This window comes from Aythya fuligula, chromosome 3, assembly GCF_009819795.1.
Source record: "Aythya fuligula isolate bAytFul2 chromosome 3, bAytFul2.pri, whole genome shotgun sequence".
Classification (NCBI taxonomy): Eukaryota; Metazoa; Chordata; class Aves; order Anseriformes; family Anatidae; genus Aythya; species Aythya fuligula.
In genome coordinates, this window is record NC_045561.1 from 12,711,526 (window position 1) to 12,994,566 (window position 283,041).

The 283,041-nt window shown below is 45.6% G+C and overlaps 11 protein-coding genes across 16 annotated transcripts; 3 read left to right on the top strand and 8 right to left on the bottom strand.

The window, feature by feature from the left end:
- The first annotated feature begins 824 nt into the window (after positions 1-824).
- On the top strand, positions 825-15,353 carry PEX6 (peroxisomal biogenesis factor 6). Its single transcript, XM_032185687.1, has 17 exons — positions 825-1,742; positions 1,831-1,994; positions 2,725-2,808; positions 3,396-3,498; positions 3,670-3,806; positions 3,891-4,002; positions 6,797-7,005; positions 7,508-7,700; positions 8,056-8,132; positions 8,240-8,372; positions 10,478-10,683; positions 10,764-10,825; positions 11,141-11,249; positions 12,435-12,551; positions 13,178-13,255; positions 14,315-14,454; positions 14,787-15,353. The coding sequence occupies exons 1-17, from the start codon at positions 825-827 to the stop codon at positions 14,921-14,923; spliced, it is 2,979 nt and encodes a 992-aa protein (XP_032041578.1). The 3' UTR covers positions 14,924-15,353.
- Positions 15,354-16,386: 1,033 nt separating this feature from the next.
- On the bottom strand, positions 16,387-18,230 carry GNMT (glycine N-methyltransferase). 2 transcript variants are annotated; one of them, XM_032185462.1, is made up of 6 exons: positions 18,007-18,230; positions 17,792-17,919; positions 17,592-17,705; positions 16,988-17,130; positions 16,774-16,811; positions 16,387-16,694 (listed from the first exon to the last, which is right to left on the bottom strand). In XM_032185462.1, the coding sequence occupies exons 1-6, from the start codon at positions 18,210-18,212 to the stop codon at positions 16,523-16,525; spliced, it is 801 nt and encodes a 266-aa protein (XP_032041353.1). In that variant the 5' UTR covers positions 18,213-18,230; the 3' UTR covers positions 16,387-16,522. The 2 variants fall into 2 exon arrangements, with proteins under 2 accessions (XP_032041353.1, XP_032041352.1); XM_032185461.1 differs by having other exon boundaries at positions 16,774-16,895.
- A 1,816-nt stretch (positions 18,231-20,046) lies between these two features.
- Positions 20,047-22,799, bottom strand: CNPY3 (canopy FGF signaling regulator 3). Its single transcript, XM_032185463.1, has 6 exons — positions 22,666-22,799; positions 21,985-22,108; positions 21,663-21,759; positions 21,303-21,425; positions 21,058-21,175; positions 20,047-20,945 (listed from the first exon to the last, which is right to left on the bottom strand). The coding sequence occupies exons 1-6, from the start codon at positions 22,787-22,789 to the stop codon at positions 20,734-20,736; spliced, it is 798 nt and encodes a 265-aa protein (XP_032041354.1). The 5' UTR covers positions 22,790-22,799; the 3' UTR covers positions 20,047-20,733.
- Positions 22,800-23,160: 361 nt separating this feature from the next.
- PTCRA (pre T cell antigen receptor alpha) lies at positions 23,161-24,794 on the bottom strand. Its single transcript, XM_032183713.1, has 4 exons — positions 24,743-24,794; positions 24,296-24,601; positions 24,072-24,113; positions 23,161-23,270 (listed from the first exon to the last, which is right to left on the bottom strand). Exons 1-4 carry the CDS (start codon positions 24,792-24,794, stop codon positions 23,161-23,163), a joined length of 510 nt encoding a protein of 169 aa, XP_032039604.1.
- A 618-nt stretch (positions 24,795-25,412) lies between these two features.
- Positions 25,413-41,906, bottom strand: POLR1B (RNA polymerase I subunit B). Its single transcript, XM_032185185.1, has 15 exons — positions 41,769-41,906; positions 41,513-41,680; positions 39,693-39,839; positions 38,805-38,937; positions 37,726-37,862; positions 35,712-35,935; positions 34,118-34,289; positions 33,181-33,352; positions 32,116-32,397; positions 31,368-31,501; positions 30,764-30,934; positions 30,021-30,177; positions 28,818-29,014; positions 28,452-28,705; positions 25,413-26,967 (listed from the first exon to the last, which is right to left on the bottom strand). The coding sequence occupies exons 1-15, from the start codon at positions 41,874-41,876 to the stop codon at positions 26,085-26,087; spliced, it is 3,339 nt and encodes a 1,112-aa protein (XP_032041076.1). The 5' UTR covers positions 41,877-41,906; the 3' UTR covers positions 25,413-26,084.
- Positions 41,907-42,886: 980 nt separating this feature from the next.
- On the bottom strand, positions 42,887-58,943 carry TTL (tubulin tyrosine ligase). Its single transcript, XM_032183918.1, has 7 exons — positions 58,493-58,943; positions 55,010-55,088; positions 53,227-53,459; positions 50,420-50,555; positions 50,055-50,324; positions 48,960-49,103; positions 42,887-47,369 (listed from the first exon to the last, which is right to left on the bottom strand). Exons 1-7 carry the CDS (start codon positions 58,647-58,649, stop codon positions 47,252-47,254), a joined length of 1,137 nt encoding a protein of 378 aa, XP_032039809.1. The 5' UTR covers positions 58,650-58,943; the 3' UTR covers positions 42,887-47,251.
- A 3,383-nt stretch (positions 58,944-62,326) lies between these two features.
- SLC22A7 (solute carrier family 22 member 7) lies at positions 62,327-79,332 on the bottom strand. The gene is made up of 10 exons (XM_032185509.1): positions 78,955-79,332; positions 76,195-76,298; positions 71,198-71,352; positions 69,555-69,723; positions 67,654-67,771; positions 64,509-64,618; positions 64,207-64,421; positions 63,589-63,697; positions 62,578-62,784; positions 62,327-62,390 (listed from the first exon to the last, which is right to left on the bottom strand). The coding sequence occupies exons 1-10, from the start codon at positions 79,330-79,332 to the stop codon at positions 62,327-62,329; spliced, it is 1,629 nt and encodes a 542-aa protein (XP_032041400.1).
- Positions 79,333-84,443: 5,111 nt separating this feature from the next.
- TTBK1 (tau tubulin kinase 1) lies at positions 84,444-188,579 on the bottom strand. Of its 4 annotated transcripts, XM_032183977.1 has the most exons (16): positions 178,377-178,637; positions 177,501-177,602; positions 172,931-173,089; positions 165,787-165,934; positions 155,378-155,451; positions 151,834-151,974; positions 150,635-150,739; positions 135,812-135,877; positions 133,248-133,340; positions 132,391-132,516; positions 127,695-127,849; positions 126,550-126,769; positions 122,721-122,896; positions 119,384-119,942; positions 91,833-93,427; positions 84,444-91,402 (listed from the first exon to the last, which is right to left on the bottom strand). In XM_032183977.1, exons 2-16 carry the CDS (start codon positions 177,501-177,503, stop codon positions 90,976-90,978), a joined length of 4,047 nt encoding a protein of 1,348 aa, XP_032039868.1. In that variant the 5' UTR covers positions 177,504-177,602; positions 178,377-178,637; the 3' UTR covers positions 84,444-90,975. The 4 variants fall into 4 exon arrangements, with proteins under 4 accessions (XP_032039868.1, XP_032039869.1, XP_032039870.1 ...); XM_032183978.1 differs by lacking the exons at positions 177,501-177,602; positions 178,377-178,637 and adding an exon at positions 188,522-188,579; XM_032183979.1 differs by lacking the exons at positions 177,501-177,602; positions 178,377-178,637 and adding an exon at positions 188,112-188,130.
- An 8,714-nt stretch (positions 188,580-197,293) lies between these two features.
- On the top strand, positions 197,294-233,592 carry ACSS1 (acyl-CoA synthetase short chain family member 1). The gene is made up of 14 exons (XM_032183714.1): positions 197,294-197,642; positions 200,640-200,736; positions 212,933-213,132; positions 214,651-214,826; positions 218,311-218,463; positions 219,837-219,984; positions 220,283-220,420; positions 221,022-221,114; positions 225,279-225,391; positions 226,314-226,440; positions 227,748-227,875; positions 228,843-228,906; positions 229,504-229,622; positions 230,698-233,592. Exons 1-14 carry the CDS (start codon positions 197,294-197,296, stop codon positions 230,872-230,874), a joined length of 2,082 nt encoding a protein of 693 aa, XP_032039605.1. The 3' UTR covers positions 230,875-233,592.
- Positions 233,593-236,314: 2,722 nt separating this feature from the next.
- Positions 236,315-249,120, top strand: APMAP (adipocyte plasma membrane associated protein). 2 transcript variants are annotated; one of them, XM_032184675.1, is made up of 9 exons: positions 236,315-236,430; positions 239,245-239,361; positions 242,370-242,485; positions 243,484-243,576; positions 244,501-244,617; positions 245,835-246,009; positions 246,475-246,609; positions 246,982-247,174; positions 248,195-249,120. In XM_032184675.1, exons 1-9 carry the CDS (start codon positions 236,339-236,341, stop codon positions 248,402-248,404), a joined length of 1,248 nt encoding a protein of 415 aa, XP_032040566.1. In that variant the 5' UTR covers positions 236,315-236,338; the 3' UTR covers positions 248,405-249,120. The 2 variants fall into 2 exon arrangements, with proteins under 2 accessions (XP_032040566.1, XP_032040565.1); XM_032184674.1 differs by lacking the exon at positions 248,195-249,120 and adding an exon at positions 247,357-248,188.
- A 6,654-nt stretch (positions 249,121-255,774) lies between these two features.
- Positions 255,775-259,178, bottom strand: CST7 (cystatin F). Its single transcript, XM_032183721.1, has 4 exons — positions 259,103-259,178; positions 256,720-256,892; positions 256,298-256,414; positions 255,775-255,852 (listed from the first exon to the last, which is right to left on the bottom strand). The coding sequence occupies exons 1-4, from the start codon at positions 259,176-259,178 to the stop codon at positions 255,775-255,777; spliced, it is 444 nt and encodes a 147-aa protein (XP_032039612.1).
- Positions 259,179-283,041: the final 23,863 nt, after the last annotated feature.

Consider the following 283,041-nt stretch of genomic DNA (forward strand, 5'->3'; position numbering starts at 1 on the left):
ATTGATGAAGCTGAACAAGATTGTTGTCTGCTTCCCTAAAAGAAAAAGAATAAAGTAAGCTATTATAGGAGGTACCACTACCGTGACAATCTGTAATTGTCAGACTTCTGGAGAGCAAGTATTTGCATACTTTTTACATGCAGTTGATTTGTTTATAAATGGGTTTAATTATTATTACTTTATATTATTGCTAATAATAGTAATTTATTAATATTAATGTTTAGTAATATTAAGAATGGTAACAATAATAGTAATAAAGAGCCTAAATTTTCTTCCATTGAAATCAAGAGAAGAAGTATTAAACTTTTATGATATCTGGAGTTAGTGCTATGAAATGGTAGCTACCTCTTGGAATCACCAATAAAAGAAATTTTACGGTTTGAGTGTGCAGAGGTGGTTTTTAAAAGACCTTGTGGTTTTTAAAAAAACATCTATGTGGATGTGGAGCTTAGTGCTATGGGTTATATGGTTAGCGGTTAGTGCTATGAGTGATACGGGTTAGTGGAGGACTTGGTAGTGTTAGGTCAGAGGTTGGACTGGGTGATCGTGGAGGTGGCAGTCCAACCCAGGTGATTCTGTGGGAGAAGGGGCGCGGGAAGGCGATGAGTTTATTGTGGTGAATTTCTGAGCTTTTACTGAATTTCTAATGGAGGACGCCGCCTCTCTATGCTACCAGCCGCCACTCTATGACCCGGGCGGCGCGCGGGCGAGCCGCTCTGCCCCTCCCCTCCATACCCTGAGGCCGCCCGGCCCCTGTGCGCCTGCGCGCCGCGGCCGCTCTACCCTCTCCCTCCCCCCGTCTCTATGGTGTCGTGGCGGCGCCCATGGCGGTGGCGGTGCTGCGGCCGCTGGACGCTCCCCCGGCCGAGCTGGCGCCGGTGACGGCGCTGCTGCTGGCCCCGGAGCCGCTGTGCGCGGCGCTGCGGGGCCGGGCCGGCGCTGGGAGCAGCGGCGGAGGCGGAGGAGGAGGAGGCGGCGGCGGGCTGGTGCTGGCCGTGCGGCCGGCGGGGCGCGGCGGGGCGCAGGCCGTGCTGCTGAGCGCTGTGGCGCTGGAGGCGGCGGGGCGCCGGGGGGCCGAGCTGTGGCTCCGCGGGGCGCTGCTGCGCCGCCTGGGGCTGGCTGCGGGCCGCAGGGTGGCCGTGTGGCCGCTGCGCCGCCCCCCGCCGCTCGCCTGGGTGCTGCTGGCGGCGGCGGCGGGGGGCGGAGGAGGGGGGAGGCCGGCGGGGGGCGCGGTGCTGGCGAGGAGGGGCGAGGCCTTGCCGGGAGCCGGCCCCGGGCCCGGCCCGCTGGTGCTGGAGGCTCGGCCGGCGCTGCAGGGGCTGCTGGGCAGCGGCACCCGCGTCGCCCTCGCGGCCCCTCCGCCGCCGCCCGGTGGTGGTGTCGCCTCCTGGCGTCGCCCCGCAGCGCCGCCGCTCGTGTCCCGCTTCGCCGCCGGCCCCCGGGCTGCTGAGGGGCCGCGGTTGAAGGCTGCGCCCCCCGGTGGTGGCGCCGGCGGAGGGGCGGAGGTGTGGGTGAGCCGGCGCGGGCTGCTGGCCCTGGGGCTGTTCCACGGGGAGTGGGTGCGGGTGAGAGCAGAGGGGGAGGCTCGGCAGCACCTGGCGGCGCTGCTGGCTCGCCCGCCCGCTTGGGAGTACCCGCGGGCTGCCCGCAGAAAGCCCCCCGATGGCACCGCGCTGCTGGCACCGGCCCTCGCCTTCAACCTTGGCTGCGACCCTGCTGGCGGTGGGCTCCTCTGTCTGCAGGTGGGTGCTGCGGGGAGCGGGTGGTGGGCTGGGGGGCAGCTGAGGAGGGAGCTGGGGGTGGCTCATAGTGTCCCTTGTCCTGCCACAGAGGTATGAAGGAAAGGCTGGTGCTGCGGAGGGGAAAGGAAGCCAGTCCTTGCTGTCCGTGCCGCCCTTCGCCAAGGAGCTGCACCTAGAGATCGTCTGCTCACCAGCCTACAGTGCCAGAGGAGTCTATGACCGTATTCTCTACAAGCACTTTGAAACGCCCCGGTGAGCCACACAGAAAAGCCACACATTTCTATTTTTGCTCTTGGGAGGCCTTGTTTGCAAGCTGCACCCTCACTGTATGTTCGTGGCATCCAGATCCAATACATGCTGATTACATGCATAACCAATAGCAGAATGCTTATGGAGAGTATTTCCAAATGTGTTTGCAACATCTGCTCCCCATGAGTTCACACAGGTTCACTTCCAAGCAGCATCTCTTGTCCTGTCCCTCGAAAGTCACCCTTAGATCTCTTTCCTTATAATTTACCATCCAACAGCAAAGGCTCCCAAGGACTGCCCGCAGACTTCCCTTCTGGGGCATGTCCATAACCCCAGTTTTCAGCTTTGAGTGAAGATCAGTGACTGGGAAGTTGGATGTGCTGTAGTCTTTGCTTGTGAAACCTGCCCCCAAGCCTTTTCAGGAGCCTCGTTATGAGGCTTTCTGCTGTTGCAATTAGCCAGGCACAAGAAGGTGACTTTGTCGGGAAGTGACACTCTTTGACAGTGTTCATCTTCTGTATCTCCCCCTTAGTAGTCTGGTTGCAGCTACTCTCATCCCATGCATGCCAAATCTTCAAGTGGTTGTTTTTGGTTTTAGAATGCAAGAGAGGAGTGAATTGGTATAAATTGTGACATTCTTTTCTGTAAAAACAGCTGTGGTAGGGGGAGGACATGCAAGAAGAATTTACTGTTTTTCAGTGTTGAAACTGCGTTTTGTTGTTGTTTCTTGTAGGCTTGTCCAGGAGGGAGACATCCTGTGTGTTCCTACGTTTGGGCATGCTGAGTTTTTAGATGTAAATGCAGACAAATTCCTTAGGTAGGTGGCAGTAAACTACGGTGCTAGCACATGAATACTAAAGAGAAAAGGTTCTTCTCCACTCTTGTTTCTCTTGAAACAAGACAGCAGATTCCGTTCTTACCTGTCTCTGGAGGTGACAGTTTTTCTGCCTCTTATTTTGGGGGAAGAAGGAAATGTTTTGCTTGGATTATTGTTGAATCATTAAGGTTAGAAAAGCCCTCCAAGATCATCTGGTCCAACCATCCCCCTACCACCAGCATCACCCACTAAACCATGTCCCCAAGCACCACGTCCAGCCTTTCCTTGAACACCTCCAGAGACGGTGACTCCACCACCTCCCTGGGCAACCCGTCCCAGTGCCTGACTGCTCTTTCTGAGAAGAAGGCAAAATGAGAAGTTAGGAGTTAGTCCTAACTCCTAGCAGTACCTGTGAGCTGAAGCCACCAGGGGAAGCTGTAGCTGTTGACGGTCCTTTTTGTCTGCCTAGCCAGACAGGAAGCAAAAGTCTCTCTGCCTACCCTTGCCTCTCAGTTGGCTCTTGGCTGATGGATGCTTTGTCTTCCAGATCTTGACTCCATGATTCTGACTACTTGTTTTTCCTTTAGGTGGCCAGAGCTGTACTTCAAAGTGAGGAAGATTTTAGGCATGGTGGAAGGCGAGCAGTCTGAGGGTTACCTGGCGGACACGCAGAACACCTCTTTGTATCTGGTAAGATGTTAGAGGAGGGCAGGGAGGGTGTACTGAGCCTGAGGGTGCTCTACAGATGCCAGATGTGCCTGTGGAAGCTTGTGCTTCCCCTGCTCTTGTAGAAGGGCATTTCAGGACAGACTGTCGCTTGGTAGCTGTCTTTTCTCAGCTGCTGTTCTGTTTTCCTCACAGGTGGGCTCAACAAACAGTGCTGTCCCATCTGCCCCAGCCTATAACAGTCACGAGTTCTGGAGCAGCTTGTCTCCTGCCGGACTCTCTGACGTTGTGAAGGATCTCTGCGATGCACTTCGGCCTCACCTGAACAGTCAGTGAGTTAAATTCCCTTCCCTCACGCCTCGGGAGAGCTGGGGCCCTGCTCCCCAGTCACTGGGAGAACTGCCTCTGTGTTACAGGGCAACCACGCTGAGCAGGGTGGGCAGCGTTCTCCTCTCAGGACCAAGTGGCAGTGGGAAGCTGATGGCTGTCAGAGCTGTGTGTAGCTGCCTCAACCTCCACCTCTTCAAGGTAATTCCTCCTCTGGCTGGTTGATGATTCTATGATCTCTCGGCCCAGAGGTTGCCTTTCTACCTTTTTTTTTTTTTTTTTTTTAATAACTATTATTTCGGTTAGTCTAACTGACTGTACAGACAGTGCAGCACACGGTAGTGTTTTAGGGGATTTCACATCACTGGGTAGGGCACTGAGTTGGAACCATACCCCAGAGGCTGGCACCAAGTGAAAACACAGAAGTTGAGGAGGTGATGAGGGCAGGAACTGCAGTGACACCGGGTGTTTGCAGTTGTCCGTGATAAAAAGCATGTTGCAGAGTGAGGCAGAGATCACACTGAGATCTTCCCCAGCTGGGCAGGAATCCTACAAAAGAAAGGTGGCCGTCGGTTTGATACCAACGTGTGTGCCAGGTCTGCTTCAAAATCTCACTGCCTTTAGAAGAGCTGCGCTGTAGTTGGGCTTCCTTCCATTCACCGAGAATCCGTCCAAGAGGACACAAAAGCCCCCACATCTTCCATTGCTGTGCTTGGCTTTGGAAAGGGGAATGACCTCAAAATGAGGTTTGTTTAGAAAAAGAGAGTTGGCCAAGGTAAGAAGTCCTTACATCTGCTACGGGAGCAAATGAGGGGCAGCGTGCCGTAACACAAGGTGACTGCATAGATCATACAGGGATGGGCTTGAGAAAAGTGAATTGAAGCCAGAGCAGATAAACAGCAGGGAAAGGGCATTCACCAGAAACAAGAAACATCCTTCAGAGGATACAAAACTGTGAGGTTAGAGCGAAGGATTGCATTAGCAAAGACTAGGATGTGTGTGAGCTGCTGGGAAATAATCCCTGTAGTTCCTGCAGAGCCAAGCCCTGTCCAGTAAGCCTTCAGGAGGTTACTGAAGGTGTTACAGCAAGCATGTGGTGAAGGGAGCGTGACTGATACAGTCTACTTAGGATTTGAAAAGGCTGTTTGGGAAACTGTGGCGGTGAGATGCGAGTGAAGATCCTGGTTTGGATATAATGCTGGTTAAAGGTTTGGGACATGATGGTCCGATGAGTCTGAGCTGATGGTAGCTGATGTACCTTCACAATCAGCAGGGGAGCTCTGCAGGTGTCTGGACTGGGAGCTGTGCTGTTCAGCATATTGAGAAATGACGTGGGAAAGAGGATGAATTGCGATCTGGTGGTTGTTCAAAACAAAGCCATTAAAGGTACGAGGAGACAGGTGGACAGACTGTCCTTGGGCTAGAGGAGAGGTTGAATGAGACAAAGTGACTGAGCAGTAAGATACCAGATAAAATTTTTTGGAGGTAGCTTTACAAGAAAAGTGTTGGATTTCAAGCTGGCTGTCACCAGTCAGGATCAATACTTCTGTTCTATGTCAGTGGCTTCATGAAAACTTTGGCTTTGCTCTCCATACATGGAGAGCAAAGGGCAGAGGGCTGTAAATGCTTACCCTGATCTTATTCTTTCTTAAGCAGCCACTTGTGGCCATGCATGGAGACAAGATAGTGGGCTAAGTGGACTCTTGGTCTGTACCAGTACAGCCATTGGTAGGTTTTCACAGCTGCAGCTACACTGGGTAAACTTTATGGACAATATGAGGTCTAGCCCGTGTCTCTGAACAGCACTTAGAGTTCTGAACACAAACACTGTCTTCACTGACTTGTTAAAAATGCCGTTTTCCTTCTGCGCACTCCTTTTTTTCACTCTGAGAGTCTGGATGTATTCCTCAAATTCTTTAATCTCCTTGAATCTATAGATTTATATTTGTAAGGGGCTTGGAAGTTGCAGGGTGACTTTTCTAAGAGCTTCCCAAACTCTAAAAGGACTTGGAAGAAGAAAAAAGCTAGAGTAGAAGAGAGCTTGAAGGTTCCTTTTTGTGGAAGGAAAACATAAGCTTACTCCTTTCGTGTGGGTCTTGTTAAACTCACAGAAAACAAGCTAAGCATTTTGGATATTTGGGTTTTCTTCTTTTGCTTAGAAGTTGGGTCCTGTTAAATTGTGGCACTACTTGGACAGAGAAGAGCAGTTACGAGAGTAAATCCGTAACAGTGGGTCAGTGAGGGAGGCAGATAAAGCCCTGGCCGTTGCCCAGCACCATGTCTTGTTCCAAGCAAAATGTCCTGTAGGGAGTCTTTGTCACAGATCCACTGCTAAACCTCCGGCTTCTCAGTGTGCAGGAGCCATATCTGGAGACTTCTGGCAACACCACAGAACAACCAGCAGATTTCCTCTCCTCTCTGTGCAAAACCTCTCAGCACCAGGAGGCAGCAGTGTGTGTTTGCAGCAGTGTTGGAGCTGCTGTTCCAGAGCTCACCAGCAGCCTCTTCGTTTTGGATGACTTCATGCAGTGTTTGCCTAGTAAACAGTGTAAAGCCACCCACAACTTCTCTTTTTCTCCTCTTACCTTCTACCTCTCTCTTGCGCTTTGAGCCTGTGTGGCACGGAGCTGAATAGTGCCCTGAGCCTTCCCCTCTGCTCTTTACCCTGTTCCTCCGAGGCGCCTTGTTCTCCCTGACCTGTTCTCTTCCACAGCTCTCCCCTCCCTTCCAGCACAGGTTGGCTGAGCCGTGACATCTCCTTCATTGACTTCTCCACTCCCTCGTCCTCAGCTCTTTCATCCAAGACCCTTCTGCTCCCCTGTCCTCCTGCAGGGAATCAGGAAACTGCCATTTCTGCATGTCAGATACTCCCGAAAACCCCTTCCAGCTGCGGATTGCCCACGGCAGGCTCCATGGAAGCGAGCGTTGCTCCCAGTCCCCAGCCTGTCCACGTTGCAGCCCCTGCAGTCCGTGCGTTGTGTGGCCTGTCTTGCAGGTGGATTGCGTGAGCTTGTGCGGTGACACCAGTGGAGCCACGGAGGAGAAAATACAGGTGGCCTTCGCCCAGGCCCAGCAGTTCCGTCCCTGCGTGCTTCTGCTGAAAGACATAGAGCTGCTGGGCAGGGACCGGGACATGCTGGGAGAGGATGCCAGGGTCATCGCCACTCTGCGCCAGCTGCTTCTGGATCGAGACCCAGCACTGAGGTACAGACCTTGTTGGGCACCCAGGATGATTGTTTCCTTTACTTTTTTATGTCATTTGGCCCCAGCTCTGAGGCTGAGGGGCTCAGGGGGCCTTATTGTCCAAGTTTGGGCTGGTTTCTGAATTTATTCAGATGAGCAAAGCTGGCGTAGTTGTGAGGCATGCCAAGGGTCGCAGGGTCTGCGGAGCTGTTCTGCTGGGATTGCAGAGCTAGACCCCAGGAGAATCCCTCAGCAGGTGAGAAATACCAGAGAGCAGGGAGGGAGGCCCCAGGTGAAGAGATGAGACATCACTTGAGGGGCCTGAGCTGGGGGCAGAGCTCACAAAGCAGTTCACGGGTAAGCTGGAGGAGAGTGGTATATGGGAGAGCTTGGCTAGCATGTGCACGTTTCTCAGAGGAAAGGCAACTACTGGAGAGTGATGTGATGTGATGTGGGTGACAGCAGTGGGGAGGAGGAGGTTTTCACAGAGCTGCAACCGTTCACTGCCCCCCTTTCTCAACAGCCACCCTGTCCTGGTGATCGGCACAACCTGCAGACCCCAGGATGTTCCTACAGATGTGCAGACTGCTTTCCTTCATGAGGTGAAGATGGAAGCCCTTTCCGAGGAGCAGCGGAGGTCGATGCTGAGCGTGCTGACCGCCAGTCTTCCTCTGGGCAAAGAAGTGAACCTCGCCAAGCTGGCCCGCAGGACTGCAGTGAGTGAAGCCACAGCGACACGTGGCAGGGGGCAGCCCCGTGATATGGCAGGATGGGAGAGAAGGGACAAATCCCGTAGCCCAGTCAGTATCTTCAGTGGTGAACCCCAGTCCTCAGACATCAGTCTTAAGAGCAGATTTCTGGTGGCTGAGGAATCGATGCTTCTTGCAGAGGGTTGATGCTCTGCTCTGCTAGAAGTCAATTTGAAAAATGGAAAGGAAAAAAACAAAAGACAAATCATAGCCATCAACCAAAGCACAGAAGCTCAGAGTACAGCTCTGCAGGGAACCTTTCCCATACACCTTTTATGGCCTGGCTGGACTGAACTGATACTCTTTGTTTCCGCATTCACAGGGTTTTGTGCTGGGGGATTTCTGTGCCTTGCTGTCCCACAGCAGCCGGGCTGCCTGTACCCGCATCCAGGCCTTGAGGTAGCCCGGGCAATTTGGCAGGAGGTGGGGAGGGTGGGGATGCAGCGAGCCCAGCCGTGCTGGGAGCAGGGCAGTGCCTGAGCCCTTCCCTTCTCTTTCCTTGCCAGTTTCCCGGGTGGACTGAGTGAGGAAGTAGAGAGGGATTTTTGCACTGCTGGCTTCCCAGTGCTTGAGGAGGATTTCAGCGTTGCTCTGGACCAGCTGCATGATGCCCACTCACAGGCAGTGGGCGCCCCGAAGGTAGGATGCTGGGGCAAAGGAGGGGGTTGTTCTTCTAAAAAATTCTCTCTCTGTGGCTCAAGATGCTTCTCAAACTTCGCCAGACCTGTGCTGTGCCCGAGCATGTTGCTTCCTGCTGTCTCATTCCACATACTCCCCAAGCCATGAAAAACAGTCCAGGTGTGTTTTTTGGACCCCGTTGGCTTTGGATTTGCTCAGGGAAGCACTTTGCAGCTCTAATTGGAGGTGGCTTCATCAGTAGGGGTGCCAGGCTGCATCGCTCAGCCTCTCAAGAGGCTGCTGCCTCACTGGGGTCTCTCCAGCTGCCTGGTATATAGGAACATGGAGAGGTTCCTCCCTGCAGAGGGAGTTTCCCCAAGTGTGAGAAACTTTAGACTTGATCCATGGCCTTGGCCATGGCTTGAGCTGGCACAGGGTTTTCCGAGAGCCGGGCGGTTTGAAAAGTTGGGGATCCTTTAGGGAAAGGGACGGGGGGCTGAGAGAAAACCAGCAGTCAGCTCCTGGGGAGGAACGTGCTCTGCCTCTGGTGGCTCATGACCGGGGAAACAGTATTTGGGGTCACCACTTCTGCTGAGCAGTGCAGTGCCAGGACCAAGCAAAATGATCAGAGCCTCTTCTCCCTGCCCCCACGTGCAGATGACTGCGCTCAGCACAGGGCTGGAAACGCTGCCCTCAGAGCAGTTGTTCCAGCACCTTCCCCAGCTGCTTGTTTGCAGTCCTGCCCGAGCGAGGTGTCGCCTCGCTGCTCTTGTCAGCAGGGAGCTACTCTGGGGCTGCTCGGTATCTAATTAATTCAGGAATTAACCAAACGAGCTCTGCTTCGAGGTGTGTTTACCAAGTTCACTATAAGCCAAATACTAACCACAGAGCATGCTCGGCAGCGGGCTGTGTGAATGGAAGCTAATTCTGCTTGTATTTTGCAATCCGTTATCGATTTCTTAGTTACTGGCTGGGGTTCAAGAAGCCCATTAGCAGACACGGATACTTTCAACGTATGTAACTCTCGGTTCCGTGCTTACTTTTTCTGGTTAGTCACACAATTTTTTTTTTTGCAGTTAATGGGACGCCAGCTTGAGCCTCTGAGAAAAAAATGATTTCAAACTTCAGTTGCTAGCAGCATCTGCAGCGTGTCCTACAGCTGCAATGTTCTCTGAAAACAACCCTGCAGTTTTCCAGCTCTTGTGCTGATGTCTGCAGGAGCGTGGGGGAGAAGGCAGCTCTTCTATTCATCAGCGGTGAAGGAAGGGTGCCTGGGATCTTTGGCTTTAGGTTTTTTTTTCTAGAAATCCTTATCTTGTCAGACCCGATTTTCCGGCAGAGTTGCTGGACAGCTGGAGGAAAAGCGCGATAACATCTCGAGTAGCAGAGCAAGGAGAGCCGAAGGAGGGGAGGGAGCCAAAGGAGGGGGAAAGAATTTCCCTGTGGCCTATTTTTAAACTCCCCAGTTGTGCTGGCACCTGTTCACCACCCAGCCAGCAGCTGGGGGCAGCGTGCTGGGGCTTTGTTTTCTCTGCATGTTCCCACGAGAGCTGCTCTGGCTCTGGGGGATCTGTCACCCAGGCTGTGGCATTCCTGCTATTTCGAAGGCTTTGCGCAGAGCATCCTCCTCCAAGGTTCTTTTAGCATAAAATAACACAAGTGGCATGGCTCCCCCCTCTCAAGTTTGCCGTCTTTCCTCACTTAGCAATCCTCCCTTGCATACTTGCAGTTGGCCCCATCCCTACCTACTTGTAAACCCATGAATTTTGTTCCTGCTTTTCCCTTTTCAAAAGCAGCTAGCTTTTTGCAGTGCCCTCCAGGCTGTCTGGCTCTCACATCCTCCTTCACGTGACAGAGCTGTTAGTAGCCCACGTTTTATCACTGTTGCAAAGCCCTTGCTCAGTCTCAGCACCGTGGGGGACAAAGTGCCCTAAACACACGTTGTTAGGCCTGTTTTTCCTTCTTTCACCCTTCCCCCATGTGTCCCTAGGGGGATCTCAGGTGGCTGGGCAGTGTGGTGAGGGGCTGACTTGCTGCTGCGCAGCACGAGAGGCCGACGACTGGAGCAAGAGCTGAACAGGCAGGCTCAGGAAGAAGTGCTGACGGGGACTCTCCCTCTCGTGCAGATCCCCTCCGTGTCCTGGCAGGATGTTGGTGGGCTCCACGAGGTGAAGAAGGAGATCCTGGACACAATCCAGTTGCCCCTGGAGCACCCAGAACTGCTGTCGCTGGGTCTGTGCCGCTCTGGTCTGCTGCTGTACGGGCCTCCGGGCACAGGGAAGACCTTGCTGGCAAAAGCCGTGGCAACCACGTGCACCATGACCTTCCTTAGGTGAAGAGCCTTGCAGGAGGACTGGCTTTCTCCTAGCGCTGGCTGGCCCTGCTCTAACCAGCTCCCTTCTCTCCCTGCAGCGTGAAGGGGCCGGAGCTCATCAACATGTACGTGGGGCAGAGCGAGGAGAACGTGCGTAACGGTGAGTGGAAGCGTCCTGAGCCTGCACGTGGCCAGAGGGGCTGCTCTGTGGTGCCAGAGGGAAGGGGGAGTGCTTAAACTGCTTTTCCAAACACCCATCCACAGCAGGCAGCAAGGGCATATATCCAGCAGTCCCTAACACCCAGTCTGGCTCTCTCTGAGCCCCTTTGGCAGGAGTAGAGAGGGGTGGTGAGGCAGCAGGCAGCTGATTTCCATCCACAGCTCTTCAGCTCTTCTCTGCTGGTGACTCCATTCAGGTCCCGTTGATTTGCTCCTCCTGCTTTTCTCATCTCGTGTGCTCTCTGTCTCCTCCCAGTGTTTGCCAGAGCCCGGGCAGCTGCTCCCTGCATCATCTTCTTTGACGAACTGGATTCCCTGGCCCCAAATCGTGGGCGGAGTGGAGACTCCGGGGGTGTCATGGACAGGTGAGCGAGCGTGGCGTGTCCTTGGGAGAGCAGGCATGCCTGCCTCAGCTAGGGGTGCACAGGGTGGCCCAGCGAGGCAGAGTCCATCCCAGCTCTTTATCTCCCTTTTCCCTTCCTGCTCTCTTCAAACCCTCTGCGTGGCCTGTCTCCTCTCAGGCTCATAGTACGGCTGTTTGCATTGCAGCAGATTCCTGATTGCCCAAGCTTGTTGTGCAAACATTTGGTTAAAACTGAGCCTCCTCCAACTGCTTCTGTGGCTGCCAACTGTTCCCTTTGGCCTCTTCCAAGGCCATTCTTCACACCCCTGCTTTTTGCAGTGGGAAACCTTTCAGCTGCCTCTGGTAGAAGCAAAGCACGTACAGCTTGGCGATGCCCAGAAACAGGGTGACTTCCCCCAGGGCTCTTATGCTGAGCTGATAGTCCCTCTCCAGTCTTCTCACTATCCAGGAGGGATTCTGCAGAGTTCTGCAGTGCCACCATGTGCCCACAGTGCCCGTCTTCATGCACACAAAGCAATTGCTTTGGAAGGGGCTGGGTATGGTTTGTGTTGGTTGGCTCAGGCGATGCCAGAAACTGGTTGAGATTCCCGTATGCCAGGAGGCCTGCACAGCACTGCAGTACTCTGCTGCCAGATGTCCTTGAGCCCGGTGGTTTGCAGAACTAGATCAGCACCGTGTGCTGTTTGCTGCCCTGAGGACTGGTCAGCAGCATCGCAGGCCCACCAGGGAGTCCCCAGCACTGACTGACAGGGCAGCCCTGCAGCTGAGCTTGCTGGGCAGCACCACGTAGCAGGGAGAGTTGGGATTGACCAGCACATCTGTGTGGGGAATCCGATCCCTAGCCGTGCGTGCCTGCCTATGTTTGGTCTGTGTTACCAGCGTCTGATAGCAAGTTGTAAGCACGTGCAGCCAGCCTGGAAGGGTTCAGAGCCAAGTGCAAGTAGGAAGGACCGTCTTGGTACCAGGGGCTTGTGCTGACTTTGCAATGAGCCCACACAATCGCTGGCTGTGCCTGGAGAGGTCTGGGCAGCTGTGTCTGGGCTGTTCTAGGGAAGAGAAGTAGGAGGTGAAGCCCAGGATGTGGAGTTTAGTGGTCTCCCCTGTTCTTTCTTCTATTTGGTGGCTGGGAGTGACAGTAGTGCCTTGCCAGGGCCCAGTTGTGAATATCCCATCTTGTTCCCTGCAGAGTTGTCTCGCAGCTCCTGGCTGAGCTCGACGGCCTTCATTCCAGCCGGGAGGTGTTTGTCATTGGAGCCACCAACAGGCCTGACCTCCTGGACCCCGCGCTGCTCCGGCCGGGCAGGTACATCACCTCCAACCCTGCCTCGCTTCAGGGCAGGGCTGTAGAGCACCTCAGCCGGTGATGAGCTGAGCTGGGTCTCTGCCACCTTCCCCCCCCGCAGAGACTCTTCCTAAAGCCTGCCCTGGCTTCTGGGGAAGGCAGGCAGCTGACACGAGGCCAGAGCTGATAGCTGTAGCAGCAGCACAAGCTACCGTGCTTGTTACTTCCCCCCCCTACTCTGGTTATTGCCCCAGCAGCAGAGCAGGGCAGTAGGAGTCTCGCTGTGACACCAAACTGGCAGTAGGACTTGGTCCCCCAGGGTCTTTTCTGGAGAACTCTGTCCCAGTTTGTCTTCATACTTGGGGTTTGCCTGTCCTGGGGCAGGGCTTTGTATCTGCCCTTGCTGGACCCCGTGTGGTTCCTGTCAGGCCATTTCTCCAGCCTGCCAAGGTCCCTCTGAAGAGCAGCCTTGACCTCCAGCATCTGTAACACCCTCAAAGTCTTCTGTTGTCCGTGGACTTGACAGCAGAAGGAGCTGCCCCAGGGCCACCACCTCTCAGTTTTGGTGCACAGGGCTGAGCACCAGTGGCAGGTGTTTCTGGGCCTGTTCTTGACCACCTCTTTTCTTTTTTTTTCTCTGCTGACAGGTTTGACAAGCTGGTGTATGTGGGCATAAATGAAGACCGGGAGTCCCAGCTGCAGGTGCTGAGTGCAGTCACCAGGAAGTGAGTGATGCTGTTCTCTTGCAGCACCTTTCCATCACCTTGCGGTGGGTGGCAGCCTTCCTAGGAGCAGGCCACCCCTTGCTTGAGGATCCTGGCCGTGTGGTGAGGCTGCAGTGCACCAACACAGCAGGAAGGTCCCACTTGCTTTCTGCAAGACTTCCACAAGCACATCAGCTGCTTTTTCCAGAGCCGAGGGTGAAGGCAGCTCTGTCCATCGTACTGCCTCTTGTCTTGTGATGTTGAGGGGTACTGTTCAGCCCATGCTCTGTGCATGTTTCTCTGTTTCCCAGATAAAACACTGGTTGTGGGGTCACCAAGTAGCAGGGTTTGGCTGCTTCTCCAGCTTCTCTGAGCTCCGGAGAGCATCTCTGGAAGCAGAAGAGCAAGCTGTGCAATGTGGGTGTGGAGTTACACCTCAACAGCTGGGTGAGCAGCAGAGCATCTGCTCTGCATCTGCTTTAGCTAGGACTTTTGTGTCATGGGTCGCTGTCATCGCTGCTCCTTTCGAGGATGAGCTAGCAGGAGACGTGAGGGCGTGGGCGGGCTGCGAGCATTGTCTCACACCGTGCGGTTTGGCAGCCGTGCCCTCCAGAGCTGTGCGCTCCTTCGTGCTGTAGGAGGCTTGCTGCTGTCTGCCGTGTGGCTCTGATGGGATGGTTTGGTGTTCCAGTGGTTCCTGCTGTCTGTAATTAAGCGTGTTCTTATTCAGCCCTGGCTGCAGGCTGTTCCCAGGTGTGCAGAGCATTTAATTTCCCTGAGTGAGGACTTGAAGTTGCCTTTGATCCTGCTTAGCAGGAGAGAGGACCTCGCTGTGGGGATGTTTCAAAGAGAAGTGACTGTGGTTAAAAAAATAAAATAACCAATCAAACATAAACAAACAAACAAAGCCCTTTGATTTTTTTGGAGCGTGCGGAGCAGAGTCCAGAAGTTGCTAAACATGGGGTGTGACTCTGTGGCCTCTGATTCCTCCTGCCCAGTCACTCTGGCTGCTGCATATCTACCAGACTGTTTTTATTTTTGTCCTGTGGCTCTGACACCTGTGGCTTCGTTTCCTGGCAGGTTTAAACTGGATCCTTCCGTGAATCTCAGCAGCATCCTAGAAAAATGCCCGGCTCAGCTGACAGGAGCAGACATCTACGCGCTGTGCTCGGATGCCATGATGTGCGCCGTCAAACGCAAGGTGGAATGGATCGAGGAAGGTGGGAGCCTGACCCCAGCCCATCCCAGGCGTTGTGGCTGCCCAGCTCAGGGGCAGGGAGGGCGGTTACAGCTGCTGGCAGTAACTGGGCTTCGGGAGGAGAGCCTCGGAGGCTCTGGGGCTGTCTCTGAGTGCTGGGCTGTGGGTTACTGGCAGGCAGTTTCGACGTGTGTGAGCATCTCCACCTCCAGTGCTTGGCCCTGGGGGGAAAGAGAGGCACGGGTTTTCTTTCCAGGCCAATTTCCCTCCCTTGGCAGGAGAGAGGGATGCTGGATCTTGCCAGCCGCCCTAGTGCTTTGCTCTCAGTCTTTTCCCATTCTCTGTCTCACGCAGGGCTGGACACAGAGAGCTCTGCTCTCATCCTGACCATGGAAGACTTCCTGCAGGCTGCTGCGAGGCTGCAGCCGTCGGTGTCTGAGCAGGAGCTGCTCAGGTACAGACACATCCAGCAGAAGTTTGCTGCCTGCTGATGCTCAGCGCAGGTGGGCCTGGAGGAACCAAGGGGAGGATGTGCTAAAGGAGCGAGAGAACTGGGCTGAAAACAGACGCCCTGCTGGTGGACCCCGTTTTTTGAGCTGGGCTGAAAAAGTGGCCGTGCAGTTTCGCGTGCAGGCGCTGTTCTGCTCAGCCTCCCTGGGTGGTGGGTTGTGTAGCAATCCCTCAGCTGTAGAGGAGAACCCAGGAACAGGCCAGGGTGACCCCAGGCAGGGGAGAAGCTGAGTCTGGTGAGTGTGGGCAGCACGGGGGTGTCCCAGGACAGCAGAGCGAGGCCAAAACTGAACCCAGTTTGGCAGCGGGACGCGGGCTGGAGGCAGTCACTTGTAGGACATGAGGCAATGTTGCTGCCACAGGCCTGGCCTTGACATGGTCTCCGTGAATAAATAGAGGTTTCTGCTCCATTGCGGCACTGCCTGGCCTCAGATCTTTGTCCGTGGTGCTCAGGACAGTCCCTGCTAGCCCCTGGGAGAACTGGGTGTCCCAGAGGAACCCGCGTCCGGCAGGGAACGGGGAGTGCAGGCACATGGCTGGGGCCACCAACCCTTGTGGGGCTTGGAGAAGATGAAGGAAAACCTCGCTGCTGCCTGCAGAGGGAGCCCCGTTCTTCCTGGAGGAGCTGCAACAGGGACAAATGGCAGCAAGAGAAAATCCCACTAGATACCAGGAAAAACTTCTCGCAGCAAAGAGGGGGCCTCCAGCCTTGGAAATACTCACCCCAACCCCTGGCTGGAGCAGCCTGGAGCTGCCCCATCTACGCCAACCTGTGCTGAGCGTGAGCTGGACCAGACACCCCCGAGGCCCTGTCTCACCTCGCTGCCACACGTGCGCTGCTCCCTGGCCTTTGCCAAAGGTGCCAAATAACCCCCACACTTGAGCTGTGCGTGTCGGGCAGCTGGCCGGCAGCTGCCTTGTGTCTGCCAGGTCCCTGCCGCTGCTCCCACAGCTCCGGGGCAGTCCCAGGGTAAAGCAGGGAGCCGTGAGTGCCCCAGCCCCGCGGGGTGTTGGTGCTGCCCACACCAGGACTGCTGCCAGCGGTGTCCCTGTGCCACGTGCGGCTGGTGAGGACCTTATCCTGGTCCAGGCACTTGGTGCATGACCGCCAGCTGAGTGCCTCGAGCACTGCTGCTCTGGCTCCTGAGCGTGTTCAGGCAGAGCTGGCCATGACCACACCGTGCTGCTGGATGTGGCCACCACCTCTTCCCCAGGGCGAATGAGGAGGGGGCTGCAGCTGTACCAAGGGATCAGGGCTGCGAGCAGTGTCAGGAAAAGGGGGTTGGAGGTGTGGTGGGGACTGGCCACTTGCTGACTGGCAGCAGCAAGGAGCAGAGAGAGGGGGGTGAGGCTGTACCTGTGCCACCCCCTGCTCCCCCTAAGGTCTGGCAGTCCTTGCCCTGGGTACCCAGATCCCCCATACACGGACACACGGACCACAGGCTCCAGTAGCTCTCACAGGTGCTCTTAATTAACAGGAGGGGGCTCCCAGGCAGCTCGCGGCGATGTCCCCAGCCCCCTGTGTGTCCCCAGAGCTGCTCGGAGCTCTCCGCCGCCACAGTCCCATCTCGGTAGCCCCCTCACGCCGTCTTCTTCACGACGTGGATGAAGTAGCAGGGGATGTGGGCCTGGCCTGGCGTGTAGGGCTGGAAGTCACCCAGGACGCTGTGCTGGCACTTCCCCTGGAAGGCACCCTTCAGCAGCGCCGTGAAGGCCTCCAGCCGGTGCGGGTAGTACGAGAGCCGAAATTTGCTGCGAGGAGGCAACGGTGGTGAGGCCGGGGGGGGGGGCTCAGTGCCCACCAGGAACCACCCTGGTGCCCCCCTCTCACCTCAGCTCCGGGGAGGCCCCCGCCTCCGTCGGGGGGACCTGCACGGTGTAGTCCAGGGTCACCATGTGGGCCTTGTTGTTCACCAGCAGCACCGAGGTGGTGATGTCCTTGGTCAAGTCGCTCTGGGGAGCACAGGAGGGGCATGGGGAAGGGGCTGGGGAATGGGGTAGGTGCAGAGGGGCGCGGGGTAGGGCAGGGTCCGGCAGACGCCCACCTTGTAGTAGATGTTCTTGCCGGGCGGCGCGCAGCCCGTGGCCAGGATATGGTCGTAGTTGCGGTGGTCAATGACCAGGACGCCCCCCGGCCGCACCATGCTGGCGATGTTCCTCAGGGCCAGCTTGTGGTCGCTCTGGTCCCCTGCGGAGGGAACCGCGGTGTCCCCAGGCAGGGGTTGTGCCCTCGTACCCCCAGGACCACCGCCACCCCCCTCATTTCACCCATACCCAAATCCTTGCACCCCCCCCTCAGCTCTTAGCTCGGGGAACCCGCAGCCCCACCCAGGGTATGAGCTCAGGCACGTTCTCAGCCTCGCCGGGGCAGCGCAGGGAACCCACAGCCCCACTTGTGGCACGAGTCTGGGTGTGCCTCCAGCCTTGCCAGGGACGCGACACCGACGCACGCAGCCCCGCCACCCCGCGGCCTGGTGGCCCCGCTCGTGCCATGAACTTGGGCACGTTCCCTGGCGACGCAGCACCACCGCCTTGGTTAACCCACTCGTGCCACGAGTTAGGGAAAGTTCTCAGCCTCCTGGGCTATGAGTAGGGGTAGAGGTGGGTTTGTGACCCCTCCCCGCGCCCTCCCACCCCCTCCAGCCTCACCTTTGAAGTCAGGCAGGTGCGCGAAGGAGTTGCCCAGGCAGATGACAGCATCGAACCCGTCCCCTGGCTTCTCCAGGTCCTTCTCCAGCGTGAGCCAGTTGGCCTCCTCGATGACTGCAGCGCAGGGGAACGCGTGAGGGCAGCTCCCCCCCCCCCCGTCCCCAACATCACCCTTTCCCTGCGAGCTTCCCCCAGCTCACCCCATCGGTCGAAGGGCTCCTCCTTGCGCCGCTCCCAGCGCTCCTTCAGCGCGTACTTGAGCATCTTGTCGCTGGCGTCCACGCTGGTCACCTGGAAGCCCTCCTCCAGCAGCATGATGGAGTCCACCCTGGGGACACGGCTGTCAGCGGGGCGCCGAGGAGGGCTTTGGGGAGGGAAGGGGGGGATGGGGGCTGACTGCTGCGCGCTGCCTCACCCGGTGCCGCAGGCCACGTCGAGCACGGAGCGGCAGCGGTGCTGGCGGAGCAGCGCCAGGAGCCAGCTGCGGTACTCGGCCGTGCGGCTCCGCGTGTCCCCGATGTACAGCTGCCACACGCGGGCCGCCCGCCCGTCCGCGTACTGGTCCGGCAGCCCCTCCGCCGCCACCCCCAGCGACCGCGTCCGGTACACGCTGTCCACCATCCCGCCGCCCGCTCCGGATCCGGCTCCGGCTCCGGCCCCGGCCCCGGCCCCGGCCCCGGTCCCGGCCCCGCTCCGGCCTCGGCCCCGCTCCCTGCGCGCCACTCCCCCCGATCCCGGGCGCGCCACTCCTCCCGGCGCGCCACTCCCTCGCCACGCCCCCCGCACTCCCCCCGCCGCCAGCCAATCGCCTGCCGCGCCCCTTCCCGCGCCACGCCCCCCGCCTGCCCTCCCGGCCAATCCGCGCCGCCCGCTCCTCCGGCTGCGCGCCACGGCCCGCGGGTGGCGGGGTCGGGGCCGACGCCTGCGGTGCAGCCCAGCGGGGGGCTGCAGAGGGCGGGGGGGGGAACCGGGGGGAACGGAGGGGCTGGAAAGTGTGGGAAGAGGCAGGAGAAGCACGGGAGAAGGGAGGAGTACGGGAGGAGTACGGGAGGAGTACGGGAGGAGTACGGGAGGAGGAGTAATGCCGTGAAAACAGCAGCGCTGAGGGTGTGCGTGACACGCACGAGGTCCTGTGGAAAGCACCGTGAAAAGCTCCTGCGGGCACAAGTGGGAAGTTAACCGGCCTCTGCGCCTAGGGTGTGTAAGGAGCACACTTGTCTTGCTTGATTTTAACCTTGAAGCTTGATTTTGATGCAGCACGTCAGAGGCCGTGCGTCTCGATCCGCCCCAAAAGGCACCCGGGGCACTTCACTCACCCCTGGTGAACTTGGGTCGCTGAATGGGAGCAGGTTGGTGCACGGCTAAGCGCCTTCCGTGGGACAGAGATAAGCAGCCAAGGACTACGGGGAGCAAAACAGCCCAGGCACAGGAAATGGTGTTAACCATAATGCAAAAAGAATGAAAAAACAAAACAAAACAAAACAAAACATGGGAAAGTTATACCTGCCCAAGACCCCAAAATACTGATTCAATCAGGGCTAGTTCAATCTACAAGCCTAAGACCTGGGTCCAAATACATGTTAAACTCCGGGACTCAGCCACATGAGGTGATAGAACAGCAGTGGGACTGCTCACAGCATGGCGATTGATGTCCAATACCCTACAACAGCCTACCCAGACACCTAGGGGACAGGCGGAGGCTCCTATGACCATACAATCCCCATACACTATGAGCTTTTTACAGTCAGTGTCTGAAATGCACGTCCTGGCGCTGCACAACTGTCAGACTACAGCACAAATACTTCCAACAGCCCCTCAATGCACGGTGTGACCTGGCCAATGGCGCCGGCTAGTGGGCCAACGAGCAGTCAAAAACCTAGGATGACCAGAGGGTGATCGGTTACGTGGAGATGCTGGAAAGCCTGCACAGTCTTCTATCGCCACAGAGCAAGGACCGCAGGGGTCTTGTATGCAATTTCTGGATATGCCAGCTGGTAGGTGCCCTTTACAGGTATGTAGATCATGCTGCGGCTCAGGAAGTTTTGTTGAAACAGCTGGTGGTTGAAAATGCTCATGCAGATTGCCCACGGGTCTTAAAAACTCTGCAACATCCTGCACTTACAGACAGGATAGATGCATGTCAGAAGGTGGGCACCCCACAGCATCAGGTTAACCCTTTAACGCAGGCTTCTGCGGCTTTCCATGCTGGATCCTCTGAGTCACAGTAACACTGATACTGCCATTATCCTGATCCCAACGGCAGTTACGGGACTGCTGGATGACAGATGCCCAGGTGCCGTGATGCTTGACTGAAGTTCGTGGGTAAGGCGGTTTTGGCTCCACAGGACCTGCACAAATTATGTGGGCACAAAAGGTCTCTGCACAGCACCCTTCCCATCGCTGTAAACTCCAACATTCCGCTCGGTGAAATGAGATACAGGGCCGAGATGGGCCCGACCATCATCACAACAGCCATCGCCGTCCTTTTAGGTTCCATCAAAAGGGACAGCTGCTTGGATTTTAATTACACTGGTAAAAATCAACCTATAGCACAAAATATTAATTCCTCTCTGTCAATATATAGAAATAGCACAGCCTGCTGCAACTGTGCCAGCCCGAGCATCTTGCACTCCACCAACGTGCCCTTAGCACTCCCCTCAGAGATCTTTATCCGCGGGGATTGCGCGTGGGGAGGAACACCCGGGTCCGTTCATGAAAGCATCCAGAAAGGAAGGGAGGGGGTCAATAAACTCAGGCAGGATGGTGAGCAGGGATGGATTAACAATTTTTTTGGTGGTTTTGGGTTGGGAAGCTGGGTTATGCACCTGCTGAAGCTACTCACAGTATGGCTGTTGATTTTCTTATGTATTTTAATACATGTACCGGAAAATGACCGGCCTATGTACCTAGGGAATATAAAGAAGCACACTCGCCTAATAAAGTTTCATTTCATCCTGCACATCGGAGTCCGTACCTCTCAGTCTGCCACAACTGCCCCCTGCCCCAGCTTGCTGGAGCCTACAGGGGCCAATGAGTCCATGCCAGGGCTGGCTGGGGGCCGTGGCCCCACAGTGTGGAGCGAACCCCTTCCCCTTCAGTACTTTTGGGGTGAGCACCATGCCTCAGGGCTCCCAGCCCCTGCCTACAGCTCGTCAGCAGGGCTGTGGGGGAGCGGGGCCTCCTCCTGGACACCGTGCTCCTCCAGGGTGGCCCCTGCATCAGGGAGGCTCTCGATGCCCTCACTCTGCTCCTTCACAGTTTTCTTCTTCTTCTTCCCGCTCTTTTTCTTGCTCGGCTTCTCCCCCAAGCTCGCCAAGTCGCCCTTCTTGCCGGTCCATTTCTCTGCCAGGCAGCCTGGGGAGAGAAGCAAAGCCCTGAGGGAGGAGCGGGGCTCCCCACACCCTCACCAGGCCACCCCGCTCTGCCCCATACGTGCCCATCGCCCCTGGGAGCAGCCAAGACTTACTCGCATCCTTCCCTTTTAGCACATGGTCAGCACAGAGAAACTGGGAGAGATCCTCTGTCTGGTGGTGCCTGTACCAGTCCTCGATCACGTCTTCATACTCCTCCACCAGCACGTCGCACTAGCAGAGAAAGGAGAGCCTAGATCCCAGCACGGGGGGTGCGAGTAGGGTGCCAGGTCCTGCCAGCACCCACAGATCCTCCCCCAGCCTGCAGAGCCGCTGCGGGCTGCCCCCGGCGGGCAGGTACCTGCTTTTTGAGGTCAGCCACCTCGGCGGAGGTCTCGTTCCACAGCTCGTAGGGGATGTCCATCACCACCTTGACGCCCTTGTGCACCAGGTTGTGCAGGGTCTCAAAGGTTTCCGACATGCCCTGCGGGGGAAGAGAGCCACCCCGTGAGGTGACGCTCCCTGCCCAGCTCCTGCTCTGTCCCCAAAGTGCTGCCCAGGGTACAGACAGGCACAGGGCGTGTATCTCCTCCCCCACACCCAATTTCTGAGGCCTCACGTGCAGATGGCTGGCTAGGGACCCAGAGGACAGAAAGAACAAACCACAATTCAGTGCCCCAGTAGCATGCAGGGAGGCGAGGGACTGAAGGGTAGCCCCCACCTTTGCAAATCTGTTGCTGCCGCTCCTCTCTTTGTGCAGGTTGTAATCCAGCAGCCTCTTGCAGATGTTCTCCGTCACCTCGATGAGCCGGATGTCCCTGCACAGACAGGAGGGAGGGGAAGGGCTCGGTGCTGCTCCCCAGGAACAGCCAGGGTGTGGGGCTGAGCCTTCCTGGAGCAGGAGACACATTCCCCATGCTGTGCTTCCCACGCTGCCAAGCCCTGGTGCATTTTAGGCCCGTGCAGCCCACCTGCTGGCTCAGCAAGGCCCCAGCTCCACAGGCACCAAACGTAGCAGGAGCCCCTATCCTGCTCTCACTTACGACTGCGTGTACTTGACGGCGGAGCCCTTCCCGTCCAGGAAGCCATACTTGGTGTCGATCACCTCCTTGGTCTTGCCGGTCTCCTCAAAAGCAGATTTCAGCTCCAGAGCCACGTACTTGCACACTGCGGGGCGGAAAGCACAGGCGGGTTGGAGGCTTTCAGCACTCCTGGGGACGGGACTGCTTGGGGAGTGAGTGCTGGGAGAAGGGCTGGATGGAGATGTGAGCAGAGCAAACATCATCCGTGTCCATAAAAACAAACAGCAGCACCTCAGCTGGTTGTGCTGAGATCCTCTGAAGCGAGGGGAAGACCCAAATCAGACCCAAATCCCTGTGCTAACGTTAGGGAGGCCGGGAGGCAGAGTTCCACCTGCGGGAACCCTTCAGAACCGCACTTGGCAGCCACCCACGGCCTCATCTCTGAGGATGATGATGAGGAGGAGGATGAGGAGGAGGAGGAGGAAGGCTCCTCGTGTACCACAGCAGCCCCACGGCGCATCCCACCCCCTCCCCACAGCACCGAGGCCTCCCACCCCTGAGGGGGCTGTGTGAGGGCAGGGCAGGGCCCAACCGCCCCCCACCCCCCGTTTTCCCTCCGGACACCGTCAGGCGGCCGCAGCGCTTTATTTCCTCAGCGCCTCCCCCTCGCCCAGCCCTCGGAGCCCCCCCGGCCCCGCTCACCCTCGCACTTGCTGGGCAGCCGCACCCAGTCCGAGTCGTCGCCGCCCGCCGCCGCCAGCAGCAGGAGGAGGAGGAGGAGCACGGCGGGGCCCTCGGCCGCCACAGCCGCCGCCGCAACCGCCATGGCTCCGCTTCCGGGGCCACGCATCCGGCCGCGCCTCGCCCCGGTAACCACGGCAACGGCCAATCCGAGCGGGCTGCGTGGCGCGCCCGGCCAATCCCAGCCCGCGCGCCACGGCAAGCCCCGCCCACCGCCTGCCCCCGGGATGGAGGGGCCCCAAGTGTGGGCAGTGCCCTTACCTCCCCCCCCCCCCCCTTCCCATCCCCAAATTTTGGGGTCCCCCCCCCCGCAGCAGCGGGGACCCCGCTCTCCTCCCAAACCCCCCAGCTTTGAAGGGGGCTCTCCGTGCTTCCAGCACCGGGGGGGCTCCTCGCTGCCCGTCCCCTGGGGGCGCCCCCAGACCCAGCAGGGTGCTGCCCCCCCTCCCCAGGCACTCACCCCTGGGCCATGATGGCGGAGGTGAGGAGGGCGTCGAGGAGCGCCACCTTCAGCAGCACCACGCGGGCGGCCGCCAGCAGGGCGGCGGAGCCGCAGGCACGAGGCCCTGGAAGAGGGGAGGTCAACGTAGCTCCCACAGGAGGCCGGGGGGCCGCACCGTCCCCACACGGCCTCCAGAAGTGTGGCGAGGCTGGGAGGGTGGCCTCCAGGCTCCAGGGGCTGTGGGCTTCCTGGGGTCTCACATGGCATCCATCTCCTGCCTCCATCCATGGATTTCAACCCCAGCCTCTATCCTGGGTCTCCATCCTTGGTTTCCAAACCCAGCCTCTGTCCCAGGCCTTCATCTCCAGCCTCCATCTCCAGCTTCCAACCCCAACCTTCACCTCCAGCCTTCAACCCCAGCCTCTATCCTGGGCCTCCATATCCAGCCTCCAACCCCAGCCTTCATCTCCAGCTTCCAACCCCAGCGTCCAACCCCAGCCTCTATCCCAGCCTCCATCCCCAGTCTCCAACCCTAGCCTCCATCCCTGGCTTCCAACCCCAGCCTCCATCCCAGACCTCCATCTACAGCTTCCAACCCCAGCCTCCACCCCAATCCTTCATCTCCAGCCTCCAACACCAGCCTCTATCTCAGACCTCCATCTCCAGCTTCCAATCCCAACCTCCATCCCTGGCTTCCAACCCCAAGCCTCTATCCCAGGCCTTCATCTCCAGCCTCCACCCCTGGCCTCCATCTCCAGCTTCCAACCCCAGCCTCCACCCCAAAACGTTCACCACTCCCACCAGAACCCAGTTTAACACCCCCTCACCCCCTCCCCAGTCCATCCCCACCCAAGCCTCCAGCCTCCCAGCGGGGTTTCCTCCCTGTCGGTGAATTTTCGGGCCACCACCGCGGCCGGGCACTCACCGATCGCGGTGCTGGGGCACGGCTCTGCCTCCTCACCTCTGCCTGCGGGACGGGGAGCAGCTGGGGAGGTGGCTGCAGGTGCACATCGGGGCTGGCCACAAACCCCTTCCTGTGCCCCAAACCGAGGGCAACGTTCGCCCGCGGGGCCTCGCACCTGCACCCCACCATCACGGGAGCCTCATTCAGCTCCGTTCCCACCGAGCCGGGCAGCGGGGACACCCTACCTGTGACGGGGACGGGGCTGGAGCTGCGTGCCGGAGCGGTGCTGTTGGGCCCCACGTGGCAAGCCAGCAGCCCACCTTGCGGGGGGCTTTCGGGGAGGATGGAGACGGCGCAGACGGTGCCGCCGTCCTCCGGCGAGGCCCCGTAGGTGAAGGACTGCAGGGCGCTGCCGTTGCCGCTGGAGATCCAGACGGCGTCGCCGGAGCCGGGCAGCACCTCGCTCACCACGCACACCACCAGCTGCCGGCGCTGCCCGTCCACCACCATGGTCAACGGCGGCGCCAGCGTGGGCACGGAGGCTCCGGAGGCTGCGAGGAGGCGGGGTGGGACCATGGCTAAGCGCTGGGATCCCCTCGCCCTTCGCACCTCGCCATGGATGACCACCATCCTGCCCCGGTGCTATGGGTGGAGGACCCACCACCCTTGTGTCTTGTCACCCTGGTACTCACGGGGCAGGAGCGGGAGCAGGGTGGAGGCCAGCAGCATGCAGAGCACCTCCATGGCAGCAATAGCAGCAATAACAGGACCAGCAGCAGCAACAGCAGCAGCAGGAGGAGCAGAACCAGCAGCAGGACCAGCAGCAGCAGCAGGAGCAGCAGCGGGGCTCAGCCCCTCGCCACCTCCACCTGCCCCTCGCACCTCCCAGCCCCCGGGGGAGGAGGCTGCGAGGCTGGGGCAGCCTCCGCCGTGGTCCCGCCCCCCCTCCCCGCCCCGCCGCCGTGGTACGGCCCCGGGCAGCGCCATGGAGCCGGCCCGCACCACCGCGCCCTCCCCGCAGCCCGCGGGGGGGGAGGAGGACGCGGAGCCGCCGGCCCCGGCCGCCCCCTCCTCGTTCGCCGAGCTCCTGCGGCTGGTGCGCAGCGGCCGCAGCCCGCCGGGGGTGCGCAGCCCACGGGCAGCCCCCACCGGGGACACCCCCACGGCCTCCAGCCTGCCGCGGCCCAAAAAGCCCTGGGAGAGCCGCCCCGGCCGGCCCTGAGCGCAGGAGGCACGGGAAACCCTTCCCTTCCCTTCCCTTCCCTTCCCTTCCCTTCCCTTCCCTTCCCTTCCCTTCCCTTCCCTTCCCTTCCCTTCCCTTCCCTTCCCTTCCACCAGGCACCAGCTCCAAAAGAATTATTTTTATTTAAGAAACATATAAAGAACTCTTAACAAGTGAAAAATTCTCCTTCGTGCCCCCACCGCAAGCAGCGGGGCCCAGCAGGTCCCAGCAGCAGCCTGGCTCTCCCCAAACACGCGTGGGGCATCAAATCTGTGCTGCTGCCTCCAGGGACTCGAGACGGGGAGCCTGAGCCTTGTGCCTGCTCCCCCCAGCACCGCAGAGCTGCTGGAGACAAGGTAGGAGCCAGGCTGCAAAGCCGTATCTACTTCTCTTCTTCAGCCAAATGCAAAAAAATATATATAATAAAATAAAAAGTTACAGAACAGTGCAACGCACTGTCAGTCCCAGCATTCACTTCATGCTGTTCTCTGACCTCTTTGTCTCCGCGGCTGCAGCCAGCACTCAGAACGAGGACCCCCACACACACTTTCCTGGTGGGAGCATTGATATTGCTTGATTTCCATACACCGTATCTCGACAGCTAGTGATCCTTTACAAAGGGTAAACAAATGTCGGCGGAGCTGCATTTCTTCTCGATGCAGCTTCACGAGTTGCTAAGACGGCCCCATCTCGGTACAAACCTCAAATTAACCTTGCAACCGTTTGAAGAACTTGAGAACGGACTGAAAGCTTCAAGCCCACCGGGGGCAAACGCAGGACTAACGCGTTCTTCCTCCCTCCCTGCAGCACAATCACGGCTCCAGCGTCAGCCTCAGCTTGATGTTCATGGCTGCCAGCTCTGCCACGAAGTAACGGAAGACGTGGGGCACTGGGATGACCTGGATGGTGTCCACCCGGCCGCACAGCAAGCAGGAATACCTCCTGTTGCTCGCCACGGAGGAAGGCGGCGGCCGCTGCAGCAGAGGAGAGAGCATGCTGCCGCAGCTCGTGCAGACGTAGGCTTCGGAGCCATCGGAGCAGCTGAAGAGGCGGTCGTGCAGCAAGAAGGAGGTGCCGTGGGCCAGCAGCGCATCGCGCTCCATCTCGCCGAAGCGAATCCCGCCTTCCACGTTCCTCCCCTTGATGGGCTGGTTGGTGACGGAGTCCCGAGGGCCCGTCGTCCTCACCTGGAACTTGTCCGAGACCATGTGGCGCAGGCGCTGGTAGTACACGACTCCCACGAAAATATCTGCCTCCAGCTCCAGGCCGCTGATCCCACTGTACATCTTCTCCGTCCCGAAGAAGTTGTAACCCGCGCTCACCAGCGTTTCGCCGAAGTATTTCAGAGCAGAGTCCTCCTCCGAGAAGGTGAAGGGAGTGGCATCGTAGCAGACGCCGTGCAGCGCTGCCGACTTCCCCGCCATGCTCTCGATCAGCATCCCGATGGTCATACGGGAGGGGAACCCGTGGGGGTTGAAGAGGATGTCTGGGACCATCCCGTTCTCCGTGAACGGCATGTCTTCAACCGGCCACAGCTGGCTCAGGATGCCTTTCTGCCCGTGACGGCTGGCGAATTTGTCGCCCACAGTTGGATTTCGGGGAACTCTCAAGGTGATGCAAACCTTCTTCAATTTCCCGGTGCCGCGGTCGTTGCTGCATAACTTGATGTTGTCTACAATGCCCACCTCCTTATTCCTGTGTGGGTAGAGAAACGTTCACAGCAAAGGTGTCAGACAGGCTCATGGTTTTTAAGGAAGGGAAGCAGAGGAAGGAAACCAAACCATTTTTTTAGTCTAATAAAGTGCTCGGGATCACTGCACTTCTTGGGAAATACCATTCAGGGAAATCAGACTGTGTAAGAATTAGAGCAAAAAAAAAAAAAAAAAGATAAAAAAAAAAAAAGCATCACACAAGTGCCATCCATTTGTTGTTTCTAATGCTAGAAGCACAGCTGCAAGCTGCCACGCAATGAGGTAGCGTGCCATCCATGATTTCAAATAAAAGTAATTTAAACCAGGTTCATCAATGTCACACCCAATCTGAGAAAACTTTTGTTTTGTTTTGAGGCAGCAGCAGCCCTGCCTCCCCAGTAAATTCTCACTGTCTTGGTGGGATACTGAAATAAATAAATATGTTTAGAGCAAAGCAAGAGAGGAAGGCTCAGGAACAGAGAGTGAAGGCATGGTGTGAGTTGACACAGCCTTTGCCAACAAGTTCAGGGGTGTGCTGCTTCTCCACGTGCACCCACAGCCTGATGTTTCACATGGTGGGTGCCTGCTGCAGGCTTAACTTGTGTTACACTGCCCAAACTCTCAACTTGTTTTAGAGGTTTTTTCCCTTTCTCCTTTGAATGCAACCAAAGTAGAGACCATCACAAGGAAAAAAAAAAAAAAAAAAAAAGAACTGCAAGCTTGTTCAAAGTTTTAAGTCAAAGCCTCTGTTCATCTCTTCCTAGCTGTGCTTAAGACCTGGCAGTGTTAAGACCTGCAGCACGCTTCTGATGCTAAGGAGAACTTCAGGGTGCAAGGTCCCTGGAGAAACTGGGGGTAGGAGCCAACACTGAGGGCAGGGAACTCCACCTCTCCATAGGAATCCAAATAATGACCCAATCTGGATCTGATCTGATTTGCCTTCTCAACATGAATAATAAATAGCATAATCCTCACACTATAAATGTTGTAGAGAGACACAGAGAGGACCTCAAGCTGTATGGATAACTGCATACATATGAGTACAGTCTTTGGTAACCAAGCACTTTCTTGTATTTTGCTGTTGTTGTTTTGTGTGTTGGTGGTGTTGTGTTTGTGTTTTTTTTTTTTGGACAGAACACTTTATCCTATTCAATTAACAAAATGCAACAAAAGATGTCAGAGGAAGAGTTCTGGGGAGACAGCAAAACATTTCTGGAGGCTCTCTTTTCACCAGTCTCAGATCTGTCTCCTGGGTAAGTCAGGCTTTGCAGCTCTTCAGCATACACTGGCTTAGAGGAAAGCCACAAAACATGCACATAAGTCACCTGTACCATGAATTTCATGTTCCATCAACATGTGCATGTTTTGTGGCCATTTGAGGAGGAAAGGAACCCCTGGGAAGATCACGCAGCTGATCAGGGGCCACTGCTATCAGACTGCTCACAACTGCATGTTTGTTTGGGGCCAGGAAGGACAAGCTGAACTTACTTATAGTATACAGTGAAGGTCTCCCCTGTGTTGAGGTTCATGTAGCTGTAGAAGGGATCCCCTGGCTGTAGGATGGAGCCAATAAAAGGCAGTCCATCAGCATCTAACTTCTCTGCAACATTCGGGTCACCAGGCCTGGCACCAAATACTAAATTATCATCTCCCCTGTTGGCTTTAAGGGAAAGGTCAATGCTCTCCATCTTGATAACACTTCCGTAAGCAAACCCTCTCTCCCAGGAAGATTTGTTCACAATCTAAGAGGAAGAAGAAAGACCTGTTAGAGATTTGCTAGTAACTTCAAGGAAAGCATTTCCATTCTGATCCAATGCTCATCTTTTTAACAAATTCCTTCTTTTGGTGGCTCACCATTGCATCTTCCATGTCATAGCCACTGTAGGAGATGACAGCCACAATGGCGTTGGTACCGACTGGGTAGCTGTCCATGCTGTAGAAGTCGTACATTCTGGGCCTCACCAGAGGGCTCTGGGGCGTATGAAGGAGGTACAGCTTGTTATCCGAGCGGTCCCTGTAGTTATAAACTGGAAACCCCATGGTTTGCTTTCCTGTAAAGAACGAAAGTTGGATTTATTCAGGATCAATTCAAAGTCAAGCCACGTTTCATCCTCCGGGTATCTTGCTAAGAACAAGGCTGGAAATGAGTTAGAGGAATTACCAGTTTTAAAAACCATAGAATTTAATAATTGCTCTAAATCCAGTTATAAAAGTTTCTGAGCCATGCGCAATATTCAATTCCCTTCATGGTATTACATAAGGAATATTTGTAATTTTTTGTCTTTTCTGCAATTTCAGAATCTCTGATAACATTTTTCCTCCTTTGAAGTTTCCCATAGTGAGGCATACTTTACATATTTCCAAGCCACAAAGCATTTGCTACTGCCAGGATCAATGTACTGGCAGGAAAAACAAGTTTGGAACAGAGTTACATTGGTACTTTCAGAGAAGTATGAAAACTTGGTAGCATTTTAAGGACATCTTTCTGATAATATTACCAGAAATGTAATATGCTGTGGAGATAATGAGAGCTGCTCTCAGTTCCTACCACATGCTTCTCTTAGCTTGCCTTTTTTAAGTAAGATTCTTGCAGGCCGCTTGCACATCAGACAATTGAAACCTCATGTACTTACCCACCCCAACTGCCTTCAGACAACCAAATAAATCAATTTAAATGCTGACAGAGAAAAAAAAAAAAAAACATGCTGTTGCCACAGCACTGTATTACCATCCCGCAACAGATGCCTAGTAACTGTCCTCTGAAAACTGAGTGTCAAGACATCACAGTGACTGAAAACAGGTGGCAAAGAAACCTGCACTACTGCACAGCCTCTGCTCTAGCTACTAGTCAGAAGCAGCTCAACCTGGCAGCTGGGGGGATGGCAGCACAGTTGTCAGATATTAACTCCCCTACGCAGCTGGTGCAGTGCCCCTAGCTTGTCTATATGATCAACAACCTCAAACAGGAAAAAAACACACCAAAATAGATATGTGAGAGATTCCCCCCTGGCTCCTTTGTGCCCAGGGGCTCGCAGCACTAGGTGCTACAGTACTTACCCATCTGGCACTGATACATGTTTCGTGGACTTTGGTTGTGGTCGGAGAAGGGGATGAGGTTGGCCACCACGCTCAGAATGCTGTGAGGGAAGAGCTCCAGGTGAGTGGTCACTCCAGGAACCACCTCTGACTCCATGGTGGCCACGTTCATGAAGATCTGCAAGAATCAAATCAGATAGGTCAGGAAGAAAGCAATTTAAACCTGCCTGTGATTACTTTTCATTTCAGTTTTAGCTGTGTTTTTTGTCTGCAGCTTAGTGCAGGCAAGAAAAACATGACAACTGTTAAATTACTACTACAATCACACCTAACTGCATGGACAGCAAGTCTGAAAATATAAAACTGCAGTAACATGGAAAGGAAAGGTGACAAGTTATGAAGTTCCCAAGCAAGCCACTACCTGTTTCTGCAAACTGCCCTGGGCAGCTGTGATATAAACTAAGATGAGATAGTACACACAAGACAGCAATTTTTCACCTAAGAAAATCTAGACTATGTTAATACTGAAAGCAGACTCAAGTATCTCAAAGACCCCTACAGTCCACCTGTAAGAAACATACCAGAAGCTGATCAGCTAGAAGTGAGAAAACCCTTTTGTCACCTATTTTTGCTCTTCAGCACGATCTCCCTATGGCCCATTCTCAGCTCCTTTGACAAACACTTCACAAAATAGTGCTTTTGACAGAGGATACCTCTGTAAAACTTTGTTCCAGCACTTTAAAAAGGAAATATGCAAAACATACCTGTTCCAGAGTGCCAATCCATTCTTTCCTTCCGTACAGCAGGTTTTTGACAGGCCGCACCATCCGGCAAGGGGTTGTAAAAATGAACAACCCAGGATACAGACTGGGTTTTCCTGTCATTGGGATAAGGACCACTTCTGCCCGTGCAGGAAATCTTTTCTCTTGAGTTATCTGTTTGTGCAATGAAATAACAATTTAGAAATACAAACCAGTATTGCTTTAGTTAAGTTGCATCCAGTCGGCTAGGTTATGCCCACAATGAAAAGTTCCAACCACTGATGTAGCTCGTAATATAGAATGAAGAACAGATTTAAAAAATATTTCTAGAAAATTCTCCACCAAGAAAAGGACAGAATACTTATTTTTCAAAAAAAAAAAAAAATATCTCTAACAATGACAAGTTCATAAACCAATAGACTGAACTTATGAATGTTAACAAGAAAAACCTGATAAACCCACTCCAGTACTAACATGCAGACAAAAAGTCTTATTAGGTTAGATTTAAAAAATAAATGGAAGTTATGAAGAAAGTTCTAAACATGCCTATTTTTGACCACTACATACTGAGGGCGTTATATATAAGTCACATTTTAAATAATACAACCTTAAAACGTCGGAGGGCTTCTGCAACCTGAGGAGCCAGGTCCCACTCCACCCAGCCCACCACGGCGCCGTCCAGCACCACTCTGTAACACTCAGCGTAAGGCCTACTTGGAGTTGCGTCAATGGGGACAACACCTGTGAGAAGGAACAGACAAAAAAAAAAAACAACACACAAAGCACACGTTACTTCTGCAGGAAACCTCAAATCCACACCAAAAAGCTTCATGAGATCAGAAAATTTAGACCACCTGTAGAGTGCAAAGCTGTAGATGACTTGATGGAAAAATATAAGATGTGCACAAGTGAGAATGCCATTCCCTGCCCACTCCCCAACAATTTTTGGAATGACATAGGACTCCTGTTATTGCAGCAGTCACTGGAAGAGCTGCAGTTTAATTAAAGTCACTGGCAGCGTTAGGAAGGCAGTTTTATTCAATTTCTCACTGCTCGGACTGTGCAATTCCTTGCATTCAAGTGAATGTCTTCACTCTACATTACATGGCTAAGACATTTATTTTGAACTTTACATTCTCCAGAAGGTTGGCAAGCCTATATAAGCAACATGCTACTTGCCATTCAGCAGAAGCACATTAAGAAGAACAGGCTTACCTTGATTTCATCTTCTAAAGTTAAGAATTTACAATAATGGTATCTGGAGAACATTTCCCAGATATGGGTTTGTAGGGCAGAAAAGTAAAAAGGAACAAAAAGGAACTGCTCCATTAAATGTTCAAGCCAGCAAAACGTACCTAGGGCACATAACAAAGGTGGAAGGTCTCTCACAGGCACTATCTCTGTCACTATTTCACACACAGCTGTCATGTGGTTCATCAGACCGCAGGGCTCTCCATCAGGGGTGTCCACAGGGCACAGGAACCCCCAGGATTCGGGCAGCAGCTTGCGCACAGTTGTGGTTCTCATCTGGGCAAAGGCCGAGCCTCTGTGTATGCAGCGGAAGTGGGAAAGGTAGCGAACGAAATTCAGCTTGTCTCCCACCACACACAGACCGCTGTCCTGTAACATGCCCAGGCCTAGGAACAAAATTGAGATTTATGTCAGGACGTTGCCCAGCTTTGACACATAAAGCATGATGCTACAACGCTGCTTCCTATTTCTCACTGGTAAGACCTAAAGATGCTCACACAGGATCCCAACAACAGAAGGTACACATGCATTTAAGCAATTCAGTGACTTGTCAAAGACCTACAGACTTTAAATTCCAAGCTATGGCTTAAAATCCAACTCCTGTCAGAGACAACTAGAAATAGTTCCTAGTGAAGTGACTTGGGGATTTGCTCCTGATACTTCTTAACAAAATTCTGCGGCCTTCTAATCTCACTTCATTTTCTAGTGAGCGTTAAGTAACCACACCAGCACACTCCATATGCCAGAGAAACAAAGAAATATACATTATTAGAGTGAAGCAATTTCTCTGTGTTATAACTCACATTATTAATGGGGCAGTCCTCATAAACAAATGCCCCTTTTCTGTCTTATGTCCTATCTTTTAAGAAGAAATAATCTTTAGGAAAACAAAAATATGGTTGCTCGTTCGGACAACGCTAAATTTAATTTCAACTATTTATCCGTGTAGTGGCCTTGCTTTAATAACTAACATGTTTTATACCATGCATAAGAATCTATGCTTGAAGACAAATCCCCCCCTTTTTCCAACTATCCCTTTCCCCAAACCAGTCTTCATCAACTCAGTCTATCATTTCTGCATTCAAGTTGCTCTCAGTTAAAAGCTCGATATTATATTGTTTCTCATACTATGCAAGATGAAAAAAGACTTTTTAATCCTTAACACTCACCAGTTTTAGATCGCAGGTTGCCAGTTGCAAGAAGATACTCAAATGCCTTGGTAACATCTGCTGTCATGCTGAATGCCTTGATCAAGCTGTCTGCGTTTATGTTGATATCTGCCTTTTCTGTTCTCTTCTCCAAAACAAATCTAACAGACTGCAGCCAGTTCTCAAGCCTCTCCTATGGTTTGAAAGTGAGAGTTTTAAATTGAAAACTGGAAAATAGAGACTCAAATTATGAGTGTTTAACTGGTTATGCGTGCTACAGAAGTCTTCTGAAATCAGCAGGATGGACAACTTTCAGCAAAGTGGAAGCTTTCTGACCATATTTCCTACACTGACTTTATTGTATCTAAGTGCTCGCAGTATCATGCCAGTGTAGACCTGCAACAAATTGCCTACTCAAAATCTTAGCAATCACTTCCACCCAGACTGGTGGTGACTGTAGTGAATAAAATACTGTAACAGAATTTCATAAAAAGCAAATGAGTCCCAAAGCTGAGAGTATACATATAATCTGACCACAAGACTAACTCCGCTCTTTAGCCTACTAAATACAGTGATGAATTTAAAACCATGTCATGAAGCAAATTTAGGCACCAAAACTTGAAGGCCATGGTCCCAAAGAATTTAAAAATCACTGAGACAATGTGAGACAGTGGATTCGATTTTTAAGTGTAACTTTATCATTGCTGTAGTCTTGGACACTAAATAAAAACAGGGAAAAGGAGGCAGAACACCATACCCATGAATACTTCAGATCTCCACGCTGCAGCCCCCCCACGGGTGGAGGAGCCCCTGGTGGAGCAGGTGGATGTGGCCTGGAGGAGGCTGCGGCCCATGGAGAGCCCCCGCAGGAGCAGGCCCCGGGCCGGAGCTGCAGCCTGTGGAGAGGAGCCCACGCAGGAGCAGGGGGTCTGGAGGGAGATACCCCATGTGATCTTACCTTTAAGAACATAAGGTAAAGCTGTCCTGGAGTAAGCACTTCTTGATTCATCAGACTGTCAGGATTATCCTCCATGCACTCTCCTTTGGCAAAAGCATACAGCTTTCGGGTCATCATACAAAGCAGGTAGAACTTCTCAGTTTTGTCTGTTAAGTGTATGCAGATACACTTGCTGGAGGAAGAGAAAGAAGGACAACTAACACCATCTCTTCACGCTAGCTGCTCTTCACATTCTTCCTAAAATATCTCAAAACACTTTTTACATGCCTATGCTTATCCACATACACGCAACCAGACCACTCCCCAAATCTGAACTGGATTCTAGTAACAGATCACAAAACATTTCTGTCTGGCCACAGAAAATCCAAAACTCTGTTGCTATCAAACCCTTGCATAGAAGAAAAAAAAAAAAAAAAAAAAGAAAAAAAAAGGCTGAACGACATTCTAGTGCAAGCAGAAAGGAAGGTTATTCCTAATTCCCAATTAAGCTGACAAACTGCTTTCCAAATAGACCATTGAGATAACTCGCCTTCCAAGACACAAGTGCAATCATTTTTCAGCATGTCAGCACACAAGAACCTGTCAGTTTCTGCTGCTGCTCTATATTGCCCCCCCGCTGAAGCCTTTACAACTTCACCGTAATGACAAGCCTCCAAAGGCTGATTCTGAGGCATGTTCTGGCCAGGCAGAAGTTATGATACAAAGTACATCCCAATTAATGCTTTCCACTATTCCCACTCTTCTATCTCCCCAGCTTAGACAGACAAGGTTACAGAACATATCCGAGGGGAAAAAACACCCTAAGAGTAATTCTCTTCGTTCTAAATACGATATAACTTTCTTGAAATTATCCACCTGTTTCTCAGTACAAAGTGCTGTACTTCCAGCGCTGTAAGTGCCCCTGAGGCACCTGAAGACTGCCTCAATGTTTCCAGCAACCTAACCCCCCCCCCCTATTTACAAGTACTCAAGGGCAGAGCCATCCCAAACGATCCTTTTCAAATGCTAAAATACCTCTCAGAGAACTAACACTTGAAAAATAAATGACTTGGTTGAATGCTCATCACATTGACCATCTCAAAGCTAGCTTATTCCACGGAAGAAGTTAGATTTTAAAACATCTGGAAGCTAAATTGGCTTCTAAACACCTAATTCCTACAATTTTAATAGATAAATGCTATTCTCGTAACAGTTGCCCATTACTGTGTGAAACAGCTGAGAAAATGCCATTACTGTTGGCCAACAAGATTAATTTCAAGCAGTCCACACACGTACCTGTAACCTTCTTTTCTTTAAGTGAAAATTCCAGTTTTTCATCAAATACATCAGAAAATTACATCTAAATAACAACGAATGCTCTTCTCCTGAAACCATTTTGTAGGTATTTGTATCAATCTGTAAAATCTGTACTTTAGAACACCACAACTACAGATTAATATCCTCAAGTCCCATCAAGAATTGGCCACTGGCTATCATTTCATGTGTGCATGAAAATCTTAAGAAAGGAAGCGTGATGGCAGAGCATTCTTAAAGCTGCTTGTAATTTCAGTGCAATCACGCTGAATCACACACTCCGAGATGCATACATACATACTTGAAAATGAGATCTGCAGCCTGTTCATTGCTGTACCACTCTGGGAGGTTCAGTTTTACTCTGAAGCTCTTTCCAAGGTATTCAAGGACGTTTTGCTGTGTGTAACAGCCTGCATCCGCTACTGCTCTCAGCATCTCAGTAACACAGTTCACGTAAAAGGTGTCGTTTTCCTTATCTTTGACCAGCTCTTTAAAAATCTGGTAGTCTGTGAAATTAACTAATGCCTGAAAGACAAAAGGGTATAAGATCAGAAAACAAAAAAACAAACAGCCATGAAAATGCTGGGCCATAAAACACTGAAAAAGCAGAGCACCCCAATGATTTAGGTTCTTCAGTTCTCTGAAAACACCCTTCCACCATGCAAACTGAAAAATACTGTGGGGTTAAGGGGCTTCAAGAGTAGCACTGAGGATCATGAGTAGCCCCAATCCAATAAACCTTGGAAAACAAACAAAAACTCACACCTTCTAAATTAACAGGTTTCTTTTGATTACGTTAGATTTACTTGTATTTATATATATTATACAGACACACGCATACATATACTTTTTTTTTTTTTTTTTTAACTTCATAACTTCACTTAGAAACATGAATTTAATTCACCGTTGTCTCAAGCTACTTCTTATCCCTAACGAAATCAAAAGACAATTTAGCCTTCTGATGATGGCCATTACAATTCACTTTAGCTTCAGCACTTCATGTTCTAAAGCTCATACTTAAATCCAATGTTCTTAGGTCTTGGTGTTATAACGGTTGCCTAATTGTTTCTTTAAGTCAGGGTTAAGCAAATACATTGCACACTAATGACTTCTCTATTTGCAGACAAACCTCCCTCATCTTTAAGCGAACTGTTTGTCTACCATGTTTAAGAAGCCTTCAAGAAGTTCATTAAAAATGGAGGCTGTATGAAAAATACACCCAGGCAGATTTCTTTCTCAAAGGGGGCAGCACAACCTCTGCAGTTATGTATTTTGCCGCTTGGTAAGTCATGATACGAACAATCTAGAACCAGCCACAGACCACACGCAGCAAGGAGGAACTGGAATCGCAGCCAGAAGAACCAGGCTGCCACAGCAGGACCTGGACAGGCCACAGAAAACCAGCACAGAACTAACCTCAACTGATGCTGGGGATGGGGTGAAAGCCTAGGGAGTGCTTACTCTTGAAAGAACTCAAACTTCAGACAACACAGCCTGCTTAACCTGAGATCTCATGAGCTAACAAAGTCAGTATAATTCTCTTGCTTATTAAAACTAAGAGTAATTACCTATTTCTGGTAACTACTTTTGTTGAAACAGCAGACTGGAGAAAAAGTGAAACGTATCATGCAACAGCAACACAAATAGAGCGGGTTGTAAGTACACACAAATTCCCTGACACTGATTTATGCAGCGGAACACAAGGTGTAGTGCCACAGGCCTCTGACTTGCTCTTACCACTTTGCTGCTGTACATAAAATACACAGATGACATACCCCGGACTCTGCTATCAGAGAAAGCATGCTTTACAAGAAATTTGGAAAGCTTGACTGAAGTCAAACTTTTGTCTGCTAGCTGAATAACAATTTAACCCACCCAATGTGCTCAAACTGGTTTTTGTCTTCCAGTTCTTACCGGTTTTCAGTTCCAATCAGAAACAGCGTTTAATTTTTCTCCTCAAAAATTAACCCAGTTTACTGGTTTAGTTTTACATGAGACTACTTGATTTTAATGATTAATACTAATATAGATGAGAATTGAACTGTTTCTTGTTTCTGCATTAAAGAGATTACCAAAACCTTTCAGATGAGGTGCCAAACCCTTAAACTCCATTTATCCACAGCATTCATTGGTAAGAAGCCATAAAACCTTACCGAACTCCCCCCTCCTCTCTTTACCCTGCATGCATTCCCTCTGCTGCAACTGTGTACTGCATTACACGTACAGGCTCAGTTTGGTCTACAGTTCTCCAGCCAATATAGGAAGTATGAGAGAAAATATTTCTTATGGAATTAGCTGATTCAAGCACTATTTACCTTAAGAGCAAATCCCAAGGGAAGGAAGAACAACTCTTTCTGAAAAATGAAGTTCAACATGACACAACCGTTTTCCAAGTAGTGAAGGTTCATATTTATTGCAGCGTGCTCCTCCTTAACGCAGTGCATCACTACTCCTGCAAAAATTAACACAAGCAAAGACCAACGTGAGCTGTGCAAAACCAGCTGACTGCATTTCTGTGACAAGTCCAAACAGGTGAGACAGTTCATTAGGCCATTAGCTAAGTTGTGTTCTCAACCACGAAGAACCAAAAGGCAGGCAGATCTCTGATTTCAGCATCAGCATCTCATTTAAAATGAAGATAGTAGCTCAGTTTGGTTCTTAATGACAAAATCTCTAAGCAGCCACAGCATTTGCTGAGAGGCTCACAGGACGCATAAAGCTTTTAAGAAATGGAAAGCCCTAAGACTCATCTCTTCTATCTGGAATTGCAGGTCAAAAGTTTCCTAGTCCTGTTCTAGGATGTCCACTGCAGGAGAAATTAAAATAGAACAAATGTGACTGTCTAAACTGGCCCTCCCTCAACATAAATTTACAGGGAACTGCAGTGTGTTCTGAAACACCATGGTTCTCAAGTCAGCAGACGGTAATGCTCGAGTGCAAACCCCTAAATTCTCTTGTTTAATGCCAACTCATTTACCCGAGTACACATGGCAAAGCTATGGACCCTGGTTAATCTGTTTTATGTAAATTACAGATAGCATTTTGGAATACAGAAAACTAAATTCACTGAAACAACTTCAACACTTTACAATGACTTCTACAGAACATAGGATTCTAGTTAGTCCTTCCATGTAACAACAACTTCATGCACTCCACAGCCTGGAATACAATCTCCTTGCTTAGCATGGGCAGCTCAGACAACGCCACAAGGCAAGTACCTGCTTCGTACTTACATCATTATGGTGTTGTCAACCCCCCTGGTTTTGTAGTAAAATTTATCTCAAAATATAAACATTATGCAGTTAAAAAAAAGTAAAAATCAGCTATAGTTGGTCATTTCCATTTGTCCACACGTATTTACTGGAGGGATGCTGCAGGAAGCTCCTTAGCTTACCATACTCTGTGAAGCCTGGGCCTCTGTTTTTCCACTTGTGTCTTGTCATTGCAAGAGGGAAATTTCGCCTGGGCATAATCAGCATTCTAATAACTTTTTCTAAGCCATTAATTATGAAGTAGCCTCCCATTTCCTGCCAGGAAAAAAAAAAAAAAAAAGAATAATGCTCGTAATGTGCTTAAATATTCATAACATGTTTTAAATAAAAGAAAAAACAGCTCACATTATTTTGTGAAAGCAAACATTTAATATTTCAGCTATGAAACAGCAAGAAACACGTTTCAGCACTGTACTTGAAAAGGCTGCACTCTTTGTCAGCGACCTTTAAGTCTGATTCTAGCATACAGTGCAAGGAAATGGATGCATGCTCCTTCATTTCAAGGGAGGAAAAAAAAAAAAAAATCTATGTGGCCAAGTAAATAGCTCCGAAGAGCTCATGTTAGAAGTATTTATTAACAAAAAAAATATTAAAAAAATAAGTTATAACATTGAATTTTTAGACAAAAAGAAACTTTGGTGCAGTAAACCTCCCTCTGGTCACATATAAGCTTAACACCAATAAATTCATAGCTCCCCAAATTGTGTGTCATTAAAAAAAAAAAGTGTTCTAGTGATTAATACTAGGAATAAGGGTACAAGTGGCTTAGTAGAGGGACCAGCAATAAGTACTTCTGTATTTAACTGCCCACAGATGAGAGGAGGTAAGAAAACATTTGTAGAAGACAACCAAAAATAAGAAAAACCTCTTCCAATGTCTGCCGTAAAGAGCGAACATCCAGAGAATGTAAGTCAAGCTTAAAACACAAATTCTCATGTCCTCTAAGTTGTTGGCCCAATGTACTGCTCATGTAAAATGCAGATTTTCCTGACCTGCAAAATCCTCATTACCTCTTCCTCCTCATGGCGTTGGATGAGCTCTTGGGGAGACAGATTATAGAGGCTGCACAATTTAGACTTCACCATAATTGGAATATACCCCACAGGATGTTTAATAGTCCCTTGTGGAACGCCATTCACTGACCAGCTGATGTCAACCTAAAATGATACAACAAGAACAGTGAGCAAAGTAAGCTGCCCTTTTACTTTCCTCACATATTAACTGCACATTTAACATGACCACCAATCTGTTTCATCAACTTTTGCCACTTTAAAATGGTAATAATCATAATAAAAAGCAAAACTAGTAAATACATAGATAATATACTCTGGTAAACAGTCAACATGAGTTTCCAGAAGAAAATCATACAAGTGTTGAACTAGATGAAGAAGCTGCTAGTAGGGTGTATGAAGTTGCTAAGAGTTTACTCTGCCTTTCAGACCTCTCAAAAAAGCAGCCTAAATAGAAAAGGCTGCCACAGGGTAGGAAAGGAGGCCTAAAAAGTTAACACACAATTAAAAGAAAAAGTAGAAGAAAAAGTGTTCAATGAAAAGACATCCAGATTACAAGCATTTCCTAAGACTTGTCCACTTAACGTTTTCATAAGTGAATTGAAAGGTGAGAAAGAAAAGCGTACTGATAAAGAAAATTTATTTACAACAGTAAGATCTGGCAGTGGGTTTGGAGAAGGATGATGCCTTGACTGTACGAAACAAAGTGATAAAATGCCCAGCGGAAGGAAATAATCCCGATTTTATAGGCAGAATAATGAACGAGCTTTAAAAAATATACTGCCCCTTAGTATGTAATACTGAGGGGCAGCATTGTAACATAAAAATTGTAATATGAAATATTACATTGTAATATGAAATCATTGGTTCAATACTGGCATGAACTGGTTTCTGTGTGACAAGCTGCTCAGCAGACCATGGCACTTACTGTGGAGAACTGAGAATAATTCCATAGTGCTACGTCCAGTTAAAAGCAGTGTGGTGAAGACAGGGAATGATCATATGCTGCTTTTTACTGTGCAAGAGCGGGAGTGGACGAGAACAAGTAAGACTTTTTCCACACAAGGCACAGCAAAAATGTTTTGTTCCAATATGTACACAGGTTGAAAAAACAATTAAATACACATAGAAAAAAAAGGAGGCAGATAATACAGTTAAGAAGAATGAAAGCATCTCTAGCTCAGGAAAATCCAGGAGTCGTTGGGAAAATAGCCATGAACAACGTGTGACTGTCACACTTTTATGTTCAGTCAAGATGTTTCACTTGCAGTAGGTTTTACCTACTTGTTGTAATGCTTCAGAGAAAGGAAAATAAAAGCTGAAACAGCAAACAAGCATTCGCTTGCAGGGAACACATGGAAATGTGCAGTACAGTCCCAGTTACAGAACTGGGACAGAAAGCAGGTGGCCAGCCACACGGCAGAACAAAGTATTTGCTAGGGATGCTTCTTCAGTCACATGTCAGAGCAACCCAAAAAAATAATGAGATTATACAAACAGGAAGGATTTATAATTCTGGGCTTATTTGAAACCTAGATCCAGGCAAAAAAAAGGATTTTAATTATAACATTGTGAGAGTAAACTTGTCTCCTCCTAGGATTTCCTGAACTGGCTGCCTCATTTTGTCACAAATTCGACAGCAGAGGGAAGAACACGATTAAGATCCTGTGGGGGGGGAAAGGGCAGAGGAGATGGGGTCTCTTCAGAGTTCAGTGTGAAGAAAACCAGCTCACTGGCACCGCACACGGGACACGACTCCCGGGAACACCCCAAAAAGTCGGTGAACCTGGAAAAAAAAAGGGCGTTGAGCTGAACCTCACCGTGATCTTGCCGCGGTAGGTGCTGCGCAGCCCCCGGCACTCGGCGGGGAACACCTTCACCTCCCGGCACACCGCCCCCTTCGGCACCATGGGCGGCGAGATGGCGGCGCCGGCGATGGCCAGCGACACGCGGCTGTCCCTCAGGGCGAACTCCAGCGGGGCGATGTCCTGCGGGGAAAGAGGGACACACGCCTCAGCGGGATCCGCACACACACACACACCCCCTCCCCACACCCTCCTCTCGGCTCCCCCAGACCTGCAGCGCTTGGTACACCCCCTCGCTGATGGCGTAGTTGAAGGAGTCGATGTGGGCGGCGGGCAGGTCGCGCTGCACCCCGCTGCGGAGCCGCGGCCGCCGCCTCATGCGGCGCTGCTGGCCGCCACCCGGCCCCCGGCCGCCCTCCATGCCGCCCGCACCGCGCCGCCTGCCGGGATGCCGCGGGGCGGGGCGGGCAGCGGCAGCACTGCAACCAGTAGTAGCAGCAGCAGCAGCACTAGTAGTAGCAGTAGTAGTAGCAGCAGCAGTAGGGGGCGCTGCGGCAGCCACTGCCACGTGCTAGCCCCATGCGCGCCTCCCCCCTCCTCACGCCTCACGCCTCAAGCTATGCCTCCCCTCCAGCCCCACAAAAAAAAATTGGGCTCCCCGACACCCCCCCCGCCGTGTGGGTGCTGGAGGAGTTGTGAGGTGCTTATCTGTGAGGTGCAGGCATGCCCTGCCCACGCCACGGGTGCCGTCAGGCCGCCATGTCACACACTCGTGCTCCACACGCCGCTGCCTCAGCGCTGTTTACACCCCCAGGGTTGCTTCCCGTTTGGGGGAGTTGGTGCAATGTGAGGTGTCCCACTTGGAAATGGGTGGTCTTTCAGGCTCCTTCCAACCCAAACCACATAAGACATCATTACTGTGTATAAATATCTAAGGGGAAGGTGTCATGAGGATGGAGCCAGCCTTTTTTCAGTTGTTTCCAGTGACAGGACAAGAGGCAATGGGGACAAACTGAAGTAAAAGACGTTCTGGCTCAATATGAGGGGACACTTCTTTGCTGTGAGGGTGACAGAGCACTGGAACAGGTTGCCCAGAGAGGCTGTGGAGTCTCCTTCTCTGGAGATACTCAAAACCCACCCAGATGCCATCCTGCGCATTGTGCTCTAGGTGATCCTGCTCAGCAGTGGGGTTGGCCTACATGATCTTCAGAGGTCCCTGCCAACCTCAACCATTTTGTGATTCTGTGTGATAATTTTGGGTAGGCCTGTGTAGACCCAGGAGTTGGATTTGATAATCCTTGTAGGTCCCTTACAAATCCGGATATTCTGTGATTCCCCATGCCCATCAAAGACGGAGGGCAGGCCGCCCCAAGGAAAGACGCCAGCCCATGAGATCAGCTCGTTTAATGGTGGCCAAGGACAGACGTGGACGCAGCTGCTGGAGAAACGTGGGACACGGAGCCCCGCCGGCCCCACACGCGCATGCTGACGTGGGAGCAGCCAGCACTGCCACTACTCTCCGTGGCCTGTGGGAGCTGACATGGGTAATGAGACACGGTTACTAACCCACGGATGGCACAGCAGGGCTCCCGGGGGGACAGCTGCATATGGAGAACATGAAATGCTGGGACCAGGGACATGCAAGCAGTCCTGAAGGGCGTTGATCACAATGGGGTGCAGAAGCCGGGTGAAATGGCTGCTGAGTCCTTCTTAGGCTTCTCCAGCATTTTTTTTTTTTTTTTTGTGGGCTGCAGCTGGCTGCTGGATTTTGTGGGAGCACAACAGCGGTTGCATGGTAGTCACGACTAACCTGGCATGAGACAAGTAATTGGGGAATTAACTGAAACCCAGGGCCCAGCTGGACCAGACCCTGCTGGAAACTCGCCAGAGCACCTGGGTCTGAAATCCTTCGTGGCCCACAGAAAAGGGCAGAGCTAAGACTAGAGACATTCTGCAGTATGGCAGGTATCTTCTTGAAACCCAGCACCATCCTTTACGAAAGCTTAGGAAAGAGGGCAAGACCTTTTCTATTGACCTTTTAGATGGAATAAGGTAGAAAACATTTATTTTTGCATTTTTCTAAAAAAAGAAAGTCTCACGAGGGTTTGTGAGCATCACTCGCAAGATGCACCCATGGCTGCAACACTCAGGCCTCAGCCATATACACATCTAATATATGCTTGGCTAATATACTGGACAAGACCTTAGGCACTATGCTGTCCTCTGTCATTTACCTCTGTGCTCTACCTTGAGGAACACTTTGATGGCAGGTGGTAGTCACAAACAGTACCTGCCATTTTCCTCCTGAGGCTGTTGCTTATTTTTAAGAATTCAGCAAACCTACTGATGATTAGTGTCCCTGAATTGCTATCTCCCCGAAACCCAGTTGAAAGGGCAGGTTATAAACAGCTGCGTCGCCCGTGGTCACGGCTCTACCATCAAGTTGAAGCCCTGCTTTTAGCTGAGCAGCACAAATAGCCAGTTGGTGACGTACCACAACGCAACCTGAGATGCAATGGGGGGGGAAGAAAAGGCCTTGGAGTTTGGCAGAGGTTCCTGAGTCAGTACTTCTCCTGGCTTTATCAGCTGCTCCAGTGAAGGCCGCTGCTTTCTCCTGCATCCAGGCTGCTTTCCTGGCCTCATGCCACTACTTCAACACGGACCTCTACACTAAAGAAGGGAACGATCTGATTTTTGAATTTCCCTTTTGAGGGGAAAAGAAATACGGGCTTAGTGTCCCAGGGCTGGTGTGTTTTTCATTTCTTTACGATGGGGACATTTTTTTCTCACTTCACACACTTAGCAGCTGTGCTCTAGGCTGCTCTAGAGCTTGAGAGAGTGCAGTGTGTCCTGTCACCTCATGTACATCCTGGAGCAGGGTGATTGCTATCAGATCCTGCATTTGCTGGAAAAAAAAAAAAAGTAAAAAAAGAAAAAAGATGTATTTTTAAGCTTATGTTAGGTTAAGCTAATTTTAAGATACCCTGAAAATGCCAATGGAGACGTGAACTGTCAGCTTTGCGAGTTGAATTAAACAGCCATCATGGCCTACTTTGTTATTTTGGCGTGCTGCCACTATGCTTTGCCCAGTCTGCATTGAAGTTTTGACACCTATGTGCTATCAAAAGGTTACTAAAACCCAACCAGTCTTCCTCCTGCACCCTTCTCTACTAGCTTATGATTCACTACTTCCCCACTGCCTCCTGACTCATGAACTGAAGAGTTCACAGCACCTCTTCGGAATACACCCAAGGTCCAAAGTCAGAGACCAGACCTGGTATTTGGGATCCCTCTAGAAACAAACCCACCCAATAGCACTCACAGTCCAGGCCTCTTCTGCACACAGTACAGAGGGAAAAAAAAAAAAAAAAAAAAAAAAAAAAAAAAAAAAGCCCTGTTTTCACATATTAAAATGCTCCTGCTCCTTGTCACTTCTCAGAGTGCACCAGTGCACCTTGTGCCTGTCACATGCTGTGCAGACGCTGATCCACACAGCACTTCAGCATGTTTACAGCTCCAGAGGCGTTTGTGTGGCTTTTCGGGATGCTTCCTCTCTGCAATGCTTCTGCTGGGTTTTGCTAAGCACTCTGTTCCCTCTTGGATTCGAGCATCCTTGTGTGAAGTAGTGCCACATATGGATTCACAGCATGTTGCAAAGAATGGCTGTCCCATTACACCATGACCAAAATATCTTCTTCTAGGGAGGCCTGGACACTTCAGTTCTGTCTCCAGAAAAGTGGCAGGATCATCTCCTGACAGAGCTCCAGGCTGGCAGGAAGACCTTTCAAATATCAGTCATGAGCAGAGATGAGTCCATCACAACTCCAGGATCTTTTGAGGGCGAAATCCCACTGCTTGACTCAGGTCCCATTTACACACAGACAGCCAAAAGCTTGTAACCTCCACGATCTCTTCTTGTTTGTTTATTTTGGGTAACAGGAACCATTTATTTCTGTGCCAACCATCTCTCCCTGCTAGAGGCAGCAGAATGGCGCTCTGACCTCAGCTGCACAGTCTGCTCTCCTGCTGCAATCGATTCAAATCCCCAGAGCTGCAGTTTTCCATGACGGTTTCCCACGCAGTGTGTGAGGATCTCAATCAGGCAATCTATCTCCTTTCCTCCTTGCCAGGACCTGCTTCTGTGCTGCTCATGCAGGCACAGTCTGCCCTGAACCATGTTTTGAACCACGTAACCTCACAGCTAAGGTACATCCACACATCGTGTGCAACATGGAAAGAATCCCCAAACCCAGTACCACCATTGTACAAATGAGCTTTAACGTACTCTGTGAGCACTCAGTTCTTTGCAGACACCCCAGTAGCCTCTTGAACAGAGATCTAATTGTTGAACTTTGCTTCTCTGTATAAAAATCTGGGACACAGCACAGGCCAGACACCACTCACAAAGCCAGCTGCTGCTGGAAATGCTGCTGTGCTCTGCAGAGAGCTTTACTTTAGGAGGGGTGTGATGGCTTATGCTGAAAATTCAGACAAACTTCACAAGATGGGTAATGTGATTTAAGTCATGCTCAAAGTAGATGTTAGTTCTGAAATTCAGGGACCTCACGGAATTTAACTTCCCTTTCCCACAAAAATATCAGCCTGCCCCAGCCGTGTGGCAAACCTATAGACAAGGAATCTCTCTCCTGGTCTACATCTCACCCCTCTTCCTCCTTGCTGGGACTGAGCTGTGCACTGTGTTCAGGGTAGAAAATTACAGTATTTGTAAAATGGAGGAAAATCAAACCGGCTGGGTCAAACAGGATAAAAATCATTTGGGTTGAAAGGTTTCAGATTTAAGCCTCAAAGGCAGTAAGCTGAGAGAAGAGCCTCAATTCACTGCATTGTCTCAGAAGAAGCTGAGAAGATTGGGTTTCAGCTATTCGAAACACTCCTAGCACAGAAATGATGCTAGAAATCCTATAGCCTGCAGGTGAGTCCCAGGGGGGATCTCTCTACCTGTTTCAAACAGAATCCAACTGCATCAGACTTGCATTGAAACTGATTCAAATCTCATTAGGAAAAGGGATAACTATAAACAAACAAATAGCCTTCCCTGCTTGGGTTAATTCACTGCCTGCAGTTCAGCACCCTTTCTGACAGCGTCCTTGCATGTCGTTGCCTGGGTGTTCAGCCAGCCAGCTTTGAAATGACCTCAGGAAACTGAATTCCCAGTGTTCCTGGATTTATGCATCCTGTGACGCAAGAGAGCTTGTTCCTTTCCATGGAAAAGAGGAGGAACAAGGGAAAGGAGTCACCTATTTGGAGCTGAGCTAAGGCACTAATTACGCAGTGGGTGAGGAAAGAAGAAACACAGCGGGAGGAGGAAAACTTTCCAACTACGACGTCCTGGAAGACCATCGTACTCTTCACTCAACTGCCTTAAAAAAAACCCACAATGTTATCGCTATAGAAAAGGAGGAGCTAATACAGTATTATAGTATCCCTGTTGGGGTTTCATCGTAAGGTTATCTTGCTGTTCTCCCAGAGAGATTTGTTTCAGGTATCAAAGTCACATGATCTGTTTCTAAAGTGGATTTTGGTGAATGCAGGCAGAGTTGTCTCAGCAGCTCTGGCTCATCGCTGCTCTGTGTGGATGCCTGTTTTGTTGTTTTTTTTCCCCATGATTTTCCAGAACAAAAAAGAAGTCTGTCCCTATCACTTTTTGGCATGATACTGAGATAAGCCTTCGAACAGTGCTGACCCAGTGGGTGCAGTCTCTCCCTACACACAGCAGACACATTCCCGTGGTCATCACAGCTTGATAAAGATCGGTGATGGCTGGCTCATCTTCTGCCCAGTGTCAGCGAGGGGGAAAACGCTAGAGATGGCTACATCCACAATTCCTTGGCAGAGTTCTGCATACAGCTTCCTAAGAGACAAGAGAGAGACAGAGTAAGATGCCCAAGCAGGCCAAACCAGCAGGCCCCCAACCTCCTCCTACAGAGGCATGAGTTTTCCCAGTGGGAGCTACAAGATCTCGCTGCTGTTACAGGTAGCTCCAGGGAGGCAAACCAGATGAGGCTGGCATGTCCTGGTATCCTCCCCTCCTACCCCAGCAACTGCCTTCTTTCTCAATGATGCTCCCATTCCCAACACTGCTCTTTGCTGCACAGGAATACAAAACCAATTTCTCTCCATTTACTGTCAGAACAGGCTCCTCAGCAGCATCTCTGCACCCTCAGTCCCCAGACTTGAGTCACCACAAGACGCATGGGGACAAACAACAGCTAAGCACCCCCTGTACCAGTCTCCCAGCTCAGAGAGTTGTGATTACCACAACAGACCCTGTACAAGTGGGGATGCAGCCCAGGGGGATTTCTCTGATGGTTCGATGAAATGTTGCAATGGGGTGCAAGTGTGTATATTAACTTGTGAGCTAGGCACAGCGATTTCACAGGACTCCCCTAGAAGGGCTGGAAGGATTTCATCATGGCAGGGTTCACAAAAAGCAGGATTAGGCAGAAGAGAGAAGATGTTTGAAAAATGAGTTAACAACAGCTTCGTTTTCTGATGAAGAAAATACATGTGTAACCTCAGTGAATGTGCTGGCATATGGGACACTTGTAGCACCAAAGCTGTCTTTACTAGAAATGATAATGCCACCTCTGCAGCTGGGGCTACTTAACTGTAAGATGCTTTTTCAGCTCCTGAGTATGTTACTGCTTTCAGAAGACAATTTTTGACCTTTAAATGTGAATTGTGTGATATGGGTGCTATAAATTAGGATAGCCCTGAAAAGGCTGATGACTGGGCTGCCTGATAGGTTGGCCCTGTATTTCTTCTCTAGTATGAGTGATGACCTAATCTAATCTGCATCTAATGTAGATTAATATTATGTAAATATTATTATTATTATATATAACACATATTTATATGTATGTATAAAAATTATATGTTAGATATAGTAATGTAGATAACGTAGAACAGCCTTTTCTGTTCTGCTGAGTTTGTATATAATAAAGATGCCTATTTAGCAAAGATTTCTAGTCTTTCAGTCATCTCACTCGCATAATAAAGCACCTCTCACTGTGCCTGTTCAAGATGTTCATGGCCAGAGTTGCCTGGCTGTCCCAGCTTCCCTGTGGCTGGTGGAGGCTTTGATTCAAGTTCTGCAGCACCTATGGTGTGCTCTGGGGTCCTACTGCCTGCAAATTCAGTCACCCACTTCCAGCTGCTGCCTTTAATGCTACTCGTTTATTCTGTGTTCAGGCGAAGACCATCCACCACTGGCTCCACAAGAGAAGCCGAGAAATCACCTGAGTTTCAAGGCATTAATTCTGCAACGTGTCAATAAAAACAACCCAAGTCACATTCAAATCCAATTGTCCAGAAATTGAGTATCAGGTATGGATTTGCACGGGAAAGCCCCATTCCACTCACTTTCTTCCACCTTTTTCACTTTTGTGTGAGCCATGTGAATGGTGGCATCACAAATGTATAACAGAAACTGACTACTCACTGGGCACAAGCTGGAGCCCCGTTGACTTCTATGAGCCAGACTTTCAGCTCCTCATCAACCATGAAGTCAAAGCCAAAGAGCTGGAAGCTCTGGTAGTGAAGATGCTTTGTGCTGATTGCAGGCTCTATACACATAAGGCAGCTTCTGTGACGGGAAAAATAGAAACATGAGATTAAAAGCCCTGTGGACACACTGGTTGCACTGCAGCTTCTGAAGCCATGTGTATGGTGCAGGTCGGTGGAAGGCTCCCCCATTGCCTTGGGACTGCTTGGAGCATCAAGTGGATGGGGCAACACTTTCTGACACCGATGAGAAAACAAGCAGGCAGTGCCCCCCTGCAGTCCCTTCAGGCCTGCCTTGTGCCTGGTATCTGGGTGTCATTTTATCAGCCCCCAAATTACGTTAATTACAACACACATCATGGCAACCAGGTCCCTGCAAACATCAAAACATTTGTGGACAGTCCAAAAAACCCTAAAACAGCCCTGAGTTAACACCCAAAGAGCTGGAGAGCAGCATCCACCCTCACCACTAGATTAGGCAAGGGGAAAAAGAGGATCTGCAGTTAGAGCCTGAAGCAGAAGGCAGATCCACAAAGAGCTGCACCAGGCCCCCAGGGAACTGCCACTCAGAGCTCATTTGCCACTGAGACCCTCAAAGATCGTGTCATGTCATTTTGGTGTAACAGCAACAGGGAATTTGCAAAGAAAACTCTGCCATGGAGGATCAGTATTTCATACCTGGTTTCTCTGCATTGCCATGATCTCTCCAGGTAATTTACTCAGTGCCCAGGAAGCAGCTGATAGTGCTAGCTGGCTCTGCTTGGGCTGAAGCTCACTCCAGCCAACAAAATGCACACACACTGACACATACTCTTCAGAGAACAACATCTATAGAGTCCCTCATTTGCTGTTTCACTGGGCAATGACATTGTGTTTTTTTTTTCTGGATTTGTCTTTAGTTTACCTCTGGGTCAAAACCCCTGATTCATGCAAATTAATTCCTTCTCCTGTCCATCTCCTTCCCCAGGTGTGTTCACACAGATTCCCTGTCACTGAAGGGTTACGTACCCCTGCGCAACAGGCAGCTGGTTACCTTATTATGTGTTTGATTTGCAGTAAGATGCTATTCTCAAGCGTTGTGTTCAGGGCATCCATCAGATACTGGTTGAACTCCTCGAAGAACATTTCATTCCCTTCCTCATACCGCCCGTAGTTTTTGGAATATTCCTTCTGAATGCAGTGATTGGTCAAGTGGCAGGTTTTGTCCTGGAAATTAGCACTGTTATATGGTTCGGAAGAGGTCCGCAGGACACCCTCTCTGTAGAGGTAGATATTATATTGATGATCCACGAGAACCCAGCTCCTAGGGGGCAAGAGAACAAACTCAAGTCTCAGTTTAAAAAAGAAACTACAAAGAAATACAAACCAGTATTACAAAATCCAGGCAGAAAAGGTTACCTGATGTCGAACTTGCGATGCCCTGGCTCCAAAAGAAGAGGCTTCTCCAGGTATTTCTGGATCACGTGCACTTGTCCCTGCTCATCGATGAAGTCTAGGAGCTCTCCAGCCTCTGAAGATATCATGATCCCTTCCCCTGACACAGAAAGATAAAGAAAAAATCAGGCGGAGGATCTCTGCTGGAGCTCTTTCCGGGCCCAAGTGGACTGTGGATCATTCCCATGGAAAACCAAGCATCACATGAGAACCCATGGCCCCTGGGCTGCCCGGTGCCTGAGCAATGTCATGTTAGCTCATTGTCATGCCATATATTGGCAGATGTATCTCCCCTTTTCCATGCCATAGGACATTTGGTTCCCTTCCAGCTGGAGCTAACGTAGACGGAAACCAAGGGTACTGAGATGGCATGGTCTGCCTGGGGCCTGTCTGCAGGGGACAGCTATTTAGGTGTGAGCAGATGCAGAGCAATCGGGGACCTTGGCAAGACGTGAGGCAGCTGCTTTGTTGGGAGAATTTGATTTTCTTTTCTGGCATGTTTTTTTTTTTTTTTTATTTTTCCAGCTGGGCTTGGCAGGGAGGGGCATTTAGCACTTTTTAAGTTTTCTTCTGCTTTTCCCTGTTTTTCAGCAGTTTGAAGAGAAGGGGCTTTGGCAGCTTGTGAGATTTTTCTTTATTTTGTTTCTTTGGGGAGGGAGGTTTGTTTTCATCCTGTACTAAGACTTTCTTCCCCTGCCTGGCTTTTCTGTCTGCCAGAAGCAGACACACAAACAGTGTTCCCCTGCTCACTGACTCCATTTAAGTTACTATTGAAATCATCGCTGAATTAGGAAAAGAACTGTTTCAAAATGCTCATCCATGTAGTCAGTGTTTTCCCCTTCTATGGAAACTCTTCATTAAAGAATTCAGATGTGTCTTTTAAATACTGCCACATTTTGGCTGAAGCTGTCGCTGTTCCTTTCTTGCACAAGTCCAGTCATGAAATCACTGCTGCAGAGCAGTGAAGAGGGAACAGATCCCTTCTGGGATTTGATAAAGGGATGGCACGGTGCCACTGAAGGATAAACCAGCTCAGGTAAAATTATCTAACACCTGTCTGGCACTGTGGCCTGTTGTTAAGCATTTAATTAACCTTTTAGACTAAAGCTGATAATTTACTCTTAATTTTGTGATTTTTTTTTCTTTTTTAGGAAATACTGAGTGGAAAGAAGTAAATGCTCTTCAGTGGGGCACCAGTAGGATAACAATGGTTTGGAGCATACCTGTGAGTCACTAGCTTCCCAGCCTTCCCTAGCATTCCTAGCATTAAGTCAGGACATCCTAAACCTTTAGTTTTCCTTTTACTGATGGACAACCAAGCATCTCCTAGAATTCTCCCGAATCAGGGGCTGTCTCTGAACTGAAATTGCCTCAGCAATTAATGCTGACAAGCTTTCTGCTTCAGCAGAAGTAATCCCCAGACATTTAAACGTCTCTCTAGAAGATTAGCGTGAGGCTCTCTTTCCACTTTAATTCCCATCCTGAGTTCTGCAGCACAGTGATGAATACAAAAAGTTACTTTGCTTTAATGCAGAAAAGAAGACAGGATCACGCTTAAATAAAGTACGTCTAGAGTTTAAACCTCCCCATGCTGCAGTGAGTAACAGCCATGGCCTTTTCAGTTTTCCAGACTGATTCTTTGCCAGACAGTTACACTGCACAGGCACATTTCCCATCAGTGGCGTGACGAAAGGACTCATCTCCCTTCCTCCTTGATGAAATACACATACTCTTCTGATGCTTCTCAGTAACAGAGCCATGAAAGCAGAGCAGTGAGGAAAGCCTGCACAAATGAGTTGTATCACGCAGCCCTCCTGCAGCCACCTCTGGCTTTCATGTTTCCTGATGATTTTTATAAAACTGCTTCAGAAGTGACTCTGCAAATATGAGTAGTATTTGTGGGCCTGTTCCCTTTGAAAAGACCAGGTCCTTCCATGGGCTGGGCTCTGCGCACACAGCAAGGCGAGTTTTCATAATGAAATTCTGAGAGCATGCCAGTGATACTGCTGTAACTGGCAGATAGGATAATTACCAAAGCATTACATCCATAGCTGTGTCCAGCTCTATCTTCCTAATAGCTCATTATTTCTGTACAGCAAGCTGTGCAATGACCCTGGAAAAAGGAAGGGCACGTTATCACCTGGGTAGCTATTGCCTTATTCAAATGAAAGAGAAATACAGGTACTGCATTGCTCTGCTTGGGGCTGCCCAGGGCCTGGATGTGATTTGGGTACACTGCGCTCACAGCTGCTCAGTCAGTCTCTCAGTGTGACCATGGGAGGGACATTGGCACCAGGTTTTTGGGTTTGGGTGGAAGACAAACAATGGTATTTCTGCCCAGCTGAAATCAGGCTTGGCTGCAGCATGGACGTGCTTGTCACTGTTCTGGAAGACTGCTCTCCTGTCCATTGTCCTCCTCCCCATGCCCTGTTATGCTCCCCATCTCTTGCAGTCCGCATTCCCTTGGCCTGCTGGGCCCTGCTGCCTTCCCCTGCAGCAAGTATTTTGAGGTGCATGACTAGAAAAAAAGGGGAGTTCTTTCACTGCCATCTGTGTCCTAATTAGCATGTGCATGTTACTGTTTGTCAGGAGCCTGATGCCACCAAACAGAAAAAGGAGAGCCCTGTTGTGGCATGACTGGCATGGATTAGGTAGGCGAAACCATTCACAGACAGGCTCAATATCAGCTGGGCTCAGCCAAGCCCCAGGACTCTATTGATCAAGTAAGGGGTAAGGAATGAGAAGGTGGCTCATTCTGCTGAAAAACGAACCTTTGGCACCAGCTGAGGACTTGGCGATCCACACGTTGCCTTCTTTGCCTTCCCGCCGCCTGTTGTAAGCTGCCAAGAAGACCTCCCTCTCATCTGTCCTTGTGTTGTTTATGAGATGGCGAATTCCGTTCTGTGCCGGAGCCACGGGGGTCTTCAGGTTGGTTGGGTAAATCACATAGGACTCGGGGAACCACGTGCAGGACTCCGATAGCTCAGGGCTCGTCTTGATTAGCCTGGGTGAAGAGATACAGGCTGTTAATCTCCAGATTGTTAATCTCCAGAGTGACCCGTGAGGACATAATTTCCTAAGTATAAGTCATCATTACCTGGGCTCTGGTAATGAATAGCATCTTACAGACAGCCTGTACTAAATAATTATATTCTCTTTAGACCCTCGAAATTAGGGTCTTTTTAAAAAGATCACAGCAACCTTAAGCTGCAACAATGCACTCCTCCTGGAACCAGACCTGCAAGCTTTTGTTAAATATTTTGTACTTTACATATCACGAAGCAATCAGTAGAGAAGTTTCCACGTAATTAGAGCTTGTAGTGAGTTCCCTGCCCCGTCTCTGCACGAGGCCACTGAGGAGGCGTGATTGCTACCGCGAAACGGGGCAGGAAGGAAGCTGTGATAACAGCAGGCAAAGGGGAAGCCAGAGCAGTAATGCTCTCTGGGCTGCTGCTCAGCTTGTGACCCCTTTCCCCCTGAGATCAGATCAGGCGTCCCAGATGGGGACGGAGACCATGGGGAACAGGCTGAAGGCAAGGACAGAGCTACACATTTCCTGTTCTGAGGTGCCTGGGATCCCCTTTGCATTACGCAGTCTCTGTTCCCTGTGGCAGATACTCCCTCCTACCAGCAGTTACGCCTAGAGGTGCCAGCAAACTCCTGCCAGTGGGGCTCAGGCCTGTTTTCTTTCAGAGTCCAGGGAGGTGCCTGCCTCTGTGAATGCTCATTCTGCGTTTTGTGGAAGGCCAAAAGCAGAGCTAACCATGTGCTGACTTTCTGCGTGCATCCTCTGTTGAAATGGCAGTCTGTCAGTGACACCCCGGGATTCCCCTGTCAGAGGAATGTCACTTCTGGTCCCTTGGTTTTGTAAGTGGCTTGATATATTTTTGACCCCAGAGTACAACAAGTCAGCCAAGCTTCAGGAGAGAAAAACAGACACTAACTTGTAATCAGACGCTTGAAGGAGGCCAAGAGCTCTGACATGAAGATGCCCTAATGACTGCAGAGTTTGCACAAGGAGTGAGGTTATCTACAGTGAAAGCTCACCCCCATTTCCCCAGGAGACCATGGCACAGCTGGCCATGCAGAAATAACTCCCAGAGCCAGGTCTTCCTCGAGATGTCTCCAGACATTTGCTTGACCAACAAATCTGATTAACTAAATGAATATTAGTGCCTCATCGCTGTATGAATCAGAGGACGAGAGGAGTAGGTTTTAATTAAGTAGCTACAAGGAGAAAGAACAGATACGGTTTGTTGTTTGTTTTTTTTCCTTTGATTTGGCTGTAAGCTGTAGCTCCTGTCTGTCTGATTCAATACACTCTGTGGTTTCAAGATGTAATTCAATGGAAATGTCATTTCCCCTGAAGTTACAAAGAGGTCATTGTGCACCCAGATATCTGCCCAGACGAACACCGAGGTCTGAAGACACCACGTGCAGGGACACCCCAGGGCAGCTGTTCTCTGAAATACCCTTACAACAGGTTCAGCAGTTGCCAAGAGTTAGAAGAAAAATTGCTACGAATCCCATGCAACATTTCAGTGAATTCCTTACTTCACCAGGGATGCTTTGCGGCACAGCTTGTCTGCTCCCCTGTAGTAATTCACCAGCTGCACAAGTCCAGGTTCGTGGCCTGCAACAGAAAATTGAAAAGTCAGGCAAACTTCTCAATTACTGGAGGAAAAACATGCGCTTGGTGCAAAGGATCTGTGCAGCAGAGAAGAAAAAGAAGCTGTTTCCTTGCCTTCCATCAAAGAAACAGGCTCTCAGCTGGTACTGGCTCCAGCATTTTCTTTCTATCAGGGAAGAAAAACCATGCTTTTATTCAAGTCTGTTTTGAACATGCCGCTTCCATTTTCCAAAAGAAAATAACCATTTCCTAATTCACACTGGGAGCGGGCAGAGCTACTCAAAAATGTTCTCCATTTGCTGGTGGCAGTTTTTAAGAGCCAGGATTTCAGTTACTCTTAAGTGCAGTAGGAAGATGCAGAGATGCAGGGAAGTACACCATGACACAAAGATCTTAGGAAACGACCTTGTTTTTTTTTTTTTTTTTTTTTTGCATTTACAGCAGGATTCTCTTTTGGCTCAGATAAAGGGCTGGGAAATGTTATAAGACATTCCCCAAGGGGTAATGCAGGTCCGGGCAGCAGCGCACAGCCTCCCCCAGAACACGGATGTGCAACAGGTGAATGATGCCTGAGGCAATACCTGGAGCCCTGGCAACAACAACCAACATCCATAGGGAAAATATGACAGAAAACCACTCTGGTTTGAAGCAAGACCTAGGAGGACCAGAGGGACCCCCAAGCATGACAGTTACTTGCATCTTTGCCTTCTTTTTTCAAACAAATGCTTGTGGGAGTTATTTAGACCCTGAAACAGCATTCAGAGCTTTAGTTGCCCTCTGCAGTAATTGCCTGGAAAAAAAGGCCCAGAGCAAACATGAACCTAAAGACCAGACAGCTGCAAGATCAGACAGTGAATATCTATTTCAACTCCAAAACCATGGCCTTGACCTGGCTCATTATTTTATTCACAGATCTTTAAGTATGAAAAACAGCTGAAAGATCTGTAAGCCAGGTACAGTCAGCACTGCCACGCACCAATTTACTGAAAGAAATTAGCAAAAACTCTCAAATTTCTTCCTGTTTCAAGCTTACTGATTTGCTTGCTTCTCAGGGCATCCGAGGTAGCAGGGCATCAGAAATGCTCAGCCCCTGTTGGTTTGCTGAGCATCTCTGGAGCAGTGGCCTGTGCCGTGGGGGCTGGTGGCTAGCAAGGATGGAAAGGGAACGGGTTCTTGTGCACACCGAGGTCTGCTCTGTGCATTTAACGCGGTTAATAAGCTGTCAAGGCACCGAGTGAACTGGTGATCCTCCAGTGGCCAGCAGAGCCCAGCATCTTCTGCTCTGTCAGGCCTCTGCAGCCTGCTCCTCCTTTGTCTCCCCTTAGCACAAGCTGCTTTTATGCAAGATACAGGCTTTGATGCCAACACTCACCGCATAAAGACACAATCAGCCCAAGGAGTAGGAAACCAGCGAGTGCTTGTGGCCCGCCAGCAGCAGTGGCTCCCCCACCACTCCCCCATGACACACGATCTAGCTCAGCCCTTTGGAAGGCACTGCCCTACAACTCCCCGAAACAGTGCCTGTTTCAAGCAGAGCCTTTAGGAGAACCCAACCCAGCCAGCCTGCGTGCAACAGCTGCTCAGAGGGACAGCTTCAGGAAGAGATTCCAGAGAAGGCAGAGATTTTTGGAAGATGTACCAAAATAACTGTGTTTATTTATTTATTTTTTTTTTGGTCTTAATCTACTGATTTCAGGCAACCAGCTCCTGCTATAAGAGGATGGGTTACAGAAGTCAGTGCCAAAGGCTGGTCCCTCTCTAAGAAAAAAATTTTAGGTACCCTGTCATATGACATACTGAGGGACCTGCTGAAGCCTTTCCATCATCCCAGGGTTCTTCTCTAGGGTGGAAGGGGTTAGTAAGAGGTTGCCCTGAGCTGGGCATGCTGTTCTGTTCTTTGCTGGCTGCAGCACGTGTGAGCATCCTCACTGCTCGAGCCTCTCCCAGGGTTCCCCTGCCTCCTGCAAACACCCCGGCACTGGGAGGTGACCAGATGGCACTGCCATGTGTCGGGGACTTTCCAATCACAAGCATGTGTGTATGTGTGTGTATGTGTGTGTGTGTGTGTGTGGAGACAGGGGGAGTGGTGCTGGAGCTGCTGACTTACCGATCTGACAGCGCAGGGGTGATCAAGTGGTGCTGGGCTTGATCTGCAAGAAAAGGGCTGCAAAAGCAGTCCTGCCCCCAAGCTGCTGGGGCAGGGGGGGCTCTAGCTTGCTCTGATATTTCTGCAGCCAGAAGCACTGCTGCAAAATCACCCCAGGATGGAGGAAACTGAGGCCAAGGAGAGGGAGGACTGCAGAAGGGAAACACGCTGCGGTGCTGGGGTCACCCCAAACCTGCTCCGACACGCTGGGGACAGGAGCCAGCACGGGGCCAGCCCAGCAGCTGGCACTCTGCACGGACACCCACCAGCCACGGGCAATGACAGTGCATCTCTGCTCCCCGCCGCACCCCACAACGCTGCCAGCGCCTGGCGTGGCTCTGCCTGCTTGTGGGCAGCGCACGGCCCTGTCTGGTGGGGTAGGGGACAAGCAGCAGGGCTGGCAGGGGACAAACCCACCTAGGGAAGCTCCCAGGGCTTGCTCAGCCACGGCCACGCATGCTGGCAGAAGGGGATGTGCAGGAGGGGAGAAGAAAGGGGGGGTGGCCTGGCATTACATGCGCACAGCCTCCACGATAACTCTCCCCCTGCCCCCCAAGCAGGGACCAGACGTGCTGTCACCCTCGCCAAGACCCTGCAGAGCAACAGCAAAAAAAAAAAAAAGCCTCAAGTGTTTATCTGCAGGCAGGCTGAGAAGTGGGGGTGTCGTGACCCCACTAGACAGCCCTGGGGATGGCGGGGACCCTGAGGCCAGCGTCCTCAGCACGCGAGGAGCCAAACAAAGGGAGTGTCCCGCTGCGGGGTGCGAGCCCCCGCTGCCAGCATCCCACTCCCCAGGCTGGGCTGGGTATTTTGGGGGGCATCGCAGATGCTGTCCTGGAGGGCGATCCTTCGATCCTTCGAGGCCTGGTGAGGGGCAGCAGGGGCTGTTCATTTTCGGGCTGGGCCGGTTTCGGGACAGAGCCTGTTCCAGGGCTGGAAGGGGCCGCGGGGAGACCCCTGCTGCTGCCCCTTTGTTCCTGGCGATGCGGGTTGGGGTTGGGGCGGCCGCGGGGTCCCTGCGGCAAGGAGCCCGCTGTCTGGGGCCAGCTGTCCCCGAGGAGCTGCTGCCACTGCCCAAGGGACCAGGAGACACCAGGGCACAGCCAGGCGATGCCCCACAGGCTATGGGGGACCCCATGGGGCTCACCCTGCCCGCAGAGGTGCCGGGGGGGTGCCGAGCCCCGCTGCCCGGGGGTAGGGGGGGGGACCCCCGACAACACCGCACCCTGCTCCGGCACGGCAGCACCGAGCCGGCCCTTACCCAGCCTGCCGAAGGGGAGCCGGTTCCTCTCGCCCAGCATCAGGTTGAAGCGGGGGTTGTCCTTCCTGAGCCGCCTCCACTGCCCGCTGGCCAGGAGCAGCCGGGAGACCTCGGCGTAGACGCTGCTGTTCTCGTCCCGCACCACGAAGGTGTACATGGCGGCGGGCGGGGGAAACACCCCCGGACCCTTTACCCGACCCTACCCCGGGGACCCGCCGGCTTCCCCAGGCCCATGGGGCCCCGCCGCAGCTTAGGCAGGGCCCTGCTCGGCCACCGGCACCGCCACCTCCTCCTCCTCCTCCTCCCGTCCTGGCTCCGCATGGCCGGGGCCGCCCGCCCCTGCGCGCCGCCGGGCTGAGCTCATCGCGGGGAGGGACCGCGCCGGGCCCCGCGGCTGGCGGGGCGGGGAGACCCCAAATGGGCTCTACCCCCAGCCCCGGGTGGGGTGGGGGGGGACAGGGAGGGACAAGGGGACACACAGGGGGGTGCTGGCCCTGCCCCTGCACCGCCTTCCCCACGGCGACCCGGAAGCAGAGCGGGTTTTGCAGATGGTAGAAGATGGCGCTTGGGGCGGGTGGTGTGTGTGTGTCTGTGTGTGTGTCCCGGCACTGTTTTTCCCCTGGAAAAAGGGGATGGGAGAAGGTTTGGGGATCGGAGAGGTGTGCCCGTGTGGCTCTGGTCTGAGCCTGGCACTGCAAGGGCTCCTGTGGGGCACAGCCGTGGGGGAGAGGGAAGGGGTCGTCCACTCTGCTCAGTGCTCCTTAGCCCGCAGCAGGGTGCTGAGGGTAGATCGAGGCTGGTCGTGGTGAAACGGAGTGAAAAACAGGTGGCAGAGCAAGGTGGCAAGCGACAAAGGGCCTGGCCACCTCTGGGGGTGATGCTGGCCCCAGGCTGCGAGACAGCGAGGCTGGGGAGCTGTTACACCGACAGTTGTCCTTGGTCCATCACACTCCTCAAATCCCGTTTTTCTTCTTGGCATCTTTCAGTTTTCCTGTACTTAACCTTCCCAAGCATTGTTATCTAGTTAGATTTTTTCTGTTTACTGAATATGTCTTTCCTTGTAACCATTGCTCATGTCCTCCTCTTAAACAAGGCTGCAGCCAACTGCACCCATCTCATGTCACAAATTCACAACATGGAGAGTTCAGATATCTTAACAAACCTGTCAGTAATGAAAAGAGTTCTTGATTTGGTTAATGCCCCGGTTTCCTTGCAGACCCTATATGAGAAACGCCATCAACACTGCCTGCTTGTGTTGGTTGCTATAAATCATGATGCATTTCCAACAAATCAACAGTATTTTCCTGAAGAGAACTGAAATGTGTGGTAAATCGGTGATGACCAGCATGCCTTTTCTTTGACAACGTGAGACGATACGTGACTCAAGGACAGGGAAATCTCGGTTTAAAAATGGCTCCTCACCTACCTCTTTTTCTTCTGCTAAATTGAGCAAAACGTTCTTAAAGAAATGTTTTCCACCTTATGGACGGTGAAAACAATTAGTGTTTCCAAGTTGTTATAATAAAACACCAATTTTATTAAAAGTCTAAGGAACATAGAAAACACTCAACTGTAGGCCAAATGGGTGATAACAAGATTCAAATGAAGAAGAACTGTCTGACTATTTTGTATCATCTTTGACTGGATGCTGACATGGAGGTTGCTTAAATGGGATGCTAATTCTTACTGACACAAATCTTGGGATACTGAATCCAGTCTTTTTGAAGCTAAAAGGTTTTTCCTGAATATAAAATTGGAACAATCAGAGCTTAATTTACCTCCCCAAGAAAAAAAACAAAAAGGGTTTTAAAGCAATATTATCTCAACTGTGCCATTTAGAAGTAAACCATTTTAATTTGTGTGTGTGTGTGTGTGTGTGTGTGTATGTACACCTCTTATATGTGAGGAATGGCCTGTGGGTATGCTTCTGCATGGACAGAGTGGGAATGGGAACCATCAACCCCAGTCATTTGGGATCCCACTTGTCTTCTTTTTGACAAGGCTAAAGTGGTGAGAAATACATTAGGACATTAAATCCCATCCTTCTCCCATTCTGGAGAAAAAATCAACCTTCTTTATTGAAAGTTTTCCTGATCTGGCACTGCCAGGTTGTGACAAAGTGAGTTTTGCAGCTTTTCTTTTTCCCTGCTCCTGGATGGCTCAGAAGAAAGTGCTACAACATTATTCTGCTAAGGTTCATCTGGTAACACAGGAGAAACTTCCTTTCTGGTTCCGATGGCAGCTAGCAGGATGGATAATATAAGTTGAGGCTGTACTATTTGCAGGTCCAAAACTGATGACAACACTACAAATATAACTTATTGCACTCGCAGGTATATGGAAAAGATATGAAAACCTGCAACTGCAAAATGTGACCTAATGCGAGATATCAAGCTTGTACAAAATAATAAATTTCTACTAATAAACACATTCTTCTATCAAAGGTTGCATGCTCCCTCATTGCAAAAGCACCTTGGGGTATCTCCCTCAGATACTTGCTGTAGCTAGGGCAATACTCTGAAAAGGATCTCAAACAAGTATTCTGCATATGGCACTTCTGAAAGAATATTATGATATGTTATTAATGTCAGGGTGTTGTAACTTGCTGATATAAGAGCGATGATCTGCCTCTGGTGAACACAAGGCAGTACATAGGGAATTGCTCTTTCTTTCAGGGATTTTGGATGGTTATTTCACCCAATCTTTGAGGCGTAAATAATACACAAAATTATATGTCTCACTCTGAGGATGAGGTTTGCTTTCCTTTTGTTAGCTTAAAGCAAAAGTGAACGAAATTTTGCCATGCAGCTTGTTTCTACTAGGAGGCGCTCTTCGACCTAGAATTTGATGGGGCTCCTCATCTGTTTTCGGATACGCCATTGGTTTGTGTTATCCTAATAGACCTGTGCGTGGCTTAGCTTAAAATACATCAAAGCCCCGGGAATCATGGTGTGTCTGGGACTCAGATGCTGAGGCCATTCTCTCTTCCCAATTTAGAAAGCTGCTCTTTGTCAGGGTTCCAGATTTATAGTTGGTGCCTTGTCTCTGTTATTTGCAGAAGTGCAAGATGCAAAGGCATTTCCTAAACTTAAGATCAATGTGTTAGATCAATAAGCAGAATGAAATCCGTTACTGAATTACTCAATATTACATTCAAAAGTTCCTGTAATGATTTTTTTTTTCTTAATGGATATCACATATACACTAGATGTAAATAATCTGAAAAAAAAAAACTTCTTTGTGTATTTGGGACAAATGCTTGGAATTATCCCATTCTCAGTGGAATTACTGCATGTACTTTTTGCTAGCTTTGACCCTCAGTGTGGAAAATCTCCAGACCACTTCCAAATTCAAGAAATATTTGTAGCTACAGTTTATGGTTTATCCACCATCCAGTTAGATTTATTTCAGATGATAATTATTTTTTTTTTGGACATTATTTATATTATTATTTTTGTACAATTCACACTCAGTGTTTTTTATTGCTGTTTTCTTGTGGCTTGTAAACCAATGGACTGTAGTTTCTGGAAGGCTGTGCAGTAATCTGAAAGGTGCTGCTAGTCCATCAAGGCCAGAGACTGGAAGAGCTAAGCACAGGGTCCTTGCACGTCCAGACCCTATTAGACCTGAGTGTTCTTGCTCCTGGCCACACTACAGAGAGGGGTTAGCTCCCTCCAGCTGGTTTCATGATCCACCTCCTTCCTTTTATACCCTCAGCCTCAATTCCCTGCAGAGAGAGACGAGGAGGATAGTGAAGGCTCTTTAGTTGGCAGGTCAGAGCATGGCTCAGTTTTGCAGTCCTACACAGTGTCTGTGGCTATCCCACAGAGACCCTCACTTCAGAAGAGACTGTAACGGCATGCCCTCAGGGGCACTGGTTTGTAGTGGCTCTTTCACCCTGGAAGAAAAGAAGGCACATTTAGGCTGATGGACAGAAGACCAAGAAGCCTAACAGTCCCGATCCCTGCTGGGCTGTCCCTTGATCTGCTGCCACCCATGGATGGGGAATTAGAGGCAGCAGAGTGGGACATCTCCATGCCCCTCTCATCAGACTCCACGTGCAGGGCAGGATGGAGCTGACTCACTGTGTCTTCTCGATGTCCTCGATGCCTTCAGGCAGGCGCACATTGAGTGTCTCCGGGAGCAGGAAGGCCACCGAGCCGCAGCACACTGCCACGCCGCAGTATGTCACCTCGGGCAGAGACCTCCACACCTCATCCAGCAGGAACACGAGTGGAGCCAAAGCCCCACCGAGGCGTGCCACGAAGGATGTGTATCCCATCCCATTCTGCCTGGAAAGGTAGGGGACCATGGTGGTGGAGACCACCACAAGAAAGATATAGGTACTTCTTTCATACCAGACCTTGCAAACTCTGGTTCAAGTATGCACCATTCCCACAAAAAACAGACCAGTGAAAGACAGAGGACTATAGGGGTAGTCCTCTACTCTGGGTAGAAACAGGTGAAATAAACCATGATCCATGCAGTAATCCATGCGTTGTATTTTTTTTCCCTCAGATTTTCACAAAACAAACAGAAACCTCCACAAGAAACAGAAGATTTCCTCCACCAGTCTTAGCTACATCCCAAACCATGCTGGTACTGCACCTAATTTTATGTCTCCAGTACCTGGATATTTCATATAAACTGGCTTTTTCCTCCTGAAAGGCTAGTTAATCCCTGCTTTAGTATCATCTGATGTCCAGAAGGCTATCAAAGGCTACCACTCATGTGGTAGTATGTGTCCCTTATAAAAACTGATATTTCAAATTATTACTTCCTGGGTCTTTTAGCAGTTACTGACAGATTATCACAGGGAGCTAAGACTTTACTGCGTGCAGATCCCTTGAGTTCAAAAATGTGCCCACACAGAATAGTCCTGACCTTTCAGTACATTTCCCTGTCCACATAACCCACCTGCCCTGCCCCTTTCTCAGGAGTATGATGTGTAATCCCTAGAACCTGCTGCTTCTAGAGGCAAGGCACCAGTCCTGCAGTCTAGCCAACAGCATCTTTTGCTGTGCTGATGCCAAAGACCAAGGGGTGACATTCCCACTGAGGGTCTGGATGTGCGCCCAGGCAGTGGCATCTCTTACCTCAGGACAGTGGGGTAGAGCTCAGAGGTGTACAAGAAGACAGTGGTGAATGCAGCTTCTGAGAGACCTTTGCCCGTAATGGCTACTACAGAGCGTAAGGAAGTGAAGGCTGGGAGGAAAGAAAAGACATTTATGACAATGGTTGAAGAGCAACAGCTAGGAAAAGGTTTCTTGTGCAAAAGGAACGAATGTTCAATGCTCTTACAAAAATAAATAAATAAATAAATGAAAAGGAAGCTTCCTAGCCCTAGAGGTAGTGCATCCAAGGTCTGAATCAAAGTCTGAAAGTTTGGTGACTGTTATCCTGAGTGGAAGCTGAACTGATGAAAGGATAGGTCCCAACATTTCCCGTTGGACATTGTCTGTAATAAAGACACTTAACCTCGTCATAACTGGACCTTCTGTAGCCACTTCACAGGGACTGGAGACCACCTTTTGCCACCAGATATATGGGCTAGCCCATATTAGCAGCCTTGTCCCACTGTCACCCTTGAAGACAGAGGGCATCTGTATACAGAGTTGCCTGCAGACAAGATCTATGGTTCTCCCTCTCTAGCATTGCATGGAATGGAAACCTCCCCTTTAGCAAGTGCTGTGTACAGCAGAAGAGCATCTCACGTTTGGGAATGATGATGTTGGCTCCTATGCATAATCCAGTCAGGATGAGTGACCATGCCTGACTCTGCCGTCGTCCAATTCGATTCACCAGCACGTACACGATTATCTTGGCTGGAATCTCAATGATGCCAAAGACAAACTGGGAGAGATACATGTTGAGCCCAAAGCCGGTTAGTTTCATGCTCATGCCGTAGTAAGAGAAGGCAACACCAAACCTGCAAGGAGTGTGTGGAGATGGGAATTAGGGAAAACCATCTGGGCAAGTACAGGATAAATCCCCTACGCAAAGTGACACTGCTTACCACACTGCCCCAGAACACAGAGAAATCTTCCTCAGGACTGGTGTCCTGAACAAGCTGATGTAGGAGTAACTCTCTCCTGGCTTTTTGTCTGTTGTGATCGTTCTGAGGGCCTGGGAGAGGTAGAAAGAAGAAAACAGTTCAGATGCTGTACATTCAGGATCCAGACATGAAACTCTTGAGAGACTGGAGCCTCATCTTTTCCAGCTCTATCACCACATTGAGTTTTCCATACATTCCTATTGCAGAACAATTCTCTGGACATATATTATCAGAGGCATGTCTTCATAGAATATTTAATAGATTGTCTACCAATTTAGACGTCTTTTTCACCTATTCATCCCTTCTTACCTGCATACCCCACATGGCAACAAGGCTTGCAGCAGATTGTGATGTTAGCAAAGTCAGCATTGGCCAGTTCCACCCCATTCCCCAAGTAGTTGCCTTCCATGGAGTCAGGTCTCAGGCAGGAGCTAACAGTGAACTGTATGCTTTTTTCTCACATTTATGTAAGTACGATTATTTTTATATCCCTCTTCATCAAGTAACTGCATTTGGTCAGAAGAATCACATGCTAAACTCCATCAACTCTGTTCATTAGATTGCAAGGCTCTAAAGGAGACTGCAGACAGCTATGATGTGGACACCTAACCTTGGGAGAGATGGCAATGTGGCTTTGCTTCACCATGCTCAAGAATCATCAGCCAATGTGGGGTAAGGCTTTTAAAATTGGAAAATTTTAAGGAAACCTTGAGGAGAGAGTTTGGTTAACTAGTGGCGTATTCTCAGATCAATATTCTCTTCAGAGAAAGCAAAGCCTACAACAAAGCTTTTGCATAAAGAGTTAATCACAGCCACAGATTTATGCTGGGAACCTGCAACTTGGCTGGATGTATGAAGAGGTGCTGCAATGTCTTGGGCCTGAGGGTCATTTCCAGTGCCTTGTCTCCAACCACATCCTGCAGTGGAGCCTACAGAGAGCAGGGCAAGTACATAGAGATATCCCCCCCAAAATGCCACTGCCTCCAGCAGTTCAGGGACTCTGAACCAGATGAGCTGTCATTCTGTTTAGCAACCTTGGATGATCCTTTCACACGTTGTCTAATGGTTTGCTGAACCCACGTTTTCCTTTTATTTCAGTATACCCACTTTCTTTCTTTCCCTTTTCTACTTTTTTTTTTTTTTTTCTACTTTTGCCTTTTTTCAGAGGCAAATAATAAATCTTTTCATCCAGATGCCAAGGATGAATTATAGCACTGATAGCAGACCACTTCTGCAATGCTGAGAATTTCAATGTGAGATTCAAGTAACCCTGATGGCAGTCAGTCCTCTCTTTAAGTTGCATGATTTGCTATTTAACTGGGTAATATAGGACATTAATATGGAAGACATCTTCTACTACATATTGTTGGCCAGATTTCCTAGCATGTGGAAGGACAACTGGGAGAGCCAGAACAGCAAGAATCCCCAAGAAATTTTAAAAGCACATGGTTCAGTGATAGCTGGGGAGGAAGAGGGTGAGGGAGTCTGCAGGCTTTCAGCATCACCTACAGTTAACACAGTCCTGAACAGTTAGGGGGGCTGGGGGCTTGGAAATATCTAATAAAAGAGAAATCTCAGCTCAAAGAGCTCCCTGGTTTAAAAGAATTGTACAGAATGAAATAATGTTAGGAAAAGAAGGAGGATAGCTGTAAGTAACAGCATGTTCAAGAGCTAAGATTTTATGTTTAGTTGCATACTATGAGACTTTCATTCTTTGCAGTTTTTGGAAGAGTGACAAAACTTTTCACACTGAAAAAAAAATCACACTGGGAAATTGCTTAATGAGTTCTATAAGGCAGTGCTATTAAATATGAGAGCACATCAGTAGAGAGCACATCAGTAATGTAATGTGCAGTTATCAGGAGATTTATATGTCTCTCAGAATCAAAGTCTTCTGAATAAGGAAAATCAGTTGTTATCATGATAAGCCATCAAAACACACTGAAGCATGGTCAAATCAATCAAGCAATCTTAAATCAGGCAGTCCTCTGTTGCTTGCATGTTTGGATACAGATGAGAAAACAGGCATGTTTCTATAAACCTCATAAATCCAGCAAGGTGTCACAACTGCAAACCTTTATTGATTAAGGTCCAGTGGTCATGGTCCAGTGTGACCTGGTGCAAGGCTATGATAGTGGGGAAGCCCCAGCTATGTTTCCTAACCCTAAGAGTAGTTTGAGGGTACAATCCCTTGTCCTTCCTGGTGATGCTGCACTCTGAAATACAGAGTCATAAGCCAAAGCTGAATGAATGAGGTTATAACTTGTTATTTTTACACATTTAGTCAGAGCTCCTGGCTTGATTAAAGGCAAGGAAGAGTCACACTCAGCTCCTGTCTGCCACAACCTAAACTCATCGTTCCTCACACGATTAAACAACATATGTCTATTGTAAATCAAAGAGGCTAATCACCTCTTAAAAAAATATTAAGAAACTGCTGTTTAAAAATGGCATAGTGGCCAGGATAAGAGGCTGATGGGGATGCTGGAGCACTGTGTGCATATCTGGACCGTGATGGCAAAACACAAGGCTCGTGTGCTTGTGCCAGGGGTTTCCCATCTTCCTCCTTTGGTAAGAGAAAAAGCAGAGGACATTAAAGAAAATATCAGCGCTTAATGAGCCACAAACTTCTGTACCCACTGGATTTCACAGCTGAGCTTTGTCACTCTTGAGAAGGTCAAGACTTAAATCATGTGGAACTAATCATTCAGAGGTGACAGATGTGCAGCCATCCAAGCCTGGCTGTGAAGGATTTTCATGAGCTCTGACTTCAGCACAGCCAACAATCTTCCAGTTGCTCATGTACAGTAAATACAAGATTATTTCTCCAGCCTAAGGTGGACTAGCCTTTATATTTTTGGATATCACTGCATAGAGTACCTTGAGTGCAATAAATACACTAACTACATGCTGTCTTTATGTGAGCTGAGCTGATGTTTTCTCTTTAGCAGTGGGTATAAGTGCTTTCTAGAGTAAAATGGACTATGGCACCCTGTGGATCACATTGCAGGCTGTGAGCATTGCTTCAGGTATAAAATAGAATTAAAACAGAGAGAAAGAGGAAATGGAAGAGGAAGGATATGTGTCTGGATCTTCAGTTTCTCACCTCTGGTGAGAGAGCGAAGTCTTTCATCCCATTCATTCTTGCACATCTAAGCAGGTGCTTGTGAGCTTGTTTCACTTTGCCGTTGGCTATGAGCCACCGGGCAGACTCTGGGACCCACCTGGTGCGAGGAGAGAAGACATCATTCCTGTTGGCACTCCGTGTTTTCCACCCCACATACGTGGCCCTGGCCAAAGACAGGGGATCTTCTCTGTGAGAAGGACACTGTCTTTACACATGCATGCTATTCTGCTCTTACGGAAATAATGGAAGAGCTTATCCTTTCCTGACACTCTGCCACAGAAATTTTGGCAATATGGGCCACGTATTCCTCGCAGAAGAGAGACCCAACTTCTGCTACTTCGCCATCAGGATGGACGGTGAGCATTAAAGCAATACTCATTCCCTAATCTGCTATTGCTTCTCTGCTTGCTTTTTTGCAGCTTCTGGGCAAAACCAGGTGGGTGTCCCTAAACACAGAATTTAGAAGCTTGAAGAAATATGTAGGTAAGATGTTTACTGAGATCGCATATTTGTCAGAATCTCTCAATGGGGTCTTTCAGAGGAGTGATCTGTGACCGGTTCCCTATAAGCTCTTGGTGATTTATGTGCCCCAAGTCAGGCTACAGTAAAACTAATAAACTATTCAATCTAGTCAATCAGTAGATGAAAAAGGATGCGTGGAGAAAAAACATTTACAGAACTGGACTTCTGGAAAGTTTTCAACTCCTTCCCATAACCTTTTAATATTTTGGCAAATATAAAGAATGAAAAATAGCATTTTGCACTCCTTGTCACTATCTCCAGAGGATATTATGTCATTTGGTTGTCTAATGTCTCAACTGAGTTGTGGTGCCATATCAGCAATATCCATGGAATGGGCTAAATTTGATTTTGATTCCATACTCCATGGACTTTTACTTATCCGACAATCACTGACTTCTTGGGTGCTTGAATTTTGATCAGACTACAGTATATTTTGTTGGAGAACTCATCTCCATAAAAGGCATTAACAAAAGAGAGAGAGAGAAAAAAAGGAAAGTTATCCTTCAAAGGGTGGGTCAAAATGTATTTATATGAATTTCAACATTTCTGAGGATTCATTTTTTTACAGCTAGTTGTCCTCGAAAAAGAGCAAAAAACCTCAAACTAAAAAGCCAGCGGAACACATATTTTTGTGCTGTACTTGATCAGCAAAATACCAGATGATACACTCTGCCAGAAATCATTAATCACTGGTGAAAGGCTACATCTATTTTTGAGCCATTGTTTAACAACAGCATCAGTTTCTATCCCCTTTTTCATTAGTATTATTTGTTGGTAGGTCTATGCAGTTGTGGAAATATCTCTGCTGATTTCAACAAGGGACATCTGTCCACCTAGGAAATGGAGTTGCTCATGCAAAGAACTGTTTTGTGTCTTTGAATAAACTAATCTAACATACTTCACACTACAGTATCAGTGAATCAGCTGTATATTTTAGTCAGTCTTGCTATGTGAAAGGAAAAAAAAAAAAAAAAGAAGAAAAATAATTTATTTGATTAAATAGACCATCTCTCCATTGTGAGGTTTAAGAGACGTCAGATATTCCTTAAAGTTACAGGTGGGAAATAGCCCACAGAAAGCTGAGGTATTTGACCAGTTAGAATGCTCACACATCTGAGAATGGCCATGGGAAATGCAAAGACCTATGCCTGGCCTCAGCCTCAGTCCTGCCTCCTCGATGTTCCCAAAGCCATGGTGCACCCTTGGCTCCTGACCTTGGCAGAGGTGAGGAGAGATGAAACCCAAGCCACTTCAGTTTTCAAGGCCTGCTATTCCAGGGCCAGCACTGTGATATTTGACATGCTCACAGGGCAGGGGAAGCAAACCACAGCCCGCAGGCTGCAGGGCGCAGCACTCACCACAGGTAGATAATGCTCAGAAGACAAGGTCCTGTTACGGCGACTAAGAGCCAGTGCCATTCTCTCACCATGTAGGCTATCAAGGCCAGCAGCATGTTCCCGATGCTCCAGAAGATGCTGGTCAGGACCCCAGAGAAGGTGCGGTGCTCTATGTCCACCCACTCCATCCCTGCAAGAGGGAGGCAGCGTTCAGCGGGGACACACAGGACTTCTCCTGGGAAGGGTCTGCGGGACTTTGTAAGAAGTGCAAAGTGAGACAATGTCCCTGGTCTTTTCCTCCAGGAGAATTCTGCTGCTTGGCCGACATTTTGCACATTTTAAACATTCATCCACAATGCTTAACCTCCCACAAAGCTGTAGGCAACTAAAGTAAAATCTTAGAAGAAATACTGGATATACAGTAATAAAAAAAATGGTGCTAAAAACCCTTAGATGATACATTTTTATCCTGTTCAGTAGCATTCAAGTCGTCTTCTTCATCAAACTCTTTTTTTTTCCTTACTATTCGGCTGTATTTTGTCTGCCTAGTTTCCTAGTTTCCTATTTCCTAGTTTCTCTGCCCACACATTATTCCAGATTAAAAAATATATTAAGCTGAATACACCTTCATGGAGAGCAAATACTAATGCACATATAAAACCAGAACAAATGGTGGTCTCCTTGTTTCTGCGTGTGAACTAAAAGCCCATTTTCCTCTAAAGATCCTGAGATCCTGACATCTTGCTACAGCATCAAACAATCATAAATGTCCTTCCCAAGCTCTGCTTTTTTTTTTTTTTTTAGGCGTCAGACTTTATAACAGGAATGAGCCATAGCAGGCCTTGGGACATGTAATGTCTTGTGTGGCCTTGTCCACTCCTGAAACCTTTTTAACTTGATTTTGGCTGTATCTGCAAAAATTCTGGACATTTTTGCTGCACCTTTAGCTTGCTCTACAGTACAGTGACTCTTGCCTAGTATGTCCTAACTGTATCTATAAAGTCATCCTATGCTCTGCTGGGTAGCTTGGAGTTTGGAGCTTGTTTTAATTATCAAAGTAATTAAAGTCTACGGCTTCAGTTTTGCCTAGCTTTGAGTGATTAAATATATATATATATTTTATTTTATTTTATTTTATTTTATTTTATTTTATTTTATTTTATTTTATTTTATTTTATTTTATTTTATTTTATTTTATTTTACTTTATTTTTTGGTTCTTTCTCCTGTCCTTTCTAAAAATATGGGTCAGGAACATAATGAAAACAATTGCTGCAAATTCAAGACTGGGGAGGAAGAAACACCCTGCGAATGACACACCATCCTGCTCCTGCTGAGGACATGGCACGCAGATGAATTTTCCTAATTGTGTTTGAAGGCTAAGAACCCTGTATCAGAGAATAAGGGACAATAATTTGTCTATGGCTTTCTCTGCACGGCTAATGATGCTTAACAGGAATTGGGCAGCATGGATTATAAGTGTTAATGCTGGAACAGAAGTACTAATAAGTGGTTGTTATATTCTGACGAGACTGCTAAAGCATTAACTGGACTAAATTGTAATGCTTGGATCTTCCCAAGAGGGTTGTTCTTTTGGCTGCCCATGCTGAAATCGTGCCTGCATGCTGCACAAGTCCCTGCAAACCTCCAAGCCTCCCACACTTACCCAGAGGCAATACAATCAGGGAGAGGCCACTCAGGGCCATCCCGGTGAGGGTCCGTGTGATGGCCAGCATGCTGTAGGAGACGGAGGCGGCGCTCAGCATCCCGAATATGACAGAGAACACAAGCGACAGCATGAGCATGGATTTCCGACCGAACCTGCCGCAAGCACAGTCATGGGTTACTTACAGGATGGAAACCTGGTCCAGGAGAAGGGTTTGAAGTGGCGAAATGAGAGACTCGAGGAGGTCAGTGAAAATATCACCTGCTCTGCAAAGACTACATGATGCCTCAGAGTGGGGGAAACTGCTCTGGATATAGACAGTGCTGCAGTAATGTGATCCCCTACAGACAGTCAGCCTGCCCTCTGAGCACCAGGCACAAGTCTTGCAAATGGACAGAGCAACAATTATCAAAAATATATGTATATACATATATTGGGCTCCCCATTCAACAGCACCATGAAAAGAAGAGATGCCAGATTGAAAATTCATGTTGTTGGCACAGCCCACACCTTCCAACAGCTGTCCCCACTCCTCCTCTTTCCATCATCCCCTTTGAACCAGATGCTGCTCCTGCTCCCAAGGAGGAGGAGGGGGAGAGCACTGTGAAAATTTTAAAAATTTAAAAAAATAATATAAATTAAAAAAATAAATTAAATTACATTTATGTCAATGGGTAACATTCAGTCTATAGGGACTGAAACCCTGGCCTGATTCTGACATTCTCCTAGTGGCCACCTGATAAGGATGGTGGCAAAGACCATTACCCTGGTGGGGGAAAATTATGTGCTGGGACACAATGCCACAAAAACATTCTTAAGAGTTATCACAGGTGACTTAATGCAGCAGCTAGTTAATGAATCTACTGTAGAAGAAATGACTGATGGCATTGGCCTAGGCAGTTTGCTGGATCTGCTTTGAAATGTAAACAGATCCAGTCTGCAAAAGCCATTGTAATGCAGCTGGATCAGAGCAGCAAACATCCAGAAAACCACCTAAACTGGATCCAGTTTCCAAAAGTGTAACTGCTTAGGAAAGAAGGTACATTTCTGAAATTAAGGTATACCTCAAAAATGCAGCAAGAAGCATATCAAAACATAAAATTCTCTGCAGGGCACAAGGCAGCTATTTATGGATCCATTACTAGACTCTCTCAGCAAATGCATGCCACCTGCTAAGGAAACCAGAGGGAAGCTGGCAGGATTGAACTGCAGGCTACAGGAAGGCTGCTAGAAATAATGCGGTTAAAACTGTCTTCAGAGAGAAAGATTTGGAAAAGAGCAACCTCTGAATGATTAAATGTGGAAAATATAATAAAAGGAGCAAACTGCGCAAGCATAAAAAATAATAAAAAAGCCATTTTCATAAATATCCCAATCTGGAAGTCTGCCAAAGCATCACACAGCCAGTGAGGTACAAGGACGAGGCATAAAAGGAGTGTTTGGAAAAGAGCAGGCAATAACAGATTTTTTTATTTTTATTTTTTTTGCATATGTATGTTCACAGTAAAGGTGCTTGGAGGGTTTAGCAGGGTAAAAATTGACAGCAGAGGTGTTCTCACATGCAAGTGTCTGTAGGATCTTAGAACAAAATGAACCATGAGTGTAGCAAAATGCCAGATTTTCACCCCAAAGCACTAGAGATGAAATAACTGCATTATGATTAGGGCAAGTGGGACCTCTTCTCTGTTAGAGAAAATGAAGGTTGCTAAGGGGACATCAGCTTTTATGGTGTCTTACAAAGGTGTGGGGCATGACATCTGGGGTTTAACAGATCTAGCATTGATACTGATAAAATGGATAAAAATAATGATAAAAGAACTCTTAGACACGCAGGTAAGTAAATAGTGCAAGAATCAGCATGGCTTTTGTAAAGATAATGCTCATAGCCTGGGGAAATTCACTGGGGGAGAAGTCAAATGGATGACCAGAAAGTTCCGACTGATTCAGAATAGTGGGATTTCCAAAAACAGTCTGTGACTGGAGACTGGTTGCTGTATCTGGAGTGCCATGGGGAACCAACACAAAGTGCTCGATACATTTGCTGTGGTTTATGGGATGTAGCATGACCTGCTCTTTCATAACTTCTCCTCTTCTTTCCCATCCCCACTCTGTCAGTCCCAGGCCCCTTCCCTGGTGCTTCTGGAGCCAATACTATACTTGTCCTTCCACCAGCAGCTCCTGGCAAACCACCTTCAGGGGAGGCAAATCAGGGCACAAACATGCTTAAACTCTGAGCTTGCTTAGGAGTTTTGGCTCAACCCCACACCAAGAATGTGTGAAGAGCCAAACAGAAGAAAAGCTGAGCAAGGTAAGGACCCTTCCCACTTGATACAGGAAAAAGGATCTGCCAAATTTCCTGCAAATTTACTGGGTGCCCTGCTCCCAGCACCATCCCCTGATGTGACCTGCTCTCTTGCAGGGCCTGTGCCCAGGTAGCTCAGCAGGGCAGTGCAGTCAGCTCTGCTCAGGGCTGCTCACAAGCACATATCAAACCCTCTTTACCTGCCACTTTACCCTGTCTGACTAATTGGAAGTCAAGCCAAAACTTAGTCTTTTTTGTTGCCTTCTTCAAATTTTCTCAACTTCTACTATAACCTTTAGAGATGGGGAGAAGGAAATCAAAACTACACATGGTATTCAGGATACAGGACCACCATACATATGCATGTTTCTGCATGGTGACGTTCTCTTTAACTTTCTATTCCTTTCCTGATAATTCTTACTTTTAAATTTGCTTCCCCAGCCACTACACATTGCTGAGAAGATGTTTGCCTGAAGCTTTCTATCATACCCCAAAGTCTTGCTCCTGAGCAGCTGTGGTCAGCTCAGAGGCCTCTATTTTACATATGAAATTATAATTTATTTATTTATTTTAAATATTAATCTACCCTGAAATTGTCTTCTAATGCTCCCATCCACTCACTGGGCTTTGTAAGATCCTTCTGCAGTTCTCCATGCTCAGAGGTTGTCTTGCCCAGCTTGGTCTCTCAGCCTCACCTCCCTGCTTTCTCCTTTTCCAGATCATTTAGAAAAATGCTGAAAAGCACACATATCCAATTATCAGGTCCCCAGAGGTGTTCCTTCATTGTGACAACTGAACACTTACACCTCTCTTCTCTTTCCCAGCTTTTGATCAATTATTTAGCCAAGCAGGGACCTTCTTTCTTACTGCAGGGCAGCTCAGTTTCTTTAGAAGCCTTTTGTAAGGAAACTTCTTGAAATCCAAGTAGATGATATCTTCTTTGTTCACATATCTGTTAGCATCTTCAAAGAAATACAGCCTGCTTGTAAAGTATGAATCTTGTGCAAAAGAGAAAAAAGTCATGTGGCCACTGGCTCAGTTGTTCAGTACAGTTTCTGAGCCAATTTGCCCAATATAGCTAGATGCCAGGCTGCCTGGCTGCTGGTTCCCAAGATCTTTCTTGGGGACTGGTTTAAAAACTGATTCGATACATTATACCTTCCTAGTCCTCTGCTGTGGAGGTCACACAATGCCAACAATATTTCAGTTTTTCCATCCTAAGGGTCCTGTAGGACTGTGGGATGACCACTCCCTGGTCCTGGCAGTTTACTATCGTTCATTTTGTGAATTTTCTCCATGCCTTCTTCTACCAGCTCATTTCAAGGCAGGTCTTCTCTTGAGAAGGCTCCAGCTCCAACACCTGTTGCTGTGTGTTCCCTCTCTGTGAGCACGAACTCAGTTATGTCTCACACCACAGCCCTGTTGTTGCTCCTTTTATCACTTAATCATCGACTGGCTCTTTCCCCCTACAATCCACTTTCAAAACACAAACAAACAAACAAAACAGTTGATTTTTAATTTTGCTCTAACATAAAGCTCTTCTCTGCCTTAATTTGTCTAACTCCTTTTCCCGATTCTGTTTTTTTTCACCTCCAAAAGTGCTATCAAGCCTTTTTAGACACAAAGTCGAGACACACTGAAGGCCAGCTGGATGTCTTGAGTCCTCACAGAAATATACAGATATAAGCAAAGATATCAAAGATACAGAAGTAACTGGGAGCTTTGTACTGGGAAGCCGTTTTCCCTCTGCTATACAGTGATCTTGTAGCCTGCTTCACCCTAATGCTTGTTTACTCCCAGAGGAAGGAAGCTGGGAAGGAATCAAATAGTTTCCTGCACAGGAAGCTCAGACATTAAATATTGAATAGTGTAGACTGAATGGCACATCCTGCTTGCTTGCTTGCTCTGCGTATTCCATGGTAGGTTTCCTGCTTCTGCTATTTGCAAAAATACTTAATTTCTTAATTTATGACCTTTCTAGGTTGTTACTCAGACTTTTTTTCAAGTTTACATTATCACATTCTAACATTTAACAAGAGAGAGCAGATTTGTTCCTATTTTCCTCATCAAGGCATTGCCCTAGCTCTTCCTCAAGGAAAGCCTCCTTGCTTATAGCAACCTCTTTTACCTGCTTCTCTTGTAATGACAAGAGTCATTTTTTTTCTTTCTTGAAAATCTGTTTCAGACATGGCATGCATTTACTTTGACCCCTGTGTGCCCTTAGGCAATTTCCAGATAACTTGCAATGATTTAACTTTTTTGTTTGTTTCTTTGTTTGTTTGTTTTAACCAGCTTTCACCTTTTTAGGCATCTATTTTTCCTAAAATAGGTCCCATAGACAGTGGATATTTTTAGTTTCTACTGTTCCTACAGTGATGCTGACCCCAATGTTGTGGGTCAATGTTATTGTTGCAGTGCACCTTACTCCTAACTATGGCCAGAGAGCTGCTTCTCTGGTGGGCTCCTAACTGGCTGCCCCATGAATCAGTTGTTGGCCATCACTCAGCATTTAGCCCCTGCATTGCTCCTCAGTTATGGCTTTACTCCAGTTTTCAAGTGGAAGGCTGAATTCTCCCTTTGTGATTGTGTTCTCTCCTTTCTCTGCCCCTATGGTTGCCTTTTGCACATCACTGGTTTGTGAAGGCCTTTTCATTGAAATTGAAGCCCTGAAGGAACAGCCTGAAAGGGGTCAAACCTGTCTGAAAGGTATCCAAACACCACGGCCCCGATTGTGACGCCAATGAAGAAGAAGGTGGCAGTTGCCTGGTTCAGTCCACGCTGCTCACAGACGAGGTCCCACTGAAACACAAGTCCAAAATGACACTTAGTGCCCAGTTCAGCTTCTGTCTCCATTCTCACCTTTTCCCTCCAGTGATAGCTATCTCCTGTTCCAATTCATATTAGCCAAATCTGTTTGATATGTAGAATTGTGCATGGAGCAGCTGATAGGACAGTGCCAGAGTCCTGAAAAATGTAAAATGGCAACCTACAAAGCTCAGAGGCTTCCAGCTGTTAAGCCCCACTGTGACAACCTCTCTGTGGACACTTGCTGAGCATCAGAAAGCTTCCCTGGGTACCCCTCCATCATGAAGAGATCCCTTTTTTTCTCTCCTGACCCTTGTGATAGCTGTTCTCAACCTGCCTTGTTGCATTTCTCTGCTAGCTTCTCCATCATACTCCTGATGCTTCGGGGACAGACCTGGACAGATGGACATCTGCAGGGTGCCACACTGCAGTGACCTCAGGATGTGATGGGATGCAAGGAAATGGTCTCAAGTTGCACCAGGGGAAGTTTAGATTGGACACTAAGAATTTCTTCATGGAGAAGATGTTCAGGTATTATAACAGGCTGCCCAGGGCAGTGGTGGAGTCCCTATCCTGGAGGTATTTTGAGAGACGTGCGGACATAGCACTAAGAAACATGGTTTAGTGATGGGACTCAGTAGGTTGTGCTGATGTTTGGGCTTGATGATCTTGAAGGTCTTTTCCAACCTAGATCATTCTATGATTCCATGTGTGCTGATATCCAGTTACTGTTGCCCTGGTCAATTTCCTCAAAGTTGTCTGTGCAGGGTAGAAAGAAGGCAGAGGAGGAGTTGGACTCAACACTAGCTCCTGAGGCTAACTTACTGATTTCTTATGAAGAGAGTGGTCTAGGCATTCTTTTTAACTCAATTAATGAGCATCATTTTACTTTCTTGGAGGTGCAAATGTCGCTAATCATTACAGAATGTTGTGGCCAAGCTGCAGAGTTAATTTTCCATATGAGTGTAACTTGATAAAACTAAACTTAATCATCAACCCAGCCTTGCAGTGTCTCTGACAGAGCTGGCCAGACCTTGAGCAACCTTTCTGGCTGCAAGCACAAGACTCCAGAGGAGGCCGTGGCCCTTTGAACATGGCCCGAGGCCACTGCACCTTGAATGTGGTGTCACGAGGCTCTGAGCCCAGCACCTCTGCTGCTGAGCACCTTTCCTGCCTTTTCCTCCAAGGGTGCTTTACACCTTTCTCCCTGAAACAGTGTAGAAATCAGATGCAGACCTGGTGCCCATCTCACCTCAGTGCCTGCTAAAACTGGAGGTGGTAGGTGGTAGGGAGGAGGCATTGGCTCTAGGTTAGGATCCATCGGCCTTCTGTCAGACCAAATGTCCCCTCAGATCTACCATGCTTTGGGTTGCCTTTCAAGGAAAGAAAACCACAGCCTGCAAGTAAAGTATTAATACCCAGAGGTATCACTATCAGCCCTAGCAGAGCATTTCAAAAGGCTGGTGGTTAATGTTTGATGGGCAGGGACCTTGGGCAGGCTCAAGGTTATGCCTGGCCAGAGTGCTGCACCTCAGCAGGAGGCCCTTTGAGAGCACATTTCTTGGCTGATGGCGAGAAACACTGCTGGTAGTTGGACTGATGGACTCCTAAACTTGTGAAATGTTTTCCAGGGGGATAAGGACACTGGGAGTCAACAGCTTTTCAGAAGGGGTGATGCAGCAAAGCCCTCACTCTACTGATGGGGATGATGGGCACCTGCTACCCATCAAGGCCAGGTTCATCCAACCTTTTGCCATGGGATCTCCACTCTATGGCTGCTGAACCTCCTCTGCTAGCATGAGGATGGAGCTGGTACTGGGCTGGGTGATGTCCTCAGTGTCTCCAGGGGGCTTATCCCTGGTCTGCTGAGTGCCTGCTGTGAGCTGATCACCATCTTGCTCCTGAAGCATCGTCCTTGCCTTGCCACAAACCCTACTTCTTTTGGGCTCTGATCTGGGAGAGCCTTGAATTTTGTTCTCCATATCCTATGTGCACCTGGCCTATCCATCCCTACCAGCCCCATGCCTGCTGGCTGCCTCATCCCCAGGGTGCCCCATGAGCTCAAGCACTTCCTAGTCAGTGGCTGGGTGGCATGGTGAGCATGCTACTCCTCTGCCTCATTTCTCCCTCTGTCCTGTTCATCTTCCCAGCTAGGCTACATGCTCAACAAATGTGAAACACCAAAGCTATGCCAAAAGGGCAGAGATAAGACAAGGGGGGACAGTAAGAGAGGCAGTATGATCTCTGGGAGAAGAGGGGGAAGCAGGAGATCAGGGAGGAGAGGCCGACAGAGGAAGACAAGTAACAAAGTGTTAGGAGAATCATGAAAGTAAGTCACGGGCTAAGATGAAATCCTTATAGTTGTAATCTTGTGCAAATTCCACATGGCCCAAGCAGAGAAAATCTGATGTGTCTCTCCTCCCCACAGCACCACTCTCTATCACCCAAAGAAATCAAATGCTTGTTATGAGAAATGTTGATGACTAACTGAACTTCAGAGAGCTTCCCCATCCCAGGTCATCTTCACTAAACAAATAACTTCCACTGGTTAAAATGCAAAGATTTCCTTTTGATTTGGTGCACCTAACATCTCTCCATCTACTTCTCAAAGCTGATTTCATTTTCATCTAGATCACAGACCAGGGGTTACCTGGGTAGAGATGGTGGAGGTGAACTGTGAGTGGTCATAGACCCATCCATGCTGGCAGTTCTGGATGATGGAGTCGTTTTCTGGTTGCAGAGAAGAATTGAGAAGTAGGTGAAACTGAGGCTGTGAGAACATCTCACAGGACCTGAAGGTGCCATCAGGCTCCCGGGGGATGCTGATGAGCAGAATTTCCTCCATGGTGAGGTTCACAAATGCCTCTTGGTGTGGAATTGCACAGTGATGAGAGGGGGTAGCAGCAAGAAAGCTGTGCAGCAGAAAATGCATGGGAAGGTTGATTCTTGCGAGGCATAGTACAAACAAAATCAAAATCTGGAATCTGCCAAAGCCACCAATTTCCAGCAAGAGATCTTCAAATTTCATCTTTTCTACGGAGTTTGCTCATTCAGAGTAGCTATGTACCAAGGAGCAGCAACATGAGCTTGAGAAGCGGTCTCTGTCTTTGGAGCTCAGCTTCCCATGGCTTTTCATACAGCCACTCCCTTGGACTTTGAGACCTCACTGAAAGGTTGTCAAAAGTCACAGTAAAACTGTCCATTTGGGGTAAAGCCAACGAAATCATCCTGTGTGCACACAGCACATCCATTTCAAGTGGACCCAGCACAAGGCACCTTCTCTTTTTAGAGCCCTTTCTTCCCATTGTGGTTTTTGAGAGGGAGATCCACATTAGGAAAGGAGGCTGTGGGAATAGCCATGATTTATGGTTTGGGGGTGCCACACACTGCCTGCCTCTCAGGCACTGCAATAAGCTCTGCCTCGTGAGCTGATCACCAGCTGGCCCAGCTGGACATGAATTAGGTCCCCAGGAGACCAGGGGTGACTCACTGTGTCTGTGGGCACCAAAGCCTGCTTGCTGTGCATCAGCTGTGTGTTTTTAGCATGGCTTGTCTCAAGTCATGACCTCATGGGAGCAGGGAGTATGGAGAGGTGAGAGGATATCCAGAAGAGATAAGAGATAAAAGATCGGTCTCCAGATAGAGACCAATTGGATGGGGACCAGTGCAACAGCCCAAAAGTGAGGGACCTACAGCCCTTGACAGGACCAGAGGTACTGCTGCCACCACCACACAGGCCTTGCACCACATTTCTTCCTTCACCACCAGAAATGGGTTCTTTGAAGAGATGGGTCTTTAATTTGAGTTTTCCACTCCTCATACGTTCTTAACCAGGAACAGGGGCTCTTTACTCAGCCAGAGGTGACTTTTTTTTTTTTTTAGAATTATAGAAACAATGCCTAGAAAATGCAGCAGCTGGGAAGATGCAGTAACAGCTGGCACAGCTTGCTTCACACACACACAACATGGTTCATGAGCCAGAAATAAAAAGAAATCCAGCAGCTCCAGGTGCCCCAGGCCTGCCAAAATTACAAGGAGCTGCACAATCTCTTCCACGGCCAGCAGAGATCTGGATGGAGGATCACTGGCACTTGAAGACAAAATAGATGCAGCTCCCTGCCCCACTACTGAGCAGGCTTTGGAAAAGGGGTGGGATCAGGACAGGTTAAACTGGGATCAGTGGGAGAGGGGGCTTTACCCTGACTCTCTATTGAGGAGCCTCCAGGACCCTTCCCTCAAAGTTTATAAGGCAAAGGACACCACGCTGTGACCTGAGGAGATCTTTGGTTGTCTCAGCAGCATTCCTGGCCATCCATGTTTAACTAACATGCTGACCCAGTCTTTGCCACGAAGCATTTCAGTGCTTATCCTGGGGTGAGCGTGGGGGAAGCAAGCAGGAATGGAGCCGGGGCACCCAACAGCACCGTCCCTCCAGAGTTACAGTTTAAGCTGAAGGAACTAAAGGGCAAATTGTTTTTCTTCACCACTGGTCTTCCAAGAGCAAGGAACAGGAACTCTCGTCGATATGCTCTTGCATATTTAAACTATAAAGCAGGCCTAGCCTCCTCGTCAGAAATGAGGTTACAGTTCATTGCGCTGCAACTCCTGGGGCTCTCCTATTCATAGTGCAATTGCTAAAAACATACATTATTTTACTGCTGTTCTTCTCTAACCCAAACACGTTCATTTAACCAGTCACCAGATACAGTTAATGATCACCATGTGTACAAATGCCATGGCTATGCCCTACCACTTGGTTGATTAGACCCAGGACCTGCCTGAAATGGCTTGGACCTGCCTGGCAGCAGTGAGAACAGGCTGACTGCTCACGTAAGAACCTGGAAAGAAGAGTTGGCATTTTACCTCACATCTCTCTCTCTATATTTTATTTTTTCAGCAGTCTTTCTTCTCCTTTTTAGAAGGCCAACTATTGGTAGAGAAGGAAGATTTTTAAATAGCCCAGTCATTAATGAGTTGGCTTTTTTTTTTTTTTTCTTTTTTTTCTTTTTTTTTTCTCCCAGTTGCACTTTTGAAATACCTTGTGTACAGAGCTGTAAGAGGCTGGCTGGTAAAAGTAGTGAGGGAATTGCTCTTTTAGCAATTAGGGCCACAACATGGGTAAGTCAATTGCTGCATAATAACTGGATATCTGAACAGTTGTTGTGGGTTGGTGTTTAAATGGCATTTTTCTGCTATGCTGCAGATTCTGAAGTGCTGCCTCTCCCCCAAAGTTATGCCTCAGTGCCTTGAAAATACATGATATATGCAAGATTGCAATAGCAAGGTAGTGCTTCCACCAGAGGCAATGACCTAGACTCCTCTCAGCCTCAGAGGGCAGAGGTGTCCCCATCTGACTGCAGCTAATGAGGCAGGCTGGCAGTCTATTTTTTCTATGATTTGCTCTTTGGACAGTGAGATCCTATGGAGTTGGCCAAAATCAGCTGAGATGGACCCTCTCAGGACACTGGCAGTATCAGGCTAAAGTGTGGTGGTGTGTCCAAATGCTCTTGGCAGGAGGTGTGTGCACCAGATTTTCTAGCTCAGTTGGAGAAAGCTGAGGAGAGGCCAACAGAGGCCTCCTGATAATCTTTGCTTTTTGCTGGAAGAAAGTGGCTTTTGGCCATTCTGATTTGGTGTCACATTTGGTTAAGGAATCAGAGACACAGGTAGCATTTTCCTCTATCCTTACAGTTGCATGGAATGATATGGGAAAAAACAGAACCAGCTTATCAATACCTGGTTCCAAGGCTGATATCACTGGCGATTATTTATTTATTTATTTATTTATTTATGATCATGGGATGGTCTACACAACGCCAGGCCTGCTGGTGCCTGATGGGATATAATTCTGTCAAAGGGGGAAATCCTTTCTTGCTCAAAAGCTTTAATGTGAAGCCACCTGAGCCACTTCCACATCTTCTGCCAGGTGTGACCATGGGTCCAGTCCACAGCCAGAGCTTGCATCCTGCCTGTTCCCCAGTCAGACCCAGCAGAGATGCTTTGTGACCCTTCCCACAGGCATTTTGTGGAACTATTGTCTTTGTGCTCTCATCTCACCAGTGCTGTTGAGAAACCGTAGCAGGGCAGAAATTCAGCCTGAATTATTAGGCTGGGTTTTAAGGAGGGAAGGATGAACCCGATCTATTCCTTCAGATAGGGAAAGACACAAGAAGAAAGGGAAATCCACTGCCTTTTGCAGAGGACAATCTTGTGTGAAGTAACACATTGCCATGGGCTCAAGATAAACACCTACCGGTTCAGAGAGCAGCACAAGAAGGGGATGAGCCAGGAGCCGAGGGGATCCCAGCACTGGCCATGTCCTCGCCAAGAGGACACAGTCCCATAGGGTCTCAGCGCAGCCAGCAGGAACCTGGGTCCATTCAGAGAGCCCAGGCTGGAGCAGAAGGGTCTGGAGACAAGGCTACAAGGCAGGTCCAAGGGCCAGGGCTGGAGACAGGAATACATGTACATTTAATAAGGCTCAGACAGGGAAGGGGGATCCAGGTGTGAGCTTAAGTGGGCTCCTGGCCCATGGGCACAGGAGATGTGGGTGGCAGATGAAGCTGTGCAGTGCAATTAAGGCACATTTGTGCTCTCATGTCCCTAATATACTGCAACTTAAATTAAATGGCAGGGTTTTACCTCAAAAAGACATGTAATGCTGCCTGGGGAGCTTGGAGCAGAATTTAGCACTGTCTGGAAAGCTACTTTTGGAAATCCTGTGCAGACAGTAAAGCTGTGGGTGTGAAAGTACATGTAGCCATACATTTTCTTCCACTGAAGCAGGAGATGGGGTGAAGTGGCTGCTGAGAGTAATTTGGATGTGATCACAGAGTGGGTGAAGCGGGGTTTAACACCTGATGGTGTTTTTCTGCCCAGGTGGCCTTTTGCTCATCACATCCCAGTAACTCCACAGCTCTTCTCAGCCTTCTCATCTTGTCCCAGACCATTCCCAGCTGGCCGTTCCCCCAAAAGGAGTTTTTTTTTTTTTTAAAAAAAAAAGTGTCCAGGGGAGCATCCTTTACCACACAGCACCAGACCTCCAGCAATGGGAACAACTCCAGTTTCCTGCACATTTTGTGCATTGATATTAGTGTTCCACCAATTATCTTCCTTCCTACCAACTTTCTTATTTAAATCTAAGCATCCCCTAGCTCCTATCTGGGGTGACTGAGACTTCAGTTTTGATTTTTCTGCCCTGTGTTTGAGTAGGGACCCTCTTCTTTTGCAGTTTCATCAATACAGCAATAGTCGTTCTGACCCAGGCTTTGACTTCTTTAATCAACAAGAATCTCACTCCATACTCTAGCAGCAGACAGAAGTCTGGGAAAGACTGTAAGAACAAGGCAATTACCAAGTGGTACTTTTCAGATGATTTTCTTGCCTCCAGCCTAATCCTTGTTTGAGGATTCAGGCTCTGTGACAGCTCTTACTGGATGCTGTAATCCCAAACTGGATGCTCGATGTTTAGTTTTCAAATTACATCTAGGCTTTACATTAAAATTCTAACACAATTTTATTTTTAAATAATTTTATACGCCTGCAGACAGGTAGTATTGTGGTTTAGATGCAGTGCATGTCTTTATGTTTGTTCATCCCTGAGCACAAGTTTCTGAGTTCCTAATTAATTTATTTTCACACCAATCTTCTGAGCCTTTCATTAAAACTTTGTACCCCTTGTTGGTCTGCCAGTCCATCTGTCCTGCCTGTGGCATTGACAGTACTTCAGAGAATGTGGCTCTAGGGATGCTGGTCTTTAACCTCCTGCCTAACATCCTAAATGTTGCCGCCTGCCCCTTCCTCCATCAGCCATACCCACACAGATGATAATCCCCAGCTCTTCATCATTCCCAGCCTCTTGCAGTGAGGCAGGTCCAACACACTCACCTCTTTGCAGAGCGTGAGCAACCGAGGAGTTATGATGATGTAGGAAAAAATAATGTACCTTGTGGGGAGATCTTATGGCAACCCGGGACACCGTGGTTGCAGCAGGAGGGGTCGGAGAAGCAATGGGAGCCCCAGTTGCCATACAACTGGAATGAAACCTGAGCATAACTGCAGCAAAAGCCCTTTGCCAAAAATTCAGGTAGCATTTCTGCTTCGCGTGGCAACACCAATGAATGGGAGAAGACACCGATGAAAAGGTAGACAGGCTTTTAATGGCATGATCAAGAAACCCCCTTTTAATAACAAATCTAATGACAACTGTGTCTGGTATGAACAAGAAATGGCATCATCGTTTATTTTTTTCTTTTTTAAGACGTGATCTGAAGTTATGACAAATGCCGGGTGGATCTGTACACAGACAGGGCCTCTGTGATGCATGCCAGATTTTATGGCCAAGAAATTTGCCATGCAGTTGAACCAGATTGTGGTTCCTGGTCGGAGTTGTACATTCTGTTTGCAGTGTGTAAACATTCTCGAGCTGCTTTCCTAACGAATGCAAAGGAGATATGTAGAGAGATTTAGCCTTGGGACCCAGTCGCATTCCCAGACAGTACCAAGGAGCAAAAGTCCTGTCTCCAGGCCAAAAGACTTTGTCGGACTGTGTCAAGAGGTGAAGGAAAACAACATCGGTGTGCCAGCTATGATGTCTGAGTGTAGAAGTGTAGAGTCCCAGGGTAATGTGTTGAAAGGAGATATACAAAATTATCTGCGTTTCCAGCTCCAATTCCCGTCCAGAGAAGAAGCGGCCCAGGTCCCACACGACAGCAGTGTCACTGACACTGGTTTTCACACATGGACTGGATTTAGATGTGGACTCCTTTCCTAGCCCCTATGTTCTGCAGAGCTCTTCACACCACCTGAGGATGGCAGCCCAAGAACTACCCTGGCACCCCAGCAGCCATTTACTCGAGTGCCATGTAGACAGCAGCCCCTGCCTCCCTCAGCGACCCTGTGCTCACACCTCGGTCCCTACCAGGAACCTACCCGTGGATTTGCTGTGGTAGCTCCCTTCCTGCTATCTTAACATCAGCTGCCTCTGCTGTTACCATCAGCACAGTCCCAGTCCTTCAAATATCAGCAAGAGGCTGAGGAAGAGCAAAAAATATTTAGGGTTCTGCAGAGGACTTTGGGAGCCAGCCAGCAGGGAGTCCTTGGGCACTCACCCTGCTCTCAGTGGTTCAGACACACAAAACAAGAGGAAAGGACCTTGGAGCAGCTGGCAAATGGATGGAGTTACAGGTGGTTGCAAATGCCCAGGTGGTCCCTGTGTGCTTTGTGAAACCAGCCTATCGCAGATAGAGCATGGGCCAGTTAAGCCAGAAGAAGCTTGTTCAAAGCCAATCTCATCAGGTCCACAAAGGGACTTGTACCGTGTTCACGGGATTAATTTAACTGCAGTTTATTGATGTGTGGAGCAAGGCCTCGGGTGGGCATCAGTGTCTGTGCACAAGGAGTAGTGGTGGGATCATGCCACGGGGCAGTAAACTATACAGGGAAGGGAGAGGTGTGCTAAGGGACCATTGAGCTACTGCTGGAGCTGGTCAGGCTGTAAGGAGATGTTTAGCCATCTTCTGACAGAGGATCTACGCTGAGAAAACACCTCTGTGTTGGGAAGGAGAAACATCAAAGATATTCTTGCCCCAACACAACTTGCTTTGGATCGAAGCACGCCGTTAGCACACAACACCGTGCTTGTGTTGGTGAAGGGCCACCACCCAAGCGGTCTCCAGACCTAGATCCACGCCACACAGAGGTGTGTGGCAGTCCACCGGTTATTACAACTCTGATGGCAGGCACGAGGGCTGCCCACCATCCAAGGCGGTGTGTTTTGTTCATGGAGCCTCACTTGCTCAGAGGGGTACCCTGTGTCGCCACCCATGTCACCGCACGCAGCGCACGGTCCTGCACACCCTGGAAGTCACGTAGCACCAGGGCACTTCTTTGAGGGTACCAGGATCCTTTTCAACCTTTAGCCACTATATATAATGGACACTACTTATATTATATTGTTATAATTTTATATATATTTATATATATATTATAATACTCTCTACTTAGAAAGGGCAAGCAAAGTGTCCTGCCTCTCACAACTTCCAAGCACAGCTCAGAGATGCCGGTGACTGAAACACCTTTTGCACCAAGACAAGCAGAAGTGTATGTCCTGCCAACCAAGTTCAGGTTAGTGTCTCCAGCACATGTTTATGTCCTTCCACGGCATTAACCTGATGGGCACCATCAGTCTTTTTGCTCCCTCTGCCCATATAACCTGTCGTCATGCTGTTGTAGTGCTGAGAACTGTCTTTCAGATCTGCCATGCTCCCTTATCCCAATTTCTCTGTAAATGTCTCCTGGACAGACAGCAGCCATTGACGCATTTTTAGCAGCCCATCTTCTCAGCCAGCACACAAGAAAGCAGGCAGGACATTTGCAGATCCCAGCAAAGCAAAAACTCTCAGCAGAGTGTTTGCGGCATCTCTCGATACCACGTAGACTCAAAGACACTTTTGCTCCCAGCACGCACAAGACCCCACAAAGCTCAACTCTGGGCATACTCCTGAGCAAATCCAAACCATCCCTGCCACCCACACACATGCACACACAGACACAAACATGGCAGCGGGCTGTTCCAGGAGTCCCCTCAAAAGCTACAGCCCTGTGCAACTGGCCAGGACAGACCCTGCAGCAAACACACCAACAGGGAACCTATGTGTCGTGTCAGGCTGCTTCCAGAAATCCCCACAAATGTGGAAAAGTGTTGGGAAGTCTGCTTCTCCTCCCCCAACTCCAAGCACATTTATTTATTTTTTCTACATGTTTCCTCTGGTCTGGTCAGGTGGATCTTCTCTGCTTACGCTACTGTTGGTGTTTGAGCATCCCTGCGTGTCCTTGAAGCTTGGCAGAGCCCATGCACCATGCTCCATGGCAGGGAACAGCACGGCCATGCCTTTCCTGCCTTTTGGGGTTGTAACAGGGCATCTTTTCCTTCAGGGCTAGAGAGAGCTTGGATTGTCTGCTTTCACCCTCAGCCGTCTAACTTTTCCCTAACACAACAGGTCGAGCTCCCTCCAAACATATCTGCTGTGTTTGGCCCCTGGGACCACGCTCACCTTTGAAGGGCAGAATTTTGGACATCAGAGTGAAGAGATCCAGAGCAGCTTCTGCATGGCAGAGGCTTTCCTGAGCATCTCTGCTGACACCTGGAACAGGGAGCAAGCGTTCTGGTTTTGGCTGGGAGAGAGCTAATTTTCTTCATAGAGGCTCATACTGTGCTATGTTTTGGACTTGTGATGAAAACAGTGCTGGTAACACAACGATATTTTAGTTATTGCAGAGCAGTGCTACCACTGAAGGGCTTTTCAGCTTCTCGTGCTGCCCTGCCAGCGAGGACCCAGGACAAATGGCCCAAAGCAACCAGAGGGATATTCCATATCATATGGCATCATGCTGAACAATAAAACTGGGGAGGAAATAAGGAGAAAGAGGGGACAATCAGAACTATGGCATTTATCTTCTCAAGAAGCTATTCCATGTGATGGACCCTGCTTTCCTGGAGATGGCTGAACATCTGCCTGCCGAGGGGAAGTAGTGAATGAGTCCCTGGCCCTGTGGGGTTAACCCAAACCAGCAAGCCACCAAATCCTGGAGCACATGCCGGTGCTCCCAGATCTCTGTGGATCCAGCTGCACCATCAGCCCAGCCCTGTCAAACAGCACGAGGAAAGGCTGTTATCTTCTGTGCTGTAAATCTTTCACTGACTTTCTGAAACCTGTGGGACCTTTCTGGTGGCTCTCCAACATGTGGCATGTGTCTTGCATGATGGGGAAATGACTGCACCACACCAGGGAGCTGCCACCTTGGTGTCACCAGCATCCTGCCTAGTACTTGCGGTTGGGTCATGGTAGGAAGACCTCTTAGAAGACACGTAGGTTTCTCAGAAAACCTTTTTAATAATAAAAAGTCACCACATTCCTGTGAAAGATTTTGTTGGATAGTCAATTCACAACTAAAAGCTTGCCCAGTTTCTTCACCTGCCATTCTCAGCTACTCAGTCTTTCCTGCTTTCCTGTGCTAGATGGATCTCTGCCCTGGAGCTTCCTCCCTGACATGGGTATAGCTGGGCCATGGACAACTCTAATTTAAACTTTCTCTTGAACAAATACAATGATTGTGCTTCATTGGCCTCCCATGATAAGGCAGGTTTGCTAATCCTATAAATAGTCCTACAGCACTCTTTCCAAGCTCTTTCAATGTCTTTTTGGCATGTCTAAGACCTGGATGGAGCATCTGGTAATGGCTTTGCTGACAAAGTCTTACCATCTAAGCACTCCAAAATGAATGGTCTCTTGACAAAGCAATAGGAGTGTCATTACCATTTGTATTTCCAGAAAGAATCTGTAAGTTTGGGTTTATTCTGTTTTCTAGTTTCAAAACACGTGGGGCGTATTTAGGCCATAGTTGGACCAACACTTCAAACTCATGTGAAGGCATTGTGCCCCCAGAAGAAGTGGATGCACTCTCTGTCCTCTCCTTCCTCCACTTCTGGCAGAAGTGTTTGTGTGACCAAAGGCTAAACCTGACTGATGAACAGGTGAAAACTAAACCAGCAAACCAGAGTGCTTGTTGTCCTACTGGATCCATGTGCCCAGCCACTTCACCAAACAGCTGCCCCAGCGTAAGGTGGGACAGTGCAAAAAGCAGCTGGAACTTGGAGGGACCTCTGCTGTTGGTGGCAAAGGCAGCTCAGTCCATCAAACCACAACCTGGGTGTGGTGTTCCCAACGCTTCTCTTCAGAGATGAGAGCTGGGATGTGTTTTTAGACTAGAAGCTATGCTTCTTACTCTACAAGGGCGAACAACTTTTAAGAACAACAAACATTTTGAGCTGTATAAAGTAAATTCCTAGTGTTGCCAACACTGAAACTGTTGTGTAAAGAGGTAATTCCCATCACCTATTTCTAGGCATTTCCCTCTTCAGATGTTCAAGGAGTGCCCTGTTCTCCCAGCCACCCCATTACAGCTCTCAGGCTCCATGCTTTCCAGAGCAGTTCCCGCAGATGTGAACAACTTCAGGATTCCTTGGACTTGATGGCCATGAATGTGGCTGTTTGTATGTGTGTTCAGTGAATCAAGGTTATTACCATCCAGATTCCTCCATCGAGCTTTTTTGTCTGCAAATATTTACTGACGCTGCTAGTTGCAGCTGCAGGAATGGGTGGGCAGAACATCCACATTTTTGTTCTGCCTCATGCAAAGCCATGACAAATGGAGTGAAGCCCAAAGTATTTGGGTCTGGAGTGTTTCCCCCTGTGCAGTGAGGGGAAAATTTTGTGACTACTTCAAGATCTCATCAGGCTCAGACAGGTATCAATCCTCCTGGCTTAAATTTTCAAACCTTCCTAATTAGTTGGGGGGCTAAAAAGTTGGTGCATAATTCTAAGTGAGAGCTAAGCTTCTGCTCTGATAAGATTATTTGAAGAGCACAGCCCTTGCTTTTGTATTCACATTGTTAGTTCTCACGCAACGTGTGGAAGAGCTGAGCACCGAGAAAGAGAAAGACATAAACCCGATCTCCCCGTTAGAAATGCACGAGATACCCACGGTGTACCAGCAAACCTCTCCTTGCAAAGCAGCAGCTTTTGAATATACTACAGGATAATTATTTCCCACCCTGCTGTGTAGGGGAACTTTCAACCACAGTGCCAAAATTCACAAACACCAAGAGCGTGAACAATAAAGCACAAGGAATTTAGGTGCAGAGGGCACCTGAGCTGAAGGCATCCAGTGACTATTCACATCTTCAGGATGGAGCTGTGTCTGGTGGACTACAGAACTGCGGCACCGACCACACTTTGAGAGGTTGAGAGGAACCACCTATGTTGGGAGATGTGGTCTCCGCAGGTCACAGTTCGGTATTTGAGACAGAAGCAGCTGCAGTGTGCTCTCTTCCACATCAATTAGCAAGCGCTCTTGATTTCCCAGCAAGCTGCCAATACAGCCCTACTTCCACCTAAATACCTGCCACATGGGCATCTGCAGAAACAGACTGCCTCCTCTATGGGACACACTGGAGCAGGTAGGAGCATCCAGCAAGACCTGCCTGTCTCCCCCTCCTGCCTGCAGAGGCACCTCTGGGAAGGAGAGCAAAACCCCCTCCACCCCTCTCCTGCTCCTCTCCTCTCAGCTCACGACACATCCATCACCCTTGGCTGAGCTGGTGACAATCCTTCGCTTACACTGGTGGCAGGAGGTGAGCCAACACTCAGGTGCTGGCAGCCAAGGCTGGTGTTCTCCAGCAAAGAGAGAGGAGGGAGCTGCTTGCAGGACAGGAGCCTTCCTCCCCAGCAGGCCTTGCTCTCATCACCTCTGCTCCTCTTTCCGAAGCCAGGGTCGGTATTGGCGACTGGTATTGCTAACAGAGAGAGGGGAATGCCTAGGGAGAGGGGAGGGTCAGGCACTAGGCAGGCTGCCTGGGTCGCTGCTTGGTGCTGTGCAGTAGCAAGCGTGAGCTGCGGACTGGATGTTTCCCTCGAAGAAGGCTCCGTGGCTCAGAGGCTCTCAGGCCCGTGGGGAGCTGATCGCGACGGTGTGGGGGGAGAGTGAGTGAAGCATTGAAGTACAGCTACTGCTATACACTCGTGGTTCCGGCATGGAAGGCTGTGCTGCAGCATCTCAAGTGTATACTATATGCAGAAGTTACCCAGTCTGTCAGGTTGGCAGAGGATCATTATCTGGCAGCTGCCTTGCTTTCCGGGGACACCTGCTTTCCTTTGGTTGCTGGACTCTGAGTCTGGGTTTTTCCTCTTTGACGTTTTTTGGCCACACCAGGAGAGGGCAGGGAGTCTCCTGTTGGCCCTGGGGCCTGAGCTTGGGGCTGAGGTCGGGGGGAAGGTGGAACTCGCTGAAGGGCAGTCCCTGGCTTATGCTGCCGGCAAGGAGAAGGACTTTCCCTCCGAGGCAGCAACTGGCTTCTGGGGGAAGCACTGGGGTTTTTTGAAGGAAGAACAGGGCTCCGAGGGGATGCACAACTGGACCTCCGTGAGCTGCTCCGTGGAGGAAGAGAAGTGGAACTTGGTGAAGGAGGAAGCCGACTTTGTGTCTGTGTTGTTCGGCAATCGTTTGGGACATTACCAGCTGGTCTCTGTGCCTGAAGCCTGCAAGGAAAGAGAAGAGGGGGGGATGAAGAGGAATTTCTGTGAGAATCTCCGGGCAGCTAAATGCAATAGCCAGGCCATGTGCTCCTATGGGGTCAAGGCCATGGTAAACACGCTGCAGAATTGAGAGCTCAACAAAAGAGGGATCTGCTATCAGCAGCATCAGACAAAATGAAAGAGCTCATGGAAGGGGAGAAGGCTTCACAGCCAGGGCAAGTGAAGAGGGGCTTGGCCTTTTGGCCAGACTCAGGCAAAGACAACAACAGAGGTGGGAATGTTAGATATCAGTGAGCTGAAATGACTGTAAGAAACAGGAACAGACCACTCACTCAGGTCAAGTGAAGGGTAAAGGAGTGGGAGGTGAGCAAATCCCCCACTGTGATTCCTTAACAAGTCCAATATCCTGCATTGTTCAGCATTTCAGGCTTACCTGTGGGCAACAGCAGCATCCTGTGGGGAGCTACACAGCACTGCCATTGCCACGGCTGTGGAGCTCTCCGACTTCATTGCCTCTAGTGGTGTTTTCACTGGTGTGATGGGCCGAGGAATTCTGCTCTTTGTGCTTATGAGTTTCTCTTCTTTCCCCAGGAGGCCAGCCTTCTCCTTCCCTGCCTTTCGTGGGATGGAGTCATCAGAGTCGTGGGTGTCCTCCTCAGAACCGGTGGCTGACAGGGTTTCTGAGGCTCGCCGCCTCTCGTCGCTGGAGGATGCTGAGGAGGACGCCCCCGAGGCCAGCCTAAGGAGGCGGTTTTGCCTCTTCTCCATCACGAGACGAGCCAAGTCAGGTTGCTTTGCCCTCTTATAAAGCCTCTCTTTGGCTGAGAGTGACGTTGAAAGATCTGAGCCAGTGTCCTCCTCAGAGAACAAAATGGGGATCCGGCTTCTATACCTAGAGCCCAGAGGCCTCCTGGGACCCTGCTGTGCTGTGTCCACGAGGATCTCTGCTGGCTTAAGGTGTTCTGTTACTGACGCTGACTTCTCAAGCTCAGGCTCCTTCATGACCACCTCGGCAGGCTCTTCCAAATCCAGAGAGAGTGCTACTTTGTCCAAGGACTCTGGCTTGTCCTCAGGAGGCTTTGCTATGCCGTTGGGAATGGTCTGCTGCTCTCCCACCGTCTCCGAGGCAATTTCAATGTGATTAGCCGAAAGTGCACAGCTCTCTGTCTCTGCCCCTTCTAGCCCCGAATGGATGCTTCCATTCTCTACCAGCACCAGGTTATCTTCCAGCTCCTCTTCGATAATCACCTCTTCAAACTGGCCCGGGGGGCAGTACTCCTCGTGCCTCATCAGCTGGCCGCTGGAAGACATGACATTTAAGTGGGTCTTTTCAGCTATATGAACAAATGTGCGCTCAACTTTGGTAAACGGGGAAGAAGCTGTAGCCACTGCCACGGGAGGCTTTGGTTCGGATTTAAGGACTGAGGACAGGGTCCCTGGCTCAGATACATCTAGCTGGCTACCCATCGGCTGCGGCCGCTCGCTCTGAGGTGTCAGTGCGGCAAGAGTCCCCAGATCAACTTCTGGAGCCAAGTCTGTCATCACCGGGGATTTTTTAAGATCACCTGGTGAAAACAGCACTAGTGTTTTCGAGCCTTCCTCCAGTTCCAGGTCCCCATCAGCCGTGGAAGCTCGACCCTTGGATCCCTTCTGGTCATCGGCCAGGAGTGTGGATGGTGCACACTCCTGGCTGCGCTCTGTGCTTTTTTGACTCAGGTCACTGCTGGAACCACTATGCATGTCAATCTCGTCCCCTTCCTCCTCTGCCTCTTCCTCATCTTCTTCTTCCTCCTCGTCTTCTTCCTCGTCTTCTTCCTCCTCTTCTTTTCCATTCATTTCCAGATAAGGTTCCAGGGGTTTGCAAGGAGCAGTCAGGACAACATTTGAGAAATCAACTCTCTTTATCCGCTGGGATACCTTAGGCTTTTCCCAGTAGTCTGACACATCTTTTCTGAAGTCTTGGTAAGGCAAACTTAAAGGCACCGCCTTGGGCAGACCATTCATTTCAAATGACTTCAGTGTATATGCCTGCCAAAAAACATATAGGACAAAAGAAAAAGGTTAGTATTCAGACATATCACTGGCATAAACGTCATCAGCATCAACAACAGTGGGAAGAATCAGTGGAAAGCATCTAGACCATCATGATTCCAAAAAATACATTGGAGCAGTGACAACTCAGTTATTAGATTAGTACCAACCTTAGGAAGGAGAGATTCACAAAGACACTTTGAGAGAGTCACAAAGACAAAAAAAAAAAAAACATGCCAAAGGAGTTTCTTTGTTAGCAGTCATTAACTTGGACTAGAAAGGCCTCTTTGCAAGCAGTTCTTCATGATTTTGTCATGTCTCCCAATCTTCCTCAGTACTTACCTATTAATTTCATATATTTATTTCAGTACTTATATATTCACTCCTTCCTTACTGGAACTATTCAGCAACTCTCTTTTATGCCCAGGCCACAGTGAGCTCAAGGACCCCTCTGGGGTAGATACATTTCCTAACCACTTCAGAGTACCATCCAAAGTTGTCCCACAGCAATAACCTTTGTAGCTCTTCTATGCCCCCCTGCTGTGCTTTCCATCTCTCCCTTCTGCTTCCATTTTATGTCCAGCAACTTCTAATTCTGTCTTCTACAGGCATCCGTTTTCATTAAAATGACCAGCCACTAAGTCACGAATGCTGACACAAAAAGTACCTTTATTAGGTTCTGGTGTGTCCAACCACTAAAAGCAATGGAGAACTGAACTGTTGGAGGAGACACGTATTTCAAGTTGCAGTTTGTGGAGGGATGACTGCCCATAAGGCTACAGGAGTACAGTGTGAAATGTTTGAAAATAAAACTAGTAGAAAAGCAACAGTTCACTCACACTCTTGACTGAACAAGCAAAAAAAGGACAAAATAAATAGGAAATGCCTATCCAAGTTTAGTCTAATTAACAATTGTTTGTAAATGAAAATTGTAGTAGCAATACTCTGCAGAATGGATTTCTTTAAATATATTTAGGTGACCTCTTTTCTCTAGAGAATTAGAAACTCTCATATCTTTTTACTCCAATGCCACAACTTCAATTTGCACTGAAAATCTCCTTGTTACATCTCTCCTAATAATTGTGCCTGAAAATGTAAGATCTTTATGCTCACATGGAACAGGGACATGTCAAATAGATTTGTGGGCAGCTCTGAGCAATTATGCATGGTGATAGATTGTTCTTCCAAAATAAAGAGACACTCATTATTCAGTACTCCTGGATTCATTTGTATTTTGGTTGTTTCCTCATTTCTCCTTAACCATTGACAAAACCTACCTGCTGCTGCCTTCATTTTTCTATCTATCTTATAAAATAAATCACAGGCTGGCTTTGGCAATGCCTTTGGAGTCCAAAGCTTATTCCCATCTCTCCTTAAAGCAGAAACCTGGCTCTGAGGATGGCCCTGTATTAAGCAGATTTGGGCTGTTACTGATTCACTCTACCTTTTCCATCAGGTTGGCAGATGTGGAGCTTTGACTATTTAGATGGACTTACCACCATTTGCAAAGGAAATTACCCACTAGGCTTCCTCCCTCCTTTTCTCCGAGGCACTTCCTGGAAATTAACCCATTTGGAGCCCAAGGTTGGATTTGTCCTGTTGGCTAGATTTGCTCTTCCTGAGAAATACACCCACTGTACAAATCTGCTTATCCCTGGAGTCCTGGTCAAGCAGGCGTGCTTCCCCAGCTTTGGGACTGGACCTGAACAAAGAAGCTGTGACCAACGTCTTGCTTTGTGCTGAGCTTCCCACTGGAAAGGATGCTCTGACACCAACAGCAGGTCACTCGCTGCTCTACTTCACCCTGCTGTAGTTGACAGTACACTTGGGGGATCCTATGAACTTTTGATATTCATTTTATTCTCTGCTTGTAGCTAATATCTCAGCAGCCTTCTGGGAACAGGGAACATCAGCACACCCAATGTGCACACAGTTGGCATACTGTTTTAGTATCCTCTGTCCTGTCTCCAGCAACCACTCTTTCTTCAACCATTCTTTCTTTTGCAAGACATCAGAAGTTTGTCTGAGATAATTTATATATATATATATATAAAATATAGCAAACCAAGCAAAAAGGTATGACCCTGAGCTGAATAGCACAACATTGCTGTAATATAAATTACGGTTCTTGCCCTCTTCTGCTCTGGTTATCCTTTGCTATTGTTGAGTCATGCTGCAGATACTTTACCAAGCTCCACATATTTCCACCTCTGCCTGTACAAATTCCTTGTGGTATTCAGCAAATGGACTGACTGCCTTTCTGTCTGTCATTTCATTTTCTCTGTGTATTTTCTATTGCCCTGCTTGGACACTGCAGTGATACAACATTGATTGTTTGGCTTCTGCCTACCTTTGGCAGACTTGGACTATTTAACCTGTCGCATGCACTACCCAAAAACTGGCAAAATTCATTCCTCAAAGCATCCTGAGGCTGTGGTTATTTTGTCACTGCAAGCCCATCATGGAGAAAATCCAAAGAGCATAAATATGCCAAAAACGAAAGACAAAAGTTATTAACAACCCCAAGTAAAAGAGATGTTGAAACGAGTCTTGGGTCAAATATTACTTTAACACATATTTTCTTACCTTCACTACTATCACCATCTGAAGCTGTTAACAAGGAAGACAATCCCAGGGATTCAAAGTCTGAGACTGTGTTCACTGTTGAGTTAATGTGATCAGCAGCTACCTGCAAGTAGCCATGCTGCTGAACAGGCTGTTCCTACTCTGAAGCCCTCAGCAGAGAAGGTTGTGTCCTCTCTTGACATACATCACGTCTTTGTTGCTACTGCACACTCACTTGCTCTAGGACTGTTCCTCAGGGGCTGGAGTACAACCTTTCTGCTCTGCTGTACCAATGGGGAGGACTTGTAGGAGGATACTGGAAGGTCAGGACTAGAGAGGCTTAGCTCATGTCTCAAATTTGTAGAATAACAAAGATGTATGGAATATCTGAAGGTCGCTGCTCTGATCACACCTCAAAGAAAGACCAACTTAGAGCTGGTTGCTCTGGGCCTTTTCCAGCTGAGTTTTGAGTATCTCCAAGGATGGAGATCCCACAGTCACTTTGTGACCCTGTCCAAGTGTTTGACAACCTTCAGGGTGATTTTTTTTTCTTTATATCTAATTCCTATATCTAATTTTCCTTTGGTGCAATTTTTGTCCAGTGTATCATGACCTTTCACTGTACACCTCTGAGAAGAATCTAGCATCATCCTCTCATCGGGTAGTGCAAGAAAAAATAAGATCCTGCCCCAATTCTTCTCCTTTTAAGGCCGAATAAATGCAGCTCTCTCAGCCTCACCTCGTATGTCCTACCTCTCTGATTCCTAACCATGCTGGTGGCTCTCTGCTAGGCTCACTCCACTGTGTCAAGATCTTTTACTGGGGAGCCCCAGCCTGGATACTGTACTCTAGATCAGATTTCACAAATGCCTAATAGAGAGAAATAATTGCTTCCCTCACCCTACTGGTACTCATGAAGATGTTCTGCAGAGTTGCCACCAGCCAGGACTGTCCTGTTGGATGGGGTCCCTCAAGGTGGAGGGCTTTGTTCTTCACAGGTCCCTACTGGAAAGAACTGGTTGGCTCACCAGCTTAAGAAAGAACAGGAACTATGCCATGAGCTGAGGCAGCTACCCCATTTAAAAAAGCTACTGAGACTGTGAATGAGCAAAGCTATGCTGGAGCTGGCTCTAGCTGGGTCAAAAGGACTTGCTTTGCTCCAGCACGCTCTGATATCTGCTTATGCTGCTCACTTTTTCAGACGACATATTGACTGTCCTTGGACAGTCAACTGTTTTTTCCCACCTCCTTGGGCTAAGATCTCAAATCCCAACTTTCTTATAACTTGTCAGTTGTTCAGGAGTGCATACAGCAGTATGTGGATGTATCCAAGTGTGTGTTCCTCACAAAGTCTGCACATTTCACCTCTTAAACACTCTTGTCTCTCCATCAAACCTTACTGCATGTCAATTCAATTTGGCTGGTTATTTTGGGTAGCAATATGTATTTGGAAGGTAGCAAATATCCCTGCTTTGCACAGAGGACACTTAAAATATAGAGGAGAGGTCTCTCTTTTTCAGGAGAGAAAAAGACCTACCTGCTGGCATTTGGCAGAGGCAGGACCAGCCCCCTGAAGACCCTCTCTCCCTGTGCTCATGAAAAGCCAAGCAGACTCTGGGGCTTTGTGTTTACTGTAAACTGGTAGGGTACCAAATTTGCAGGATGACTGGCACTGGGAAAACCTCAGAGGAGACTGACATCACCCCATACAGGCTGCAAAGTTCCTACAGCCCGGTGATGTTGCAAATACTGCAAAAATCGGCAAAGACGCAGTTTCCCCTTTGTGACTGGGAATGTAGCCAGACATCCTTCTCAGGACAGCAGCATGGAGAGGACTCATACTGATGTGTTCAGAAGCAGTACTGGTATCCAGGTCATTAATATGCTCTCATAACCATCCTGTCCCATTTCAAGGCACGCACACACTGTGTGCAGGTCCCTACAACAATGAAGAGTGATGACAGTGCCTGTTCTACCTGCATTACCTTCTGGTGATCTCAGGAATCATGAGGGCATGGAGAAGAGACCCCATAACTTGCCTGTGCGTATGTCTCCACACTGTGGCAGTCCCTGTCATGGCACAAAGTGGGTCCAGTGTCCATGAGAAAGAAAAAACAAACAAACAAAAAAACCAAAAAACCTGCTTGCCTGAGCACATCTGCATTGATGTGGGGGAGAGGGAACATTTTCCTCTGGGAGCCTCATCAACTTTCCATTAGACTGTAGGATGGGTGGCAGGGGGGCTTGCTACCCCCCTTCCATCTCTTGTTTTTAAACAGTTTAAGTGGAATAATTTGTGAAAGAAACAGATAGAGGAAAAATGTTGCTGTGATATGACTGGATGCAAACCAGTGAATATAGTGCTAGCCTACAGTTACATAAATAGAAGTCACAATGTGGCCTTCCCAAAGGTGGCCTTCTCCAACAGTCACAAGACCCCGTTTCCACTCCCAGATTGGACTTAACTGAGAGTTTTCAGTGGTTACATTGGTAAATGATAATTAAACTCTCCCTGTTCTAACAGAGCTCCTCTACCTCCTGCCCATGCTCCCATGTACCCAAGGATGAGCAGGGGACACCTTCCCAGAGCTGGAAAGCAAGGGGAGTAGAAAAGCAAAGCGAGAAAGCAAACAAAAAACCCAGCCAACACCAAGATGCTGCCTTTGATTCTTTAATAAGGTTTTGGTAGTATACAAGCTCTTTTTTTTTTTTTTTTTTTCTTTTTCCGATTGTCTGGATTAACATACATGGATTTAAAAAAGGCACAAAATCCATTGCACAGCTTCTGTTTTGTTTGTTTTTGATGACATTGCCTGTTCATTGTGGTTTCAAGTGTAGGATTTTACAGTACTTTGCAGCATTTACAGCATGGTCTACATACAGGTAATCAATGCATGCTTTTATACAGGAGACAGAATTCAAATTCTCTCTCAGTATGTCTATATACACAATAATACAGTGTTTTTTTCTTCTGAAAAAAGCTTTAAATCGGTCTTGCATGCTCGGTGTGCCAGAAGAATTAGTGCAAGCATATATTACAGTGTTATTGCAGTACAAAAAGGGGTTGACATTAGGCTCTAAAGGGATTAGATACAGGAAGAATAAAAAGACTCAGGGAAAACAAGCTTTGGATCCCTTTAGTCAACTACGTCCTTCCAAATCGATCCCTACTCAGTACCACCTTTAAAGCTACAGCAGCCGCTTCTTCTCCATCTCCCTGCTGCCCTCCCCCTGAGATGAGCTTCCACAGCTTCTTCATACCTTCTGTCCCTAGCAATTGATGAGGACTTCTGGCAGCTCGAGGAAGCCCTTCTGCTGTGCCTCCTAATGCTGGAGACCTGCATAAAGGGGACTTTCAGGAGATCCACTGCTCCCAGCAAACTCAAGTCCCAGCGGATGAAGTTTCTCAAACAAACCAGGAAGCACAACAGGTTACCTACAGGTTTCATCTCCTCTCAGTAGAAATGACTACAGAAACCCAAATTCACCTCCAAATTGAAAATCAATGGTTAAATACAGTTTGGACTCTCTCCTGCTTAGCAGCAACTGAAGTCTAAGAGGTGACACAAGGTAATGCAAAGGAAGGATATGCTGGTCCCTGAGATTCTTCATGGGAGCTGAGAAGTCCAAGAAGCAGAAATCAAGTTCCCAACGTGACATCAATTGTTCCATTGGGAATGGGAAGAGGCCTTAGTCCTGAGAGATGCAGATGGCACACAGACAGCAAGAGCCATAGTCCGGTCTTCCCTGTAACAGCTTTGAGTTGGATACTATCAGGACCTTAGCATATCCTGGAAGTGACATTATCCTCTGCCAATATAGACTAAACTTGTTTGGGACTGGGAGATCTGGCAGGATTTAGGGTAGTGAGTGGAAAAACTAGAATCTGAGTTTCTGAAGCAGCTTTTTCTTCAAACCAGCATCAGATGAGGTAAAAGTAGCAGGGGTCTTAGAGCTGCCACACTTGCTTGCAGGGTCTCTGTGTTCCAAGAATCAGCACCATAAATGTCAGAGAGATGTTCTTTCCAGCGCCTTACCATCAAATGCTCCATAGCCTTTCTTTTTTTTTTTTTATTTTTTATTTTTTTTTTTTTCAGCAAAGTGGATAGGACAGTCCAGTCCTATGCTGGAGTACTCTGCTCCTCTCTATTTGTGCTTTCATATGTTGTTAGGTTTGTGCCAGTTTTCCTAGCATCTTGGACAGAAGCAATAGCTCATTAAAGGTAGTACACCTGCCACGTAGCTTCCCAACTCTGTACCCACCAGTGTCTCCAGCAAGAGGCAATGCAGAGCTCCCTGTCTGAGCACACGCGGACCACCTCATTTTTATCACTCAGAAGAGACTCAGGAAATGGCGAGCAAAGTGGAAGGAAATGCTAATCCAAAAATTGTTATAGTCCCTAATTATAAAGGCAACTTAATAGCAGCAAGAAAGAAGAAGAAGGAAATTCTGAGAGCTAAACATCTTTCTTAGCCATAAAACTAACCATAAGCCAGTGGTGCTGAATAAGAAACAGGTCTGGCTTTTTTCAGGAAGGACCAAACTCAAGGGGTGAGAGTCCCAGAGAAATCCTCCTTTTTTGACTTGTAGTTCAGAGGAAATTTGCCATTGTTGTGTTTCACATTGCCAGATCTATTAATTGCACTCATAATTAAACTGAGAAACTTGTTGGAGTTGTTGGAGGAAGCCCTGGGGATTCTTATGAGGCAAGTGCACTAGATGAGGTAACCGACTTGAAACACTTTGCATATGAAAAAATAAAACCTCCAAACATAAAGCATTTTTCTTTTTCAACACCGAAAGACATGCAAGTGAATGTAAAATGGGGATTGCTTCCAGTCCCCAGGTTACACGGTTAGCAGCTTGTTAAAAATGTACATTCATTGTAACATTTCTTCAATGGTATGTGTAATACAAAGGAGTTGCAATACATCAAATAATCCTTAGAAACATTTCCCATAAATGATTCTTTGTGATGTCCCATGGAACTGTAGATGCGGTCTGTGTGTTATAGCGACCCCAACACAAAAACACATGGTGTAAAAATGCAACAAAAAGGAAGGTAGTACTGCAACGATCAGCCTTTACACATTTTATTTAATGTTTTAACATTACCCAAAATAAGTGTTTGCATACTAATAAATTATGTCCCAAGTAGCAGCACCGTTCCTATCACCAGAACACTCTGCCACCAGCTGACAGTGAACGGAGGGATACGTTTGCTACAAGACATTCAGTGAAAAAAAACTGGGCTGAGCCAAGTTGCTGAAAACATTTGCTCAGATCTGCAACACGCAAGGGCCAGCTGTGCCATCCGATCCAGACACCATGAAGATCCTTTCTTTATCCAGATTCTTTTTTGGCAACAGTCTTTTGAGCACTGGGCTGCGTGCAAAGTGGCCCATTACCAGCACAGAACCGCTTCGGTAAGGCGTGACCACGCACGGCCATTCACACTCCGCAGGCAGGCCGTGAACACACACAGAACATACATACAATCAGAAATGGAAGCTCCAGCAAAAAGCACCCCAACACCACCCCGGGGACAGGGGTGAAATCAGGGAGCACATCTGGCTTACTTTGGTCAGCCTCTCCAGACACTGTCGTCTCCTCCAGTCACTCTGGGGAGGGCTGGCAACTATAATGGAAGCAGGTCAAGAAAAACACCCCCTGTTCTCAAGTTGAGAAATATCTGGGGCAATTTATTCACTATAAACACCAACAGGAGTTGAGGGATTTGCAAATCGTTCATGATTTTCAAGGCTTCAGGCCTTGTCTGCTAGGAAATGAAATTTTATTTTCTTCAGCTAGCCTCTTGAAGCCCATCTGCTACTGCAAAGCTGAGCTAGACACATACATGATAGCTATCTCCCAGTAGTCTTTTCCCATTTGTCCTCAAAGGAAAAAGAGAAAATACAAACCAAAATAACAGGTTTTCTCTTGAACACATTGGGATAAAAGAACCCTTTCTTATTCAGTGTGAGAGTCTCAAAATGACCTCACTCCGGATAAAGTTCTGACAGTGGTGTGAATAGATCTCCACTGACAACCATTAATAAAATGTCCCATTCATCTAACCCAGTAGTTTATCTATAATAAAAATAAATTAGGTCATCACCGCAGTATTATGTGGCTGTAATGCTAACGTGGCCGGACACCACAGAGACTCCATATAGCCTAAAGGAAGAGATGCGAGACCCCCTGGACAAACACAGTGGGTTACTTTCGTCAATCCCTCCAGATGAGCAATACAAAATCTCTTCATGTTTTCAAGAATAATCTTAAATTCAACATATAAATATCATGGAAGATTATTTCATGGAGTTGTGAGAAGGAAGGACATTAGAAAACAGGAAAAGGACCACACATCTTTCTGTGCTTTCTGATCTTCAGACTCACAGTGCATCCTATTGTTGAGCTATCTGACAATACAGGACTAAACTAACAATGGTTATACTTCTTTCCCTAATTTATTTACATAGAATCACAGCACCAGACTCAAATAGTGCATTTTTGCATGAGAGAACAAGTGAAGATCCTGGTAATTTGCATTCAAAGAAATGCCTCAGTAATATTTATTATATTTGGTACATAGGGTCCTACCATCCTGACTGTTTCCAGATCATGAAATAATATACTGCCTCCTGAAAATCTCTCTCTGAAATCAAACTCTCACGTCTGACTTCAATATAACATGTTCTGAAAAGGCTTTATGTGCTGCTGGCTTCCTCCAGCGGTCCCTGCACATCAAACAGCAGAGCAGTGACTCACAGCAAAAATAAAGCACTTGGGGATCTTTTGGGTTAAGAGGCCATAGGAAGGTATGAGTACTGTGACTGCTAGTATCGTTTCTGAATTAACTCTGGGAAGGTTGAATTGAAGCATTTTTCCTGGCTATGTACCTGACAGTAGAAGGCTTCTACTGCAAAAAAAAAATATATATATATATATCAAAACTCTCAGAAGAAGCTGCACACTGTGGGGCTGTGTAGTCAGTGATAGTGGTACCAAGGCCTGTCGATGTTACTAAACTAAAGACAAATGAGGTAGATAAACACTCCAAAGTGAACTCTTTGGAAGAAAGGTTTGAATCACGGGGCACAGACATCTTCCTAACAGCACTTGTTTTCTTTCTCATCTCAAAGTGCTCACAACTTGGAGAAGATAGAAAAGAAAGTGTATGCTAACTGGCTTTAGAGTCGTCTTTGGAAATGAAATGCTGCCCAACTATCGAAGAGTCAGTCAAACTCTGTGCTGCGCGAGCGGCTTAAGGAAACTGCTGAGGAGAGCTTTGCTTGTTATCGCCGATCAGTTTGAAACAGCATGACTCTTTCCAGAAGACCTACGTGCAAAAAATAGATCTAAGACCGAAGTTTTTCAGCTCAAAAAGGAAGAAAGGTTGTTGACAGGTTCTTGAAGGCACTCTGCCTTCTCATCCAACACTCAAGTCTGACGGCTGCAGAAGCTATCGGGGAGAGCTAGATGCCACACAGGATCACAGAAGAAACACGGAGCTTGTTTAAAACAACCGGATAGATGCTTTGATGGCCTAATACCACTGGCACAGCCTAGATAAGGGAAGAAATGTCACTAGATATGCCAAACTGAGGAATACCAATCCTCAAGTGGAAAATCCACCACGCCTGTGATACTTCCAGATGAGATAAGCAATAAGAGGAAACACCAGTGAGCTGAAGTCCAAAATTAATAAACCGAGTGTCAGCTCTATTGCACTTTAGATTCTCCTGTCCTGGCTGCTTGCAGTATTCTATATATTTCTATTTTTATTTGGATCACTGCTCCAGTCCCAGGCTGGGGAGTGGGAACAGACAGTTTCATCAGCCCAGAAAACATCCAGTTGGAAGAGTTTGTACTTTGAAGAATTTGCAACTGGAGCTGAGAAATTTTCTCACTCATAGAGATCCAGGCACCTATTTAAATAAAACCTACAGACATGCCAACAACAATAAAACTGGTGCTTCACCAGCTATTTATATGGTTTGTAATCACAGATGGTAGCTGTGTCTTAAATGAAAGTGTATTGCCAGCTTCCTAAATTTAGCTGCTCGTGTACATAATAATTTGGGGGAGTTTGCTAAATCCCAAGGATTCCAGGATTTGAAACTTGTTCTGTCCTGAAAATGGAGGGTATTTTGTATTATCTCTGAAATCAAGCTGCCTTCAACCAATGAGTTCACTGTTTTTCACACAGAGTCCAGGTAGAGATGAGACTGCCCCAAGAGCCAACATGTGCTGGGGGGCTGGTGAATGTGTGGAGTGGGGGACACACTGGAAACTGGGGAGTAAAAAGAAGTTTTTTCTATGGGGAAGAAATAGGATAGGCAATGGATAACAAAGAGGCAACTGGATCGAAGAGAACTTCTCAAATGGTGAGTTAAGGATGAAGAGGATCTTCCTGTGACTATGTGTGAACCGTACATGAAACCTACCAAGAGCTCGGGCCTACCGCTGAATGCTGGTTTTCTTGCATCCAGATTCAGAGTTGAACGTGAATTTGGTGGCACCTCAGCAGTAATATTGGATGCTGATGGAGCAATGGAAGGGATCCCAGAGAAGATCCTAGGGTTGGCAACCTTATCTCCATCCAGTCTGGAGGCCAGCTGCCCAAGTACAGCTTCTTCATACCAGGCTAGGGAGGTGGCAACTACCAACACCCATCACAGCTCAGGGGATGCCTCCTGCCTCCAGGGACTGGAAAGGACAAGTTGCGCTTATCTCTTGCCCTCAGACGAGTACCTAGTAACTGACAGCTTCCTAAACTCTTCTCAAAAGTCATTTGGACACAGGAGGTGGGAGATGGGTTGATTTACTAACTAACTAAATAAACTAACTTAACTAAAAGAAAAGAGCCGAAGGAAAGACCTTCCCTTGGAGTCAACATCTGAGATGTGGAAAGGAAAACATCAGTCCTGAATGTGGTCCCTAGGGACCACAAGGATGCTTAGCCCAACAAATACTTTTGGACCAGTCTGTCACTTGCAAAGCAGTAATCTTGCAGCAGCCTTGACCACCACAATGGCCAGGTTCAGACCCACAACAAAGAGAAATAGTGGAAGAGCAAGAGATACTTTTCTTCATGAAGAGGTAGCACAGGGATGGGATTGCATCACCCATATGGCTGTCTTACAGGACATTCCTATCTTACTTTCTATCATTACTGTAACAAAAGGGACTTCAAACAGTGAAAGAGGTGATGCAGCATAACTCTTCCACTTACTTGTCCCCTCAATACTGGCAAAAAAAAAAAAAAAAACACAAAAAACCACATACAAATGGTGGACAAAGTCAGGGTCACACCAGGGACTTTGTCGACATGGGTATATTAACAGGATCCTCCTAACACAGGCACACTGCATTAGGTGCAAAATTGCACCTTTGTTAGTACAGCTTATTTTCAGTCAACCCACTGCCACCAAAACATTTTCCATTGAAAGTGAACTTGTGGTGGCATAAGTGCATTCACTCTAAGGGTTGTGGCCAGTCAGTCAAGAATTAAAGCTCTTCGCCCCATCGCTAGCATAGCTCTGTTGGCAAAAGTGATCCTGCAGTATCATAGAAGGCTTATATATATATATATACGTGTATATATATATATATATATATATATACACACACACACACATATATATATACACTATATATATACACATACATATATATATACACGTATATATATATATATTTTAAACTCAACCACTGGCATTCATTCAATTCCTTGTCATATAAATACCACCAAAGATAAACTTCTCAAACACATTAGTGCACAGCTGGCATGGCAGGGGGGGTGAGCTGCAGGACAAAAAATTACTTTCTCCAGCAGCTCTTTACCTGCACTTTTGCTCTGCCAGAAGGAGTGCAGAGCAGTAATTCATCCAAGACTGAGGGACCAGCCAAGGGAGGAATGAGACCGCTGCAGGTACCACCTTGCAGCTCCACTGCCAATTTTTCCTAGCTTAACCCAAGCATATATAGTAACATTTCCACAAATACGACATCTCATTAGCTCCTTCCTGTAGGAAGCAGGCTGGGAACAGAGTGATAACTTGGAAACATCTCCCATTCTGCATTGAAATAAAGTGAAAGGAACCAAGGGACCAAGATAGAAAAAGATGGATTTTTCAAGTAGATAAAATTGATGTGCATTTGCTCACTGAAGTAGAGCATGAGATCCTAATGACAGCTACCTGTCCTGATGCTAGTGAATTCTGCATCACAAAGAAATGGCAAATGCTCACTTCAATCCTCGTTTTGGATTCTGAGGAGAACAAGTGCTATGTACAATTGGAAGTAAAAACAAAGACATCTCTTTCAGGAAGCAAGCCCTGTTTTTGGGCCCTTCAGATGAATAAAAGTAAAAGGAAAACTAACAATGGGAAAAAACTTTTCAGCCCCTAGTCCAATAAACATTTTTTGGTATTGGCTGCCCACCATCTTTTTTTTTTCTCTGCTCCCTTTGCCAGAGCTCAGTTGTGCAAATGGACAGTGAACCCAAACATGAAATTAATCAAGCTAAAAGAAACCACAACTTTCCTTCTCACTGTGTAAGTCCTTGCAGCCACATGAACACCAGCACTGGCACAGGGGAAACAACTAAAAGGGATAAATGGGATGAAGTGGAGATAGGAGGGTACTTCTTACGGAATTGGCACTTCTGTTCCCTTTACTTGGCCACAAAAATACAGACTGCAATGGAAAATGGCTGCTTGCCACTTCCTTTGACCTTTCCAGTTGTTGGTTGTTTTTCTTTTGTTTTGACAACTCAATTTTGGATGTATTTACATTTATAACTGCAATCATTACAAATGTAATACAATAATTGCAATATAAATGTAATCTGAAAAGGGTTTTCAGAACTGCACTGTAACATTCTTCAGTATTTCAGTATTAATTTATTACATTTCCATAAATATAAAAAGAGAGCTATTTTCACATTTCTTTAATTTGCCAACTGTTCCTCGATAATATGTGGATTCCACAGAAATTATTACAGCATTAGATTAAGTTGTTAAAAAAATATGCAAATTGACTATTTTAATACTCTTTTCATGCTACTGCAACATCAAGATTTTACTCTTTAGCACCAGTTAATTTGTTCAGAATTAAATTTTGAAAGCCATATGGAGCAATCTGCGCATGAAATAAAACTCCCCATAAAACCCAGGCCACAGCAACCTGTTCAATGATTCTAGTACATAGCCCAAATTTGATGGTTTAACAGGACTGATTTAGATATAAAACTTCCATCTTAGAGACTCTGAACAGGGAAGAATTCAGTGTATTTTTTCAGTGTGTCACCAACCCATGCCTTTAAAATGAACATCTTACTTCTAGTCTGACTTTTGTTATTTTATCTTCCAGACCCACACCTTTGCCTGGCAGGTTAAAAACCCATCTTTCTCTCTTCAGGCAGGTACTCCTAGCAGTAATCACGTCACTTTTTAGTTTTGTCTTTAATGTCAGACTGCATTTCTTCAAGCTCATTCTAAAAGACAGACTTTACAGAATCAAATAACTCTTGTATTACTTCTCTCTTCTCAGGTTTTGAAAATCTTATTAAAAAAATTCCATACAAGACTTGGATTCATTGTCTGGTATTGATCTCACCAGTACAGAAGATCTCCCCTCTTCTCATATCTTAATTTTCCTGCTGATACATCAAAGAAGTGCTCCCTCTCCCCACCTCCCATAATAGCATAATGAGAACTCACATGGAGCTAATTATTTCTGCCAAATCCCATGTCACTTTGGGAGACAGCACCTCCGAGGGCACGGTTTCACCCACTCTGTGCCTGTGACCTATATTCTTCATACTCTGAAACACAGCCTTGTTCCTGGGTGGATGCAGTAATTAGTCTGAATGCAAGCAGCTTCTCAAGTAATCCAGATCCTTCTGCAGAGCTGGCCTGCTAGCATACTTTTACCAAGCCACCCATCTTCCTCTCACTGCAAACCTTCTCTCCCATGATTTTCTTTTTTCTTCTTGGCAGCCACTAAAGGCATGGAACAGTGCTGAGCTAAGGTCAGAAAATCAGAAATCCTAATGAGAAACATCCTTGCTTGTAAGAGATACCAGTATGTACATATTTTTTTTTGTTTGGTTAGTTGGTTTAAAATTTATTAAAGATTTTAATTAGAAAAGAGTCTTATAAGGTCTGTATAAATCAACTATATCAATCAGACTTTTGAACTTATCAGAATAGTTCTATATATAGCCATGATGAATAGCATTAGATAGATTACTGCCCTCTAAATTTTTATGTACAAAGCTACTTAATGACTAGTAGTTTTTTTTTCTTTTTTTTTTCCTGAAAGTGGCAGGTTACAGTTTATTTAAAAATAGAGTTTATAAATTATAGTGATCTTGTTTGCCCCCTTTTTTCACTGGCAAAACTAAAGTTTGTTTTATTTCTACAAACCTTTGTTCCTAAAATTGGCCTTGAAAAGTGAACATCAGTGTTTTGGAAACTATAAACGAAAAATTATTAAGAGCTACTGATTTTAAATCTCTTTCTTTCATAAACTCTATTTTTCTCTGGAACCTGCTGTTCCAGTAAAGTCAACTCTATTGAACGTGGAAAAAAAAAAAAATCAGAACAGAGTTTACTTTAGGAAATCATCATCTCTTATGTCACTTTGAGAAAAGCAAAGCCTTCCTCTTTCTGGTTTCTACCCTTCATGAGAAAAGAACCGCTAGCTAGTATTAGGCTACTCCTTAATCCAGCCTATGCATCTGTGGAGATGCATGGTGCTCTTTTGTAAAAATAAAACTGGTAAGCAAATTGCAGATAATTTTTTTATTATTTTTTTACTGGGCAGTAAAGTGTCCTGTTCACTGACATTCTTGTTGCAAATCAAAATAAATTAATGCCACTGACTCAAAAATGACTGTGGGAAGAGATTGGCTGTACCTACGCAAATCTTCTCAAGCAATGTGTGTTGCCTCCTCCACCTCCATCTCCACACTCACTGGGATGCTCTGTGGGCAGGCAGGAGGCAACACACAGCCTGCCTTAGCAGGTGCAGTGGCATGCTGAACCACCGGGCCAGTATGAGCTCTGAAAGAACCATTTCACCCTGTCCAAGGTTGCTATTTTAAGCTTGCTTATGCAAGGGTGAATCTGATAATAAGGGAACTTCAGGCAGGGCAGATAAATCTACAGAAATTGGTATTGGAAAGGAAGCATTCACTCTAACTCAACTGGAAACATCCTACCTACACAGCAAGAGATTTGTGTCACGAGTCATTAGCTTCCTCTCAACAGCCATACCTATCACACACCATTTTCATAGCTGTCTGAGACTTCCACATACTTGCAACCTGGGCTTACATATTTTCTTTTGGACTCACTCTTTTCTGAAGCCCCAGGCACCACCAGTGACCCCCCTCTCCTTTAAGCTTAACATCCATACTGCCTCTTCTCCCAGAAGCCCAGACCAAAGGCTCAGTTCAATAAAAAAAACAGTTACAACATTCACTTAACTACAGGTCTTCATACAGTTTGGTATTTCACACTGCAGCCATACTGAGAAGGACAATATATCTCTGCAAACTTGAGAAATGAGGATATTCATGACAATTTTAAATAAATCTGACCTCCCTTTGCCTCTGAGATTCAAGTTTTAGACAAGGGCTCTAGGGGCTCTGTATACCACCACCGAGGCCAGTTTATTTCTAAAGTGAGATCTATTATCACCGGCATTTCCAAGCAAGGCCAAGAAGCAAGGCTGCTCTGCCACTGAAAAGCTGCAGGTGCCTAAAATTTTTGGAATTTAGAAATAGCACAATATACAGCTGGATCAGTAAGAAAATCCTTGCTATCCAACTCTTGACAGTCGGTGCCTCTGGGTAGAAGGCAGGGATGTTTGGAGCAGCTTAGGAGTGGAGAGCAGACAAACAGGTCCACCGTCAGGTAACAGAGGCAAAGCCAGAGAGACAGAACAATGTGGTCACTGTATGGAAACAAAACCACGAGAAAAGCACGGGGATTTCCAAAGCAACAAAGAGATACATGATCGTAACTCCACAAGAGGGACAAATCCTGAGGTCCTGCCTCAGGTGAGCTTCTAGTGGGAGTCAGCCTATGCCTAGATGGAGTAAAACCGCCTAGAGATGTGGCCTGGTGTAAGATACCAACAAAGATGCTTGAACTAATTTGCGTGGGGAAGGTAACGCTTGCCGATACCTCCACGGTCTCTTCACTCCAGTCACAATTTGACGATGTTTGTGGCTTGACTGCATGTGTTCAGTGAGGCAGCCCTGCACTTCCTACCCCAAGGCTGCAGGACACACAAGCGAGTCTCTGAGATGAGCCCTGGCATCCACCTCTGTAACACGTTACACGTTCACCATGTGCATTCTCATCTTCGGCCATGCTGCAGCCCCTTGCCCAGGTTGCTGGGAGGTTTAGAAAGGCAGATGTTTTCGGTCTGTACGGGGTCTGGTTGCGGGGACTTTGGAAGTTACAGTACCTTAGGCCAGTGTTGTCTGGGATTCAATATTGCATTAAGTGGTGACACATTGTGGGCAGGTGGGCTCTATTATTGCATTATGGAGGCTGCTGCTTCCCTGAACAGGCTATGTTTTGTGTGTGAAGCGGGCCCACACCTGCTGGAGCTGGGACCTGGAAATGCGGAGGACGGAAGGCATGAGTCTGTGGTTTCCTGCCGTGGGGGGCATGTGCCTGCGGTGGGGCATGCGCACGGGGCTGCTCTCCGCCGAACGGCTGCGCTGTATGAAAGTGCCACCAACGTGAGGGTAGTGTTCTGTCTCCAGGGTTGAGGAGGAGAAAACGGAGGACGCCAGTCTTCTCAGGGGGCTGTACCTCGGGAGGGAGTGCTGAGAAGGCCTGTCCTCCTCCAACTGAAAAAGACCAAGAAGAGTGGAGGAAAAGGTGTCAGGCAAAGACTTGACTCGCCCCTGGTTTGTGATGCGCATGCTGCAGACATCTTCGCCGGCGGATGAGAAATGCTTTTGGTCTACACTCTGTTTTTATAAATTGCTCTACACTCTGTGTTTATAAATTCCCAGGGGTCCTAGGAGCACCACGGGAGCTTGCAGTTACAGGGGGCCTGGCATACTCTCCCCAGCCACATGCGAACACGAGCGACACCAGGAGTGTCAGGCTCTGCTACGTCAGTCCCCTCCTCTGGCTACGGAGAAGTGTCTCTTCAGGACACAGGCCTCACTTCTCTAGCATCACTTATCTTGACAGGTCATTAGGCTACTCATACATATTGCATACAGGTAACAGTCAAACTCTGAACGCACTTGGAAACCGTGTCTACAAGAGAAAAGGTGAAACACCTGGCGCTAAAATAATTATACGTACTGAATAGTGAGGGATTCTCAAGGACTCTTTCAATGAATCTTATTAAAACTTGCTCCGGCTATTTGCAAAGGCAACTTTTGGGGCTGTTAGTGGACTTCCCTTTTTTCATGCTTACATTGCTGACTTCCTGATACACTTCTTTATTCGGTACCTGCAAGGGAAGTGTTAATGCTTCCAGTTTTGGTGAGTGGAGGAAAGCAGCTGCTGGAAAGGCAGGCAGTGTGTAATTATCCTTCACTGAGAAATTCAAAACACAGGAGGGAATGAGGAGAAGATGTACTCTTAGGTCCCTTTTCTGCTTCTGTGATCCTGGAGCAGCCAGGGAAGGGAGGAAGGTATAATCACAGAGGACAATGTCTGAGCTTGTGTCATGATGAGATTGCAGTCCCTACTTCCCCTCTATGCACTGAGTAGAAGAGAGAGGCAGCATGGGGATGGTTTCAGACTCTTCACCCTGAAAATGCTAAACTCTTCCTCCCCTTTCTACCCGTGCTATGAAACTAGTGCTTTCACAGGCATTTGCAAACCTCCATTTCCAAACAGGCCATTTTTCCTGGAATTACATGTTTCCTTTTAAATCCATTCCCTTCCTTGTGCTGCATTTCTTTTCAAGATGTCTCTGCTGTATTTCAAAGTATAACTGGGAAATGTGAAAAGGCAATATTGCATTTTTGTAAGCCAACATTATTCTCCTTAGTTCACTAGAGATGTTGACCTTGTAAGTCATACAAGGAAACGAGCTGAACTTCATCCAGTCTCATCTCTTTTCTATCACCTTCAGTATTTTTGCAGTGCTTTGAGGCAGGCATGTTATCTTCATAAGAATCTGCAAACTACTCAGCTTGTGGTGGGCATTAAATGTGAAAAGCAATTATTCACAGTCCTCAATGTACTGTATGTCACTGCACAGATCAGATTGTCAGATAATAATAATGTAATGCTGCCGTTCAGAGTATCTGAAACAAAGAAATTCTAGACAGCAACTCTAATTTCTCTTAAAGACAACCATCTCTTCTTTGCGTAGATGGTATAGGAATTCAGTTTTGGGTATACTGTCTGTAGGCTGCACAAATAAGCACACTGGAATTGTTATAATTACTCTTTGCTCCATATTTGGGCTCAGCATGTTGTGTGATTTCCATTGTAGATATCATACCAACATGGCAAACTCTTCTCTTCTTTAAAAAAAAAAAAATAATAAAAAAAAATCACTCCAACTATCGAGATAGCTGGCACAGGACCAAGGACCTTGCCAAGACCATTAAGGGGCAAATTTCAATGCCCTACCAGCAAGCATACTCAGGTATCGCTGCCTCTTGGCTGAAGCTGAGGTTACAGACATGCCACTTTCATTAACTGATGGTTCTAATGCTTGAATTACACAGTCAAAGCTGGAGATGCTGCCCTCCTTTATTCCTTTGCCCTTGGCAGCAATCCAGCTGGATCACACCATCAATCAAGTCTGTCCTGCTCTCTTTGGACAGGAGCAGGATGATACCTCTCACGTGAAGTCCCAGAGAAATGTGGTGCTAACAGAGCTCAATGTATTTAAAAAAATATATGAAATGTGATTAGGAATTGAGCTTAAAGTTTTGATTTTTGTGACCTGCATAAGTACAATGAGCATACACGAGCATTGATTCTCTCATAGTATCCTTTATTCCTAACACATGAAAGGACAGAAATCCAAAACCTAAACAGTGTAAGAGAACAGCTCTACAAACATTATTCTCCATCAGCTCACAAGCTCTTCTATTGTGGAGGGAAGCTGGAGGAGGTAAATGTTGAAGAACCACATCATCTACAACGGGCACCAAGTGCAGCTCATGGGGAATTAAACTGAGTGTGGAATAGTTGCTGGAGGTGGTTTACTGAGGCTAAACCTACATCCACATCTTATGAGAAGGTTCAGCGCTGAGGAAAATCCCAGAGTGAGATGTGGCAGCTATGCAAGGAATCTGTTCCATGATAGTTCCCTTGGCAACATAAACTGCAACCTTAGATATTGGCAACACCAGGGGAGCCTGGTGTGATGACTCTAAGAGAAATAGCACGGAATGTGGAGAGGAGTGAAGACACCACAGCCAGGCTATGTGGTACCACTGTAGGGATGGGGAACCTGATGGTACTATGGAACTGAAAGACTGCATGGCCAGCCCTGAGCCAACCTGATAACAAAATCACATCTTCTGGGTGAATTTTGCTCATTATCATGTTAAAAAACACCTCCATCCCAAAGGCTACCCACCTCCGTGGTGCAACCACCGCTCACTGAACATGTGTTCTGAATTCCTCTGAGCCTATTCCCTTAAAACAGAAGTGAGAAAATTTTATGCCAATTGTAACGAAGGTATGCATGACTAGAGTCACTCAATCTCCTCCTAAAACTAAGAAAATAGGATAAAATGGCTCAAGAGAGGAAAAATGTTAGGGAAGATACCATCACAGACAACTCAGGAGGACATTGAAGACTTCTAGGATCAGTCCATGGGCTGAATCTCTCTTCCTCCCATAGTGGCACCTATTGGGTGAGATCCAAACCCTCAGATATACCAAGTGCTTAGTCATATTCTTGGTATTTGCACATTCTTTGCAGACAGTGTATTTATCGCCGTCAATCCAAAGGAACCTGTACTTCTGTCGCTTTAACAAACTGCACCAGTCATTAATCTACTAGACTGAAGGTGTATTGAACTATTTGGGCATCCGTGATCGTAGAAATTCAATATATTGAATGTGACTGGACTTTAGCACTGAAATGGGCATTACTCAGAACCTAAGACCAGCCACAACATGATATCTGACGACAAGCTGGAACCCAAGGGGGTTTAGGTCCTGCCAAACTTCTTTACCCTTTAATGCAACACTGAATGAGGGGCAATGGGAGTCTGCCCCCTTTTATGCGAATGCCCGTTGCTCACCACTGAGAAATGGTCCCTCGGGTCCGCTTCAGAGTAGCCCACAGACATTATTGTAGAATTAAAGAATATCCCAAGTTGGAATCAAGTCCAAATTCTTGGTTCCCAAAGAACCACCCCAAAAAAATCAGACCATGTGTTTGAGAGCATTGTCCAAATGCTTCTTGAACTCTGGCAGCTTGGTGCTGTGACCACTGCCCTGGGGAGCTTGTCCCAGTGCCCAACCACCTTCTCAGTAAAGAACCTTTTCCTGATATCATTGTTGTAGAAGGGAAAGGAAACTAAGAAGCCCAACACCTTTTTGTACCTCATTTCCCCTGCTGCCTTCTTCCCCTGACCTACCTGCTCTGGCCCCAAAGATACCATGCAACGTGGTGACTGCAGCATCCCTCAAATGAGGCAGTGATGGGGTTCAGTAGCATGGGGGCACTTGGGAGATCATATGGGCTCAATACCAAAACGGAATTTTTCATGGCTCAGTGAGGGTCTCAGCACAGCTTTTCACAGAATAAACTGGGTGATCATAGGTAAAGTTGGCTGGTTGAAGCTGGCCCAGGCAGCCTGTGCAATGTGCTTCTGACTGCCTCCTGTCTTACCCATGGTGTTACCAACACGGGTCTTCATGTTGAGCACACTTGTGTGATCTCTTGGCAGACACCAGTGGTGGGTTATGGCTGAGAATAGTTCCTAATCTTCACAACTGCTGACTTCCCAGGGTTAAGACATGGACAATTTTAAATAAGTTCATGTGTGGCACTCTCCTGGCTGTGGGAGGCTGGCTGAAGGAAAAAAGAGGCCTAACAGAACCAAGGGGGATTTTTTTAAAGAATGATTCTAACAGCACGGCTAAATTGGTGAGGAAATGTACCAGTGGCCCTTACTTTGAGACCTTTATTAAAAGATGAAATCCTGGGAGATGGGATTGCAAGACACAGTGTAAGCAAAGTGCTCTATGAACTCTTCAGAACATATCCAAGAATAGGTAACGACGAGTTAGTATGACCTCCCAGCACTGCTTCACCTTTTTTGTGGTTTTTAGATAGCATATCCTTTAGGCAGGCAAGTCTCAAAACATTTTGTATAATGCCAATTGTACTAGCAGCAAAAGAGACTCAAGTCTCAAGTCCACAAGTACTCGTGTGCAGCCCTATAGACAGAAGTAATGGCTAAAATTTATAAATGCATGAATGGCTGTATTTCTTCCCAATGAAGAAGGCAGAAGTAAGTTGCTGTCACTGTCATGTGTCAGTGAATTTATTCAGCATATTTAAGAACTTACTAAATTTTTAAATGATATTGCTAGGTTTGGATGTAACTGCTTTCCAACAGTAACAGAAAACCTACACCAGGATTAATATGTAAACAGAAGTGCTGGTTCAAGATTTTTTTTTTACACATTTTTAGCTATTTCTACAGCTTTATCTGTATGTTAGTGCACAAACCCAAGAAGAGATCTGTTACTACATTATTAAAATACATACATTAAAATAAACCCTAAAAGCTCTGTTAAACAGCTTGCCATGTGCTCAGGGCTGCACCAAGCAGAGCACAGACAGAAGGGCTTGAGCTGGACACTGTTTTCTGACAAAACTTTTCTCCCTCTGTACCAGGGTTTCCCATCAATCTACACACAATTGCAACTGTCTTATTGTCATCTGAAACTAGAAGATACCTAATATATGAGAAAATCCAAGCCAGAAACTCTCCCAAGCTATTCAAGGCCTTTTCTATACTTCACTTTCCCCACAGCGGCATCCATTCGTACTGTGCTCTGTCTGACACCCACACCCAGAAGGGCACCACCTTTCCTCACCCGTGCAGTACAGCATCCTTTTCTCAGCAGTTTCAGATATTTGAACAAACATCTGAGCCCTAGATGAGTATAACTCAGGAACCACACGCTGGTCAGCTTGGAAAGGTCATGGAGTTTGTCCTCCTGGAAGTCATTTCCAAACATATTAAGGAGAAGAAGGTGACTGTGAGACATCAGCATGGATATTTGAAGACAAAGTCATGCCTAATGAACATGACAGCTTTCTGTGATTATCTGACTGGCTTGGTTGGTGAGGGGGGAGAAGGGAGGATGTTGCTTATCTCATCTTCAGTAAGGCTTTTGACACCGTCTCTCATAACAAGTTCACAGACAAACTGATGAAATATGGGCCAGATAAGTGGACAGTGGGTTGGACTGAAAATTGTCTGAACAGCCAGGCTCAAAATGTGCTCAGGGGCACAAAATCCAGCTAGAGGCCAGTCACTAGAGGTGTAGCCCAGGGGATGATACTGGGGCCACTCTGCTCAGCTCCGGTGATGCCACACCTGGAGTGCTGGGTCCAGTTCTGAGCTCCCCAGTATGAGAGAGACATGGACATACTGGAAAGAGTCTAGTGAGGGGCCACAAGGGTGATGCAGCATTTCTCATAGGAGCAGAGGCTGAGAGAACTGGGCCTATTTAGCCTGCAGAAGAGAAGGCTTCTTATAAATGTATATAAATACATGATGGAAAAAAGAGGATGGATCCAGATTCTTCTTAGTGGTGCCCAGTGAAAGGCCAAGAGGAAATGGACAGAAATTGGAATACGGGAAATTCAGTTTAAACAGAAGGCTTTTGTTTGTTCGTTCTTTACCAATAAAGGGGACTGAACACTGGGACAGGTTTCCCAGAGGCCTGTGGAGTCTCCATCCTCATAGATATTCTGGACTGGTCACAGCCCTGAGCAACCTTCTAGTTGACCCAACCTGGAGCAGAGGGACTGGATGACCTCTAGAGGTCCATTCCAACCTCAACCATGCTGTGATTCTGTAATAATTGAGAGGTCACTGTCTTTTTGCCAGAAGTGGCTTATATATTGGAGCAACAAAAGAAAGCATGAGAGTAGGGATTACCCTTTTGCTCTCAGTCAGTATTCTACTGACATCAGTGGATGATCACCAGCTTTAGGGAGACCAGAAAGAGATCCCAAATCCACACAACAAGACCCATTATCTTAGCCAAGGTAGTTCTGCATTTAGTGGCATTTTCACTTATCTTAAACGCCCAGATTATGTTCATAGATGAGGAAGATTCATTCACACAAACACACTGTCTAATCACAGTTTCATACAAACCCAGAGGAAGCTCAAGACGGAGCTGCAGAAAACATATGTCATTGCCAGTCAGGCCTTCAGTATTTTCATTAGTGAAGCCCTTGGGCAACTGTTTACAACCCTCATTAAAATGCTGGTCCTAATCAACTGTCTCTCCATCTCTGCATACCAAAGGACAGCCTTTGGCTTTCCTTTATGCACCAAGTTATTTTTCCTTTGAGAATTAGCAGTTGGTTTTGTGACAAAATGGAAAAATACAAGTCACTTTGAAGCTGTGTACAGAGAGTCAACCGATGGATCCAGACATCAAAGGAAGCACAAGCAAACCCCAGCCACTCAAGTAAGTCCAACGTTGGTCCAACTACAAAAAACGCTAGGCCTCTAGGCTAGCTTCTTAGCTACTTCTAAGTAACTAAAGGGTGTTTCAGAACAGAAGAGCAAAGAAATCACAGTCTGCTGGAGAACCAGGGATGTCTGATAAATTAATAGTGATCACCCACAATCACGTTATCTTTATTTAATGACAGGAAATGATTTTTCCTTTGTTGCCTGCTACGGTAACCTTTTTTTTTTTTTTTATTTAAGTCACCCCATGCAGTGATAAGCAGCCTTCATACTGCATCATACCCAGCTCCCTCAGTAATTTCATTCAGAAGTATTATTACTTGCTATGCCCACTTGCTATGCTTGCTCCAGCCTTCTGTAGCCATGATAAATATGTCAGTAAGCATCCCTGCTGGTTACCAGCATGTTCTACCATGTTCATCACATCTTGCATTGACCAGCCCAGTAAGTGTACAGAACAAATCCACACACAGACCCTTTCAACTCTGATGGTCCTGCCTAAGCAGCCTCTAGATAGGGCATTCCATACATTGGCTTTATACAACAAACACCTCCACTTTTTTCTTCTTTTCTCTCTGGCATCCAGAGAAGAGAAGAATCTGGGCAGGGTCTGCACAGAAGGATCCAATACAGTGAACACTTGCTTAGAGAACAAGCTCAAGAGGGAATAGGAGACAGAGCTACCATCTTCCAGAAGGGAACAAGAAGACTGCACAAGCACCTGCCATAGAAGGGTATTAGGGTGCATATAACCTGAGACTTGCCTGCTGTTTCCTGCACTTATGGATTGCACATGCATAGTATATTTTCACTAACTTACAAATTTCAGCCCTCAGGAGAACAATCTTATTGCTTCTTGAACAGACTACAGTATAGGGACAGCTTTCTTCATGTCTGAAAAATGAAGATTAGATGTAACAAAGGAACTCTGAGCCTAGCAGTATATCATGTTTTTGCAGGTAGTGTAATAAAAGATACTGCTTCTTACTAATAAATGAACTTCTTTATATCTTCAGAGGATCAAAAGAAAAAAAAAAAAAAGGCAAAACTGAAAGAAAGAAGTCCTCTACAACTATCTGGAAAACAAACAACACAGTAGCTTATGAACATTTCTGTGAGTAAATGCCTGGTAGCAACAATGCCAATCACTGAAGTAAGGCCAATGGGGTGTGTGCATGTGCTGGTTACTCTGAGCTTTTTATTAGGTATTCAAAACAAAGTTTAATTTCAGGGAGTTGCTTTATGCTTTGCATTGCTGCAGGCCTACCCATGATGTGTGATTGCATTAGATAGCATTCTCTTGCAATATATTGCTGCTGCTGCTGAGAGACTACAAGGAGAAGGTGTGCTAGCGACACCTCCATACCACTAAGCAGTTATTAACAAATCACTGAGGGACGGCAATAAGAGAACTGATTCAAGATACCCACAACCAGAACTGTGCTCTCCTCTTGTCTCTGTGCCAAAATGGCTAAAATATCTTAGTAAGTGTGTCCTTAGTAGTGGACAACATTACTGGCTATAGGGAGCACCTCTAAGGAGTTCACATTTGTAAGCACTGGTAGAAAGAGTTTCAACAGAGCACTCATGCTTGGAATCACAGACTTCTCCAGCATGGTTGAGGCTTCCCAAGATGACGACCTTGCTACCCTAGGCAATGAGATACAGATCAGAGCAGGGATCTTACCTGTCTCTGAGGACCAGTAGGTTCAGATTCTCGTCTCCTTTGTCGGATAGCTGGTGCTGAGTGTAGGGGGGAGTGGGCTGGACTTCCTGTCTGCTGTTCGTGTTTACTGTCAGACACTGTTTGAGAAGGTCCTTCATGTCTGTGGGAACTGTCCTCCTCAGTCACAGGCTGCATACCCCGACTTCGCCCATCATGCGTCTTCGGCCTGACTGCAGCATCTGCCCCCAAGCGCCTCCTCTCCTCACCATCTTCAATAGGTCTTAGCTCCTCGGGCTCCTCATCCGTGGTTCCAGAGGTGCTTGGCTCAGCACCTGGGTGAAAGTCCTTCAGCTCTGTCTCCTTATCAATGATAACCCACTCCTTGCTATCGAAGTCCTCCTCCTCTGCAAGTGGCACTGAGCGGAAGGCATTGCTAAGGGCTTCATGTTCCACTGAAGCAGACACATCCATCCTACCACTTGCCTGCCGGTCAGCTTGGCCAGTGTCAATGGACAGCATCTGGGCTGGCTGGGAGGAGCACACAAGCCGTGATGGAGAGCCAGGTAAATCCATTCGAGACCTAAAGACAGAACAGAAAGCTGTTAAAAATACATCAGGTTTCTGGTTAGAGTTAGGGATCATAAGAGTTGAGAAAAAAACAACTCCATAGTCTTCACTTATTTCTTGCTACACTTCAGAAAGACAGGTTTAGCCAAAAAACATCTAATAGAACCTACAATGGCATAAAGACATCCCCCCTGAAGTACTTGAGTATGACAGCCAATTTCAGCAACTGTCTTCGTGTAGATGATAGTATTCAAAACAGTTTTCCCCCCACAAAACCAATGTATCCTTTGGGAAGTTCTACTGCTTTGTGAAATAAAGTTTCCTCATTGGTGAGTTTTACTCCTTTGTGAAATACAACCCTAAATCTTATATCTACCATCTGACTTAACATTTTTTCTGCTGGGCTCCTATAGACCCTTCAGCTGCACCGTTCTCTCTCTAAGGTGGCCACTGAGGCCTCTAAGGTGGCTACATAAGCTCTTTGAAGAATCTTGGATCCCATTCTGCAGCAGGAATTTGACTGAAATGCTCATAAACCATGGGTGACCTCAGAATGATTTGGAGGAACAGGAAGGAAATACAGCAAGTATCCTTTGACATAGCGGTACAGTGTTCAGTGACTCACAGCCTAAATAGCAGCAACTTATGCAGCCATGCAGAAATACCTCTCAAACAAGCCCTGGAAGCTCCCTGTGCCCCACTGGCCTTGGCATCATCACAGCTGGAAAAGCCAGAGGCACTTCTGTCTTTCTGTTGCACAGCGTTATGGTCCTTGCTTCTCATTTGGCCTGCACCTGCTGCTGGCTTTGCTCCTCTATTCTGTCCTGCCTATCACAGAGGCTGGCAGCTTGTTGCACAGTCAGAATGCCTGCTGCATAGAAAAAGACACCTGCAGTGTTTTTATACAAAGGGATTTCAGCAAGAACCATACAGGAGGCTTACATGCTCTTACTGGAAAAATACTTTTGTATGTAACAAAGCATCAGGGGAAACAGAAAAGTGACTGACTGAAGGGTGAGGGTTACTAGGCAAACCTGGGTATCTTTAACACAGTGGAAGGTCAAAGCTGAGAGGGAGAGAATTACAAGTCAAAAAGCATTTTTTGATGAAGAAAGAGGAATCAGGGAAGGAGGTGAAGCACAGGATGATGCAGAGAAAATAGTATGCAAAAACCAAGATCTCAGCATAATCCAACTGATGAATCTGAAAGAAGTAAGGCTGTATCTTTAAAGGACTTAAAGTATATTTTTGTGAATAGAGGAGACTAAATAGCGAGGTAAGACTGAAGAGTGCCCCCCCTACACACATACTGTATGTGTAGTGCACTGGATTTTAGTGAGGTCTTGTTAAAAAAATAAAAGAAGGTGTCTGGATTTAGCCAATGTCTTCCTCCTTTCCCCAGAAGAAGTGTGACTCCTGGAGTGGCAGAATTTACTCCAGGAAGCCAGAGGAATTTCCCATTGCTGGGAGTCATGACTGTGTTGTAAAAAGAAGAAAACAGAATAAAGAGAAAACTGTGTGGCAGAATGGGATTATATTTGCACCATGCTGAGGCAGAGTATGTGGAAGATTAAAAAAATAGGGGCTGAGGGAAGAGGACAGGAGAAAGGGATGATTCTTGGATAATACACTTTTTCTATGCTAAGTTAGCACGATGATGAGTAGACAAGACAGAATGGGAAAAATAAAGGAATTAGTTAAAATCTTTCAGTGAATGTACAGGACTAGTACTGCTGACAATTATAAATGGCTTATTTCCCTGCCTATTTTAAATAGAATGAGAAAAGAAAGAGGCAGCTAGAACCAAGATTTGTTACTCGAATCCTAAATTATTAACAGCAACACATACAATCATTCCTGAGTTAGAGAAGTATTACAGCTTCCTCCAGACATCCAGAATAAACCAGTATCTAACAAACTGGGGGTAGTGCTAAGGGCTCATCCCCTCTCTCTAGTTCTTTTTGACCCTCCTTCATTTCCAAATTGTGTCTCTTTGAGACTGAGCTTCCTAACTGAAGTCTGTCAGATTTTCTCTGACAAAGAAGAAGTCAGAGAAGAAGGCTTGTCTCTTTCCTACCTGTTTTACAGGGGTCATTTCACCAGTAATTTCTGCAATTCCAGTTCATGCCCTGACTTTCGACAGGAAGAAGACAAGAGAGTAACAAGGAGTATGAAGGGGATTTCCAACTTCATGGTCCTATGTCTTGTAACACGCATTTCTCAGCACACAATACTTTAAGCACCTTTAATTATTTTTATTATTCTTGGCTTGTTCTTCATTTCTTTGCTGTGGATCTGAGATTAGGTCCTCAGTCCTCAAAATCAGGCTTCACCTTTTGGATGCAATGCATACTTGGCACATGCAAACAAGTGCAATAGTATAGGCTAAAAAATTATTATTATTATTATTATTATGGAAAAATAATGAAATAATGAAACTCACCAGATGAGGGTCTGCCAGCTAGCTCTCAGAATACATGCATCCCTGCACGTATCCTAACAACATCCATTATTCCCCCCCACCTTAGGTCGGCCTTCCCTCTGACAAATATCCCTCCCTCCATCTATGGAGTTATTTCCATCCAGGGACAGGATAAGAATTCCTCCCACTAACTGCTTTTATTAACAGACATGAGCGAACCATCACAAAGATCATAAAGCTGATGTGAGCTGACTCCTCCACCCAGAAATGACCTTTCAGTGCCCAATTATTTAATGATCAGGTTGGCCTCAAAAATCAATCCTCAAGGCACTGCTACGAACAGTAGAAGGTTACAAAGGGTGAGCAAACCTTCTTTCATGTAGATCTGCTTTGCCATCAGCAGTGGAGAGGCGTTCTGACTCGGGGCTGTTCACACGGCGGTATCTTAGGGAGCGCGCTTGCGCAGTAGGGGACTCCGGAGGCACTCGGACTGGGGAGCTGGGGCAGACACCGTTTCTCTGCTCCTCTTCCACCATGCACTGAGTCTGTAGGGGGTAAACACAAAGAACCTCAGAAACTGACCACAGACTTTGATTTCCCATCCTTCGCTGTTGCTCTGTGCTTTCTTCCAGTACACGGTTTCAGCTGCGTTTTCACAACCTACACAAGCAATGCAAGGGACAATATGCCCTCCAACTGTCTAATATTAAAGCAAGGTATGGATTTTAATCATTTCAAATATTTAACTGCCTTTACAAGACGGCCTTTGCCTTTCAATTACCTTGGAATAACTAATTCAAAGGAGTTATCATGGGTTAAACTAATGCAAACACAAACCCTAACTGCTTCTCCAAGGCGTCTAAGAGCCATCTAAGAAAACTGTTATGAAAAATGCATTGTTTGTCTATATTTATCTGTGTAGGGTCCATGCATTATATTACAACGTACACACTTCTAACTTGGATGAAGATGATTCAACTAAGCCAACTCCTAATTCCAAAGGTGGTGGGTTTTGTTTGTTTTTAATTTTGGTCCTCTTTACAAAATCTTCCAGGATACTTACTCAACCACAACATCTCTAAGAGATTTCCACAGACCCAGGGTCAACAGTTTGGAGATGCAGGGACCTGAACATACTTGTAAAGACTTGTGAGCATTGAGCGTTCATAGATCTATGAATACATTTCACATGGCATTAGTGAATTTGATTTTATTTTCATTTATTATTTTTAATTTAGCAACAGACAAAGGAGTAGAAGTAGGTGACTAACACAGACACCTTCTGCCTTCCACTGTGCTGCTTCCTTCTGGAAGAGAAGACCTGTTTAGGCAAAAGCAGAGGGGCAGAATGGCCCAAGGTCTGAAACAGTAGTCTAGGGTTTGCATTCAAACATATTGTGCTGCCAGCAATGCAACATCAGGTACTACACACTGCCTCTGTGGGAGTATGCATGGAGAGTTTTTATCTCATTCTGAGGCATGCCCTAAATTCCCTTGCCCTCTGTTAATGCCAGAGACCCTGAATATAAGCAGGCCTCTCAGTAAAACGTTGCTGATCAAGAAAGCTGCCTTTGTGTGAGTACTGTGTACACAGCCAGTCAATCAGTGTTCATAATTTAGCAGATCTAAATCACTCAGGCTGGGTTTGGAATAAAAAAAACAAGGAGCCTTTGCAGCTAGGGGGAATGGAGATCTTTCAGGCATTACAGGAACAGCAGAACAGATGACAGCGATTTAATCTGTAATTCATGCAGGCCAAAACATGCAAGAATGGTGGTGACAAATGTGTTTTGGAGATGAACAAAATACTGACATTGTAAATGTAAGGAAACAGGCAACTTGGTAAGATCCACAAGCAGAAAACTGGGGGAGGGTGCAAGAGAGAAGGAAGAGGCTTCTGAAAAAAACACAGAACAAACATCTTGATCCAGCAGAGGAAGGAGAACCAGGAGGATTTAGAAAGGTCAGTGGTAGTGAGCAAGGAAAATGCCCTTAGCGCAGAAATGGGAGATGTGGGACAGAAGATCAGAACTGTGTGAACAGAGAAAAAGGATGCTCCACAATACCTCCTAGCCAGGTATTAGGGAGAAAAAACATGGCAAGATCTACTCATCACCTAAATGCAAAGAGCAGGACAAAGACAGCCAGAGTTAATTCTAGTTCTATAAGCCTAGAAAATGAAGGATGGCAATGCTGGGAATAGAAGAAGGGTGTTTTACACACCAGCTGCCTGTATCATTTTGAAAGACACAAGGGATGCCTGAAATTGCAAGCAGAGGTGAAGCTGTGTCCCTGCAGATTAAGTCTGCAGCTTCTTTTTTTCTCCCTGTGGTGATTGTGACTTAAATGAAAACTGATGCTTTATCAGAGAACAATCAAAGTAAAGAGAACAGCCCTAGCAGAGAGAAAGTACAGGATCAGACTAAAGATAACCCTCGCAGACAGAAAGGCCAGATTTCTTTTGCTTGGGAAAGCACGATGTCCTAGGCTCTATTTCATAGACTGCTGTGTAGCCACAGAGCTTGTCAGATCCAAAGTGCTCATTGCCATGCTGACTCCTCTATCTCCTTTGCCAGTAAACTGACAAGAAATAGCATATCCCTTGGCAGGAGAGTCACCTGGTCATGCTGTGGATGTTGCAGAAACCTCCCTTGCCTCTAGCTGCTGTTACGGCAGAGCTTGTGAATAAATGACAGTGCTGAGTACCCAGCCATGGCGTACAACTAGCATGTGGAAAGGACATTTAGGACTCCCTTGCACACGTCTTGGTCTGACTGAAGAGCATCAAGGCACCTGGTGGTTGTAAGGAACAGAAGAACACATAGGAGTTACCAGGATTTTTCTGTAATATTCTTTTTTTGGTTTTATATGCTGTGGAAATAGAATTGCCCCACTCTGTTAGGCTTTTTTTTTTTTTTTTATTTCATGTGCCTTCAGATGAGAACTTCAGTGAATGCACACACTTAGTTTACCAGAGAGAGATGGAGAAATGCTTTGAACTTGGTTTATAATTCTCAGTATTGTGGAATGCTTCTGTTAATGTTTCATACAAATAACATTTTGATTCAAATTGTATGCATTGGAGAATATTAAGTTAGGTGAGATGCTTTCTTGTCCTAAAATAATCTTTCTTAATGAGACTAAGGATAGTGGAGAGAGCTATAGGGCTGAAAGAAGGCCTAACTTCATGCCTGTGTAGAGATTAAAGTGAATTCTGGTCAGACCTGAATAGCTGGTAGATTTACCATACAGTTAATGCTTTTCTACTAATATCCATTAAAGCAAGGTTTGTGAAGTGAATCCAATACACCCTGATAAATCTATGTCTTCTTGATGAAGGTTTCTCTGCTGACAGATTTTGTTTGCATCTGGTATTATGCCATGTGACATTCTGATTTTGAAATAATTGCGATCAACACAGCAAATACTAGTTTACTTACAATATGTATGTTGATCTAATAAACAAACTGGTAGATTCTCAAACATAGCACTTACGATGGAATCATCACCTGGTAAGCCTCCAAGAAATTAGGTCACATTTGCAAGAAAGGACTGAGAAACAGCTTAAGGATTATAAGGAAAACCAGCTAAGTCTACATGGCGTGTAGACTAAAAAGACTAATATGACCTTGGAATGCAAAAATACAAGAGCATTAAGTAATAGATTATTCTCTCTTCACAGGGGTAAAAACATCATTATATGCTGTTTTTAGATTGTACCACCCTTAGAAAGGAAAGTTAAAAAATTGGAAGACAAAAATTCCGCTAGGGATGAATCAAGGTTTGGAAAAATACGGCTTATGAAGACACCTCAGATTGAATTTATTTGCCCGAGATAAAAATGCAGTAAACTTTTGTTTATAATCTCCCCAAAACCGGGACATTTCTGATACCATATCAAGGACTAGAATACCATTGCTTGAAGTACCAAGATCCTACATAATGATATAACGGCTATATGAAAGATTTGCCCTAGCATTATTGGGCTCAAAAATGTCTTCTGCATAAAACCCCAAATTAATCCCAATGGCTTCCACTGTGTGAAAGAATTGTGATCCCCATTTCCACAGAGAAATTCCATGGTGGTCTTTGGTCCATACTATGGATGCCACAGCAGTGGATCCAGGTTGCTTATAGCAGTCTATGAATTCATCGCCCTAAGACCAGCAGCCACAGGAGACAAATAAATGTTCTTTACTTTGCTGATGCTGATCCTGAGTTTGTTGCGATTCACATCTGTCTCTTCCCAAACTTCTGCCTCGTTGAAAGCGGTGTTTGGTGTCTGGCCGAGACCTTCTGCTGGCCGGCCTGACAGGATGGGAGGAGCGTTCTCTTGATCACTCAGATGTTCACCCTGTAGGACATCCTCAGTGTTCTCACGAAGCAAATCCCCAGGTACTGGAGTGACGTTAACCACCCTATGGAAAAGACAAGAAGAAAGGAAATAACATTAGTACTTAGAGAGTGTGGCCCCATCACACTGCCCCACGGAAATTCCTTAGCAGCTTTTAGTGTATTTTGAGGTTGAAAAAAAAACAGGCAATCTAGCATTACTTCACAACATGAAACACAACAGGAGGAATCCACCTAACATACAGTCACAAAGATAGTGGAAAAGATTAGTGAAAGCATATTGGAATAGAAACTTCTTTAAAAGTTTCCAGAAGTGCCCATTACACATTACTTAGTTTAAAGCATAGTTCTCATCTTTGCACAGGCTTAATAGGCTTTGTAGCTTTTATGCTCTTTAATTTTACTATGGATTATTGGTATCTGTTCCCTCAAAAGCACTAGGACAGACCACTGAGCTAAACCTTATCAAATTCTGTTTGGACATATTTTCATCTCTGAGCATCAATCTCTGTGCACCTCTGCACTAGCACATGAAACACCCCATGAAGGTTGTGGAGTTACATTCTGGACATGAACAGCACATGCACTCTGATGTGTTCAGCTCTGTACAAAACCTCCCCACAGCAAGACAACAGCTGCCTTGCAGCAGGCACTCTCACGGAAGCTCCAGCTGTGTGCACTCCATGTAATATGCAAAACATATGGGTTCCAGTAATCCGTGCCAAAGGTCTCCAGGCATTCCTGAATGTGACTCCAACCCATGCACTCATCCCAAGTAGAAAATATGTTTTCAGGACAGAAAGGGTCTGAAGCCAAGTTCCATTACCTTAGATAGATGTTAATATACATAAAGTCAAATCAAGTAGTGGTTATGAGGCAGCTCCTACTTTCCAGGATCATAATGGCCTTTGAATCTTTCAATAATGAACTTGTTGGTGAGCTTGTTATTGGGCATGTCCATTGTTTGACCAGCATAACTGCAATACTCACCCAAACATGGCTGCGGTTTGCCTGGTGTTCTGTTGTGGTGGAGTAGAGGTGCTAGTGGACAACAAGATATCTGTACCAGCCTTCTCCCAGTCAAAGGCTTCATTTTCAGTGATGCCTCTTTCTTTCATGCTGTTCTCAAACACGGACATGATTAGCTGGAATAAATTTGCAAAAACAATTTATTCTAAGTGGCTGAGAGAAGCTATCACAAAAAAAAATGAAGTATGAGCATGAGTATGAAGTGCATCTTATAATCTAATCTCCATCTTGCCTGTAAAAAGTAAGGTTATCTGTAAAAAGAACAGATATTCTTTACGAAAAGAATGAAGTGTTCCACACAGCAGTGCACTACCCAAGGAAACGTGACATCTCCTGTCAAAGGAAAACAATCTGGATGCTCTAGGCCAACACGGCCATATGTGAGGTCTTGTTATTCCAATAATGTTATTCATCTAAATAATTCAGAATTGAGCTGACTCAACGTGAAGAGAGAATATGGTGACAAAGACATGTGACTTATGGCATAGAATTAACACTAGGACATGAATAAAAGTTACCACGAATAAAACCCCTGTTTCTTTGTATTTAAATTTCAGTTGTGTTTATCAGCATGATCAGAAAGCTTTCTGCATGAAGGCCTGGAGAGCCTGCCATTTCCTACTACCTTCAGCAAACTGCAATTAAATTCCTATCTGCCACTTTCAGTTGAGCCAACCTTTTCCTCCTATTTGTGGCCTAGAACCAAAAGATCTCTGCAGCTCTCCTCCTGCAGTGGCACTATGTCTAAGTAAGAGAATTCCCAGAGTTGACTGTCAGCCAGACCAAGGGACAGGTAACACTCCTCCAGAGAGCGGAGACAGACTGGACATGACATGCCAGTTGTAGCAACTCCTTTGCTCAGAAAGGGATTTTAATTTTGTGACAGTTGAACATGATAAGACTGAGTTTCTGCTAGCCACATATCATGATGCCTCCTTTCACCTGTGGTGGAAACAGGACTTGTGTTGCTGCTGTTGGCAGGGAATTTCTTGCTCAAAACCAATTGTGAGTAAATGAAGGGTCACAGTCTTGCACTTAGCAAATGCATTTCTGGACTTAGTAAACTCAGATGGATGTATTCTCATGAATTTGCCTAATTACTAGCCTTCCTGAGCTTCCATCTGCAGCCAGGCCCAGCTGTAGCAGGGCTGAGCTCCCCCAGGAAAAGCTCAGAGATGACGTGGTTTCCTTTCAGGATGAGAAAGGTTCCCTGGGTAGCTGCTAAAAGAGGAAGTGGTAGGAACCGTAGTATTGGAGGATCTGTAAGAAGAGGGTTTAGAGGTGAACAGAATAGCACTCAGAGCTGGTAGGGGAAAGGGAAGTAGTGTGGTTACTTAATCAAGGCAAAAGGGAGACAACCATGGTGGCTGATAAGCGTGCACACACAAAAATCACATACGGGTGAGGGTGTGGGAAGGAGAATTGCAAAACTACAAGAAAGAGGACAGAATTCACACAAAGAGAATAAAAACACAAGCTGGGTTAGCAGGGTAGATGGAGAGAGAAATACAGCTGTGAGTGATAAAGTTTCTCTTCCTCTCTCTCTCTCTCTCTCTCTCTCTCTCTTTTTAAAAATAGCAATATTGAGAAAAAATGGCAGGGGAAAAAAAAATAAAGGCAAGGAGTCACTAATATAAAGGATCTGCATTGCCTTCCACCCCTAAAACATCTTTCCTGTGACACTGATAAAACTACAGATAGCAGATGCAGTTGCTTTTTCCTTCACATGTGCTGCATAATGATGGTGAGGACTCTAGGTGTATTTCACCATCCTACTCTTCCCACCCTTCACATGGGCATATTTGCCTACATTGACAATTCCAGATGCTGATAATAACAAAGCTGAAGATAAAGATTGCAGACTTCAAGGAAAGGACCACTCAGAGGACAGAGCACAGCCGCAGCAGCCAGTCCCCATCTGTCTGTCTCCATTAACAAGAGAGCAAGAAAGTAGAGGCTGACCCATTATGCCTCTTCTTACATCTTTGTCTGGCCTCTTTATAAAGCCAAAAGCATCCTATGATTTCCAGCATCCTGCAAAGCCAGAGACATCCATCAGGAGAAGGCAGACAGAAAATACATCAACTTTCAGACAGTGAGGGAGGAGGGAGCAGTAAGTGTGATTTGGTAATCAGAGGCTCACATGCAGCATTTATGCTTCATTCCCCACCTCAGAATGATGGAGGGGAGAGGAAGGATTCTACCAAAACCTCATGTTGCTGCAAAAGCAGCAAAAACTTTACTCAGTACAGAGATGGGAGCCATCAAAACTGCATTGACACCAGATCAAACAGATGGAATACTGGAAGACTTAGGAATGGAACAGAACATTACAACTGCAGTTTATCACTTGTGGGATATACACATCTTGAACACGCAATGCTGGCAATTCCCCACCTCAAAAATGTACAATTGGAAAGGTTCAGAGGAAGATCAAAGGTGTGGAAAGGCTTCCTTCTGTGCAAAAAACAACTCAGTAGACTTCAGTATGGGTAAAAGAGTAACTGCAGAGCAACACTGAGGAGGTTTGGAAGATAGTGTGTAGCTGGGAAAGGGGAGAGAGGAGTTAGGGATCTCGTGTCCGGAGTTATATCCAAGATGTAAAATACAGAGACATTTTTGGATAAGGAGACTCTTGAGCCTCAAGGATCTTTGATCCTTAAGTTTTGAGAGTTTTTGAAACATCACTGAATGTTCATTCTTTTATGATCTCACAGGCAACACTGTTGGAGACATGCTACAAGGCCAGAAAAATATCTTTTCCAAAACAGTGCAGCTGCCCTTTTGTAATAATTTCTCTCAAAGGGAAGAACCAAAGAACTTGGAGATTGACCAGAACTGAACAGCAACATTGAACATTAAACCTGTCCAGCGATAGGTCAATATTCAGAATCCTAATTCTCACCTGGTGATTAGTATGTATATCTTAAATTGAAATATAATAAAGGGCTAAGGAAAGAAATAGTAAACTGTAACTTTAAATTGCATTCATATATATTTTATTCTGTTTCCTTATTTCTAATCTTATCATTCCAAATTTTAAACCAACCATGACTTCATATCTGAATAGACATATTTTCTTCACTTCCTTAGCTTCTCTGAGTGTCTGGTACTGGTGTCAAATTCAGATGCCATCTGATATATTTTTTAATCTTTCTCAGTAATAAATCCAGGTGAGTGAATATACAGGACACCTCTGGAGAATTTGCTGGCTGGAATATACCTCCAGTCAAGCTAGAAGAATCAGAGTTCAGCACTGAGCTACAGGTGCCAGATTTTTGTGGAGTTCCCTTTTATATGCTTCTTCACAGAGATGCACCTGCAAGAAACTGAGGGCAAGGAGACAATTCACAGCTTCTGACAAATCCCCAGCTGTGAAAAAAGCTGTTCAGGATTTGTACTGCACTAAAATGGTCTGGAAACACCTCCTTCCAAAGATGGCTTTTCAGTACAGTTAGGACACAATTATTTTATACTGAAATAGAACGATAGGAGGATGTAGGTTCAAAAAGAGCTTTCTAATCCAACCATCTGCTCAAATCAGGGTTAATTACAAAGTCAGATCCAGTTCCTCAGGGCCTTGTCCAGTTAAGTTTTGGAAATCTTCAAGGATGGAGATTCTACAGCTTCTCTAGGTACCTTCTCTAGGTACACACATAACAAACCTCATTTGCAATTTTGCCCCTAGCTCTAGTCACAATTTCTCTTGATGCAGCTTGTGCTGCCTGCATTTTGCTGTATGCCTCTGAGAAATCTGCCTCAATCCTCCCTTCAACCCTCCTTGAGACACTGGAAAGCAGAAATTAGATCCCCTCTTGTCTTTCCTGCTCCAGACTAAATAAATTCCAGTCTCTTCCTTCAATTCACCTCCAATTCATCCCTCTCCAGCCCTCCATCTTAGTTGCAAAAGTTATACTTCCACTGTACTATTCAGAAAGTGATTTTTTTCCTGAAAAAAACTTTTTTTTTTTTTTTTAAACGAGTTGTGGTTGCTATGCTGAACATGTACGTGGCTAACATACAAAGCCACATCTTCCCACTCATTTGATGCACTGTCAACAGGAGCAGTCACTCAAAAGACTGCACAGATCTGCTCGTAAAATGTTGTTTTCATCGCTTTGGCTTTAATGTGGAGAGAAAAGCACTGTGATAAAGGGAAACAATCAAGTTGCTTCAGTTATATTGTGTTAGCTGAACTACCATAATAGATCACATACATGCAAATAGTGCATGGAAGAAAAAATGATAAGATGAATATTAAAGAAAGGTTATAATAGCTCAGGCCCACATAAACCTGCAAGAAACCAAAAGCATTGGTGTGCACTGCTGAGCAGTTGGCACAGGCTCTCTGCAGACTTTGGCAAGCTGTGCTAAAATTCTGCCACATTTGGAGTATCTCGCAACATTTATGGTTTAATGAAAACCAGAAATACTCTGTTGCTTGGGAAGAACTTTCTCTTTCAGAGTAAGCGCTTATTTTGGGCAGGGTTAGCAAGGGGGTGAGACAAGGAAGAAATGTACAGTCCAACCTTTTTCTTCTGGTCCTAGAAAAGGTATTCATCAGCCTGATATGAACATGTGCGTGGAAAAATTAGAAAAAAACAAATGCCAATCCAGACCGCCGTGCATCAGGCTGGTAACAAAGAAAGGCTCCTACCTGATAGTCTGGCTTAGTGAAGTAGTCCAGGCTTGCAATATGATCCAGAAACAGGTGGAACTCTGAAGGCATGTGTTTTAGCAGCATTCGGTGTTCATACTTTTCTTTTATCATGCCAACTTGTTCCTGAAAAACAGAAAATAGCTCAGAGTCAAGAATCTCTTTTATTGCTTCATATTCATACTTCCTCGGTCTTATCATTCCTGGAATACCATACAGTCCAGGAACACAGCTGCTGCTTAGACACAGCACTGTATCTAGGCACTTCTCCCGTTTTGGTATCCCTAGCACAGTGAGGTAGACCACTGCAGGCAAAGGCCAAAGGAGAATCGTGAGTCAGAAACACTCTTCAGAAGCTGTCCCTTCAGCAGAGCCTTTGGCACAGGTAACATATTTCTTTCCGCGATTTAATTCTCAAGCACAAAGTACTTCCAAGGTAACATGAACAGTTAGCTTTATTCTGTTCAACTTTCTTGTTGCAATTCCCATTTGGCTTGTTTTTCATGGCAAAGAGTTATCCTCCCTCCTTTCTCAAGGCTCTGCTTATTTCTCAAAAGGACAGCTCTGATGCAGTTTTTCCACTTTTGTGCTTGCTTTACAAGAACAAAGTCAAAGTTGCTTGATCCAACATGATTAACTATGTGCATAAGAAAACATCTATTCCAAACAAGACAAGCTCTACTCTGTGCGTCACAGCACACAAAAGCAGGTTAGCACCTTGCAGCAAGATCTGATGAAAAACAGGCTCCAGCTTTACTTCAGCAGAAAGCAGCACTCAGCTGCAAAAAGAGGAATAATAAGAGTCATAATAACAAAATATAGCACCCTGTCTTAAGCACAGACACTGAGTTTCCTACCTTATCTTTGATCTTTCGCCATGGAAGCTGACCAACTGCAAACTCCACCAACATGTAAAAGAGGGACCACAGATCATCATGTCTACCCATCTCCTGGAGAAAAGAGAGACGAAGACTGAGGAGCAAAGTTCCATGCTGCTCAGTGGTCCAGGTGTGCTCTCCAGATGAGCTACCTCATTTTAAAAAGCAGGAAGAGAAGTCATACTTCCCATTACATGATCAAATAAGCCAGATTAAAAATTTAAGATGCAAAATCAAGCACTTATTAAATGGGGCAATGTCGATACAGTCACTTGAATAGCTTCATCTGTTTTCCTTGTGAATACAATAGGAAAGAGTTTTTTAATATTTAAAACAGAACACTAGTTTTCCATAGGACTTTCCCTCACTCAGTGTACAGCACATTTATTAATGGGATATGGTATGATCTAGATTAAGAAAAAAAGCACTTGTATGTAGAAAGTCTTTTTTATTACTGTTTCTAAGCAAAGTATCGTTCCAACTCTTTTCACAAGACAGCATTTACTCAAGGGCTTTATTAAAACTCTCATCACCACGCACCACAACAATTTACAGATTTGTAACTTCTCCACATACCATTCTCTTCCTGCTCTAGCAAATACAAAATTGAAACATGAACATGGGGATTAAGGCTGAAATTGTCAAAAACACAGGACTTCATTTTTTGGTGCTCAGCATATCTTAGAACAAGATTTCTCAGAATAGCATGTGTTATGCAGCAATTTTTGTGCCTAAATATACCTTCAGCTGATGCCAGCTACAGCTGGCACTATCCAGCTCTTCCAAAAATCACACTTTAGGTTTCTCAGTATCCCCCAGGAAACATAAAGAATTTATGATGGCATTCAACTTCCCTCCCTTTATCACACTTTCCACCTTCTGCAATAATTGACATCTTGCAGCCAGCAACTTCTTTCCCTAAAAAGACTTGAAATTTCCTGATATGTGCCAAGTCATGCTACAGACTCATCCTAAATAAGACTGAATTCAGACAATTGCTAAGGGATAGCAGTGTATATACTAGTCTGAGGCTTACCAAATCTCAGACCTCTTCTCAGCAAGAACTGAGCTGGTTTTGCTATAGTTTTCCTGGAAGTTCAGCTTCTAGCAGATTCCTCCCATTAAATATATTATTTTCAAACGTAGGGAATTTACAAAGAGGCTCTTTAAATAGAGAGCACTGGGTCTTACAAACATTTGTAAGTAGGAAAGGAATTCCCTAGCACATCCAAGGAATCTGAAGTACCATGTCCCCCAGGAGCCCGAAGCAAACTATTTGGAGAACGTTTTTGTTGTTGATGTTTATTTCTTAAATCCCACTTTATGGAGAATTTTATTTAACATTGCCTTCCATATAAACACTTCTCATGGCATACTAGAAAAATTAGAATCAACAAAGATTATGTACCACAAAGATTATACACCTTAGCTTGCACCAGCTCAGGCATTTGCAGGACCCTCTGCAAGCAGAAAACTAAAGTGGGACAGTTTACTATTTATTTATTTATTTAATGTGTATGTCTACGTATAAAACATACACACAGACATATGTTTGTGTATAGCAAGTATTCTTTCAGAAGATTGAGTTTATTTGGCTTGCAGAAGGGTCCAGTAAGTGCCAGGACCAGGAAAAAGGATGGGACTGTGGTGCTTGTGGCAAGGGAAGAGATGAACAAAACACTCTCTCTTCAGGTAACAGCACCCTGCTCAATTGATTACAGGTTTACAAATAGCTGAGCTACTGTCCCAGTCTATAGATGAGACTGTAAGCAAAAGCTCCAAGAATGCTTTTGCTATGTATAGAACAGTGCAATGATTAGAAACATGATATCAATGCTGAACATACACAATACCAATTTACGATTACAAATACCCTGTCTCAAAAAGCAACAGCACTTAGGATGCTAGAAACCTGGAGATAAGGCAGGAGGGATGCTAATTCTCATCTGGCAAGCACTTAGCAGCAGAACCAGAGGACTTATGTTTCACTGCCTATGTAGGAAGAATTATTGACACAGGACAAAAGTGTTTTGAGAAAAAATGGTGGACGAGACTGCTAGAAGTGTTTAGAATGAAACAGGCCAGACATTGGAAATAATGGCTCTTTTCAGGGAAAAATAAATTTGACTTTAACTAGGTTGCTTTTAACCTTAGACCATGTTGTTAAGAACAAAAATTCCAGGTGTTGAATGGATTTGGTGACCCAGCACTTTGCAACTCACAGCCAAGATATACTTGAAATTAGCACGCAGCCTGGCACTTAACACGGATTGCTGTTTTAGTGGGATTTTTTCCCCCTTAAGCATGTCTGACAATGCAATAATTACAATTAGCAAATTTACCACCTAGAGAGGATCCAGTAACTGAATCATAATTACGATTTTACAGTCAACACCCTTGACCTTCTAATGAAATTAGTAGGATTTATTAATTTCTGTAGGCTGTAAACCAGAACTTGCACTTCTTAGACCTCTCCACCTGAGAACAGTTATCCGGGGAGAAATAACCCTTTTGTTAACTCTTTATAACCCAGAAATACTCACTCGGTTTTTGTGTGCGTTCACTGAAGCATAACGGACTGTTCCTCGAAAACCAGCAACGTTGCGAGGCTGAAGGGAGACAACAGAAAAATCTCAGAGACAGAGCAGGTTATTTAACCCCATGTGCTAACTGCTGAGAAATTCTCATCTACACTTTTATTTCTTATGGACCCAAGGCAAAAAAAAACCTCTTTATGCCTTCATCTGCTCTAGCAGCCACCTGAATAGACAGCTTTTCCAATTCTGTATTTGTATAAAAAAATAATTTTACACAGAAAGCAAAGTGATTACAGAGATAGGTTAGAACAGTAATAGTCCAGACATAGAAATAAGAACATTTTCCAGGATCTTATTTTCTTTTTAAATACCAGGACAAGGAAAAAGCTAGTAAAGAAGTGCTAGTGCAAAAAAAGAGTCAGGAAAAACATCAGCAAACCTGAGGGCAGCCTGCGTGTGACAAAAACAGGGACCCCTTGCTCTAACACAGGGATGACAAACATATGTATTTGCTGACATTGTTTGTCACCATCCTCTAGAAGACTTATAAAAATGAAGATCCTCTGACTTTTGGGGCTCTTGCCTTTTTTTTTTTTTTCTCCCCAGTATATTCTAAACCGCGTAGCTTCAGTTTCTCTTGCTCAGATTGTCTCGATCTTCATGTACCCAGAAGTGAAGGCTTGATAAAGGCACCTTCAAGAAGAAGGCAGTCCTCCTTTGACTATTGCTCACAGCTGGAGGCTTCCTCTGTTCTGGGGGCTGAGCAACACCCCCAAATCTTTCCACTGCTGCCTCCACAAGGACACTAAGTCATGTACGCTTACTTACTCTGTTCTGAAAAATGTGCATTTAAAGAATGACATCCAACAAATCCTTCCAGCTTAGCTAGAAACACCAGAGCTAACTACAATGCTTTCAAAATTCACGTGGCAAAACAAGGTTCAGGCCCAGGCACCTTAATGTTAAGCATGGGCAAAGCACTAGACACTGATAATTAATATGCTACTTTGGCAGAATTTTGAGCATATTAATAAATAATCTACTTGGGTGAGTTGTTCCACTTAGGTCAGTTGATTTATGTTTGTTGTTTCAGCTGTGCCTATGTTTTCAGAGCTAAGCCTTAAATTTGGTACTTTTATTCTAGGGCACGCTTCTGTCAGTTTAAATGCACACAATTCAGTCATTTCCCTCTGGCTACGGGGAAGTTGCTCTGAGTTTCAGTACTTTTACAAAGACTACAACTTGAAATGCATTTTAAACAAGCAACTATGCTGCTAACACACATATGACTGGTATGTAGTGCAGCTCCCAAGTTACAGCGACTCCAAACAAAAAGTCACACTCCACATGGAGAACACACATGCATATGCCATGTACTTAATGCAGCATATAACATTGCAGTCCACTAGCTTGAGCTATTAGCTACTTATTTAGCAGCAGGCAATAGTCAAGATATTATTTCCATGACCACACACCTCTTTCCTCACTGAGCATACATTTCAGATGCTTACTGACAAATTACTGCAAAATATTTTTCAGTAATCCACCGAATTTGCTGATGTAAGTTTCTGAAAAGCAGAATACTGGCCACTGGAACACGTCTGCTGGAATCACCCATCACTGTAAATGTCCTCTGCGTGTTAAAAAGCAAGAGGACATTCCTCTTTGCCTTCGTGAGTGTGGAAACTCACGTGAGTGTGAGAGATAAAACAGCAGCAAATTATGAACAATTCTAGTGTATAATCTGTAGGGCTTTCAGAACAAATATTCTTCAGTCTCTGCAGTCCAGGGGAGTTTATCTTTTATGCTTTTTTCCTACTTCAGTGTCCTCAGATATCAAATATAAATTTGTATATATAGAACCAGGTACTACATTTTAGTTTGGTTGGCAATGTCTCTGAAAATACTTTTTAGATCAATACTTACTATTTGTGGCACAGTATCTATACAGTCTTTAATTAGATCTATTCTGAAACCAACTCCTGGGCAGTTTGCGGATGTATTCCCCTCCTCTTTCATTAACAAAACAAACGTCTACCCACCATTTAACTGTACATGTACATCTCTACAAGAGCCAATATGAACCAGTTCATCAAGCCATTCCCCACAGCTGAATCCAATGGGCTGTCTCTCCAGTCCTCTCTGATATACTGCCTCAGTGAAGGGACACTGCTCAAACTGAGCAAGACCATGCAATTATTTTGACTGGATATTTAGAACTTTGAACAACACAGGCAGACACTAACTGTGTTAATAGCTTTTTTCCTCCTAAAGGTTTTCCCTCCTTTTGGCTGTATTTGGCTGCCCTGCCAGTCACAAGGCAATTAGTCATGTCTTTTGACTGTCACTAATCAATGCAATCAAATGTTTCCATTACTGTAGAGAGCAGGAGAGACCTTATTTTTCATCCAAACAGTTCCTGCCTCAGCACTTGCTGTAGCTCATGCTGTATACTCAACTGTTACTGACTTCTCTTCTGAATTCATCAACATTAATTTGTCAGATGATTTCTTTACAAACTTCATTTCTTCCCATGTAAAAAATTTCATCCCACCACTGCATTATCCAGCAGTGGAGGATACCCTGGATAAAGCATCACAGCCATCCAGACCTGTCCACACCTGACACAGAACTGAAATTCTAACAGTTAGGAACTTCATATTACGGAATCATGCATAGAGCAATTGATTTGAACCCCCAAAATTGTAAGGTAAAAATCTAGAAAGCTGAAGTACAATTTTTTAAACCATACATTATTTTTATTTTTTTAATTTTTTTCCACATCAGTGTTACTATGAAAAATGTTACTCAGGATAAAGCTTGTCTCTTCCTGAATTCAGATTGTGTCTAGCACACAAGCAAAAGTAATTTATTACACAGAGCTGTCAGGGAGATGACAGATATGAAATATATTGCATTGTGTCAGAAGCAAGGTTTAAAATGAGTTTTAGCTTGGGAGAATGTGTTAGACTAGTACTGTAGAGCAAAAATTATATTCCTTTCATATATTGGCAACGCTCACTACATCACAAAGACAAAATTTGGTAACAAAATTATGTACAGAGTGGATGTATCGTCTGCAATTGCGTGCTGTCTTGCACCCATCAGCTTCTTCTCATTCTCCAGTTCAAACACGGATGATCATCTGTATTTTAAGGGCCAACAGTGTCTTCCTTATGATTCAGATGAAGTCTGTCTTTCCTATATATGCTCCCCTTTCTTCAGGAGCATTCCTGTTTCATCATGATTCCGGATCCCTGCTCCTTATACCATCTTCTTACCTAGACATCAAAACTTTTCCTCTTGCCTCACTGGTCTCTAGATTGCTACTTTGAAGGTCCTGTTCTTCATCTCCATTTCTAAAAGCTTACATTTGAGTGCCAAAACTTTCCTCCCGCCATTTCTTATGCCTGTGGTACTCTCAGAGAACACAACCACTGGTTCCTCCCCAGCCTTCTAGAAGCCTGCGCAAACATCTCATGAGATCCACCACCTTTGCCCCTGTCAGGCCTGTTGTCATCTGGGATCATTAACCCAGCTGTCATGGAAACAGGAAAGGAATTTCCAGCAGTAAGAAAATGAAGGGAGAGTTAGCACAGACTGAAGAGGAGGTGCTAAGGGGAGGGAGGAAATGTCACAGATCACAGCAAGCACTTTGAGATGCATCTTGGACTGAAATAACTTGTTGGAAAAGTTGGAGTAAGAAGGAAAAGTGAAAGGAAGCTGTAATTAATCAAAAAGCACGTATCTTTGTGACTGCTAGGAATTTCCTGCTCCCAGCAGTTAGGCTTACAAGGAAATACATCTACATTTCTTCTGTAGAGACAAATTCTGCATCTCTTACATGCATTTTGAGTCATTAAACAGCAGTACTCTGTAGAATCATTAACAGCAGCAGCACATTTTGTCCCAGTAGGGAGTTAGAAAATGAATAAATAGAGAAATCCAGAGTCAAAAACGTCAGATGACAGAACTCCCCTCCCCTCGCCTCTGAAACCACAAAAAGTGACAAAACCACAGTCTCTGGCACTGCCCAAATGTCTGCCAGCCCCTCAGGCAGAATCCCAAATACTCTAGGCCTCTACAGCACATTTAGGTAGCTGTCAGGATCCTGCTGAAAAACAAACATATCATGAGGGAAAAGAAAATCAGGTGTAATTTGGACTTCCATATATAACAAAAGTGCAAAACAAAATGAAAACCCAGAAGCATGATGATGGCTCACTCACAACTCATAGCAGAGATGGTTACGAGCAGCGGATGGGAAGCCAACGCATCAAACACAGCCTCAAAAGAAGAGCCCAAAAGAACTGTAAAACAGAGAGAAACCCAAAGGAAAACATGATAAAAAACAACAAAATGAGGAGAAAAATTAAACAGAAATAAATTAAAAAACAATTCAATATTGCATCCCTTCAGAAACCTGGGCGTCTTGTTGAGCTGTTGTCACCCCCCAGCATCCTTCCCAGCGCCGCTGCCTGGCGCTGTATGTGGTTTAATTTAGACACAAAACTTTGAGCGAGCCTGTGTGGTTTATGAGTGCTCTGTAAATGGTGAGAGGGGTCCCTCTAGAGACTAACTTCCCCCGATCACATACCACACACTCCTAATAGAAAGTATAAAAAACAAATTTGAGAGCACAGATGCATACAGGTTCTACTGTGATTTGCCTCCCTAGAATTACCTCCTCTGCTCCCCAGTCAAACAGACTGATATTAGTAACCAGCAAGGGGATTTGCTCTCTTCCATCTCCTGCACTTTTCACCCAGGGCAAGTTCTAACATCAGTGCTTTAGTATCTAAAAGCTAAGAGAGATGTTCCTTTCCCTGTTTGATTACTTATGGGTTCCCACATGAGATTTCTGTTTATTTCTGCAACCACCACCTTGCCTCCTCACCAGTCATCTTCTCACAGTCACTGGCTGGCCAACTTCACAGGTGTTAAAGCTGCCAAATGCAGGCAACTTCCCCTTCCCTGATGCTTGCTGCAGTGCCCTGTCCAGAATGCTAGACCTCCGCCACCTGTGGTGGGATGCAGAATGGTGGTTTGCAAGGGAGCAGACCGAATATCAGTGTTGCTTTTAAGCCATGTGAACAGACATTATCTTAAGGCGTGAATTACACAGCATGGAAATGGAATGATCACCCTGATCAGAGGCAAGAGCTAATATTATAACGGACCTTAAAACACAGTTCAGGAAAATGAAGAAAAACCTTGGCTGAGATATACATTTGCCAATAGAAATCAACTCATCAAAAGCAATCAACCCAACAGAGCTTCTTATTTGAATGTCACCATTCCTCTTATCAAAAAATGTGCAAGTTCTATGAATTCTGCAGGTTCTGCAACAAATTTAGTTTTGAGAAAGTCACTTAGTAGTCCTGGAGTATTCTTTCCAAAGCAAAAGACGTGAAGGAGATGAGTTAAAAGGCTATCTTTTCTTCTTCATTTTAGGAGAACTCAAAATTTCCAATGGATGTAAACACTGAAAACAGAGAAGTGATCATTTTGTCTTTCTGACTAACAGGCTAAACACATGATTTCTACACTAGAGCTTGGATTAAGTAGCACAGAATATCCCCATGGAAAGCATGGGAAGTGCTAAGTAAGAAAGATAAGGTTTCCACACACTATTTATTACACAGAGCAGGGAAGAGAGCGAAATGGAAATGTACTGGAGAGCTGTCAAGAATTAGACACATCTCACTTAGGATTTACAGCTCTTAATGCTTTCCTGGAGTCAGGTGGAGGAGACGGTCCTTTTCAAAGGAGGCAGAAGACAAAAGACTGCTGTGGCAATCACTCGGATACAGGAGAGCTAAGTCTAACCTCCCCCATCCCCAGACAGACATGAAAATCACACCTCCCTCCTTCCAGAGTGCACCCACACCTGTAAGCTACAGGACGCTTTGAGATGCAAGTCTGAGAACATCCATGTCAGAAGGGATCCATTTCACATGGAATAATTTAATATTTATTACTGAGAAAGAAAGTGTGTGACAGGCACTCTGTAACCTGGCAGCAAACGCACTTACCTGGCATAGGGGAGACTTGACCTGCAATCCAACTCAACATTCACTTGCCCAGGGAGCGAAGCCCCTGTTCCCTCACCACTGGGCAGAGCAATAGCTTTCTTTTCCTCCTTCTGTAGTTCAATGGGAAGAATAATCAGAGCTTCAAGTGGAACAGCACCAGTCAGAAAGGAAGGAATGACACATTCAGGTGTTTTGAAACCCCCTACAACATGGCAGTACTCAGAAATGGAAAATAGGATCTCAGTGCCCTCCAGGCGTGTATAGGATTTGAGCCTTGACTGCTCCCTTTCCCCTCACCCCTGTAGTACAAGAGCTCTGACTAGAAAGCTGCTACAAAAAATAAAACCATCAACAACCTGACAGAGGTGATCTGAGGTCACTGTCACTGCACCAGGGCTTCCAGGCACAGAAAGCAAAAAAACAGCAAGTTCTAATGGACAAGATACAAAAGTCCCTGCTCACCAACAGATTTTGAATCAGTACATTTAAACTGCATAGGCTTTCCATAGTTGCAATGTTTTAAAACAGAACACAAACTCCCTTCTTAAATCCAAAATTTGGTACTCCAACAACAAGAGTAACAATGAGGACCTGTATATAATTTTCTATATTGTCCTGTAGTTTTAATGTTCTATAACATTCTGTAACTAACTCACTCCCACAGAAATGGCACTTTCATAATACATTAATTGTGCAATGTTTTTAAGTCATAGGTCCGCTTTTTTCCTTCTTCCCATCTCTATGTGAATTAATGTGACTATGCTGTGCCATCAGCCTTTTCTGCAATTACCTTTTTCACAATATAAAGACAAAATTACGTCCTTTCCTAAGCTAATATAGCACTTTGAGTACTACAGCTTCACAGATCTGTTTATTCTACTGAAAAGCTGTTAATCCTATCAGTAACATTATACTCTTACATACGTTTCAAGTAAAAAGTACGTATAAAAACTACTGGACTTCTATGTTTCAATATTTGGGGTCGTAGGATGCAGGAGTTAACATCCTTTGTGTTATTTTATAGCTCACTTTCCAGCAGGGAGAAAAACTACTCTATAGCAAAATGTACCATACTCTCCTCTTCTAATACCTTGCTCACTGCAGTGAAGGCTATTTTTAACACTGTGCACAGACACTTGGAAAATAAATACATCAATTAGCTGACACATTTCTGCAGCCTTCGTCATGCTCGTCTACACAGGCTACGCATTGCCCTGCCCACAACCTCTCCTCTCTACCCACCGAATCACAGAGCCGCCCTCGCACATGCATGGTATTTTCAGCAAGGCACTGCAAACTACTGCAGTGCAGTCTGAGCCACGAGGAGACCGAGATCTAATCAATGGGCTGCAGCTGACTAAGCTAAAAAAAAAAATGCTTGCTGAGCATAACAGCTCAGTGTCAGATCCTGCAAGCAGAGAGAGGCTCCTGGAAAAACATAGCAAAGCCTCTCCTCTCCTCTGTTCTCTAATAAATAAGACCAAGTTGCTAAAACCTCCATCACTTTCAATTAATATCCGTGGAACCACGGAGAATGTGTTGCTGAAGGCAGGGTGTCACAGAGAGGGGAAAAGCATAACGCTGTCTGTATGGCACGTTAGCGACAAGCCCAGCAGACTTGAACAAAGACCAGTAATGATGAAGGAGTTATTGTCAAAAAAATGACCTACATTAGCACTGAAGACCTTCACAACTCCACACACCTCCAGCATACGAGCACAGGCTGCTCATCATATTATCTGTCATGTCTCTGTTCCTCTCCAAGTTCAGATTTTCTACTCAGCCCTGGTTCTCTGTATTGAACACACTCTGCTGTAAAAATGAAGGTGAGATGACGATTTTTCTTGTACGCTTGCTGCAAAAGATACTTCCAAAAATTTTAAAAGACAACCTTTCAACCCATTCTCTAGCTTTTTAGCTCTGTTGTCTAAAATATGTCTCAGCAATGAGTGCTTACAGTTCATTGCTGCATTGCAAAGGTCGGTTGTGCAACTGGGACATTACAGGGAATAAGAAGACTCTTCTCATTTCTGCCTCAGTCATGGCAGAAGGCTGTATTTAGAAGAAGAAATGGTTAGTTTCATAGAAAAGGTCCATGTATTCCATAATGTCAAATTTGTTATGGACGGTCTTGGGATTCACCCCAAAATGAACATTTTCATGGGAGAGGGGCAAAAAAAAAAAAAAAATCACAAAGGAAAAACTAGATCTGTTTCTCAGAAAAGAATCCTCTGCATCTGGAAGCAGTTATTAACTGGAGCTGAAGTAATAGTTACCCTCCATAACCCATGTCTTCTTAAACAGATCTCCAAGCCTTCCATGACTGAAAAACTGAGAAATGAACAGGTTAAACAAATGTCAGCTTCAAACTGTACCACCCCTCCTGGATGGGAACCCTCATGCTGGTAAGAAAGCAGATCTCATATCAGCATAATCTTATCAAAAACTACACTCCCCTGCCACCAAAGTTATGTAATAGCACAAATCCTGGGAAGATCCTGTGGGGAAAAGGGTACTGGAGGGGGCTGCGTAAGATTGAAAAAGAAAGGATAGCGGCCTTGGATGAAGCAGTGGCGTTGCTTTAAGTATTAAAGGAAGAAAAAAGTACTTCCTACGTCTCAGTAGCCTGGACAAAGTTCTGACTGACCCTAGATGACACTGCTCCCAAGCTACCTCCCCTCAGAGTCTCCACATTTCCAAATTTTCTTTTCCATACAGGTAAAAATGGGGTGCAAAGGTTCTGGAGGAACACCATCAGGATGGAAGGCAACATCAGTTCTTTCACGTATCTCTATTTTTTAAATGTTTCTAAACAGATTTTATATTTACTCATTTTCCTGCTGCTGAGCTAGCTTTCTCACAGTCGCTCACAAAGTGAAGCCCCTATAAATGCCTCAGAGTAAAGGGGCTAAGAAGTAAAGCACTCTAGAGCAAATTCTTTTGGTCACAGGTGGCAGAGATGGCCCAATACCTGCAACTGCTACTACCATCATCCTGTGACCTATACAAAGATATGCTCTTTGCAAGAACAAGGCCAGCAGATACTCAGACTACCTCAGATTAGTCCCAGGGTCTGAAGTTTTCTCAGGTTCAATATGAAAACTCTGAAAAGCCATCCCCATCTCATCAAGTGTCACCACAGTGACCTTCGTTTTGTCCTGTATTCCTTTCCTGATGACTTTTGCTATTTAAAGTATCATAGCTTCACGAAGACATAGATATTCCACAACATCAAGGTTTCACTTATCAGCTCTACTTGTCAGCTCAGAGGCCACTAACCAATATGGGAATTGGAACTGTTTCCCTCCAAACACACCACGAGCATCACCTTTCACACTTACCTACTCTGAATTTCATCTGCCATTTTATAACCTCCTCCCTGTATTTTATAACAACCTTTGGCATTTTTTACAGTGCAGTCCTTTTCTTTATCACAGCACACACCGTGTCATCGCTGCTATTTTAGACCAGTTTCTGCCCTGCACGCATACTCATCCAGTGCATACTATGTGTGGCAGCAAGTGATGCCTCAAGAACAAATGCATCCCTTTACTGGGATTTATTTAGGTTTATCACCTATTTCACTGACTATCTTGCTCCTATGTAACCAGAGAGAACAGAGGCTCTCTTACTCCCTTCTCAAGGCTTTATAGTATTTTACAGACTGTTATAACATTTATTTTATTCTTCTTCTTCCAGGTTCTAATTACAATCTTTCTGATTCCTCTCCAAGTGAGCTTGTCATTACTCTCTTCTGAATACTGTTTAGATCTGCAATACCCTCTTTAAAACTGGATGGGTGGTATCATATGCATTATTAACTCTGTTGTCTCATCTGGTTTTGTAAAAAGGCACTAAAGTTTTGTAGCATTCTTTACTCTGTTCCATATGGACCATAACAATTGCTTCACTGGCTCTATACATCTCATCTGCTATCCTGCCTCCAGCCCTAAAGAAGTTGCTTCTGGATATCTACAGATAGGGTACATGTAGTTGGGCAGATACAGTCCCCCTTGCATTCTCTCTCATTTTGGCACGTACAGTGCTAATTTGTAAGAAGTACCATGTAGTTTCACAGCCCACACAACAGAATGAATGCTTGAAATTCTCCTAAATGATGAAATCATTAGGGATATGGCTAGTTGGGATGCAACTAGGAAAAGCCTGTGCAGTTTTTCTAGGGGAAAGTAAGATCATAAACAGTGTTCTCTGAAGCACTCGTGCATATAGATGAGGATAACCTGGTCCATCCACCTGGTGCTTCTGCAGTGGCCTCATGTGTAAGACAAATGCTTAAATGCAGGTCCAGAGTTGTCAAATGCAGGAGTTCTGGTGAGGTGGGGAAGGAGGTGTGCAGACTGCACAGCATCCAGAAGGGTGAACAAGAGACCAAGAGTCTTCACAGAGCCTCTGAAAGTGAGGATCCCAAACCCTTGCAATGCAAGGAAAAAGTGACAGCATGCAGCTACGTTCAAAGGAAAAATGCATGGGGACTCCCAAGAAGATGGGAGCTGGCAGCAGCAGGAGGCTCCTGCACCACATGTAGGTCTGCTATTGCAGAAGAGAGTTACCTGGGAGCAGGTGAGGAGTGACAAGGCCTGTCAAGGAGACCTCATAGCCATCTGAGCCTGATGAAAATGTTCGCACCAGGAAGCAAATGTGTGGTGGTCACTGAAGACCCCTTCCTGCAGGAAAAGTGTGCCCCATCTGACTTGATGTCTCAGGTACTTTGTGGCTTGTTGAGAGCCTGGATTTGGCATGATAAGGACAGAGTGCCAAGGTTTGTGTGTCCTTCTGACTATTAACCCATGCTGCTCTCTCATGGGAGCACCAGAAATACTATCAGGGGTGACCTAGAGTATACAGACACCGACTACTGATCGGTCTGCATAAAGCTCTCCTTGGAGCAGGTGATGAGATGGTCACTGCTGATAGATAACTGATGAGCAATAACTAGCACAAGTAACATAATGGTGATTGTCTGCTACTGACTGATCAAGAAGAGAAAGTAGATGAAGCCTCATTTAGACAACTGAAGGGAGCCTTATGCTTGCAAGCACTGGTGCATGTAGGGGGCTTGGCTAACCCTGCTCTCTGCCTGGAGAGGCAATACATCTGGGTGAATCAATCCAGCAGTTTTCTGGTGAGCACTGAACAGAACTAGAAAATAAAGAAATTAAAGCGCAGAGTCACAAAAAAAAAAAAAAAAAAAAAAAAAAAAAAGGATAAGAATGAACAGGAGCACTGTTTCTTTTCTCCAGTATTAGTTCATTCAACCAAATTTGGAAGTCTAAGGTTCAGAAATTCCTCGGCTACATGAATTCCTACATTTTCACCTGATGGCAAAGTACCACAAACAAGCAGGCATCTTGTGATCTCTCCCATTGAAACTTCACAGCTTTGAACAAAATTAAGATTCATTTCCTAGGAAAGGGACCTCAGGAGTTTCACAGTCCCAGAAATCCTGCTGCCTGTGACCAAGTTATTTTTCAGTAAATATGTAAGTAATATTTTTTTGGTGCTGCATACTAAGGGTAATGGACCAGGAATATTTTGTGTGCTATCACTGTCAGCACTCCCTTGAGAAATTGGAAATCTCAGGTCAGACATGCCTTACTGGTTAAGAGCTGTGATCTGTTTTCAGTATTTGTCACCTTTCAAACAGGAGAGCATGGGTACTGGGGGCTTGGAGAAATGGTAAAGAAATCAGCATCTTCTCTGGAAAATTTGTCAAGCTGCCTCTCTTTCCCTTCATTTTTCTGTCCTCACATACAAGCATTTGAAACAAAAACCTCTGGAAAAAAATAGCTTTTTGCACTGGCAGTCTGCCCTGATTATCATAATAGCCAGCGTCCCTCCTGCTAACCAGGCTGTTGACTCTGATACAGATGCTGGAAATGCTGATGGCAGCCAAAGTAACAGACTCCAGACCAGCTGTAAGAAGCTCTCAGCACACATTGGACATCAAATGGCTACATGGCTGATACACATCTGCTCTACCTGTCCAAAGGAGTAAACATCAAACAGTGATTTCTACAACTCTCAGAGAAATATTGAGTAATGAGACTCCTGAAAACAACTAATTTTTTCTACTTGCTGACGCAGGAAAAAAACGTTGCTGATGCTTCCTTACATACTTTCTGGTTCCAACCATCTTTTGTCTCTATCCTGCCATGTGAGTTCCTGCAGACTACTGTACAGGATATCCTGCAAGAACTGGCAAGAGACAAGTGATCGGAGTGTGAGACCATTTCCACGAAAGCAAATATGTGTAATAGCTTTCCTCCAAAAAGTGGCATTTGTGCTAGCATTAGCATCCCATGTAAGGTATATCAGAGGGTCAGGGTTTCAACTAATCTCTCAAAAAATCAAAAGGAAACATTTTCAACAACAGCCTATGCTATCTGCCTGCTAAGGGGCTCCTTGTCTCTTGATATCAAAAAAACAAAAAAATATCCATACTGTTTGACATCAGTGAATTGACATAAAATAATAAATTAAAAAAAATTGTGTCAATAAACTCTCTAGTGTATTTTGTTCAGTGGAATTGCTGGCCTTTCCCTTTTTTAAAATCAAGGGTGTTTTCAATACAGAAAACTGGCCAAAAATAAGAATGTCAAAGATTTTTAAAACAAACAAATAAACAAAAAACACATCACAACATCCTAAAATCCAAGTCCACCATCTGTATTCCTGGCAAGTAATTCACAGTGTTTCAGAATAGCTAACAAGCAAGACTGAGGTTATGAATTTCGGTGGATGTAAAAATGGCAAGTATTTTTATGGTATTTTCCATAATGTAAGGTAATACATGAAACTCTAGGAAAGTGCACAGAACCTACCTGAGCAGAAAATGTCTATTAAAAAATTAGCATGACTGAAAGTTAAATTCAAAAAAAATGCATCCAGAAAAAGAGAGTGACCTCCTTCTCCTACATATATTTTATATTGTGCCTCAGAACCAAATGATGAAAAGATGCATACGGGATGATTGTATTACGTATCTGGGAATTTTACTCCTCACATATAAAAGAACTGAAAGAGAATGATGAAAGAAGAATCTACGTTATTGGCTTGAAATAATCTCCCTGGTGAAATGAAAGATTGAGCTCTTAATTAAAAAAAAAAAAAAAAAAAGACAGAAACAAAAGAAAAGTTTTAAAATATATGAAAATCTCTCGTGTCTTTATTCAGCATTTGGGATTTCTTCCAGGCACAGCTTCAGAGTGGCTCTGCAACAATGTGTTCTAGAGCAGAGTTTTCTACTTTTTCTGCCAGCGTGAAGCTGCTGCAAGGGTAAATGCTTCACCTCCTCAGTATTATTGCTCAGGGCTGATGGTTAACATCACTTTGGGCATCTGCAGCCTAACCCTCCCCACCTACTACAGACCAGTTACTCTAGAGAGCACTTTGAGTCTAAATCAGATTAAGGAGCACACAGAAGCACAACTAGGGAGAGTGCAGTGTGGGGGCAGGGAAGAGAAAATCTAATTCCATTTCCTTTCATACTCCCATTCACCCCATCTCCTTCCCAATCCCCTGTGCATTATCTGGGTAGCAATCTCACCGTGCTTCTCTAGGCAAATCTGAGTCCAGTTAGAACTCAATAGTGGTGCTGGGCAGCAGGAACACAAAGGAATCAAACAGCCTGCTGACTAAGGTATAATGATAAAAGGAACTGAAGTAAATGTTTATTTTTATTGTTTTATTTTTGCTTAAAAACAAGCACACATCACCTGAAGTATGGCATAGGAGAGCAGGTCTATGGGACTTTACCATGTATGACCCTCCCACACCTTGAACATGCTTATAAAAATATGAAAAAAATAAAAGAAAAATCCCCACCTATGTTCATCTGCTCAAGACACAGAACTTGCTCACTGATCTTTTCTTTCTTCCCACTCCCTAAATGTATCCTGCATTAATGAGTCTTTGAATTTAGCTCTCACATTGTCAACAGTTTTCAGAACAACTAATATCTCACAGATGGAGAAGTTGTGGGGACCAAAAGGTATAAGCCTAGGATGATAAACAGAGAGATTGTCTGATCCCTCCAAGCTTGTGCTGTATTCCAGAATAAGTCTAGGAATGCTCTGACTGCAACTTGTTGGAATACCTAGAGTGTCTGAAGCTTACGGCACCCTTACGAAGTGACACCAGATAATATGGTGCTGGTAAAAGGACTGAAGATAAAACACAGGCCAGGTAGTACAAGTTGTGCTCCCTGTTCTTACCTCCTCTTCAAGCAGGCACACAAAAACTGCCCCTAAGAAATCCAGTTGGTGGGCAATAGACACAAAACCAGAACCAGATGAGGGTGCTAACAGCATTACGGTTCACAGGAAGCTCAGCCTCAGAGGTTGTGCTAGCCTCTAAACTCTTGTTGGTTTTAAGAGGCTTTATGAAGCCACCAACCTTGTTCCCCAGATCACGCTCTCAGAGACCTGAAGTACACGAGCCCTCAGATACTACAAAAGTTACGTGGCCAGCATTGGGTTCATTCTCTTTGCTTGGCCAGCATGCACCCAGTAAGTATTCTAAGTCCATGGAAAATACAATTAACCTGAAGGAAAAAACAATAACAATAAATAAAAGCCACACATCTTGTGAGACAATAGCAAGCATCCCTTTGATCACCAGCTCAAAGTCAAGTGCTGCTTCTCGCCTTACAGAAAACGCAGTCCAATATAATGTCCAAGCATAACAATCACAAAAACAACAGAATAACAAAACCTCTTCCTTGCCTAAGCAATAGCAGAACTGGCAACAAAGAAATTACTTAAAATTTACTTACTGGCCTGACTTCACCAGTGGTGTTGGTATACTGACGGGCCAGACCGAAGTCTAACATGTAGCATTTCCTGTACGTTGAAGGTAAACGGCCCATGGCAAAATTGGACTAGACAAAAAGTAAAAAAAAAAAAAAAAAAAAAAAAAGAATAAAAAAATAAGTGTGATAACAGCAACTTGGCTAAGAGCCACCATTTATTGACAAAATGTTGTCATATAGCCTCACACACTGCTGGTGAAAACATGAGAGGAATTTTCAGAAACACCTCATGGTGCATCTTAAACACCATGACCTGCAGAATCACTGCCATACCAGCAAGTTCACTTCGCAGTTAAAATTTATCTGAAATATAAATTTATCTGAACATTTGGGCATCTAAAAAAACAATGCTTTTGGTTCTTAGTAAATAAATTGACAACAAGGAAGTTGAGCAGCTCTCATTTAACTCCCATTTTGAAGTTGTGGCCTTTACCATACTGGATAGCTGCTAAAAGGATTTGTGGCCAGCCTCACTAGTGACAAGTTAGCTAACTTTTCAGATTAATCTGGTCGACCAAAACCAGCTGATTTTAAAAACAGTGAATTGAACAAGAAAGACTGTCATGGCAATAGTGTAGCAAGAGGTGTTCAGGTCAAGCAGTTAAGAGTTATGAGAAAGAGGCTATGGCTCCTGCAGTGAGACTTGGAATCATTGTGCCTCACCTAGGCATCTAGATGACCAACACTGCAACTGTGTTTTTCAACACTGGAAACTGTGCTCCAATTGGCAGTTGCTCAGAAGAGATTTAAAGGATTATTTAGTTAATGAAATGGCATTTATTCAAGTGATAGGTCATAGTACAAGACATCCTTTCTAAATTCCTTTTATATAGTAGTAATTGGTTGGACTTCAGATGATTGCTCAGAGTCAGATTGTTTCCTCATGATCCTCACTGGGAGAAGTATGACTGACAGCTACTAATCCAGCATGGATTGGTCTCTGCCAATAAAAACTGGTTTGCTATGCACTTAAAGGAATAACACTGATATAACACTGCCATTTTATGTTTATAGAAAATAGCCTGTGTGTCAGACAGAGGGAGAGTGCAAGGAAGCCTAAATGCCGTCATTGAAATATGTCCATGTTCAACCCACCAGGCTGTCTTTATTGACTCAAGTATAACAGACATACCACCAAAAGGCAAATTTCCAAAACAACGTACAGGCTTGATGTCACGATGCAGGAATCCCACGGAGTGAATGGCTTCTATTGACTCCAGAATCTGTTTGCCTAATCGCAGTGTTGTGCTCAGCGTGAAAGTCCCTCGAGGCTGACTTCTTCTGAGATCTGCAAGATTTCGGCCCTGAAACAATCAATACAATATTTAAACTACCATAATAAAGCAGAGAATTGCACAGCTGCAAGATCTAACATGTATCCTCCCAAAAGCAGAAATGCTAATTGGACATATTTACCTATGTCTCCTTTATTTCTTCTACATGGTCTTCCAATGCTTCATTTTAACTTTTAACTGATGAATTTGCTGATAAGAGGATATTAAACTGGTATCCTGGGAAGTCAGATGATCTATTATTTGGGAAATAGGCAAGGCAGGGGCAGCAGTGCCTCTGATTGTATAAGCCTAGCGCCTCCTTACTGTCAAACCCAGTCTACACAGAAGCTGAATTAAGAACAACCTTTGACCTTTCGCTGAGACAAGTAAAGATTAGAGCAGAACAAATATGATAAACAGGTCATGAAGCTATTTGTTACAGCTCATAGAAGCAGTTTCATCACAAATTCCCCAGCACACAACTGTCTGGCTCAAGTTCAAGTCACCATTGTCGTGGCAATGCTGCAGTGGGGAAAGCTGTCTATCAGGAAAGGACGATTTTTTCCACTGACTTTAAAAATACTTTTTCAAAAAAATTTACTTCCAATTAATTTCCAATTTACTTCCAATTAATTAAATTTCTGGAAAAAAAATCTAGCAGTACAGCATGAAAATAAAAACAATTTAACAACAAAAAAAAGGGACAGACTTAACACTAGAATCATGTGTTCTTTGATCCCTGTCATCTCAGTTTTGCTTATACCTCTTTTGATTTGTAAAGAGAAATAAGGTTTTTAAATTAGTATCTTCTATGACAGACTACCTCTCTAATCCACAGAACTAATGCAGGTTATCAACTGATCAAAACCATTGGGAATAAAAGTACACTGTTTCAGATTGTGTGCATCAAGAATAAGTTATGCAGACACATTGATTATCCCAATAATATAAAACCAGTTGATTCTGCTTCTGCAGAGACATATATGCCCACAATAAAAGTCCAGGCATATTCAAACAAAGTCCGCTGCAGAACATACATAAAAGATACCAAACATTTGATGAGAAAGCACAGGCTGTTCTCCAAACCAGTAAAATGCCACCTATTCATTCACCCATCTCCAATTGCCAAGTAAATAACTTGGACAGACGTTTAGGAGCCAACTGCAACTGGCTCTTTAGCTAAGACTAACTTTTCAAATTGGTTTCACCCCTGTCTTGCTCCAGGGATCTGGTGCCTTGAAAGCTACACTTGACAGACCAGCTAATACAGATTCAGCTAAGCAACTGCAACTGGTCCAAGTTTGTTCCTTAGTCTTATATTTTTTTTTCTTTTTTTAACATTTCTGTGACATTTTACTAGAAGCAGTACAGATTTGTCATCATTATCCCGAAAGATCCTAGTTTCTAAATTGATGGCAGATTTTTTTCCCCTGTAAAGTGGTTCTTTGGACACTGATTTTTTTTTCAGTAAGATTTTTTTCAGAGCTGTACATTGAAATGTTCCACAATTTTCCCCAGCTGGTTTGGAAAACAGTCTCAGATACCTGCTCTCTAGTCATGTGAAAGCTGTGATCATCCAATATTGCCCTCAGGAAAAGACTGGAGATTATTTTCCAAATAAATACAACCAGGCAGGCTGAGAAACAGAGCAGATGCAATGAGTTGCATGGCTTAGACTGGAAGTTTCAGTCCGTGTGAGCAAAGAGAAAGGGGTAATTGCAGTACACTACAGCCAGAAGGATGCATGATAAACCACATGGTGGCAGACCTTGAAGTTGAAGGGGAATTTTAGCCTGAAGAGTGATGGTGCAAAACGAGCTCTGCTTTAAGCAGCAAAGCCTTCATTAACAAATAATGAAATACATTTTATCTTTGCTGACTCCACATGCTCAGCTACATAGTCCAGAACAGACTAGAAAATAAGAGATTCTGTGCAAAGAATTTTTCCCCCAAGGAATAGTCATCTTCAACAGGCTTGTTAAGGGCAGGGTTGGGGTTAGAAGTCTTGTCATACAATGAGCTCCAGATTAGCCTTGTCAAGAATCATATTCACACTCACACTGCAGCCATGGTCAGGGTTGGTTAGAGAGCAAAAGGTTTTGTTCTGTCCATAACATCAGCAGTTGGGATGCCAACACTGCATAAAAGGCAAAGCCAAGCACTTCAAAAAAGTGAGAAGCATATTTTAAAGAAGCACTGGAGTCTGCTGATGTCTATTTTACCTCATTCAGCATTTAATTAAAAATAACCTTCCAGTTTATGCAGCAGCTTACTTCTTGTTGCTTACTAATTCATCCTTCTCACTTCAGCATGTACTGTCACCCATATTATACAAAAAGAAACACAACATGGGCTGTAAGCTCTTCAGGAGAAGGGTGGGCTTGTATGGTGTAATCATACAGTGGTTTGTATAGCAAAGCCCTGATCATACAAGCTACAAGGGAGTTAGGACAAGTTCCCTTTCAACTCCTCTGACAGGTGATGAGACAGGCTAGTTTCCAAAACAATTATGTCAGAAAAAAACAGTTTTAATTTCAAAGTATTCCCCTTGAGATGGGAATCTCCTTCCTCCCTTAAAGGCCTTTCTTCCATGTGTTTTTGATTCAGGTGTATCTTCCACTTGCTCCCCTCCAGCTCTTTCTCCTATGACTGTAATATTGAAAACAAAAGCTTCTTTCATGGAAAAAAAATAATAATCTGCTTTTGTGACGTTACCACCACATTCGGGCTGTGAAGACCTAACTACGTGCGTTTACTTGGTAAAGTCTCATGCTCAACCCTGCAGCTCTTGGTGTTCTGTAGACAGACCCATACAACCCTTCATCTGGCTACCTCCAACAGGAGTAACTGGCTGTCTAGAAGTATGGTGACCATATGCCAGCTATCCAAATGTTTACCCTGGTTGACTTAGTATCTGCGGTGCACAAACAGGAGAAAAAAACCTTCCACAGCAGACACCGTGCTACTGCTGAGCTTGGTAGAGATGGAGCCAGAGATCATTCTCATTCGCAGAGAAGACTGCTGCTGGTATGATACCAGTGGCCCCGATCACACTTGAGCCCTGATGCAAGACACATTTTAAATGCTCTATCACAGCTCAGCAGGCGATAGTTCAAACAGCTGCCACTGCTGCAAGATGTTGTGGGTAGCTCCAGCAAGCATTCTAGATTGAGTGCTTTCCCTAGAAATTTGTCAGAGACATTTTAAACAGAAAAGTGGAGCTATGAAATATCTTAGCACGTCTTGACAACTGGAGGTACCCCAAGGGATATCACAGCAACACCACCCCTTCTCACTGTCTTCCATTCCACCCACTTCCTATGTTCAGCATAGTCTCTGCACCGGTGCTTGGCCTTATTCCTTCACTGTAAAACCTTCCCTGTGATGCCACCTCTGTGGGATGGGGGAAAGACAGAAGAAGCACAGAACTCACCTGAAGTTGCATGACCACATAATTAAATTTTTCATTCCTTCCACAGCCAATAAATCTGCAAACATGATCCTTCCCTGCAAAGAAACAGAAACACACAGAACGGAACATAAGACAACGACCCTGTGATCACAACTTGTAGAAAAACGGTTTCTAAAAAGGGCTGGTAACCATAAGTGGCATCAGGCAGGGAGTTCTGCAGAACAGATTAATTTTGTTTTTACTTCCCAGCCCCACACTTCAAAACAGCAATTGACATTCAATAACAAAACTGATTCTGAAAACTGATTCTGGTTGCAGCATACCACAATACCAAACACTTGGCTCCTGATGAGGTTTCTAAGCAGGGAAGAGGGTGAATGTCATTGCATAGCTTTGCCCTGTACTTTTGTAGCGCTTGAGCAGTGGCAATTTTAATTAGTTTTTATACCAGAGCTTTTTTATTTTACTGCACTGCCTGTAATGCCCTTGGGACCTTGCTGTTGCTCTCATAGGCCGGTGGCACCAAAAACCGTGTAGGACACCAAGACATGACAGAATAGGGAACTGGAGGGCAGCAGGAAGCAAACAAGCATCTCTGAACCCAGAGAACCGGAGCTTTGACCAAAACAATGCACACAGAGTCCACCCATTTCAGTAGGAGCATCAGGGGCCTGCTCCTACAGGGCCCAGCAGCATCCCAGAGCAGAGCACCCACGCCTTCTTCCCTACCACAAGGAGAGAACACTGCTGCTGGCAACCACTCTGCAGGAACAGAGGCTTTCTCCTTCTCTTTCTTATCCCTGGAGAACAGGCTTAAAACAGACCAGCCAATACCCCAACCCCAGCTCTACCTGTAGCCGGCTAGCTAAGCAGGAGGGTATGGTTAGGAAAAGATATTCAGATGAGGAAAGGTTTCTTATCAGGGCAGCCTCTGAGCTCTGCCTTGTTCTTTTTTCTCACATACCATGCCTAGGTGTGCCCATGAGTACTGGCTGCCACTGGTTTCCTGCCATCAATACATTCATTGCAAATTCAGTGTTGACTTTGACCTACTGATCCCTACAGGCTGAAGCCGCTTTTTCTAAGAGAAACTCTTTGAAACAGTGGATGCAGTGCATGCTCTGGCCCAGGTGTTATCAGGATCGAAGAGCCAACAAGCCTCAGCTGTCCCCATGATGTCCTGCCGCTGGTCCTTATACGGATGGAGACACTGCCTGCAGACGTGAAGGCAGCCTCCAAGCCAGATTCCTGGCTGCAAAGTCAACACATCTGAGTAGCTCCCGAAAGAACCAGCAGGTTTCTTTGGGAGCTTGCAATACCCATGTCCTCTGGCTAACACAACCTATGCAGGTCTGTGGACAGGCCAGCACAGGCTCATGCTCACTCCAGAGCTGACTCTCAAACCCATACAGACTTACATGGAATAGTTTGATGCTCTTACAAACCCCAAGTCCCACTCTGTTTGTTTAGCCTTGCAGAGCACCAGGAGATGGATATTGAGGCAACAGACAAAACAATGACTGTTTTTACTGGCAATGAGAGCTGCTGTGTGCTAGAAAGGGTAAATGACTCAAGTTTTTACTTGCTTTTATTGTTTTAAGTGATTGTAAAGCACTCCCAGCAAGTATACCGTGTGCTTTTCCTTGCTCTAAAACTAGACAAGAATGTCAAAAAACAATCCTCTGACAGGGAGAATCTCAAACCATTTGTTTCAAAGGAATAGGGGTGCTACTGTTTGATACACTTGACTGTGATTTAAGATGCATCCCTGCTGACAGTATGGCCACTTCAGATTTCAGCTATGTTCCCAAGAACTTTTTTTTTAATTTTTTTTAAATCAGTTCACTCCATAACGTTGTTTTCTGGATCACCAAATTTTACAGGAAGAAAAAATAATAGAATTTGTAACTGATTATCTGATAACACATTTCAGCTTTTTATATTTTTTGAAAAATAAATGATAACCTTATCTGCACTAAGGTTAATAAAACTGACAGGTCTTGATGACCTGTATCTCCAAACTGATTTTACTCTGAATCCTCTTTTCGAGCCTAAAATGGGCTCCTACCCGATCTGTTAGTTCTCAGAGAAGGAAAGGGAAAGGGAAAGGGAAAGGGAATGGGAAAGGGAAAGGGAAAGGGAAAGGGAAAGGGAAAGGGAAAGGGAAAGGGAAAGGGAAAGGGAAAGGGAAAGGGAAAGGGAAAGGGAAAGGGAAAGGGAAAGGGAAAGGGAAAGGGAAAGGGAAAGGGAAAGGGAAAGGGAAAGAGACCATGCCAATTCAATTCCTACATGAAACAAAAGGAGCATAAGAGTGTAGAGAAACCAAGCCACATTTAGCAGTGGTGTATGTATAGCCAGCTGGTCACATAGATGGGATAAATCCTTGCAGCATCAGCCCCTTTGGGTATCTGAGGCTTTTACTCATTTTTCAACTAAAGGAGGCATCGGTATACAATTGTTTGCTCTCTTGGAGGGGTTCATGCCATGCTGAAGTAGCAGATGGAGGATGAGAGTCAGGCGTGACTTCGGGATTCCTGCAGATCAGTCCTGCAGCTGATCAAAATTATGTAGCACAAAAATAATCATGTTAATAACCTACTGTGCAGTCAAGATGATGGGACTGTCATACTTTCCTTTAAGGCAGAAGGAAACAGCCCTCTTTCCTCACACATGCCCTCCAAAAGCATGAAGATCATTTGTTCCACTGAACAGCCATTCTGGTATTACAGAAGATCACAAGCTACACTTTGTGCATTTCGGTATTTATTACTAAAACAAAGCATATACCTTACCATAAGGTAAAGAAACAGAGTAAGAGATTATGAATAGTTTTATCCCTTTAACTAAAAAGCTAACATAGGCTGGAGGAATAAGTCAGCTCAATGTTAACAAACACAAACCTGAAAAAAGTTTGAAAGAACATGTGTTTTATTTTGTTTCACACATATTTATTTCTCTAGGCATTTAGAGAATGCAGTACTTTAATGTTCACCCACAGAAATATATATTTTTTCCTACTACTACTTTTAAATTAAAATGAACATTAAAAGTCACCCATAGACTACTGCGTAAGAAACAAAAATATTTCAGTTACTGAAATGGTCTTTATGATCCCTGTTCTGAAGGAACTCAAATTATACTCAATAACCATGTCCTAATGTATAAAACTAAAACCACAAACTGGAAAGCCCTTCTACCATAGGATATATATTCATCATCTTGTAGAGATACAATTAAAAAAAAAAGCAGTTTAATACTTTAAAAAGTCCATTACATTAAAAACCTTCATTACACAGCTCTGAAAAAATTAAATGGCAATCTTTTTTTGAGTATATTTTTCTACACAGATCAGTTTCAAAGTACTGGTAAGCAGTATTCCTTCTGATCTACACCTTCGAGTTTTTAAATATTCCTAATGTATTTTCAAGACAACAATGAAACCAATAAAATAAATAGTAAGAAAGAAATATGTGACATTGCTGTTGCAACTTGAAGCATTTTTTTTTTTGTAACAGACGCCATATTTCCTGTATTTTTACCTGCACAAGAACAAATAACCAATCTTTCCTTGTAACAGGGTTTCAAGATTTAATCTTTAAAATGTATGCTAAAATTATTTTGTGATGCATCTCCATAGACGAGCTGTCTCATTGCTAACAGTCCACCAAAAGCATCTATGAACCTTTCACTATATAGAATTCCATAAGTCTCACAGCAATTACTTTTACTCTCGTAACTCTTACCCTTATGCATTCTAGCGTATCTTCTGCAGCACAAGACCAAAGCTAACATAAATCCACCAAGATGCTTGTGGGTAATGGAAAACGTGACATTCAAAGAAAACATCAAAGAACTGGGTTTGTTCAGCTGTAAGAAGGTAGCAGATGGGAGATATCAGAGGTATCTGGTCAGAGACACCTCACAAGAAGCTGCAAAGATGAAGCCTGTCTTTTCTGGTGTTCAACAAGCTGCGAGGCAGGAAATTCTCATCAGGTACAAGGAAATTTCTTTTTCACAGTTAAGGTGTTCAAACCCTGGAACATGGGACCAGAGAGGCTGTGAGCTCTTTATCTTTAGAGATAATTGAAAAATTTATTGGAAAAAGCCTAGAGCAACTGGATTTACGTGCCCGTGCTTTGAGCAAGAGGTTGTACTAGATACCTCCAGAGGTTCCCCTGCCAGCCTAAATTATCCTCTGGTTCTGTGGCAAATACTCTTTTTTTTCTTTAAGATCTGTCTCTGCCATCAGCAGCAATGTCTGACCGGTCTAGTCACAAACTCAGTTTAACTTCAGAATCATCAGTCAAGTTTCTTTTTTTATTCAGGCAATATGAGTATTAAAACAATGGTATATCACAGGCTAGAAATAACCAGCATGGCACAGCCAGTGAGCAGCTCAACTTCAAGATAAACTGCATAGGAAAAGTCCAAGTAGTTACTTGACATAATTTGCTGTTAGTACATGCACAGATGCAGACACCTAGCTATACAACTGCATTCACTGGACTATGGAAACCTCATGCAGCTATTTCTCATGTTCATGCTTTATAACTATAATATACATTTTATAAATATTCTCTATTTTTATTCACTTGTCAGCATCGTTGTCAGGTTTATCAGTTTAGCACAGATTTTGTATTTTGGGGGTAGCTGATGTCACTTCTGTACCAATATCCTAAAGAAATGGAGGATCCATCTTGAAACAATATGAGAGTTATGTTCACCATCTTCTAACTTTCATTGGAAATACCATCTGAAGCCTAACAAAGTTGACTAGATCACAGTTTTCTTTCCCCCGCAGTTTGCAAGTCTCCTCTCTGGCCAGACAAACTAGCTGACTTCAGGGACTTGTCAACTTGACTGGAAACAAGGAGTTCTGAACATAAAAGAAAACAAATTCAATGCTAGAAGTCCAATTTAAATAACTACATTATCCGATAGTAATCAACTATGATTTCATTAACTGGGTTAGCCTTACTATTGCTTCTGTAATACATTAATGAACTAATGAACACACATAAAAACAAAAGGCTGGTCACCACCTTCTAATCCAAAAGCAAAACGTAAAATTGACTGACTTTGCATGGCATCATTTCATCTGCTTGTGTCCCAAGACCACTAAAAGCTTCAGGATGACCAACCACTAATATATTCCACACAGGGCAAGGCAGAAAAGTGAAAAGTGAAAGAGCAAGAATTTAGCGCAGCCTCAAAAAGTGTATTTTAAACCCCTTTCATCCATCCCATGTCCCTCCCCAGTCTTGTGAGGCCATGGTGACCAAATGCCCGTGCATTCAAACACCCACAGGAACCTTTCACATGGCAAAATACAGTGCCAGGCACAGAGGCTACAGCTACTTCAGGTGTCTTAATCTGCCTCCCTGTGTTAGCCCAACACCTGACAAGAGCAACTTACCCTGCTTTCCTATCTTCACAGACAGCTTGGTTACATCAGCCTAACAAAATGCTATAGAAACATAAAAAGTGGTAACGAAAGTAACAGAAACTGAATTGCTGGGAGTTAAGATACCACCTTAACAAGTCACAAATGCAAAAAGAAAAGACTAGGTCTGGCAACAAGAAAAAAACAAGCAAGATCCCTTTTCTTCCCTTCTTTTATTGGTAAACCCTTACCTGTCCAACCCCTAGCAGTAAATGGTGAACAAGCAACACAGAACTGCTTCACTATGCGCTGTAATAAAACCAGGCACTCAAAACTACAATGCCTGTGACCAGGCTGCATCTTGCACAACTACTCAATATGCAGAAGATCTCTGCACTGCAGAATAAAATTAATCAGAGTCCTACGCAATGAGATTGGTTACACTGAAAAGAAGGCATTTACAAAGAAAACATCACACTAAGCAGTGCTCAGGAATATCTGGCTGTCGAGTGAGGTCAAAGGCAAGTACGCAGGACCCCACAGCCTCATACCAGGAAAAAAATAACTGTGGTAGATTAACAGAAATTGCTCAGCACCAGAACGGTATGGCCAATTTAATTAACCATCTAGCCACTCTGTTAGGCTGCTCCAAGAACAATTTTATCAAAGAAAAGTGAATGTTGTGGCCACATCCATATTTTGGGGACCTGCAGATCAGGAGGCATCCGAAGCACATGCCTTGTGAGAGATCCTTTTGTACCATTCCAGTCTTACAAGCCCACAGAGTGCTTCCAGAAAGGCATATCAAGAAGTGGGTAAGGACACGAGGAACACATCTGAATTTAAAGCATCTACTGCTGGGCCTCACACAGTCCCTATCTAGCATCTACAGAAGACAGTGCCTGGTGCATTAAGTGCAATAAAATGGCTTCCACAGGCCTCTCTGCAGCAGCCAAAAGCAGGAAAAAATAACAACTGAATTTAATAATGGATACTGATTACTATTTCTATGACGGAGGTTGCTGTTGAAAATCCACCCTGATACCGAAAGAGCCCAGGCCAAGCACCTCAAAAGCTGTGCTAGCGCTCTTCTGACAGAGCCCTTTATTCTGTTAACCCCAAAGACTTCAGAGATGGGAGACAGAGTCAGTAGTCACTGACAGTATTTCACAGATGTCCCTTTGTCAGCTGAATTTTGCTCCACAGCAAAACTCCACAGTGGGGAAATAAAGTCCCAGAAAGAGCAGGCAGGCGTCCGTCTGTCTGCATTCCAAAGGGTTAGAAAAGCACTGAAGATATGGAAAAACGTCATCTAGAAGTCAAAGGATTCTTCCTTCCAAGTGGTAAATGACAAAATACCGTCTTTTTTTTTTTTTCCTCTACAATTCTGAAGAACAGGACTCAGACTCCTTATTTGTAACAGTAAGGAGGTCTTAAAGCAAGCTCCCATACTGCCTCATATATACACAATTGCCACGTCAGTGCTGTTCACACAGTGAGTTTGGGTTAATGTAATCTTTTTCTGAGCAAATAGACACAGAAGATCCACTCCAGATGCACATAAATATTTCCCAAATCCTAAAGGAGGCAGAGTCCACACCAACAACTTGTCCCTCAGACAGCATCAAACCACTTCCATGTTGTGGAGAAAGAGAGTTACTCAGACCAAGGGACTGGATTAAAGTTAACCCAAAGCAAAATCCTCACACCACACACAGTTTATAGTGTAAAATCCCAAAGCCAAATACAGTGAAGATGTAGAGGCCCTCAGCACCTGCTACAATCTACTGATCTGATCATATTGTACTGCTTACTAACGCAGACATAGCTTTCATGCTTACTAATGTAGACACTGACAGCCCTGCAAAGCCTCTTGCTCCCTGGATAAGCAAGGTGCAAATTCACTTAGCCATACAGATCTTATTTCCATTCACTTTTTAACAAAAGTTATCTAAAGCCTTGTCTACACAGCAAAATGTAATGCAGCTCTAACTAAACCAGCAACCTTCCCTGCTGGAGGCAAGTTTTATCTGCAAGAAGTATTTTGATAATGCAGCTTAGACTTGGTTTCAAAATGCTTGACTGCAATATAGATAAAATACAAACTGAGGTTAAAACCATGTGCAAGTGGTACTATCACGCAAGATTATCTCAAGTGAGGAAAACTCTACAATAATGATTAAAGTAATAAAATAAGAGCTTGGCACTAAAATAGCATTCCTCTAACAGAGAAGCTGTGTTCACGTGGAAGTTCAGCCTGAAGAAGAGAAGGCTCCAGGAAGACCTCATTGCAGCCTTTCAGTACTTAACAGCAAAGGACTCTACCTCCATAATACATCCAGTGCCATCCCAAGTACATGAGATGTCAAAGGTCATAATCGTGTGGCCACTGATTCCACAACGATTTATAGTTGCCTGAATATCACCATGTGGTGAGAATTCAGGTAACTTTTCAATCTTGTTTCACCCAAAGCCTAGAAGAAGACTGTTGCTGGTACTTCCCAGTCCCAACACAACATAAAGACTTGAGAAGCGGGCCAGAAGGTGACCCAGGATCCTTGCAAGTAACAAGCCAGCAAGAACTTTGCCTTTGGCAAAAACATTACATCTAAACAGATAAAGAAAAGGCCTTATACAGCTAGAAATATCAAATCAGTTAAGATCAGAACAGAATGGCTCTACAAGGCTGCCAAGAGATACTGAAGTGGCAGTGATCTCTCACAGCCAAGCACATGTGTCACAGAATCATTTGGGTTGGAAGGGACCTCTGGAGGTCATCTAGTCCAACCCCAATGCTTAGGCAGGGTCAGCTAGAGCAGGCTGTCTGTGATTGCATCCAGATGGGTTTTGAGTATCTCCAAGGACACAGGCTCCACAACATTTATAGGCAATTTGTGCCAGCATTTGACCACCCTCACAGAAAAAAAACAAAAACAAACAAACAACAGCACGCACCACCACACACCACAGCGTTCATTAGAAAGTACACAGACTCTCTAGCAGGGAGTCTTGAAGTTCGTCTGCAGTATGGGTTAATGGCCAGCTCAAACTCTGTAAAGCTCTAACAGCTTGCAAGACCATGATCACAAGCTCTGAAAAAAAGCAGCAGCTCATTAGTCCTTTGTTGTTTTATTTAGGTATCACACCAACATTAAAGCTGTACTACTTAAGAGGGACTGCAATGCTCAATCCTACCAGAAAAGTACAGAAGCATTTTACACAACAACGATCCCTTGCTTTTTACCTGGAAAAACGTGAACTCACTCTATCATCTATGGTAATGCCACTAACCTACCCCCTTCTACCAAATGTTCGGCAAAAGTCAGTCTCTCCTTTTCTGAAACGTTTCTCACCTTTCCCTAACAGCTCACTGTGAAAACATACACAATACGTGATTCCCAACTCTCTCAACCTTATTTCTTATTTTAACTTTATAATTTATTTTAGTAAAGCGTTTGGGGATTAACCTTGAACCAAAAAAAGCTAAACTCTTCACAGAGCAGCTTGATTTGTACAAACATGGCTGAAGTAATTTGTAATTCTTAAATGCTGGATAGCTGATGCATAGCCAATTGAGCTGCTTCTGTCATTTCAGTCCCCTTGCATTTGCTAACTGCTTTGCCAATTTTCTGCTCCCACCCTGCCCCACACCTCTAAATTCCCAGGCTCATCCTGCGTACAACTTTGGCTGCTTTTCAAGCATTTATATTTTCAACAATAAACACTGATGGAAAAGTATGAGCATTAATTAGTTAACTCCCTGAATATTCTCTGATGCTAGCTCTGATATGGTAACTTCAGGTCATGCTTTTCAAGCATTCCCTGCTCTGGATATAGCGTGTATTGACACAAGCCAGCACGATAGCATCTTCTCTTGGTGTTCTAATAATCTGCTGTTCTACAGTCACACCCCTCATCACAGTGAGCAGTGCTTTGAGACTTCAGCCACCTGCTCTGCTGTTCTAAGACAGCCTCTGTGTACCCGGCCTTTTAGAGATGAACAGCAAGTTTTCTCTTGATGATATGAATTGATTTCTCCTTTGCTTTGATTCCATTTACCAAGCACAGATGCATCTATTATAATACAGCCTATTCCAAAAAGGCTTTATCAGTCCTCCTCCTAGAAGAGCTGAACTGTGGAAAACTATTTGACTTTCCAAAATAATTCATTGACCTTTCCCTAAGGTCAATGTGACACAGCCATTAACCCCATTTCAAAAGACCTACAACCCTCTAATTCAACCATCTCTGGAGATTTTGTGCAAGGGCAGAGATACAGGTATGGACACAGGGCCACAACACTATCTCTGAAATATGAGCCTTGGTGACAAGTATATTACTCACTGCCTCATGAAAAGGTGTTTTCCCAGCTCAGATGGGAACCCTGCAAAAGAGAACATCCCTTCTAAAGGCATATTCTACTAGAACATGCAAACTGTACCTGCCAATAGCCGCCCTTGCCTTCACAAGGAAATCAGTGCACAATGCACTTTTGCAAAGAGCAGTTCTCAACTCCTCAAAGGCAGATTTGGAAATTCCTTTTCTCAATCCTCCTATGGCTGTCAGTTTTTAGTAGGAGCCCCCTTACTGCTCCTTCAACCAGAAAGAACTGTTGCACTTCTTGTGCTCATCTACTATTCAACCAATTTACATGGAGAGTCCTTCGTGCTCACAGTGCTTTAGTCACAACCACTGCCCTCGCCCTTTGGGAGGTAATCAGGTAACCTTATTTCTTAGTCAGACATCACTTGCTCTGTTCCTTATCATCTAATCATTATCACTAGACAGAATAGACCAGTGTACCAATAGCTCAGTGTAAGTCTCCTTGATGTTATAGCCTGGCAAACAAAAATAGCCCCTGTAGTTGGAACTCACTTGACACTGTGCAGAATGTAGTAACTTTTTGAGCTGAATCATTTAACGTAACATTGCATGTAGATGCAAGCTGAAGAGAAAGGTATAAAAAGCATTTGCAACTTTGGTTTCTAATTGTTAACATGCTCGGTGACCTTCACCCCTTCAGAGTTCAAAGAGCCTTCTGCCTTACCTTGCAGCTTCTTCAGGACAGCCACTTCCATCTTGAGAACTTGCTTGGGCTGCTGGGCTGATTCCACCTTCAAGGCCACATTCTCCCGGGTCAGCAGATCCATTGCCTCGTAAATCTCCCCAAAGCCACCGCCACCAATCTTCTTCAACTAGAAGAGAACAAGGAGGTTTGGTACAGTGCACAAGAGAGATGACATCAAATTGGCTCTCACAGAGACAGGCACTAGCTTCTTTAATGCATAGGCAGGAACAAATTCAGCTCCCAATCTGTGCTGTGCCTGAATCCCTTTACTACACAGTTAGGCAAAAGTCCAGCTGCCCACTTGACTGTGCTATGTATAAATTCTTTGCTGTACAACAAAAAACAAGCCCAGCAAGTGATGACGTAGATATCTAAAGCAAATGATAATGCCTATTACGTCAATAATGTTCTTGCCAAAGCAAAAGGAAAGATCCCTTAAGGAGATAGTAGAAAGACTATCCAGAGTGTGGCAGATATAAACTGTCATTCTCCCTCCACACGCCGGTCGCTGAGCAACTCTGTCTTTCCTGGGAAGTGATCCCTTGATTCTCCTTCTGCTAAGATTTGACAAGATACATGTATGTAGGTACAGATATGCACATGGGATATGCACATGGATGTAAGACAGACTCCTCGGGTGCTGCAAGTGTTAATGTCCATGCCAGGAGAATATATATTTTTTTTAATTTCTCATTCTCTTAAATGTTTGAAGCACGCTATGCTGCACAGGAACAACTTCAAGTTCACAGCAGAGCTAGATCAGGGCTCATTTGATTCACTTAGCACTTATTCACTGAACCTAACTGCAGCCCTTCCTTTCAGCAGTCTGCTTTCACGGTGTTCACAACTGCTCTGGAAGCCCTGAGGACTGCTCGTTTCCAACAGCAGCAGTAACATATGAAGAGGAAAAGAAGCTTAAATTAGCCAGACGCTCAAACATGCATCTTATACAATATTTGACGAGGTTTAAATGGTATTTGGGTGTCTTCTGCATCACAGAAGGCCTGTCCCGTGCATCTGTCCAGTTTGCTGAACAAAGGTCCCTGCCTCTCAAGGGCAGGTTTTTTTTTTTTTTTTTTTTTTTTTTTTTTTTTTTTTTTTCTTCTTAAACCATCTGCTTTTCTGGCTCCCAAGTCAAGAAAAACAACTCTGCATGATAGCTGGGACAAGAGTTTGTAGTACTTCCAGCATTAACACCCTAAGTATTGTCTCTGAAGATATTTTTGGATAACCCTTAGAGAGTTGCTATCCAGAGTCACTCTTCTCTTTTTACCTATTATTTTTCCTCACAACATTCCTCTACTGGCTACACAGGCATATCCACACCGTAAACATCCCAATATCTAGGTCATCACATATTATTCATAAATTATTACGGTGCAGCCCTACTTCTACTTGGAAATTCATACTGAGCTGGCTATTAAAAATCCTTCTATCAAAACAATGCTACATTCAGCATAGCAACAACATGACAGCTAATATCTCCAGATTCATTGGATCTTCTGTTCACCGGCATATTAATGAGAAGGAAGATGTGAAAGGGACAGCAAAAGCTGCAGAAGGCAAAAAGTTTAGCTGGGACCTGGGAGGACTTTGAAGGAAGATGAAAGAAGTCTCAGTGGGAAAACGCACAGCAACACAAAACAAAAGTCACCAGTAATAAATGTAACATAACATAGCAGGATCAGAGAAGAAACACAGGCTACACAAACATCTTGTCAGGTTGTAAATTCAAGAAATTGATCTTAGAAGAAATATCCCTGAGCCAGCAGAGATCCAAACAAAGATGCTTTTCCATTCACTGCCCTTAACAGGGACAGTTACCAAGTCCAACAGAGTTGTCAAAATGTAAAGCTATTACAGTATAAATACAGTCACATAATTAGGATCATTGCCCACTATAAGCATCTGTAGCAAGGTCTTGTTAAGTACAATGTGCAATATGTGATTGCTTTGCTATTAGAGGCTCTCACAGAGCTAAGAGTGGTTCATTTCAGGATTAAGAGAATGATTAGGAGCCTGGAAAAAATAAGGACAGACTAGGACCGCTACCTCAGAAGAAACAGAAGAAAATGTGCACCAGAGAAACAGGTTCAGGAAGAAAGGTACAGGTACTGAGACTGCTCACCTGGGAAAACAACAGAACTTGAGGACCCATGAAAGCCCACAAAGCAACAAATGCAAGATGATGTGAGATCAAGACTAGAGTTTCTGCTGAATCAGAAAATTGATTTTATGCACACGTTCCAGTCAGTGGATGCAACCTCACTGCCCGAGAGCTCTCAAGCTGTCTCTCCTTCCTCGTATTTTTTCCTCAATCTCTTACAGAAATTATTCTCTGGCACACTTTTCCCAGCACACCAGATGGTCCTATTCATCATACCAGCACTGCCAACCTCCTTGATCTTTCAGCAACATCCAGAGGCCACCAGCAGCCATTTCCTTTTCTCTGTTGCTGAGCACGTGGTTTTATTGCAAGTCAAGGTCTTGGCTGATGTCAGGAGTTTACCACACAAGCATCTCCTCGTTGCTTGGATACTTTGGGGGAGTTCAGCATCTAAAATGAACTCTGCACAGCCTTCTGCAGGACACAGAAGAGAGATGGGCACACACCACTCAAGAAATGAATAAGGAAACTCTTAAATGCAAATTCAAGAAAGAGAAGGGAACATCTAATGAAAATCTCTTTCTTAAGTGGCAATCATGAGTCACCAGCCCTTGCTATGCCTCACTCCTCAGGGATAATTCTCATCTCATCCTTTTTCCTACTTTCCACAAGTCCGTAAGACTGAGATACAAACTGATGTCAATAGCAGGACTCACCCTACCTAAATGCATGAGCCTATAAGGAAACGGGGTGCCCAGGGTTCCATCACAGCCTGTCGAACAATTCATCCGACCAAATGCTGGTATCTATTTTCACTCACATGTAGACAAATAAATCAAGTAAGCTGCATCTCAGACGTACGCTTTCAGTCCTTTCAGTATGCCACGAATGGCCACACCACCACACAGCTCATTGCAGCATTTCTTCCATTTCCTAAGAGCCTTCATGACACAAGGAGAACACTTTTACCGAAAAGCCGCGCTACTTGACTCCCCAGCGTGACAGGCTCTGACAGGGGATGCCAGGAATTCCCCAGACTGAGCTTTCCCTCAGGACCACCAACACGAAACTGGCATGTCCCCGTGGGGGAGGCCAATTCCCAAAGCCTTTCTGGATGTATCAGCAGTTATACAGGACACAGACTGCTGCCTTTGAAGTCTCCTTTAAATATCCTTAATATTTTGGATTTGTTCTGAAAAGACTCTTGCAACACAATTCTCCAGAGCCTAGGGAAAAAAGACAAAACAAAACCAAAAACAAACGAACAAAACCCCACCACCACCAAAACAACCTTACCACTAAGCAGAAAACAGTATTCTGAGAGGAGAATCAAAATGCAGCTCCACTTGGAATATGGAAAATTGCACAGAACAGGGATCACAAAACAGCATATATGATTATAAGAGTCACCACCTGTGTTCAAAGCTCATTGCAACTGCCAACTCTGTCTTGCTAATAAGTTCCAGCTGTGAATCTCCAACACAAAAAGATCAGGAGAGGTTAAGAGTTGTATCCACTCAGCCTTAACATCTATAACTAGTTCACAGCAAGTACCAAAGCAATGTTTGGTTTAGTTCCCTTCCCTGACCATGACAGTACATGTGGATCAAGTCATCCTCTGGGGTCTCAGCAAAAGTTGCATGGTTCTAGTACCATCCAAATTTCACCTATCTAAAACATCTGCAGGTAAAAAATGGTGATTTAAAAGAGTACTTCAAGTCCAAAAGTTTTGATAAAAAGCCTAAGTACTCCCTGTCCATGCCTTTCTCCCAAAATAACAACAACAGCAAACATCATTGCTGTCAGAAAGCCAAACTCTTCTCACTTGGAGTGACAGGAAAAAGAACTACCAGCAGGCTAACTGCAGAGAATGAACATCTTCATTTGTCAGAATTTGTCAGCCAGCACATAGGAGGAGAGGAGGAAAGGAAAGAATTCAAGGAATACATTAAACCGATCTAAATTTAGAACTTGGCTCAATACTAGAAGTATACCAGCTCTGAGAACCACAAGGTTCAAGCAGATGCCCAGCCAGAGATAGTCACAATGGGAGGACAAATTGCACGAAAATCCTTCTGGCAGCTGAACCCCAGTGCCACATAAATATGCCACACACCTGCTTGTGCAGGGTCCATTTCTCACAGCAGAGCTTCACCTGTCTAGCTTGCATGCTCTGTGTTAAATTCAGAAAGGTCTATGACAAAAAGAGCTCTTACTACACAATGCTCACTTAAGGAACACTCCCCTTTTTGTCTGTCATTTGCTCCTATGCTAATCAATTCCTTGGACCAAAAGAATTTTTCTACTTTCATCAGGTTACTTTGAGCCCCGTACAGCTCCCAGTTCTCACTGGTTCTGGTAATCAGAATTTCTCATTGATAATTTTGCCCTTAAGCAATTTCTCTGAGCCTTCATAAGGAGTAGCGACCTCACTGCAGTACTGAAGAATGCTGTGAACATTATAAAACATAAAAGGCTATTACCCGAGTTATAGCTGTTGCTGAAAATGTAGCCACGTTTCTATATTTTCTAATTTAGGGTAATCGGTAGAGATTCTATCAGTCCCTAGTCTTACAGGTTCATGCAACAATGAAATCACCGAAAACCACACATAGTGCCTTTACCAAATTTACAATGAGTTCAAAATGTTCCCCCAAGAGCACAACCAAGTACATTTTAGGTTTCTAAAGACAAACACAAACCCATATCCTTCTGCTGTATCCAAAACCAAAGTTACTCTGTTTAGACCGTGTAAAAAACATGCAAGCAAAAAAAACATCACTTGCGGGAGAAGTTTTAGCACTTTTGCCCGTGAAATAGAAACTTGAGGCTTGATGAAGAGTAATAATGGCACAAGCCCAAGCTAGCTAGGGTGCAGAAGAGTATCTGCACCAATGGCTTAGCATCAGAATTGCATCTAACTTTAGCTTTGCAAAGAATATGCACCGATCTGGCCAAATTGTAGGGTCTGAGGAAATCTCTGTGCAGGGAGGGTCAGGTAAAAGCTGCAAACAGTATTTTCTGAGAAGTCCATAAGCACAGAGCGTGTTTCAGGTCCTACAAGCCAGGTAGCTTGCACAGGCTGCAGCCTCCCAACACAAGTATATGTGCTCCAGCCAAAAGCTGCAAGAGCGCAGCAAGACGTCCCTGCAGTTGTGCTGGAAAGCTTTGGGAGGGTGGAGAGGGTGTCTCCATTTTGGTGTGTAATTGCACAGAAACTAGAGATTCTCCATCTGCTCTCAGGAAGCACAGAGATTGAGGAGCAGTTTGAATTGCCTAAATATAAGGCTGTTAGGGGATGGGCCAGACAGGAAAGTGAAGGCTGTGGAGAAATCAGGAGCAAAATGCTAGGATGAAGAGAGGCAGGCTATGGGGGAGTAACAGGAACAGAGAGAAAGGTGCAACTAACTGTTCAAGGCAACAAAGAGATACAGGCAACATGTAACACTAATGAAGGAATGGTACATTGTCTGAAGTGGGCTGGTGAAAATAATCAACTCACAATCTGGAGCTGAAGAGAGTTCACAGTCCTGAGTCTCTTTAAGTCCTCTGATATTCACAGCCCACTGCAAAACTCACAAGGCAGCTGTACCACACCCAGTCAGCACAGGGAAACTGCTTAGTGCTGCTACCCCAAATCACTTGCAGTTCAAACTATAGAGTTTAATGATTCCGACATCGCTGGTAATTCAAGTTAAAAATGGACACTGTGGCACAAATGAAATTTTAATTTTCCTTATTTTTTTTTTTTCTTTAAGACAAAGGCAAAATACAGAAAAATAATGCAGAACTTTAAACAGTAAAAACTTAAGCAATCCTTTTTTGTATTATGTTCTAGTTTCTTTATCTGAGATGATAACATAATTCTACTTTCCCTCACCTCCCTCCCCTGGGCCTTACTTTAGGAATAAAAAGAAGGCCTTATACATAAGAGAATCTGCATCCTCTGAACAAATCTGGAGGCAATGAAACACATGTCTAGAGGATGGGATTCTCCCAATGTCTCTACCAGTGTTTTTGCATCATTCTGTACAAGCTTCTGCTCACAAGCTGTCATTGTTCTCAAGCTCGTCTGCTGGATGCCTAAACCAAGACAGTCAGGTCCAGTCCATAGAAGTACTGAGCATGCCTGGATGCTCATGATGTCTAGCAGAGTTGTGCTTTGGTCATAAATATTAAGCAGTCTGTAAAAATAATTAAAAAAAAAAAAATCTAATTAAATTTGAGACCCTTTCTGTAAAAGCAAGCTAATAGTTTTCTTGTACATCACCTGGTAAAAGAATGTATAAAAAAATATTCCTGACACAGATACTATAGCAGTAAGAAACACAAAAAGGTGCATTTAAATGACAAAGTCAAGCCACAAATTTAAATGGATATTAAGATCTGCAGCAACACAATGTATACGTGAAAAGATGAAATGATTCCACTGATTCAATGCGTCCTATCCAGCTTGCACACCAGATGAGACAGTTGACTCATGAAGACCTAAAACTCTTAACATGTGATGACATAATTTTTAATAGTATTATAATAATTTGAACACAGAAATTGTACCAACAAGATAACTATGGAATTTCTGACTTTTGAAGTCAATGACATTCTAACCTTAAACATTTGCATTTAAATTATCTTTTTGTAACATTATTTATATAAATATAAATATATATAAATATAAATATATATAAAAAGAGGGATATCTCTAGTATTCTTTGCCACAGTATCTCAAAATCAGAGTTTCCTACTAAAAGATGACTCAGCCTGCTGCAACAGTTGAATCCTAACTGAAAATTCCTGGCAGGTTTAGTCTTCTGAAAATACTAGATGTTCTAAAATAAAAACACTAGAGCAATATTGACCATCCCCTTGCAGTGTTCTACTAACATATAGGACAAACTGTAGGACTCCACTGTCTCTTGCTGGAACCCAGGACTAACTGAGTAAGTTTCTATACTACTACAGGAGAAGGAGATCTATTCGGGATACCAAAGGAGGCACAAAGCCAGTATTACTTACCACTTTCCAGCGATCTTTGACCACATAATTGGCCGGAAGGATGTCGACCTGCTCCCCTCCTCCACTCATGTTTGGTTCGTCCTTGATGACTGCTGCTAGGCACTGCATTTGCCAGCCAGAGAGTATTTTAGTAGCTCCCAATTTAAATGAGCCATTTATCTGGGGGGAAAAAGGGACAGGGGAAAGGAATGACAGAATTAGTACAGGTTATGGCAGAAGTACATGCTATATTTCCAAAGGTTTTGTTTATCACTAAATCAGAACCAGTCTCTTAGGAAAGAAGGCGAACTCACCTTGCAAATACCTGAGCTCAACCCATGCATAAACTTGGCAGACGCAACCATGCTTCAAGTCAGCAGCACAAACTAAAAGGGTGACAATTCCCAGCTATACCATGCAGGAGTCCAAGGCTCTTGGGCCTGACAGCCAACAAGTCAAAGAGAATCTAATGCCAAATGCTGCAAGAGCTGTTATTGTTACTGGGCAAAAAGGTCTTGCTTTAACAGAGCAGCTGCAACATCGGCAGTTTTTATGGTTTTCATTGGACGACATCCAACACAAATCAGAAGGGTTTGCCAGGTATTGCATTCAATAAGCCTAAAAGCATCAGAGTAGGGTAGAAGGCCCTTTGGAGAGCCAGAATTAGACACTGCCACTGTGATGGACAGCCAAGCAAAGAAGATAGGGATGGTTAGAAAGGGCTTCAGCCATGTACAGATTAGTCCTCCTAATAACATACACACTGCTAGAAATTATCAAATTAAAATACATAAAGATATCTTATTCATTATGGCGTTTGCATGCCCCATGCCCTTTTTTCCTGCTTTTATAGGGAGCTCCAGATACCCTATGCTGAAATTAATTTTGCTTCATTTTTTTAAAAATTACAATTCTACAAAACTAACTTCCAGATACACACTGAATCCCATGCTCTAGAAGAAATTGAATCGAAACAGAAGTAATAGATTTTCCAAATGCATTTTGCCTCTTCTTGTAAGATCCCTTTCTTGCTTTAGAAGTAGGCCAGACTGCACGGATCTCTTATTAAGCTTTCTTCATGGTTCTATCTTCCTTCCCTCCCCCCCAAATATTCCAAAATATTCCTTATTTTCCTTCCTAAAAAATGAGTGTTACCGCAGCACTCTGACAGATGAGTTAAATAAGGTTAACATTGTAAGTATCAAATGGGAATAAAAGACCATCACACTTCTTCAGGCCACAAAAAATGAATAAAGTCACCAGTAAATTAAGAGCTCAAGTAGCGAAAAGAGCTCATTTCCTAGCAGTGAAAGGACCAAGGAAAGATAGGAAGGGACCAGCATGCTGTGTGCACAAGGCAGCAGCAGATAGAAATATGTCACAAAGTCCAAGACAGAGGATGATCAAACATCAGAATACGAGCAAGTCAAAAGATTTTGTTCTCGAAATAGAAGATAGCTATGTGGAAAAACCAAGCAGCAGAATAATGAAATAAGAGGAGTTCTGAGAAACGTTCACACAATCCAACGTCTAATAAAGTACAATCAAAATGATGAAAGAGAGATAGGAAGGAACTGAATTACAAAAAATAAAATAAAAAGTCAGAAGAAATGACACTGTGAAATGCTTCGAATTCCCGTAGAAAGAATCCTGTATCTGTACAGAGCAGCCACTTTCAGTTCCCAGCTACTGAAGACAAAAAGAAAATGGAAAACTCTCCAATGAAAAAAGTACACTCTGTGTTTGGCAGCACAATATTTGTGCTTCTTATTCCTAATGAGCAATTCTAATGCTATTCCCTGGCTCCTTTATTCCAGCCAGAACAGTTGAACTGACCAGCCCTAAGCTAGCAACAAGCTCTGCATATGCTGTACACCAAGCCTCCCTGCACCTCATTGCAGCCTGCATGGGAGAGAATCCCCCAAAATCTCTACGGCTGCCTTTTCTTCTATTATTTAAGGAAAAGTCATTTAGTTATAGACTGTCCTACCTCCTCAACTTCACGAGAAGATAAAAGCACATTAACATACACATGCAGAGGCAGGTACCGTCCCTACTCTTGAGTCTCTTGGCATCACTTAACGAGGACAAGTACAGCACAATGCAGGCGCTGGCTTGCAGGTGGTGCAAAGGCAGCTGGAGATCCAGGATGGATTGGTCTAGTGACCAGTGGTGGAAAGTAATCCAAAGGAATAATTTTAGGGCGAAGACAGAGTATGAAAGTCAACAAATTCCCAAAGCTAGGTAACTGCTTTCTCTGATGCTTTATATACCACTTTCCTTCATCAACATTATAATATATGTGTTCAAAACCAGCATGTTTGTTATTTAAAGAAGCGGTCGTAGAAAGCTTTACTGGCTTTGAAACAGAATAAAATCCTCCTGGGGCACTACCATGAATAGCAGCCATTTGGTGATACAGAATTAGAGAACAAAGTTTACTGATGTGCTCTGGTGCAGCCAGAGTGATGCAGCCAAACAAAAAGCCAATTTAATTACAGCCTGAGACAAATTTTAAGCTGTTTTAGATTACAGCAGCAGCACAAAACAGGGATACCATACCAAAAATTTGTTCCTGAGGCAGTATTAATACTGCAGAAACATTGGGTTTACCAAAGCAACAGAATCATTGCATACACCCATGACAAGATCTAACACACATTAACCAAGACTTCCAGAGAAAGGGTAAAAGAAGGGGTGGAAGTTAGCTTTGTGCAGAAAACATAAGTGCCTATAAATCATGCTTTAATGCAGTACTTTAATTCCATCTAAATCAATAAAATAAAGCATAGAGGTTGTTTGCATCTAAGTCTGGTGCCAGCCCTCTGCTGGGGTTGAATTTGCTACTGAAGTTACAGAAGTGAGGTGGTAAAAGATGGTCAGTGGGGGACAGGTAAGGCACTACCACCTCCTCCCCAACACAAGCACAGAACGTTTGACGCGCAGACACAATGCTAAGGGGTGTTAAGAGGGACTGGAGCAGAGATGGAGGAATTATAGCTCTCATGACCACCACCAGTAAGGCTATTTCTGACTCCAATGAGTATGTCCAAGCATATGAACTCTGAACTATCTTTGTCACTTTTAGGTTTAAGATGTACAGATTGCAGAACCTAAGGGTATATAACTTTGAAGACTGTGACTAGGAAGACAAAAAAGTTCAGTCTGTCTTTTTCTGTAGCATTATTCAGAAATAACTGCACCCCTGTCCCAAGAAGAAAAGCAAGAGAGCTGAGGAAGCCCATAACACTGTAAAACCATCTTCCTAGCAATAGTATATGAAGTAGAAATGAAAGCAGCTGCAAGAAAGCAACAGTGACAACAACAGGACCAAATCCTGTCTCTTGGCCAACCTCAGCATGCTGTGTGAAATAGCTCTTGCATACTGCTATCTCTTCCAGTCCATACTGAAGAATCTTTAGAGTTTTATAAATTTAGTCTTGGTCTTAAATATATATACACACACACAAAAAAACAACACAACATGCTTAAACGGGCTGCACTAAATATTCTGACACACTGCTCTGCTATCTGTTCCTTCTACTTGGCATCAAGACAGTTCCCACGAATAGCACACGTGGATAAATGGTCTCCTTAATTTTAAGGCAGCTTGCAAGAAAAACTGATGTAATATAGCAGCAATTATTGAACTGACATGAAAATCTAGACCAGCTGAGAAGTGTGACTAGGAGAGATGATGGTAAGAAACTTAGGAGGAAAGAATTATGTCAGTGCGAGGCCTGATGTTGCAGCCTATTAGTTTGGCAGAGCCAGACCATCTAATGGACCTGCCTTGTTCACATTTGCGTTTATCAGGAGAAAAACTCAGAGCAAGCAAAAGGAACTTCAAAGAAGTTGTTAGGCTGAAGAACTTTTCATGGCAGATGCTAAAAGCTTACACAGATTCAAAACCCGACTTTACAAATTCAGGAGAAATACGTGATTATAATTAAAAATCCATTAATGAGCTGCATAGAAACATTCCATCTTTGGCTTAGGAAGCCTTCAGTTCATGAACCACTGAAGGTAGCAAGAGCATTCTGGAGAGCCATTTTATGTTTTCTCTGCTCTTCTTCTCTACGCCACATATTCAGTCTTGGCAATCTTGGGACAGGATACTGGGCTAGATGGACCCGTGATATGACTTGGTATGAGCAGATTTATGTTTTTATCAGTTACTTTCAAAGTAGTGTATGCATATGTATACACACATCTCCCATATCCTTTCAAGGAGGCCAGAAACCAAACAACAAAGAATCAATTAGAAAGTCTCATATGTGCATCCCAAGTACTTATCTTACAAGTTCTCTGTCAGGCAGGCAAAATTTTAAACAGTTTGACTGGAAGAATGATTTCCTTATTTTACAGGATCCTAGCATTCTTAAAATCAAACTTATAAATATGGAGCATTCCTTGTGGAAATCTCAAGCATTTATATGAGATCTTTCCTATGTTAGTTTATTTCAGTCTCAGTATAATGGGTTAGCAGTGCTCAAAATACAGCCAAACTTAAACAAACATCAAGTTGAAAACTCATCAGATGCAAGGTGGTTATTATAGAGCAGAACAAAGCTATGGAGGTCTGTCTCACCATCTTACTAAAGGTCCTGGATAGCCTTAAGTGTCTTTATCTCACTGTTGAAGAATTGCAATATATCACTTTATTTCAGGACACATCCTCACCTCTGGAAGCCTACAAATTAAAACAATTAGAACAAGTGAAGTTTATTCAAACTGCTGTAGCCCAGGACCTTCATTACTTGATCAAAGTGTTGCCCACATCACGAACAAGGGATCCCCTTTAATAGCAGATCCCAAGAGTGTTTTAGACAGCTAATGCAAACTACAGATTTTTAGGTGAGATGAGGCTTGCACAAAAACAAAAGAAGCAACCCCAGTAAGCCACAGTCTAGAAATCAGATTGATCTCTCTTTCCAATACTTGAATGGCAGGAAGTAAAAAAAAAAAAAAAAAGTTGTTGTGAACAGAATTTAGGTATAATTTAGCTGTTCCCACCACGAATATTGGTTTAAAAGATCCCACAAAGAAGCAAGTTTACCAGCATTAGGCCAAAATGAAACTGACAGGGCAGGTAATAAGAAAGGAATACAGTAAGTAGGATTGGGAGTGCTTAGAAGAAAAAGAACAACAGCAGGGTTTCCAAGTACAGCTGAGCAGCAGAATTGGGGCTCAGTCAACAGTGCCATTAACTGCAGGCACTCAGTGTCACTCACTATGTTACAAACTTCATCTGCTTCCACACAATACCAATTTTCAAAATTAAACCCGTCATGTGAAAACAACAAAAAAAAAAAACTTTTTTTTTTTTTTGTATAAGTAAGTTCCACCGTGCACCAGCATTCTTTTATTAGGATAGAAATGCATATAATAATATACGAAACAAGTTGATTAAAAGAAAATACAGTGTACTGCACTAACAATGCTTCAACCCTAGAATATATCATACCTCCTGCTGAACTTGAAAGAGCAATCTAAAACAAGCCATACGTTAGGGTCGGTCTGACAGCAGGAGCTCGAAAGGTTCTGAATTGTTCCTTGTAGACACACATCTTCCTTCATTGCCTGCTTCTGCTGTAGCAAATCCTGCTCAGAGAGCAGGCTCGACTCCTAGCAGTTGTGGCTTAAAGTCTCCTCTGTGACATATTCTTCTCATAAGCATGCAAGGGCACCAGCTTTAGACATTCTGAATTTGCTATTCAAAGCATTTCTGTAAAATAAACAAAATATCTAAAGGTGAGGTTGCAAGATACTGGGAACTATTTTTCACCTTTGAGAGGCTTCTGTTTCATGACTGTGAAGAAGTGATGTAAATGTGATCAGGAAAAACACATAAAATCTGAAATGCTGTGATCGAGACAGGCAGCTCCAGATTTTCTGCTAACCCCGGGCTGCACTAAAGGGAATGTAATAAATACGATAGCAGACGCCCCTTGACAGCACTATTACCACTAGCTGGTTATGCAGCCAACCCAATGCAGTTTGGCCCCCGCAGTGCCTTTGAAGGATCAGAGCACGAAGGAAAACAAACCCCCTCCACCCGTGAGCTCACACTGCCAGGTACTGTACTAGTGCACAAAGCAGTCAGCCACAGCAATGGTTTCTGTGCCAAACCCACCTATCTACAGGGAGAATCAGCACAGTTAATTACGGCAACAAATCATTAGGAACGTGCAGCAGAAACTGCCAGCAGTGCGGGTGCTCTTACATGATCCTAATCCTCTCCCACCACCAGTCTCAGCTGCAGAGCTCAGAAAATGGGGAGAAATGGGACTTGGAGAGGGAAGTCTGTTACTTTCTTCCAGTCTCTCTGACCAAGCTGCTCGGATTTTTGATCAGAAAACTAAATACAGCACCAGGAAATCTCTCTTGCATCATAACCAACTTAAACCTCTAGTGATATAACAGACAGGCATCATGGTCTGCTTACAATAAATAAATTTAACTGCAGGTAGATACACTTAAGCTGCAAAGTCAATATAGATCACTATTTGCAAAGCTTGAGTAGTCTGCTGGTTGATGAAATAAATATTTCTGAAACAAAGCAAAAGCTAGGCAGAGGTTATACTTCTGGTGTCGCTTGGCCTGCACCTGACACCCCTTGGACATCACGTAAATTTTCATTCCACTTCTGGAAGACAGGGAAGGAAAAATCATGTATTTATAGATCTGCCACTTGGATTTCAAGTTGCCAAGAGCTTTCTGAAATTTAATAAAAAATCAGAGTAAGTGAGGTAGCTGACACTTGCTGCACTGATACATCACATTAGACCAAATGAGACCATGTGGGACAAAATTTTCCTGGCTTCCAAGCCCACTGCTGATCTCAGCAGAGACTGTTTGTAATTACACAGAAGAGATTTCCTGGGACTGACGGAAACATTTTATCATGCCAGCTGCTAGCCACTTAAATCACCTCTCTACAGCCCTCCTTTAACTATTTCTTCCATTTTTCTGGGAAACTGTCTGCCCTGGTTGGAGCATGCTCAGAGGAGCACGTTTAACCTTCTTTTACCTCCTATTTTCCGCAAATCTACAGTTACATCCTCTGATCTGCAGCCTTAACATTTTTTTTTTAGTTTGCAGACAGATGGTGAATTGCTCAAAGGTGATGTCCTCACGGCTGACCCACTTTTTCTTCTCCCCTTGGGAAATCCCAATACATTCTCGACCATATTCAATGGTTCTAAGCTTTTTTTTTTCTCCTCCTCAAAGACAAAAGCACCCAGGGATGTAAAACTTACTCTGAGACTCGAAGCTCAAATGTCATTGTTATTTGAAGGGCCTACAATATGATTCTAGAGGAATTTGTTTCCTTCATAATTGATCTAAAGATAATAGTAACAACAAACACAATACCATCGAGGCAGATAGCAGCTGTAGCACACACCTGTTTCTCTCTGTGACTGAACATCCTAGAAAGACACATGAAAATTCTTGTATATGCAAGCATGCTCTGTTTAATTCTGTCTGCATTGCTGCAAGAGTCAGTTTCCAAGGAGAAATGGTGTTACTAAGCTCATGGAAGTTTTACAAGCTGGCCTCAATTGCCTCTATATAAGCCATTTCCACATGTATCTACGATGCTATCCAGTCCACAACTGTCAGCATGTGCTTCCCATCTCCCAGCCCATGCAAACAATCATTTCCCACCCATAAACCACAAGAACAAGTTTTCTTATTTGTTGAGTTTAACAGCGCTATGACTTAGGCATGCGTCTTCTCATTCTGCTATCAGACCTTTCAAAACATTACACCTGATCATTGTGCTTGAAAGAAGAATCTCTTGAATATTATTCTCAAAGGAAAAAAAAAAAAAAAAAAAAAGAAAGAAAGAAAAAAGGAATAATAATAATAATAAAAAACTTCAAAATCTGTTCCTCGGGGCAGATTCATTGTAATAATCCATATTTGTACTTTGATCCTCAATTTGCCAATGCTTTGCCAGGTAACTGGATCCTGAGAATTTCCTATTACAGAATACATACGGTTGTATTTTGTGTCTTTACTATAAAAAATATTTTAACTCAATCCATAACTGTATTCAAGTAATGGAAAACAAAATTTATACCTAAGCTGGCAAAAGCTCACAGTTTTTCAGACAGATCTCAACCTGAAATGGGTAATTACGCCTTCTGTGTTCAATGTGCCAGGGCAGGCTGGCTACCAGAGAACACTTCTAATAATACTCCACAGACACAACAATCACTGCTTCGAGTCCAGCCTGGGCTCTTTGTAGTGGGGGAAAAAAATAACGAGAATTGCACCACAATCAGAAACGCAGATGGCAAGGTTAAAGAAAATTTGCTTGGCAAAAAAAGCAACTATACTGAAATATCAGCTTCAGAGTTGCCATCAATCTTGAAATAGGTTGCACAGACCTACATGTGACCAGATAGCGCTGAAGCCTAGAACTTAACTTAAATGCCTCCTGCCTTTTCCCCCAAGCCATCAAAAGAGTAAGAAATCACTTTGCTGCCTTCCTTTTGAATTCGTCTTTTACCCTTTTTTCCTCCTGCTCAATGTACAAAGGCCAGTAAGCTTCATCTTTGCTTGATGAGCAACCACTCTTTCTAGACAATGAGATGAAAGAGTCAAGAAAAACAGAAAGAAGAAGTGCATCTTACACAAAATACTTCTTAGCACAACCAAGCTCAGGCTCAGACACCTCGGACTAAGGCCTACAGGTCATGCCAACAGAGCACATTGCTGCAGGGAGCAGCAGGAAATAGTGGGACAACTCTGTCCTTGCCTACAACTGGACAGACAGACATTGGAGTCAGGAATAGGCCAGCATCCACACCTAATGGTCACTAAAACGATGGAGATGAAGAAGGGCTGAAGGATGCCTTCCTAGTCACTTGAAAACTAAACTCTTTACAATGCAGGTATCTTATCCAAAAGGCAAATGGAAGGCAAATTCATTTAGCATAGAAGCATCCTCCTATGAAGTAAATTTAAGAGACTGAAGGGCTCCTCCTGCCTGACTCATTTTCCTCCAGAAGCTGCGAATTGTTGTTTCACTGGAGTTTTCTTTTCCTAAAGGAAAGCAACTAGAGCAAGGGAGGTGGCAGATTCTAGATCCCTTGCTCTTTTCAGATCAAGGCTAAACACCTTTCAAAAGGCGTGCTTTAGCTACTGTAAATTTTACTAAAACCCAAACCCACATTTTTGGGTGCCAAGACACTACTGAATGAAAGTTGACAATCAATGGAAGCAGCACAGTGGTTACAGTGTGTTACCTACAGTCTACAAAGATACACTGATTCTGGATCCACAACTTCAGGTTCCTGCTTCACCACTAAAAGCTACCTGCAGCGAAAAGAAAGAGCTCTCTCCTCAAGGTTATTCTCTTCAAGGTTATTTCCTTGGCTTTGAGCTACTTGAACTGGTTCGTTGTAGGGTCAGTCAAATGCAAGCACCAGCATAATGCAGGAGTGGCACCTCAGATCCAGTTCAGCTTCAGTCAAGCTGTGCTCTGTGTTTATTTTCACAGCACCAAGTCCTCAGCCTACCATGAAACCACAGGGCTCAGCCATTTCTCCTTCAAAGCAGCCAAGTAACTGCCTCAAGACAACCTCTTTTCCAAGGAAAGCAAGATGCAAGAAACCAATTACTTTTGATAACTTACTTGCACAACCCCTAAACCAGTACATTTTAGAGTCCAAAGCATCCAGATTCTGTGTAAATAAATTGAGACAAGGCCAGCTGCGTGCCTCTGGACAGATGCACCCCTACCTCACAGGTACAAAGCATTGCTTTTTCACGTTAGGGATGGATGAACTGCACAAACTGGGGTTTGGGGAGGAGGAAGAAGGAATTTCAGATACACTCCTGCCTTCAGGCTACGTTCCCACCATCAGTGAATGCCAGGGAGGGAAAAACATCGTGTGGCAATAGGTCTTTGTGCTGACTGGCAGCGATCCTGTTGGTGACACCTCCTCGCTGACCCCTTGCGCCAAGAACAGCCACTCGGATCTTAGGCACACCAACAGCTGAGCTTGTGAGGTAAAAGCACAGTGTGACAACCTGCCTGTCACCAGTGCAAGAGCAGCACGCTGAGCCCTGGAAGACAGATTCTCATGAAGAAGCTGAGGTGCCATTTGATTGAGATCTATACCACCAAGATCATCATGGAGTAAGTGAACAAGAAATGACCGTTCACTGCTTTTTCCAATGCATTAAGGAAGCAGCAGCATGCAACTCCAGTGGCATCACACCAGCCAGAAGCTGGCAAGCATCATGTCCACGGCTTTTGGTGGCAAAAAGGCCAAGAACGATAACCTAGGTTACCTAATTCTGCAATGGGGGAAGGAAAAAGACAAAATGTTATAAGCACAAAAACAAAACAAACAAACAAAAACACCAAAGAGTGCTTTCAGCGGTATGTCATATTGAAATGGGACCTTTTCGGGTGAAACAGGTCTCATAAAGAAGCTGGGGAATTACAATGTATAGATTCAGGGAAGCACATTTAGGAAGTTGCTGAAGGGACTGCATTCCTGGGCACTCCAACGAACAAGGTATGGCAAAAGAAGGTCAGGTCACTCCAGTGGAGGAATGGCATACGTACAAAAGAAAACAGTGGACTTAAAGGAGATAGGTAAATGAATTGTATCGAGCCTAAATTCTAAGATGTAGCAGCAAAACTACCCCATTGACCCTCTGACCAGAACGATGCAGCAACTGTGGTTTGCTGAGGGAGAGCAGAGGAGCTGCGAAGGGCAGCAGTGGGTAACTTCAGCTGCCTTTTGGTGATCAGGTTTGTAACTCAATAGTAGCTCAACTTTGTTCAGTAAGAGGAGAAATATGCCACCCTAAGGAAAAAAAAATCAAATCTTTGGCCAGAGCAACCTCTGTTTTGTTCTTTAAGTTGCTTGATTTTAATTCTAATTGGCTTATTTTACAAGCAAAAGTCTTTTAAAAATAGAATATACACAGAAAGGAAGAAAAAGGGATGTATTTTTCTACATTAAATGTAAAATCATCAAGCAAAAAAATATCAAAGAGCTGGAACAAACTGCTAAAGATGAACGTTATGTATTTTCCACACATACTTGACCACAGAGCAGCCAGCCAGTCTGCTGCATGACAGACTGACAAGGAATAGAAAGTCTGAACAAAGACAGATGATGCCAAGGATTTTTTATACTTTGTTTTAAAGAGCTTTGCAGAGGATCTGGAAATCGGTCTTACTTCTTCACCAGACACGTTCAGAGAAGTGAAAATGAGAATTAAAACTAACCAGCAGGCAGGCAGATGGGAGATGCCATGACATTCAGACCTATAGGAAAGGCTAGGTGTTTTCAGATGACTAGACAAGCGTGCAGATAGGGCCATCTCTCTGACAACAGTGTATCTGGAGAGCCAAAACCTCCTGGTGTGCTACCAGACAGACCAAAGGCCTTAAAAATTAAGATTTCTCAGGATTAAACCAAAGTCTCTCTAAAACTAGTAACCGGTTAAAAGAGGGGAAAGCAAACAGGAATACATAGCAAGGTTTCACAACAGTTATCACATAAAATGACACACCCTGTGCAAAATTATTCAGGATAACAAATAAAAAGACTAAAAAACAGCAGACTGCAACACCAAGAAGAGTGCAGCTAGGAAAAGCATGTTATATGTGTCATTGGTAGGAAAAGGACAGGAGCAATAAGGGATTTTAGCCTTCCCAGGTGGGTTTATGATCCTACAGTTGAAGTCTTTTCAGTAGAAATCAACTTTCTCCTTATCTGTTTGGCAGTCTCTTTCTATCTCATGGGTAGGCCACCACAGCTTCTCCACTTACAGCCTCTGGGCTGATGGTGAGCCTTGGAACATTTCCTATCGCATGGACAGCGAGGAATCCACTTCCATCTGTCACGGCTGACACTAAATCTCTTTCTTTAGTCTAGGCTGCCCTTTTTCTCAGAAAAAAAAAGAAAAAAAGAAAAAAAAGAAAAAAAAAAAAAAGGAAATCTCTGCCCAGCAGCTCTCCCTCTGCTTCCCATTGTCCCTATATGGCTGGAGTCAGCCCGTCATCTGCAGTCTGTTCCTTTTATATTGTTCACCAAATTAAAGGTGACATGGCTTGACACCGAAAGGAAAGGCTTTCCAGGCACATCTTATTTGATTACACCTACAGTCCATCACACAGTCAGTATCTTCCTTCTCAACCACAGAAGGGACCCTTTTCCATGCAAACACCTCTTGAGGAGCGAAGAAGACTTAATGGAAGGCAGTGGGGAACTGGGTAAAACCAAAAGGGATTGTGAGCCTAATGAAAATCCTACTCTGGTAGTGATTTTTTTTCCATATAAAGCCCAATATATTGATGCTATTTGCTTTTCTCCAAAAAAAATTTGAAAAGTTCACATGAAACTGCACCTGATATGCACTGAGATCTAAAATCACACTGCTATTCCTAGAGTTCCCATATTTACTGGGATAAATGCAGCAGGTCTCAATGGCGTGATACATATTCCACTATTGGGGAAAAGACCATGATCCTGCATGACACAAAGGAGGGCTGCCAATGTCCAGCTTCTGTCTTGTAAGGCTCCTACAGGCAGGGGAGCCTCAGCCAGAATTCAGACACAAAAGTGCATAAATTACATCATCTCCATCATCTTCCACCTCTCTTTCCTAATACTTCAATAAGTGTCTGACCAATTTCCCCATTCTTCCTCTGCCTGAGGGAAGGAAGCTTTATAGCAGGCCTTTCTTATTTCTGTCTTCCAAAGCAATCGTGGTACTTATTCCAACTGGACAGTGTCTCAAAATGACACTTTGGGAGATTTCAGGATGTTTCTGGGGAATATCCACTTTTTTTTTTTTTTTGAGGGAAGGTGGGAATGAAGCACTAGTCGTACCCATTCTTTTATCTTCTTCAGCAAACCAGCTGAGCTTAAACATTGGCAAGTGCTTCAACAATCACACCAGCAAATCTTGGGCTATGCCTTGCAACGTTCAAAGGAGGAGAAATCAACAAAGTCAACAAGCCACTAAAAATACGAGAATAGTCTACAAAGCCCCTAGGGACTCTGTAGAGACATACTGTTCTAGGAGGTCCTATTTTCTGTCTTCTGCTCTATTCACTGTTTTCAAAGTGAACCAATGTTACTGGAAGGTCATCATGGAGCTCTGGCAAATGAATCTAATCTAGGACCTTCCCAGGAAGCCATTCCCACAGAGTTTACCTGGAACCCGTATACAGACACATACTTAAATAAGACCAATGTAGAAAACTGACAGGACGTGACTGAAGAGGTGAAGCCATAGCAAGATCCATCAGAGAGTACTGGGCTATCTAACAAGCTGTAAGACAATGTGGCAATCTTTCCGTAAGAGAAGGCAAGAAACCACAAAGGAATCACAGCACTTAAAGAAGGATTTGGCTCTTCCTGGATCTGTCTGATCACTCCTGCTCTGGAAAACATCAAGTACCAACAGCTTCCATCAGAGGAGGGTTTCATTCTGCCTGTTCCAGCATCGAGACGTAGTTGGCTTCACCACCACACTTCCTTTCAGCACCAAACATTGGGGTTGAAATGGAGAGGAAAGGGAAAGGAAATCAATACATGGGCTGAGATGGGGGGCACTTCATTAGCATCAACCCTGGAAGCTGTTGAAATACATTTCCTACACCAGAGAAAATCATTTCTAGAGGACCAAGAACACTGATGGATCTGATTTTGTTCTTGCTAACTATTACAAGAAAAAAATATATATATCCCTGAGACTGATCCTGGCAAGAACTGACCTAAAAGGAAATGTTAATTCTGGTGTTTTTCTTCACCGGACAGAGAAGATGCCCATTCTTGAAGGAATGAAACTATCACAAAGCATGCAAAAGCACAGAGAACACAGAATTTCCAGCAGTGGACACCACATATGCCAAGGAGCATCGTGTCTCAAAAGTTTCTGACTTCATGTGCATCTGTATGAAAATGCCTTTGACATGGATGATCACAAGCACATAACCAAAAAAAAAAACACATAATTCGTAGCCCACGCCTATTCCACTGAGAAAGTCTCAAAATAAGTTGGTAGAGTGAAATGTGGTGAATAACTACTACTAGTTCTGATGCTTGTGGATTGTCATAGCACCTGTAAGCTTCAGCGTTGAGCTAGCAGGTAGCATACCCTATCTCACACACAGCATGAGGTTAAACTCTTTCCTACAAAGAAAAAAATCAGATACTCAAAGATCTCTGTTGTGATTCACTGTGAAGTTTATTGCTAAAAGGTAGCACTTCCAGTGACAGTACAAAGAACATAAAGAAATGCATATGCTGTGGTAAAATCAGGAAATCTTTCCTTCCATCAATCAAATTACCTATACCTCCTCCTTGCAAGCCTATGGAAAGTGAAAAATGTAGGAGAATGTTAAATGTACACCTGGTTTGGGCCACTCCGGAACACCACAGCAGCACATACTGAAATCCCACCCAAAAAAAACACAAGGAACTGAGCAGGCACCACACCGACAGGTATCAAAATCCCCCAAAACCCACAAGGAACTGAGCAGCGACTGGCTCAGCAGACCCTGGAGGGGCAGCGCCAGTCGGTGGCCCTCGGCTCGCCGGTTCCTCGTGCTGTACGAGACGTGCTTCAAGGTCATGGTGGTCGTCTTGGACGTTGGTGGTGGGTCTGAGACGAGGTACGGGGTGGGTACCGGGTACCTTTTTGCTATGTATGTGTGGAAGCCGAGTGACCGCGGGCAGAGTCGCCGACACAGCCTCGTGTGCCACGCGCACCACGGCACGAGGCTGGCGGCTGCAAAGCTGCCTCGGGCACCATCGTGCGCCAAGCACCGAAATCTCCTCATGTAGGGGAAAAAGCCTACAGAAGAGGAATCCTCCAACCCCAGCGTTACCCCGGGACATCGCAGCGGAGCTCCGTGCCCCAAACCGAACAAAACCCCAATGGGTTCTCCACCACCACCCGCCCATCCCTCGCACCAGGCAGAGCGCACACGCCCGCCTGAGCCACGGGCACGCTGCTACGGGGCTGGGGGGCACCACGATGCCCCCTGAGCCCCTAATCCCCCATGCCCAGGCCGTGTGCCCCCCACCCGCGGTGCCCTCGCCCCCCGCCCTGCCCCTCCCCGCGCCTCGCCCCTGGACCGGCACCGCCGGGACTCGAACCCGTGGCCCCGGGAGCCGCCCCCCCCACCCCTCCCCTTTCCGCAGCCCCTCACCTGGGGCCGCCCCGCCTCCCCCGCCGCCCGAGGTGGCCGCGTCCGCCCCTGCACTGCAGCTAGCGGCACCCCCCTCCCCCGCCCCTCTCGGCAGATGGTTCGCCCCACCCCGTCCCGCCTTCTGATTGGCGGCGGGCGGCCGTCACTCCTCTTGGGGCCCGCCCACCCCGCGGAGCACGCTGGGAAACCGAGTCCCCCGCCTTGCTCCTCCAGCCCGCAGTCCGGAGGGGCGGACTACAAATCCCGCGCTGCCCCGCGCGCAGCACCGGAGCGGCCCGGCCCGGTGCTGGCCCGCACCCCGCGCCCCCCCCCCCCCACCCCCAGCGGGCGAGCGAGCGGGGCGCCCCCCCCCCCCCTTTACTCCGCCATCGCCCACCGCGGCCTCCGCCGCCCTCCCCGCCCCGGCTCACCTGGCCCCGCCGCCTCCCGCTGCGGCCGGCGGAGGCAGCGCACGCCCCGCGCCGCCAAGCGCGGCTTCACCGATCCCGGTGGCGCCGGGCTGCGGTCGCGGGGCGGTTGCGGGGCGGCCCCGGGCGCATCGTTTGCTCGTCCCCCCCCCCCCCCCCTCACGGAGAGGAGCCGCGGCGAGGCGGCGGGATTCGCCCACAATGCACCGCGCCGACGGCAGCCCTGACATCACCCGCGGGCCGCCCCCGCCGCCACGGCACCGCCCCGGGACCGCCCCGAGCCGCCGCCGGCCGGGCTGGGGCTCGGCACCGCCACCGGCACCGCCACCGGCAGCGGAGCCCTCATCCTTTAGCCCCCTCGCAGCGCTTGGGAGCGGCACCGGCAGCGCCACTGCCTGCCTTTAGGGTGGGGTGGAGCACTGCGGGGGGCCGGGACCGGCACCCCACTGCTGCACCGGGGCCGGTTCCTGCGCTGCCGGGGATGGGGATGGGCTCAGCTGGCCAAAAAACGGGCACGGCGGCGGTGTGGCCACGGGGGCAGGGTCACCCCTGTCCCCGGTCACCCCCTGTTCCCGACCCGGTGTACTAAACCGTGACCCCAAACCGGAGCAGGACCCCCCGCCCCATCTCACGCCGCCCTCATGTGTCCCATAAGCACACGCCTCCAAAATCCCCACACACCTCCAAAATCCCCACACACCTCCAAAATCCCCACACAGCTCCAAAATCCCCACACACCTCCAAAATCCTCACACGCCTCCAAAATCAGCCCCCCACAACCCAGGCTGTGGTGCTCCCCGTGTGGGACATGCCTCCCAGCCATGATTTTCCCCCTCCTGGAGCAGCGCGCCGGGGCTGTGAGGGACCCATCTCTCTCTCTGATCCTTTTGGGTGGCCTCCAGGCCCCCTTTTCAATACCCAACCTGCTGCCGTGGATGTCTTTGGCACGCCGCTCTCCCAGGCTGCCTTCCAGACATGCCTGAGGGCCTCATAGAGCTTTCCCATGGAGGGATGCACCTCGGGGAGAAACTCGTGGCCAGACACATTCAGCTCTTTCTACCTGCATGTCCTGCTGCCAGCAGCCTTTTCTATAGGGAAAATGAGCCCACAAGGCCGAGAGCAGGGTACTCACAGCCCAGCAGGAGGGAGGACCACGATGGTATTTTGAGCAAATTTGCTGATGGCAAATTTGTGGATAGGGGCGCAGGATAGGGGCGCAGGATATCCAAGCCACCGTTGGGATCTCAAGCTCTCATCTCCGTTTGACTGGCTCCTAAAGTTGGCAGTATGCATACAGTTGTGAAACAGTCCTTTCCGCACTCTTTAGCCCTAATGTCTAATCTGTGGTGGTTTGCAAAGGAGTTTCTGTGCTTGCAGGGATACGTTACATTAGTTTTGTGGCAATGCAATTTAGTTTTGGAAGTTGTCTTGCCCTTTTCTACATCCGTAGCCTCCTTCCTGCATCCAGAGGAGAAGCTGTGAAGCTTGACGTCACAAATCTCTTACGCAGAATATAAACCCCACAAAGTTAAGGTAGTTGTTCATCTTGGACGGGGTACGTTTGAATCCAAAACTCATCTTTAGGATAGAAGCAAGCTCTTTATTAAGCTCTTTCTGTTAAGAGGAACGTGAGTCTTTCTCACTTTTCTGGAGCACAATTCAACAGAGCAGTCAACCATTTCTTTAGCTTTGAAGGTGCTGAAATGGACCCTGGGTTAAAAAGAACCGGTTCCCAGCCTGCCTCGAAAGGCTTAGGTTTAGTGCTAAAATGTGCGTTTCCTTTCTGGTATGTGAACATCCTAGCCTTAAGATTTTCAGTACTCAGTCGCGGTCCCCAGACTCTCATGTTTTGAGAGGGATTGTACTCCCCTTACCTAATGGGGGAATCCTGTTTTTGTGCCTCAAGGGTCAATGGTGTAAGGCACTTAGAAATCATTGTGGATTGTGGTTGTTGTCAATTGCCACGGAAATTAAGGCCGTGCAAGTACCTTCTACCCCTTCTTCTTCCCTTTCATTTGTTGTCCGGTTACTACTCAATATTACACATTTGGTGAGATGTCCTAAAAAAAAGCATTACGTCCTAATGTTAACAACTCTCTTGTTTTTTCTTTCTCTAGGTCTGCCAGTAACTGACAAGGTAGAAAGATGACCTTTTCTTTTTCATTCTTGTGAAGTTAGAGGTAGTGCCCATTTAAACTGTGGCTGAGGCTCTGCGATGGTGCAAGTCTATCTTACTCCTTCAAATTCAGTGATGCTGCCGGAGTTTTCAGTAATGAACTTTGAAGGATTCAACCACTCTAAAGCTTTTGGACAGTGGCAATTATCTGAAAACATTCCTACAGGTTTATCTTCTTCGTCTACGTTTGTTTGCTCTCTCCATCTCATTCAAAGCAGTCAGGACTGGTTTGCTTCCCCCTTCTCTGGAAATTTGCACTAGGAACCATTGTTAGAGTCAGAATCCTGATCTGAGAGCACGATGAAAAATGTTGCACTCCAACTTGGACATTGGAGAGGAAAATGTTCATGTATACATCAGTATGGTACTCAAACAGCTGCTTACACCTTTTAACTTTTAAACCTGAGAAGCAACAGGTAGTTTCTACGTTGCCCTTGGGGATAGTGTACTCTTCTGTACTTTGCTTCTATACAAACAGCTCAAAATTTTAAAGTCATGTTGTCGCTCATACCACCAAACAACCTTGCACAGCATTACACGTTCCCCCCCGCCCCCAGACAGATCTTGCCCTGAATGCGAGACCAGACAAGGAAATAATGCCGGCACGTAAAACTAACTCGTAAATACATCTCTTTTAGGCTTGTTTTGTTTTGATGCTTTGTGGGGCTTAGCTGTACTTCAGTGAGAAGAATGTCTTCTGGTGTGAACTGAAATTATACCTCTATGCCACAATGTCCCTCTATTTTTTTTTTTTTTTTGGTGAAGGGGGGGTTGGGGAGGGGAGAGGAGGGTGTTGATAATTCCTTGTGGACACCTGAAGGAGTTGCAAAATAATAAAATTTAGGTGAAGGAAAAGTTCCTTCTCTTAATTTTTGTCGTTGTTGTTTTTCTTTTCCATCTGGTCATAAAATGAAGGTCCCATTTTCTGGCTTTTGGCAGAGTGCAAGCGTGCTGAAACCGTTCACGTTACGTAGACTGTATTTGTCTGAAATGATAATATCATACCTATAGTCTGCTGCAGGCTCAAAAGCAGCCTATGCCTCCTGGACTGTTTTATGCCTTTGCTTTTGTTACTACGCCCTTGTAAGTCTTCAACAGGGAAATGAAATTACCCTATACAGAGGAAACACCATCCAGAAGAAACTTCAGGTGCTAGGGTCTGAATTTTCACTGAAACCAAAGGCAGGGATCTTCCTGATGTGAAGAAAGGGGCTTTAATCTATCCTGGTTTGTTTACTAATGAAGGAGCGTGAAAGAGATGCAAGTCCTTGTCTCTGAAGAGGAGGTGAAGGAACAGCTAGTGCAAGGAACACAAAATTCAGTTATGCCAAACTAACAGGTGGTTGTATCCCAGCTTGGAGACGGCAACACAGAATCACCTAGGTTGGAAGAGACCTCCAAGATCACGTAGTCCAACCTCTGATGTAACACTAACCAGTCCTCCACTAAGCCGTATCCCTAAGCTCCACACCTAAACATCTTTTAAAGACCTCCAGGGATGGTGACTCGACCACTCCTCTGGGCAGCCCGTTCCAATGCCTAACGACCCTTTTGGTGAAGAAGTTTTTCCTAACATCCAGCCTACACCTCCCCTGGTGCAACTTTAGCCATTCCCCCTTGTCCGATCACCAGGCACATGTGAGAACAGACCAACCCCCACCTCGCTACAGCCTCCTTTAAGGTATCTGTAGAGAGCGATAAGGTCGCCCCTGAGCCTCCTCTTCTCCAGAGCGAACAATCCCAGCTCCCTCAGCCGCTCCTCATAAGACTTGTTCTCCAGATCCCTCACCAGCTTTGTTGCCCTTCCCTGGACTCACTGGAGCCCCTCAATATCCTTCTTGTAGCGAGGGGCCCAGAACTGAACATAGTACTTGGGGTGCGGCCTCACCAGAGCCAAGTACAGGGGCACAATGGCTTCCTTAGTCCTGCTGGCCACGCCGTTTCTTGTACGAGCCAGGATGCTGTTGGCCTTCTTGGCCACCTGAGCACGCTGCTGGCTCATATTCAGTTGACTAGCCACCAGTACTCCCAGGTCCTTCTCTGCCAGGCAGCTTTCTAACCACTCAGATGGCTTTTCCAACCATCTTCAAACTTCCAGATCTAGAGGAACGCTTTGGCTGCAGCCTAAAAGCCACGTGCATGTAAGCTGCCGCAAGCCAGCCGACCTTCCTCCCATGATCTGCCAGGAAACAGCAATGTAGGCACGTAACCAAATTAAAGCCAAAACTTGCAGCCCAGTCCTTGACCTGAATAGTGAGTGAGGATCCGGAGCCTGGCATTTATGCGTGATAGCTTCTACGTAGCCGAAGTAAATACACCCCAGGTGCCCTGAGCTGGAGGACTTAAAATGTGCATGGGGCACCAAGCACAAACCCAGCAGGATTGTTTTGGAGGAGACTGTCTTGGTCCTGGGTGCACTAAGAAGCCTTAACGGCTCCTACCAGCCTCACCGGGACTTCCCTGCCCACGGGCCCATGTGCCCTGTTAGAGATCAGTCTTCAGTCCCTGCCTGAGCAATGCTGTGCTGGTTTGCACATGGATCCTGACTTGCGGATAGGCTTCCTAACTTGCGCTTGGCCCTGTCTTGTCAGTATGGGCCTGCCAAAAGCCACAGGAAAATGCCTGACCCAGGCTACCATCACTGGACCTGATCCTCATCTGTAGAGTGACTTTCTGGCTCCACCTCACACCTGCTTCATCACCACAGACTTGACTGATGATTTGGGCTCCTGGTTGGATTTGGCAACCATCGCTGCATCCACCTTCCTGGGTACTTGGCCCTGGCTGGGGAAGGCCTTGCTGGCAGGGCTAACTTACCAAAATTAGAGCAGGGTTTTGTCCAGGCCAGTTTGGAAGATCTCCAAGGATGAAGAGACCAGCAGGTCCCTCCCCTGGAGAAGGTTTCCCATGCTCAGTCAGAATTATATTGTAATTTGTGTGTCTGGCCTTTATTGAAAGGATGGAGAACACAATATTACTTGATGAGCTGACGTGGAAATCAAGCAAGAGCTGGAAGCTTCCTACTTTTCTCAGTCTTTTTCCCCAGACAACTGTTGGCTCATGAACGTGCCTCTGCCACATCGACACCAAGCCCAGGGCATCACTACCAAGCTGGAGGGGACAGAAGAGTTTGGTGCTGAAGCCTTCTGTCCCTACTTGTGGTGGGCAGTCCCAAGAGGAGGCTGGCATGATGGAGAGGTTTATCAACTAGGAGTTTCAGGTACAAAGCACACAGCAATACTAGTGTGTACGTGGCTCTGTAGTTTTGCCTGTTTTTGCCTTTTCCTACCTTTCTTTGTGGGGTCAGGTATCAGTTGTGTGCACACTAGGTGGGAAGACCATTGAAAAACATGGTTAGGAGTAGAACAGTTACAACAAATTCATGGGTTTCATTATCTTCTTACTCTCAATTTTAGGACATTAAAGGAAAAATGGGGACAAGCAATTGGGAAACATAACACAGGTCAAATACCTGCTTTGTAGCAGGGAAAAAGGGACGGAAAAAGACTGAGCAGAGTTTTTCTCATCAGCCCTTTGAAAGTCAAGACTGCATGTCTGAAGCCCAGTCTCAAAACTGCAGTTCCCAAGAGTAATATGGTTGTGTTGTGTTGGTTGGGGTGGGCTGCAGGCCAGCCTTCTTCCTCAGCTGCCCTGCAATAAAAAAGGCTTTCCACAACAGGGTTGCATGTGGAGCTTCCTAAAACTCTGTGTTATGACAGAATTGGGTATTTGATACAGGAATGCAGAGCAAATCTGTCAGAGGGTGTCATTGTGTGTGTCCATGGGATAGCTGTGCCCAGGAGTGGGGCACAAACAGAAATCCCCTAATATTCCTGATCTCCCAGGTTGCACAAGCCTGTGAAAGCAAGAGGTGGTTTGTGGGGTAAATGCAGAATGAACCCATGGAGAGGTGCTGTGGCATGGAGGCTGGAGCCGGGATAAGCCTCTTTGGTGGAGTCCCAGAGCTGCTGAGACTGAAGGCTGAGGCTTCAAACCATCTCCAGCAGGTCACTGATGGATGCAGAGAAGCCTGACTGCCTTTCTAGGACTCCAAATGCTACTTAACCCAGCAGGGATGAAAATCCTGTGCTTGAGTGTTTCCAGTTGAAGGTCGTGATCCTGCAAATACCTCTGCCTGTGTTTAGCTTTATGCTGGCACCCTGAGGACAGGATGCTTGCAAGCTGCATTGAGCAAGTCTTGTATTTATTGACAGGAATCAAAGATGAGGCCAATAAGTGACATTGTTGGATGTTTTAGTAGTCGGAATAGGAGAGGATTGGTGGATGCTGATTTTTTGTTTATTTATTTTTGGTGTGTGTTCATTAGTTTGTTTTTGTTTTTGCTACAGCTCTGATTAACAGATACCCATAGCCAAACTCACCCAATACTCACGCCGCTACTGGCTTGGTTCCTCAGTACTTGCCATGATGTCAGCATAAAAGACCCTTGATACATGCCAAGGGCTGCTAAAATCTCATGTTCAGTGAGGGTGCCTGGCAGGAGCAGGAGGCTGTCTCAGGAATCTTGGCTGCACCAGGGAATGAATCCCACTGCAGTGGTGGCCACAAGCCTTTGGGAGCTGCCTTTAAGAGGTTCATGGATCACAGTAAGTGGATGTCCCCAGAGCTGCTAACACCAGCATCACTGTTGGGACTTCATAATGCCAGGAGGGGCTTCTGAATGGAGAAATGCAATTCCGTAACTGCTTTTACCTAGCTCCAGCCTTTCCTGGCATACTCAACCACTGTACTTAATGAGAATTGCTGTAACCCTCATTTGCTTTTGAAAGTAAGCAGTCTGCTGTCAGCCTTCATCACCAGAAAGTCAGGGACAGGGAGGCATTAACAAAACCTCATCTCCCCTCTGCCCAGCTCTCTTCAAAGCAAGAATTTAGGGTTGTCCTTGTCCTGCCAAGCAGCCCAGCTGAGCTGGGAGATCAGGTGCTCTGCAGGCTGGATTGTGCCCGAGTTGTGCTGATGGTGGTCACAGCTTTCTTTGAGGAAAAAGACAGCCAAAACCTGAGGATGGAGGGTTGCCTGGTGAAGCATGAAAAAAAATAATAAAACTTCATGTTGGAAGAGGAAAATCAGTCTTATATGGAAGAAAATCAGAGAATGGCAGCATTCCCAGAAGATTTCAAGGTCTGCAGCAGCCTAGGCAAATTAAACAGCTAGTTTTTCAGGCCAAAGAATTTAATTTCATGCTCTGTTTTTTTGGACAACACTTCCCCCCCATTTCTATCTGCTGTTTTGTGTGTGTGTGTGTGTGAAAAGCTTTCATCTGAAATACTGGTTTATTTATTTATTTATTGCCTATAAGCAATTTTGATGGAAAACTTTTGAGCTACCCTAAGCAAACCAACCGAAAGCAAAACAACTCCCCATACTCCCATCTGGCACCAGGTGGCACACACACTATTGGTTATAACTTAGCACTTACCCAAAAAGAAACATTGGCGTTGAGAAGACAAGGAAGGGATACATAATTGCATTAGCAGTGTGACAATGCCAACTTTACAAGGAAGTTAAGGGTGTATTTAATCTTATGTGTTACCTATAAAACACAGCTGGAAACCTCAGAAGTGCCAGAAATCTGAGTCCTGATAAGGTCTATACTATTTACCTAGATAAAATGTCTGGTGATATTCCTAGGAAATCCAGAGAAAACACTACCTTGTTGCTACCACTGCCAGAACAAGCTAGAGCTTAGCACAAAGAATAGGTTAAAGTCGCTATTCTTGAATATGAAGTGTGCTTTGTCTGCCCAAATTCTGGAAATTCATTGAGGTGGCATTTAGGAAACACTCGATAGTTTGGCACTTCTTAAGGAATCCCAGACCTGGCTACGAGCTTTCCAACTATGTGCTGGGAGGCAGGGCCAGACCACCTAAGAGAATTACTGCACAGCAAAGAGGGCAGCGTTATGTGCAAAGAAGAAGGTCGGCGTTATCTGCTGCAAAATCTCAGCGCTCATTTTTGCGGGTCAGGGTTGAACCGTGTCTCTCAGTCCCCCTGGTGCTGTGACTGAAGGGAGGTGGAGGAGCACCGTGATACCAAAGCTGGGAGCTCCACGTTGTGGTAATAATGATGCTCGCAGAAAAAGAAAAGCCAGGAAAAAGAGGATGGAGACCTACCCTGTTTAAAGCTGTGAAAGCGATAAGGGGGCAGTGGTAGGACTCATGTCTGCGTGTGGGTTCAGAGGGGGTTCCCAGAGCTGTGTGGACACAGGGATGCATTGGGGTGAGCATCTCTTAGGGGGTTTTCTCCAGGACTGTGTGGTTGGTGGGTGCTTATGTGTGTGCAATGTGTGTCCCCGAGGCTGTCAGGGTGTCTGCCTGGCTTCAGGAGGGTTCCTAAATCAAGGCCCTGCACCTGGGGAGGAACAGACCCACACACCAGTCCGTGCTGGGGCCTGACTGGAAACACTGGGTGTTGTTGCCACCGAGCTGACCACGACTGACAACGGAGGCTGAGGACACCCAGCGCTGCCTCACGAGGGGGATCATCCTCCCCCTGTGCTCATCCCCAGCGAGGAGCTGCCCCCCTCAGCCACCCCACAGCTCCCGGCCCTCCCCGTGCGGGCGGTGTCTCCCGAAGCCATGGGGGTGTTCCCGGGGCGGTGCCGGGGTTGGGGCCGGCACCCGGAGGGCCCCGAGGACGGCGGAGCAGGGCCGTGCCCCATGGCGCTGGCGCTGCGCTGCCTCAGCCGCCGGCTCCGGCTGCGGCTCCCGCTCCCTGCCCGGCGCCGCTGCGGGGGCGGCCCCGCTCAGCTCCCCCCCGGCGGCTACGGGGCATGGCAGGAGCGGGCTGCCCGCGACCCCGTAGCTTTTTGGGCCGAAGCGGCTCGGGGCTCGCTGCGCTGGGACAGCCCCTTCCACACCGCCTGCGAGGCCGGCTGGGATGGAGCCGGAGCCCGCTGGTTCCTCGGTGGCCGCCTCAACGTCTCCGGTAAGGCTGCCCCCCTGCCCCGGGGCTGCGCCCGCGGTGATGCTGTGCCCGCAGCTGCTCGGGGGCTGGGTGCTGGTGGGGAACCGAAGCTCTTCAGCAGTCGAGTTTTCGGCAGGACCTGTTGCTTTTCGGTTGTTTCAGCTGGAGGCTGAGCGTGAAGGGAGCTGGAGTCCAGTCCCTGCTCCTTGCTGTGTCTGTCCTGACTGCCCTCAGTTTATTTCGGGCTGTATCAGCCTTGTCGTCTCTTCCATACCATGGGCAGGCTCCATCTAGTGAGACTAAAACCCCAGCCCTACCTAGGGTGTAACTCGGTGCTGAGGTCTTTTAATAGGGAAGTATATTTTCGTATAAAGCCACCTTGCTTTAGCACAAAAGAGCGGACCCTCCTCTGGGCTTCCCAAAACACAGCTGTCCCCACGGGAGGATTCCCAGCTGTGGAGTTCCCAAGGGAACAGAGCTGTTTGTACGGCCCTGCTTCCAGCACCCAGACTTCAGCCAAACTCATGTTTTCACTGCTTCCCGTTGAAAGGAAGATCCTGGCTGAGCACAGAGGGTTGTTTGGGATCCATTATTTCATTTATATAGCAGAATCAGCACCTTTTTCTTAATCCCATATGGGTCAGGTAAAATCCAGCTGTTTCTGGGTCTGATTTTACACCGTGTCTTGCATCTGGTTCTTCTGCAGACACTGAATGCCTCTTATGTTTTCTCTGCATAGCTTGAAAAAAAAAAACAAAAACAAGTCACAGACCACTGAAACACAGCTGCAGAGAATTAAATGGTTTTGCTGTGACTGTTTTCCTTCTTTTAAAGCATGATGGAGATGAATAGCATGGTACTCAGCCACCGAGTGGCTGGTTTTCTGCTAAGAGGCTCGAGTTTTGTCCCTTGATCTCTTGATTGGAACAGCGGATAAGAAAGCACACAACAGCTCAGATCTCTGATTTGGAACAGGCTTTTTGCCTGGGGGAGACCTTGCAGAGGCATGAGGTTCAGCGCTTGGGGGTTTATCTCATTGTGACTCCTTTCCAGGAAAAGACCCCAAGGAGCTACTGTACCTGCAAGGCACCGTGTCCTCAGGAGCATGTCTCGTTGAATTTTTTCTGCGTGCTTTTCCAAGCCTTGTCGAGGAAGCAAGAAAACAGACGGAGAAACCATTAGGGTGTAGCGGTAGGGGGCAGGTCACCAAGTTCTGTTTTGTGAAATGAGAGAAAGGCACTTGCAATGTCAGGAAGGAAATAAGAGTGTTTGGCCCCGATTCACTGGTCAGTTCTTACCGGGCAAAGAACAGAAACTCTCACTGGGCTCGCTGTAACAGAAATACCCACTGAAATCTGGGTATGAGAAGGGAATGCTGCTTGGGAAATGAATTTCTGTTAATGTATTTTACTGTAATGTGGTGCAATATGTAAGGGTATTGCTGCAATGAGCTCGGAGGCAGGAGTTGGTAAGGGTCCCAGAACAAACCACAACAGATCTGATTACATATGGATGGACAACAGAGGAAATCAGTGTATGCTTAAAGCATTCCTCCTCAGAGCTTTTGTCCTCCTGTATTGTGTTAAGAAATAAAGAAATTTTATCTCCTTTATTTATTTATTTATTTATTTATTTATTTATTTATTTATTTATTTTAGTATTACTGCAGAAATTTACATTCAAAAGTAAAAGCCTTAAAACAACTGAAGGGCTTTTTTTCGTATTTTTGAGATAGAGAGTTGTTCTTGTAGTGAAACATGCTGAATTCTGAGGTTATTTTATCTCCTGCTCATCTTCAGAGCTTCATTTCCACCTTACTTGTAGTGCTGTAAATCAGCTTTGATCATAGAACAGCAGAAGCAGGCTCCAGGGCTGCAGTTCACCTAACCTTCACAAGTTTTGACAGAACAATAGGCAGCTTTCATTGCACCTAATTTATCTGGAAAAATAAAATCCTTCCTCACTAGTATTAATATCTCTAGGAAATGTGATCTGAAACTCAGCATTTATTTCTTTTTCAGGGTTATCACTGAGTTGTACAGCAGTGTGGCTGACTGGTTTTTAATAATTGTCTATTGAAATATCGTAACTGCCTTTACAAGCATATAATGAAGTACGAAACTGTAGTTTAGGCTGTAAATTTAAAAATTTACAAGGCTAATCTTTAATCATCAGACAAGTAGCTGCTGAACGTGTGGGCAGGCTTCTTGAGTGGATTCTTGAGAAGTTTTTTTTAAGGTGGGTACTCTCTGTCCCTTCGCTCAAACTTCACCTCACATAGTTGTCCAGGTCCCTTTTACCACTGGTTGTTACATGGGGAAATGGACCTTCAAAAGTGAATTTGCCCTTCATATTTTAGGAGTTGTAGCACACAGTTTGAGATGTGTTCATCTTTCCCAGCTGTCTAGTAATATATAGATACATGTCTCTACTGTGTGTGTTTACACTAGATCCTAAAGTTTGAGATTATTTTCAGTAAATGGAGATTCAGCCCTTCCAATTATACCTTAGAATAAAAATGCTTTGCGTGAGCTGTAATTAGAAAATCCAAATGATGCAGTGCTAAAAATGCAAGCTGGGGAAGGCAAGTCTGTCAGATTTACGTGGTAAAACACTGCTCTGGTGAGGAAAAGCATAAGAGTGTCCTCCTTGTCTTGGCGCTGGTGGGAGCAGGGCAGAGATTTTTGGCTGGTTTAAGCACAGCTCCCCTGAGTGCCACTGAGCTGAACTGAATCAGGCAAGGCCTCTTGTGGAGATGTCATCTCTAAGGCAGCTGTACCAATTCAGTATGGTATTTGTGGTATTTGTACACAACAAATATGGCAAAGACAACTTTCCTATTACTACAATGCTGTCAATGTAAAGGATGACTTCCCAGTGTTTGAAATGAGCGGGCAGCTAGCTAGGTGGCTGATGAAGTTTCAACTTAAGTCTACCTGCTGTTATGCTTGACCGAGCTGAGTTTACAGAACTCTGTGTGTGTTATTAGGCTTTGATTAAACTTCTGCTTTCTTACAGTAAATTGCTTGGATCAACATGTCGAAAAGTCTCCGGACAGAGTGGCTTTGATCTGGGAGAGAGACGAGCCGGGAACTGCAGTGCACATCACGTACAGGTATGGCACCTTCTCTTCTTACAGTGCCTGGAGTTGTGGTGGGACTGGGAGAAGAATTGCTTCTCTGAACTCAGACCTTTGTGAAACTCTCCATTCTTCCAAGGTACCCCAGTACATAGGACATGCAGCTACAGCTTGTGGCATTGTGATGAGGTATCTGCTGAAAAATGAAGTCTTGTTCCAACTTAGAAATGATATTCTTCCCTTGGCTTCTTCATGAGGGCTTCCTGATCTTAAATGCCTATATAATAAATGTTCTACACAGTCAGAAGTACAGTGGATGCAAATTAGTGGTAATTACTGAGAATTTCAGATTCAGATCTGCCATCATCTGGTTTTGGTGTTAATCAGGCTTGCTTGTGGTTTCCCTGTCTCTAAGTGGGTGGTTTTAGAACAGAAAGATTTTTTTTTTTTTTTTTCTCGCTGGCTTATGTCTCATCTGCCAGTTTTCTTTCTGAAGTGTCTGTGGCAATAGTTTGGGGAGCAGCTTTCAGTTTCAGAACAGCAGCAAGTGTATTGGTGCAAACAACGTCTTGTGTTGTTAGTCAACAGCATGATACGGAGTCTTTGCTAGAGGGGGTTTCAAGTTCCCTGTATTCTTCTTCCCCATCCCCAGTGCATTTTAGAGCAATCTTGAGGCTGCTCTGAGAGATACCAACTTGTAATTGCTGCTATAGGTAGTAGGGTTTGTTAGAAATGGCAGACTTCAAATGTTTCTCTTCTTGCTGTGTGCCCTTGCTTAGGAGACAGGTCTGCCTGCAAAAATGCCTTTTACCTCACGACTCCCTAGTAAGAATTAAAGGTTCCCCAGACTGTTCCTCAGTGGCTGTTTCAGGGAGCTAGAAGTTTGATATGCTGGACGAGAAAGCAGAGGAGATACAGGCAGTCCTGACATCTGACTCTTTAACAAGATGTTTTCTGCAGCATGTTGATAGTTGGGATTTGCAGAACTTTTTGACTATAAATAGGTTCCAGTTGTCTTGTCTTGTTCACCTTTGGCATTTATCAAAGCTCCTAAAAACATGATGTATTGGAGTGAAGAAGGTGGTCAGCAGGGAGAAATGAGTGTGCAAATAGCTTTGGGAGGTTAGCGCACCATACAGCATGCCATAACCAACTAGGTAGCTTTGCTAAACTCTTGAATTTTGTCCTTTTCATTCTGGTGACATAAAGGTAAATGGAATCCGGGGTTTCTTCCAGAGTTTGGGGTGGCATATGGACTTCTGCCTCTCTCTTTATGTCACAGGTGTGGAAATGGGGTATGTTGGAGGTTGGAATTGTGTGACGTGCTTTGTGTTTTGATTAACCTGAGAAGAGCAGCCCATTCGATAGCATAGCCTCATCGAAGGCAACTCTAGCCTCTCCCTTAGGCTGCGCTACATGAAATGTGCTGAGCTGCTCTGGGTCCTCCAATCGTCTTCTCAGGATCCCCAGAGGAATGAGAAGTCTTTTCTGAGCAGCAACAGAATTATTTTTCTCTTGGCCTGTGGCATGGTGTAGAGTTTAGTGATGTGGTTTAGTGGAGGACTGGTTAGTGTTAGATCAGAGGTTGGACTCGGTGATCTTGGAGGTCTCTTCCAACCTAGGTGAGTCTGTGATTCTATGCCAAAAACAGATTTGGAGAAAAGCATGTTTTCAGCCTGTGGATTTGTCATTGCAGTGTCTTGAAGACGAATAACCCACATCTGAAAAATGATTCCATCTTTGTGCAGCCTTACAAAGATACAATAACAAAGAACCAGGAAGAAGAACATTCAGGTGAAAGACAAGTTGGCAATCTTTATTTTCAATCTTCTGCTTGTATTTGAGAGCTATGTTTCTGTTTCTTCCTTATACTTTAGGTGAGACAAGGCTGCGTTCTGGTGACAGAGTTTTTCAGGAGATGTTGTTTCTACCAAGTGGGTAAAACAGGTTGCTTGATTTTTCTGCTCATCCTGTTATTGTCAGGAATAGCTGTGTTGACAGCGGTGGTATATGCAGGGAGAGAATCAGAAGTTTAGCCTTGAAATAACAGCCTTTTCTTTGAGCTGCATTTTCAAAGGCTTTATGTATGGCAGCAAGGTTTTTCAAGGCATGTTGGCATTGACATCCCCTTGAGGCTAAGTCTAGTTGAAAGATTTTTGCAGTAACGTCTTGGTTTAGGCAGAAGTTTTGTGAGGGAAAGTGAATCAGAAAAGGAGGTGGCACTGTGATGCCTATTCAGTAATCCTCAGTGTGGCAGTTTGACCTCTGCACATTAGCCTCAGCACAGGACAGGCCCAGCATGAGAAGATGAAAGGGATATCAGTAGTACCCGAATGCTGGTACCTGTGGCAGAGAAATGCCTTTTTCTTAGGATTTGGAGGCACTGTTAATGGGATTGCATCCTCACAGTCGTGCACTAGGAAGGTAAAGACTTTAATTTGGCCACTGCCTCATGGATGAGCTTTGGAGAAGGTCCTGGAATCTCAGCTGGGAGGTGCCCGGGGCTCAAGCGTTGAGAAGTACAAGGCTCTAGCTTGTTCCATTATTCACTTGGCAAAGCCTGCTGCTGTGAGCTTCTGCTCCTTAGAGATAAGCCTTGGGAGGCATGAGGGAAGATGTGGCTACTGGCATGGAAGCGCTCTCTCTTCTCTTCTGTGGAGCTGTCAGCGGCAAGGAAACAGCTGAGTGTTGGCCCTGCTCCCATCATGGGCTGCAAAGGAAGGCAGCTGCTGTGTGAAAAAGGGGCTTGGAACAAGCTTCTTCCTCTTCAAGTAAGGGACGAGTCTCAATCAGCTGGGCCTCCTCCATGCATTGGTAAGAAATGCAGCTACATCACAAAGTGCTGTCCCAGCTGGCTCATCATTAGGGGAAGCAAAGAGCTGGTGGGGCTGTACCATGAGCCCCAACTATGTGTGCCCGCTTCTTGGCAAGGTAGGTTGTATTTATTGAGCTGGATGAAGGGCTTTTTGCTACAGTGGGAACTCAGACATGGCCTTATTGGCAAATTTTCACCCATAAAGCCTTCGGTGAAACGTTTTAGTTTTTGCTTGAATGGTGATTGCTTGTTCTTACAAGCTCAGTTGTGATGAATCCCTATCTTCCAATAACATCCTCTGCTATAAAACTGAGCTGCTCCTTCGGAGAGCCATCCTGACTCTTCCTTTGCCAGGGTAGTCCCTGAGGGCATTGCCAATCTAATAGAGGGTGCCTGGCTCCCAGAGCAGCCTCAGCACCTGTCTTGCATCAGGGATGCTCAGTTAGCAGCTTTCACCAGCTACTGCCAGTGTTTGATGCATCCCAGATGCTGGAGATGTGATTAAGTGGCTCGGGAGCAGCAGGCTGCTTAGGTCACTGGCTCGCACCCTCATTGTAAATGATCTTTTCACTGGTGAGCTGGTGTCCTGTCTCTCCAGCTGATACATCTCAGCTGTTTTGGGAAGAAGTTCCCTTTTATCCTTTTTTTCCCTTCTCTACATTTCATTTTCTATCAAGCAGAAATCCGTCTAAGTTTCAAGGACTGAATGAAAAGGCAGGAGACTTGTTTTATTACTATTTTGTGGCAAAAGGGTATGCATCTCTCCTGAGATTGGGTGGCTGCAGTCAGCAAAGGGGGGACAAATCAAAAAATTTTTTATCGAGTAGTCTGGCTCTCTGGAGGCTAAATAACCATAAAATCATTGCTAGGACACCGGCGAAGTAGCAGTTTAGCCACAGGAGTGTGCTGCGAAAAAAACGAGTGGTGAAGGGTTCAGCCTAGCTGGGAGTGTTTTGTGCTGCTCTGTGGATGTTGTCATGGCCCAGGAGATTTGAAACTTTGCAGAGGAGTTCCCCAAGGCACCGCTGAGCCTGGGTTTTAAAGCGTACTGTATTATCAAGCAAGTTATATAAGCAGGCACGGTTCATTGCTGGGTTACAGCCTCTATAAGCTCAACAATAGGGAATTTTAAAGACGGTAGCTAAAGCATTGCCAGGCCTCTCCCTCTCTGGGGTTATTTATTCCCTTTGATATTCCCTTGTTGACTGCAGTATGCATGATTTAGCCACCTGTGAGCAAACATTCCCCAGCACTGCAATATCTAATGTTACAAGCCTGATAGAGAGAACTAATTAAGTAAATATCCTGCTAACTGGCTGATTCTCTCTGTCAACCAGTTCATAACTTTATCAGACTGTTCAAGACGAGGCAGTGCAATGAGTTACAGAGAAATTGAGCTACCTCACAGCTATGCCTTTAACAAACACCACCAGGGTGGTTCCTCAGCCAGAGAAGAAATGGTTGAAATTGTGTTAGATGTTACAGCAGGGATGGAGGCTGGAACCCATGTGCAGGCTGGGTGGTGTGGAAGGTGTTTCTCGCTGACACGGAACTGTTTCCCTTCTTTCTAGTACCATGTTGGCTACCTAAGTTGAACTTGCAAGTAAAATTTGTCCAGGCTTTAAGTTTTCCCCATCCTAGGCAGCTGAGGGACTTTACACTTTGTCACCTGAAGAAAAAAAAAAAAAAATCACAAGGAGTTTTTCTTGCCTTGGGATCAGGATGTTTGAAGGAAGGCTGGAGAATTGTGCTTGGATTAGCAATTGAACCTGTAGCCAAGAAACCTCGCATGTTGAGCTCTGTGTTTTTTTAGTTATTCTCACTGAAGTGGAAGTATTTTTCCTTTTGGTCAAAAAAGAAATACTTTTTTTTTTTTTTCTCTATTTAGCAAAAAGTGAGGGATATGGATGGTTAAACTGAGGCACTGTTCGCACAAGTTGAACTGAAGAGTGAGCAGATTTGTGCTTTATGCTTTTTGCCAGAACACTGAGCCAGGAAGAAGAGACAGGGTTTGCTTACAGGGGACTCGAAGCTACATCTCAAATGATAGCACCTTTGATGCTATCTATGATCATGAGATTCAGAGACAGGCTTTGAGTGTGACTGTTCCCCAGTAACTCACACAGAACAACAAACAGGAGGTGAGATGGGCTGAAAGATGCCCAGATCTTTCTTTTTTTTTTTTTTCTTTTTCTTTTTTTTTTTTTTTTAACTACAAAACCAACCTATTTGGTGCATTTGACCTGAATTTTCAAATAGTTTCATCCTGATCCAAACTGTGGTTCCAGGAAACAAACTGGTGATTGCAAGAAATACTCAACCCAGCCTTCGGACTGAGACAGCAGAGAACTTGGTTTGTGCCAAATCTGTTAACTTCAACAGACACTACCAAAGCCCCTGTACAGCACTGGGTGTATTAGGAAAATAGAAAAGCTGTTTACTGAAGAAGGTCTTGATGCAGTTTTTTTGGATGCAGAAAGAACTGGCTTGCTTTGTTTAGAAAGCTGCGGGCTGTCTTGCTGGATGTAGTGAAAGATAGGATCAGATTTCTTGGAAAAAGGTTCCCTAAAGAGAACTGCCAGAGAACTGTGTCAGGGAACTGCCAGTGAAGGATTTTACAGGAGTTTCTGTTTGAGACATTGAGCAATGGGCTTTGGAAACACAAGCACTGGGGGAGGACATGGGAAAAATGTGGTCGGGTATTTTCTGAACAGAGAGGTCATAAAGATGGGGAGAGAAGGGCTGCATCTGTCAGATTACACAGAACCACAGGAGAGGTCTGCTGGCTCTGCTGAAGGGCCAGTCTGGCAGACGTGGTGCTGAGGAGTGATGCTGGGGTACCTGAGGAGATGCCCATGCAAAATACAGTGAGTCTCTAGAAGAGAACAGTACTAATGCTCAAAATCTTGCTTATGGCTGTGAAGAAGCATGCCATAACAGTCTAATTGATTATTCCAGATTTAATTATTACAGAATGAGGAGGTTCTTTCTATGTGTTACCTTGACACCGCTTCTGTCCAGCTCCAGGTCTGCACTGCTGTTCCTGACCATGGCCAAGTCGTTTGCGTTGCAGGGTCTCCAGTGCCAGCCTGTACTCCCTCTCTTGCCATCCCATGCCTGCCGCATCCTCAGCATTCACCTCTCAAAGCCTCGGTTATCGTGTCGGACCTGTATTGCTTAGTGTGTTACCTTAGTGTGTTAGGGCCATAAAACCACGGTGGCGCCATTAAAAGATAAAGAAAGATAAAACAAATTAGCCATAGTTACCCAGTAAGTTAGAAGAGTTGCTGTAACAGCTAAACTACATGAAACAAGGCTGCAGATAAATTAAAAAGGATTCAGACAGAACAATCCCTGAAAGCTTCATTCCTGAGGCCGTGAAAGCTCGTTACAAGACCCAGGGCCTTTTACTTTGACGGGCAGCAGGGTATTAGAGCTACAGGGTAACAGCAGGAGCAGACTGCTCTCTCAGTAAAAGAAGATTGTTTTTCAGCAACTTGTAACATGAAGCAGCTATGTGAGGGCTTGTTCCAAAGCTTGCGGAAATCAGCGAGTGTGGAGTGACTTGGGAGAGATCCAGGAGAGCAGCTCTGCAGCAGGGTGGTCATTACTAACGTGGAGAGGGGATTTATGTCCAGTCCAGCCTCTCCCTGCTCATGTTTCTGGGAGCTGGCTCTACCCACAAAGCTCTCGTGTGTGGTGGTTGAGGCTGTCAGCACGTCGCCTACACCTTGAGCTGGTGTGTCACTGGGATAAGACCAGGTTTCCCTCTGATTGTGGAGGTGCTGAGCTGGAGTGGGTTAATTAGGTCCATCTCTGCAGAGGTGGGGTGAGACTGGAGCTGGCACGGATCTGTTTGACATCCTGCTGTTTTGCAGTTTGTTTTGTCTGCCTGTTTTTTGCCTGGCTGCGTTTATGTGAAATCCATATTCCGCAGCTGTTTCTCTCCACACCTGCAAAGCAATGAATGGCTTGGATTTGTGTATGTTTTTAGTTGAAAGATGCTTTTTTTTTTTTTTTTTTTTTCCCTGAAAGCAAGTCCAGAATGTCCTTTGCATGTCATAATTTTCACCTTCCCTGCTCACGTTCACTAATTCATCCACCATCTCCTGGCTTCTTGTCTGTGTCTTTTCTCAAAATCTCCCTTTCCTGGTATCCTGTTCTTTCTCCTGCCTCACCTTCTGGGTCCAACTGGTTGCTGATTCCCCATATCTCAGCTCTCCCTTGACACTTTATCTGCCAGGGTGTCTCTGAGTTTAGAGCCCTTGCAGCCCAGCCCTCGCTCTTTAAGCTCAGCTCTTGCAGAGGAGCTGCAGATGTTGTGCATTAGCTGACTGCAGTTTCTCAGCTTTCTCTCTTCAGAGGGGCAGGGCATTTCCTTCTGTTGCAGCACACTTCCTTCTCCAGCAGTTCGCAGTGCTGAGATCCTCCTGTTTGCCAGCGTTTGTCCTCCCTGGGCCCCTCTGCATACCCAGCGACTTCGTGGCTCCTGGCTGCCTCTGCAGAGCGCCTTGATAAGCACAGGCTGCTTGGGCGAGGGAATTAAAGTCCTTTGGGGAGCAGGCAGCACTGCAAGCACTGCTTGGGATTTTGCCTTGCTCTCTTCTCTTGTGGTTGTGGTGTATGTTTTTGGTAGATGGGAGGATTTGCTGGATTTGGATGGGAGGCAGATCCTTTGTGCGCTTTCTGTCCGTGTTGGGTGGCATTGCCCCTGCTGCTCTGCCTAGGGTGGGACGGTGCTGGGTGTCAGCCCCTTGGAATTGCTCTCTGCCTTTTAAACTTACATGCTGGAGCGATCACAATGCTGAGCTTGGCACCGGTAGCAGGTGAGGATAAAGGGCAAGGTTTCCTCCTGCTCAGTTCCCTTCTGTGGAATGGGATGGGTCTTTCTCGCCCAATTCTTCAAGGCCATGTGCTCGTTCCACCCTGAGATGTGCCTCGGTTAAATGTTGGAAAAGTGTAACCTGCCAGCACCTACGAATTGCCTCCTTGTTGGAGATGAAAGTGCTTGAAGGAGTGAGGGATTCCAGGGTGGGATTCCTAACACAGTATTTCTGCTAACTCCCTTTTTTGAATTGGAGAGGAAGTTGCTGCTGTAGGAGCCAGAAGGCACAGCTAATATTTGGGGATTTGTGGAGGGAGGTTTTGGCTTTGCCTTCTCTTTTTTTCCTTTGTGTCCATTCCCTCATGTGCTGCACTTCTAAGGGAGCAAGGCAAAGCGTGACCTTCCAGTATAGCCCTTCTAGAGCATAAAGGACAAGGCAAAACAAATAGATCTGAGGATAAAGACTCAGTCCTTATTTTCTATCGGCATGTTCACATGCTCTCATTAAGCAAACGTTGTTGTTGTTTTTTTAATTATTAACCCCTATTTAACGAGGGTTTCTGCCATCATGATGACTGACTCCTGCATAAGCAAGTGAAGTGCTGAACTGTTCAGAAAGGACGCCCTGGCTAGAGCTGTTTTGATGTTTCTGTTCAAGAGAAAGAGGTTGCAGCTCTAAAAGCACTTGTATGTGTTCCAGTACAGATAAGAGGTTTTCATTTCGCTTTCTCACAACTGCCCAACCGGGGCTTGTTTCACTTCCTCTTCTCTGCAGCTGAACAGCAGAGACACTCAGTTTTGTTTGGTCTCTTTAATATTTATTATTAATTTATTTTAATGTTTATGCATGTTGATATTTTACTCTAATGGAGAAGAGAATGTGACCTTTTAGGACAAGGCACAAAAATAAACGTTGGGTGGGAATTCGTTATTGCATGGAGTTGATCAGTTCATGAACTTATGAAAAATAATCAAAATAATACAGCTAATAAACTGTGTATTTATGTAGTTATTAAGGCTGTGCATGCTCATGAAGCACTTGGAAATAGTTTATGAACATTGTGCTCATCTCTAGGTGTAAGAGATGAAGCTGAAACTCAATCCAGGGTAAGGCAACTCCATACCTGCTTGCTCTAGGTTTGCCATTTCTGTTGCCAGCTGCTGCCAGAGCCCAGGTACTGCACCAGGTGAACCCCAGTACTGAGCACAACTGCCACTTGTGAGTTACTGTGCTGCAGGAGTGATGTATTTATGTAACACTGCAAGAACAGCCTTAAAATAAATAACACAAAGTGCTGTGACTGGGCTTCAAGGCTCGTTTTTCTTATCATTTTCCTTATCTTCCAAAGGACAGCGGTGGGTGGTATCCCTCCAGCTATCACTGGATCTGTCCTTATACTTTCCCTGTGGTTGTCACTTCTCTGCCCTCGCAATGCAGATGGAGTTTTTATCCTAAAGTTATTCACAGCCCACGTTGTTTGTTGGTTTGTTTGTTTTTTTTTTTTTGTTTTTTTTTTAAATGTCGTTTCCAAAGTGGAGCTCTTGGACTTTGCTTATTTCCAACGTGCACTGATTTTATAAAAGAAGCAAAACAGTTTTTGACTGACCAGAACATCATTTCATTTTATTTTCAGCTTAGCCACCACCTGAAAACTGTTTTTTTATTTGTTCATTTTTCACAGCTGTGGCCAGCTCTGGATGATAAGCATACTCTGGTAGATTCATGCTTTACAGCAGATTTTGGTATGCAGACCCCTTAACACAATTGTCTGATCGCTGCTCTCCTGACCTCATAGATCAACGTCAAGGCTGAGTGCAAGCCCTCCAGTGTTGCTCTAATTAGAGCAAACCAGCTATGATCAGATTAACTTCGTTTGCACTGTGCTTATAGACAAACTGCAAAAGCAAAACAGAGTTAAAGCGTGTAGGACAGTGATAATATGGCATAAATTAGAGAAATCAATAATGGAAATTACTGCTCGATAAATACATCAGTCCGGCCAAAGGCAAGGCATTTCAGAGATATATGTTGGCTTTAAGTAAAGCTGCAGCTCTCTCCAGCTACTGTGTGAACTGTACGGTGAATTAGCAGCTCTGGGAACTGAAGTCCCTTTATGGGAAGAAAAACTGTCTTATTCCTGGGACTGCTGAGCTTTTTGTAGGGGTAGGAGGGGAGCACCTCCATGCTGGGACTGCAGGCAGCCAGAGCTGGCTGTGGCTGTGCTGTTGGTGCTGCAAAGTGAGTGCATCCCTTCTACAAAGGGGCTAAGGGATATGACCTCCTCAGGTCGTACCCACACTGCTGTATCGGTGTGATCTCATGCTGTACAGTCACATTTCAGAAACTGCTTTTGGAAGGTGTGCATTCTTTACAGCATCTCTTTAAAAGCATCAGCTGGTTGCAGGGACCGGTGGTGAGGTGATAATCCTTTGTTTCATTAAAGGATCAAGAAATCAATGGCCAGTGATTCTGGAGTCTGATGGTCTTCTTTCCAGGGTTGCATCTGCATCTTTAATTTGTTGTCATGTGCATCCTTATCTCAGGGGCTGCTCATTAAGTGAGACCCGTTATCATTACTGCTGATGGGAAGAAATGCTCGGACTCCCGCTTGTACCAAAAGTGCGTGGGAGTGAATAGGATATGATAACTTTCAGTATCTCCTCTAACATAAGAACTGAGTTATCAAAACCAGCCGGGAACATGTAACAAGGACCTTGCATTCCTAGCCAAGGGAAATCAGTTATCTAGGGCATCAAATGCTCCTGGTTGTCCCAAAGAAAAATACCATTTAGTTTAGTCATTCTGCAGCTAATCTTAGTTATCCTGTGCCACATTTCTGTTCACATCCCCAGGAATCAAACTAGACCAGTATATGACAGTGTACTCCTGTCAGGACAAAGTACAAACCACATCTAGCAGCACTTTGGTTTATGACAGCTTTCATATAATGCAACTTTCACTTTTCATCCCCATTTTGGCCACCTTCCACCTTGGAGGTCGGAGCATGCTGTCCAGGGAGGACCCTGGTGCAAACCAGCCCCAGCACGGTTGCTCCTCTTTGCACAACCCAGGGAAGCAAACCAAGTCCACGGCTGCTCAGAGGGAATTTGGTGTTGGTTGTGCTGGGCACGGCCAGCCTGCGGTGCCTGGCATGTGGGGGCAGAGACACCATGCACTGGTGGATGGTGGTGATGCCACTGGGAAAGAAAAACAAATAACAAAGTCATTTCTATCTATCAGCAGTTTTCCTGGCCATGCAGAGAAGAGCAAAGAAGCTGGTGAAGGGAGCAGAAAACGAATATTATGAGGAGTGACTGAGAGTTTTTGCAGTCCCCGGTGGTATAGTTTACAGCCCCTGAGGCATCTGCAGGTGAAGGGTCAAAGATGAGTATGCTAGGGCACATTTCTCTCCTCTGGGCTTCAATACTCAGCAGATTTCTGAACACGGAGGGCAATTTAATTCCTGGCAGGCTCTGGGAGTCATTATCTGAGCCTGGCAGCAGTAAGAGGAAGGCTGTGCTGCCCTCCCTGAGGGTCAGCTCCTTCCTTGGCCTGAGATCACTCTTCAGGCTGCGTCCTGCACTTACCTGTCTTCTTCTCGAGTCCTTCACTGCAGACGCACTGAGCAGTTCAGTTCAGGACAGCATCTTGGTCTCAGATAAGCCTGCCATTGTGTTACCCTCCATGCAGACATCAGAAGAAATGCACATGCAAGTTCTTGTCCGCAAACTTAGGTTTTTGTTCTTTAGAGGAACATTTGTTTCGGTGCTTCTTCTGAGGACGCCAGCATGCAGCAGTGGAAAATGCTGTGAATTGGGCCTTTGTTCCTGTTCCCAGCGTTCTGAGTTTGTTTATGTGAGAAATAGCTATGGTTTTACTCTTGTGAGGGCAATATCTAAGCTCTGCTGGGCTGTTTGGCTTTGTGGCCTGGCAGGGTGAGCTGGCAAACTAGAAACCACAAATTGCTGCTGGCCCAGCTTGGATGAGTCTGGTAAAATCTCACAGAAATGTCTCAGGACTTAATTCCTCTTTTCTTTTTCTTTCTTATGCGTGTAAATGTGTTGTTTACCCTTTTGATTTAAAAGCTCCTAGTGGTGAAGCAATTTGGGGGGTTTCTTGACATTAAGTAAACAGTGCTGGGAGTCTTCTGACAGCGGCTTCCATTTCGTCCTGTGTTTATCCCACAGGTGTTCCCGGCAGCTTCTGACTGAGCCTCATAATCTTGTAGGTCAACAAGGCATGGAGGATGGCTGAAATGGACACTGACTTCTGGAGCCAGCAGGACAGTCGTTAGCTCTCTGGCTGCTCTCCCCATGCCCTAGCCCAGCAGTGAGCGCCGGGCAGGTTCCTCCCACGAGCAGTGGCTGCAGCAAATGTGGCTCTCTGCCCCACTTTTCTTCTTTTCCCAATGGCAAGAGCAGTCTGGCCCTGACCAGACCCTAGGCTGCTCTTCTTTAAGATACAGAAATCGGTGTGTCTTGTATTGCCAAGGTGACGAGGTCCAGAGGCAATCATAATGCCTCGTTTGGTTCAAATTCATCCTTTCTTTGTTCTGTGCAGTCACCTGACGACGTTGCTTCTGTGCCTGCAGGGAACTTCTGGAGCTGACATGCCGTCTTGCCAACACCCTGAAGAAATATGGGATACAGAAAGGGGACAAGGTTGCCATCTATATGTCCGTGTCTCCCATGTCCGTGGCGGCCATGCTGGCATGCGCCAGGATTGGGGCCGTGCACACTGTGGTCTTCGCTGGATTCAGCGCGGAGTCCTTAGCTGGGAGGATCATGGACTGTAAGTAGATGCAGACCGGGGAACAAACCCATTTGGACAGTGCTTGGCACCCTCCAAGACATGCTGACGTCCAAATTCTGTGTTTTCTTGGCAGAAGAAGAAAAGGTTCATTCTCAGCTGGCTGGATAGTTCGCTTTTCTTTGCAAAGTACTTCCCTTTGCAAAGTGAAGAGCCTTTTCCTTAGTGGCAGATGAAGTGTCCTCTGGCCTTAAAATACTTCATAAATTGCTTAACATTCAGTCTGCTCTGGGTTACTGCCAACCAAAGTAAACCTGGAGGGAAAATCAGAGCTTAGGAATGCGGCCTGATTTGTTCTGATGCGGTATAATTGCAGTGTTTCTCTCGTACTTGTGCACAGTGCTAATTCTGCAGTCTAAATTGTGATACTGTGATTTATGTATAGCAGTGAGGCGTTGGCAGTCTTCCCCCGCTGTTAGCCATTGTATCAACATACAGAGCAGTTCTTAACCCAAAGCAGTTGTAGTGTGATTAGATAAAAAGTAATGCTAAAAATACAGCAGAAGTACAAAATAGCAAGTGGCTTATATTCCATCTAGCAGTTGCATCAGTTTCTTTATGGTTGATGTGAAGAAATAAATCTTACAGCAGGTTTCATGCTTTTTTTTTAAAGTAAATCTATAGAGAGCAAGTATGTGTTTTGATTATCCCTCACTTTTGGCCACTAAGTGGAGGCTAAAGAATCATTTTTCTGCATCTTTCTATGGAGCTCTGTAATTAATTCAGTGAGATACAGTTTGAAGTGGTCCGTCAGAGTGCTGATATGTGCTGTGGCTTCCAGGAAGTTTCTCCTCGAAGTACTGAGTGAGTTTCAGAAGGCTGCAGATATCTCAGAGCAGGATAATGCCTCTGAGAGGGTGCTGAATTTAGTGCTGCTCAATTTGGAGTGGTTGTTGTGTGCAGCTTCAAAGAGGGGATGAGAAAGAGGTAAAGGAGATGCTCGTTCACTGAGGCCTGCTGAAATTGTTGGAGGTTTTACACTGGTTTCAGTGCGTGAGATGTTAGCCTAGAGAACCAGTATGCACTCTGAGGTATGTAACTGGGAAGAAATCGTTCTGTGCATTGACTTTGACAGGTAGGGATTTGTACATTTAAATCAGAGTGAGTGATACTTTGACTAGACGTTGGGAAAGACTTTCTCATTTTTCATAACAGAAATGAGAGTGAGCTGGTAGGAAAGGAATAAATACTTAACATTGGAGTGGCTTGGGAAGATTGGACTGACAACTGCCAGCAGTGGCTTAGCTGGAACTGACCCTTTAAGGCGTTTAGGGTGGAGGGGATGGTCTAGGTAAGCTCTGAAGGTTCCTGCTACCCCTAGTCTGTGCGAGAGCCAGGTTTTAAAGTGGTTTTGTCAGTGGCACTGACTGATTTTCATTGAGAGAAATTTTGAATACTTATCATACGTGTTGTGCTATACATCATTCCCAAAAGTAATGCAAGCAGCGTGCACATATTGGAAAACAGGCTGGTGTGTCTGCTAATTCTCTCTCTTTTTAGCTGGATGCAAAGCAGTTATCACCTACAACCAGGGAGTCCGGGGAGGCCGAATCATAGAGCTGAAGACGACGGTGGATGAAGCTGTAAAGAACTGTCCAAGCGTCAAACATGTATTTGTAGCTCAGAGGACAGATAACAAAGTCCAGATGGGTGACCGTGATGTGCCCCTTGAAGAAGTATGTTGATGCTGGTAAACCTCGCCTATTTTCCCTGCTGTTTGTCCGTGTGATGTTTACTGTGCTGGGGGAGAGGGATATGTTCTACTAACAAGCACAGGAACCAGTTAACACAGAAATCTCTGAGAGAACCACTGCAGGGCTGTTCAGAACACAAGCATGAGAGCCTTGCTGAATGTATAGATTATGCACACACTGGTGGCTTTGGTCTTTTGCCTGCTGTGGGCTGCATGATTAGACTCTGCAGCCAAGAAATATCAGACAGTCTCCTGATATTTCTTTCTTTTCATATGTGTGCTGTGTTAAAATCTATGAATTTTGGCACTGCAAACTTGGCACTCTAGTGTAGCCACACCAAACCTAGCGGGGGCGGCTGGCATTTATGCTGCTTCTGGAGCAGGTTTGCAATGTGTGCTGCTCTTTCTATACTGCTGCAGTACCCCAGTGGGCTAATGGACACAACTATATTACAGTGACAGCATCTATATATCACCGCAGTCACTTAGCTCTGCAGATGCCCCCTGGCAGTCTGGTTAGCTCTGTTTAGGTCTGGGTGTTGGCTACATCATCTTTCTCTCCACTTGTGCCTTTTGCTCCTGAGTTCTGCAGATGAAAAGGAGATGCACCTTACAGCATCTGCATTTTCATCCTTAAATAGGATGACAATAATTCATCCCTAAATTATGGTTTGCTATGACTGTGAGTTGAAGCAGCTCAATCTGTGTTTGATTTATCCCAGTATAAATCCCAGGTGTTGCTCTATTGTTGCTCTATTTCAGCAATCTTGAAAACCATGCTACAATTTTAGGAATGAGTGTTTCTTGAGACCCAGAGTGATACCATTGCTGTTACTGTTGTACTATGTGCAGACACACTGTTTTTTATTTGTGAGCTCTCATACATATTCTCAGACTGGACACTGTTGAAAGGCAGCGCAGAAATAATCAGGTTCCTGAGAACTCTTAAAATAGTCAATAAACAGTGTCATAGCTACCCCATGATGGGAGGGTAGTATTTATAACTTGTGCTCTAAAGAAAGAAAGGAGAAAACAGTGGTGATTTTTAGTTTTTAGCTGGCACACATGGGACTCTGCAACCTAATGTAGAAGTAGTTTTATCAGTTTGCAAGCAGTGGTAAACAGAAAATACTCATCACAATAATACCTGGAAATCACCCCTCTGCAGCCAAGATAATTACTCAGGAGTCCCTGTGCTGGTCACAAGAGATAAGGAGCAACTGCTAGGGTAAGTTAAACAGAGAAGGCAGGTTTTATTCAGAAATTGTCTTACTCCTTCAACAAAGTACATTGAAACATTTTTCCTTATTGTACAAACAGCCCGAGGTGCTCTGGAGATCTAAGAACTGAGCTCAGCTCATTGTCAAGTGTAGGATTAACTCTGAAACATAATGAGAATTCAACTGCTAATGCTTTTAACTCTGTCATCACTGATCTTCACAGCAGTTGTACTTACCAGCCACTGCGCTTATCTTCCCACATTGTAGATACTTTCTCTTTAGTCCTGTCTCACATCTGTTCACTTCTCTGCTCACCAGTGGAACCCCATTTGCACCTCTGTAGTGCAATTTTGTGTCCTTCATACAAGCCTTTGAGAAGCAGTGAGTCTGGGAGGGTAATGTGGGAAATAACCGAGATGCCACGTGAACTGGCTGACTCTTTGTGATTTAATTGGCTCACATTATCCACTGTCTTAACTGAACTTCTACAATACCTTACTGTAAAATCTAAGCTCATGTTTTAATGGAGCATATGTAAACTTCATTTTAGTATCCAAAACTGGTAAATCAGCCTATGCTGGTAGTGCTGAAAGGTCTCTGTAAATACCTAGGAAGTCAGCTGGTAAGAATTATGTCTGACTGTATCAGCTCTTCTTATTTTATCAAGCTTTGTTTGTCAGACACTTGTAAATGTTTGGACCTGGATTTGTAGTGTTTGCTTGTAAGAAGAGTGTGTTTACGATATATACTTGTAAAAAAGCAGTACCTAGAAATTCCCTCAAAGAGCAACCCTTGCAGGAATCATTATTCTCCCAGGACCATACAGAGCTTGAGAAAAACAAGCCAGCTGTGCCTTTTTACAGCCGTATGTCGAGCATCTGGAACACACGGTCATTACTGCAAGTTTGTACACAGCAAGAAAAATGTTCAGCCTCTTCATGAAAAATTTACAGTTTGAGCAGACAAGCAAGACAAATGATGCTCTTCCAGAGTGCCTTTGTCTTGTTCACCCTGCTCTGGAAGAAGTTTTTTTTTGGCCTTTTTAGGTGTGTTTTATACATGAAAGCTTTCTAGTGATGGAATAATACTTTCAATTCACAGCCCGTCTTAATTCTAGCACTTTGCATCATTGACGGAAAGCATAAGTTTAGCACCCTTAGTCTTTTCAGATAGGGAGTGTAAGTAGAAAGCTCAGAAGCAGCACTGACCAAGCATACAGTAGGCATTCAGGTTTCAAGTCTAAAGCTTCACCACCTGTTTTGGTCTGAAGACGCCTCTCAGAGTCCCTAGTTTTGTTGTTTTTCACAGTACAACTCTGTGCCAGACCTTAGCTGCAACTTATGTTCTGTCTGGATCAAGCACGTGAGTCAGGACTGGGAGCTGGTCCGGATGCACTTTTGTGCAGGATCTAAATGCTGATGAGAAGCAACATCCTGTGTAAGTTCTTTGTCTGGGACTTGAGCACTATGCGTACTTGCTGCTGTGCTGTGTTTTGGATGTTGGCCTTCTGCAAGCAGTGCTGCTACAGGCACATTATTTTCCCTTCCTCTGATGGACTGAACATGCAAGCATGGCCAAACATTTGCTCTGGATCAGTAGGACGTTGCATCCTTCCCTCCAGTGGTTCTGACACTACAGGTGAAGAGAGGATCTAGGTTCTCACCCACCTGGCCAAATGATGGTGTATTAGAACAACAGAGGCAGGAGGGTAAAGCACTGGGCAGAAGTAATGAAAATTTCAGGATCGAATGGACAGGACAGCCAGGCTCTTCTGGGGCCGGGGAGGAGAGGTGAACACACAGTTTAACTATAACATTACAGTCTTAAAAGGAAAAGATCCCCAACAGTATTGAGCCTTGCTGCTGCTGCTAAGTGTGGTTCATGTTTACGGTCAATCTTTGGTTTTCTGCCAGCAGTTTGCAATGGCTTGAGATGCAAGCTATTGCCTACCTTTTTTTTTTTTTTTTTTTTTTTTTTTCCCTGTGATGTTGTTTTATCTGGCCAATTCCCTTTGGCTTCTGGCAGAGCTGTTGGGTGAGAAGCTAGGTGCTTTGTGTCCCCAGGAACCTTTCCACAAGGTGAGCAAGTGTAACCTACGATACCTCCGTGCACGTTTGTGAGGGGTACAAGCAATGATGGTGCTTGTCTCTTGGCCCTGCTGCCATGTTTACAGATGGAGTATATGCAGTATTAATTGGCTCCATATAACCAAAATCCTTCTGTCATCATTACCCATTTTTTTCTTAGGAGATAGCCAAGGCAGCTTCTGTATGCACTCCAGAGAGCATGGACAGTGAAGACATGCTTTTCATGCTGTATACCTCAGGCAGCACAGGAAAACCCAAAGGAATTGTTCACACCCAGGCTGGATATCTGCTGTATTCTGCTCTCACGCACAAGGTAACTCAGACATATCACCTGGAAGAGGTTCATTTACCTTCTGACAGTATTAATGATAGGGACTTTGACTGTTGGAGGTTATTGTGTTCTGTGTTTTCTGCCTCAGTGGTTTATTGGGCATAACCAAATTGAAAAATTCTGAGAACATGTAAGTAATCTTCAGAATTTATTACTGGGGAATGCAATGCTGTGAGAACCAGAGCCTAGAGCTGTGAAAGAACAGAAACTCTGTGGTACTTCTACTCTTGCATTTAAGCTATTGGTGTTTTAGGCCCAAATTTGCAGACATTAAAATCTGCATCTTTGAAGTCAGGTATTAAAGATGCAGCTGAGGAGAATGTGGTAGGTACCTCGCTGGCATTGGTAAGGTGGGTATTACTCCATTATTTTGCAGAAGGGTACTCACCTTTTTTCTTTTACTGCCAAGAGGATCTGCCAATCTATAATTGCCAAAGCATCTATTTCTTTCCTAGTCCAGACGGTAGATCCCGCACACTGGTGCACGGAGACATTGTATGCAGCTGCAGTCCCTTTAGAGGTACTTTAGAGCCTGACAGGGAAAGATTCTGACATAGATAAGGTGAGAATTAGCTCTCCTAGACTGAGGGATCAGATGACCTGTGTGGCCTCTGTGATCTTTGCACACTCATGTGTGACATTCTTGTCACACACTCATGGGTTTGTTGCTGTGGTGTCTTTTTTTTTTTTTTTTTTTTGATCCACTTTCTTTGATTTAAAAATAAAACTGACTCTTCCTTATGAGTCAGGACCTCTTCACCATGTGGGAGAGGAATTAGATTTACAGAGGGAAGCATTTTCCAAAAGCGAGATGAGATAATGAGTTCTCCAAGATTTTTATTTGAATTTGATGAGCAGGGAGAGGGGAGCATCTGGAAAGCAATGCACTGATAGAGAAGCCGAGCAGCTGAGAACATTTCTCAGAAATTTTTTTTGTGAGCACATATGAATTTCTCCAGCTTTCTTATGGAACCCTGTTCATATTCATGAGGGGTCTAAGCCTCTGAGGCCTGCAGCTTCCCGGCAGTTCAGCATCAGCTCTACCATGGGGACTGTCTGGGTTAAGCAACTGTGGATATTCACAGCTCTGGGTTTTGGTTGTAGCCTCCTGGTACAGCCATGTGCCTCGATCCCTGTATGTTTGCAGAAGGAGTTAGGAAGCTGGAAGGCTTGATTGCTCTGATTTTCTTCCTCACCTTGGGCTGCCCTTTGTTTTGCTGTGTCCCATGTGACTGGCTCTATTCACCTTGTGAGCTCTCTTGCTCCCACTTGGATGCATCCCAACACCTTACCAGTAAGCTTTTTGCACCTACCAACAAGAAGCCAGCTGGCCTTACGTTTATCTATCTTTGCAGTATGTATTTGACTACCAAGAAGGCGATGTCTTTGGCTGCGTGGCTGACATTGGCTGGATCACAGGACATAGCTATGTTGTCTATGGACCACTCTGCAACGGAGGCACCACTGTGCTGTTCGAAAGCACTCCAGTGTACCCTGACCCAGGTGAGGAAGTGGTGGGTAAAGGTTTGGCTAGACCTGCAGTTTGACAAGGCAAAAGGAGGTTACACACCTATCCAGTGTGACCTGCTTGCTCAGGGAAGGCAAGCTCCATTTCTTTGGAATGTGTATCTGTAATGTTCAGGAATGTCTATGCATCCAGTGTGGAAAAAATAAAAATAAAACACGTTGCCATTGGTTTTGCTCTGCACTCACAGTAACCGCGGCTTTAGCTTTGACTATTAACCTTCAAGTTGAACTTTTGTGGTGGAATGTCAGTGGCAGTGTGTTTATGACCTTGCAGGTCGTTACTGGGAAGTGGTACAAAGGTTGAAAATTAATCAGTTTTATGGAGCACCTACAGCTATACGCTTGCTGCTGAATTATGGAGACAAGTGGGTGAAGAAATACGACAGATCATCCCTGAAGACCCTGGGATCAGGTAGGGGGGCATAAAATCTTCCTCTGAAAAAGATATGGGGTTCTAGCTGATGAGGATGAAAATATCAGAGGGACTTCACTAACCAGATGGGATGTGGTAAAAATAGTTGATAAAGCAGGCTCCCCATCTGGCTTTTCAGATATTGTCTTAGAAGAAGGAGAAACAAACTGAAACTGGGCATGTTGAACCTTAATGTAGTTGCCCATTTCCCAGCTCATTTTGCAGGATTGTATTCCTTCCTGAAAAGGTTTGTTCAATGGTAAATTAACTTTACTGGCTTAGGTGGCCCAAGCAGCATTTCACTGCATTATTTAGAATTCTATAGGTTCTTATACATGACCTGAATCGATTAATTACTTCTTGTGATATTTATTGGTTGCCTTTTGGTCTTTCTGAAAAAAGCAAGTCTTCAGTTGCATAAATGCATTGTAGTCCTTTGCACATCTCAGCAAAAAAGCTGTGAGCATTCTGCTTACTCATGCAATCCCCATGTTGTGCACCAAAAGGGAGAACAAACTGCCTGCAACCCCTTGAGTCTCAGGCTACTTCTTTCCTTTATTTATTTATCTATCTATTTATTTATTTATTATTTTGGATCTAGTGGGAGAGCCCATCAACAACGAAGCGTGGCAGTGGTTCTACCATGTGGTGGGAGAAGGGCGCTGCACCCTCGTGGACACATGGTGGCAGACAGGTAAAAGGCATCCTCGGGGAGCGTGCAGGGCCCTGATAGTTGATAGGGAGGCGGAGGTGGATAGAGAAGAATTTGTACGTTTAGATTCAACCCAGTGAATCTGTCAAAAAAAAAAAAAAAAAGAAAAAATCTGGCATTTTTTTTCAGATCTGGAAAGTCACTGGGGAGTTTCTGCACATAATAGCAGTATAACAGCATCTAAAAGCAATAGCAATGTTTTTTGTGTTATTTTTTTTTTTTTTCTTGTCCTTTTCCTCTCTAAATGTTCTTTGATATTTTTGAAAGCTGGGAAATCTCAATTGGTTCTAGAAACAGAAGGCAGAGATTGCCTACTCCATGCTTTGCCTAAAAATTCAGCTTGAATTAGAAATTTGATTTCCAGTTATTTATTGAACTGTAGTGACCTTGATGTGGGCTTATCACGAAAAGACATTTATAGCACCATATAGCCACAGACCGTACATAGGTGTGTTTTGTTTCCGTGCCTGGAAAAGGTTAGAGGAGGATGGAAAGCTAAACCGTGTAGTCAAAGGCACCTGCTGCAGCTACTCTGGCTGATTGTGAAGGAATCAGCTGGGGCTTGCTGGCTGTGCATGGACACTGGCAGCAGCCCCTCCAGGGACTGCAGGCGTATGCTTTATTTGCTTTGGCTGAGGCTCTGCTGCCTGGTGGGACCTGCATTTGAAGGAGTCCTGCAGCTCCTCCTTCCCAGCCCCAGCAGCAGCCAGTCCTCTCTTTTGCACACCAACATTCAAGAGCTGCAAAAGGTGTCTTGAATGCTCCATCTAAATCTTGATGGAAATAAATCCTTCTCAAGCTGTGAGCCACACAGTTCACCATAAAAGACAGCATGGCTGCTGGCTTTCTGCCTCTGTTGAAAAAAAGCCATCCTTACTCTTGAATTTCTAGCTGCTGTTGAGCAGAATATTCATTCCCTTTCTAGTCGAACTCCTGAAACCTTTATTCCTGCTACCAGACTCCCTATTCAGGATCCCTGTGGCCAGTCTCAGTGTGATGGGTTAGCTTCTGGCACCCAACCAAGTTCCATTTAATCCAGGTCGGACTTGCAGACTCTTTTTATTTTCAGATTTAAAATAAAACAGAGCAGCAATGTTATCTGCTCAGTACTTCAGTTACTAATACCTTAATCCATTTGGGTTCTCACATGCTGAACAGAAGAAAACGTGGCTGCCTAGGTGCTACATGCTGCCTCACTGCTTTGAAATGAAACACTATGGAGAAGTAGTTGGTTACTGTACGGTGATGGAGATGAGAAGAATCTTTTTTGCCCCAACATTTTTTAGTTTTAGCTTGTCTTTAGTCACTGATGCACGTAGAGTGGTAGGTTTCCTATGTTCCTTAAATACAGGGTTAGATCTTAAATGAAGCTGTATTTCTCCTGGGTTTTTGAAGCAACAGCTGTCAGGTGAGAGGTCAAAGAACATTTGCTGGACAGTCTGTAAAAGCAGAGTGCTAGATTCTTACCTTGAATGAAGCATAGCTTTGCCTGCAAACAGTTACCAGCTCTTGGAAGCATAATATAATGATAAATATTCATGAAATTGATTCTACTTTCTAACAAAATCAATCTTTCTGCACATGAGATTGATGCTTCCAATAAAGAGGAAGCCAAATTAATCATGGGAACACTACATACACTATACAAATGTAAAGGGAATGTGGAAAGAGATCACAGAAACAGTTTCATGGATGCTGGTTGTGATCCTGCAGTGTCACTTCTCCCAGACAAATTTCAGTGTAGCTTGTTAATTATACTGTTGTATGCAGTGTCCTCTACAGTACATTGCTCTCCAAAGCAGTGGCATGTTGCCAGCTAATAAAGCCTGGTAGGCATAAAGATGAACAAATGGTGATTTAAGGATCCATTTGAATGTCTTTGGATGAGCAAATGAGTGAGATAGCAATTGTGAGAGGCAATTTAAGTAGCGTGGTATGTGCAGATGGGAGAGACAGAAAATTTCTATGGCTCTTGGTGTTAAAATATTAGGAAGGGCTGTGACTGACAGTAACAGAGTCAAATAATAAGTGATAGATTTTCAGGTATAGTTATTCACAGTGACATCAGGTATTTTTATTTTTGTTGCTGTTATATATATGTATATGTGTGTGTGTGTATATATATACACATATATATATATATATATATGCATATATATATATATATATATACATGTGTATATATATATATATACACACACATAAAGTACAGCTGTTGTATGCAGCTGTGAACAAAATCTTTTTGAGAGGCATCTCTGGGTAGGTCCTGGAAGCTTCTGTTGTTGGATTCTTACATTGGCATCGTGTTGCAATGGTTTAGACTGTGTTGGTGTTTCAGAGCTGGGTTCCTCCCTGCAGCCGTCAGGCAGTTGGTCCAGTTTGTCACAAAGAAAAAGGTAGCAGGCAGCATGTTCTGCACCGGGCTGCTGGAGGTGATTTACCCGCAGAAGGGAGCCTGTTTCAGTGCATCGCCTGCCCTGCTCGGATTCCGCTGGCCTTTTTTAAGCTCTACGTGGCTTTGCACTGTGACAGCATTGGAACAGGTAGCATGGAAGCACAGCTTTTATCTTCTGCCAGCTCTGCCTCTGAGAAGACAGAGTTCAGAAAGTCAGGATAGAGCCTAGAAGCCTTGCTAGCTGCTGTCTCTCCATCAGTTGCTAAAATCTGCACTTTTAAACCAGTTTAAGACAGGTCTTGGCCATGCAAATAATTTTTAAAGCACCCCTATCACCACACAGCTGTTTCTGAAGTGTGTCTTCACTGCTTCATGTGTAGCTGGTTTCGGGTTGTATAGGGTGTGGCAAAACACATGTTGAAACATATTTCCCAGTGCTGTATTCGGAATGAATACTGACTTAGGAAAATCAACTGTCATTGCAATCTGGTTCCCTCCTCTGACACAGATTTTGTCTGTGCAAATACAGAGCAGCCTATGTTTGGGGTTCTTTTTTTCTTTATCCAAATTTGAAAAAAAGTCAAGATGACACTTTCAGAAGATGACACTTTCACAATGAACAGAAGCATGTGACGTGGATGCAGGTCTATCAATGAAATCTGAAATAATTTTACACATAAGCCACATCTGAAACTACTTTCTGCAGGTCTGAAGCATGGGGTTCCCTCAAAGAGACCCTTCCTTGTTAGCCACGTTAAGGTAACTGGATACAAATTCAGGGTCACATTCAGCCTTTCCAAACCCTGGTTTCAGTTTCCACAACCTCAGCAAAGCTAGTGGACCACAGCACTCTCAGAGTGGCAGAACATATCTTTATTTCTAGAGCTATATTTTTTGAAGCCTAATGTTCCTGTGTTTTTGTTTCTCTCTTGCGGTTTTTGAATTACTTTTAGAATAGATCTTATTACAGTTGGAATCTGATTTAATGCTCATCCCAGCAGGAATGAAAAAGGATGATTAAAAGGTTCAATTTTGAATAGAAGATAATCTCAACCTGCCTGTGAGGGATGGGTTATTCTCATACCCTGTAATAACAGTAATTCAGACTCCTGAAATGCTTTTTATACTAACCTTAGACAGCTGTAAAAAAGCATGGGGAAATAAATCCCCTGCCATGCGTAGACTTTCTCTGTAAAATCACTACTGGGCTAGGAAATGGGGCTGATGAGTACTGCCCCTGCTGCCAAGCAGCCCTGTTAATGTGAGGAAAAACCTACGCAGGTGGATGTAAGCATTCAAGCTGTATTCATTGCTGGTTGGTAGCTGGAGGAATGGCTTTATACGTGAGCTGACTTAGGGCCAGCTTCTGGGAGGAGAGCACATAGGCTGAATCAATGGGCACTGCATTGTGCCTGATGGATTTGCCATGGATGGGACCATGGGAGGGGTGTTGAACACACACATTGTGTCTGCCACTGCAGGGTCCGCAGGCCTGGTGCAAAGGCAGTGCTGTAGCCCTTGCAGTGCTCTTCCCTGAGCCTGGGAAGAGCTGAGCTGGACGTCAGTGGTCTTGATGTTTGGTGGTGTGGGGAGCCAACGCTCTGCCCCTGAGGCTGCTTGGCCACGCTCTGGTTTGTCACCAGCATACACAGAGGTGACTTCTGTATTCTCGTTAACAAAGAAAAGCTGGCATTTGCTTTCATCCAGCATTGGATGGCTCCCAAATATTTTATTTTCCATTGTTCTTTCAGAAACCGGTGGCATCTGCATTGCCCCACGGCCTTCAGAGGAGAAAGCTGAGATTGTTCCAGCTATGGCCATGAGACCCTTCTTTGGGATCTTCCCCGTGCTGATGGATGAGAACGTGAGTAGAGGCTGTGCCAGGTGCCCAAAAAAGAAGCAGCTGCTTGTTTCTGCCTTAATCACCTTTCTGATGGGAGAAGAACAGGATCTGGAAGGATATTTGTTCCTTCATTAAAACAGAATAGAAGAGCAATTTATATATCGGAGTACACCTCAAATGTCCATACAGATTTCCAACTGGGCATTCCAAGCTGTCTGCAGATTTGGGGTGTCTGCATTTTCAGCTCCACTTCCATGGTCTTACAGTGTTTCTGATTAAGATCTGCTGCCTTGATTTATGAGAGCAGTCAGAATTTACGCAGCTGCTGGAAACCAGGGAGCTGAATGGTTGGAACAGCACGTGCAACATCTAGTGATGTAGCAAGACTGGAACAGCCAGTGGGACTGACATTTTTCCAAGGGAAATGCAAGGCATGAGGCCCTGCAGCTGCGCCTGTCTGTGAGAGAAATGCTGGTCTGTGAAGCTGTGCTGAGCAATCCCCATCTGCGCTCCAGTGCTCAGTAAAGGATGTAATCTTCTTCATACACAGCTTAATAGGGGAATGTGACAGTTAATAAAAATGAAAGTGGAAGGCAGGAGTCCAGGAATTTCCCTGCTAGCCCCGTGCCACACTTCCTTTGGCCGCCTGGCACATCTTTGCTGTTATCTTTTCCAGCCTTGCCATCTGGAGAATCACAGGCCTCACTTTTCTTTTAGACTTAGAATTGTATTTTCTGCAATGCTGCTGGCTTCAAGGGGTGAGGAAGGCATGGCAGAGATTGTGTGCAGTAGTTGTGTTAGTGGATTCATTTTCTCCCCGTGTGGCCTTCCGTTGGCAGTCTGTACTGAACAACAGAGTGATTCATGACATATCAATGACTCAAAGGCACTTATTATTCCTGTTTTGCTCTCCTGATCATCCTTCCTTTGCTCGAATCTGCAGGGAAAAGTTGTAAAAGGCAATGATGTGTCTGGTGCGCTCTGCATCGCCCAGCCATGGCCTGGCATGGCAAGAACAATCTACGGAGATCACCAGCGATTTGTTGATACCTATTTCAAAGCATATCCAGGTAAGGAGAGTGCCAAGGGAATGCAGTTTTCACTATAGTATAATCATGCTGAATATTTTCAGCAGCATTTTGTAGTGTTTCTCTACCAGCTAGATCTTGGGGGTGGCTGGAATTTGGTGTGTTACATATTACAAGCATGCAGCTTCTAGGTTCTAGATGGTGTTGACCTTTTTAAGTATCAAAAAGGAATGTAGAAGAAGTTAGTGCCTAGATTAAAAATCCAGCATACCCTTTCTTTGGGACCATTTTTGTCTCATTTGGAAATAAACGTGTAGGATGGGAATGTACCTCCTGCATCACTCAATCTCACCCTGGCTGACACAGGCTGTGTTACATTTGTCCTTTTTTAAATATGGTCAAGTTGTATCTGGCGAGTAACTAGAAGTGGCAGGGAAAACACTTCGTAGGGGATTGGAGAAGACCAATCTTTAATAAGGGGAGCAACTGAAACAAGGCAGAGAAGAATCGGGGTTGTGCAAAATGGGGTGGAAAAGAAGAATGGGAGATGGATGGAGGAAATTGAATGAGCTCATATTCTCTTATTACTCACTGCATGTCTGCATCTGAAATCCTTGTCATTCTTCACATAGGTTGATAGCTCCTATCAATAGATAATTGATTTGGAAAGGCAGGAAGTATGACTGAAAGCCCATGAACTGGACGATAATGGGTCCTGGCAAAAGCTAACTTCAGAGATGACAGCAATAGCTGCTTGCTGCTGTGTAGAAGCACCACAGGACATTCAGTTGTGGACATATGGCTTTGGTGAAGAGCCAATACAACCTGCATAACTAGTTGTGTCTTCAGTGACACTGCAGTTTCTTGGAACCACTGGCTCTTTTTCATTCTCCACCATAAATTTTAGACTCTCCAAACTCTATGCCTATCTTGTTTTTTATTTTATGCTCAGTTGCTGTGCATCTGTAGGTGTATAAAGCCAAGAGAGCGCTGAGAACCCCCCCTTGGTTTTGTAAATCCAGCAGAGCATCACTAGGTTGTGTTGCTGTGCTCAGTTTTACTTCAGGGACATGAGCCACTGCTTGCTGCTGATTGTCTACAATAATTCTGCCTATCCTGGCAGAGATCTGAGCTCCGTTCTCTTGGTGCTGTTCAGGTGCTTTCTAGGAGCCAACAGAACCTAGAGAGAGCAGCCAAAGGTTGGGGATGGCAGAGGGAAGTGGGAAATTACATGTGGCTGGTCACTCAGCTATAAGCTTAGGAATCCCTGCAAACTACGTGATCCATCAGAGCCCAAAACAACAGGCTGTCACGCTTCTTGCTGCTAATTACCCGTGTCTTTCTGGTAGGTTACTATTTCACTGGGGATGGTGCTTACAGGACCAAGGAAGGCTATTACCAGATAACAGGGCGCATGGATGATGTCATTAACATCAGTGGACACAGGCTCGGGACGGCAGAGATAGAAGATGCAATGGTAAGCTCCAGCCGGGTAGAGGTCCCATAACAGCACATATCTGTGGGGCTGGGTAGCTCTTGAAAGATGCTGTAAGAATTCAAGCAAATGCAGGGTCTGGTTGTGTGAGGTGGCAGTATTGCCTTTGAACCTCTGACCCTGCTTACATACAGCCTGATGCATAATGAATAGCAAGAGTGAAAGAGGAATCACTGCCTGTTTGTGGTCTCCTTAATAAGAGGAAGTGAGAGAGGAGGCACAGCATGAGTAGTCCTTGCAACTTAATTGTCAGAGCTGTTTCTTCTCAGTGACATTGTTCTGTTGCAGATGTAGTTTTGGATGCTGATGGTGTCTCCCTAAGGGATTGGCTCTCCTGTTCACTCCTTCCCTTCTGCTAACACCTAGCCTTTCCTTCCCAAATCTGTGGTTCATGCACATCTGAACTAGCAGCGTATGGCTGAGAATTCATCAGTGTTGAAGCAGTCTTGATTCGTGTCAGCTGTGAAGATAGCATGTCATTTTGAGAGAAAGTAGTATTAGCTCAGGGAATTGAAAACAAAAAGTACTCAAAGCATTTATCTTCCAAGCTTGACCTGGATATTTATTTCTGTATTATGTTCTGTGCCTGCTGACAGCACTTAAATAATAACACTGGATAACCTGACATGGCACATAGGATTCTACTTTCTCCTCTGTGAGAAAATTTTTGTCTGTGTGGATTTCTGATCGTGGAAATAGGATCTAGTTCCTCTCCCAGTTTGTGTGTGTGTGTGTATGCAAATGCATGGCTGTGGCCGCCAGCCAACCATGCAGTGGGAAGGTGGAATCCACCTTTCCTATTGTGCATACAACAGAATCTGCCAAGGGAGAGTGAGAAATAGTTCAGAGAGATGGCAAGATACTGCAGATATGCAGGAACAGCTGGCACAAATGCTGCAGGGCTTGAAGCAGTTATTCTCTGAGTATTTTTGTTTTACTTTTTGTGAAGGCTGATCATCCTGAGGTCCCTGAGACGGCTGTGATTGGGTATCCACATGAAATCAAAGGAGAAGGTATGTGAAAAGCAGCAGCATCCTGACATGATACATTTATACACTACTTAATTTCTAACCTCAACTCTGTTCTAAGTGGTGTCTAGGGAACATGAGCCAGTTGCCCTTAGGCTGACTGGCAGTACAGCCCTAAGAGGCAGTGGTAGGCGTGAAAATAACTGCAGGTTATTAATAACTGCTGGTTTCAGGTATTGTTCCCTTAACTATTTTCACACACATTGTTTACATATGTAGTAGAACTTCATTAGAAAGGATTGTGTTCAGAGAAGTCCTTTGAAGAGAATGGGAACAGCTGATTTGCGTTGGCCAGCTTTAGATCCCAGTGACGCTTTGGTAATCCGTGTTGTCATTGTCACTCAGATCAGTCTGGTGCATGGAAGCTAAGACAAGGCTGGGCCATAGTTTTGAGGGCTGGAGTCTTGAATGCTATTGTAAACAGGATCAACATCTTTTTTGTCAGTCCCTAGATAGCACTTAGAAATGATCTGAAGCCTGCCTTGGCATTCAAATGAGCATTCATGCTCTTGGTAGTTTTGCCAGCCAGAATCTATTGTGAAGCATTCACATTTCATTTCATTTTGCTCATTTTTCTTCTAGGTGCCTTTGCTTTCATAGTGCTAAGGGACCAGGCAGCTGATATAGATCATGTCAAAGAAGAGCTCAAAACCATAGTAGCTACCAAGATAGCGAAGTATGCTGTGCCTGACCACATTCTGGTAAGTGGAAAACTGGGATCATCTAGTTCCAACCCCCCTGCCATGGGCAGGAATACCTTCCATTAGAGGGATAAAATCCACCAAAACTGTAGAAAAAGGCCACAACCTCAATTGTCACCAACGGGCAGAGTGACGCTTTCTACTGAACAGTTGTTTTGCATTGATAATTATCATCAACCCCAAATCCCAAAGCACTGGCTGTTTCTTCTGCACAACTCTGACAGCTATTCTGCCTGGCCCTGAGAGCACTGATGAACTCAGGGCTCCGTTTCAAGCCTGCTCACCTTTCAGCAGCTCCTGTTGTGTGGTTGGAGAGAGTGCACAAAGCTGCCCTTCAGGTGTCCCCCAAGGCCTATCTGCATCATTTCACTCTTTGCTTGGAGGCAGTGATCAGACTGCTTCTTTGAGGGGCTCTGTTTTCGGCACATGCTGGGAAGATGGATGCCAAGATACAGGCTATAAAATGCAACAGGAGCAGGCATCTGCTGTTAAGTACTTTGCAGGAAGCATAGCAAAGGTATTTAACACTTGTCTGGTTATGAAGGAAGTCATGTAGGCTGACATTATGATCAGGCAGCATCAGCAGCCAGGAGTTACCACTGGAGCGGGAGATCCTGTGGCTGACATGCAGTGTTGTGTGCTTTATGTTCCCAGCCTGTAAGTGGGGTTATGATTGCCTGCTTTGGTAACGCGCTGAGATTTGTGTCATCATCAATGTCTGAGTTTTCAAGCGTAACTAACTTTCTAATTCAGCAGTTAACAGCTTATTCAGGGCCTGAGTCTCCAAATATCTGTGGCTCCTGCAGCACCCAACCTGGAGTTACACGGCAATGAGTAGATGAGGAACAAAGTCCACTGAAATAAGAATACATTTTATAGCAGAAGGGATTGATGCTAGCAACATTCCTTTGCTTGGACAAAAACTAATATGCTCAATGGTTTAGTAGTTCCCAGGAGTCTCGAAGGAGCTGTTCACAAGGGGTAGTGCCAGGCTTAGGATTGTTCAGACAGATTGCCTTTCGATTTCCAGCAAGATCCAGGTTCTGATATAGGTCTGTCTTTCTCTTCTCTGCAGGTGGTGAAACGTCTTCCTAAAACCCGATCTGGGAAGATCATGAGAAGACTGCTGAGGAAAGTAGTCAATGAGCAGTCAAGTAACATGGGAGATATCACCACACTTGATGATCCAAGTGTTGTCACAGAGATACTGGATGCTTACCAGAAATACAAAAAAGAGAAGACTTCTTCATAGCAGGCAGCTTCGGAATCTCTCCCCTCTGGAAATGTGGAGGGTCTCGAATAACCAGGCAAACAGCTTGGTTCTCTCTTGGTGTATTCTGCAAAACACATTTCTATTGTAGAGGAACAATATTTTCCTCTCCACAAAGCGTTTTGAGATGCCCAGAGCTAGGAGTGTTCTGCAGTCTTGCACCATCAGGGAACTTCCTTTTACTGCTTTTAGGGCTGAGGTAGAGCAGCCATTGGTGGTTTCCATTAGCGATGATGAAAATAATACTAGCTGAAGCAAGATGAAATTGTTAATGTTTCTCATTTTAATGCCACTGTACAGGGAAATATTTTTATATGATACTTCTGCTTTTTTAAGAGCAGCCCTGGAATACACTCCTATTTTTCCTCCAGCTTGGATATCCAAGTTCAAGTAGTTGTATTTAACTGCAACTGTGGTGCCTTTTCAGCAATGCTGGGTATTTTACTAGATATTTCACATGTGTTATTACAAAAATGAGGACTTGGCTAATCTGATAATGGTCTCCTTTGGCTTTCCTCATAATGACTTGTTCATTCCACTACATTTCCAGGACTTGCCTGAGATGGTGAGCATGTGGCCCTTAATGTCACACTTAGGCAGCCTAGCAGTAGCACTTTTAGCTACAAAACTGAGCCACAAAGCCTATCCCTAGGCTCCCTGAAAGTCCTCAGTGTACTACCAGTTGTGCAGGAGGGGTCTGGTGCCAAGTATTTTTACTCTGCCTTGAGAGATGCAGATCACCAACTGGGATTTTAAAGTAACTGTCCTCTACCCCATTGGTGATGATGATTTGTGTAGTTGCCTTTGTTTTTCTGAAGTCACTCTGAAAAGGGGACTATGTTTACATTTCTGTCTGCTAGAGGAGCATTGGGAAAGAGAATTCTGAAGTGTTTGAGAGAGGTTTGGAGCTGAGAGAGATGTGCTGGAAGGTTCGTGTGACTTGCTGTGGTTTCTGGCCAATGAATGATTATTTTAGCCTGCTCCCAAAAGGCCTGTAACGTGGTTTGCCCCCAGCAAAGACAGGCATCCAGGAGGTTGTTTCTCCTGTCAGAAGCTGTCTTATTGCTTATCATTTCAACTTGTGCCTTATCATGTATGCCCCTTCCACGTGCTGCTGTGCCGATCTTCCAGAGAGTTAACTGCCAGGTTGGTACATACGGACGGCACAATCCACAAAGTACGAGGAGAAGGAAGTGCCTCTTAGATGCTTTGTGGAAAGAGATGGTGGTATTCCAGACCAGCAACCTTAGAGTAACAGGGAACAATACTGTTTGTCTTTCAGATGCTTTCAAAAATGCAACTGATACATTCAGTGCTTTATTTCTGAGTTCTTTTTTGTTTTATTATGAACCTCTGTGCCAGCACACAGGTCATCTGTCAAGGCTTGCAGTCCTGCCTTTCTCATATGACAGTCTGCTTAGTTTCATGGAGCTGCGTGTTTTGGCCTGCCAACCCTCTGAGCAATTGGTAGGGTGGCCATTTTTTGCCACAGTTCTGCAGGAGTGACTTATTTCTGAATTTGACTGGAGCAGCATTACTTTTTCAGGTGGGATTGTGTACAGACAGTCTGTGCACCTAACTGCAGGCAGGAAAAGGAAATGGCGAGGTGGTCCTGTAGGACTGGGGGAGGAGTGGTGAGTTTTTTGGCCAGCAGAGATTCTGATACTAAATGGAGAAGCAAACTGCTTGCAGTGGGATATGTTCTCAGACAGATGTGTTGTCTTAGATACCAGAGTTCCTCTTGAGTACACTAGCTGCATTTGCTCCTTTTTTTTTTTCTTTAATCTGTTTTAAATGTCTCTAGGGACTGGGTAATGCAGAGTAGGGAAGATTGTACTTTGTTAAAACTCCCATCTTTCTAACTGCAATCCATTTTTGTTTAAGGTAAGTAGATACCCTGTGGACTTTGTGGGAAGATGAGGATCAGAATGTTTGCTAAAGTTGAGAGGATGTTAATGTTTTAGGGGACAGCCGCTACACAGATCCTCTACTGCCACTGCAAAAGAAAACGCCCTCTTCCTTAAGTGATTTTTCAAGTGGGAAGCAGACAGTAGTTAATGCTTTTGATAGAAAAAGTAGACTCCCTTGTTTAAACAAGTTGTCTCCACACAGTCTGAAATACAGTGTGAAGAGAGAAAAATGATCTTTGAACAAGATTGCAAGCTTTATTTTTAGTCAAAGTATTTTCTGTGTTATGCATATAGAATTTCCTTGTCCTGATAATGTGAAATTTCCATGCTAAGGCATGACCCAGTCACAGATGTGGTTTAATTCATCTGAACTGTCTCTCAAAGACTAACTATGTGAGGAACAACATGCTTTGGTGCACTGAGATGTTGGAATCCAATCCATCTGCTCAGGGAAAAGGGGAGATGGGTGCGTTCCCCCACTCGCATCCCTGCTGTCTCAGCTTGCATGTGCTTAGGGACCACAGCCGTCAGGGAGGTTAGGGACTGACTGTAGCTGCAGCATCCCAGTAAATCCACAGGATGGTGTGGACTATAATTACAAGCAAGCCTCACACTGTGTACTTAGGAAGCCTCACAAGTACTTTTTGCTAAAATCACGTCAACGGCATGTGGTAGGTAGAGTACCATCCTACACCATGATGGCCACTCTATTTCTTGTGAGTTTTCTCAGCTGAGCCATAGTCACAGAATCACAGAATTTCTAGGTTGGAAGAGACCTCAGGATCATTGAGTCCAACCTCTGACCTAACACTAACAGTCCCCACTAAACCATATCACTAAGCTCTACGTCTAAACGTCTTTTAAAGACACCCAGGGATGGTGACTCCACCACTTCCCTGGGCAGCCCGTTCCAATGCCTAACAAATTAGGATGTCCTTGGGATGCCATCTGCTCTGAGGTGCCCTGGGATGTTCAGAGAGAACACGTGGTGCTGTCACGCTGCTCACATGGTGTGCTGCAGTGGACGCGGCTCCTGGGCAGTCTCAGCCCCCACCTCTCCTGGTAAAACTGCTCTTATGGGAGCATACCTGCATCAGCTCTTGGAGCTAACAGCCAGGGCTCAGTTCAGTTAATAGCACTGAGGCTGGTAGGAGACAGCTAGGCAGGACATGGAACTGCTATTCCCTAGAAAAGGAAAACCATTGTGCTGCACTGGGCAGGCTATTCGTAGAAGGTTTTGCCAAACAGATGAAATCTTCCAGCCTGAGAACCTCCCCCTCTATTTTTTTTTTTTCTCCATGATCTCTAACTGCAGCTGTTGCATCTTCAGTGCAAAGCCTGAGTCAAGTTTTGCATTTTTGTTATTCCCTGGATGTCAGGAACATCAGCACAGCTGCATGTTGACAGTGCTTTCTGCTTCCCATGCAGCCGTACCACCCCTCAGGCTTGTGGTTCAGGGAGGGGCTCAGCGTGCAGAGCTGGCACTGATGTGCTCAGTTCTTGAAATGCCAGGAGAGAGGTCACTTAGCAGGCCTGAAGTCCTTTCCGCCTTTTAAGTTGATGCCCACTAATCACTCCAAGAAGGTAATGATATACGGAATGCTTTACAGAGGGATCAAGGGACACTCTTGGGGGTAGTTGATTAGTTTCTGAAAAGCAGAACTGTTGGACTCCTTCAAGCCTTTTGTGCATCCATGATTAATGCGGGGATAGTTTGCCAGATGGCAATTGTAACTTTGTCAAAACAGTTTCAGACTCAGTTTTACCTGTTGCAATTTGATGCAAAGGGCAAATGAAAACTTTCAAAAAGAGAAATAATTCCTGCCAGGGAAACAGTGCACCTCAACAGTGCAACTGTTGTGGCAGTCTAGTTGTGATGTACCCTACCCACGCCTGTCCATCCGGTGCTTACTGTTTTCCCACTCAAACTTACCAGTGAAACCCAATTGTGGTGCCTTTTCCCCTACTGAAGGCACAGACTGTGATTTTCTTAATTTTAGGAAAGGAAAAGGAATCTTTCCAGAGATGATGTGTTGTACAGATTAATGTTAAGCATTTCATTTTTTATAATCATGCTTTAAACACATTTATTATCCTTGACCAAAATAAGTTCCTTGAGTGATCTCTGTATTCAAATTGTCATTAAAAGTATCTTTCTCTATGTGATGCGTTGGCTTTGTATCATGGGTGTCTGACCTTCCATCCCTTCAAGGATCTGGGGTTTCATTTATTCCTTTGGGCTTGCTTTTGCTTCACCAGCTTATTTGAGTCTGTCAAGAAGAAAGACAAAAGAGTTTGAGATGATGATGTGTCACCCCGTAGTCCAAATTGCTGCTTTACTTTATTGCTTTTCTCAAAACAGTAGCTCACAGGAAAGGAGTCGCTGCCAGAAAACTGCATGACAACTGAAGAAGGGGAAGAATTAGCGCTTGGTATCTGAAAGCTGCACGTCTCATGTAAATCCTGAAGTGCCAGCGCTCTGCAATTATTTTCCTGTGCAATGGAAACAGAACAATTAAGGGGAGCAATTAGTTACCGTTAGTTAGTATGGATGGTTCTGCTACTAATCTTGTGGGTTTTTGTTTGCTTGTTTTTCATAGAAGCATGCATAGCCTGCACAATGGGGTGTGTGTGGGGAAGGTGAGACACACAGTGCTGTGCAGGAGTGTGTAGCTGTCCCGCAGCTGAAGGAAGAAATGTGTTTCCAGGAGCCATGGGCCACTTGTAAATGCCAGAAACACCCTCTGCAGGATGTCTTGTCTACGAAAGAGCAGGGAAGACTGTGTTTCACCACCAGCATACCACACAGATGACACTACAGCTGTATTGCAGGACACTGAACATCCTCATTAGCCACTGCTCGGGTTACCTCCAGCAGCTAGCTGCCTCTGGAAAGCTTCCCAACTCCACACTGGGGAGCATCTCCTACAAGTTCCAGGAAGAGCTAGATAACAAGGCAGGTGCCCTGGTGATCCATTTATTTGGGAACTGGTAAAGTGGAGACTGTTTTCCAGCCTAACACAATTATAATCAGGGGCTGTCTCTGTAGCCAGTTAACGCCACAGCAACTTACCTCAGTAACAAGCTTCTGCTTTTAAAGAAGGCTGGTACAAAATGTTCATTTTCACCTCAAAAATGGGAAATTCTGGATGGGGGATTATTCCCAAGTGAGTTTAGAAGCTTATAGCAGTGAGCTTGGCCCTGCCCCGTCCTGGATGGGCGGATTTGGGGCTGTTCAGCTACTTTCGGAGCTTCCCCTCTCCTCTCCCTCCTGCTCGGTTCCCCAGTGCCCCCTGGTGGATAACGAGGGGGCTCCAGGGAGGGGGCTGAGCCGGGGGGGGGGGGCTGCGCTGAGCCGGGACCGGGCCCCGCTTGGGGAGCCCGGAGCCTCACCGGGAGCCTCCCGGAGCCCCCGGGGTGGCCACCGGAGAGCGGCCTCGGGGCTACCGAGCACGCAGGCGCCGCCGAAGCCGAGCTGGGCGGGCCCGGGGGCGGGCAAAGGCCGGGGCCGAGGCCGGGGGCTGGGGCCGGGGAGGATGAATGAGGCCGAGGGGCTGCGGCAGCGCCGGCCGCTCCGCCCGCAGGTCATCACCGAGGACAGCCCGGCGCAGGAGGCCAAGGAGGGCAGGTGGGGCTGCGAGGGGGTGGGGGGAACCGGCCCCGGGCACCCCCGAGGGGTTCGTGCAGGGCTGGGCTCCCTGGCAAGCGATGGCTCAAGGGGTGGCTGCTTTGGGGGTTTTCTGGCCTTTTTTGACCTTTTTTCCTCTCTTTTTCTTAGAGCTGGTTTAAACGCAGCTCGTGCTTGGTTAGCGAAGCGATGCTGGTGACGGTGCTGTATTTGCGGGTGTGTGGGCACCGTGCAACGGCTTGGTTGGGGTCTGGGAAGGGCTGCAGGAGGAGGCTGTGGTTTAACGAGCAGCCTGCGTGCGTTTCAGACTCTTGTAATACCTTTGTGAAAGCGTTGTTTGCTTGCGGCGAGGTTCAAAGTTCCGCCTGTAGCTTTCTGCGCAGGCATTTTGTGCAAAGTTGGCTTGGCTGTAACAGCAAGGCGGTAGCTGCAACCAGAAAGCAAGGTTTGGGCCCTGCTGAATGACCTGTGTGACGACTAGCAGCGCTCTGGCTCCCCGTGTCTCCTCTTTGAGCACCTCACAGGTTCTCCTCTCTGCCCTTCGGGGCCATCAGGCCGAGGGAGGCGCTTCTGGCTGTGCGGTGACCTGCACGCACAGACCCCTTTCCACCAGCATCACTCAGCACGTCTTCCTGGATTCACCCTCCCTTGCTAACTTTTCTCAAATCAGTTGTGTTTCTAGGACTCCAGCAGCGATCCAGAGTATCCATCGCCCCAGCAGGTCCTCAGGAGGATGAGGCGGCCCCGGGTTGCCGGCTGTGGTGACCTCTAGTGTCTTCTTGTCAGCCTGCTGTCTTCAAGAGCTGGTGCAACAGCCTCTCTTCTTTGGTTCTCAGTGCCAACTGACTGACTGTTGTTATACCCGGAGCCCTGGGAAGTTGTATCCTTGAGATCTGTGGCTGGAGTCCATGCGAGTTTAATTTTCACAGATGCAATTAGCTAAGGATCTCCGTTTTGTTTATCAGTGTTAGTAAACTAACTTCAGTGTTTCTTTCTAGTGACCAGTCCCTGACTTACAGTTGTCTGTATTCTGCATTAGATATGTTCTATTCGTTTGCTTTTGCAGTGATCCTGAGCATCTGACTTCTCAAGTGTTTGCTGTTGTTTGTTTGCTTTTCTTTAAATTCTTGCGGTTTCAGCAGGATCTAAAGTAGGTCTTGCAGTTTGCAGGCTTGAAGTGCAATTTTGCACGTCACCTCATTCTTCCTGACTCTTTCCTTTATTGTCAATTCCTTGCAAGTTTGAGTGAGGCTCAGAAATATGACCTTTACTAACGCCATGCTTTCAGGAGCTTTAATTAAGTTGGCTTTCGCAGATGAGTTCCCATTCATCTTTATTAGCTTCCTGTTGTGTGAGCTGTTCTCAGCTGTCACAAAGATGCTTAGGTGACTGCTGACAGCACTTTTAATCTCACAGCATTGAGCCATCATCTTTTGAAGGACAGTGGAAGGGCAAGGCTGACAGCTGAAGTCTTTGTATAAACCTGGGGGCCCTCTCATATCTCTTCTACTCTCTCCTTTCCAAATCCAAAGGGAAAAAGACTGGAATGCTGCTTCCCCGAGACACGTAGTGTTAGAACAGATAGTGCTGAAATCTGGTGGTTTATTGCAAGGTCAGCCTGGCCCTAGGGAATTACGGAGAGGTCAGTCAGTGCGGATGAGAAAGCTTATTTGAAGCAGTTTCTGTATCTGCTCACGTCATCTTGGATGGAGACAGGCTGACTGCTGTAACGCTGCTGAAGTGCACGAAGGGGATGCTGCGCTCTTGAATGTGAGAAATAAAATTGATTTATAAGTATGTCTGAGAGCAGGACCCAAGCAGGGTTTGCTGGTGGTGCATCCTTGGAGTGCTTACCTCATCACAGCCTAGGTCTAGGCCTAGCTCTGTGCTTTCTGTCCCAGCAGGTAACCCCAAAGGTTACCTTGAGGCTGATGCCAGTGCTGTGTGCACATACCTTTAGCTCTCCAGCAGTGGTATTTGTGCTCTGGGCAGTAGTTCGTGGTTTGTTCTGCCTGGATGATGTGCTGTCCTTCACCAGCCGAGTGGAACTGGTCCAATCGGGCACTGTTGGCCTTCATTTGTTTCATGCTGCAAAGAGACTGGCTGGCTGCACCAGTGAATATTTGAGAGTAGCTAAGATTGTGGGAGCTGCTTTCCTAGTTCAAGGCTAGGATTTATTGACTGTGGCTTTGTGCTTGGTTCTGTAAATGCCTGAGGCTTCTAAACTAGTTGAGAGCAAAATGTTTAATTCCTGTGAAAAAAACAGTTTTTGCTGTTTTACTGTGTGTTAGTAAATAGATGATGCTTAATTTCTTCTGCATGCTGGAGTCAAGTTTTGAACCAGTTTTCGCTAAGTCAGGGAAGGATTCAATTAATCTCCTCTGATCTTTGTTGCATAGTTGTTTGAACTTTTTCATCTAAAATTTGTACCTAATTAATTTGTGTTACTTGAAAGATTCTGAAAGGTGTAAGTTTAACTTTGTGCTGGGATAGAAGCTGCTACCAAAACTTTAATTCAAGTAAAAAAAAAAAAGCACAGATTAGTGGTTTTCAGTCAGCTGTAACTTGTAGCCTGCATGAAACCTGTATGTGATACCACTCTCATAGTATGCTGTTACGCTGAGGTTGGATAAATGTCCCTTTCTCTTATACTAACCCCGTCAAAGTGGATCTTTAAGGGTATTTGAGATGGTGGTTGAGCAAAAGTATTTGTGCTTCTGTTTGTAAAGAAAACAGGCTGTTAAATATACATATAAATATTAGATCGTAAATCAGCTTAGTGTGTTAATCTTATTTCTTGTCTGTTCTTGGCAGCACTTACAGCAGCAAGGTGTTCCGTGTTACCTTCTTGACTTTGGCTGCAACTCTAACTGTGCCCCTTCTTGGAGCAACTGTTCTGCTGGATTGTCCTATAGACCCCCAGCCTATAAGGTAAGTTATTGGTTTGTTTTGAAGGCAATATACTGAAACATAGCTATGTGTATGTGTTCTGCTTTTTTTTTTTTTTTTTTTTTTTTTTAAACAAATGAGTCCACAGTGTAAAGTGATTTCAACTGGATTAAGAAATCGGGGAGTGATTGCAGTACTATCCAGTGCCATGGCTTGCTTCACATACCCAGTCTGTTTCTGAGTCATCCTGTGTGGTTGTGTGTACTGATTGGGGAGTTACTGAATTATTTTGTTTGATCGTTAATCTACAAAATGTTTTTCCCGCTGTCCAAGCTGTCAGCAGGGCTTGTTGTTACTTACGTGTGCTCCTGTCTTCAGGGAGAAAAGAACTGCTCTTTGACTAGGGACCAATCTGTACGGCTGTACCAGAGCTGTACCTGTTTCTGTCAAAGAGAGACTGTTCATCTCAAGATGTAAACTGAAACGATAACCTGACTGGGTTGATTCGGTGCTTCGTACCAGCTGAACCATACGATGATGTTATATTTAAATGCAGATCTCACAAAGCAAATGCTTCTAGGTGACTTCTGCCAGGAAACATCTGAATCAATGTCTGTGTCAAATGTGGAATGTAACAGTGAGCAAGCTACATGAGCAGATGAAAGGTGTGTTGAGCGAAGTTGCATGTGCAACAACACTGACTGCTAGTGTAGTCAGGCTGTTTAGTGCTTCTGGCAGTTTAAAGTAAGTGAAAATGCTCAGTCGGCTAAATATTTATGATCAATGTGATAATTCCTTAATGAAAAGGAAAACCAACACTGCAAATATCTCCAGAGTTGAAAGAAACTGTTAATGTGCTCGTAGTACTTACGAGTCTTGCCAATAAGCTATTAGCCATAAGCTGCCTGATTGCAAATCTTAATGAAATGCTTTTTCCTGTGGCTGGGTTTAACAAAGTATTCTCTGAAATACATTGCAACTAAACAATTTTGGAAGCCAATAGGATATATCCATAAAGCTTTTCTTATTATATTGTTCTCATCTAATTCTTGTCCAGTATAACAGTATTCTGCATGCTTACATGTCTTGCTCTGAGTCCATTTTACAACTATTCTTCTTGTCCAAATCACTGGCTAGTATTGCTTCATGTTCTTAATTAGCTGTTTAGATTTGCTGCTAGGAGTGATTTTGGTCTGTACACCACAGGATAATTCTGTGTGATGTTTATGAAGTGCTTTGAAACAGCTGAAGTAGATGCTGTTTGAAGCAATCCTTTCAGTGAAAGAACACAGAAATTCTGTTCACCAATGATGATGTTATTCCGGTAAGCTACCAGAAAAAATGAGGGATGGGGGCATGGGAAGCAGATGAGATCTGTAAAACTCTGCACGAAATTTCTGCAACTCTGATTTATTCCGAGTTCTTTCTTTGTAAGTCTGTCTCAGATAGTACTGATCCTGGGGAAGATTTTCTGCTTGAAAACATAACTGGCCAAAGTTCCCAGCAAATGAGTTCCTTATCTGGAGAAGCTGTTATCTTCATCTAAAACATCTGATGCTTGGAAGAAGGCATGGAAAACCAATTTCTGATAGCACTGTGCGGGGAACTTTGCTGTGAATCTAGTGTGGGCAGGAGCAAGTAATTCAATTGGTTTTGTTGTAAAATAGTAAAACAGGCTGAAAGGAAGGTTTGCTGTCTGTAACCAGACAGATAAAGTATGTGTTTTTCTCTCTCTTTGCATTATTTGTATTGTGTGCCTGTTCTCTTCAATTGTCATAGCTTTTACAGTTTGCAGTTTCAGTTGACTTTCTTTCCCCTAATTCTAGAAATGTCAATTACATTCACCACATGAACAGTATGGTTGCAGCGTAGCTTGTGCTGAAGATGTCCTGGATCCTGTGAACCTGGGCACATTTTGGAGTCAAATGTTGTCTTCTTAAGATTCTACAGGTGGAAGGCATTTGGTGGTGATCATATAAGGGGTTATTTACATTAAAAATTCAAAAATTCTTTCAAAACTTGACCCTGGGAGCTTTAGCACGCTATTGTGCATGAGCAGCTAATGAGCTTACCACCGTGGGCAAGTATGCAGCATTAGTAATGACTTGAAATCCTTAACTCATGGAGACTGTGGCAGTGTGGGTGTGTTTTTAAGAACCTAAAACACTGGAATATTATTTGTGTTTATTAGCACAATTAGAGCAGGTTTTGGAGCACAGTGCTTTGTAGCCTGGTAAGTGAGTTGAAGCTGTGTATGCATTTTGCTCCCAGCTTTTTTCATATTTCTGTAGTTGATTAGAACTCTGTCTGACTTCAATCTGGCTATTTATGTGAATAAGGGCTTGCAAGACTAGACCTTACTTATTATTTTTAGGTTTCGGTTCCCTTTATGCACAACTTACTCCTTTGAGCTGGTCTTTTTCTATAGGAATGCATTCAAATTATGAACCAGAATACATCTTTCAGTGTGGTATGAAAACATGCATGTCGAGTGTTTAAAGTACTGGAACACTTTTTTCACTATTTATTAATTTTATTTATTTATTTTTATTGTGTATTGTAAAATGACAGGCTTTTAAGTTCTAAACCTGTTTTGGTTAGGAACTTGCATCTATCTTTCTGGGAAAAATAATTTTATGTGATGTATAAATAAAACAATGTGCTACAAACAACTTATTCAGCTGAGTAAGAGAAGAGTAACTCTTTTGTGTTGTGGCAAAGCTGAAGCCTTTGCCTTTGTGTAAGGAAGACGAACTGGGAATGTGTTATTGGACTTAAAACAGTTTTCCAGACATGCCTTAAGAATACATGATTTCAGCTTTTCTTTCCACATCAGCAGAACCAGAAATTTTTGATGAAATCCCTGATGAACAAGAGTTGTTTTTTCCAGCTTGCCAGCTGTATTTTCTCTTTTGAAATATGCTGTATGTGAAGCATAGGTCAGGTTTGCAGGAGCTGGTAAACTAGGAAAAAAACAACGATCCAACTTGTTGCTCAAGTGTGTTTGCAGATTGGTGCAAAGGGTCACGAGGTCTGTTCTGTTTTTGCAGTTTGAAGGAACCTCCCCTCCTGACGGGTGTTCTAGAGCCCAATAGCAAGTTACAGAAAGCTGAGCGGCTATGGGAGAATCAGCTGGTTGGACCCGAATCCATCGTCAACATTGGCGGTAAGCACTGACAGAAGCTGCTCAGTAGGCGTACCTTTTATTTTCCTTCTGCTGTATCTTCTAATGAATTAGTAGAATATTTGCATATGTATTTTCCCCAGCAAGAATGCATTCTAAGTTCCTTCCTCAGGTGACAGTTTTGTTACCTAGTTTTGTCAGTCTCATCAGAAACTGTTTAGGAAACCTCCTTGCTTGTGACAACTGAGCTGTGGGTGAAATGAACAACCTGACTGGGAGTAAAGTTTGTATGAATAAATGTTGAAGTCTTACTCCCTTTGAGAAGTATAATTAGCAGACTTAGAACTTAAATTAGAGATGGAAAAGCCCAATACAACAGTCACTTGCCACTTAATCTGGATATGTGGAAAAGTTTACATGCTGTTTGTATTCAGTGCATCTGCCTCATGGCTTGGCATGAATACAGTAATTTAGCAATGCTTTTGGCTTGGGTGGATGTTAGGTTGCTATGTCTTTTGTAATTCTTCTTCAGAACAGATGCAGTGTGGGCATTGGCAGTTTAAACCTCTTCAGTAGTGCTCAGCAGCCTGTGGGACTTCTGAGCACTGTCAGAATTAGAAGTTTTGTCTAGTCAGTCTCTCCTTGAAAAGAAATAGGATGGAAGCAGTACCTGATTATGTTTTGTGGTGATGTAGAAATCTGCCTGCAGGGATCAATTCGATGACTAGTCATTAAGTGGTAACGGTGGTTTTTAGCTGAGGAGTGGGGCCATTTATGGGTGAAAATCTTTATGTCCATCTGCTAACTCCTAAGGCTTGAATCCTTCCTCTTCTTTTTGAGTAGGAAGAAATCTAACCAAGTGCTTTTATTTGCTTTCATCATTTTCCCCTTTCCCTATTTACTCTTGTTCCCTGACTGAAGAGCAAGATTTACAGTATTTTAAACATGATTTCTACTTTGTGCTAATATTTCTATCCCATAGAAGGATGTTTGCCACAGTAGATTTGTGATCAAGTTAATTACATGGGTTGTTTTTACAGATGCGCTGTTTACTGGGACAGCTGATGGGAAGGTTCTTAAAATTGAAGATGGAGTTATACAAACAATAGCCAGAATTGGCCATGGTCCTTGTGGTAAGTGACAGCTCCTGTGACAATATCTGAAAACATCTGGATCAGGACTTGTGTTGATTAACTTGGTGTTTTGTCTGGATTGCTCATGCAAATGCATGTCTTCTTCTGTAGAGATTTTTCTTTGTGTCGTGGCTAAAAGGCCTGAACTCTAATAAGACTGTGGCATGGATGATGTCAGTAGAATATCCTGCACCTTAACACCAGAAAGAAGATGAAGTTGCCACCTTCCTTCTCTAGAATTTCACCTCACATTTTGTTGTACCAGTTCCCTTCTTCTGTTTGTAAGCACAGCGTGGGGGCTGCATCTGCAGTTACTTGTTGAATTCCACACCTCTCTCCAAACCACTTACTTGCTTCACTTAATGAGTTTCTCACATGAGTGAGAACAACTGGTAGTGGCTTGTTTATTAGTGTTATTAATAACTTGAGTGTTTGCAGCCCTGTGCTGGTCACTGGTTAGGCAGAGGCTGTGGGCTGGAATTGTCGCTCAGCACAAACATACTCAGCATTTTAGGTATTTTATGCGGCTGTTCACAAGATAAGGCTCTGGATGGATCTAGAAGCCTCAGTTTGGCTGCCCAACAAGTAGGCAGGCCTGTTGACAGCTTTGAGGCCAAAAGAAACCAAAGTCTGCTGCCAGCTATTACAGAGCTGGACTTTGTGCTTCTGGGGTCCCAAACAGTACTTGGGCCAGCTGTTAGCTGCTCAGTAGCCTGACAAATGATAGGATTATCTCTAGACTGATCAAAACATGGGAATATCTGTTCCACTCACACCTAGGCAAGTAAGAATCATTTCTTTAATGAATATGTGTATGGTACAGGCCACAGAGTCTTGTTAACCTGTAGTTGAACCTAATGTGGAGAGCCTGAATGCCTTGCATTTATTTATATTTGTAAAACCATTTAAAAATTGTTTCCTAAGGAACCCGTGAAGATGAGCCAACTTGTGGACGACCGCTTGGCATCAGAGTGGGACCAAATAACACCCTTTTTGTGGCAGATGCTTATTATGGGCTCTATGAAGTTAATCCTGGCACAGGTATGACTTCTCTGCTCAGCAGTTCTCTTTTGCTGACAAATCTGGTCTTCATTTGGAGTTTTACCAGACACTGTAGGCTTAACAGCACCTCACTTTTCTTTAGTGGTTTGCAGCTGTGTGGGTGAAACATGCCATGCAAGAACATGACATTTATTTTCCTGTAGCAATCAGTTCCTCTCAATATCTGTCTAGATCAGTGTTACCAGTTGCTTATCTTCTGGTGATCTGTGCTGTTGACTGTCAACATGGGTACCTCAGGATTCATAAGCTTTGTGTAGTTGCTTTAGTTTTCTTAAAGGTAGAAAAATAATCTGCTGTTACATAAGCTTTTTGCCATGTTTGGTGTACCCTCATTTCTGCCTTAATCTTACTTCGTGTTGGTGAAGAGCTCTTCTCTGTAACCCCAATCTGTAGAAGGTGAAGAAAGATGTAGTTTGTGTGGCTGAAGATCAAACTGCTTGCTCCTGCTGAGAAAGGCACTACTGCTTTGTGCCCTTCATTGCATCTCCCTGAGCCAGGTCTCAGTTTCAGGAGCTCTGTTGTCAGAAAACCGTGGTTTGCTTTCTCGCAGGGTTGACTTTTTTTCATAGTTTACATCTCCACATTGGCTCTGGGTGGGGAGGGGGAGGCTGTCCAAATCCCAAGTCAGATGTATTGAAAGGGCTTAGACTGGGGGGCTTTGGGGGAGCGTAATCGAGGTCTCACCTTTCAGATGGTAGGCAGCTACCATATTTGCTCTGTCATGCCAAAAACAAAAAAAAAAACAAACACCTGTGCCCAAAGATGACTTTAATAGATTTTGGTCAATTTTTAGAGAATTGATCATCGTAATTTATCTGGTGATGTGCCAACTCTCTTTTCCTATGGGAAAAGAGAGAGTAGTGATTGGCTTGCCTGAATTCTTTTACAAGTCTGGGACCTGAATTTGCATTTGGTTTAACATGACCTTCACAAACGTGAGAAGTTTGGTGCATATCAATAGGAAACACCTACTGTTTCAGCTTTTCTGAGTAGTATTTTCCCCTTGTCATTTACATTGTGTTGAGTTGTTCCATTACAAAACAAAACCTTATTACTGAACAGGGGCAAGAATGGGAAAAAAAAAAAAAGTGAGATGCTTGCTAATTTTCTATTAATATTTAACTGATTTCCAAGGTAGGACGTACAAAAGCTGGTCTTATGTATCTTTTTTATCTTCTTTTTTTTTTTTAAACCAGGTGAAACAAAAATGCTTGTGTCAACCAAAACGCCAGTTGAAGGTCAGAAGTTGTCATTTGTGAACGACCTTACAGTGACCAGGGATGGCAGGAAAATCTACTTCACTGACTCCAGTAGCAAATGGCAGAGACGGGACTACTTATTCTTGCTTATGGAAGGCACAGATGATGGCCGGCAAGTATCCCTTCCCCATGGCCTTTAACTTCATTTAAGCTCATCAGTAGGAATGGGCTTGGCTGCTTCCTTGATCATATATAATAAAAAAAGTTTTTATTTTTATGAACCACTTGTGCAAGCACTGTGCTGCCCAGGAGAGGGCTGAAAAATGCGTGGATGGTGCTGATGAGACCTGCAGCGAAGTAAATGAGATTCCTTTCCTTCCTTTTAGAGGATTGGAATGGAACATCCCTTTTAAAAGGGAAGGTGTTAGCATTATGTTCTACCTAAATCCTTTGTGAATAGGCCACTTGTGATTGGCATTAATTTTCTTCTGTGTTCATAAGCAAGCGTTTCCTGACTATTCTTCCTCTTTAACGTATGTGAAGTGCATGTGACCGGGAGGTAAAAATATGTGGAGAACGAATGCAAGATGACTAAATCTGTTTTCTCTCACAAACATGTATAATGCTTTCTTTTTAGCCTCCTTGAATATGACACAATAACAAAAGAAGTGAAAGTCTTGATGGTGGGACTGAGGTTTCCCAACGGAGTCCAGCTCTCTCCCGCAGAAGACTTTGTCCTGGTGCAGGAGACAACCATGGCTAGAATCAGGAGGTGAGTGGGACTTCATTGAAATCATTGATATTCTGTATTTAAAGATAAAATGACTGAACTGAATGACTCAAATACCTCCTACACTCCGTCCATGGCTAGCTATCAGTGGCAAAGAAAACTTTCCTCTATACTTTTTTTTTTTTTTTTTTTAATTTTCAGTGGACACACTGCACTGCATAATTCTGGGCTCCTTGAGCACGGTGGAGTAAGATGACTTTTTCTGAGGGAGGAGAATACATCTGTGTTTTATTTCCCTGTGCTAAACTAAGGAAACATTGAAGTTATTTTTAAGTGAATTCATTTTTAGACTTGTATTTATTAGTTAGACTGCTTGAGTTAAGATTTCTTAATCTTACTATTTATACCTTTCAGATATTATGTGTCTGGGCTGATGAAAGGTGGAGCAGATATGTTTGTTGAGAACATGCCTGGTCTTCCAGATAATATCAGGTTAAGCAGCTCTGGAGGATATTGGGTAGCTATGGCAGCTGTCCGTCCCAATCCTGGATTTTCTATGTTTGATTTTTTGTCTGAAAAACCGTGGATTAAAAGGATGATATTTAAGGTAAGAAAAAAAAAATCACTTTTAGTATAGGAATGGAAGTGATAAATACTTGTTTGTCTTGATTCTTCCTCCTCTTAGGAAGATTTTAAATATATATGTATGTATTAGTGTTGTGATTGAAATTGTTGTGGTTGCTCCAGGTAGAGCAGTCTGTGTAAACTAACTTTTACCTCTCTGAGTAGGAGGCACACATCTCTAAGTTGCCATCCAGCTTGATCTCAGAAGAGAAAGGGGGATTCTCTGCCCTAGTCATGCAGCAATACAGGATCTGTATTTGGATATATGAAGACTTCACCTTTATACCTGAGGTGTCTAGGCTACTTATTGCCTGGTGTTTGAAGAGCATTTGGGAAATCTCGTCTGTTCTAATGATTGTCCTAGGCATCCTAGAAGACAGTATGTGTTACATACGCTGCTAGGTGACGCTTCTTGTTCTGACTCGATGTGCCTTTTATGTCACACAACCATTTGAGATAAGGAATAGCAAAAATAATGTATTCTGTGAAGGGCATCTGACACTAAAGAAATGGAGTGGTTCTCTTTACATAATCCAAAGACTTGAAAGTACTACTCAAAACAAAAGCAAACAAAAAACCACCAAATCAACAGGCAACACTTGGCTGAAATGGCACTTACATCCGAAATGAATTCTTATCTGTGCTGTGCTGTCTCTGTAAAGCCTGCTGTTCTTCCTGGTGCAGTGCAGGATCCTTAACAGAGTAATGCTACAGGGAGCAGTGCATGATGTCAGCTGCACCAGAACAAGCTGCTGCTTCCTGTGAGGACATTCAGTCAGCCTAGTATCAGCGTCCATTTCTGCTGGTCATTCCTTTAAATTTGACTTTATTTTTCTCCCAGATGTTAATGTGTTAAGCCTATGTAATAGTGTTTACTCAAAATGTGCTCCTTTGTTTTTAGCTGCTTGGAGGTGCGTGGGATGGTCTTTCACTGTGTAAGTGTCTGACTTCTAATTATGTACAACAGAATCTTTTTTTAACTTTTTTTTTCTTTTCTTTATAGTTGCTGAGTCAGGAAACTGTGACCAAATTTTTGCCCAAGCGTAGCCTCATTGTTGAACTCAGTGAGACAGGGTCCTACAAAAGAAGCTTTCATGATCCCACTGGAATGACAGCAGCTTATGTTAGCGAGGTACATGAACACGACGGCTATCTCTACCTGGGCTCCTTCCGGTCTCCTTTTATTTGCAGACTTAATCTTCAGCACGTTTAACCGTCCATACATGATCAAGTGCCACTGTTCTGTAATGCTCTAGAGGTACGAAGGAAGCATGTGTTTGAGACAGTGTGTGACCAAGGAGGAAAAATGAAGACAGCCTGCTAGCGTGTGCAGTAGCACTGTTCTGCTGCCTTAGGAAAATGTACGGCTTGCTGTATCTGTCCTCTTCATGGTTTGGCTGTTGGCATGCGTGTTAATGTACGGTGGGGCATCTTCGTACAGTTATATGCTCACACAAAATTGATTGCTTTTACAAACCCAACCCCGTTTGGAGTTTTCTTAAAAAGACATCATCTGTCACCCTTAATGCAACTGTACGTCTTCCTTAGGCCGGAAGGATTTATGATGTATGGAATTTAATCGTGTATGATTTGGATTGAAGAAGGTGTCTTGCATGTGTTTGTTTTAAAGCCAACTGTTTAGGATTGATTACGGTGCATGTTCTAATGTCATCCCGTGGTGCTGTGGTAGAGACAGCAACATCCAGAACGTGCCTAGAAATATAGTTCTACCATTCAGGTTTCTTCAATTCCAGCCTGTGTAATCAACATCAGAAACTGCAGTAAACAGTTAATCAACACGAAGAATCTAATTTTATCATTATCTGTGGATTCCTGTGTATTTTTTTTTTGTAGCATTGTAGTTGGATGATGAATGAAAGTTGCGTTTTCAATGTTATTAAAGACTAGTTCCAGTGGGTTTAAAGTGGGTCACTTAGAGTGTTACCTCCGTGTTTATCAGCTCCGGTAAGTGTCCTGTTCATTACATAGGTGGCCGTTTCTGAGGGGCATCGGAGGGAAGGGAATCCTCTTCAGCATGCTTTTTATGGAGAAGGGGGGAAGGTTTTGGTGAAGGTCCATACCTGAGGGTGGATATGGACTGAAATGTCCCCTGCAAAATCCTATAATAAGGAAAGCTTTGGAGGAAAATCTTTGAATGTGGTAGTAGCTCATGGATGCTTCCTGGCATTTCCAGAAGATATTATGTACCTCCTGCATTGACAGATACTCTGGAGAATCCAAGAAATGATTTTCTGACAAGCAATGACAAGGAAATGCTGTTCAGTTTACACTTTCATTAAGTTTCTTTTTTTTTTTTTCACCTCATACAGGAACTTAATGGTGTTACTTTAGCAGCTGTGTGATTTTAGTACATTGATTCCTGTTCAGGGACTGAAGATTACTGCTTGTTCTCTTTCTGCCACTGGGTGATAGTCAAACATAGACTAACTCTGTTGCTCTGTTTTCTCACCTTTGAAAAGGAAATGACCAAGATTTGCTTGATGTATAAAGAACAGCACCAGAGAAAGGGAAGATGATGTTGAACATGTCATCTGCTTTCACTGGCTTTCGTTTGCATATCCCTGCAGTAACAGAGACAGGCGCAGAAGGTGATTGCTTTCTGTCAGAGCTCTGTCACTTTGTGCTGTGTTACTACAGACTGCAGCAGCCCTGTGGCAGGTAGCTGATGGGTGCTGGCTCAGGGTGACTTGCTCCCATACAGACTAGGTCACACTCACAAGCCCTTTTGCATATTCCAGTGGCTACTGGGCTTGGGAGGAAGCTCAGTAAGAGGAGAAAGAAGTCTGGCGGATGAGTTGCTGCAGGCTCTGACCTCTGGCCTGGCTCAGCCCTGTCTTAATTATTTGTGGGCAGAGACTGAGTGATTCTGTGGCAAGTGAAAGGCTGAGAAGCGAGACCTGCCTGGTGGACTCTTGCTATGGGAACGCTGAGGAAGGGCTGAGAATGGGGCACTCTTGCAACATTTCTTCCTGGGAAAAGGGCAGGCTGTTTAAGCAGCAGCTGGCTAGCGTTGTTCTGCCAGCCCTTGTAGCTGTTAGTCTCAGTCTCGTGGGACATGAGGATTGAACTTGGCGTGAGCTTAAATCAGGGTTGCCCGGTTGCTGTGGGGCTTGTTTCAGGTTAGTGCTTTGGTGGCCTTGAGGCAAGCATGGCTTTGTCTGTTTCTGCAAAGTTAGCTCTAGTGCTTGCGAAAGTATCTAACTGAATAACCTGTGCTGTCTTTTGTGGTGAAATGGACCTCGGTTGCTTAGACATGCCGCATGTAATAGCTTTTATGCAAGTGATTCCCTTTTAAGATTGCCTTGAACACTTGGGATCCGTGTTGGCCACTGCATCTCAGGGAAGTTCAGTTGTTTCCTCTCCTTGCTGGTTGGTGGTACAGTTTTTTTTCTGGCTGGACCTCTCCAGCTGGGCAGAGTGGGACTCCAGCTACTGCTGCTTTAGAAATAACTGCAGGTGGATGAAAGGCAGGCTCTGCACTGACCTGGGGGCAGGAGGGGAGTTCTGGCAGCGGGCTTCAGAGGCAAGCAGGAATTCATCCCCATAAAAGTGTAGTGTCTGATGTTTTGCCCTGCCTCTTGTTGTGTCCCCCTAGTAACAGAAATTGCTGGTTTTGTCTGTGTTTGGTTGGAAAGTAGCTGAAAAGCTGCAATTTAAATGAGTTTGTCTACAAGTGTAGCCTTTGGACTAAGGGTATGAGTGGAATTTTCCTCAATTTAATTTTTCAGATTGTATAAAACCTGTCTGCCCAGCTCCTGTGAACAGGAAAAGTTCATGGGGTCCCAGTCTGGTCTGTGGTTCCCGTTGTACAAAAGCAGAAATACCAGTCAAGTTTGTAAAGCACTGAACGTAAAACTGTGATAGGCTGCACAACTGAGCAACAAACTACATGGGGGCATGCCATTTAGTCAGGCTGTTGGTATTTTGTTTGTCACAAGAAGCTTAAAGCCTCAGCTAAAATGAAATGTTGCTATGAGTTAACCTTTCCTCACAGATGCAAGTTAACCTTTTCCTCTGAGAGGTGATGTGGTCATCTCCTGTGTTTTGGTAATGACCTGAAACTTTTCAGCAAAGTTTTTGCTGAAAATTGGCCCTGGGAGCTCGAGCTCGATCTGAAGCAGCGTGGCATGTAAGGTACCAGGTCTAGGAAAGAGCTGGTATGCTTGACTCTTCCTGGAAAGAGAGGTTCCTGGCCCAACACTGCCAGTGCTTCCATGGCCACTAAAATTGAAAGGAGGCCACTTCTTGAGGATGGCTGCAGTATCAGCAGGCACCTGGGAGGAATTGCAGTACCAGCTAGAGGTGTCATGGTGCAGTTTAAGGCTCTTCTGGTGTGTATCTGAACACAGGGTCTGCATAGCTCCAGTCCAATGAGATCCAAAGTCTGCAGAGGCTCAAAGGAGTTTCACCTTTCCCGAGCTCAGGTGGCGTTGGCTCCCGTTCCTGGTGCAGTGTGCTGGCAGTCCATCCTTGGTGAGCTGAAGTGGGATGCTCTGTAGCTGCAGAGCGCAGGTGAAACAGGTTGGTTGACACACAGCTCTTTCATTGCCTCACCGTGAATGGTTCTTAAGAACAGTGTTTTCATGGAAGCTCAGATGCTTGTAATTACTGCCAGTTCCTCAGATGCAACCCTCCCAGAGTACGGCAGCAGCATTAAAACACCTGTGTAACAAACTGGCATGAACTCCTTTTGGTGCTAGTGAGAAGCCTGCTTTTACAGGCTCATTCTACTTCCACAGAAGTGTGAGTCAGGTTTCAGGTGGCTGCTGACACATCTGCCTTGAGCAACTGGGAAAGTTGGAAGTGAGGCTTGGAAAAAACGACAGCGCTGCCTTCTCTTGTTTGATCTTGCCAGTGCAGGAACATGATACCTTTGCAGCTCTGGGGCTGGCAGTTCTCTAGAAGTGGGAGCATTTTCAGCAGTGTTCAAAGATTTTTTCAGGACATGATTGTTTTGGTGTCAGGAGAAGGGCTCTGTGGCTTCCTAAGAAGGGCAGAAACCCTCTCTGCACAACCCCGAGAGGGTTCTGAGGGTACATTCTGTGCTTTACCCAAGTTTCTCCAAAACGTTGGGATGCAGAACTGGAAAACAGTGCCCAGTCTCCTGAGGGATGTGTATTTTAAAGATATGTTTTGTATCACCATGCTTTTGTTTTGTTGGTGGAACAGATATTTCTGCAGGGCAAAAATGTCAATAAAATTTTGCTGAAGCTGTTTAAGATGTTATTCCCCAGCTAACTGCCCTGTCCCCATTCTGGAGCAAGCATACAGTAGATCTGCTGGAAGATGGTGCGTGTATCCCATAACACTTCTGCAGAGGTTGGTATTTCAGTGCAAACAGCTGATAAAATTGATTGCAAGGCCATGGCCCAAGTCTGCTTCCTTTAAATCCAAGTCTGCTTTGAGGCAGTGGCCTTTGCAGGTGGGATGGTGTCTCCTAAACTTCTGTGTCTGTCTACACGGCGGTCACAGCAGAGATCTTTTAATGCTGACACATGGACTTTCTCATCTGGTTTGCTTAGAAAAACTGGTGCTAGAAAAGAATAACCACACAGGGACCGACTGTAGCTCGTTTTGCTTCTTTGTTTGAGGTAAGGACTGAAAGATTTAGCAGTAAGTTGTCACAGTGACCTAAATACAAGTGGTTTCCTCTCAGCCAGCAGAAAGTCATGTCTCCATATAGAGCACTGCCAGTTAAACCTCGCGTTGGTTCTGTGTAACTCCATGCATGACACCCCAGCTGTCAACAGGTTCTGGGTGTACCTGATTTCACAACTTGACAGACAACTGATATATAAAGGCCTGCCGTGTCCAAAATATGGAGCAGCTGATGTGAAGAGACTGCAAAGTGGTACATCAGTCAGAGTTCATTTATTTTGGTAGCTGGCAGGCTGTTTCCTATGTAATCAGTAAGTAGGAGTGTGGGGGGAAAGGCTGCATAGCACAGCTTTTGAACAAAAATGGGGGAGTTTTGACTGACCTGCTCAGATCAGTGCAGATCACTAGGCTCTGCGAATCTCCAGTGAAATGTAGGCTGGCTTGGTTTGGGTGCACGAAGATCTCCTCAGCCTGCAGCCCATCCCTCCCTAAGGCAGAGCTGTTAGGGAACACTACTCCAGAAGAGGCTGAGCATCCTCGTAAGGAGATGAGCTGAGAAAATTCGTAATGCACCAAGCACTTGTGCTTCCAGCATGCCTGGAGCACTGTCTGAAACCAAAGGAAACTGCTCCTTCAGCTCACTTGTAATGCTTCTAGATGAACAGATTCCTCTAAAGTACCAGCTTTGGTTTTCACAGGAGCTCTTAATGCTCTGCTGGGGTTGTTCCTTTTTCTCTGGCATCTGGGTCTGGCAGGAACAACTCTTTCTTCTCTCCTTAGGCTCTACATTTTTTTATTGGATGTATTTATTTTTACATAATTGTCTTTGTAGCCAGAAATAGATGTCAGAGCCTCTGCAAAGGTATGAACTCTCAGTTTTAACTGGTAAACAGTCAACCTTGGTGTAAATTCTAGCAAAACTGCATCTTGGGCAGAGATGTCAGCTTGACTGCTGGATGTCATGGTGACTCAGTGGCACTTATCACTGACCTAAAAGAACTGCAGCTGGTGGTGCCCTCCTGATGGGAGACTGTTTATTAAACAGGCTGAATTCCTTCCCTAGCAAGGTGCTCGGAAGTGGACTAAGAGCTCAGATGATGTTAGCCCTGCTCCTTCCTTTGATCATGATAACTGTTAACTACCTGGAGATGACGGATGCTGCTATTCCAGCGTGCCTTGCTTATTGTAATGTTACAGTAAACACTTAGGCTTAGATTTACGGCTGGAGCAGATCTGTCTTTCTCAGAAGGTGCTTGCCTGCTAACTTGGTTGCAAAGAGCTCATCTGTGTTGTAGGAAATGCTGCCAATAGTTCTGTGTAAAACATGCAGCTCTCCTTTGCTTCCAAACTAGCCTGTTTGGGTAGAAATGTCTGAACAATCTTGCTGCATTTTCCTCAGGACAGCAGCATGAGCACGTTGTGTTTGTTACCCTGCGTGATGCCAGATGTCTGGCTTTAACTTCTGTTTTTTAACAAATGGGGGATTGACCCTGAGTCAAGTGATCTGCCTGCAAAGGCTTGCTGTGGCACTACTTGGAGCAGAGGCCGCAGCTGTGGTGTGAAGAGCCTGCCTGGCTTCAGGGTCCTTGCACCTTGGCCTGGAGCCCATCAGTGGCTGTTCTTGACCAAATGATGGTTAAAAAGGCTGAAATTGGGGGTGTCCCTGCTAATGGGAGGTACAATAGAGCTGCGGAGAAGCAACAGCTGTGAGAAGCAAGGGTGTATTTGTGGAAAGAAAGTGATGTTTATAGCTTAGGTAAGGGTCCTATTCACTGATAAGTGTGTGAATGAACGTAGGCCGAGGCTTTGTTGCTGTTCTAAGGTAGCAGTTACCCAAATCCTTCCAAATTTCTCCTCAGAAAGAGCAGTCAGGCACTGGGATGGGTTGCTTAGGGAGGTGGTGGAGTCACCGTCCCTGGGGGTGTTCAAGGAAAGGCTGGACGTGGTGCTGAGGGACATGGTTTAGTGGGTGACATTGGTGGTAGGGGGATGGTTGGACCAGGTGATCTTAGAGGTCTCTTCCAACCTTAATGATTCTGTGATCCTATGAAATAAGGGCTTTAGTCCTGTGTGAGCAATAATCTACATGAAGAGTAAAGGCTTAAAGAGAGGAAGGTGCCCACATAGGCAAGCCCATCATTCCGCTAAAATTCAATGTAAGCTGTAGACAAACAGAAATTAACCACTGAATATTAACGTGAATGAAACTACGTTGTTTAACCTCAGCAAAAATATGCTTTGGAAATTATTGTGTTTATTTGTCTTAACATTCGCAACAATGCCCTTTCACAGCAGATTAGCTTTTGATTAATTTAGGAACAGTATTTAGGCTGTACCATTTTTGAGCTGTGGGTGTGTCTTAGGACAGTCTCATCCATATTCTTGACTTGAGGAAAGAACAGCTGTACCTTATGCATTCCTGACAGATATATCTAAGCTTTTCTCTGTCTCTGGAGATCCTTTAACACTCGTGTGTGTGTGTGTGTGTGTATCCCCAGGCATACTGTCCTATTTTAAAGCCTTGCACAGTGTCAAAGTTGTGTGTGCTGTGGTTTAGGCTCGTTTATATCATAGCTGCATGAAGACTCATCATACAACAACGCAAGTCCAACAGAGTGTCCTGGGTCTGCTCACACTGCTTGGAAATCCCGTTCAAAGAGGGTGAATTGCTCTCTAGTGAACAAACGACAACATGTTCTTATCTGTGGTTTAGTTTCAGAAAAAGAGATACACAACTGGATAGCAATGAATTTGGTCACAGCAAGTCTTTTCTTCGTTACTCAGATTTTGAGCATCTTCCTCAGTGACAAGTAGAAAAAAACAACCACGTTGCTTTGAGAGAAAAGTTCTGTGTTGATTCCGTACAGTTGTTCCCCACTTCACTTTTGGCCTCAGAAGTCCAGACAAGGAAAAACTCACTATAGCAGATCCCCTGCAAATCACACTCTCACGGGGAAAGGTGGGTCAGCGACAGAGAGCAACAGGGACGTGTGCTTTCTGTAACCAAGGCACTATCCAGACCTCAAAATAGCATTTCAGCATCTGCAGATAAAAGGGAAATGGGTGACAAAGTTCAGCTGGCTGCTGCTTGTTCTTGGCATTGTGAGCCATGTTGGGGCAGGAGAAAAAGAGCATCTTTTAGTGCTTCCCCATCCTGGGAAAAGTGCTCTTTGCCAAGTGACCATATCTTACTGGGAAAGGCCCTGGAAGAGATTTCCTGGGAGGAGCAAATCCTATATTTAGCAGGTCCTGCTATCCAGGAATACAGGCTAAATGGCTGTGTCTGCTTCAGACAGGAGCTGGCCCTGGATGCAGGAGGTACTGTGCTGCTTATATGGATAAATCTGCCTCATGCCAGCCAGCTCCACACAGGGAAAGCTTGTACATCCATGGTGACATGGCAGAGCTGGTGTGAAGCAACTACACAGCGAGAGCTGGCCAAGGATCACCCCAGTTACTGGGTACCCCCATGGAAGTGGCTCCCTACCTGTTGGAGTTTTTTCTTCTTCTGGAAGTGACAGCTGTCCAGGCTGCAGTGCTCCTTCTTCTCACACACCGTGCGGCCGATTTCCACGTGGAGCATGTATTTCAGCCCTCTGACAATCTAGAGAAAGCATTTTCCTCCTTTAAGGTAAGGCAGGGGAAAGGGATGCTGAAAGAAGCTATTGGCGAGGGATCAAGTGCTATCTCTGTGGATTGTGTGTGGTGGAAGTGTTTTATGTTAAATTACATAACGTAAATGGTGGAAACGCCTCCTGTGGGGCAGTTAAGTGGGATAGAGGGACATGTGCTGTTTATCTTTGGGCATGCATAGCAGCCCTGAGGAGGATCTAGCACTCCTATGTCTTGGGTGCTCTGCAGCAGGGTCAGTTATGAATGGTTTGGAGGACCACCAGAAGTGTGTCTTACCTGCACCATGGCTTTGTTTATTTGCCATTCTTTAAACAGGAAGAGGTCATTGGAACTGTTGTTGTATTGGTAAACCCCAAAGCGAGCTGCCTTGCGAACACCAGGATTATCAGTGTCCATAGGCACAGGGAAGCCAGGTTTCGTGGTCGAATGAGGTGGTGGTATGTAGGTACCTGGAACAACAAAAAACACAATCATGAAACATATGGAGTTGCTAAAACCATGGGAGGCTGGGGTTTGTTCAGCCAAGAGCACATCTTTCCACACAGCCTTTATAACTCTTTGTTCTTAGGTGTGCAGCTACTTTTCCTGCGTCTCCATTTGTCCTTTCAATAATTCAGAAGAATCCCAAAGCTCACACTTGATGCCCATACCTTGTCCACTTCACACTTGCCTCCACTCCCCTTTTCTGAAATACAAGAGGAAGAAATCCCGAGCCTGCACCAGTTCTCGTGCTGCTGTTGAAGCCAAGGCCTGCCAGCTGGGGAAGTGACCCTTGGGGTTGTGTGTGGGCAGCAAGCCTGCATTCACACATGCAAGTGAACTTGAACCCAAAGCTTGTACTCGTTTTCTGCAAAAGCAAAGGTTTCTACCACCTCCAGCTTTTTTTTTTTTTTTTTTTTTTTTTCTTTTTCACAGTTAGATCTCACTAAGAGCTCTCCGCTGAGCCACAGAACACCCTGTGCATTTAAACTAATTATTTTCCTCAGTAAAAACTAGCTTATCTTGCTCCAAAGGAGAAAAGAGAGCCGACGTGGTGACCCAGAGTCTATTTAAAGCACAAACAAAAACCAACAACAAAACAGAGCATTTTGTTGTTACCATCAACATAGGAGCCTGGAAGGATTCAGCCTTCAGGTTTCACGTGCACACCCTGGTAACATTGCTCAGTATTTAAAACACTGCTCTGCAAAGGAGAGACTCAGCTCCACATTCCCTCTCAACCTAAGGATGTCCAAATTCACATTTCTTCCTATCCTGTACCCCAGCTGTCTCAGTGACTCCCGTTTTCTTGCAGGTGGGAGCCAGGAGATGCAGGCCACGTGGCTCAGAGAGGAGTGGATGTTCTGCAAGTGACACGTCTCTGGTGTGGGGGTGACAAGCTTCACAGTCTCATGTCTCTGATCTGTGTTGGGACTGGGGTGCAGCCAGCACTGGGCAACGTGGCAGTGTTTTTTCCACCTACCAGCCAAAAGTAGAGTGGCTCAGGCTTTCAGATGCCAGTGCAAGGCCCTATGTGTACCAGTGGTGTTAAAACACCCCCAGTCCACCCTTGGAAGTCCTAGCCTGGGTGGGAGGAGAAGCACTGCGTGACCTGGTGCTTAAATCTCACAGAGGATGTGGTCTTGGGCTGGGAACAATGACTCTCACCGCTCTATGTGGAGATGCTTAGGGTCAAAGTGTTTGTATCTCTCTGTCTTATCTTTTCTTCTGGGTTTTAACATGAGAGGAGAGGTGTTGGTGAGTGTGTGTGGGGGTCTGGCCTGCCTACAGCTACAGCTTCTGCCGGGCAGTAGGAAGGCAGATGGCTTTCTTGCTCTGAGTTTACAGGCAACTGCCTGCCGTTAAGCAAGAGAGGGCTGCTCTTGCAGAGGTGAGCCAGATATGTTGAAGGGTCTGTCTTGTGCTTTCCTCATCGAGGAACAACCTGGGGGTCCTATTCCCGCAATATGAGAGAGTAGTCCTGTGGCTGCTCTCTCCCAGCCCGCAGGAAAGCAAATGGGGACATTTTTGCAGATATTTTATTTTATTTTATTTTTTATCATGGGGGTGCTTTTACAACCTCCTCCTCATTACCAGGAGCAAGGCTGGTTTTTATCTTTATATTTAAGACGCAGCAGAGTTCCTGCATGCTTCTGCAACCCCCAGAGGAAACCACAGCCGAAACAAAATGCTGTTGGCTAACCAAACGCCATCCCTGAGCGCGTTAGTGCTTTTCGTGTATAAGAACCAAAGCAATGCTGTAGTAGAGCTAAAACCATCAGAGAGAAAACACTCCTGTCTGCCACTGCTGTCCCAAAGATTTAAGGGCAGCTGCAGTCAAAAGAGTTTCCTTGCTCAGCAAAGAAAGAAATGATAAGGAGAAATGTTTCATTAAAGTCAGTACTCAAGTGCCCATCTGTTGTCAAATTGTTACCCACAGCCTTTAGATTTAATAATCGAGGTTGTGCAGAGTTTAAACACTGACACGTAAGCTGAAACTGGAAGTTGACTTTGAAACCCTTAGGTGATGTTCCTGGGTAGTATGGCTTGCTAAAGGGAGGGAAAGCTTTTTAAGCAAAGCTTCAGCTGAAGTCTGAGCCAGCATGGGCAGCAGTCAGAGGAGAGCTGCGGTTGCAGGGCCTGAAGCACGAGGAGAACAGAGATTATTTTCGGCTCTTACCATCAGAAGTCCCGGTGAAGCCCCAGAGTGCTACACAGCAAAGCGTGGTGAAGCTGCAGGCGAGGCTCACTGCCATCTCCACTGCTTCATGAGAGGAGCCCGCCGGCGAGAGACGTGACCGCCCTGCTTCCTGCAGGGGAAGATGTGCCTCTCACGGCCCTTTTATTGGCTGCGAGGGGAGAAATCACCCCGGCCCCCCCGAAGGGTGGTGGCTCTGACACTGACTTTGTCTCCTGCTGGTGACCACGCACCTCGGAGCCCCGGCACAAAGCTCTGCCTCAGATGGGGACTTTTGCTTCGTGATCCCCAGGGGCTGGGCAGAGGTACGTGATGTAACGCCCATCCTGCGCTGCGGGAAGGGTGGCGGGGCGAGGAGAGTAACGCTCATATGCTTTGAGGTTCATGGGGAAATTTAGCCCTTAAGAAATGGGCAGTGAGCCCTGGGGATGTGGTTCTTGACTTGTGTGTGGGGAAGAGCGATAGAGAAGATGGGTCTTGCTTCCCCTGATGTGGCCATGCAGAATTGGGGTGAGCTGAGGGTAGGGAACGACAAGAAAGTTTCAGAGGAACCCACCTGAGGGGGCTCCACGGAGCCTACTGGAAGATTTTGACTTCAGTGGCTGGGGACAATGCTGTGCTCCCACATTTACAAAGGGGGTTTTGAGAGCAGGATGTGTCCTACTCCGAGGAGGTAAAATTCTCTCCAGGTGCTTTCCAGAAAGCAAGACAAACACAGCGAGAGGGTTGGTTGGGTTCTCAGTGGCTTGTAGAGCTGCTCAGCCCTGGACTTGGTTTCCTCAGGGTCAGTGCTCCAAGTGGTCGTCTCCAGGGGGTGTTGGCCCGTGCTGAGGAGCTGAAGTATGGGAAAGATTTGGGAGAATGGGAGATGAGCTGACACCACACTGAGGGGCAGGGGGTGACAGACCTTAGTCTGCAGGTGTACATTTATTTTAGGTGAGCTGGAAAGTGGTGGTTGCCTTTCACTTGCCCCAGCAATGAACTGTGCTCTGTTGGGCAAACCCATCTTACTGCCTGAAAGTCCTAAAGCAGGCCAGCACGGGTGGCACGTAAGAAGCCAGAAGAGACTCATGTGAGTGTTTCTCTGTAGAGATGAGGTCAACTCCCCGCTGAAAATCCCACCACGAAGGAACGGGCCAAGCAGGGTGAGTCACACTTAGCATCAGTCCTATTGCACTTCTGAATCAGACCTCAAAGCCCATGGAAAACGTTCAGAGCATGACAGGTACTATATTGGTTGGGTTATGTTTGTTTTGAGCTTACACCATGGCCTGACCCTGGTCATAGGATCCTAACACATCCATGTCTTGCTAAAATCCCTTGCCACCCTGCCACATGATGGGCCAGGAAGGGGTTCCCCTGGGATCCTTGTCCCTTTCCTTCTCTTGTTGCGTCCTGCTGAGCTCACAGCCTTCTGATTCGAGTCAAAAGGGTCCCAGCTTGAGGGGACCATAATTGGGTCTGCTCAGGGGGTTGGGAAGGATCTTCTCGAGCTCTCTTTCGTTCCTCGCTTCAAACAGGTGCCCTGGGACACCAGGAGCAGCCCAGGGGCCAGGTGTGGTATGAGCAGGGATGGAGAGTAAGGAAGGCCGAGGGAGGCGAGGGGCACCCAGCCGGGTAGGATGGCTGCAAGGACAGCTCTGCTGCTGGCACTAGAGGGCACCAGAAGGTAAGGCACTGTGCCTGCGCCCGCTCCAGCAGCACCCAGAGCATCCTGAGCAGCCGCTGCTGCCTTACCTGAGAGCTGGGGGCATTAGGGGGCCTTGTGTGGAGCACCATCCTTTGCACAGAAGCCAGGGACAAACACAAACCTCAAACAGAGCAGAGCTGTCCCCTTCAGTGGCATCTCTGCTTCTACAAATTTTGTCCTGGGCAGCTCAGGACCCCTCTTTCCTCAGGAGTGCTGCTTCACTGTTAACAGTGCTTATAAGGCCAATGATGAAAGCAGTGCATGTCTGCAGAAAGCACACTTCTCCTGCCTCCTTCTCTCTCTGCTTCTTTCCTTAAAATTATTCCTTTAAAATTCTTCCATATCAATTTTTCCTTTTCCTAGCAGGAAACCTCATTTCATTACTCTGCTGATGAAATCTCCCCGGTGCTTTTCTCATAGGAAGTAATGGCCTACTCCCTAATCAGCAGTAGTATTCGTTTTGTTAGATACCATACAAACCTTAGCAAACTCTTCCTCCAAACCCACGGTATGCAAACGCTGACTACTTTAGGCAAGTTTTGTCCGGTGGAGAGGGGAGAAACCTGTGCCTGGAGAGCTCTCTTATTTGGCTTTGTGTGTGTAGGGGATGCTTATTGAAAATTGTGGGAGATGGAGTCCGCTTTCCTTTATGCAGGAGAATTTTTAGGGTATGTTTCTTCTGTCACTGTTAGGCTGGATTATTAGAAACAGTGTGTGACTGTGGGGACTTTTTGGATAAAAATATGAACTCTTTTCTATTGAAGATATAAAAATACAGTATCCAAAGTTTAATTTTCATGACACTTGGTGCATGATGTGGACTTTTCCAGCATCACTTCTTGCTTCCCTCATCCAAGGCTGACCTCTGGCCATGGTGGTTGCCTCTGTGGCTTCCTGGAATAATGCTGCATGGGATCATGCTGGGATTGTGCTCCTGTGAATATGATCAGCATCTAGCCCTGTACCCACAATTTTTCATTTGCATTTCTGACTCCCCCTTTGCACTTCATGGATCAATGGGGGACTGTGGAAAAAAAAAATCATCTCATTAACTTCTGCTGGGACTTGGAGGATGACTAGAGTGTGTTTGAGTTGTGCTTTCAAAACTTTTAATTAAGACACATTTACCAGTGTCAATAGTGTTTTTTCTTTTTTTTTTCTTTTAATCTTTTTTACATCTTCTAGGCCTTCATCTGGTCCCCAGGGCAGCTAATTTAGCTGGGTTTGCTTTAATGAAGGATCTGAGCAAGATGCTTTTTGGCTCCCAGCTGGAATAGAGAAATCACCACATCTCAGCTTTTGGGAGACTAGTACATGGGAAAAACATCTGCTCTTTTGGCAGAGTGGTAATCACAGACTGCAAGCGGTAAAGGAGGAAGGTGGACGTGATGTCACCTGCTCTGGAGACCTGCACTTTGCAGCTGCTGAGGTGTGTTGAGGTACAGAGAAAGGACAGTCCTAGGAAGAAGGACCAGGACAATGCACTCAGGTGAGGAGTTCCTCTGCTGTCCTGTAACATGACCACCTATCTTTCAGCCTTCAGTAAGAGGAAAACCACGCAGCTCACGTAGCAGCAGCTTTCAAGTACAGAGTCACCTGGGCAGGCCACAGGATACTGGCACCCTTCAGAGCAGGCACGTGGCTGAGCACGTTTGGTCAGGCACAAGAGAAGGAGAGGAATGGTTCAGGGCACAAATTCTTACAGAGGATTAAGTCAGTAGTGGAGGCCACATGGTATAGGTCAAGATAATGGGTCTGTGCATCTGGCAGCAGCAGGATGTAGAGGAGAAATGGGAAATTGGCACTGTTGGGTTGATCTCACCTGGGGCATTTACCTCCTTATGCTCCATTGTCTCTTTTCGGAGATGCTCCACGGCTCTCCAGCACCCTGCCTGCACCTCCACTGCAGGGGAAGCTGTGATTTTTTTCAAAGGGATCAAGGTTCAGGCTGTTGCATCTATATTTCTACCAGCAATAACTTTTGAACTGATGAATTTCAATCAAATATGAAAGCGGGCTGGAAGACTTGAAGATAATTTGGTTACCATACATTTCTAGAGAAGAAAGACCCAAATGAATGGCTGAGCTGAGGCGAGGGGGAGTACAACTGTGCCATTATCCAGTCTGCCGACAGCACTGCCAGCTGATGTACAGGGATTATCTACAGATTGCACCTTGGGGCATTTATAAGGGATGTATGTATGTAAAGACCTCACTGGATTTCATCTTGGGGCTGCACTTATATTCACTTTGAGGTGAACAAACCTCCCACACTCTCCTTCTTTTCTTGAAGTACTATATTTGAGGGCAAGCCTGCCCCTTTCTACAACTGGTGCAATGAGAAAGAAGATGCACGTTTCACTGAGATCCTGATGCTGTTCCCACTGAAGCATCCAAGGTTTGTGACTTGAATTTAAAATCAGCTAAAGCCTGATGACCTTAGTGAGAACAAATCCTCCATTTCTAACAGGAACATGATATACAGGCGCACACATCAAAGGTCTCTTTAGCACTGAACCTTCTCTCAAAGTACAGCTCTAAGGGGAGGATCTCTGTTCTCCTAAGCCACCCTGAAAGTATTTTAAGTGCAGTTAAGCACCTTGTTCTTGGTCCTATTTGGGAAGCACAGTTTTGTTAGGGGTTGCTGATCAGGAGATGTTGGTGGCCGTGTAACGTTCCCTGCCTCAATCTCCTTTTAACCTTTCTATATTTTGCTTGTCTTGCTAATGACCATCTCTGACCAGGGCTTTGTACAGCATTTAGCACTGGTCGGATAAAGCCTTTGTGATAAAGCCTATTGCCCCTTTGGCACTGTGCTTTTTCAGCATCCACACACGGTGGCTTCTCACTCCATTCTGTTTCCCTCTGCCATGATGCTGAGTGTAGTGAAGGACATCAGGAAGCTCTTCTTCACTGTGCAGGTGGTGGAGCCCTGGTGCAGGCTGCCCACAGAGGCTGTGGGGTCTCATCCTTGGGGATCTCCAGGACGTGCCTGGATGTGGTCCTGGGCAAGCAGCTCCAGGTGGCCCTGTTTGAGCAGGGGGTGCACCAGATGGCCCCAGAGGTCCCTTCCCACCTCAGCCCTTCTGGGATTCTGTAAAACAGAAAATGAGCTTGCAGACTCTTCCTTTTAGAGACTAGCTACCACAGTGGGAAATTAGAAGTAGTTAGCAGGCTGTAGTTGCTGGTGTGGACATTCAGAGCTGCTGCTTACTACTGTTTTTCCTCCCTTTGCCGTCACCCTGGAGGAAGTGGGCCACTGTTCCTCCACGAAGAGGGGAGGGGTTTTCCCAGCAGAGGAGGAGGAAGGTTGGAGTCTACATCCAGCTGCGTCTGCATGGGAATGCACACAAGCATGAGCTTGAATTCATTGTGTCCTGCCCCCAAACCTGTGTTAAAGAGGTGGCTGAGAGAGGCTTTTTTTTTCCCTCTGAGGGTATGGTGCAAAGGTGGCTTCACATGCTTTGGTGTTTCTCTTTCTGGATGTCTTGGGAATGAATCCATCAGGTATTCAGCGGGCCTGCATGGGACCTGTGGAAATGATGCAGCATGTTCTGGGGACTCAGGACTGGCTGGTCCTTTGTCCAGACCTAGTGTAGACCATGTGCTACACTCATTCTGCACCATCATCATCAGATGATTGCTTCTGCTTTGTGGGGAAAATAGACTGACCTCTTGGCTCTGGATATATTGAAAGTATTTGCCACAGTGTATTTGCCCATGGGAAAGGACATGGGGAAGCAGCAGAGGGTCAGCGCCACTAAAAAGCCATTTGCATGGCCAAAGTAGGGGTTGCAGTGAGGGCCTGTCTCAGGCTGGAAGCCTTGGAGGATTGCTTTTTAGACCAACGTTGTGTTTTATCTATTTAGGATCAGATTTGGCACAAGCCATAAAAAAACAAGCGCATGACAGAGTGAGGCATATTGGTGCTGCAATGCAAGCCTGTGTCTGCAATGCAGCGCAATGCAGGTCTCCCACTATGAAGGAAGACAAATCTGTGCTCTCTAGCAGTGTTTAAAAATATCAGCTGAAACTCCATGGAGCTTCTCTAACAGGTACCCAGATACTCAGCGCTGCCCAGATCTGGATCTGAGAGCCCCAGCCTGCCTTGGCCGTGCTCTGTTCCCTTTTACCACCGCTGCCAGCTCTTGCCCATTGCTTCAGCTCTGTGAGGAGCAACCACGAGCTGACCTGAGGGGCACTGAGCTACGATTTCATATACAGCTGGCAACGCCACACATGCAAAACGCTCGCAGGGCTCAGAGTGTGGTGCTGGTGATGTTCTCCCAGGGAGAGTGCAAAATCGGTGTGTCCTGAATGTAATTTAAATGAAGCAGAGCAGAGTGTTAACTTCACAGTGTCCCCCCTTGCCACTATCCCATCAGAGTTAACCAGTGCATGTCCAGACCCAGAGCACCAAATGAAGCCCTTCCCAACTACTCTGCATCTCTCTGCAGTTTGGGTAGAGGGAGAAAAGCCATGCTATCAGCTGAGACCAATGGAGCGTTATCTGCTGAAGTCCTTCACCAAAAAATATGGTTAAGCCACTTCTATAGCAACAAAAGTGAAGAATCAGTCAGGGCTTTGTTATCTTTTGAGAGTGTAATGTGGGCTTTTCCATAGCAATCACATCCCTGCCCTTCTACTCCTCCTGAAATGGTTTACATGCATTTTTCCTTCCTTTCCTTTTAGCAGCAGATAATCAACTTAACAGAGAAAAAGTCATCCTCAGAACACAACAGAGCTGTCCGCCTTCTGTAGAAGCAGAAAATGGCGAAGAGTTTGAGGAAGTTTTTGACCACAGGCACTGAACTAAATCTATAAGGCCCTTGACAAGGGAGTGGTCAGGGAACAAAGTGATGCTTGGTTACCCATCTCTGAGTCCTGGGATGTTTCTGCATGTGTCTTGGAAAGAGCAAGTGCTGCTCACTGTTGGAGAGGGACTGGCGGGTTGAACTTAGCTGTGCTGGTGACCCTGGCTGGCAATTTTCTGTGGAACATGTTTTTTTGCAATGTCAGATTACATTCCTGTGAAACGAGCTATTTCAGATGCTGTGATGTTTTTTCTTTTTGCTGCCAGAAATGTGAAATGGGAGGAAAGCATGAAATGGGGCTGCCATAGTGCTCCGAATGAGCTGTGGTGCTGCGCTGGCTAGCAGAGAATGAGCAGCCCCTGTAAGCAGAAGCTATTAACTCTGCTCTCCCTCTGGGTCTGTCTCAGCCCTCAGTTTCCCAACACACCTGGTGGTACTACATTTTGTGGTACATGCCCTAGGTGCAGCCAAATTCCCCTGCTTCCTCCCAGGCCTGTGACCAGAGGCCCTGCCCTGGCTCAGGGACATCTCTTCAGTGCAAGACCAACATGGTGGGAATCTGTGCTTTTGGTGGGACTGTTGTCCTCTGGTCATTAAAAGTGGGCTGTGTCTGAGGGTGGAAGGTGCTCAGAAGTGAGGAGGAGGCTCTGGCAGTGGGAGCAGAGCTGCAGGAGGGGAATGGGCCTTCCTGAAGCTCACCCAGCTCCTACACAGCTGCAGTGATCAGGCCTTCCCACATCTTCCCTGAGGTTGTTGGAGGTTGTGCTGACCTTTCTGAGACAGGAGGGTGTCAGGCTTAGAGAGTCTCAGCAGAGACCAGCAAGTGGCTTTCTCTGTCAAGAACAGCTTTTCCCCACAGAACGTTAATTACTTCCTCAAAATCTGCCTGGGAAGACCCATGGCTGGGATGAATAACATGAGGCAAAACGAGCTTGAGACCCTGCAGGGTTTCTGTGTGAGAAAGACAGAGAAATTCAAGTGTGAGTTAAACATAACACATGAAAGTTCCAGGAGGTTGTTCTTTTCCTTCCAGTGGCCTGCTGAGCCAGAGGTGCTGGGACAGCCCGAGGGACATTCATGGTGTGAGGCACGAGGTGCAAGCTGCCGTCATGGGACACTTTGGGCATTATGCCATGGTCCTTACCTCTTCCTCTCCTCCTTTATGTGTGTGACAGAGGGCAGTACTTGAGCTGCCTTGCAGGGAGCACAGGGTCAGGATAACATTGTGACTGAATCTGTGGCTGCTGGCACCAACCATGAGCTGTGAGGGGGAGATGGAGAGCTGAGGAGAAGAAAAAGTTCACAGAAACTACAGGTTTTGTGGTGCAGCAAGGTGCGCTTATCAATTTCTCCAGCAACATTTTGTGTTGGGGCAAAAAGACTTGGAGAAGATTGGCAGGACAAGTTTACAAGCTTTAAGGAGGCTTAAGCCTGTGGAAGTATAAATGTCTTTTGCATATTTACCCTCATCTTGTAGGATGGCTTTATCTAATGAGAGGCTTTGTCAATTAACCTGAACACATGCTCTCTTGTCAAGGGCTGCATGCTTGTAGGAAGACATGTTTTTCAGAAAACCAAGGAACCAAGACATTTGCATTCAGTAAAAGTGAAAACTTTTACAGAAAACTCAGTAAATCTCTTGTGACATTGAAGGGCTGGGGACGTTTATCTCTTCTTCCATGTGTTAACACATTTTTCTTGGTGACATAGCAGGGTAAGAAGGATAAGGTGAAGTAGAGCTGAGCTCTTGAATCCGCAAGGCAAACTTCTTCTCCAAATGGGGCTGGGGGCCCAGGACCCCACAAGCCCTGTGCTGCACTGTGGGCAGGAGTCCCCCTTGGGATTAATAAAAGACAATACGTGTTGACCTTGGAGCATGCTGAGCTTGGCACAATGCTAGGCCCTTTCGGGATTCAACCAGAAGCAACAGAATTTGCTTCCTTCCCTCTGGCCTCCCAGACACGGGAAGGGAGCAGCATTGTTCACGACAGTGCTTAGTGCCAAGCTGAATGTCAGCCTCCTGTCAGTGCAAATGTAGTTTCCATCCTAGAGCTTCCTTTAGATCCAATTAGCATCAAATGGTAAATCATCTCCAACAGCTTGGTGTCTGCCTGACCTCAGCGCTGGGACCATGCCACTAAACTCCACAAACCTGCAAGAAAGCCAGAATCAGTAACTAAGAGGGCTTTCTCTTGATTAATGGCCCGTGATCTGCAAGTCAACACCTATTTAATTTTATTTTATTATCTGTCTTCTGTAGCTCAGTTTAAACAGGAGAATCAACTGCGTACCGAAAGCCAATTCACAAAGGGCTCTTGTGCGTGTGTGAACAGGAAATCTTTTTGCTTTGTTTTGGATTTATTTCATTTTGTTTTGCAGAAAGTGCAGCTGTTAATGAGGAGCTTTTGGGAGTTGAACAGCCAGCTGTCAAGCTGCTGGGATGTCTTACACGTCAGTCCTGTCACACAAAATCCCCATCCAGAGGGCTGAGTTCTGTTATTAGCAGCTGCAGACAGTGTTAACACATTGACAACTCCTGCTGAGTGCAATGACACTGGATTAGGCTCGAAAATCTTCTCCCAGGCAATATCCAGGCAGTATATAAATGCCTAGTGGCACTGGGGCCAGCCTGATCCTGGGATCAAGTAAGCTATACCCCGACAAGCAGCAAGTGTTGCCCACGTGCTCTGCTCCTTCAGGGAGCAGGGAGAAGAGCTGTTGCATTGCAGCTGAGTGGGGATTTGAGAAAATCTGCATGAAGCTGTGAGTAGGATAGGGGAAGTGCACTGAATGCTGATTTAGAGTAGAAATCAGGTGCATAGAGCAGAGAGGAGGACCATAGAGGAAGAAAAAAATGATACTTGGGTGACTTCTGAGCTTGGTGTTACTGGAAGGAAGCCTGTGTAGCTGGGGAGCAGTGAGGGAAAGGTTACAGAAATGTAAGTGAGGACACTGCCTTGTCTTGCTGCCTCCCTGGGGTTCTGGTTCCCCTTCCCTCAGGGAGCATCCCCACTCTTGCTGCTCCCCGACACATGCTGTGAGGACATGAAGAAAGCCTGTGCAAGCAGTGATAATGCTCTCCCTCCTCCTGACCCTGCAGGATTTGGTTGAAAGGTCTTTCTGATGTTTTTTGGAGAGGCAGAAAGGTTGAATGCGGATAGAGTTGGTGCAGATAAGCCCACAGGGAAGAAAATCTGGAGCCTGCAGTTTCATCACAAGTTGAATCAGCGGACGATGGTGTTCTTAGCAAGCACTTTTCCATTGCTTGGCTATCTAGAGACATCTAGGTAGGAATGTGCTTTGAGGCAGTTTTGGGGAGAACAGGTTAATGTGGTGTGTAGGCAGCCTAAGGCAAACGCAGAATTTTTGGTAGTTGTGTGGAAAAGTAGTCACATTCCTTCTAGACCCAGAGCAGTCCTTGAAGAAAGCTTTTCTTCAAGGATCTGACTGTGTGCAAGACACCAGAACAAAGGTCCTCTGCACAGCACGTGGGTGGCACTGCAGTCAGAGGAGCATGAATGCTTCCCCCAGATGCACACTTCATGTCCTGCCTGTTGGAGGGGACAGCTGTAAGCTGTCCTTGGGAACGGAGGGGAAGTGCTGGAGGACAAAAGCACCATTGCATCACCATCAGCTGCACCCACAAGGTAATGCAGCTGCCCTCATGGAAACCACAGTTTCGCCTTCCTTCTGTATCAGCTGAACAGACCCACGTTCACAACACATGTAAGTATTTCTTCCTCTTAAAAATAAATAAATAAATAAACAAAACAAAACAATAACAACAACAAAACTGGGATCCTCCTGAGCAGGGCCATCTCACCATCTTTCCACTGCAACACTGGAGGATGTTCCCTTATGGACAATTCCTATGCAAATCACAATAATCGTTTTATAGTCAATAATAATCAGGTATTTTTAGAAAAATAATGGGCTGATAAAGCACTTTTTTTTTTTTTTTTTTTTTTTTTTTGTGGTTCATTTGTACTTCATGTGGCATTTCCTGCCCTCGTCCTTGCCAAATGGGAGATACATATTTTCTCCGAGCTAGAGAAAAACTACAGCAGTGGGCCAGGACTTGTCCCATGCTGTGCTGTGGAACCTGAATAAGACTGCAGGCCCGTTTATTGTGTCAGAAATAAGGCTGATGAAATGGCTGCCCAGGGAAAGGAGGTTTTAGTGGGCTTTTTAATAGGAAAAGATGTAATATCCAGTACCTGGAAAGTAAAGTTTGCAATCAAAAAAAAAAAAGAAAAATCAATCTGGAACTACAATGTAGATTTTTAGGAGTTAGAATAATCAGACATGGAGACAGATTGCTAAGAGACTGGATTCTCCATCACTGTGAGTCTCTAAATTAAGGCAACATCTTCAGGTTCTTTCTCCTAGGACAGAGCCTGTCTTGGCATGGAGGCATCCAGGAGAGAGAGAAGCAACAGGACTGAGAAGGTGAGAAAGCTGAGCAGCACAAACTTAACAAAGGAATGAAAAAATCCCACACCAGGCTCCCCTGTGGCCACTTCCCTGGGTGAGTTCGGTGGGAGCAAGGGTGGAGGAGGATGACAGTAGAATTAGCAGAGCACTGTGTCTAAGGGGATGTCCAGTTCCTCACCTGAACTCCAAATTCGGGAAAAACGTTTTTGTTCTGGACAAAATGAAGTTCTCTTGAACCCACTGAGCAGTGAAGACAAAGCTACCGCTGCTCAGCTCTCCCAGCTGGGTGCCTGAGCCAGAGTTTGACAGATTCATTGTGAGCATCCATTATCCAGTGAACGGGTTCAAGTGGCCATTGAACAGGGTGGGTGGGCACAAGGTCACTCTGTGTTCCAAGGCAGTCAAAGAGGAAGATTTAAGACAATCTGTGCAGTCTTTGTTTTTGGACAGTTTTTGATTTTTCAAGGATATCTTCATACTGGGAGCTTTTTCAGAGTATCTTTTGTAAGCTCTTGTGCTGCCACCGCTTAGCAGGAAACCATTCTCACCTTAAACCAATATTTATGTTATAATTCCCCACTAGTCACATGAGGTTTTCAGACAGTAAAAACTGAGAGATAACTTGTGGAAGCTGTCATTCAAAATTTCTCAGCTTTTTAATAGTTTTAAAAATGATTTCTACATTATTTTAGCAAAGTTGTACTAAAGGGATCCGTGCAGAGTTGGAAGCTGGAGTTATTAATCTGGAAATGGCCCGGGCCAGTCTGGGCTGTACTGTGTGGGGGCATGCCACTGCTGGATTTACTATTCTGGTTACGGTACAGGTTGAAATGCAGTGGTAAAGGAAAACTGATTTGGGCTCCTGAACCCATATACCTCTGGAAATAGTTCTGGGCTATACCTCATCCACCCTTCATGGGCTGTCCCACAAGAATTACACTTCACGGGCAAAGCAAAGAGCTTTGACCTGTAGCATGGCTTCTAGCTGTGGGCACCTCAGTGGAAAGACCATTGGTGGCTTTTGGATGAAGCTTGTTGTCTGTAAAGCATAAAGTTTAATGGAAGGTCGCTTTCCAAAAGGATCTTCCCCAGCCTGGTGTCCTTATTTAATGTGTGGTCACCATCGATCTATTTGCATTGCTGAACTGCTCAGTTATCTGTACACAAGCTCTGTACTTGGAGGCTCTCTTCACTCATGGCTTTAGATTTCAATTGTTATTTGAGCTGGTTCCTGGTTTCATCATTAAAAAGAAAGAGAAGTTTATTTTCCTGCCTCTTCTTCTTGAACTTCTGTACTATCGCATTTTATGCTGTGCACATACAAAGCGTAATAAATTCAGTCATTTTTGTTCTAAATGTAATTCCTTAGTAATTGCCATCTATTTATTTTTATTGGTAGCAATACCTTAGCTTTGCAAATGCAAGATCTGGAGTCTTCTGGCAGTATCCAAGGGAAGGTTTGCTTAATAAAAGTAAAAATTCATTTGGGAAGGTTTAAATTAGATGGCAGCAGAGAAGTCTCCCTTTTTCGCTGAATGTGGCAGAATCCATTCCCCAACATTAGCATGTGAATCCCCTCACAGGGATGTGGGGGATGTAGGGCAGACGAAACTCTTCTCTCTGTGACGGTTTGGGACATGGTCAGCTGAATGACTTCTTCAAAAGCACAGCTGCAATGAGATTCGGGTCTCAAAAGGCCAAGCCTAGTGGCTACTTCAGCCTTGAGCTTAGTGGCCTCACCAAGCACTGGCACCACCTGAATTTGTGACCTTTCCTTCGCTTCCAGGGCTGGGGGAGCCTTTGCATAGCTGATGGTAACCTTGGGAGCGGGCTCTTACTGATCTACACTTTCCTGATGACCTGAACACGGCACCGGGAGCACAAGTTATTCTTGTCCTTTTTCATTCCTCTGGTAGTTTTAGTTTTCTTTGTCTTTTGATCTATCCACATTGAGAACAATAACCCCACCTCCACAAATCCCTCTGACCCACATATGCATACAGCACAAAGAATATTTTTGATATCGAGCAAGCTTCAGGAGAAACTGGGTAATTTTCATCTCCATTTCACCATCCCATCATTAAAACGAGACAAGTAAAACATCTCAGAATAAAAATGACAGACACCAAAGCAGGTCTTTAAATATTAGCAGCTTAAAACTTAATGTTTGATAATATTCCGTGCTGACTTTTGATTACTGGAACCTTTTACAAAGTTCAGCTATAAGATCTGAATCTTTTATTGTGCATTCCCAGGGAGATAAAACACAGTTATTGCTAGTGCAGTTTGGCTTCTGTACCTTTAGCAAAATGCCTCTTCCTTAGTTGCCATATGCTAGCAAAAGGGCAATGATTTTAATTACCAGTCAATAAAATACCTTCACGATTTTCATGGTAATAGACCTTAAAGAAGTTATTTTTACTCACTAGTTATTTAAAGCCTCTTTAATGCCAGTGGTTAGGTGTATATTGGGGTCACTGAAAGTCAGAGAGGGGTTTATTCGCAAAGCTCATCCCTTTTGCGCTGTCCCTCTGTTCCCTGGCAGTGGACACCAGGGACACCAGGATCCTGCAAGCCTCACGTGTTGGGTTATCTGAGTCTGTCACTTTTCCCCTGCCAAAGCATGGGGACAGCACTAGCAATGTAGCAGTAAGACTCTGCACGAGTGTGCAGATCTCTGCATGCACAATATTCTACACTAGGTCTCTGCTGCTGGCAAGAGTGCATACTGTAGGGTCCTTGCTTTTATTGCTGCCTCTGGCTGTGGTCAGGAAGCCATAAAGTGTACAAGAATGTGAGAAATAGTCTGTGACCCATAAACCCTTAGCCCTGTCTTTCAAGAGGAGAACTTAGTCAAGGGGGAGGAGGATATGGAGTCTCTTTCAACTCAGCTGGGCCATTAAAGAGTCCTTTAGCAAGGGTAAAGTGGGGCACACAGAGAAGCTTTGCCATTTGCACTGGCTGAGAACCTGGTCATAAATGTTGTTCTTAGACAACTCCATCTCGTTAAGATCGTGGGTCTAGAAAACATTATTCTTGGAACAGAAGAAAACCACAACCCACTGTTGTGACTGGTGCTAAAATGCTGAACCCAGACCTGTTGTGATGCTTATTTGTGAAGCCTTGCCCTGGGCATCATGCTGCCACTAGTGGGGCTGCAGGGGGCTCCAGACTCGTGCCTTTCCATGCTGGCTCTTGGAAGATGCCTTGAGAGGGTGTGGAGAAGGAGACCAGCCTCCTGACTGGAAGGCCACAGACGGCACCTCTCAGAGGGGTGTAAAAGAGGATGGAAGGGGATGTTCAGACCAGAGTTGAGCATGGAGACACTGCTGCAAACACAGCTGTCTGTGTTGATTAGCAGGTAGAGGCAGCGATGGGTCTCTGACCCTGCAGACCTTCAGCTCAGCAAGCAGTTCTGGGTCTTTGGGCTGCATTAGTTAAATTTAGCTGGGAAAGTTCGGGGAGGTTCTGTGTGTGTGTGGGTGCTGCTCTGCTGGGGGCAGTCATATGGGAGCACTGCTCTGCCTTGGGCTGCACGTGGATGGAGCAGATCCCAAGGTTTTGTACAGTCTGTGGGCAAGTCAGACGCTGCTGGAGGTGCGTTTGCAGAAGTGGGCATTGTAGTGTGCCTGCAGCAAGCTGTGGGAGAGGAAATGGCCATGAATAAAAACATCAGCATCTAGCCCAAAGAGACTGCCTTGCAGCCAGCAGGCTGACAGCAGGGAAGTTCAGGGGGACAGCAGTGGTTAGTCTTGCCTCATCGATTGTGGCAGCAGCTGATTGTCCTGCTTTCAGCTGGGATAGAGTTAATTTTCTTCATAGGGACTGCTATGTGCCATGTTTTGGGTTTAGGAGAAAGACAATGCTGATAACGCACCAATGTTTCAGTTGTTGCAGAGCAGTGCTTGCACTAAGCCAAGGACTTTTCAGCTTCTCATGCTGCCCTGCACTGAAACTGGAAGGGTTGGCTGGCTGCTGCTCAGGGACTGGCTGCGTATCGGTTGGTGGGTGGTGAGCAACTGCATTGTGCGCCACTTGCTTTGTACATTATTATTATTATTTATTTCCCCTTTGTTTATTTGTGCTATTAATCTGCCTTTATCTCAACCCCCAATTTTCAGCACAGCTTCAGGCAATCCTATGGGCTTCAGCCCAGCACCATGCACCAGATCATGCCAGGGAAGCGATGCGATGCTTTCCTGCACACTGCCATTTTCTAGGATTTTGTCTGCATTAGTGCCAGAAGCTGCAGCTCCCTTCATCCCCTGCAGCAGAGCAGTGCATGGGGATTGTCAGCGCTAAGCTCAGTGCTGCTGCAGTCCCTGCCTGTCGTGACAATGTTGTGTTTGCTCTCTGAGGTGGCAAACGGCTCCTGACCCAGGCTGTTAGATTCCCATAGCAGCGTGGCTAATAGCCAGTGAAGGTTTTACTTTTTGTGCAGCCCATTTTACAGACCATCTGGTAGGCCTGGCTATTGGTTTGCAGGAAGTCTGAGAGGCATCCAGCTCTAAAGACCTAACTTTAAAGGTGACCAGGACAAATCACATGCTACCATAAAGGATACCAAGAACATCTCTTAGTGAATATTTGGCTTGGGAAAAACAAAACAAAATGAAATGAAACAGCAACAAAAACAACAATACCTATAGAAGACAAGACCCTGACCACAGATTTAGACTTCCAAAAGTCCTTTTTGACTGTTCCTGTAGCAAAGCAGAAATGAACTCTGTGGTACCAAGGTACCTTTGCTAATAGGTGGCAAGAAGCTAAGCAAACAGCAAGGATCTCATGTGGCATTGAACTAAGCCATCTACTACTAGTTGGCCATTGCTAGGAGGAGACCAGGACCACCCAAACGCCTGGCTTTGACTAGCATAGGCTTGCCAAAAGTCATATCCCTTTCATAGCTTTCTGCCCATGGTTGCTCAGCAAAAGGGAGAGGTGGCAATAATTTATGTCGTTAACTTGAAGCATGTGGGCCATATGCATGCTGCATCTCCTCCTGTCAGAGATGGCTGAATTTCAAGCAGTTAAATTTGACGGCTGTGGGAAACAGCACGCTGTGCTGTGAGGTTAGGAGAGAAAGACAGGCTGCTGGAGGGGTGGACAAACTGTCATTTATTGTGAGGACAAAGATCTACCTGCAACATTTGGGGCTTTCCCCTGCCCCAAGTGTGTCTCTAGGGTTCATGTTCTCTGTGGTATGTGCTGAGGGTAAGGCAGCTTTGCTGTAGAAGCGTGCTTGCTGACCCATTGTAACCCAGCGGTCGTGAGGCTGGCTCACCCTTAGATATCCTGAAAGGCTTGCAACTCTTGGGAATGAGGGCAGGAAGGAGAAAAACACCTTTTTTCCTCTTAGCACCTTGTGCCTGGTTAACAGAGCCAGCTGGTGCCCAGCAGGTTGAGAGCCACCACTTCTGTCTTTGCTCAGCCTTGTCTGGATCCCAGATTGCACAACATCTTGCACCGGCCCCTGGGATGGGGGACTCCAGCCAAAATCATGCTACACACAGATCGTGCTACAGGGAAAAAGCGGTGTGTCCTAGAAATAGCTAGCTGTATCATGCGCTTTCACGGCCGTGGGATTGTGAGCTCTTCTTCTGGGGGCTGATAGCACAGGAAAACATGCTTTGGCCTTCTTCAGGGACCAGCAGGGTGGGTGGCTGCAGGAGTCCACCACTGCCTAGGGGGCCTCTGCCCTGCAGTTTTGGCAGGAAGCTGAATTGGGCTTAGGGTTTGGTGCTCAGCTGCCTTCAAAGTTACGGAAGATGCACCAGTTTGGTCCAGAGCTCATTCAGTGATTGAAAGTCCCAGGCTGCTGTAGGCACAAAGACCACATAGGCAGGGTAAGAAGTGAAATGGTGCAAGGGGGTGTTCCCAGACACTCTCCCATAATACTAAATTTTTAATGTCCCCAGTGCAGTTTTTGACCAGGGCCAACCTCACTCTTACCTCAGTCATGGCTTTGCAGTAGCATGGATCAAAGGTAATTTCCAACACACTACTGTGGTAAGGTTTTGTGGGAGTTTATGAAGCAGTGACTGTAGCTGTTGAGTATCGGAGAATGAGTCTGGCCTCCTCAGTCTGTTGTAGGTATAGGCATAAACCAAATTACTTGGAAACATGATGTGAAATGTTTTGTGGCTACCTCAACTTTGGGGGCATCTGGTTTGTGGGGATATTTGAAAAACAGCTATTAAGCAAATAAAGAAAAAAAAAAAAAAAAAGTAATGAGTGCCCAGATGCAGAAATCCTAATGAACAGGACACAATAATGAATTCTGGAGCTCTCAGGTCAATGGCTGCTGAAGGGACCACTCCAGCGTAGCCTTAGGGCCTGCTAGGTGACAGGAAAGGGGTCAGCAGATTATGGTTGGGCTCATGGAAAGAACACACCTATTATGGGACAAATCAGGAGCCTTTTGAGATTATGTAAATTTTATTATCAGATGATAAAGAGTTTTTGTGGGAACATACAAAATATTATGGGTAGTTTTGTGTGAGGGCCAGAGGCAGCCCAAGGCTGGACACTTCATAAGCGAGATCCATGATCTGGGCATGGAGTCTGGATGGGGTAGGTCTCTGGTGCATGTGTGCCTGTGGATGAGGAGAATATGAACTCTACATGCCCTCTGGTGACTTTCCCCTCATCAGCTGGAGGGGAAGGGGGAACAGGAAGGACTGCCTGTGTTGTCCATGTCCATGTGAGTGCTGCTAGCACTTTTATGGGGTAAAGATATTCTTCTTTGTCCATATTGGTCTGTGTGGCCAGCAATGTGTGTTTTGTGCTCATCTACATCTTTGGGACACATCCTTTGCTGGGTGGAGTCACCTGCAAATGGGAAAACTGGCAAATAGACTGGTGAGGAGAAATTCCTTGGGTCTTCAAGCCCACTGGATTCAGCATGAATCTTGGCACAATGCTTTCTAGAATCACCTTTGTTCCTCATTAGAAGAACGTATTTCAGCTTTCATGGGGAATTTAAGGCAAAAACTCACTGCTGGTGGAGACAAATTTCCGCAGACAGGAGTTTCCAAAGAGTGAGAGTGAGTTAGTGACTTGCTGTGGTTATAGATTTCCAGTTAAAACTTTGAATGTGAACGGAAAGATAAAAAAAAAAAAAAAAAAAAAAAAAAAAAAAAAAAAAAAAAAGGAAGACTTCATCCCAAAATCTTGGGAAGTGCAGCATCATATCTTCCAAATCTGAACTGTGTGCACATTCATCTTCTTCACATGTGATATACCTGGTGTTTGATGGCGCATGTCTGAGAAAGGTGATTTGCATTACCAACACTAAAATGAGTGGCCTAGATATGCTCTTCCTTGTAATATAATTGTAAATGGATTTTGCTTCTAAAACACCATGACATTGATTTCCTACAAAGTGACAGTCTTGTCTCATTACCTACATTCATTTGTTATCTGATGGATTTTAATAGCAAAGATCTGAAATCTGATGATTAACCCCCACCCCCAAAAGAAAAAAAAAAGTTCAGAGCCATGTCACATCCTTAACAGGAGCTTCAAAAAGAAGCATGACAAGCAGTGTTTGGGAAGATATTCATGCTATTCGAAGTGATGGCAGGGAGTCTCAAAACAAAAGGAAGACATTGAAGAATGAGAGAGACAGGAGAGAAATCTTGGATTGCAGAGGCATTAGCATCAAACAAGCAAGCATAGTGCCCCTGCCAGAAGAGAACTGATCTGCATATATGTCCAAATTGATCTGAATGTAGCCCCTGGCTGTGTTGCCTTACTGTTTCCAGTCTTTCTAATAGTTAGGTCTTCAGTCTCCTGGCTCTAAAGGATCAGTATCACTTCCCTCCGTTCAGCATGGTAATGTGCCACAAAGAGCTAGATTTTCACTAGGACGGATTCAACTGCCTAGTCACATGCATTTAACAGATGTAGAAACTGCGGCTTCTGAATTTCTGGGGTGGAGCACAAGCCACTTGTGCTAGACACAGGAGAGGAAGGAGGGAGTGCAGCATGTATTCAGGAAATATAAGGCTGAGGAAAAAGGCCTTGGAAGCGAGCAAGGATACTGGGGTAAGGTTTTTCTGCATTGTGAGATTTGTAATGACAGCCTAATCACCTGGGAACTCTGGGCTAGTCCCCCAAAATGTTGCAGCCAAAAAAATTACATGCTCACTGCAAGTCTTTCAGGATGCAAGCTGAGCTGTTTCATCAGAGTGATGGCTCCTGGTTTAACGAGCCGCATTAGCCCAAGATTGATTGGCCCATTTGCAGCCTGAAAGATCAGTGCCATTAGCAGCAATGAAGGTCTACACCCTCTGGGGTTATTGCTGGAGTGGGGGCGTCGGGCAGCTGCCTGCGCGGCCATGCTGGTGGACAGCCTGCTCTCCTGTAGCTGGACATTGTGCTGGGGACATGGGCAGCTGCTTGCATCCCATGATGTTATTATAGAGCTCCCTAAATTTTAGCTGTCTCCTGGTCAGCCTTGCTTTCTTCCTTACATCCCTCTCCTCCTTTAGCTCAGTGGCTGGGTACACACGGGGGTCGTTCATGTTGGGATCACTCGCTGGCAGCAATTCCATGTGGGAGATGCCTACATGGAGCAGCAGTGGGGCTGGGAGAAGAGAGGGCTGACCAGAACTTCATGTGGAGCAGCGAGTCCATATCATGGCTGCTTCAACACAGCTCTGGCCTTGTGCTCATGGTTGGGTCCAGCAGGGTAACCGGGACAGGGAGGTTATGTGTGTCACTGGTCGGGGCTATCACAACTTTCCTGTACATCACATTGCCTGCAAGGCTAGGCCTCTAACCACTTGGGAGTGTTTTCCCTTGGCTGGTGGATAGTGAGTCAACGCTGGCCTGCTGTTACCTCTTCTACGAGCAGCTATGTAAAAATCATGTATATCTTTGAATTAGGCCACGGAGCTAGTGGTGGGGGAGAGCACGGTGCAGCTTGGGTGAGGAATAGGCACATACAGTGAGTTGAAGGCTGTGACCTGCTGCCAGGCTGGGCTCTTTGGCAAAGCTCACAGCACCAGAGGTTGGAAAGCTCAGCAGAGCAGTCCCAGTGGCTCAATACATTGCACAGGAGGCTTCTGGGCTCATGCCAAATGCTTTTGAAGTATTTCTTCTAACCTAGTCCTGAAATAGGAAAGGTTACGTGCAGGAGAACGAATGTGCAGAAGTGCATGGAGAATTTATAACTAAATGAAAAGCCAGTGTGCAAAGTTGTGTCTAATTGGTTTCCGAGACCCAGAAAGCCACATAATGTCCTTTGTCTGTGCCTGCCTTTATTTAAGTGGGAAAGTTTTTGGGATCCTTGGGAGAGGACGAGCTCATGTGACAGCAAATGAAAAATGTGAGGCCTGAAGCAGTGGCCTTATGTTAACTTCAGGTTGGAGGAGACCCAAATTCATTGCAAAGGCTACTGCGAGGCGTGTTGGAGACAACCTTGCTGCCATAAACCATGAAAGATATCTGGGTTTTTCTTCACGGCTGGCTGCTTTTTCAGGTGACTCCCCACTCCCCTGCTCCCTTTGCCCCGTGACTTGGCTCTGAGGAGTTGGGAGGTGACAGCATGTGTTCCTTGCGAAGTCATTGTGAACAGGTGAGGACAAAATGCTGACAGTGAGATAAAAGTGAAATAAGGTGGGTATGTAAGCAAACAGGCAAATACGGCAATCATGCTATGAAGTAGGGAATAAAAAAGAGCAGCTGAGCCTGTCATGGGTTTCTCATTGAGACCCTGTACTGGCAGGTCAGCATCAAGTCTGTGGTTCCTTGCTGGTAATGACAACATTCACATTGCTGGGCTGTGTTGGGTTTTACCACTGGAGACTGCAGCTAGATTTATGGAATGGACACTGAAAGATGTGATCTCCCTCTTTCAGTATTTCAAGCTATTTTCAGATAAATGACTGATGTTATTAACTGATCTTCAAGCTTTTAAGAGCCATGTCTGACCATCTGTCTCCAATTAGTTCCCTCAGCCCTGCAGTCTTCTCTCTTTGAAGTCCTCACACTTCTTTTTTGATACATTAATAATAAAAGGAACTTCAAAGTACTCTCAAAGTTTCATTCTACCTACTCGAAGCAGTATAACTTCACCCCCCTGGGAAGAGGTGGGACAAGACAAGTGAGGTGAATTTTTTTTTTGACATCCTTCACTTAAGAACCCCTCTTTTTTTTTTTTTTCTCTAACCTGTGCAATTTGGCTAAGATAGTACTGTGGCAGCAGCCCTAGGCAAGGCACAGGGATGAGAATTCAGAAGATTTTTCATTCTCACTTCTGCAGAATGACTCCTACCTAGTGAGTGCCTAATGGAATCTGCATGGTTACTTTCTCTCACTCCTAGTACTGTAAGGCCTTGAGCACACAAGCAGGCTTTGCAAACTCTGCACTCCCTCCTAGGAGTTTGGCTGCCTGTTCTGAAGTCCTGCTCTAATATGGTGCAGATGTATACAAGGTGCACCTCGGGGGAAGCTGCTGAGGACTGGAAGAAAGCAAATGTCACTACTGTCTTCAAGAAGAGCAAGAAGGAGGAACTACAAAGGAACTACAGGCTGGAGTAACTACAGGCTGGTCAGCCCCATCATTTACTGTAACATGCTTCATGCATGATGGGAAGCATGTACAAGGCCAAAATAATTAAGGGCAACCTTTAAATAACTCCTACGGTCCACAGCCAGATAATAACATCTGATGGGTAAAGGATATACTCACAGAGATCTCTCTCTCTTGAAAACATAACGAAAAAATGACTTCCAAAAACTCTATGTAGAATTGTAAGCATGTAATTTGTGTAACTAATAGCCAGTGTTGTTTGCACATGGCATGGTTATTAAGAATGAAGTATTCAGGCCTCACCTTTGCATTGTGTAGGAAGATTGTTCAAGACTGATCAAATTAATTGGACATGTACATCATTTGCAAAACTCCATATGATATGCCTTGGTTTAATGAGTCCCCTGGAGGCCAATTTTTCAGCAGGTATGGCTTGTTCTTTATTATTTTCCCTTTCTGAGCAGAGAGGAGTAGAAGAGAAGAAAAAGCCTATGAGCCTTCCTTGCTCCAGTCTCAGTAAGGGTTGGCTTCTAAGAGCTTTATGTTTGCAGACTCCTGTGCAAAAATGCAGGTGTCTGCTAAATCTGAGCTGGTTTGGTGGTAAAAAAAGCAGTTGCGCCAGAGCTATCTTAAGGGGCTTCTTGGCTACATATGGACTCAGTCTTGGCTGGGGTGTGCTGAAATAACTCAACTGCTCATTTAGCCTGTTTTGGAGGTATCTCTTTTGTGGTGTATCCCAACCAGAATAGCTTTCTTCTGTGTGCAAACATAGATCATAATGTGTCATGTGGATTTTTTTCAGATAGGGCATCTGAGGGAGCAATTAAATTCTTTACTGTCCAGTGACTGAATGAAAGCTACTATGTACAGGCTAGGCTGGGTGAATGTATGGGAGCCGAGGACTGAGTGAGGAGGGAGAGAGGCAGAAAAACTATCAGAAAATGGAACTTGGCTGGAAAGAGAAGTGGAGTACAGGGAAGGAAGAGTCCTGGAAATAATGAGAGGAGAATGCCAACAGTACTCTGAGTGGAAAAGCAGGCTTGGAATTAGCAAACAAACTGCTTTCTCTCTGAATTGCACTTCTAAGAAATAAGATGTTGAGATACACTCTTTGTAAATAGATTGACACCCAAGAAAATCTGGCTTATGCGATCGCTTGCTGTTGCTGTTACAACAGCCTGAAAAACTATGAAGACCTCTCCACTAAGAAAGTCAATAATATCATATTGGGAATAACTTCCAGTCAGCCAGGGCTTAATGTAACATGGCATGTGTAAGATTTCAGAGCTTGATGCCATCTGCTCACAGAGAGCATCAGATCACTGGAAAGATGTCAACAAATAGGCTTGAGAAGCTTGTGAAAATGAAGAGGGAAATAGCAAGCTCCAGGGTGTAGGAAAATGATGATTTTTCTTTGTGGCTGTTGCATTCATGAGATTGGTTAGTCTGTGTTTTTTAATCCGCTTGCTACTGCCCCTGGGGAAATGCCTGCAAAAGGAGAGGTATGAGTCCTTGAGTTGAACTGAGAGAAATATGCCAATAAGACTAGCAAATGAATCAAAAAAAAAAAAAAAAAAAGAAAAAGAAAAAAAAAAAAAACAAACCCACAACACACCACCACCACCAAAAAAAAAAAAAAAGAAAATCTTTCACACATTATTTGGAGACATTACTTGAGAATTAGTGTTGGTGGGTTACTGGGAAAAAAGAGAAGTAGCTAGTAGGCATTATAGCTAGCAGCTCTACGGTCTTTTTAACGCAACTCACAGTATAATCTATGAGGTACCTAGATTTTTTTTTAAACCCCAGATGGTAAAGCTAATAGGAATAATCTTTGCTCCAAGAGTCAAGATAATTGTACTTTGAAAAATGCTTTTGGTATAACATTAATTTTGACCTTTCCATGAAGTGTGACATAAACACATTGAAAATGGATATTCATGCCAACACCATTCCCATTACCAACTAAAAAGATTTGGGTGTTATGTTACAGTTAAGAAGTTTGAAATAAACAACCTCTCTTGTGGTGCTGTTTTAATGCTGTAATGGAGGTGCTTACCACAGGCTGAACAGGTTTATCTTTTCTTTTCTTCCTTCTGTGTAGAACACAAAACTTTGCTGTTTTTCAACAACTGATGCTTGAATACATACAAAATACTTCATGTGTATACAGGTTGAGTGTCACAATGTTTAGCTACTTTAAATTGTTGCTCACTAAAAATGACTTTTTTTTTCCCCCAAACCTCTGTCCTACTTTTACCTATGAGAGGTGAAGAATATGACATTAATGACAATTAAGGTTATTAATATCAATCAACTTCTGGATGCTAGCTTATTTTTCCCACCAACTACTTGAATGGTAATTCTGTGAGTGATGGAACTAAATTGTTCAGGCAGTGCCAGACAAGCTAAAAATGTGCCATAGCCAAAGGCAACATAACAG

What these genes read in the sequence shown, in the direction of transcription:
- GNMT (XM_032185461.1), bottom strand. Translation starts at nt 18,212, where the DNA reads ATGGTGGACAGCGTGTACCGGACGCGGTCGCTGGGGGTGGCGGCGGAG. An exon ending in GACGTGGCCTGCGGCACCGG is followed by an intron (nt 17,920 to 18,006) that starts GTGAGGCAGCGC and finishes CCGTGTCCCCAG; the next exon opens with GGTGGACTCCATCATGCTGC. An exon ending in GCACCTGCCTGACTTCAAAG is followed by an intron (nt 17,131 to 17,591) that starts GTGAGGCTGGAG and finishes TTCCCTCCGCAG; the next exon opens with GGGACCAGAGCGACCACAAG.
- SLC22A7 (XM_032185509.1), bottom strand. Translation starts at nt 79,332, where the DNA reads ATGAAATTTGAAGATCTCTTGCTGGAAATTGGTGGCTTTGGCAGATTC. An exon ending in CTGAGCATTATCTACCTGTG is followed by an intron (nt 67,772 to 69,554) that starts GTGAGTGCTGCG and finishes TCCTCGCACCAG; the next exon opens with GTGGGTCCCAGAGTCTGCCC. An exon ending in ACTTCGCTCTCTCACCAGAG is followed by an intron (nt 64,619 to 67,653) that starts GTGAGAAACTGA and finishes TACCTCTCCCAG; the next exon opens with GCCCTCAGAACGATCACAAC.
- TTBK1 (XM_032183977.1), bottom strand. An exon ending in TCAAAGATCGCTGGAAAGTG is followed by an intron (nt 165,935 to 172,930) that starts GTAAGTAATACT and finishes GTTCTCTTCTAG; the next exon opens with TTGAAGAAGATTGGTGGCGG. An exon ending in CAAACCGCAGCCATGTTTGG is followed by an intron (nt 126,770 to 127,694) that starts GTGAGTATTGCA and finishes TCTTTTCCATAG; the next exon opens with GGTGGTTAACGTCACTCCAG.
- CNPY3 (XM_032185463.1), bottom strand. Translation starts at nt 22,789, where the DNA reads ATGGCGGTTGCGGCGGCGGCTGTGGCGGCCGAGGGCCCCGCCGTGCTC. An exon ending in GCCGTCAAGTACACGCAGTC is followed by an intron (nt 21,760 to 21,984) that starts GTAAGTGAGAGC and finishes CTGTCTGTGCAG; the next exon opens with GGACATCCGGCTCATCGAGG. An exon ending in TGGCTGACCTCAAAAAGCAG is followed by an intron (nt 21,176 to 21,302) that starts GTACCTGCCCGC and finishes TTTCTCTGCTAG; the next exon opens with TGCGACGTGCTGGTGGAGGA.
- PEX6 (XM_032185687.1), top strand. Translation starts at nt 825, where the DNA reads ATGGCGGTGGCGGTGCTGCGGCCGCTGGACGCTCCCCCGGCCGAGCTG. An exon ending in AAGCACTTTGAAACGCCCCG is followed by an intron (nt 1,995 to 2,724) that starts GTGAGCCACACA and finishes TGTTTCTTGTAG; the next exon opens with GCTTGTCCAGGAGGGAGACA. An exon ending in TCCGGGGGTGTCATGGACAG is followed by an intron (nt 11,250 to 12,434) that starts GTGAGCGAGCGT and finishes TGTTCCCTGCAG; the next exon opens with AGTTGTCTCGCAGCTCCTGG.
- PTCRA (XM_032183713.1), bottom strand. Translation starts at nt 24,794, where the DNA reads ATGGAGGTGCTCTGCATGCTGCTGGCCTCCACCCTGCTCCCGCTCCTG. An exon ending in CCTGCTCCCGCTCCTGCCCC is followed by an intron (nt 24,602 to 24,742) that starts GTGAGTACCAGG and finishes GCCTCCTCGCAG; the next exon opens with CCTCCGGAGCCTCCGTGCCC. An exon ending in GTGCCCCAGCACCGCGATCG is followed by an intron (nt 23,271 to 24,071) that starts GTGAGTGCCCGG and finishes CCCCTCTTCCAG; the next exon opens with GGCCTCGTGCCTGCGGCTCC.
- APMAP (XM_032184674.1), top strand. Translation starts at nt 236,339, where the DNA reads ATGAATGAGGCCGAGGGGCTGCGGCAGCGCCGGCCGCTCCGCCCGCAG. An exon ending in ACCATGGCTAGAATCAGGAG is followed by an intron (nt 246,610 to 246,981) that starts GTGAGTGGGACT and finishes TATACCTTTCAG; the next exon opens with ATATTATGTGTCTGGGCTGA. An exon ending in TTAAAAGGATGATATTTAAG is followed by an intron (nt 247,175 to 247,356) that starts GTAAGAAAAAAA and finishes CTCTCTGAGTAG; the next exon opens with GAGGCACACATCTCTAAGTT.
- ACSS1 (XM_032183714.1), top strand. Translation starts at nt 197,294, where the DNA reads ATGGGGGTGTTCCCGGGGCGGTGCCGGGGTTGGGGCCGGCACCCGGAG. An exon ending in GGACACATGGTGGCAGACAG is followed by an intron (nt 221,115 to 225,278) that starts GTAAAAGGCATC and finishes TTGTTCTTTCAG; the next exon opens with AAACCGGTGGCATCTGCATT. An exon ending in ACATGAAATCAAAGGAGAAG is followed by an intron (nt 228,907 to 229,503) that starts GTATGTGAAAAG and finishes TTTTTCTTCTAG; the next exon opens with GTGCCTTTGCTTTCATAGTG.
- TTL (XM_032183918.1), bottom strand. Translation starts at nt 58,649, where the DNA reads ATGTACACCTTCGTGGTGCGGGACGAGAACAGCAGCGTCTACGCCGAG. An exon ending in GCTCCCCTTCGGCAGGCTGG is followed by an intron (nt 55,089 to 58,492) that starts GTAAGGGCCGGC and finishes TTTCTGTTGCAG; the next exon opens with GCCACGAACCTGGACTTGTG. An exon ending in GTCCTCAGCTGGTGCCAAAG is followed by an intron (nt 50,556 to 53,226) that starts GTTCGTTTTTCA and finishes TTTCTGTGTCAG; the next exon opens with GGGAAGGGATCATGATATCT.
- POLR1B (XM_032185185.1), bottom strand. Translation starts at nt 41,876, where the DNA reads ATGAGGCGGCGGCCGCGGCTCCGCAGCGGGGTGCAGCGCGACCTGCCC. An exon ending in ATGACATGGAAGATGCAATG is followed by an intron (nt 28,706 to 28,817) that starts GTGAGCCACCAA and finishes TCTTCCTCTTAG; the next exon opens with ATTGTGAACAAATCTTCCTG. An exon ending in ACCTTCACTGTATACTATAA is followed by an intron (nt 26,968 to 28,451) that starts GTAAGTTCAGCT and finishes CTACCCACACAG; the next exon opens with GAATAAGGAGGTGGGCATTG.
- CST7 (XM_032183721.1), bottom strand. Translation starts at nt 259,178, where the DNA reads ATGGCAGTGAGCCTCGCCTGCAGCTTCACCACGCTTTGCTGTGTAGCA. An exon ending in CTTCACCGGGACTTCTGATG is followed by an intron (nt 256,893 to 259,102) that starts GTAAGAGCCGAA and finishes TTGTTGTTCCAG; the next exon opens with GTACCTACATACCACCACCT. An exon ending in AGAAGAAAAAACTCCAACAG is followed by an intron (nt 255,853 to 256,297) that starts GTAGGGAGCCAC and finishes TTTTATCTGCAG; the next exon opens with ATGCTGAAATGCTATTTTGA.